Source organism: Manis javanica, chromosome 11 (assembly GCF_040802235.1).
Source record: "Manis javanica isolate MJ-LG chromosome 11, MJ_LKY, whole genome shotgun sequence".
Taxonomy (NCBI): Eukaryota; Metazoa; Chordata; class Mammalia; order Pholidota; family Manidae; genus Manis; species Manis javanica.
In genome coordinates this window covers 62,587,040-62,875,397 of record NC_133166.1, presented here as the reverse complement: position 1 = coordinate 62,875,397, position 288,358 = coordinate 62,587,040, and the positions used below count along the sequence as shown (strand labels likewise).

The window sequence follows — 288,358 nt, the reverse complement described above, 5'->3', positions numbered from 1 at the left end:
CAGGGAATGCTTATCAAGATAGAATATATTTAGGGCTATAAAGTAAATTTCAATAACTGTCAAAGACTTAAAATCAGATATGGTCTATTATTTCACCACGAAATAAATAAATTATAAATCATCAGCAGAACAAGATTGCAAATATCCCCAGATTGAATTTGAAATTAATAATGATTTTAAAAATCACATCTGAAAAATTGTGGGATGTAACCAACACAGTCCTTAGAGGGAAATTTAGAGCTTTATATACTTATATTAGAAAAAGAGGAAGGAATTAAATTAAACAATGTAAGAAGCTAGAAAAAGAAGAGGAAACAAAGCCAAAATATTTAGGAATAAAAAAATAGTAATAAAGATAAACACAGAAATCAATAAAATATAAAAACACATTAAGTCAGTATGTAGATAGACTGATCAAGGAAAAAATAAACTATAAATTAACAATATAAAACATAAAAGAGGAGCATCACTACAGATATTTCAAACATTAAAAGGATAACAAGATTATTTTGAATAACTTTACGCCAATACATTAGAGAATAGTCACAACAGAATTTGTGTCCTAGACACTATTCTAAGAAGAAATAGAAAAATCCAAATAATCTTATGTCCTTTACTATTGGGGAGGAATTAAAAACTTTCCTCAAAGAAAAGTGCAGGCTGAGATGGTTTCAATTGGTGAATTCTACCGAACATTTAAGAAAAGAAATAATACCAATCACATAAATTCTTTCAGAAAATAGAGGAGGAGGAAATATTACCCAATTTACTTTATGAAGCCAGCACAACCCTGGTAATAGTCAAGGACATTAGAAGAAAAGAAAATTATAATTAATATCTCTCAGGAACATAGACAAAAATATTTAACAAAATATTGGCAAATTAAATCCAACAGTATATAAAAATGATAATATATTATGACCAAGAAGGGCTCATTCCAGGAATACAATATTGGTTTAATATTTGAACATCAATGTGATTCACCACATTTACAAAATAAAGGAGAATAGTGACATGATCATCTCAATATATATAGAAAAAGAACTTTAATTTCAACAACTATTCATTAAAAAAAAAGTTTCATAAAGGAAGGAGGGAGACTTACTTACCCAGATAAAGGGCATTCATGAACAACCTGCAACTGAATTCCCCCACCCCATTAGGTTTGTGCATAAAGCAAGAATGTTTGCTTTCACAATTTATCAACACTGTACTGAGAGTCCTAGTCAGAATAGCAAAGGAAAACAAAGTAAACAAGAGCCATAAAGTTTTCGGTGGGGAGAAAAGCAGCACCAAAACTCTCTTTATTCACGGATGGCATTTGTACTAGAAGCAAGAATCAGGCCCAGGAACATTATTGACCATGTCACCAGTCACCAAACCACATAACCATGTAGACAATGCCAGGAAATCCCCCTAATATTCTGAGGCTGACCTTTCAGGATTTAAGCCAAAATATTTAAGCTTAAATATTATTTAAGCCAAAAGCTGCTGTGAAGGAATTGTTTTCTGCAGTGGAAAGAACCCTGTGCCGTAAATGCCCCAGTACTGGATTTGCACATAAGAAACCATTTGATTGATCAGTCACTTAACCTCAGTTTTCCTCTATATCTTCATCTGTAAAATGGGACACTTAAATCATTTCCAATATGAAAATTCCAATTTTGGTCTTTTATAAATAAATTATTTGTTCATTAAGCTTCTAGCCCCAGACAAATGTAGGGTAGCAGGAGTAATGCTCCAACACTCCCACGTTCCTGACAGCACAGAGAACCTAGACTCTGGGGGTGGTATCACAAATACACCAAAGATGTATCTGCTTCTTGCCTTGTCCCACTGTCACCCTCACCTGAAAACACCCTTTAGTTGGCCCTCCATTTGCATTTTGCCCTTCCTCAATCCATCCTCCACCAGCAGCCAAAGAGAGATTTCTAAAGATAAGTCAGAGTATATCAATGTTCTGTTTAAAATCCTCCAATGGCCTTCTCAGTTGATCTTGGAATTAAACCCAAGTTCCTGACTGGGACCAATAAGGCCTAAACGACATGGGTCCTGACTACATTTCTGACCTCGTGTTTTAGGCTTGTCTCATCTTGCACACTATGCTCTAGCTACACTGGCCTTCCTCTTCAAGTGTGCCAAACCTGTTTTTGCATGGCTTTGAAGGCTATACATCTGGGAGGAGAGTCTCCTCCCAGATCTGGACATGGCTGACTCCTCTTCATATAGGTCTCAAAGCCTCTCTTCATCACCTGATCTAACCTGGCCACATACTCAGCCTTACTTCTTAACTCTCTTTCATTTAAGCCATTTTCATTTTCTTCATTCCTCAATGCAATTGGTAATTTTCCTATTTATGCCTTGTCTGCTTCCTTCACTAGACTTTCTCTCTTCCTCGCAGCTGTGTCCCTTCATCTGCAGCAGCATTTGATATATATTAGATGATCAGCATACCTTTCTGAATGAATAAATGAGCCCACCCTCTCAGACTATGTATCTTGCTTGAGCACAAGCAGTACTAGGTTATGCCATACAATGAACTCAGAGTCGGTATATAATAGGTGACCTCAGAAAAATAACCTAACCTCTTCAAATCTCTGATTCTTGTCCCTAAAGTGGTGAAAATTTACATGGTGGTTGTTAGAATTTGAAATAATATACAATGGGTACTTGCATGTGAGAGGAACTGAAAATATCAGCTATTATTAACTATTAACTGTTAGCTAATAATTAACTAATAATTAGCCCAAATCAGATATTTTAGAACAGTCTGTTGGTAACAAAGGCAAATAGTGGCCATAGCCCAGCTCCTACTTGCTACTGATCAGAGCTGTTTTGACGCCTGGAAGAGCTGTATCTTTGTTAGGCCTGAATCAGTGAGGCTCCATACCCAATCTGAAAGCCTGCAGTTCTGAAAGACTAAAATGAAATGAAGCCACTGAAAACTCTTAAACATAACTTTTATACAGTAAAATTCCTAATTGTAATATTTTATCCACTTATTAAACAAATTAATGTTGCTGAGTTGCCACAAAACTGGCCATAACAAGAACTCATTGACTGATCTGGAATTGGGGTCAGGGGCTTCATAAAAGAAGTGCCATTTGAGCCAGACCTTCAAGGATGTGTCAAATTTGCCTATGGGGTGGTGAGATTACTGCAATGGGATGAGTCATTCGGAAGCATAAGATAACACAAAATATTTGGTGGAATCCCATCTACATATTTTTTAAAGTAGACTCACCTTTCCAGCACTGTTTTCTTTGTTGTTGTTTCTCTCTCTCTCTCTTTTTTTAAATGATATTAAAATGTATTCCCTGAGAGAAATGTGGCATCAACATATAAATCAAGTATAAAAATCAAATGAATATTCATATTTGTCCTGATTGTTTATAGGTCATAATGCGTGATCAAAACCGAAAGTTTCTGTGATGAATGCCCTTGTACTGTTCACCATGTAAGAATTTATTCACTATGTAAGAATTCGTTCACCATGTAAGAACTTGTTTGTTATGCTTCAGAAGATTGGAGGCTGACGAGAATTAGGCTTGAGATGGATTAATGATTGTACATTGAGCATTGACCCCCCTATACGGAATTTTATTGTTGTTAACAACCATTTGATCAATAAATATGAGAGATGCCCTCTCAAAAAACAAACAAAAAAAAAAAACCAAAAAAAAAAACTGTTAAAGGCTCTGAGAAGGCTTGCCGTCAATGAAAAAAAAAAATGTATTCCCTGAGCAATTCAATTAAAGATATCAAAGGTTTTCTGTGCAATTATTTTAGGTGTCAGGAAGAAGACAGGCTGGATGCATGGTCAGACATATTACAGATCAAATAGGCAATCAGCATGCACTAAGAGAAAATCAAGTATACTAGTTTTAGGAAGGACCAACTTTCAAACCCTTCAAACACTGGACTTCCCTTATGAATTTTCAAGAAAATGTCCTCATTGTGTGCCAAGTGACAGCCTCTGAAGTGCTAAAAGTACGCCCACAGGAGGAAACACACTATGGTCTTCTAGAAGGTCTTATATATTCCTTAAGTATCATTTTATCCATGAGAGATTGAAGAGTGGATGCAAATCTGTGTATTCATGCAGGTTAACATACACATTCCACTGGTGGATGTAGCAATGAGGAAAAACTACACCACTTTTTAGCAGTATTAGTTTAAAAATGCCAAAGAACAAAATTTTCTAAAGATCTCCCCTGCTGCTCGCGGTCCTCTCCAGAAGCATCTTGTAACATCTTTTTCTGAAAAGGATCTCTTCTGTAATGAGCCCCTATATACTAGTATATACTAGTACTATATATAACCATGACAATGAGGTAGCCATTATTATCATTTACATATGAGGAAAGTCAAGTTTAGCTAGTAAGTGTCAGAGCCAGAATTTCAACCTACATCTTCTGTCTCTACTAGACTTCCTCCTAAATTTCTTCTATGCTTCTAAGTACTTCCTAAAATTCCTACTGAGCTAGCTGTCTGAAACCAAGAATTGACTAGAAGTCAGATACATTATACTCTGTTTGGAGCCCTGTCTGTTCACCACTCTGCCTTTAATAACAATAGTCATCAATCAACATTTACATGCCAAATGATGCCAGATGCTGGGGATATGAAGATGGACAAGATATCCCTGGTCTCAAAGATCACATCTTGTAGCAAGAAACTCAGTTTTATGCTGAGTGCATGTGAAACCAAAAATTTTTTTAATCCCTTCATATCTGAATCAACCTAGCCAAACAATAATGGAGCAATCCAAGTAGCTGAAAGAGAAAAATACATTGAAAAAAGAATACTTTAGGAAAAAGGAGTGGGAAACCAAATCCAATTAGAAAATATGACCCTCATCTTATCCCTTGCTACTAACCTTGCAGAAAAGAACAGATGACAACATGAACTGCGCAACAATAGGTAATGGATTTAACCTTTCTGGATCTTGGGTTTGTTATTTTTTTAATGTTTTGAGTCTATCTCAGAATTGTTAATAAGGATCACATCAAAATCTTGCTTATGGAAGCACTAACACACCTCATTACAACACCCTCATTAAAAATGGGGAAATAGTTCCAGAGACAGAAAGGGACTTGCTTAACTGTCAGGGCTAGTTAGTGGCAGACCTGGAATTAGAACTAAGGCCTCCTCAGCAGGTTGGGGGTCTTCTTCCTTGACCAGGGGTCTGGCGGAGATTAAATATACACTGAATTATATTCATTGTAGCTTAGACGTGTAAAGATTTCATTGTTCTAGAAAGGGAATGCACATGTGTTCTATTTTGAGATTCTAAACCTCGGAGAGCCCCTATGAAGCAGTAAGGGGAGATACTGTTATTCTCATTTTACTGATGAGGAAAGTGAGACTCAGAGGTCATGATATTTTCCCAATATATACAGATGCAGCAGAGACAGAACATTGATCCATATTTTTAACTAAGTTTCACTACTCTTACAACTCCTACACACTGAGTTTGGAGCAGGCAGAGAAAAGGGAATAATACACAAAACCCTGATCTTTGAGGCCTTAGAAAACTAGCAGAACCTTGTATACTTGGTTGCATTTGGAAAGGAGATTTTCTTGAATAAAAAGACTGTCCCAGTTCACTGAAGCAGTCCCATGCATCCAGCTCCCCTTGCCTTCTTGCTTTAAGTCTCATTTTAGCTGCTTTTAATGGAAGCCCTTCCAAGAGCCTATTTGAAACAACTCTTCTGAAAAGAAATATGGTAATAATTTAGTCTAAGAAATAATTAGGGATGTTCCCAAAAGCTTAGCTACAAATATTTTGTATACAATTAAAAATTGTATTACCTACAAGAGTAAAAAAAAAAATCTTTTTAAGCTGAAAAATTTCCAATAATAAGGGATTGGTTAAATACATCATGACAAATGCAAGTATTGGAGTTTTGCTCAGATATTAAAAATTATGTTGTGTGAATATATATTACATGAAAAACCTGTTCCTAACATGTCAAGTGAAAACTGTATATGTGATCCTGTTTCTGTAAAACAGTGCAAATTATATACAGATGCACACACTAAGATGCTATCTCTGAGTGGTAAGATTATGGGTATTTTTTTCTTCTTCTTAATTAAGTGCACTTTCTAACTTTTTCCCAAAGAAAGTGATTATTCCTTTACATTTAAAATTTTTTTAATTTTTTAATGTAAACATAATGCAACTCTAAAGCAAAAAAAAAATGATATAAATAAAAAATAGGTAGAGTACTTGAATAGACATTTTCCAAACAAGACATAAAGATGGTCAACATGAAAAGGTGCTCAACATCGCTAATCGTCAGGAAAATGCAAATTAAAACCACAATGAGGTATCATCTTATACCTTTTAAAATAGCTATTATCAAAAAGACAAGAAATAAGTGTTGCCAAGGATGTGGAGAAAAGGGGACCCTTGTGCATTTTTGATGGGAATGTAAATTGGTGCAGCCACTATGGAAAACAGTATGAAAGTTCCTCAAAAAATTAAAAATAGAGTTACATAAATAACCATCCTGCTCAAAGTAATTTACAGATTTAGTGCAATCCCTTTAAAAATTCTGACCACATTTTTCAATGAACTATAGCAAATAGTTCTAAAATTCATATGGAACCACAAAAGACCCTGAATAGCCAACATAATCCTAAGAAAGAAGAACTAAGCTGGGGGGAGTATGCTCCCTGACTTCAAGCTATACTACAAAGCCACTGTAATCAAAGCAATATGGTACTGGCAGAACAACAGACCCATAGATCAAGGAACAGAATAGAGAGCCCAGATATAAACCCACACATATATGATCAATTAACATATTATAAAAAAGCTACGAATATACAATGGGGAAAAGACAGCCTCTTCAATAACTGGTGTTGGGAAAACTGGAGAGCTACATGCAAGAGAATGAAACTGGATCACTGCCTAACCCCATATACAAATGTTAATTTGAAATGGATCAAAGACCTGAATGTAATACATGAAACCATAAAACTCTTAGAAGAAAACACAGGCAAAAATTTCTTGAACATAAATACGAGCAATATTTTCCTGGACACATCTTCTTGGGCAAGGGAAAAAAAATAAAAAATAAAATAGTAGGACTGCATCAAATTAAAAAGCTTCTTACAGCAAGGGACACCATCAACAGAATAAAAAAGCAGCATACAGTATGAGAGAATATATTTGTAAATGATTTTTCCAATAAGAGGTTAACACCTAAAATATATACAGAGCTCATATGCCTCAATGACAAATAAAAGCAAATAACCCAATTAAAAAATGGGCAGAGGACCTGAACAGACATTTCTCCAAAGAAGAAATTCAGAGGGCAAACAGGAACATGAAAAGATGCTCCACATCACTAATCATCAGGGAAATGCAAATGAAAACCACAATGAGACATCACCTCACACTAGTTAGAATAGCCACTATCCAAAAGACAAGACATAACAAGTCTTGGCAAGGTGTGGAGAAAAGGAAACCCTCTATACTGTTGGTGTACCTGTAAATTGGTGCAGCCACTGTGAAAAACAGTATGGAGGTTCCTCAAAAAACTAAAAATAGAAATATCATTTGACCCAGTAATTCCACTCCTAGGAATTTACCCAAAGCAAACAAAATCCCTGATCTGAAAAAATTTATGCACTTCTATGTTTACTGCTGCATAATTTACAATAGCCAAGATATGGAAGTAACCTAAGTGTTCATCAATATATGAATGGATAAAGATGTGGTACATATACACAATAGTATATAATTCATCCATAAAAAGAAAAGAAATCCTGCCACTTGAAGCATCATGGATGGATCTAGAGGGTATTATGCTCAGCTAAATAAGTCAGGTGGAGAAAGACAAATACCATATGATTTCACTTATTCATGGACTATAAATACAAAGCAAAACAGAATGAATAAAACAGCCATGGACTCATAGACACAGAAAGGACTGGTGGTTACCTTGGGGAGGGGTAATGGTGGGTAGGTGGGGAGGACAAGGGGGATAAAAGGGCACAAAAATTCTCAATCATAATGTAGGTTGGTAACAGGGATAGTAGTATAGCATGGAGAATACAGCCAGTGATTCTGTAACATCTTCCTTTGTTGACAGGTGGTGGGTGTACTGGTGGTGAGAATTTACTAACGTGGGTAACTGTTAAACCACTGTGTTGTATACCTAAAACTATTTTATTGAGACTGTGTATCAGTAAAAAATAAATTAAAAAAATAGAACTACCATATGATCTGGCAATTCCACTTCTGGGTATTCATCTTAAGAAAATGAAAACAGTCACTTAAGAATATATGCACCCCTATGTTTATTGCAGCATTGTTTACAATAGCCAAGACATAGAAACAATGTAAATGTCCATCAATGGATGAATGGATACAGAAGATGTGGTATAGACACACAACAGAATATTATTCAGCCATAAAAAAGATGGAAATCTTGCCATTTGCAATAACTGAGTGGACCTATAGGACATTATGCTAAGTGAAATAAGTCAGACAGAGAAAGACAAGTATTGTATAGTCTCACATGTGGAATCAAAAAAGAAAAACACAACAACTCATAGAAACAGAAGTTGCAGGTGTGGAGTAGGCAAAATATGTGATGGTGGTTAAAAGGTGCAAACTTCTGGCTATAAAATATAAATAAGTCCTGAGGATGTAATGTACAGCATGGTGACTATAGCTAATAATACTGCATTGTAAATTTGAAAGTTGCTAAGAGAGTAGCTCTCATCACAGGAAGCAAATTTTGTAACTGTGGTGATAGAGGTTAACTAGACATTGCATGTACACAGTACTTACACATTTCACAGTACTTACAAATATCAAATTGTACACCTGAAACTATATAAAGCTATATGTCAATTATATCTCAATTTAAAAAAGACATGTTAACAAGCTAAAAGAAAAAGCGTATATTCTTCTCATGTTCAAAGGAGCATCACCTGATCTTCCTGATGGCCCAGCCATCAGCATGAACCTGTTTCTGCCCAGACAGGAGCCGTGCACTCAGGATGTACTGAAATGTGCAGGGCTTGTTTCCACTACATTAAACAGTCTTGGATCATGTGCTCTTTGAGTTCTCATGACTGCATTTTATAGTCTTTTCTAATATCTCAAAATCAGCTCTTCCATCCTGTCAGGGTCACTTCTCCCACAACTTCTAGCCCAGATCTTCTAACCTGAAGTGGTCTGGGAAATCAGATCATCAAAATTTAGAATCATTTACAAAAGAAATACACATAAAAAGTCATTGAGAAAATACATAGTACTGTGCAAAATACATAGTACTGTGAATATATATAAGATCCAATTATTTTGTTGCTTTTTATATTATTATATTTATGTATTTATATTATTGTTCTTCAAGTTTCTTCATCCATGAAGTAGGTCATTACTGCACCTACCTCCAACAGTTGTTGGGACAATCAAATGACTGGAGACAGTGACAGTTGAATTTGGTGTGAGGGACAAATGCACCAATGATTGAGAGTGTTTTATAAATTGTATGAACCATGCAGATGGGAGGTAAGATTATTGTTTATTGAAAAAAAAAGGCCTCCTGATGATCCTTCACTACAATGACCCAGTGACTGATTCCACTCCCACAAACGGCAGCCTTGGCTATTCATGCCATTCAGATAACATCTGAGTTGGGCCACCTTGGGAGTGGTGTGCCCAGAGTCCTTTTCCATCAGGATGCAGATAAATTGTCCTTCATAGCTTCAAAGTACCCGATCTGTAGAAATGTACTTGAATTGTAGCAATGATGGGTATAGACATCAGGAAGAACTTTACTAGTAGTAGATTAAGCTCATTAAACAAGACTCCGAGAACTCCCTTCCTGGGATATTTAAAAATAGAATAGGTCCTTCTACCTTGAGTATTTCAGGATTGACCTGACCAGAGGCAGAGGCTTGGAAGAAATGACCTCCTAGGATATTCCCCATCTCTGTAGTGCTATGATGTTCTAGCGTTAGAATTTTGCTGACTGTTGGCAATCACCCTCATTTAGACACACAGGGCTCCTCGTCCATTAGATCAGCTACATTCACAATACCAAAGACATCTCATTTATACTGTCTAATTTCTTTGGTGTTATTTTTCAAGCACACAGAGTCTCCAAAGACAGCATGTCCATTTTCATATACCACAGAATGCAAGGGAGTGTGGCACTCAATTTCTTCAGAAAAGTCTGTCATTATTAGTTATAATGACAATTAATATCTTATATTTATATAGTGATTTATGCCCTCCAGTATACCCTATTTTATTAGATTTCAGAGCCACTACTGTTATACTGATAGGCAATCATTACAGTCCATATTTTACAAAAGATAAAACAGAGACTAAGAGGTTTAGCAAGCTGCCTGAGACGACACAGAGAATTAGTAACTGAGTTGACTGCTGCATCTGGAGCATTTTCTACCACTCACAAAAAAAATCCACTTTCATTCTATGGACTGCCACAGATAGAAAGGGGATAAATAAGAAGGGGAAGGAATTCCAGGCCAGAGATCACATAGCAATTTAACCTTTTCCAGGCCCCAGAAATCCCAGGTAATGCTCTCTAAGCTAGATCCACTCTCCTGTAATGTCTGCCCATTTTGACCACAGAAAACCTGCCCAAGTATTAATCTTGCCTTAACTGGGACTTTGCCATACATAGCAGCTCCCAACAGCAAATTCTGGAATCTTCTTGCAAAGATTGTCCCTAGATGAAGGATCTGATTCCAGGAGCCCAAGTTTCCATACTGCCTGAACACTTACAAAATTAACAGCCTGTTAAGGTTGCAGAACAGGCAGTTGCAATTTGACTTGTATAGACAGAAAATATAAATTCACATCCTGGTAGAATGCATCATAACTTCTGAGATGTTACTGAAAAGTCCTCAACTTTAAGCAGTTTTCAAATCTCATTTAAGAGGCGGAAGGAAAGTCATACTACATTCAACATAGGAAGTTGAGATTCTTCTTGCAGGGGTTGCTGGTGCACAACCCACATCCTGGGGGCTTGTGGAATCATGACAAGAGATTAACTCATTAGAAGAATCCTATATTTGGTGTGGGTAATGGATGATAATGGAAACCTTAGCTTCAAATATTTTTCCCATTTTGCGTGTCTATTTTTTGACACCATCATTTTACTAACAGTAGCTGCCTGCAAGTGACTTTTGTGGCCCTTAAAAAGTAAAAACACTAAAAATCATAAAAACAAGCTTAAGTACACAATTTCCAGATGAATCTACATTGGCAAAATAGCAAAAACCCAACAATAGTACCTCTAAATAAAATGGACTTTTATCCATATAAACCCATTAATGTTTTAACATAACTCTTCATTACAGAATGAAAAATGTCTGGCCTAATTGAAGGTTGTTTGCTCAGGAAATTTTGAACATCACAAAACCCAGTCAGTCTAGGCCAAACCAATTGACTACACATACGTAATAAATTATCAATAATTTGAAAAGATAAATAAAGAGTTATTCAATATTCAGGATTATGGTTTATTTAAAAACAATACACATTAATTTTTTAATGTACAGTGCATATTATAAGGTAAGATATATCTGTAAATTAATAAGGAGAATGAAGAAACATGTAGTTGAAACATTATAATACAAAATAAGCCTCATTACATAATAATGAGTTTTAAACACAAAAGCTCCATGTTATTTCATTTATCTAAAATATTTCTCAAACAGCATCACACTTTTTGAATGTTGGCCACAAAATTGTCAGGTTGACACATCAGTTATATGTCCTAGTCTGTATTAACAGATTATGTCTAGATTTTCAGAGGTAAATTTGTATTAAATGCTTATATAACTTTACCATTGGGCTAAAAATAAATATGGAAAAATACTGGTCCAATTCTTTGAAGGATTTTTTAAATTAGAAATACACATTAAAATAAAGTTTCATGTAAATTTAACATGGCATAATTGGGGCATAGATTTTATGTGACCCAAAAGACAGAAACTCAGTCATAAAAAACCAAAAACATAAATAAAACAAAACAAGCTTTTATTTTTTAAAAATTATGTCATGGAACCTCAATATTTAAATAATGATTATTCTAAGTTCATTTCTATAACCCACCACTTACACTATCTTTCTTCAGGCTGGCCAACAAACATGTGCTTTAGGAATCCCAGCAAATTTATATATCTCCTTCCGTACCTGTTCTTCTACTGGGAATGAATTTTTTTTCCAAATTGCCATAATCCTATATGTTTTTTAAAAGAGAACAAAAGGAAAAGAAAAAAAAAGGAGAACAAAAGATGTACACCCTAATAGGACAAGATGTTTGGAAATTACACAGTAACAAATAAAATTATAGCCTAAGGTTTTTTGATAGTAAGATTAATAAAAACAAAAATCACATTTTATAGCATTTTTCATTCAAAAAAGATTTCAAAGTTCACCAAACTAAGGTTTGCTTCACTCATTACTGACATGTGTTCATCTCTGCAGAGGAATAATAGGACCTGATTAATAGTAAAAGTATGCTTTTGATATTACTCTCCTTCTGAACCAAGAAATTTTAAAAAATCTTCAGGAAAAACTATTAAGTGGAGTCAATTACATCTGTATCTCCTTAAATTGGTAAACTAGGATTCTGCCAATCTTAATGCACGGAAATTTTTCTCCATCAGTTTTCCAGTAGGGGAGCTGGGTGAGCACAAAGCCTTCCATAATCTCACATCCAGCCTCTATGTGTGTGCAAAACAGCTTTCTGGAGGCTTTGAAGATGGAGTCTTGTTTTTGAAGTGAAATAGTCTATCTAGGGGTGCATCTGTAATCCTGAGCCTTCACAAGAGTATTGGAGCACAAAGAACCTAAAGCCTAGGACAGAGGGGAAATAATCCCTTCTATTTGACAGGGAAAAACTCATACCTAGACTCAAGTCTCTTCCTAGATGCTTGTTCGTGTACTTTCCACCCATCTCTTGGTGCACAAACCCACAATTACAACAAGCAAGATGATATGTATTAACTCAAATAGCCTAGAGCTATTCACATTTTCCAGTCCTTACCTATTGCTCTCCAATGATATTACAGGTGAAATATTTGTGTTCTCCCAAAATTCATATGTTGAAGCCCTAAGCCCTAATGTGATGGTACTCAGAGGTGGGAGCTTTTGGGAGGTGATTAGGTTTAGATAAGGTAATCAAGGTGGAGCCCATAACGGGATTAATATCCACGTAAGAAGAGGAAGAAACCAGAGCTTGTTCTCAATGCGCACACACCAAGCAGAGGCCATGTGAGCCATGTGAGAGGGTGGCTGTCTACAAGCCAGGAAGCTGGCTCCCATTGGGAACCAAATTAGCCAAAACCTTGACTTTTGATTCCCAGCTTCCAGAACTGTAGGAAATAAATGTCTGCTATGTAAGCCACTCAATCTCTGATATTTTGTTATAGCAGCCCAAGCTACTAAGACAAACGGTATCAATGTCTTTCAAAACAAAACATCTGAGGACTGTTATTTATTCATTTGCTTATTTATTGAAGAAAAATTTACTGAGTGCTGCCACAATCAAGGCACCACAGTGGAACTAAGGATAAAGCTGTGTGTGCTGGAGGAGTCCAGTCCTTTCTCTGATGGAGTTTATATTCTTCCTCAAGTTACTATCTCCCAAGACCACACTGGGAACATACTACCAACTTAACTAGTCACACAAAAGAGCCAAATTTGTGTGTGCACCTTATTAGTAAAATGGATTCATACTGTACTTTGATTTTAAATGGTTCTTGTGTTTTTAAAGACATTACCTCCCACAACCAAGCAATTATCTCACAGAAATGGAAATGGGGCACTTGCTGGGAAGAAAATATGAATTTTCTATTGATACATACTTGTATTATTTAACTGGTTGAAATGAACATCTATTAATTTTTTGAACTAAATATAATTCCACAAAAGTTTTTTTGACATTACTATCAACTCTTCATATTCCTGAGAAACTGAAGCATGACAGATAGAAATGAATGAGGTCCAGAGAAAGATCCTGAGTTAAGAGGAAAGAAAAGAATTACCTCAGAGAAATTCCTTCCCAATACCTAATGAAATAACAACAAAATTCTCAGGTAGCAGCTAACAAGGAAAGGTGCACAGCCAACACTACAGATAAGACTCAGAGAGTAGCAGCTAAAAAGAGAAACCAGCTCTTGAATGGAGCTGGGCAGCAGAACGGCCAGGCTCCTGACTTCACCCTGACTTTTCAAAAGCTCTGGTGATAAGGCAACCCAGTCATGAGAATTCTAACTTAAAATTCCAAACTGAGAATCTCCTAGTATAACAATGAAGCAAACTGAAGGAACAAAATGGCATCAGACTCCGAGACTCCACGAATGAACTAGTGGTTACCAAAGGGGAGGGGTATGGGAGGGAGGGCAGGGAGGGAGGGAGAAGGGTATTGAGGGGTATTATATTTAGTACACATGGTGTGGGGAATCACGGGGAGAACAGTGTAGCACAGAGAAGGCACATAGTGGATCTGTGGCATCTTACTACACTGATGGACAGTGACTGCATTGGGGTATGGGTGGGGATCTGATAATATGGGTAAATATAGTAACCACATTGTTATTTCGTGTGAAACATTCATAAGAGTCTATATCAATCATACCCTAATAAAAAGCTTAATAAAAAAAAACTGAGGATCTCCTAGTGTTCTTCTTCCTCACTGGGAAGTAGTGGGAACAGCTGCAGAGAGATGCTTAGGAGAAACAGAGGATGTGGACAAGGAGGCTGCCTCTGGGAGAAGTGGAGACTCCAGGATTATGTCCTGAGTGGGGCATGGGTCTGAAAGCAGAGGTTATCTATCCATCAAAAGGATATCCACCTCCCAAACCAAACAAGGTGGTGTGAACTCTGGTACAAGATGACTAATAAAACCCGAGAACGGAGAACAGAACTTAATCTAACAAAGCCTGCCCTTGGGTAAATCCTCTCTTCTCCCTTGCTCTCACACTACAGAAAAAGTGGATAGTTCTTAAGGTATACCTACTATAGGGACAAAAATGATGTGGTGAGATGATAGTCAAGACATCACTAACACTATAAGAGTAGAGAGAAAATATAATATAGCTAGAACTTCCAAAACATGATCAAGGTAAAAAGAAATGGAATGGTACCAATATAAGTGTATGCAAGGTGCACACACACACACATGTGCACAGAGCATGCAAAAGACACACAAATAACCAGCCTAGAAAAACACAACTCAAGTAAAAGAAGAAAAATTCTGCACATGTGCATCCAACTAAAGAATAACCTAATAAGAACATGAGTTCATAAGATAATAAAATAACAGTGTGAGATGAAAAAAGAAATAGCAGATCTAAGGAAACAAATGGATGTCAAAACAATACAGTAAAAAAATAGATAGATAAATAAAAATACCAAAGGATAGCATAGACACAGCTGGAACAGGTGATGGTTTTAGAATAAAGGATTGTAATAATCCTAGTATATGCACATGAAAAGGACAATTAAAGCAAATCATGGAGAGCCAATAGGCATGGAGGATAAAGTTGATCAATAACCATACTAATTGGTACCTTAAAGCTGCAAACTCAACAAATAAAGTAGAAAAAAGTATTAAAAGACCTAACACAAGAAAATTTCCCTAAAAAAACTACCCTTTAAAATAGTGCTTATAGTGTGCCAGACATTGTTCTACATACTTTATGTACATTAATTCAAATCATCCTGACAACTCTATGATGTACATATTATAATTATTTACATTTTACAAATGAAGAAGCTGAGACATAAAGACATTAGGTAACCTGATAAAGTCTTACAGCTAGTAATATTATCAGGTAAAACTGAATTTGTTTATTGAAAAGTACTCCCTAGGTTCTAGAAATATAGAATGTAAAACTCACAACACCAAAATATCACATCAAGAATAAACAAAACACTTTCAGGCATTTATATAATAAATGTCATAAAATGTAAATTATCTACAATAGGAAACAATCAGGCTAACAACCTTCTCCACAATCAAAATTGATGCCAAAAAAATAACAGAGAAATAACTACATCACTCTTTAGAAATAAAGTGTGACCCGAGAATAGTATGTTTATTCCAATATAAATGCAATATATATAAAAGAGCTCAATGAAACAGTACCAATGAGTTGTTTTAAAAGAAAAAATGTTTACAATGAAATCCAACCAATTAAACAATAAATCCAAATAAAGAACTCAAGGATGGAGAAAGTGTGGTAAAAGAAATTAATAAAAAGGACAAATACTAGGCAATAGCTATGAATTATGGCTATAGAAATGATACAAAACTTAGTAGTGTACAAATAAACAACTAAATAAAACTAACAAAATAATGTAAGTTACATAAAATAAAAAAGTGAGAGAGAAGGAGATGTGAAGAAGGAAAAGAGTGTGTGCAAGGCAGGGAATAAGTCAATACTGCCCTAGCAGAGTCATTTGGGGTAAAAACTAATGCCTACAACTTAAGGTACCTCATAATCTCTTAATATTAGAAGGGATATTTTAAGAAATGATACTTCACATAATGAATAAATATTTATATGAAGTTTAGTAATCCTTTCTATTTCATTTCTTCTTTCAAATGAAGTAAAATTAAATGTAACAATTTGTTTAAAAATAGCAGTGTGGTCTCATTTTGTATGAGAGTAGTAATATCTTGAGTGTCTATGCCTGTCCATTCAGTCATCCATCCAACCCACTCCTCCACTTCTGCTCTATTTTAACACACCTAAGAATCTTTAAAATCACACACTATTTCTTAAAAGCATAAACTATCTTTAAAAGCAAAAACAAATACATGTATTTTAATTAAAAAAAGGAAGAAAGTTATAACAATGTATTTGGGGAGCTGGATGGGGCTTTTAAAATCTCCTCTTGTATATGGTTAAAAAAAGCAAACAGAAAGAGATTACATACTAAGGGACACAGAGGGGTTTGTGATCTGAGCCAACGTTCATTCCATTCTGATATTCTGATTTCCTATTAGGCATTTAAGCAGTGTAGAAAAGCATCAAGTCCTAAAAAAAATCACACCAAGTCCTACCACCTAGAAATAACCATCATTACCATTAGGTGAACATCATTCCAGAAAATTGTTATCCAGATATCTAAATATAAGAATTAGCAGATAAGTGGTGGATAGCTTAGAGATAGAAATAATACTACAAAAATAGAATGAGTGTATACGTGCTATTTACTCACAAAAAGATTCCATTTTATTCCTATCCATGATATTGATATTATCCAAAGTAATGTAAGAAAGCAGACCCAGATCTTTAAATATGCAGTTTAGGGTCTATGCCCTGAGGCATACTTGGTTTGCCAGACACCACCAACTGTTGGCAGGTGTGTACATGTGACATTACAGTCCCACCTCCACATACACACAGACTGCTTGCCTGGTGATCTACATCATCCCGGGGCCTGGCTGAGTCTTATCTGTGCCACAGAAGGGGATTTCCCTTGCCTGACTTGTCACACCGTACTCTGACATGGAAGGTGCAATACAAGGACACCAGAGCAGAGACCTGAAATGCACACATGAGAAAGGTTGAAAAGGAAGGGCAATTAAAGCCAAGAGAACAAAGAGAGGAAGAGGGCTTGGGAACAATGGTGTGAGCACCAAGGAGCAGGAGAGGAAAATAGGCAGGCATGCAAGAAAACAGAGCAAGAAGGGAAGAGACCTGCAGGGTGGCAGGAAGTAAAAGAAGGGTATAGTTCCCATCCTGAGGCCCACCGAAAGACACTTTCCTGCTGGCAGGAACAGAAATGGGGATGCAAGAGGAGCGAATCAACTTCACAGGGACTGAGTTTGGAGGGAAAGAAGACCACAGCTCAAGAAACCAATCCACTAGGAAACACAAGGTCCAATCGAGATTAAAAAGCAGCATTTATCAGAGAGCCCCCTTCACCTAACACACCTGGAGCAAGACGGTACATGGACACCTGACAGGTTCAGCTTCCTCAGCTGGAGGGATGAGGTATACCTCATCTGGGTATTCCAAAGGAGCATAAACGACCAAGGAGACCCAACACATAAAACACATGACACAGTCCTGGATGAAGCCATCAGAAATTCAGAGGCCATTCTTTCACCCAAGCCATGAGCCTTTTCCACCCCCGGAGGGACACTTCATAACGCACACAACAGCAGGATGCCCGATAGCTCGGCTGCTTCTTGGATGGCATCGATTGGTACTGGCTATGCTGAGTTCTACAGGGAAACCTAACTAAGGCCCACACAGCTCCTCAGATCACCAAGCTCCATGATCACATGAATGGTGTCCCCCTACTAAGTTTATACGAAGCATCGTCAGTGTCTTAACTTCCTTTGAAGCAATACAAAAAAAGCAGGTCTTCTGCAATGACCAGAACTACTTTGAGCCACCTGTTTCCGTTTTCTTGCTCTAACAAACCACTCCCTAATATTACACCAGAGATCAGCTCCCTAGTCTATAGCCTTCAGGGGCTCCTTAATGCCTTGGAAATTTATTATGAAGTTCTTTGCTCAGCATTAGACTTCCTCTGCTGCCTGGCCCCTCACTATCTTTGTAGCTTCTTCCTCCTCTCCTCCTTCCAACTACCTAGTGCTCCCATTCCAATACATTACCCAACATTACCAGAGGACACCACGCACCCACCACTCCAGACCTTTATTGTGGAGTTCCCACAGCCAGCTGTGCTTTTATTCATTATCTGTCAAAATCCCACTCAGTCTGCAGGGCACAGCTCACATGTTCCCCACCACTTGAACTCCCATCAAAATTAGGCACTTCCTTCCAGTGCCATGGCAATTTGTTTTGACCTCTACTTAGACTTAATTCATTTTGGTCTATATTGGTTGCTGTTTAAATCGGTCCCTATACGTATTAAGTGAAAGAACATTTATTGAACGTCTCTGTGGATGCCAGGTGTTTTCATAGACATCATCTAATTTATCCTTCTGTTGCTAAGATGTAGCAAAGTGCTCACACATATCAGGTGCTCATAAATGTTTGCTGTGTTATTCTACAAAGAGAAGAGCAACTGTTTGATTTCTGAGCTTCATACAGTAGGAACTAATATATGTTTCCCTAATGGGAATTAATGAAAAAAATGAGAGAAAGAATTAGACTGATCAGCTCATTGGATGGCATAGAGAAGGGATGTAAATACTTCATCTTTGATAATTCTGTCTTAGAAAAATGCCCTAGCCAGAAAGCAACACCACCTTTATTTTTTTCTGCTTGTTTTTCTTTGCCCCACCCAGGACCTCAGCATCCCAGCTCTCTTCTGCCCAGAGCCAGACCTCAGCAGGTTAGATGGTTTTAACTCTAGACCAGTCAGGCACTAATTCTCTGTGGACTGTAGGCAAGATGGTGCCTCTCAGTCTGCCTCAGTGTTTTCTTGTGTAAAATAGACAGTTTGGGCAGGATGATCTTGGGGGTCCCTGTCAGTTCCATAAAACCCTAAGATTCTATGTTGAGTGAGCATATGCAAAATGACTTGGAAATTAGCTCATTCTTCCAGTCAACCTGCAAACACCAAAATATGGAAGATTATGTAAACAGAGCAATAGATTGCTCTATGTATATGTGTCTCTGTGTGTGTTCTGTGAATGTTTTCTGTGTGTGTGCATTTGGGGAGAGATTTGGAAAACTGTCAATCCATGAAAGTATATTTTCAAGAAATTTTAAAATGTATTCAAATGAATATCTGAGTAATAAAAACATTGCTTGGTTACTCTCCTTTAGGGGTTACCATTTTTGTTGTTAATAGGAAACTACTGAAGGTCAATTTTAAATACATTAATTTACAGTTTAGGATAATTTTTAAAAATCCACAGACCTATAGAACTCAGTGATGAACATTAACAAGTAAGTTCTCTTCATTTACATTTAACATCTGACTAATCATCCAGAAGGATCTTTTGTGGAAAAAAACGAATGAATAAAACAAGAGTGTTGCATCAATTTCTGTAGGAGGCCAGGGAGCAAAAAAAAAAAAGTTTTTGTTTCCTTTTTCTCCCTTTTTTTCTAAGCCCTCCCCCCACACACATGCAAATACTTTTTACTTACAGCAAACTAATCATCCCTATATAGACAGAGACTTTTTATTGGGACCACTGTTGTAATTCTACATTTGAGGCTAATTGATTTTAGTCAAATAATCAATGATAGCGTATCACTCACTGCTTAATAATTGGTCGATATGAATTCAACTATTATTTTCAAATCCATCAATTAGACTGGACTAAAACCCCCCTCTCACAGGTTGGGTGACAGACCCAGCTTATACACAGGTGGGTGCATATGCACAGAGCAATATAAACCTGAGAATTACAGTTTGATTTTTGTGGAGCCCGCCACAGACCCCTGCCTCCCCAAAGTATAAGCAGAGTCCTTTGCCCTCTCTGCTTTCAGAGAAAGCCAAGAATAAACAGGGGCTTTGGCACCACTAGGGTCAGGGTCAGATTCATACCTTTGTTTATATCATAAGTTTACTTTGTGCAGTTTTGATATTTCACCAAGACTGTCTTGCCCAAAGCTGCATAATAAGAGTCCTCAACTGTAGAAATACCACAGTGGTCCCAATAAAAAGGTTCTGACTATATAAGCACTATTCATTTGCTGTAAGTAAAAAGTATTTGCTCTGTAGGGGGAAGAAATCTTTAAAAAGGAGCCAAAGACTTTTTTTTGATTGGGCACTTTCTGGTGGGGTTGGGGATAGCATGATGTAAACTTCTGAAGAAAAAAGGAAAAATGCAGAGAAAAAGAGAAAAGAAAAACAAGTGACTAATGTACTCCACAGGGTAAAATGTATTTTTAATGCAAACATAGGGGGAGCAGAAGGACTCCTCTAAAATAGGGACCTTCCAGCTAAATATAGTCAGTTCATTAGTTCTGAGAAGGCCAAAGCAAGCCAGCCTTACAGGGAGGGGCACCGTTTTGAGGTCAGTGTTGTTGCATCAACATGATTTTTTTAAAAATTGGTTAATAACATTTTGAGCAAAAATTGCAGTAGAATATTTTTAAGACTCAACCTACTCATATATTTTAGTGTTCTTTTAAGAGTATTTTTTTCACTATATTGAATGCCTTCCTCAAATTAAATGTTTTATTTACTGAAGATTTCCCCCAAACAGAACAGTCTATATTTTCAATACATTAATAAAATAGGCTCAACCTTTTTGTGTTTCAACATATTTTCAATATATTAAGTATACATTTTATATTTTCAATATATGAATAAAATAGATTCAGCCTTTTTGTTTTTGTAGAAATTGTTAGTCTTTTTTTTTTCTGAAAGAAGATCCCTCCCAACGTTGTATTTTTTTTTTATCCCACCCCAGATATTTAAAAATGATTATTACCTTTTAAAGGATTGTGTTATTATGGAGTAATTAAGATTTTTAAAAAGTTAACTGTCCCTATGACTCAGAAAGCCCTTAACCCAATTATCAGGGTAAAGGATGAATTGACCATTTCTCCTTTCAATCCAATCCTAGTTTGGAAAAAAAAGATCGCTTTTTGCAGAGCACTGATTTCTGTATTACCAAAATATGAACAAATATAACACCAGTGAAGTTTTAAATAATCTTGACATGTCAATTTAAAGGATACTTATTGTGTATGAAATTGTGCTCTGTAGAGGTGATCCTGCAAGAAGACAGGAGCGTAAAGAAAATTTTCATTTGATATTTGTAGTATGTGTTTAAACCTACCTCAAATAGTCCTTTAAATTTAATTTCACATGGTCATATTTTTTTCTTTCCCTTTTTATATTTTACTTTTTCTTTCTTTAATGATCCTACTACATTTATTATTTTCTTTTTTGCTCATTAGCAATATTTTTAATAACAAAGTATCAGTAAATAATGGTGGATACAGCAACATTGATGGTTATAATTATATTATCTATTCCTTTCCTTCTATGGATCAAGGTAGTATCAAGGTAGTTTACAAAGAGAAAATAAAATCGGTGTTCTTTCTTTTTTCACAGAATTTAGAAATTTGAGAATTGTAATTTTTTTTTACGTGATGCTGATACTAAACCATTCTATATAGTGCCTTTCCTACATCATTGTTGGAATTTCCTCACATTCAAGGTTGGAGATTAAAATGTTATTTATTTAAAGATGTTGTGATCTAGTATTATCAGACACTGACAACAGCAGTTTTATAGTTAGTATTTTAAGGACGCAAAAAGACTCCCTTGAAGAAAAGACTCCCTTATGTCAAAAATAATGTCATTATTTAGTTTATTTATGTGGTAGACTCCACTTTAATTTTATGTGAAATACAGAGGAATTCATATCTCCTAGCATACTAGTCAGTCTGAGCCAGCATGAGACTATGTTTTAACATTAAGAACTGTCAGATACAAATGGATAAGTTCTACCTTCTCAGTGAGAGAGATGGGCAAGCGTCTCTGCTCATGGTATACACACACGTGTGTGTGTGTGCGCTCGAGGGTACAAACAAGAACACCATGATGAATTAACAACATGTGGAAGGACATTGAGTATACAATTCCAGGGCTCTGAGGGTATCACTGAGCTAAGATGTTGCAATAATCTCCCTGTATCTCTCTTTACCCTGTGCTATCCGAGTCACTTCCTAGCTAGTGACATGTTTCTCCCTCATCTTTTGAGGATCTTTTAAGATCACAGCCTCCTTCCCCTATTTTCAGTAAATGTGTGTTCACTTTTAAGAGTGCACAGCATTAAAAATATAATTTTGACCCCCTTGAAGAGAAAGAAGAACTAACAGGCATCAATTCCCCTTCCTGACTACCATGAAACCTCCATTTAAAAAAAAAAGGTAGCTCTATAAGCCATATTTTTTCCTATAAGGGTACATATTAACAGGCTATAGGAAGAATAGAAAAAGACTTGTCTACATGGAAAGACTGTCCCCAGGTTGTGCCTGTCTGCCCAGGAAAATGCCAGTGAGGAGGTGTGCAAATTGCTAGAGCAATTTCATCATTTAATTACTTCATGTCTCATTTTCTCTTTCCTATGGCAGATGTAGTTCACTTAAATGCAACAGGTTGGTGATCATGATGCAAAGTATGAGACACAATCAAAGACCTGTTAAATTCTTGAAAATAATATAATTTGGAGCAACTCTGTGACCTAGGTTTTTATATTTGCTTTTCATATATATGATTTTTAAAAATTACAATAGTTTCTGGAAATTTCCATAAACTTCATTTAATTCTATAATATCGCTCCTCAAACAACTGTCAGAATCTACTACTTTAACTTATTATAAGGCTTTCCTATGTTAAAAAAATATAAACCACAACAAAAATATTTTTGCCAAAAAGCAAAGCAAAGCAGTAAATAAGTAACAGTCCCTTTTTAGTGTCATGTGTAATCCTTTTATGTAAGTATAAATATTATAAATAAAACAACCTAGTTTGATGTGTTATATGAATTCTATAAATTCTGTAATCCATAAGTATATACAGAAAGAAAAAATAGAGATGAAATCAATCTTGTGCTGAAACATAAAATCTTAAAATTTGTCTTAATAAAAAAGAATACTCTCAGTTTAAAATTGCATCTGGAAAAATATTTTGACTAAAAATCATATTTGTAACTCAAAAAAAAAAGATTAACTCAAAAAGAAGTTTTTTTCACATTAAGGAATGAATTTATGAACAGCAGAAGAAAGTGGCACCCCTCCCCAAAATAAGCATATTAATGAATTATCACCTGTCTCTCTGTGGAAAGTTGTATTTCCTTTGTGCCACATGAAAAATTAATGCTTTATATTCATAAATAAAATATCTTGTTAAGTATTTGAGCTATGGTTAAATGATGATCTTTCCTGGGGTAAATTGTCTTTAGTGTTGTACAAGTTGGCTATACAGAAAACAAACAAACAAAAAAGAAACCCAAAATTTCTTGTTAAATCTCAGATTAGCTGAGAGGTAGCTCACTAAGAAACAAGATTTTAAATCACAAAATGAAAACAAAATTGTATAAAAGGTTTCCCTTCCTTTAAAAGATTTTCCTTTGTCTCAGAATTCTAAAACATCATTTTTTTTAACAATTCAAAAGCTAATTCTCAAAAAAAGTAGTAAGCTTGTATTTGTATTTTTAAAATATCATTTGTTGTTATTTGAAGAGATAGCAACTGTTTTCATGACCACTTCATATTTAAATGTAAATGTTTCTTGTGTTAAAATACCTAAACCAGTTTTCTTTTGAGCAAATGTACTAAACAGTAATTTTGAGAGGGAAATAATCTATGAATTGGAGGATTTTATAAGCCTACAAGTACATGAAACACTAGATTTGTGTTATAGCATAAAACATTCTAATTTTAATTCTTTAACATTTTAAAGAGCAAATTTTAATTCAGGAAGCTGCCTATCAATAAAATTTTTTTCTTTCTTTTAAAAATGTTATTATAGATGACAACTTATGTGCTCCATTATCCACATATATTTTAAAATTAAAAAAGAAATTAAGGTATAAGGAAATTCACTAGGAGGGAAACTGTTTTCCTCGTTTATTTAAATATTATTTCATTAAATGTGGTATTAAGGTTCAGAGGTGGTGGAAATCTAAAGGATAAAGTTTGAAGGGCACTAATTCACTCTCCCTTTTAAAAATTAATTTGTAGGCTGCCGATTTACTGACTGCTCCTTAATCAGCTGAGAAGTATAGAATTTTCCAGACAATTTCATTTTGGTTCACAGAACCCCCACCCCTAACAAGTAGGTTTTCTACTCCCTTTTTCTTAGTCCTGGATGCCACAGATTCAAAGGGTGAAGAAGACCCCTTTATTCAAAAAAAAAACAATTCAATCCACCTTGAAATAAACAGTGAAACTATTTCTTAATTATTTTCCCTTACTAATCTAAGATCTGATCTTAAAGACAGGTTGACCCCAGGGATCACAACCCCCTTACCGAGTTAATCAAAGTAATTTGCCTGTTGAGGTAGTAAAGGGTCAGTGTGGTATCAAGTCCACGTAGTTTGAATGACCAATTCTCCTTAGAGGCCAGGAAGCCCAAGCAAGCTTCCCTCATGCTCTCACTATTTGCTCAGCTCCAGACTGGCTCATACATCTGGAAAATCTTGGTATGATCTGGGCATGCCTTGGCTTTCCACTCATCTCCCACCTCACAACTCCTACTGACTTTACATTTCCATTTCCTTAACTTTCTATTTCAACTCTTCCAACTAGACCAGAATTGTATCTAGTCCTGGGTCTGCAGGAACCTGTCTTAACAATTACAGTTAATATTGGGTGAGTACATACCATGTGCCTGAAGTATTGGATTGTGTTTACTGACATCCCGACCACCTGACAAAATAGGTACTTTTAATATCCCCATTTTACAGATGAGGAAACTGACTCAGTGGTACCACTTGCTCCAGGGCATGCTGCTGGAAAGAGCAGAACTGGGAAGTAAACCCAGGGTTCATTAGTGTCAAAGCCCATGGCTCTCAAACAGGTCACTGCTTCCTCAAACCTTGCTGCCTTTACCCTCCTCTTGAAAAGCTTCAAAGAGATAGCGAGGACCACTGTGCAGATAGACTGGGCTGACATGTTCCTGAGCTTTTTATTTTTATTTTTTTTTAAGAAAGGGAAGAAAACTCACTGTGAAAAAGCAATGAGTAGGCAGGCTCCAGGTTAAAATGTAGAAAGGTCTGTGGAGAATGCTCTAGTTTCTGTGCAAGTTAAATAAAATACATAAAAAATAAACAAAAACAAGAAAACCTTTCCTTTCTCTTTCAAATGGCCGCAGATGTGCTCAACAGGTTGCAGGGGGTACAAATGGTGGCCCTGGCCCTGTTTCTCTAATGTTTCCAAGAAATGTAGAGACCACATCAGGTTCTGCCTAACCACCCCAACAAATTGCAGCCAAGTCTTAAAAAATTCCCGAAAGGACAAGTTAAGTGAGTCAAAAGGAGGAGAGCAAAGACTACTTTGCTAGGATGTTAAGAGGAGATGAGAGACAGTGAAAGTGAAGCTGGAAGAAAGAATGAAGATAAAATGCGTGTGAAAAGGAAAGAGAAAACATCATTGATGACAGCAAACAGTGTTACCTTTTCTTGCCCTTCTATTTTTCCTTTACTCTTTCTTTGGTGGGAATATCACCTGCACTCTGCACACTTAGGATGGGATATAAACTGAAAGTAAAAGAGGAACAGCAAGTATCCTAGAGAAAAAGAATCACTTTTTCTCCCAGATCAAAAAGGTTTTTTTTTAAAGGTATCAAGAGAGTGATTTGCAAAAGCAATTGTGATTAAATGCAATAGATTTAAAAAAGCACTTGAAAGCAAGAAATTAAAAGAGAAATGAAACTACAAAGAGATAATCTTTGTGTAGGGATGCATAAAGTAGAGAACAATATTTTCCTAACAGCCCTTTTGATTTACTCCCAGTCAGGTAATCCTGGGCACTGGCAGGCTATGGAGCAAATGGACAAACGCTTCTAGAATAGATTATCTTTTATCTGCCACTCAGGGAATAGTTCTGGTGCTATGACAGCTGATTGATTCTATGATCTAAGCTTTGTGTGCCATTGCTGTATGTGTTAGGCAGGAGAAAAAAAAACTGTAACAACTCACATTTATTGAACACTGAGTAGGTACAAGCACTTCCCATGAATAGTCTCCTTTAATCCACACCAGAACCTATGGTTGCCATTATCATCCCCATTTTACAAATAAGGAAATTGAGAAAATGGAAAGGACTTTTCTATATGTTAGCCTCATCTACAGCAACCTGCTTCTTTTTTGTTTAAGTGAAAAATTTACACACTTGGCCCTATCATCCCACAATCTACCACAAAGTCTGTATAAATTCAGATCCTAATCTAGACCTTTTACTTTCCAGGTCATCCCCCAACAGTGACTTCACTGGCTGTGCTGAATATGTTGGGTGTGTTGAATAAGAGCATCTAGCTCTCCTTGAAAGTAAAGTTTGCATCAGATCTGTACTATAGTGAGTAAGTGCCCCCTGCCCTTGGTGAAAGAGCTCAGGCCTTCCCCATTGCAAGGCGGAGTTCCAAGGACCCTGAGGGCAGGGAAGAAAGATGCTTTGAAAGGCTGAGAATTAGGATGAGAAACCTTTGCACAAGGAACCCTCCATGTCCATTTTGGGCCTTAAAGAATCTCAATTTGTCCTTCACTAAAGACTTCAGTAGAATTGCCTGCCATAAAGCCCCTTGCTGTGCTACACTAAAACAGTCTACCAACCTAACAGGGCCAGCCCAACTGGGCCAGTCTGCCAAACTAATAATCCAACAAGCGGACTATCTTTCCTTCCCAAGGGATCCCTGTTCTGTCTAGCTGTCATTTTCCCTGGTGGTCAAAAGCACCAGATGAAATCCATCTTTGCTATGGGCCCTGACACTGAGATCTGACCCTGTCTGGCTCCAACATAAACCTCTCTTTCCTTCGTCAAATCACCAGACTTTGCCAAGAATACTTAACCTTAAAAATGGATTGCTTCTTTCAAATTCTGTGGGAGCAGGCTGGGTATGGTCATTAACACTTCTCATTTGTTTCTGTACCTCAGCTTCTAAGCCTTCTTTGCCTTTCAGGCACTTACTTTCTGTTCAACATTTATCCTAGCCATTTGCAGTATTAACTAATTAACAAATATATGTTCTCCAAAAAACAGGGGCCAAGAATCATGGTAAAAATGCAACAGAGTGCTACTAGGGAAAAAAAAAAGGAGCAGCTAAAAATCAAACTTTGACAAAGCAACCTAAGCTTCAAATCTTACTATTGTTAAATTTGGCCTTAGAGACAAACTAGATGAAAAATTTTTATTTGAGATGCATGGAACCTAGAGAGGTCAAGAGCTCCCTGAAATTGTATGTAAAATATCTGTTTTTGTCCCCTTTTTCTTTTCTTGTTTTGTTTTTCTGGGAAGAAGATCCATAGTTTCATTATCAAAAGGGAGAATAACTTATTTGTATCCCAATACCTGGAATAAGGCCTGATACATAGTAGGGACTCAATAAACATTTGTTGAATAAGCATTCAACTTTTGTGGTATAAAGGAATGAATGAAGCACCTAATTTTATAGATGGAGAAATTGAGGCCTAGAAAGGATATGATTGCTTCTTCAAGGTCATGAACCTAAATAGTCAGGACCTGATAGAATTTGCTCTTTTAACTCTTTCCACTGCTAGTCAGTCTTATTGTTTTGCTTTTCAACCTAATTGTATCTTTCACTCCATTTCATTTTTCCTCCTCTCAATCTGTTTCTTTTTAAGTAGGGAAATGTATCTGACTTCCTAACTGAAGTTGCCAGCAAGTGTGTGTCCTGAAGAGGAGGCAGGGGAGCACCATAGTGGGGAGAATTTCTGAGAAAGGCCGTGAGAACAATTTATTTGTGAGAGCACACATAGCATGGCTACAATTTTCATGTGCTGAGGACATGATAGCCTCAAAATGGCTGTCATTAATGTAAATATGTTAAGCTGAAATAGTGGAGTTAGATCTAGGAGGTGGCAGAAATCTTAAACTTAAAACTGACGAGGCCAGGCATCTGTCCTACAAACAGGTGATCTGCAGCACCCTAAAAGATATCTGAGGGACAAGGATCAAATAGATCCCCTGCTTGGTTTGAAAGATCCTTTTGTAAAGTGATAAGGAGATCCTGGGAGAATTCAAATCAGCCATACTACCCTCCTAACAGCTCACAATCAAGAAGGATGAGACTTAACTTCTAACACAGGAGAGAAATAAGGGAGAAGGGCCTAGGCCTCATGGAGCTACTTCATGCTAGAGAGATTTTGAAAGAGACCAATGCTCGGATTCTATGACACAGCAAATTCCTTGAGCTGATGACTTCCTCAGAAGACAGAGGCCAACATGGAAGCTTCAAGGTCTAGGGGAGGGGATGTCCGTGTCAGAGGGGAGAGATGAGAGCTGTGCCTTAACCTAGTGATGCCCCCAGAATGCTAATCGCTAGCAGAAGAGACTTCTGATAAACTCTTCTTTGAACTCTGGCATCTTGAAGGCAAATTACAGTGCCCTGGATTTTGTTTAGCAATTATCTGTATTATCTGGTAGTGTGAGGAAATATTTAGTGAAAAAGAAAGAACTCAGAGTAGGCAACAGACAACCTGGGTTCAAGCCCCAAACTGTGACCTTGGTAAAATCAGGTCACCTCTCTGAATCATTGTGTCTTGATTTACAAAATGAAGGTATTGCTCTTTAGATCCTCTATATCTCTTTTCAGTTTGGGCATGTTACATATATCTAAGTTTGAGGTATAACTCATTGACAGATTTTTCAAACATGATTATAATAAATTATCCTTCAGGCAAGAAAATCCACCCCCCTCCCCATATGATTTTCTTAGATTTCTCTATAATGCAATTGGAATATCAGAGGGAGGAAGAAGGAGATGGTAACCTCTTGGAATGAATAAAACCCTATTATTCAAAGATAGATGCTGCAAACTTCAGATCCTTACATACAAAAGGGTAATTTAAAAGAAGTTAGGTTCAACCAATGATTTGAAGACCTTAAACTCACTTTACATGGTGGGATTATAAAGAACTCCAGCAAATTTATTATCTGACCACCCCTCTTCAAATGTAAACATGTCAAAATATCCATGTAGCAGTCATTGAATTAATACAGCAAATAGGTCTGTTGTATCTGATGGTCTTCCATGTAATATGCTTCTGTTCTGCCATGAGCCTCAAGCTTCCCTCTAAGATTTCTCACAGCTTCTTACATTTTGCTCACATAACATCCAAGGAATAGCCAGGTAGTTTGGTTTCTCCCTTCCTCACAAATCTAACAGCCCTCGGGTTTCAGAATTTTCTGCCAAGCTCTGATTTGTATTCCCCAATAAGAATGCACAGTATGACTCTGAAGCTCAGAAAAGCAGCTAAACAAAAGCTCTGCAACAAAGGATTTGCTGGTTAGTAGGATAAGTCAATGTATTTAGAGTTTAATGCCTCACCCCTCAAAAAAAAAATCAATAATCTAATACTTTTCCTATCTATCCTATGCTGAACTCCAGTTAAGGAGACATAACTCAACATTTTGGTTTCATTAGAGAATCTGAACTCAGCAAATGACCTTTCAACAATCTATCTCCCTGAACCCCTGAGGGGCCTGAAGAGCCCTGAAAAAGTTAGTGTGGAAAGGAATCCGTTGCCCCACTAAGGCCTGTTCTCCCTCAATCCTGGGGGCTGGGAAACCTCCAAACATCCAGGTCAAAGTACTGCTAGAGGATAGAACAGGAAGGGGCCTGCCTCGTGGAGTACTGTGTCTTTCCTTATGACCTAATCCATGGGGAAAAGTCCCCAGTTGCTGGATCCCAGGCTTCCCTGTGTTGAGTTACCAAGTAAGGTTTGTGTTTGTGGAGGCCCCAGGGGCCTGCCCAGGCCAAGGAGCCATGGGCTGAGGTTTCTGCACACTCACCTGGGACTCCAGAGCTCCTTTGTCCAGACTCTTCAGCTCCTGGGGCCTGTGAGACCCCCTCCTTGCAGTCACCCCTCATGCAACCTCCTGGTGGCAGGGCAGGTTTGATCACCTGAAAGGCCAAAAGATGGGGAAGTTTACCCTGCTGGCTCCAGAGGAGAATGGGAGACATTGGGGGCTGAGACATTTTGCAGGAGAGGGGAGGCTGAAGGAAAGGAAAAGGACACTGGGGTGGGTATGGAACCAGAGCTACAAGGCAGGGGTGCTTGTATAAGAGGAAAATTTTTCAGTGATCCTCACAAAGCCCCCAGTTTGAGAAATCTCTGGGACAGAGAAGAGGGTCCTGGTCTGACATTGCAGTTCATGTGCTCAATACCTTTGACTCAGTCCCTTCCTTTGTCTCCAATCTTAGACAGGTAAGGCAGAGACCTCAAAGCAACAGAGGTCGCGGAAAGAAGATAGAAGGGGCAAAGGGGCTGGAGGAAGGGAGGAGACCTGGCTCTAGGCAGTAGGGGAGGAGAGGCAGAGCCAGGCACTGTAGGTGCAGGGCAGCCAAAAATGGGCCTGAAGGAGACGGCATGCAGAACACCTGGGCCCAGCCACTAGGGGGCAGGTGGAGGGGAGGAGGCTCCCAGGTGCCTTCACCCCTTCCTTATCTCGAGACACAACCCCTGACCTTGATTTTCTGACACAGGCAAAAGCTATCAGTTGACTGGTCTCCAGGGCTCCAGAGACCAAGCTTCCCCAGCGGCTTCCTGGACACTTCCCACTCCCCAGGGAGAAGCCGACCTGGGTGAGCAAGGGTTACTAACTGCTCTCCCTTCCCTACAGGGGCTCCACAGGTTGATCAGTTGCAAATACCTGGAAATTTCCATTAGGCCCCTTACTTACTAGATGACGTGGCTTTCTTTAAGAGAGGTGTGTATTAGCAGTTTGAGGGTTCAAAGAGATCATCTCCCCTCACCTTTGCCCTCCTTCCACAGCAAAGGCACAGTGGGAAGAAAGGGGGAGATCAGCCGCCACTAGCCTCAGGGTGATGCAACAGCCCCAGAGGAGGGAAGGAAAGTCACAGAAAAAGCCCCAGATTTTCACTTGTTGTGAAAGGAAAGGGGAGGGGGTCTTTTCCTCTGATCCCACCCGGAATGAGAGAGATACCGCTCTTCGCAAGCTTCCCGGCCCGGTCAAAAAGGAGCCCCAGCCCCCGAGCGTGCAAACGCCCCAGCAGCTGTGGCTGCAACCGCAGCTTCTAGGCAGCAACAGTTGTCTGGCTTGAGGCGAGGCGAGGCGAGGCGAGGACTCGCTCTGGCGCGCACGACGCCGGCTTTGGCCGGGAGCTCCTGGGCTCTGCAGCCCCAGCCCCAAACCTAGCCTCTGTAGGAGAAGGGAGAGAACTAGGGACGCAGTAACTCCGAGCCACCTGCGCTCTGGTTGCTCAACCTCTTCTGCGCAAGTTCACTTCTCTTAGGTCACCTTTACCCAAATCCGGAGGAGGTTCAGGTTTTTGGAGAGAGGAGGGCTAGGGAGAGGAAGGGGATGTAAGAAGCAAATGATAAAAGAGGAGCTGAAGGGACACAGGGTGAAGCTATTTTTAATCTGACGTGGCTCTTACGCCTCTCCCTTGGCGAAGCTCTCATGCCATAGACGGCCTCAGAGGAGAGGCAGGGAGGAAAGCCCCCAGAGCTTTTGCTTTTTGTTTCATCTCCTTTGCAGATCTCAGGGACCTTTTTACTCTTTCAGGAAATGCAACCAGGGAAGGAAATTTTCCTTTATCTGGGGAGTGGGACTCTAATTTAGCCCTAGAACTTGGCGTCCTCGCCCTCGGTGCCTTCTGGAAGGCTGAGCTATAAAAGGTTGACTTTGTCCAGCACTCTGGAACTCCGCAGCCCTTTTCCTTTACGAGAGAGGCTAGAGTCTGGGTGCTCAGCTAACGGAGAGGGGAATGATGGTGGGCATTTGCTTTGCTGGAAGCACAGCGGTTGGGGTGCGGGCTAAAGTCAGGTCCTCCCCCCAAATGGGAAGCTTCTCAGCCCTCCAGTCTTGGGCTCTCCTATCCCCAGACTCATCCTCTAACCGTATCCATCCCTGTGGGCGCCCGTTGTGTGTCTGTGTGACCTCTGGTCCAGTCCCTAAGGGCGTCTAGCAGCGTTTCTAGCTGGCGAAGGGCACGGGGCGCAGAGCATGGTGAAGGCCTAATTTGTGCCACTTATCACCAAAGTGGTCACGACTGCAAGGACTGGAGGTGGAGGAGGGGGACCCCCACGCTGTCACTAATTCTGCAGCTCTGCCTCTCTCCCCAAGACCGGGCTCCCTAAGAGGCCAGGACGGGGCCGCTGTTGTTACTAAGCTGCTGAGCCGGGTGCACCTGCATCTCTCAAAAGCTCCTTCTCTGTGGGGACTTCCTCCGTTTTCGCCAGTTTTACACCCTTCCGTGCTACTTAGTTTTGAAAAAGACGAGATGGGTGGGGGTACCCGAGGCTGCAAAATGCCCCAAATTAGGCTGGAAGCACGTGCGGGGGAAGAAAGGACTCTGGGGAGCGGGCGGTGTCAAGGTGTTTTCCTTGTTTTTCGGAGCTACCCAATTCACCGTGGCTTGCCTCCCCTCTGAGTCCCGCGCGCCAGAACTGAGGGTGCTGAGAGCCTCCCTCCCCTACCTCAAGGGCTTCCCCACCCCCATATTGCAGCTGGATTATTAGGGCAAAAAATGACCAGAATATGTCCTAAACTGATTCATACTCCAGGTACTGACTCGGCCCTAAAACCAGATCTTTTTTTTTCTTCTTTTTTTGTGCAGAGGGTGAATGGGGTTATTCAGGGTGTGGGCGGGGTGGGGGAATACACAACTTCTGTAAACTTTTATTGCTTTTTAGCTTCTTCCCACTTCTCCGAAAACACACGCTTTTCCTGCTCCAATTCCCCCTGTGATACAAAGTCGGTTAAAACGTGGGGGCTGGGGGACCCGAGCGGAGGACAGGCGAGTGACCAAAGACTCAGGGAGCGCGGGAACGACAGGAAGGAAAGGACCGACTCTTTCATGGAAAACGGGGAACGGGCTGGGAAAAGCTTGGACCGAGCCTCTCCGTGTAGGCGCGGGTTTCGGCTGTCGCTGGTGGCTGCCGTCTTCTCGACGAGTGCGCCCTCCGCGAATGCTTTTTGGGGTAAGGGCTTCCGGCTATTGAGTTATGTACAGCAAGCCCAGACCGCAAAAAGATTCGCGAAGGGCAGAGTCCGCCGGCTTCTTGTCTACCGCCGCCGCCGCCGCCTTCAGCCCAGGATGTCCCCGAACCCCGGAGCCGAGCAGGCTGGGTCTCACCAGCGCGCTCCAGCGCGGCTCAGCTTCCTACCCTGCATGCCGCCCGCCTTTCTCCAGCCCCTCCCCGCGCCCCCAGACCCGTCCTTCCATTTTCCACACCGTCCGCGATCCCCGACTCAACCCGCACAGCCGCTAGAGAGGTGTGTGGAAGGCGAGAAGAGGAGCGCGGAGGGGAACTAGGGATCCTGGCGCCCAGCCTCCACCCCTCTCCCGTAGCCCCGGCACCCCGAGCCTGTCTGCCTCTCTGTCTTATCATCCCCACTCCCCTCTCAGGGTTCTGTCAGTCTCGGCTGCAAGGTGGCGGATCTCTGAACAGGTACAGTTCGGATTCCCCAGAACCCGCTCTGGTCCCTCCTAGTCCCCCAACAGAGGTTCCAGCCGTGACTTAGAGGCGCTGCGTAAAGAGAAAAACTCCCCCAGAGCACTAAATAAATACAGACGAGGCGGCCAGCTCATTGGTGCGGACTAAAATCGTCATCCACCAATCAGGAGAGGGCTCACATTTCCCTTTTTTTTTTTTCAGAGGGGGAGGGAGGAAAAAAATATTTCCATTTCTAATTATTCAACAAACCCAGACTGAAACATATTAAAATACTGTTGTTGAAAAAAAGCTGGCCAGGACCGCTACCCCCCACTCCAGCCCAGGTGAGGGGAGGGCCGCTAGAAGATATTGGGCAAGGAAGTTCAAGAGAACGACCTCTCCCAGCGGGACCCAATCCAGAAGATTCAGACAGAAAATGACAGGCAAAGGTGAAGATAAAATAAACCCAAACTCCACGCTATCCAGCCTATTTCTAGAAAAATGGGAATGTCTCAATCTCTCCCCACCCAAAGTTCTGAATGCTCGATAGGAAGGGTGAAGCTCCTCCCTCCGCACCCTCGTCCAAACCTGGCTACATATTGGGTGTCTAATGACCCACTCGCCTCAGGTGCCCTTTCATTGCTGCAGATCCCCCCTCTACCCATTCTGCAGAATGTTGAGGGGAACTACAAAGGGCAGCCTCTCCTTGACCGCCGGCTCCCACAGCGGGAGATTCCAGCATCTGCTGGAGGAAGGAGAAGGAAAAGGAAAAGAGATCAGGGTGTCAGGAGGAGGGAGGAGATCTCTCGTCTTCCTTCCCCCTTCTTCCGTCTTCCCTCTCTCCCTCTAGGCCCCTTTCACCATCCCCTCCATCCGAACTTTGAGGGGTTGCCCTTATTCTTTCCAGTGCAGCACCAACTCTTCCTTGTCCTCTTTGCCCCCCTCCCCCACTCTGTCAGTGTCCAAGAATCGGAATGTAGTCCCCCCAGTCGGGAAGAAGCCAACCAGGGCGGGATGCTGCAAACATTGCAAGAAAGTTGCCATATTTGTTCTTTGCCACCCCTCGAGTCGACGTGCTGGAAGGCGCGGGCGCCTCACACACCCTCTTGCTCAGCCTGCCCGGAGAAAATCTATTTAGACGTAGTAGGCACTGTCTCCGAGTCCCCGTCGGCCCACCCCCTCCGCCCATCCATCACCCTCCTGCAGCTCTGCGACCCACCCACCCTCCCACGGCATACCCTCGGCTCGGCGACGGACAGACGCATGCACACACGCTCTCAGCGACCGCGCGCGGGCAGTGCCAGAGGGGGCTCCACAGTCTGTGCCCGCGGCTGCGGCTCAGGGCAACTGGGAAAAAAAGTTCTGCTCAGCCGACCAGTGAATGTACCGACCACCAGCGGAAGAGTGCACCAATCCCGTTCTCCTTACCTGGGTCCGGAGGCCCCGGGAGCGCGCTGGTCCGGTCCGCACTGCAGCCAGCTTGAAGGAGCCCCTCTTCAACCGGCCAGCTCCCATTCCGCCCCTCCCCGCCCCCCACGGGTGTTTGCCCAGAGGCAAAGCAGGCTTTTCCAGGTAAGTATATAAGTTACTTTACTGTGTGGGAGGGTCACGATCTTGGTAATTGCGGCTTTTCGAGTTTAACCCCTGCATTCCTGCCTTTCTCCAACTTGTTGAGGAATCGCGGGGTAGCGGGAGAGCGAGCGAGCGCGCCAGAGAGCGCGTCGGTCGGGAGGGGGGAAAGAGGTGCTCCGGGCCGAGAGGGGAGAGAGAGGGAGCGAGCGACGGAGTTCAAATGCCCCCCTAGCAGCGATTTTCATTGGATAGGTCTTTCCCCCAACCCCCGTCCCCCTTAGCTTAATGCCCCCCCCAGTCTCCCTTGCAGGGGACGTCTCCAGGCGAAGTCACGATTCCTTCTCAGCTCGGAATGAACTGTGACTAGAGCCATGACGCAGCCAGCGGGCATTACTCACTTTTTGCAGTCACGACTTGGGAATCCGTGCTGGTTCCAACAAAATTACACCGCTACCATTGAATTATTTAATAGAATCCAGTTCTGGGGTAAACTTGTGCATTGTGCCAAGCGATGGGGAAGGGGATCGGGGAGAAATGAGGACAGGGGGAGTCCTCCCCTCTCCCTTCACGGCTCCTGGATTCCCTGCCCCCCCACACCCAAACTGTTCCACGTGTTGCAACTGCCTTATTGTGCTACCACCCCTCCCTGCCCAGCCTCTCCTTCCCGTCCCCAGCTATTGCCTTTGCAAATGTGGCAGAATTTGTAAACACAACCACGCAACTTGCGGGGCTGAGAGGGGCGAGGCTTGGGAAAGGGACCGAGTAGGTCCGAGTAAATGACTAGTAGGCCGAGGGGTGGGCCGCGAGGCTTCAAACAGTCTTGGTTTAAGCTGAATTGTCATGACAAAGTGTGGGTTGCAGGGTTATTTGTGTTATTCTCTACAACATCAGTAACAGCTCTTGTTACTATTATGAGTTGCAGAATACTCAGTCTCAGACAGGGAATCTTCCCAGAGAGAGACTGTTTCTGAACTAAAAATAACTCGACTCACCCTCTTACAGCTTCTCCAAGGGCTGCGCTTCGGGTGCCCTGCGTAGGGGTCAGGTCACTAAAGCAAGAGGCTGTTGCTGGATTAGGATGGGGTAGAGGGAGCAGAGAGTACCTGGACTCTCCTTTTCCCTCGCCTGAAGGCTTGACCCCTCAGATACTTACCTCACCATGCCTAGTTAATTTTTTTATTTATATAGAAAATACCCTTGCATGCACATAAGCGTACTGCAGATCTGCAAGACTGCTTCATTTCCCCCACTGTCTACAGCCCACCCTTAGTGGGCCAATTTGAGAATGCATTTTTATTATTCCTCTCCGAGGAGGTGATCAGTATGAATATCTTTGTGTGCTCGTGATCGTGATATTCTTTCCCTCTGGCCTCTGATAACCTTCCTCCTCCCTCACCTGTCTGGTTGCAGGTTTGGCCAAAGTGTCTGGAACTGATTGCGGTGAATCCCACTCTGGGTCAAGCCTATAACCTCAGGGAGTTGGTGGTCTCCCCAGTAACATTTGGTAACTTCTCCCCCAGTTTCCCTCGGAGGCGGTTTTCAGAAACCCTTTTTGGCTTTTGGCTTTAAGGTGCCGCGCGATGTTCCCAAGCCTGGATTCTCGCGCATCGCACTAGCAACTCCAGTGCTCTGGCTTCTAATTCATTCAATCCACCAACTCATTTGGTCCTCTGTAACTAGAACGCGAAGGAAGGGGGAATAGTAAGAAAAACTCCAGAATGCACAGACACATCTACACACCGCTCGGGAATTGCAGAATAGAATGTTGGAGCATGGGGGATATGGAGTGGGAAGGAACAGGGTCCGAATAAGTAACCTATAGCCTCTTATTTTGAGAGTCCCCATCACTGGAGAGAAATCTTTCAAACCCACTGGCGGGAAGGTGCGGGCGCCTAGGAATGGAGACCCATATAGTGCCTGGCCTCTGCGGAGAAAGCCGATGAGCCGCCGGTTTTCGGTTCCTGGAGCGCTGGGCCTTGGCTCATCTTCGAATCTAACACTTTGTTCCCCCCTCCTTTAAAAATTTTTCCTTTCCTTCCTACTCACCCCTCCTTTCCCCCAAAGCTCTCACCGAAGTCACGACTATCCTCTTTGAACATCTTTAACCCTCTCTTCTCCGTATCCCTCTTCTGCATCTAGGGCGGGACTATCCGCAGCTGGAGCTAACCCCGCCCCCTGGCGCTTGGCGCTTAACTCGCTGTGGACCAAGGAATTTTCAGCACCTGTCTTCAGTGGACAGCTACAGCGCCCAGAGACAGCCGACACCAGGGTCGCAGTCCTTCCGTTCTCGGACTAGAGCGAGCAGGGAAGTTTGTTAAAAGGATGGGGATTTTTCCCTCTCTTTACCTCTGAGTCCCAATCGTGCAATTTAATCTATATGGCATCGTCTCCATTAATCTAGCAGAGAGATGACCCATTAAATCGTGTCTGGGAACCCTTTAAGACAGAGAAAATGGGGAGGTGAGGGGGGCAGTCAAGAGAACTGGGCTCAACAGCGCCGACCCGTAAAGAGAGAGAGAGTTGCAGCAGCTATTGATTCAGAGATTCGTCAGGGTGATTCCCGGCTCTGCAAGAATTTCCCTTTTTCAGTTCCTTTGCATGCAGCCCAAAACTCATTATGCACACACATAGCTATACCCCTCGACCTCTACTCAGTCCCACCCTCTCTTTAGAAGGAGGTAAAAAGGCAGCCAAAAAAGAATCCCGGAGCATGCACAAAGTAAGCCTCTGCTCATACAGTCTGCGGCATGCACATGACATATTACTTACCTAAACTGGGAACTCCTTAAGAGAGAGAAAGAGAAATATAGGGGGAGGGAAGAGAAAGTGGAAAGAGAGAGGGAGACAGGAGAGAGGAGAGGAAAAATCCAACAATTAATTTCCAGACATAGTGGGTGGGGGCGGGGGGAGGGATGCGGTGATGTCCAGGTTTTCTTCCAGCCGCGCTGGCTTTTTATCCCAGTACAGCCCTCGGTCTATTTCTGGAACACGATCAAACCGTGATGCTATTTTTAGCGAGTACTGAAAAAACCTCCACACACAAAGGCATTTCTCTGGAACGTTAAGTCCAAAACCATCAAATGTGTATTAAGTGCCCCCTCCCCACTTTCTTCTGCGCCACCAGACTCACTTGCATTAAAGCAGATGTTTTTCAAAGCAGAAAAATACCCAAATACTTCTTATATTTTCTCTCCCTCCCATTAACTCCTGTCTCTCTCTGCCTGTTGCAAGCTCCTTGCAGTCTCCCCGAGCAAAAGGCTTTAGAATTGTATTCTTTTACGGCTGCATGTTTCCACTGGCTAGATTCCTTACATGCTGGGGGGAAAGGGGAGGAGGTGTTTACACCCCTTCCCCAGAGGAGCTTCCCAAGAAAGCTCTAGAGTCCAATGCTATCCACGATGGAGATTCCCAAATGAGGGAAGGAAAAAAAAATCTGTACCCTTCCCACATTCCCACCCATGCTTTGCAAAATCGCGCTGTGTGTTTGCAACACACCGCCTTTGGAAATGTATATTTTGAAAGCTGCATATGTGTGTGTGTTTTGCGTTCTAGTAATTCACTACGAGGGGGTTGGAGAAAATAGACTCAAGAAGGCAGCGCGGAGCTGCCGCCTTGAGTCTCCTTTGCCAGCCTGCGTCAGTCATCAGCTACTGACGTCACGTGCAGAGTCTCCTCTGGTGGGTCTGGTTCAGCGGAGAAGAGGCTTCTGCTCGGAGACAGCGCTTTGTGTTCCGCGCAGCCAGTGAGCAGGCGAGGCGGGCGAGGCGGGCGCCACCCCAAGCTTGGGCTGGGCAGCTGCAGAGAAGGCTGCAGCCTCGTCTGCACCCGGCGTACGGGGCTCTGAGGGCGTGCAGAGAAGGACAGCCCCCTCCCCAAACGCCCTCAGCCGCGCTGTGTAAACTCGACTCCGCTCAGATTCAGGCGAGCGCCCTTCTTCCGCCCTTTCGCAACTGGCCATTGAAGCAGAGACAGCTATGGCTGTAACTCGGATTAATTCTGTTTGTCGGGCAGATAGCCCCGGCTCCTAGAGTGACGCAAGTAACAGATTCTACGGCTCGCGCAGTCTCCCCGCTCCCCTTTTCTCCCCCTCCTTCTTTTCTCTTTTCTGTTTCCTGCCCCCACGCATCCTGCTTGGTCTCCCACGGAATCAACCAGCTACAGCTTCCCAGAGAGCAGTAATCCAAGTTACAGACAGACAGACAGACTCCCAGAGAAGGAACAAATAAGTCTGCAGTTAAACATGCACGTACACACAGTCCTTTGTAAATGACCAGCAGCGTTTAGGGGCTCCCCTGTGTGGGGGGAGGGGGAAGCTGATTCACAAATTCACTGGGCTCCAAGGAGGGGCCGGAGGGAGGGGCAGGGGGGGACCAAACGCCAAGTGACAGGGCTTGCTGTGCAGCTTTTCCTTATTCTCACCACCAGAAAGGGAAACCCACCTCTAAAATCCAGATGGCAGGGTATTAGCGAATTAACAACTTTTGTTGAGTGGTAGGGAGAGAAATTTCAACAAAGACTGAAAATGCTTAGTCTCTAGCGACATTACCAGGACTTTTTTAGGACTAGGTGATGGTTTACCCTTTCCCTCTCTCAAATACCAGGGGATCTTTTTCCTCCATAAAACAATGCCCTGAAATGAGCTCAATGGATAAGTGCATTTTTAAACCGATTTGAAATGGTGCTTATTTCATGAGGGTGACAAAAATCTGTGTGTGTACCTGTGTGTGTCTCAATGTATGTTGTATCTGAATCTCAGGTTTCCAGCAGAAGATAGGCGACATCTCAGCCTGGCAAAGAGTTCATTGATTGGTGGGGTGAGGGAGATGGGAAGAAATCTTGCAAACTGAAAGATCTGAACAAAGTCACACACAGATCACTTTCCCCAGATCTATATGGCATCCCAGATCCATTTCACAAAGGCTTTGTCCTGAGAGGGAAGAAAACCAGAAAGCAGAGCTATTCACAGTTATGGTTTGATGTGTGTTTGATCTCCTTTATTAACTGCAATTATCAGCTTTCCCTGAAATGGTTTTCTTTGATGCCAATATGCAATTTTCCAGAGGTTACCACTAGGATTTGGGACATAAGGCCTAGGAGAGAGTGATCACGGGTCTGATTTTTAATCAGTGTGATCTTTAATACCATCGCATCTCAACCTCTTGAGGCCCTCCTGGCCTCTGTAACTTGCCTTGGAGATTTGGGGTAAGCCTTATACCCGTGTTTGTGCCCTCAGGTCTTGTCTGGAGTAAGCCTTGCCTATAAAGGGAGACAGAAGGGCTGCTCAGCTCCGAGGAGACCCTCTGAACAGCCTATCAGAAGGGTTTATTTTTAGCTCCATGAATTCATGTATGTGTGCATGAGTATATTGCTGCAGCCAGAAGGTGTGCACTCAGAGGAAGTATCAATGAGAGGTAGGCAGTCGTGGTTCTTACATTGAAGCTGGCTTATCACATAGGATCATCAGATGTAGCCTGACTGACAGGAGAGCTTCCTCATCATGTGTCAGCAGCGTTTCAATGAAATCTGCCTGGATTAGTGAAAATGTCAAGCTAAGCATATTTTTAAAGGGACAGAGTAGGTATGTTTTTAGAGATCTGAAACTTGGTATTCATGTACATTCACAGAATTTCTATACATGCACAGAAACCACATAGTTTCTATACAGACTACATAATTATATAGAGAAGAGACTATTTAGAATAACATGACCTGCTCTTTATTTCTATGCTTTCTTATGATGGTTGGGGCTATTGTGTCTGATGTTGAGACCAAGACAGGTTCACTTAAGATCGCTGCGGGTGTCCTCTTACAGCTTTCAATAAATCCCAAATCTAACTCTAACAAATGAGGTAGAGTTGGAAATAGAAGAAATGTGCTCAGACTCTGCATATCAAAACTTTGAGGGCAGCAGCCAAAATTATACCAATCTAACTTGGCAACCTGGTGGACACACCTCTGCTTTCCCCTCCAAAAGAGGGTGCCTCTCTGTCTCATCCCTGTCTTCAGTATTCCAGATCCCTGGTAATATTAGGGATGGGGTGGAGGGGTACAGGGGAGCTCAGCAGAAACATCTATAGAAAGTAAGTCCTCCATAAAACATCTTCATTTTCCCTGCACATCAGTACCATTTGGTACATGCTGGGACTAGAGCTGGTGACCTTGGCTTTCTGAGCCGTCCTGCCATTCTTTGCTAAGGACTGTAGTGCTCAATTCCTGTCTGAGCAGTTAAGCTAAGGACCTAGGGAATTAATAGACTGGCGTGGAACTTGTCCAAGATGAAAATCGCCTTCTGCCCTGCCAACCCATCCCTGGGCATCCCAAGCATGAAGAGGACTCATTTCCCCTAATGCTCCCCCAGAGGGCCTTGTGGGGGCAGGCTGCTGTCACTAAGCCCTTGAAAAGGACTGAGTCTCCTCTCTTTCAGGGTCAGTGAAGCCCAGAAATGTTCCACCTGTGTCTCGTTTCCTTTCCAAGCACCAAGAAAAATGCCAGTAGGTAAAGTATTGGGTTTGGAGGAGAAAAAAACCCAGCTCCCAGGAAATCAACCAAAGGGAGTCTATCAGGAATGAAGCCCAGGAAAGAGACTCCTTTTTGCCTGAGATATCTCCATCAAGAAGCAGAACAATTTTGGGTTAAGTAAGAGACAGTGGGGTGGTGGACAACAATAGTTTTTGAGTACAAACGATGTGCCAGACACTGTACCAGAAATTTTTACATAAATGATCTTATATAATACTTAAGGCAATTCTGTGAGTGTCATGATGATCATGTTACCTACCCTATTGGGTTGTTGAGCAGAATTGACTCCAAAATTATTAATATTTTTCCCATTTTAGAACTAAGGAAATGGAAACCATATAGTTTAAGTGAGTTGTTCAAAAGTCTTGGAGCTTAAAGTTGTAAAACTAGGGATCTGGCCAAGTTCATCTCTGTGTGGCTCCAACACTCATGTCCATATCACTCAACTCTATTCCAATATCTGGTCTTTTATATTCTAGTTTCATCATTTGTAATAGGAGATGCTGGGACTCTCTCAGCAGTGATCTGAATTACAAAACTGATTTATTCCGCCAAAGGAGCCCTTTAACCAGTAAAGCCCTCCTTGCCCCCACCCAGTGTATCCCCCTTTGAGAAGAGACCCATCCTCTACAAGGAAAGTCCCAGCTAATTCAGCTTCATCCAAAACTCAAGGCATCTGTCTGAAGCCAGCCAGCGTGGAGTGGAGATGCAGCAGACTTTCTATTCATTCATTCTGCTACAGCCAACCACGTTTCCATCTCCACTGAGCAAGCCGCTTGGGTGGCACCCAGGAGGAATTAGGAACTCCCCTGTCCAGGCTTCCAAGAGAGCTATGTTAAGGGGACCAGAAGCATCTGCATTGGGGTTGGCTAGTCATCCAAATCTTTCCCCCCTTTAGAAACTGGCATCCCTAAGCACTTTCTTGATTCTGAAAACTTTAGAGGCTAAGCTATTAGAATGGTGCAGGAGATGAGCCACAGCAAGCATAATATACGCTCTTCCATGGTTCCCTTTCCCTGTTGAATTTTTTTTTTCACTTACCCTGATCAAGAGGTACATTCGATCTTGGAAAACATTTCTTAGATCCAGCAATATTTGGAGGTTTAAGGTTGGTACTTTAAAAGGACCACTTGCGTACTAGAGGAAAATGGCCTAGAATCTCCCCCTCAACCTCAACCACCACCTTTTTGATGCCATCAGTACTCAAAAGTTTCAATTCTATTTTCACCTGAAAGCAATCACAGTTAGAAATAAAAGTTAAGATAGTTTAACTACTCTTTGCACACCTCCACTGTCAAGTTTTTTTAAATGCCCTCCACTCCTCCCTATGCCACTCTAACTCCTGGACACCTTGGGGAACCAGATGATAGGTTTTCCCATGCCTTGCCAGATGAAAGGCACATTTAGGAGGATGGGGATTAGAGGGCCACCCAGGAATACCTAGAATGGGCTTCATGGTGAGGATCTAAACAAAGACAAGGAAGCCAGAGCAAGCGTATGATAGGGGGCTGAAGCTAAAGTGATAGGGTGGGTGGGGTTCAGGATGCCAGTGTGCTTTGATTTACCAGATGCTAAAGTAGAGAAGCTTCAGAGCTTGAAAGCAGAGCCATGAGGAAAAAAGAACAATTTCTGGGGGCCTTCAAGATGCCTGTATGTGTTTGGCCCTAATCTTGTCATTGGTAGACAGTTGTCGACTCAATCTGAATTAAGTGGGCAGAGAGAGCTCAGTCACAAATCAGTGGGGCTGGGGGCAGTCTAGAGGGTCTCAATTACCTAAACTTTTTATCCTTTCACTGTTAAAGCAGTGAAAGTAGCTGCTGGCTTACTAGTCTTTGATTGCTGTATCTGAGAGGTCAATATTTTAAAAATGGACATTTAATTTCTCTAACTCCCAGTCCAATAAATATAGGTTGTCGAACAGAGGAAGAACGGATTAACATATATACAGGATTGGCCAGTTTTTTGTACTTACTGGCAAGGCTATGAGTTGAATAATGAATTGGGTCTGAATCTTGTCATGAGAAGAGAGACATTCATCTCACATGTGAAAATCTGGCATCTTCCATTAGTTCTAGTTTACTTCTAAGACTGGAAATGGGGAGGGGCAGAGAAAATACACTTTCTAGGCATAGCGGGTTTTCTAAGAACCACACTCTAAGTGATTGTGTTTGAGAAAGAGAGCACTTTGATCTCCACAAATTCTGGTCTGATTAATCTTGGGAGTCTGTTTTGTTTTATACAGATCTAGATTAACATTGTGAAGCTGGATTAACATCTAAGGTTGGGTTGGGGATCCCCAAAGGCATTTGGGTCAATAGGAACTAACAGAGGACAGCTCTCACAGCCTGACAGGGTGGAACTGGCTTACCAGCACTGGGTTTCTGAAATCACTACAAACCACCCCTGACAGTGCTGGTAAGTGTCACTTACCTCACCATCCAGGAACCTGTGGCTCAGAACCCAGGAAGAAAAGCCTTGGGTTTCAAATGAAAATGTCTAGAGTGAAGCCATCACAATGTGGTAGAATGAAATGCACATTTAATTGGAGGTATAAAAGTCTAGATGATTCCATCCTGTATTCTGGGGCAACCCAATTCTGAGCATCTTTCTTTTTCTCTCCTCCCTACTCCACATTCTCAATATATCCAAGCATTCATGAGTAATCTCTTTCACTATATCTGACTGGGATTAATGGATTTCTGGTCTTTCCATCTGGTTTCAATTACATCACACTCAGATACCTTAGGTACCTTCACCAAGTGTGACCGATCTGGCAGAGAGTCTTGAAACTTCATTTTGGAAGAGATAAGATTTGCTGTGGGTTTTCAGGCTTAGTCTAGCACAAGGCAGGGTAGGAGAGAGGGAAACTAATGTTAGTTTATCTGGATTTAGCTCTGAAGGGAACTTGCCAGAGAGCAAAGCCACTGCCAGTAAGAGGGGAGAAAGGTAGTGATTGGAGGAGGGATGGTGAGCAGGAAGGGCTAATTATGGCAAGAGCTAATAAGAAGATGAATGTGAGCAGCAACACTGCAGAAAGCACAAGGCAAAGGATGAGGTGTGTCCTGGGTGTTTGAGGAATGCTTTAAAAAGTCATCTGGTCTCCTCTTGGTCTTTGGCGTTCCTACAACAAGCAAGAATGAAAGGGATATAGTGTCAGCAATCTGTGTTCCATTACTCAAGGTTCCCTGTGAGCATTCAGCTCCAGGCTTCCCCAACCTTCCGTGGTATCATTTTGGTTTCCCTGGGGTTGGCAGGGACATGAGGGGTAGATGCTCAAGGCCACAGTTAGGGAAAGGGACGCTCAGCTTTACCATATGTGGCCAAATATGAGTTCACTCCAAATTGGCAGGTCTGGGCCAACTATTTATCAAGAAGTTACATTTCTGGCAAAGTAGAATATGTAGTATTAACAGGTCAAACCAGAGAGAGTTGCTTCCATTGGTAGCTGAAGGCTAGGAGGTTATATCATGGACAAATATTTTTAACTCAACCACTCTGTTGAGGACAGCAACAGCCAGGAGCTCAGAAGGTGCTGCAGAGAGCCTGGTATCTGCTGTTCAGGTACCATTCTGATCCCATTATTGCCTGTAGGGGGAGGGGCAGCTAGCTGGAGGTCTTCAGTCCAGGGTGAAGGAGCTATATAATACCTGGGGTAGCTACTCCATATCACAGAAGCTCAATCATGAGCCAAGCTGAAACAGGGAAAGGAGCCACTCAAATCAGGATCTGTATGTAAATCAAGGAGGTGGCTCCACAATCTTTATTTTCTGCAGTTTAAAGGCCTTATTTAGACCTCAGTTTCAACCAACACCAACCACAAGGTCAGACTTATGTTGAGAATGATGATTTTAGTCTTGACTTTGCCAGTTGCTCCTAACGGAAAGCTGGAACACATCATCTTAAATTCCCAATGTATAAAAATGTGTGTACTGCTACCTGCCCCACCTACCTCACAGGATTTTATTTTTAAAAACATAGGTGTCAACATGTTCCACACATGTAAAAGGGCTTCACCTCTCATGGAAATTCTTAGTTACTGTGGTAGTTATTCTGCTTTCTTCAGTCTGGGCATCAGAGAGAGGGCACCGATTGGACAAGCTTTGCCATGTAATTAATTGCCTCATAGGAATTTACTGAAAAAACAAGGTTAAAATTCTTCTAGGACCTCTAGGAAGTTTATGGAGCAACCCAAGAGCCAGGTACAACCTATTTAGGTTAGAGGATGAGAACAAGTTTCACTTCTAATTTCACATCATCACTTGGTTCTTGCTTCTCTTGAGGTCCCACTCAGAAGAACCACGAGGGCCACTGAGGGTGTCTGCTAGTCTCTGGTGATGCCAGGAATTTACTTAATCTCTTTATGTCTTGGCTGTCTCATTTGTAAAACTTTGCCACGGGCAGTTGTGGTATTACATAAGATCGTGCCAAGTAAAATGCTTAGCACTGTGTTGGCACCCAATAAATGTTAGGTGAAATTATGAAAGAGGCAGAACAAACCAATATATGGAGTTTAATCTTTCTTGGTGCCTCTGGATACCTATATTCTCATTGTTTCAAGGCAACCAAGATGCTCAGATGCCTCAAATTGATAACCACAGGGCAGGGCAGAATGACGGCTATGGAATTTCTATCAAATAGCCAGTAGAGGGAGCCCCTGAGTAAAATTGCTCTCCTCAGTTCTACATTTCCTTCATTTCTCTCTGAAACAAATCTGCCCAGCGGACACAGACTTTTTCTCTACCAGAAACCTTTTACTTACAGAAAACTGGAGCCCTCAACAAAACACTGGCACCAAGTCTTGCTTTCAGAGAACCCAGGGGTTCTTGAACTTAAGAGAGCTTGAGTCTCATGCCAAAGTTCAACTCTTAGGTTCCAGTTGCAACTTGAAATAGATAAAGGATCGTTCCTATTGGGGCTGATCGAGGGGATCTGGGGCTGAGACTCTGGAACTAACACTCCCTGGTCTTTGGAATTTTGAATAGAGCTTTCTAGTCATCCTCTCCCCACAAATATCTAGATTCATAGTCACTAAAGGACATTATTATAAACTTGTTATAAGGCTGTCATGAAGCCTGGACTTTGTTAAGCATCAGAGTGAAGGAAATAGTCCCTGTCTGTTCTTAGGAGCCTTTATATGAGAAACTAAATGATGGACATGGAATTTCAGATAAAGGACCTAAAATGGCTACCAAAAGGTGGCAAGATGGACTCTACTGAGAATCTGAGCCAAGCTCTTTCACATTTCCTTCTCTGCTTAGATTCCTCAGGTCAACCAGATGGCCAACTATTGGGCACAAACTTTTTTTCTCATACTTTTTTTCTGGCTCACAGTTCATCAATGCAGTTGTAGGAGCCCCAAGAGATGGTGGGAGATCTTTCCAGTCTTTTTTACAATTAACATTTGCTCACGGTCTGATTTTGATTAGCAGTGGTCTCATTTCTTTTAGGGACTCAAAGGGCTCTGTTCCTCACCTACTTACAGGATGATACATAGCTCAGGAGGAATCCCGAATAAGGTGAAGACTTGCCTGCAGAAAGGTTAAAAACATGAGAGCTCCTCTCTCCAATTCTGCTGGTATGACATCAAGAGTAACAACAGCTGACATTTATTGATAATTTATTAATCTTACCTACTGTGCTAAGAAGTATATATACATTGTCCCATTCAATCCTTACAGCAACTTGGTGAATCAGTTCCTATTACAATTTCCATTTTAAAGTTGAAAATCTGGGTCTTAGGCTAAATAACATGTCCTAAAAAGAGCTGTTAAGTATAGTAGCTGGTATTCTGAAATACAGAGCAGCCCCTCTTTGAGCCCTAGCTGTGTTTTCCACAACAGACAATAGTGGAGTTCCCTTCAGTATTAGCAGTTTCCAAGGGTAAGGGGAGCCTGAGCAGTGAGTGAGTGGGGCACACCTTGTTCAGACCCAACCAGAATCAGTGGAAATACCTGATGTTCCTTTTCATTCCATTATCTCATTTCAATAGGGCAAGTGCAACCTGTCTCAGGAGGAAAAATTACCACCAAAATGAAACAGTTCACCACCTTTTCCCTCTCTTGGATAATCCCTTAGGCACTGGGTCAAGCCACAGAGAACAAAAGGGACTCATTACATTATCTTTGGAAAATGCACTGGACTTTGATAATTGGGGGATGAGCTGGAAGACTGACAGCTGGGGACCTACTTCAAAAATAGACTTGTTTAGTTCCCATACCTGAAAAGAAAAGATTCTTTGGGAGCTGCCACTAAGAATAGTCTGGTGGTGGGGATATGTAATGGATTTTATCATCAGCTCTCAAGCCATGACATCATCTATCATGACCTATAACTTCTCTGGTCTCCTCTCGGTCTTTGGCATCAGTGTTAGATCCTTTGACATGGGGGTTTGAACCAGGTAGGAGAAGCAGAGGCCGTATAGCTAACTCACAGGAGGCACTTCTCCTTAATTGTAGATGACAAAGACCCTGCTTTCAATCACCCCCCCTGAGCTTGGCTGCTCCTAGTCACAGACTTCCTGAAGTTAGTAGAGGGAAACTGTCCAGTGTCATGGGGACTAGTCACACCCACACTCTTCAGGTCCACACCTGTGCTGAGCATAGCCTGAGCCCCTTTCTCCTTATCTGGATGCCTCCTATTTCAGGACTTGGGGCTGCTGGGAGAAAAGGGTTTGTGGGTTCTGAACTGAAATGAAAGGTCCAGGGACATTTCCCAGGTCTGTTCTGGCTTGGTAGGGACAGAGGATAGCAGTTCCTTTGGCTTTTAGTAGGGGGAGATAGATTTTACCCAGTATCTCCCAAGAGTCCTAGTGTATGTGGAAAGGTCTGAGAACAACTCTGCCAGCTTCAGAAAAGAATAATCCACCCAGGAAACAAAGGCCACATGCCTTTCTTCATATGGAAATGCCTCCCCATAACAGGCCATGAAAAGATACTCACAATTCACTTTTCTAATGCTTCCTTGGGAACATTAGTGGTCAGAGGTGTAACAAAAATAACAATAAAAATAATAGTAATATATCAGACATTTAATATGTGCCAGGCATTGTGCCAGGTCCTTTGAAAATAACTCACTGAATCATTATAACTCATTGAGTTAGGTACTATTATTACTCCAATTTTAAGTATCAAGAAACCATGGCTTAGAGACTTTAAATAACTTGTCAAAAGTCACAAAAGCAACCAAATACAGGAGCTAAAATTTGAACCCAGGTCTGTGTGGCTGCAAAGCCTGAACTATTCACTTATAGTCTACTCAGGACACTATAAGAGTTCAGCCTATCAGAGACCTATGTCCACCTCTGTTGCTGAGAGGAAGGCAGGATTTTAAAACATGTTAACATCTGCCTCTGTACACACATATGGGCAAACACATGTATTGTGCATGTAGAACACTCTAGAGTGTTTTAGATAAGCCATGTCATTATCAGTGGGGAAGGCATTATAATGTGAATACTCCCACTGTTCAGGTGAGGTAAGCAGGTCACAAAGAAGCTAAATAATTTGCCCAAGATCATGTATCCCCTTGGTTACTTGAATCTATGTGGTTTGATGCTCTTTCACTGTAACATTGCCACAGTAATGAGATGTACTTAGATTCAGCTAGCATTTATTAAACAACCACCATGGGTTGAACACTGTGCTAGGCTCATTCACATGCAGTAATTATTCATTGATTGGTCTTCCAGTCCACTACCTGGGCTGTCACTGCATCAGCCTCCAAGTCTAGTTAAAGGTTATATAAAATAGTAAGTAAGAGTAATCCCTTTGCCTCTTTTCTCCAGATACTCTTAGTAGCTTAGCCCAGGCTAACCATTTTACAAAAGGGTGTTCTGTCACCTAAAGGACAAGGCAAGAAAGAGAAAGTAGATTAAGGCTGAAAAACACAACTCTCAGAGTCCCTGAACCAATGATGGAAGGTCAGCAGAATCCTTGTTCTCTAGGTTGGATGCATTTTCTAATGCCATCCTATTTCTGCTGTGGTTTGCCTCACATTTCTGAGGTGCCTTCTAGAGAGTAAGGAACAAGGAAGCAGTTGAGAAAGGAAGGAAAATTTTTCTCTCACTGGGGTCCATTAGGAATACAGGACTGACTTTCTCTTAACCCTTTGAGCCTCACACCCTCCATATCAACATCAATTTGAATTTATTGCCAAAGTCATGTTTGAGAACCTCTCATCCTGGACCAAGAGATTCCTGGGCCAATGTCAGAGCAGGGTAAGAAAAGTAGTAAGTTATAAAATTATTCAGGAAGCAAGTAAGTTTTATTTTATTTGTTTGTAGATGGTGCAACCTAAGTACACATCAGGCAAAGGATGTGCTGGATGAAGGCAAGCTGGAAAGGGGTTGGGAGGGATTGGATGGGTGCTTCGTTTCTGAGGTCCGGGTTCTAACCCAAGGCTTCAGCAGACCCGGAAAAGATCAGCAGATGAATTTCCTCTTCACTGTCACCAGAAGTGGTAAGACTTTTCAGTAGGACTTGGTTAGAGAAGAAAACCCCAAAGGATCAAAAATGAAAGCTACTGCAATTTTTTCCTACAGATGGGACTGTTTGCTTGATGATGGAAGATGACCAACAGCGTTCTCAGTCTGGTCTCTGAGTTACTTCTCACATCTTCCTGCCAGGCTGGCTTCATGGGTGTGCAATGTGTACAGTCACCTTTGGCCCTGTGCTCGGGAGCATCTAGTTTTTGGTTTAAAACTCCACTGTTATTGTCTTGAGATTCTTAAAATTTTTATCTTTGTACTTATGTACAGGATTCCAGTGGGAGCTCGGTGAGATTCAAAGCAAGTCCAGAGTAAGTCTGAGTAAGTGGGGGGCACTGACAGTACCAGAGCATGCTTCAGAGGCAGGAAGAAGGCAGTGGGGTTCTCTGAAACACTAATGACCAAGGAACCCTGTCATATCATGACCGAGGAACCTTACTCATGATCCTTCCCTGTATTTGCTAACCACCTGTGCTGAAAACGACGACATAGAAGGAAAAGGAAGGATCGAGAGCAACTCCCAAGTTCCTTTTCCTCTCAGTCCTTTCTTACTCATCAGCAAGCTGAAGTCAGAGTGCTGGCAGAACATCTGCATGTAAGAAGTGAAATTAGAGCACTTGAGTTCACTTTGTTCAATGTTCCCATTGTTTGGTAAGAACGAAATACATATGGCATGTACAACCTATGAAATATGAATTCTGTGATTTTGGTGATTCTGCAAATGATGAGATGTCTTATATTTGCATTTAAAACTACCATTGCACAGTATAAAGATGGATGGTAAAATTCATGTTAATAATTTCAAATTTTTATTTTTATTTAGCATATAAAACAGTAAATAAAAAACATTACAAGCTGAGTGATTCAAGGAAAAAAGATGTATATTCTAGACCTTTAACAGCACCTTTTTCCTGCTTTTTGAACAAGGGGCCCTAATTTTCATTATACTGGGCCCTGTGACTTATGTAGCTGGTCCTGCTCCTGCCCCTATTTTTCTTTTGAGAAACAGAGGTGAAGCACCAGGGCTTATCCAAGGTGATGAAGGGAAAAGCTCGACTTCATTCTTCTTGTAAGTGGGTAGACCTCTGCCCGCAGTGACACTGTCCAGCGCCGAGTGAAGGGGGAACTGACACTCCTGAATGAGTATGAGGAAACCCAGGGCAAATTCAGGTTCACCACATACACTCAGGGACGTCAGACCCACCCCTTAGCTGCATGTGGCCTTTCTCCACTGGCATCTTCAGACTTGACAGAAGGTGAAGATGCTCCGCTCTTTTGTGGGTTGCTTGTAAGCTCATAGATGGAGAGAACTCTGCACACACACACGCATACACATGAGTTGTGTTGTGGTCTTGGCACATGTATGTGTGTGTACATCCCACATATGTGTTTGCATGTGATGTGTGCTTGGGCACCTGGTAGAACCTGAGAGAGGTGGTCTTTTCATGGATCTTGAGGGGCTTTCTGATGGACAGGGAACACCTTTAGAGCGAGGGTGAAAACAGTGTCCTTCTAGAATTTGGTCCTCAGGGGACCACAGCTAAAAGTAGAGAACACTGATGAGTTTGAGGGAGTTTGAGGACACATTGCTGTATTTCCAAGACACAAGCTGTATTTTCTTTTCCCCATTCTCCTCTCCTTTTATATCAAAAGGAGACAAACACTTGTTGACTTAGGTAAAGAAAAGAAACAATTTCCTTTTGAGAGGAATGACACAAGTGACCCTACTGTCTCCTAGGTTGTGAAGGACTATCTCCCTTCCACCAATAGACAAAAAATGAGGGGGCATTCCCTGAATTAGGACCTTAAATGATGTGGAGAGTGATGTCAGGCATGCTAGCCTGGTTTCACTCTCCACTAGCAGGTCCATAATGATGAAGTCCCATCCACTCTGATTTCTTTAGTTGAACAATGCTTCATACTAACAGCAAGCTTAGTGCCAGTCGGCACCCACGCTCACCTCCAATCCCATTCCTATGCCTGTACTCCTTGCCTTTGGGTTATTCTAACTCTGCAGCCATGTAATGCCATGACAACAGGCACTGCTGATTTTAACTTACAAGCACTCTCCCCAAATCTCCCACCCCCCACTGCTGAAAGAGATTAGCTTCTCTGTTAATTTGGTAATCCAGCCAGTGTACCAGGAGGAAAAAGCCACTAACTCAGTGCTTCAGAAGCACACTCCCTCCCGGTGGTCTTCACTACCACCAGCCCAGTACAAAGAGCCAGTGCCTTTTACCTTCCCCATTTTTCCAACTGCATTTTAACCAGACTTTCAAATGGCGCCGCTGAATCTGTATTTCAAGACCTGGTTGGGGGAGTTATTTCCCCCTCCAAAGAGACTTGTTTTCCACCTCCCAGAAGTGGCTGCTCTGCAGAGTGGAGGTGATTCAGCTTTCCTAGAAGATCATATGCAGGGGAAAATACAGTACTACAGCTGAGAGTGCTGCTTGCTTCCCAAGATTTAAAAAAAAAATCCTGCTCTCAGACACATGGAATTCCCATTGAGGAGGTCTGACCAACACCAGGCGCTGAGTTTCTCTCATTAAACGCAAAGCTCAGGATGAAAGACGCGGGGGCAGGGGAAGGAATGGCCAATACCTTTGCAGCCCTCTGGAGGATTTGAACTCTGGCTCCGAAGGTTAAATGGCTGATGTCCACAGCCCCCTCTCTCTGCTGCTCCATCTCCCTTCCCCAAGATCCTTCCTAACAAAGAATGCTCTCTCTGGTGCACACAATTAAGCCCCGGTGGATTTACCCAGATTAGAGAATCCCTTGAAGTCTGTCACAACTAAACTCCTCAAGAGAAACACTTGTTGATGTCTCCCCGGGCTTTGTGCGGTGGTGGGGAAACCAGGCCCCGCTGGAAAACCTGCCCCTGACTTGCCGGGCCCCACATGGCACCAGGCACCACACCCACCCTGACCTCACAGAGCACCAACCCACCACAAGTACCTCTGGGAGCCCCTGCCCCATTTAGCTTCTCCACTTCAAGCCGGGCCCAGCCTCCCACAGCAAGGCGGCCAACCCCGCAGCTTCCCAGACTGGGAGAGACCCTGGCCAAGTGCCAGCCTTCCCCTCGCTACGCCCCCCGCCATTTAACCCTCCACCCCTCTGAGTTCAGCCTCTCGTCTTCATGCTTTAAAGTTTTCCAGGCGCCTTTTCAGGCGGTTTTCCTTTACACAACCGGCCCTAAGAAATCATGCATAAAGATTTCCCTCTACAGGTGGTTGTGAGCTGTAGCAGTTTTTGCTTTTGCAATAGAAACATGTTTGGTTTTTTTTTTTTTAATTTCATTTTATTTTACCCTCGAAAAGGTTTTTTAAAAAAATGATCTTGCTTGCACCAAGGACCTAGCATTTTCTTCAAATAGTGGCTAGAGAGATTAAATTCTCTATGCAAGAAATGTTACCACTACCATCACCACCACTGTGCCCTGACTCTTTTTTTCTCCCCATGCTCTCCCACTTTGCTCTGACTTCATGAAGCCTTTCGGAACTAAATTTTCATGTCCAAAATAATTACAAGAATGAAGACACTTAGTGAATGAGAATCAATCCAAAATATGACAAAGTGGGAGAAGACTTGCCCACTGTAGAATCCCCTTCTACCTTCCCAACCCACCCACCACAAAATATTAGCGTGGGGGGAGGCAAGACAGCATCCGCACCCCAGTTTAACACCACAGGATTGTCTTCCAACCAGCATGCTTCCTGCAAAAACCATGTACACACACACACACACACAACAACAACAACAACAACCCCAGAAAGTCTAGGCAGTTTGTACAACTGTAATTGTTCAATGAAAAACACAATAATCATGGCCAGTCATACACATCTACTCCTCCAAACATCCACCAACTGACATCATAAACTTTGCAAAAGCCAAACACAAGGCAGTGCATGGATAACCTACCTTGGTGAGCTCCTTCACTTTTTGTGCAAATGTTTTCCCCTCCGCATGCTTTACATAGATTTCTAGGGAAATTTGGAAGGACTGGTGAGGGGGTGGGAGAGGTGAGGGAATGAGGGTAATATAAATAAGGAGGCATTTTAAATGCACCACGCAAAAAGCTCGGGATTTCACGTTATGTGTCTTCACTCTTCCCGGAGCAAAGCAAAACAGTTTGCGTTCAGTGGTGCCAGACTTGGAGGGAGAGGGAGGAGAGAGAGGGAGAACGGGTGGGGGAGAGAAGGAGGGAGGGGAGGGAGGGGGAGAGAAAGAAAGAGGGAGGAGGAGGCTGAAGGAGAAAGGAGAAGAGAAAGAGGAAATGAGAGAGGAACAGAGGGAGAAGATAGGGGAGATGAGCGGAGAGGGAGGGGGAGAGAGGGAAGAGAAGAAAGGAGGGGGAGAGCCAGAGGAAAGCAGAGAAGAGGCAGCCCCCTCCCACGCTCCAACCCCCACACATTCAGGCACCTCCTGAGTAACTGATCAGAACAGAGAACTCATCACCCACGTTCGAAAACCCGGTTTGGGGACCGAGTTTCAACGCACACACTCTCGGGGTCTATTTATAGACAGACCCTAATAATATGCATTGCATTCTGAACGTAAATGTGTGTGTGCAGATTACATACGGCTCCTTTGACAGGTATGATTCTTTTTTTCCACTGCAGTGCGTCTAATTTTATCTGTTTGGATTTTCTTCTTTCTCTTTTTGCATCAGGAAAACATGCATCAATTTTGAAGGTGTTTGGGAAAAATGGTGGGGGTCTCAATGCTTACAAAGCCCTGGCTTTTTCCCCCTGCAAAGCTGGGATATTTGCAGAGTTGGGGCTGTTTGAAAAGGCTCCAGCTCTGGCTCAGTGTAGCACGCCCAGTTCCAGCAGTGTGTGCTATTGACCTGCATTGACGTCAGTGCGTCATTAGGTCTCCCTTAGAAACACTGACTTTCAAAAATAGTATCAAATTAATTCAGTTGGTGCCTGGTGAAGAAAGGCTACTAGCTGAAATCAGCCATAAAACTCGAGAATTTTCAGCCCTAGATTTCTTTTTCTAGGAGCCAAATAGAAATCAGATTGTATGGAAAATGCCATTGATGAGATTTTTTTTCCCCTTAAGAAAAGGGACCAAATTAGACTGCAAAACCCAGAACTGCTTCTTCCCCACCTCCCTTTTTTTTTCTGATCTAAAAATAACCCCTTGCTCAAGCTGACTGCAGTATCTTTTGTGTTGCAGCTCTGTTTTTAGCAGTGTGGTTCTGGTTAAGGGTGGAACCAAGTACAGACATTGATCTACTGATATCTGCAAAGCTAGGAATTAATTTTAATAAAATGGGTGTGCCTTATTGTGGTGGTGGGTAATAAAGAAGAAGGGCCACCATGGGAGAGATTTATGCCATTCACACTTTTCCGTTTTATTTTTTCCAATTCATCTTTTCAAGATATAATTCCCACCCCATGTCTCACGTGGCCTCTGACCAGCACATGCAACCCCCATTCATACAAACACAAAGCCCTGTGCATTCACACTTAGCAGAGGCGGTACATTCATAAGCAAAAGTTCTGGGGTGTTCCTTCCTCTCATGGCTACTTGGCATAAAAGGTATAGCAGCCCACCACAACAGGATTAGGTTTAATCTGGGGGATTTAAATATACAATCTGATAATTAGGTTGTATTATTAAAATCTGTATTTTTAAAAAACAAATGACCATAACTGCTCCTTCATGCAGCTAACAATAGTTTTAATTGGTCTACTTTACCACCACACATTTTTATACAGACCTATGAATTATATATGTAAAGATAAGATAGTGCCTCCCCACCCCCCACCCCACACACTGTGGAAGTAAGGTGAGTGACATGCACCACTCTCAAAGCTTTTGGTTGGGGGGGGATATATATTAAATTTTTCTATTTTCAGAGAAGGAAGTTCACAGTAGTTTTATATAGTCTTCATTTCCCACATTTCTTGCTTCCCAACCCTCTCTCCCTGACCCACTCTCCGATGCACAGCACTTGTGCCTCTGGGTGATAAAAGCATTTGGTTTCTCTGACCCTTTCAGTCTTTAGCCTCTGCCAAGACTGTTAATGAGGGGACTAATGAGGGCCATTGTGCCCAAGGGCCTTCTGAGGAGGCCACTTGGATAACAGGGGATGTAAGGGACACTGGGTGGAGGAGGAGGAGAGCCCGAGATGCATTTGAATCATACGACTTAAAATTAAGCAGGTATTCAATTTCTTTTTGAAACACCCATGAAGTCAGGTTTCCAATTCATAATTACCCCCATCATTTGTGCTTATCACTACTTCTTAAAAGAATGAGGCCCTTCCTTTCAATCCCTGAGATCTAGTTGAGGGAAAGCGGGGTAAGATCTTGTCATCTCTACATTGATCTCAATACATAATTCTTCATGTCAGGCTAGCAGTTTAGGGGAGTGGAGGTCAGAGAAAATCACATCTCAGATACTGCCCATCTGCCCCTTGCTCAGCCCCAAGGAGGGGCATTGAGGGTGAGTCAGGAGGCTATGGGGCTAGAGTTCATCTAAGGATAATTTCTGGTGCTTAGTGGAACCTCAGCTAATGATAGACTGATCACATGGTTTCCCTTGTCTTGCCCCCCCACCTTTCTTCTCTGAGGGCTCAGGGAGGACAAGGCAATTATTAATGGTTCAAGCTGCCACCACAGCAGCAGCAAAAGGGAAGTGCTATGAGAAAACCACGTGTCCCCCTCTCCACCACACTTATGGACTTTGGTAAAGACATGATCATTGGATGCTTCCAGCCAGCCAGACACCTGCAAACCACTACTCCAGCTTGCAAGGTCTTACATACACCCCTCATCATAAATGCATCATTCACAGAAACTTACAGTCATTCATGCACCTGCACAACTACATTCATTCATATTTTAGCTGCAACTGCAGCCATGAATTCAAAGGCTGGGCAAGTGTGCACAGTAGGAACATGCCCTTAGAAGGCCGCATTCTACTCCTCCCCTCTTACACACACACTCTCTCTCACTGTTTGTCTCCCTTCCTTCCCCCAGGGGGTTTCAGCTCTAAAGTGTGCAAAATCCCGACAGGAATAAATTTCTGCAATTCAGACAGTTGAATCCCCAGCCTGTTAAAGACCCACTGACCTTGTCCATGATTAGATGATGGATGAGATGCCCAACTGCTGGCAGAGTTGCAAATGCCTACATGGAAAAGGGGGGCCAGTTCTTTTCCTGGCCTGGTTTCCCTCCCTTGGCAGCCCAGTGAATAAAGAGAGAGCCAAGGGAGGGGCTTGCAATGTGGTCCAAGGCTGCATAATACCCTACTTGGCCCGTTCAGATTTTGTCCTTTGAGGAGAGGTAGGAGTTGTGGAGAGCTGTCAAATACTGCTAAAGTCAAGACTTGGCATTCCAAGGCCTTGGTAATTCTTGTTGGTCTGCACACCAATGATAGGAGCTGGGGATTCTCCATTTGCTCCTCATAGCTACTCTGTGTTCTCTCCACTCTGTTACGTTTCCCTGGAGGTTGACCACTGTAGACTGCATTAACAGACTCTGTCGATTCTGGTTTCAGCCAGTGAGGATCCCTGGAGGAGCTGGGAAACTGAGGACAAGAGGAGGGCACATTAAGGTACTGAGTCCCCCAACTCCCTCCCTGCCAGGCTATCATTGTCTGTGGCTGTGTGTCTCTATACAAAAAGCCACTGCTCCTTCTTGAACAGCTACACTCACAGTTCTGAATTGTGTGTGTGTGTATGACTGCATCTAGACCAGGAATTCACAAGCTCTCCAGGTGTGCAGAACTGTTCAGCAGGACAAAGTCCCCAAAACCACATACCTCAGTGGTTCCCACGGGCTGCCTGCTGCCTAACAGTCTCCCATCAGAATGCCAGGCAAGTAGTTTTTGTCTTATATACCTAAAACAAGGTGAGCTTTTTCAATTAAGTACATGAAATTGAAGAACAGATGCTGCTGGAGATACTACAGAGTAGTGGGTAAGGAGATCTCTGAAGGTGGACCATCAGCTTAGCTGTTTACGAGCTTTTGATCATGGGCAAGTTACTTAATTTCTCTAAGCCTTTGTTTCCTCACTGTAAAATGGAGATGATGATAATGATAGCACCCTACTCTTAGAATGGTTATAAGACCTATGATCAGATAACACATGTGAAAGTGTGTAACACTGTGCCTGAAACAGAGTTAACCCACAATAAATGTTAGCTATCTAGCTATTAGGAGTATGATCATGTGTTCTACAGGTGGCCACCTGTGGAGCATGGCAAACTCTAAGATTTTTGAATCATGGTCAACAATAAGACATTCATTTTATATCATGACCTAAAGATACACACACACACACACACACACACACACACACACACACACACACACACGAAGACAGTAACAGTCTCACAACTTGCAATGCACCTCCATATTGTATTAAAAAAAAATGAAGGTCACAACCAGAATAAGTAAAGAACATCTGCTGATGTTTTCTAAACAGGTGTAGTCACATTAATGGGGAAAAAATCAGGAGATATTCTCTACAGAATCTGAAATTCACTCAATGAAACTTTGAGTGTACTTGTATGTAAGAAACTAGGAGTTGCGGAAGAGGGCCGAAATGTATAAAACATGGTGCTTTCCCTTAAGGAGTTTATGGCTGACTCAGTGAAGATTCATTCACTCAGTTTCATCTAACAAGCTGAGCACTACTGTGTGTTGAGGAAATACTGTTCTGCATCAGGGAACAAGAGAAGATCCTGTCCTCATGATGCTTACCTTCTCATGATAAAAGGAAAGGTAAGGACATGGAAAGTGACTGGTAGGAAGGCCTACTCTAGATATATTAGGGAACACTTCTCTTAAGTATTTGGCCATGGCACATTCCTGGCCAAATACCCAGACACAGGGAGTGAAGGAGGGAGCCATCTAAATTCTAAGAGAAATACACTCCATTAATAGGGGCCAACAAGAGCAAAGGTTCTGAGGCAGAAATGGAATATTCCCCAAACAGGAAGAAAGCTCAGGTGGCTAGAGCTTGGTGAGCACGTGAGGGGTAGATGGAGCCGAATGATGCAGGGTCCTGTGAGTTCTGGTAGATCTTGGATTACACCTGAATGTCACGGGAAACCACTGTAGGGTTTTCTACAGGAGAGTGACACAATCTATGTTGTAAAAGCATCATTCTGGCGGCTCAATGGAGACCTGATGGAAAACGGCAAGAGGGAAGCAATGCGGCTGGTCAGGAGACAATCCCGGCAGTCCGCAAGAGATGATGGGGATGGATGAGGCTGACAGTGATGCAAGCCGGGAGAAGTGGCTAGATAAGCGGTACCTCCTTTGAAAGTTGATGCCTCTGCATATCCATAACACAACACAGAACATGAGGCACCAAGATAGAGTACACGATGTTGTGGGAACTCAGAGGAAAACTGCATCTGGTTGTGGGATGAGCTGGCACTTGAGCTGTCTTCAAGCATGAGTGGGCAGAAGTGGTGAGGGAGGAGAGGACATTCCAAAGAAAGGGAAAAGCATATGAGGGAAAGCACAAAGGAGGGAAAGCAGAAGGCACGAACCAGGGGTAATTCTGAGGATTACGGTGGGCATGAAAGTGTGGAAGAGGTAGGGCTGACAGGTAGGCTTGGGATCAATCATAAAGGGCCTGAAGTACCAATGGCGAGCCATGGCACGTTTCTAAGGTGGGTTTTATATGATCAGAGCTGAACTTTCAAGACTATTGGGCAACTAGAGGCTGCAGGGGAACCCGGAAGCATCTGCTTTGGGCCTGAGTAGATTCATACCTTAAGGAGATCTTAGAACTTCACTGATCCTGAATCTTTTGTGCCAGCCTAACTAGCCTTCTCCATGACCAGTGAGCTGGCCACAGCCATCCTCTCCCCTCTGCCTCTGCCCATGCAGTTTTGAGCACTGAGGGTACCTTCCCCAGCTCTGTTCCATTTATTCAAATCCTCTGCATTCTTTTCTGGCTCCTTGACCTCTGTGACTCTCTTCCTCCTATCAAAACACTTGTCTATACCACCCATGTTGGCTCTTAGCCACATATACCCACTCACACTTCTTTAAATATGTATTTCAAGAAAGTAGGACTTCCCCTATGAGATATAAATTCCTTTTGGTCAAGGACCTGACCTGGCACTCCCCCTTGTTTCCTCCACAATGTCTCACATTCAACAGCCATTGAATTATATTGACCACCCCCATACCTAATGAAGTAAGTGCTGAGTGCCAAGCGGCCTCCTGAAGAGCCAAGGGTGGAAAGGCAGTTGTCCAGACACACTGACATCTAGACACATAGCCAAGGCTTGGCCCTCCCTGCCTCCATGTCTTCCTATTCCCTAGCTGTCCCAGAAATGAGCACACTAAGATCTGGACACACTTAGGTTTTGCCTTCCATAGAGCAACTCTTCTGGCCAATTACTCTTGCTCTCTGGAATTTAATTAACATTCAAGAAAACATTCCAAGCCCATGATTTCCCACAGGGAGACAAGGAAGTGGGCCTGGGTCAGACCCAGTGTTCTCCCCAATTCGTATTACAGCCCTGCCTCCCTCCGCCCTTTGGTATTTGGTGGGCGGGTGGCTTCCGTGGTTCATTGCTCCCAGGCTCTGTGCCGCACCATATACAGTTTCTCATGGAGATGGTTTACTTACCTTGGGGGCTTCCACTCTGAAGTGTTTCCTTCAGCGGTCCCCTCCCCATTTCACCAGCCATGAGAAAGAGCTATCAGAGAGACACACGTTTCAAGACAGCGACCGTGCAGTGTGGGCTCTCAGCACCTGACACCCTGCAGGAACACGGGTCACTTAAGGACACATTGCCAAAGCACAGACGATGGGTTTCCTTCTCTGTTCCTGTGGACGCTCAAATTGGTACTTGGCCTGTCCTTGGCCTCCATGGTTCACTGGTTCTTTCCAGATGTTCCATCTGCCATTTCCTGGACAGGGGTTGGGGGGCCAGGGGGAGTCAGTGAGGTCATTACCCAGAAAGATGATGTCAGGTTCTTGTTCATGGTTGAGCTTGGCACTGGGCCCAAGTTCCAATAAGACAAGGGCATCTGACCCAACCTAGCTCAGAGTCAGGTGGTGGAGATCTACCCACAGGGGTAAGACCCTCATCGGCACAGTAATGGATAAACTGGACCATGCCCCCCCACCCCACCTCTTCTGGCTGCCATCTACCTCCCAAGCCAAGCTTAGGTTTAAGGCTGGAACCCTCTCTCCACCTGGGGAAGAGTCCCGTATTCTAACTCCTTCCATCCCATGCGGGAAAGGAAGGCGACTCCTTTCACGGAGTTCCGTCCTCCACGCCCAAGCCTGGGCTAGCACAGCTCCGCACCCCAGCCCCGACCTCCGGGGCAGACAGGGGCGCGGGTGGGCTGCAGAAGCCAGCCTTCCCCGCAACCTCCCGCGCCTGCCCGCCCCGTCCGACTCGGCCTCCCTCCTACGCGTGAAAGCCGCGCGGGGGCGAAGCTGGAGCCGGGCGGGGCCTGCGGGTCACGCGGGCTGCACGCGGCCCTGCGCCGCGGGCACGTGAGGGGGCGGAGCCCGCGCCTAGGATCCCCTCTCGTGGCTGCTTGCGTAGGAGCCCGGCGCCCGCCCGCGCTCGGCCCACCAGCACCCCCCCCCCACCCCGCCCCGCCCCGCCCGCCCGGCGCTGTCGCCCCCGCGTCGCTGCGCGCGCCGCCTCCGCTTCGAGAGCTCCCGCGCGGGGGCGGGCCGCGGAGCCCGGGAAACGGGAGCGGGTTCGCGATGAGAAGGAAGGAGAGGCGGCGCGGGCTGGAGGGGCGCGTGCCCGCGGCTGTGCAACGCCCTCTGCCCCGGGCAGCCCCCTCCCCCGGGAAGTCCCTTCCCGAGCCCCTCCAAAGACTTTCCGGGATTTTTCTCGATTTAGGGCAAGGAAAAGCAGGGATGCGGAATAGAGCTGCGGGGTGGTGGAGCGAGGGGTGCAGGCGGGTGCGAGGACCCTCCTTCCCCGCATTCTCCCACGCACGCGTGCTCTCCTGGCGCTGGTGATGACCTGCCCACTCGGCTGCTCTGGCTGTAGCTCGTGACTCTGCTTCGTGCTGGCAGAATTCCGCAGCGTGCACTTAGGGGTCGAGGCGAGGGAGGGGCGAAACTCCTAGCTTGGGCCCTGGAGCATGCCCACCCGCGGGCCTACCTGGCATTTCGTTTACCTGCCGCCACACCCAATGACCGTGGCCTCTCACACCAGGTCATTCCCACGTCCAGCCTCTGCATCCCCATTCATGCCACAGGACACTGTCTTGTGTCTCCATTCTGCACCTGGTTGCCCCACTGTCATTGAAGGGATCCATTTCTTCTTCTGGGATCCCACACCCCCAGCTTTGGAGTCCACATGGGTGCTGGCAGCAGAATGGTGTGGGGCAACACACAAATTGTCCACGTAGCCCCTCTGGTGTACAACCTCCTGGAACAAGGCAGTGGAAAAACAAACAGGAACTCAGTAGGAGGAGGTGGAGCCGAAAACCCAGCTCATTTCCACCCAGCACGTGTGTCCCCCACCCCACCCCCAGAGTAAATATTGTAGTTTGGCTCTGCTGAGCACTCAGAAGACGCCCTCACTGACCCTGTAACGGGGCAGCAAAGCTTGGCCAGGGTCCTCTCTTATGTGAGGCAGTGGTTCTGACACAGGGTCCTAGATAAGGCCCTGTGTTGGATGCTCACACATCCAGGTAGGCAGGGTGAGTAAATATTATGAAATGCAAGAAGTACTCAGAAACCAGACTTGGTGCCCTCCTGTTGGTAACACCCTACCTTGGAGATGTGGGCTCAGTCTTCCAGGGAAGTACTAGCGGCTGACTGTACGAGCGTTGTTTTGCTCCACCTCTAACCAGAGGCAGACTTGGGGCCTTCTCTTTCAAGGGACAGTTGCCTGGGCTGAAGTTTTACCAGGAGATAGAGAGCAGGGCTGGGCTTCTGACCAGGGCGTTGAGAATTCCAGGTCTTTGGGAGAGCGGCTATCAAAGTGCTTTGACTTGGGTAGGCTTTTGAAACTACATTACAACCAGCTCCCTCAACCCCAAAGGAAAGTGTGAGCAGATGGCTTGGTTTTCTCTAGCATCTCCTGTGCTGCAGCCTAGTAGATGTGTTGAATTCTGCTTGCCTTTGTCTTTAGAACCCTGAGGACATCCTTCAGAAAGCCAGCTACATTCCCTCCAGCCCACATTCTTCAGATCTCCTATCACTGAGCATAGCAATTCATATAGTTCAGCAGCAACTTATCTTTTAAGTTAATTTTGTCCTCTGTTATCACCTGGAAGACATGGATCTATGCACAAAGGGACTCAGAAGAGGGCTGCATTCATTGGGGAGGAAAGGACAGTGCAGAGCTTTAGGATCCTTTGACTATGCATTCATGTTTTTTGAGGGCTCACTGGGGAGCCCTAGTAAAAATGACATGGGTTCTGATGGTGGGCAATTTGGGGCCCACCAAGAAGACAGTGAATGATCCTATCTCAGTGAGATAATTGATACAAATGGATTGCTCCTGAGGTGCAATGAGAGAAGTTGCTGAAATCTGCCTTGGGGAGTGTATTATGCTGTAGTAACCAGTGACTGCAATGTGTCAGATAGCTACAAACCGTTGAGATCTACCAGAGGTCTGTGGTTCCCCTTCACCCTCTCTTCATTCTGGAGCCAAAGGTTAAGGTGCAGTCCCTAAGTGGGACTGGCTGGTTTCAATGACACAGAGAAAATAGAGATGGCAAAGACCTATAATTGCTTGTGCCCCAAAGTGTCATATGTCACTCCCACTTCATTGGCCAAAGTGTGTCATGTGGTAAATTGGCCATAAATGGAGCAAGAAGAATACTCTTCCCACAGGGTCAGGCCAGTGGAAAGGGGCCGTGAATATATTCACCAATAATACAGCCTTCCAGAGTTGGTGGTGATTGAACTAATTGCAAAAGCAGATTAGACCTGATACAGGTGGGCAGACAGGGCAGGGGAGGGTATTCCTGCCCTTTCATGGGCCAGTTACAGAGGCATAAAACTGCCTAGTGCCAATCCCTTCTGTCCAACAACCTTTCTGCTGATGTCTGCATAATCTAGGGCAGCATTCTTTTTTTTTTTTTTTGAGAGGGCATCTCTCATATTTATTGATCAAATGGTTGTTAACAACAATAAAATTCTGTATAGGGGTGTCAATGCTCAATGCACAATCATTAATCCACCCCAAGCCTAATTCTCATCAGTCTCCTATCTTCTGAAGCATAACGAGCAAGTTCTTACATGGTGAACAAATTCTTACATAGTGAATAAGTTCTTACATGGTGAACAATACAAGGGCAGTCATCACAGAAACTTTCGGTCTCGATCACGCACCACGAACTATAAACAACCAGGTCAAACATGAATATTCGTTTGATTTTTATACTTGATTTATATGTGAATCTCACATTTCTCCCTTTATTATTATTATTATTATTTTTAATAAAATGCTGAAGTGGTAGGTAGATGCAAGAAAAAGGTAGAAAACATAGTTTAGTGTTGTTAGAGAGCAAATGTAGATGATCAGGTGTGTGTCTGTAGTCTATGTGTTAATCCAAGCTAGACAAGGGCAATTAAACATCCACGGATGTAGAAGATTTCTCTCAAAACAGGGGGGGGTGAGGTTCTAAGCCTCACCTCTGTTGATCCCCAGTTTCTCACCTGATGGCCCCCCTGCGACTGTGCCTGTCTTAGGTTGTTCCTCCCGTGAGGAATCTTATCTAGGGCAGCATTCTTAATCTGCCCTCCCCTCCCACAGACTTGCCCAGCCCTCTCTCGAGGGTCGTCGCTGGAGGAAGGATGCTCAGTAATTGCCGTATGCCTTCCCAGAGAAAGTGTGCCCGACTTGCCAAAAAAGACTCTGTCCTCCATAAATACTAGAAAACAGACCCGAATATCAGATTACCATGAAATTCTTAATGCCTTACAGACTGGACAGTGGTGGGTCTGGATGGCTCTGCATGGAGTCTGGGGGCTACCAGAGCGACCACTGCAAGTCTCAAGTCTCCTGAGATCTAACCTGTGTTCAGGGAACAGCGTTGGGGAGGTCTCTAGATGGTTGTGATGGCCACCTGAGTCTCAGTGACCCAGTCTCTCTCTCCTGGTGAGCCTAGCTCAGAAAAGGCCTCTTCTCTATCACTTTATATTCTGTTTTAGGTATTAAAAGAGGGATACCTCTTGGCCAAGATGCCTAAGTGACAAAGAGCTCAAATGCTGCTAAGCAAGAACAAATATGTGTCATTGATTCCTGAACTCTTAGGTTAGACCTTGGCTCAGAACTGTCATGATTTTACCTCTGTCCACATTCCTTTTGCCATACATAACAAGGCACAAGGCCAAATCTAACATTAGTGGGGCAGAGAGGTATAGTGAAAACATAGTCCAGCTTATCAGGTTGTCACAAAAAGTGAGATCAGCAATAGGATTGGAATGGGCTCCTCCAAATTTCTGAAACCCCATCTGTATGACTTTATTCAGAATCATCCCATGATCAAGTAGACATGTATGAAAAGGTTCTGCTGAGAAAATCACGTATAGACTGCTTTCTTCCTCTCTGACATCCCTTTTCATTGGTCCCAGCCAACTATCTCTGATCCACTTCACCTGTTCTTGAGGCTGTGTGGGCTGATCCAGGTGCTATAGTTGGTGGGTGTTGACAACAGGTGAGTGCCCACCTGTCTGTAATGTTGTGGAAAGCATTCCTGTTGTGTGTAGAGTATTGGATGAAAAGAGATTACTTCTTGACCCTTTCCCACTCTAAGAGACTCTGATTCTGGGTGTCCTATGTCAATTTCTGACCTAAGTGGTTGATTTTGGGATATGCACTTTGACCTGTGGATCTTTGAATCTCTTTAGTTTCAGTAAATCTGGGAACTATCAGGGCATGAGACTACCATATCCCCAGAAGACCACTGTTCTGTCTTCCCCAAGGGAACCCATGAGGAACAGAAATTGGATGAATGCAAGTTTCTCAGCTGCCATATTTCTTCATAATACTTGTCTTTGCCTTGTATACCTTCAGGTGGAAGAGCCATCCCAGAAACATTAGTCTCCCCCATCTTTTTAAGAAAATATCTTCAAGAAAGAAAGCACAACTTTATATTCTCTATTCCAGTGGCTCAAGCCCTCAACACCAGGATGTTCTGCTTAACATCTAACTGGATTCTCCATGGTTAAGGGCTGTCTCTTCTCCTTTCTCATCTTTCACATCTTTGTGTATGGTGGAATCCATCTCTATTGTTGGTGTCATGGAGAACTACATGTGCCATGGTTCCAGGAGAAAGAACTAGGATTGTTTTATTTCACATTGACAAGCTTTATTGATGAGTGTGATCATCCCCAGGAGCTCTGTCATGTCATGAGCATCACCTTTGGAGCAGACTGTGTACCAGTTCTGGCTCTGCCACTTACAAAGTGTGTAACCTGGGACAACTTATTTAGCCTCCCTTGTCCACAGTCTCCTTGTCTGTAAAATGTGGTTATAGCAGTGCCTCTTTCACAGGGTTCTCACAAGGGCTAAATAATATGTTAACGTGCTTAGAATAGTGTGTGGCACATACGTTCTCAGTAAGTGTTGGCTATTATTTTCCTTACTTAGAGATGTAAGACTTAGCCACTGTCCTCAAAGAACTCAGACTCCAGGGAGGAAAGTGGTACTGACCACACTGGGGTGTAGCTGTTCTTTTGTCTAGGATGGTTAGGGGATTGTGAGTGACTGTGAGGACCCAGGAGAGAAAGTTACAAGGAAGTGGATTTTTCTTAAAGACAAGATTGTCCTACAATTAGAATTTACCAATAAATTAGTAAGTAGAAAGGGGGCATTACTAATAGCATGTATAATGTGTGTGTGGGGGGCACGGGGAGGGCTGTGCAACACAAGACAAGTAGTGATTCTACAGCATCTTACTATGCTGATGGGCAGTGACTGTAATGGGGTTTGTTGGGGGGACTTGGTGAAGGGTCTAGTAAACATAATGTTCCTCATGTAATTGTAGATTAATGATACCAAAAAAAAAATTAGTAAGTAATGAGCCCCCCTGTCATCAGAAACACTGAGACAAATCCTCAATACCTATCCAGATAGATGGTGTATGAAATTCTCCTAGAATATGAAGAATAGATTTTGCAAATGGGTAGCCCCTGGGATGGATCTCACTTTGGGCTACAATGTATTTTTTTTTAAGTTCAATCAGTTGCCAACAGATTAGGAGATTTGTTTCTAAACAATTTAGATTTTGGGCTTTTTCAGGGGTTTTTGTTACTGTTATTTGATTTTTGCAGTGATGGAAAATCTGGCAACAGTGTGTCTATAATCCTTCACATCAGTGATGGAGCTGAGCTGTGGCTACTCCCCTAAGACAGAGCCCACTGTACATGTACTCATGTCTCTTCCAGAGCCTTGTCTCTCATTTACAGGACTCGCCTGACTCCTGGGTGTTTTTTAGTTTAGAACACCTTTTACAGAAGGTTTGCATAGTGTGTGAGAGGCTAGATCAGGTAACAGCAACTCAGGATGGCCTGAGCTTAGATGGACTCCCTCCTAATTCTATTTGTGTTCTGGGACAGATTTGACCCCTACGAGAGCACCATTCACTAAATAGGCTCTGCACACCTCCTTACTAAGCCCTGTGAGTCATACTAGGAAATACTGAACTGGACCTCAAGGGGTCCTATTTTAAATGTTGAAAGGAAAACATTTGTTTCTTCACTCACTGTTCATTGAGTACTTCCTACACCATGTGTGTGGGGGCTTTTCCCCACTAAGCCGTTTTCTGATTTTTCAGACACCGGCTGTGTGTCCCGCAACTCAACTCAATTCTTATACTAATTGCATGTTGTTAGCACAGATCCCACAAGTTAGGGGCTCAGTCCCACAATTTCCCCATCCCCCTGCCCCCACCTTCTGGTATAGCTAACAGTGTTGTGATGCTTCCAATGCAGGTTATCATCAGTGCACTTGACTTTCCACCTATAAATCAGAGGGTCCCAAAAGCTCCTCCTTGCACTTGGTAATTTGCTAGAATGGCCCACCGAACTCAGGAAAACAGTTTATTTAGTAGATAACTGGTTTGTTATAAAAGGATGTAGCTCAGGAATGGCCAGAAGAGAGGCACAGGGCATGGTATGTAGGAAGGGGCCATGGCGCTCCATGCCCTCCAGATGCTCTACACTCCCAGCGCCTCCATGCATTCAGCAGCTGGAAGCTCCCAGAACCCCATACTATTGGGATTTTATGGAGACTTCATTACATAGGTATGATTGATTAAATCATTGGCCATGGATGATTAACCCAATGTCCAGCCTGTCTCCTTTCCCCAGAAATCAGGTCTGGGGCTGAAAGTTCCAGCCTGTAATCATGTGGTTGGCTGCCCTGGCAACCAGTCCCCAAGTAAGGGGCTTTCCAAAAATCACCTTGTTAATACTCAGATGTGGTTCAAAGGGGTTTATTATGAATAACTGTACATGCTCCTTTTACCTTTATTCCTCTTAGCACTAGGAAATTCCAAGGATTTTAGGAGTTCTGTGCCACAAAAAATATATATATTTTTATTATAAATCACAATATCACACATATATATATTTATTTGAATTTTTTGTGGCAAAACATACATAAGACTTATCATTTTAACCATTTTTAAGTGTATAATTTAGTAGACTTAAGAACATTCACAATGTTGTGCAACCATCTTCACTATCTATTTCCAGAACTTTTTCATCCCAAACAAATTCTGCACCCATTTAACAGTAACTCCCCACTTCCTCTTCTCCCTCAGGGCCTGGTGATCTCTACGCTACTTTCTGTTTCTATGAATTTGTTATTCTAGGAATTTCAAATTAAAGGAATCATATCTGTGGCCTTGGGTGCCTGGCTTATTTCATTTAGCATCATGTCTTCAAGGTTCACCTGTTGTAGCATGTGTCAGAATTCCATTCCTTTTTATGGCTGAATGATATTCCATTGTATGTATGTATGCAGTTTGTTTATCCAGTCATTTGTTGATGGACACCGGGTTGCTCCTGTGAATAATGTTGCCATGAACACAGGCACACAAGGGTCTGTTGGTGTCCCTTCTTTCAGTTCTTTTTGGGTGTATGTGGTCCTATTGTATTTTAATTTAAATGAAGCAGTAAACTTCCAGCTCTTTCTTCTTTTTGGTGTTCTATACGTTAATAAAGTATCTGATACTAAATGTTTTGCAAATGCAGGAAAAGAGCAGGAGATCAAGGTGGAAACTAGAACTGGAAGATAGATCCTTGGTGTGTAGTCGTTTGCACTACACTGACATCCCTGAGGATGAGGGTTGTGTCTATTGCTGTCACTGATATGTCTCCAGGACAAGTGACTAGGATGCAGTCTATGTTTTGAAAGAATGAACGAATGATTTTTTTGCTTTTTGCTCTAACAGCCTCTCGAATAAGCTCCCAATGTCTGTAAGGTTTATGCCTCTCTTTTCTCAAATCTCCTTCTCCATTGGTTAGGCACTCCCCGCCTAGGAGACTTGGACAAACAAAGTGGTGCCATCCATGTCTTAAATAAGAACAACTTTGGCTTCAGTCAAACCTGAGAAAGGTTGCTTTCCAAACAGTTTCTGTTTACAGTTCCAGGAGTATGTCTTTGCTCCTGTCCTACGTGGGGCTTCACTTGAGCCTCACCCTTAAGTTGGCAACAGTTGTGGAGCAACCGGCTCCTGTCTATAGTGTGAGATCCACTGAGGGTGTCTCTAGTATGGGGGGATTTAAACGCCTCTAAGTCAGATTTTGTCAGAGTATCTCTACCTGCTGCACGACTGCTGGTCCTCTTAGCTAACAGTGCTGTCCTTGGCTTGGGGAACCTCAACTCTGATTCCCTTTTGTTTAAAAATTGAGACAAATATAATTTTAATGGAGTGGTGAAAATGCTGCTTTTGGTAAACTGCACTGTCAACTTGACATTTGCTTTAGAAAATGGGGGCTCCCTGGCTCTCTCCTTGGAGGAGCCTCCCTTCGCTCTCAGGGGAGGTAGGGGTGTGGCTTAAACCATCTGGGGTCCTTTGTCCACTGCTTCTTGACGACGACCACAAAAGCTGTCGTTAATGCACAAAGATGGGATGCAGAAGGCGCCTGTGCCTCTGCCGCTGAGGGGGCGAGTCTGTGTAGGAAAGAGGGTGAGTGGTGGTGAGAAGCACACGCGAGGCGTCCATTTCATGCCCCAAAGCAGTCTGGCTTATGGTTCAGTTTTACCAGGGAAATTTCTCTGACTCGGGTGTAGGAAGGAGGCGCTGAGATAAGACGTTTGGTGGGGGGTGGGGGATGGAGTGGAGGGATGGGGTGGAGATGAACTCTCGCAGGTTTGCAAAAGATAGGTAACTAAACCCATCTAGCTACAGCCCAGGAAAGGCAAACAGGCATCCCGCCTGGGGGCAAGGGGGCGGCGCACGCGAGGCCGCCCGCGGGCAGCGAGGGGTTAACCCCTCCGGGCGCCCAAGGACGTCAGAGCCTGCTCGGTCTGTGGCTGGGATGGGCAGCTTTTATCCCTTGTTATTTTTCCTCGCGTCTTAGCTTTTTATTGTGTTTGGATTTCGGGATTTGGCTTTTTTCTTTTTAACGTTTAAAATATTTAGAGGGGAGGAAAATAATCCATCCTACTGAAAGGATAGGAAGGCTAGCAGGCCAGAGGATGGGGTGGTGGAGAGGGGTCACTGGGAGTCCTGGTTCAGAGGAAGAGCAGGGTAGCCACCTATACCTGGTGCCCCTCCCATCCCTCCATTCCCCTGAACCCCAAAGACCTCCATCTGCACGAAGGGGCTTTCTGCTTTGAAGACCCATTCATCCCCTAGTCTGCTGTAGGGACAGCTGTTCTTAATAGGGACCACTGCCCCAAGGGTGCCCCTCCTAGACACACCATCCTGTAGGGCAGTGGGAGCCTCCGTTGGGCTGGTAGACAAGGAGATCCCACGGTCCCTGCACCCTTCCTGCTCTGAAGGGCAGGGGGGAGAAGGACGCAGTCTCTCCGAAAGGAAGGGAGAGAAATAGAGCAACCTCTCAGGAAAATGGAAGAGATCAGGTTCCAGAAATGAGGGAAGAAGTGGCATGGGTCACTCAATGACACTTTAGAGCTTGTCAGAAGTTTGTAAGATATTTAAAAGGAAACATGAAATCTCGAGGAGAGAGGGCATCCACATTCAGCCTATGGTCATGAAAGTCAGAATTTTCTGTAGCCAGCAGGCGTTGAGTCACTGTGGTTGGCCTGAGGCAAAAAGCGCTGAGCATCTTGTAAGGACAGGTGAAAGAAAGGTAAATTGGCCTGGCGGCGGCACTGGGGAGCCAGAAATTGAGAGAGACATGAGGAGACAAAGCATTGAACCCCAGAATCCCAGAGATGGACGGGATGCATGGGCGTATCTAGAAGGACCTGCTGCCCAGAGCAGGAATTATGTCGGCCCTTGTCCCTGCGATGGAAGTTTCCAGTGGCTTACCTTTACTGATGCATCAATGGGCTCTCAGGCACTCTGGCTTCTGTCAGGTTTGGCCAACATGAGTTAACCAGCAGGAGACTGGAAGGTGAGAGGAGCATAAAGCTGGGATATGGATTTTGTGGCTCCCTCCCAGTTGAGTCTGCATGCTCTGGCTGCATGCATCTCCTAAGGACTACAGCCCTGGCCGGCTGGTGCTCTGTGACAGCAACTCTCTTGAAATTCTGTACCTACATCCCCTTTGCCCCTCAGGACCTTAGAATGGTAGCATCACCATGGTGCTAGCTCCATTCCTTGCAGATTTCCCTTAGCCCTGCTTACATTGTCTAACCAGCTTCCTTTTTAAGCTCTCAATTACCCCATCTGAGAGTACCACCCACTTCCTACTGCAACCCTGGCCAATGTAATAACCCAATAAATGACATAAAGTTGGAATTATAAAGTGAGGTTATTATAAACTCAAAGCCATCACCAAGACTTGGTTGGATAAGGCTATGACATGAATTATATGATGGTAAGGATTCCAGAGGAATTGATCTCATTGCCATGGATCAAGGAGTAGAACTCAGTTCATTCGTATATTTAAAGAAATGTTTATTGAGCATCTACTGTCTGCCATGCACTACATTAGGTACTAGGAATCAGTGGTGGGCAAAACAGACAAATGTCCAACTGTCATGTTGTTTTCATTCTAGTAGGGGAGAAAGACATTAATCACATAGCCACAAATATAGAGATAGAGACTATGATAAACCCTTGGCAAGATAACTACAAGTTTCTCTGAGGGCATCTAGTAGGAGGCTACTAAGGAGTGGACATCAGTGAAGCCTCCTTTGAGAAGCGACACTAAGCTTAGCCAGACAAAAACACAGGACAGGGAGAAGGGCCTTGTAAACAGAGAGGACAGCATGTTCAAGGATTTTGAGGCTGGCAGGGCTTTACAGGTGTTCAGTGAGTCTAGGAGGGCCTCAATAGCAAGCAAGTTGAAACTTGGCCCTAAGAGCAATGGGGAGGCATTATGGAGTGTTGAGCTAGAGAGTAGCATGATCTAATGTCATAAAAGCTGTGACCAGCCCTGGTGGGGACAAACGGAGAAGTAAATGATGTTGCTGTGGGAGACCCTGACTTCTGGCATGGCTAACAGTGTTGTGATGCTTTCTTGAATCTAGCTCGGAGGCAAGATGCCAACTGGGCTCAGTTGTACAACCATTGGGTGCATCTTCTGTAATGAACGTTATAGTGGATTCAATTCTTGACCGGATCCTCTCTTTCAGAGGAATGAGAAAGCAATGAGGGGAGCTGTTACTCAGGACCTAATTCTGACCAGCAAGGCAGAACTGAGGTCAGGTGGAAACATCTGGAAGAACAGGGGAAGTTCTTGGGGAAAGAGACATGCAGATCTCATGGTGTGTGCATGTGTGTGTGTGTGTGTGTGTGTGTGTGTGTGTGTGTGTGTGTATGAAAGAGTCAGAGAAAGACAGATATACTAGAAAAAATAAGCCTCACAGACTTAAAACAGGAGTGAAAACAGGAGATAATAGGTTATGGCAAGAGATTCAAAGAAAGTGGCTTAACAGGCACAGGAAATACTACTGCATTAGTCTGTTAGGGCTGCCATAATAAAGTACCACACACTGGTCATTTAAACAACAGAAATTAATTTTCTCACAGTTCTGGAGATGTCTGAATCAAGGTGCTGGTGGGGTTGGTTCCTTCTGAGGGCAGTGAGAGGCCTGTTCTAGGCCTCTCTCCATGACTTGTAGATGGTCATCTCCTATGTATGACTCTTCACATGGTCTTCCCCTGATTTGAGTCTGTTTATGTCCAAATTTCCCATTTTCATAAGGACACCAGTCCCATTGGATTAGGGCCAACCCTAAAGACCTCACTCTAACTTGATTACTTGTGTAAAGACTCTACCTCCAAATAAGGTCACATTTTGAGGTACTGGGGATTAGGACTCCAACATACCTGTTTTTAGTGGACACAATTCAACCATAACAGCTCCAAATACAATTCATGAAGAACTTACTAATTCACCCATCAAAAATGTACCAGGTGTTTCCTGTGTACCACGTACACTGATATGTGTGTTCAGGCTCTAAACCTGAAGGAACACTTGGTCTTAGGGTAGAATACTGATGTGCAAAAACACCTAATGCAGTTAACAAGTACCAAGATAAATGTATTTACCCCTATGACACAATCATATGTGATACAGCTTAATGTAAACTTAAGGTAAGCACAGGGTATGCAAAGCATGGTGGTAGCACAAAGAAAGGGTGGTCAGCTCCATTTGAGGGAGTCAGGAAAAACTTCTTGGAGGAGGTGGCATGAGCTGTGTCACCAAGGATGACAAAAGAGTGGCCCAGGTGAGGAAGAAGTAGAAGGGAGTTCCATGCAGAACAAAACCCGTGGAATGAGGGAATGAGTGAATGACACATGACATGTGGGAAGGAGTATAGCTTCTGGGTCAGTGGAGAAGATGAGGTTGGAGGAGCCAGCTCAGGGAGGGCCTTGGGTCTAGGAAAAGGAATGTGAACTTTATCCTAAAACTTTGTTAAATATGTGTGTGGGGACATTACCTAGGAGACTTGAGGAAGAGAGTGATGTGATTAGATTTGACTTTTGTGTGGTGGATGGATTTAGGGAATTGTGAAGGGAGGCAGAAAGATTAGCGAGTAGGCATAAGCAGAAACGGGAGAGCAAGAGTGCCTAAGTGAGCAGAAGGCTGCACGGGGCAGCAGGGATGGAGAGGAGAGAGACTGTCACACAGAGCAGGAGGGGCAGGACGAACTCTGTTAGCGGCAGTGTAACTGTGAGGGACGAGGGAGCAGGGAACCCAGGATGGTTCCCACATATCCGGTTTGAGAGTTGGAGTGGGCAATGGTGCCATTCACAGAACTCTAAGTGGAAGATTGGATGCTGGGCAACGATCAGTTCTGTTGTGGATATGTGAAGATTGAGGTATTGATGGAACAGCCAGGTGGAAATACAGACTCAAGTTATTGTATATACAGTCTGGAAGTCAGGGAGAGGTCTGGGTTCAAGACACATTCCTGAGAGTTGTCAGTAGATGAAGTCATGGACTTGAATGAAGTGACCTAGGGTAAACCTTTAGAGTGGAAAAAATGTACGGCTTGGGGAATGCCTGAGGAAAAGGGCATTCTTCTTGCAAATAGGATGAGGACCCTCCAAAGGAGAGAGAGACCAACCAGATGCTCCTGAGGAAGGTGCAGTGAATGTGTTGTTGTGATAGTCATGAAAGAGAGAGTTAACACACTCAGATTCCCTGAGACATGAGATGAGGCAAAGCACGAGAGGACCCTTGGAGCCTGGCTCTCTGGTGGCCCTTGGTTACTTCAGTGAGGCCAGTTTTGGTGGAGTAGGTACAACAAAGGCTAGGCTGCAGGGACAGAGGGGTGAACCCAAGCAGAGGAAGTGGAGATAAATGATGTGCGTAATTCTCTTAGAATGCATGGCAGTAAAGGAAGGACAAAAGTAGATCCAAGCAGGAGGGGGACAGAGGACTGGAAGTGTGGGGGTTTCCCCCACAGGAAAGGCTTGATGCTCTTTCTGTGAGGAAGGAACAGAGTAACAAGGTGAGGAGGGCAATGGTACAGTAAGGAATGGGAAGACTTCTGGAGATGAAAAGGATGGGATTCAGAGCAAAGTGGGTGGGTTACCCTTGTCAGAAAGATGCAGAGGTGGTGGCGGGCACAGAAACCTTAGATGGACAGGCAGGAAGTTGAGAAATCCCTCAGTAATGTTATCTATGTTTTGTTTTGTCTTTTTTCCTAGAATGTAAGAGGTGATTCATCTCTGGGGAGTAAGATGGGAGGTGGTTGGATGGTAGAGATGAAAATTGATGCAGGCGGGGGAAACTTGAAAAGGGGGTGTATTACTCAGAGTTCAGTTACAGCTAACAAAATCCGTGATAGCTATTTTCAGCAGAAAGGGATTTAATACAGTGAATTGAGTACTTACACCATCATTAGAACGGCTGGAAGGTCAAATAAACTGAGACTCCAAGACTGAATCCAGGGCATCTCATCGCTGAGCTTCCAGAGAACTTCCCACTTTGACCACAGTCAAGAAATCGAGGACGCTGGGAGCTGCTGCCATGACTGTTGAGTCTAGGAGCCTCCCTTTAGCTGGGACACAGGAATCAGGAAGCTGGGACTATAACTTTGGATACAGGGCCAAAGTTGCAAATGCAAGGCTTTCCAAGTATTTCTTATTGGCAGAACCTAAGTCATGATCTAAACTTAAGCTGCAAAGGAGTCTGGGGAGCTTTTGGTCTTTCATTATCTGCAGCATACCATTGTTCCCACACTTAAATCCTAGAAAAACAACAATAGCAATGATATCATACTCTTACCTAGTATAACTAACTATCTATCCTTTCAGACAAGCAACCCATCCATCCATCCATTCTTTTTTTTTAGTTGAAATCAGATTTATGCCTAATACACAATTACAGAATTTAGCAAAACTAATTATTAACAGCAGGCTTTCATCCTGGTATAATATGGGGAGTTGCCAAGAATCTCCATTTCAGTCTTGAATATAGAACAGCCTAGTAGTTACTGGCCTCTTGCATCTTTTCAGGCAGGGCACTAACATTTACAATGCTCTTTCACACATACGATTTTATTTGATTATCACATCACTTTGTGAACTGGACATACATAAGGGTTATCACTGTACATTTTGCTGCTAACATAAAAGTCTCGATCAGAAGAGTTGCATATAAATTGTAGTTATATTTATATTAGTTGCAAAGGACATTAGTATCCTAATGTATTTATAGTCCTTCAAAGGGAATGACGTTTCCTACAGTCAGTACTTGCATGATGAACAATACTGGTTATGGGCCAATTCAGGTCCATTGGACAGTGTGCTAATCTGTGTATGAGACGGGGAGCAATTACCTTAGCCTTGTTAATAATTTTCTTTTTTTTTCAGCTTTTTTGAGGTGTGTTCATATTTTGACAAATAAGAATTGTATAAGGTGTTCAGCTTGATGTTTTAATATATGTGAACATTGTAAAATGATCGCCACAATCATGTTAATTAACATAGCCATCCCCTAACATGGTTATAATTTTCTTTCTTTCTATTGTTGTTTTTGTGTGTGTGTGACTACCCTCTTAGCAAATTTCAAGTGCACAATACAGTGTTGTTATCTATAGTCACCATGCTGTACATTTGATCTCCAGAATTTATTCATCCCACATAATGGAAACTCAGTGTCCCCCACTCCCCAGTCCCTGGTGACCACTGCTCTGTTCTATGCTTTTAAGAGTTGACTTTTAGATTTCAGATACAAGTGAGATCACACAGTATTTGTCTTTCTGTGTCTGCCTTATTTTGCTTAGCATAATGCCCTCCAGGCTCACCTATGTTGTCACAATGGCAGGATTCCCTTTTTATGCCTGAATGATATTCCACAGAGTGCATCACATTTCCTTTATCCATTCATCTACTGTCAGACATTGAGGCTGTGTCCGTATCTTAGCTATTGTGAAAAACATGTATTCATCTTGCATCCATTTACCCATCCACAGTAGGCATCAGAAGCTGTGTTGGTATGTACATAAATAGATCAGATCTAGAACAGCAGCTCCAACTGAGATCACAGGCTGATTGCACTTACATAATCGGCCGTCACTCTCCAATTCCGAGATACACCTGCTCAGGTTAAGCAGGTAAATTAAATGAGAATGGGGTAGGAATTATGAATAGTTTGCTGGTAAACTGACTCTCAGGAAGGAGAAAAAAGCCCTGATTTGTAGTGTTTGCCAATTTGCATGGTTAAAATAGTCCCACTATGGCCGATTTCAAGCTACCGAGTTAACATCACTAAAGATGAAGCTGTGAGATAATGTCAACAATCACGTAACAACTCTTATGATTATGATAACAATAATAATTCCCATGGGCCTATGTGAGGTGATTCCAGCACACCACAGGATCACCAACCTTGCATTCTTCAAGGTGGCACATTTTAGGGGTGGCGTGAATCTCTGTGGTTCTTCTAGAAAGGTTGCATTAGTTTTGATTTATTGTTTTTTCAGGGGGTGGCTCAGCAGGAGTTTCCACCTGGTCTTCCCTGTCATGACAGTCCTTTATCCACAGGTCACACAGGAGATTCTGCCTATCACTGAATATATATGTGTATATTCCAACTATACATTCAGTGCCTGGAGTAACAACCACAGGGTGGACGTGAATCTGTTGGGCCATCTATGAAACGGTTTGGACCCGAATTCCATTTATTTCCTGATCTCCATTAATTCCCACTCAACCGATGACCTGGGATTAGCACTAGCTCAGAACCAGGCATAAGCCCCGGAAAGTCTGGTATTTCTCTTTCCCCAGAGCACACTCATTCTGCTAAATGACCACAGTTCCCTTGGGGAAATACTGGGAGGAAGATGTACAATACAAATTTTCAGTGTCATGTGGTACATAGTACACAGCTTTTGTATTCACCTGACTTAAGTCTGGGAATTAAATGACCTTCTGATGCCCTGAGACTTTGTCAGCTCTCTACATCCCTAGTTTTTTTTTTTTAATTCTACAGATCAAGTAGGATGCTAATGCCATGCTCCATGATTGATTAGCTATCACCAAAGACCTCTGCATCAGTCCGTTCTTACTGTCACTCTGACCCTGTTACCTTCTGTGTCCACTTTGCTTATGGTCATTATTGTCATTACATAACCAGTGCTGGAATCTCATGATCTCCATAAACCCAGGAACACAAATCAATGGCAGCACCTTCCATCACCATATAGAGCATGTAGAGGACAGCAGCAAAGGCATTTTTGAAGAGCACAGGTGCAGTCTTCGTCAGTGTCTTTCTGTGTGTCTTGGTGAGAGAAGAGTCCTCCATGCCCTCTCAGGGGATTTGGTTAAAGCTTGGATAAACCAGTCCCATGTGATATATCCTAGCTCCCCAAGTCTTTGGGTTGTATTGTACCTAGGAGTTTTTTTTGGGCATGTCAGTTACATTGACTATCACTGAGTCCAGGCTTCAGTTTACTAGCTGAAGTAATAACAGAACTTTTATCAGATTCTTGAGCTGGCACAGCAGCTTCAGAATCTTTGTTGAGCACAGCCATACAGAAAAATTCAGCCAGATTTAAACTACATTCTCTTCTCCCTTCTCTAGCATGGTTAGAACCTGTTCCTATGAGTATTTCCCAGGTATACACTGATATATAACATTTGCACATTTTGGCATTTAAGCAATTACTAGGCACAACTGTATAATTGTCTCTCAGATTATCTTTAGCCATAGGTTTGGGGAACATGTGACACTTATGGGTTGGGGGTGGTCATAGAGTCTTCGAAAGCGAGGCAGGACCAACTTTCATAGGCAGGGTAAGAGACGTTGTTTCTACTGGTGGAGATGTGGGGTCAGGGTCTTTACATTTCATGGTGGTCTCCTAAATATCACCATTGTAATTTTGGTGACACTGGTTGTTCCTAATCATTGCTCCAACTTTCACATAGAAAATCTGGTGAGGCTGTGAATTCAATCTATTTTGTAAAGCAGCAACCTACAGGTTAAGAATCTATACCTGATATTTGGCTATATCAACTGACTAGCTTTAAGAGAGAGGATATTATTTTAGGACAATCGTAAGTTGTTCTCTTAGGATAATTATAGGAAGCCCTTGGTTCTCTGACTTTATCTTGAGCCAGGAATTCTCCTGGTTGGTTAGAAGCAGCCAGCCTACCTCATAGCCTCACAGTCCTCATAGTCCTCATGACTATCAAACTGTGCTATGGCATTTAGTATGTGTTCTCCCAAAGCCGTGTCTTTTTCAAAAACCCACTTTATTCTATGTGACTATAGACGGAGAATTCGGACAGAAGCTGCTCTATGAAGAGAGAGCAAGGACAGAACTCCAACATGACATTTAGGGGTAAAGGAAATAAGAGAGTTAGGAGGCAGCATGATTCATGAAGGGCTTTAGAATGGAGGTATTCGCTGGCTTAGAAGACAGCCGAATGGATGAAGAGATGGAAGAGGCTAAGAGGATGGCAAGAAATGGAAGAAGCAGCAAGTTCTCAGAGGGGCCTAACATTGAACAGGAAGAGTTCAAGTGAAGGATCGTATTAGTGGATGGTCTCAGAGGTGGAAGGAAAAAGCAGGAAATCAAACCAAGTTCAAACAGACGGGATGGATGATGGAAAGAAAGGCAAAGCCATCACATGGGACAGGGTTGTCTGGGGCCTGAGATATCAGGGGCAGAGCTGTGGGAAGGATGGCAAGGCCCAGGTGTGGCCTTACCTCTGGTTGGCTGGCATGTGCTGTGGGTGAAGCATCAGTCTGAGCTGATTTGGGGCAGGCTGATAAACTCCCAGCCTGGATGTGGAAATCTATGAAGGTTGGACCAGGGCAAAGTGTAGGGAGGACCCCCTGAACAAAGCAGGTATGCACACTCTGGAGGAATCCTGTGGGCTGATAGGCAACACAGAGTGAGAGGGTTGCTGGCAACAATATGAGTGGGGGATTTAATGAAGAACATGTAAGACTGTGACAGACATGTGGTCAGCATCCAGTAAATGTTAGCTCTGATTGTTATTCAAGGAAGGGATCAGTAGAAGGGGTGGAAGATGGGCTCATGGGGTGGTAGAGAAAGGCGGTAGGTCTGACAGTCATGGGTCGGGAAGGACCAGCACCCACAGTTACATATCCATCACTAGGTTGATGAAGCCTCCTCCCTCTTCTCTTCTTCTCTCTGTAACAGTTTTATCAAGATATAACCTGCTTATTATACAAGTCACCCATTTAAACTGTACACTTCATTGATTTCTAGTATATTCCCTTAGTGGCACAACTATCATTACAATTAATTATAGAACATTTTCATCATCCCCAAAAAACCCACATCCTTTACCTCTCATACAAATGATATTTCATGCCAATCTCCTATCCTCTGGCTTTAGGAAACCACTAACCTACTTTCTGTCTTTATCTATTTGCCTATTCTGGGCATGTCATATAAATGGAATCACAATGCATGATAAGCAAGTTCCTTTCTTAAATTGCTTTTTATTTTAACTGGAATAATACTTCAAATGCAAAGGAGTAAAGCACTAAACAGTGGACTCTCAGGCATTAGCAACAGGAGACAGAGAGAGAGTGTGTGTGTGTGTGTGTGTGCATGCGTGTGTGTGGAGGGAGAAGGCAGTATTTGGAGACTCCAATCCTACTTCCTCTGTGCATAATGCCAGCCCATTTATTTTTCCTTTTACAATGTGTTTGGAAGGGAAAATGTCAAAAGGCAACCAGTGACAGAATCCTGGAGAAGGCCAGTGAGTCACTGCATGAAGGCAGGCCTGGGGAATCTCTGCCTTTGTGGCTTCCCTCTCAAGGAGGAGGCCTGCTGACTGTGTGGAGGCATGGCAAGGAATAAGCCACAGTGCTGATATGGAAGTGGCAGGTAGGCGGATAGGGGAAGCCATGGTGGAGCACACAGCATTGCCCAAGAGGGCAGCACAGAGGTCACCAGGAAGCCCCAACCTGCCCATTAGTCCATGCAGCTCCTCCACAGGGTCACTGTGTGTGTGGTGGCGAGGGGACAGGATTTGGAGACTCCAATCCTGTGCAAGGAGGGGCCAGGACTTATCAGTGTTTGCAAAGTGGAGACCTAGATAGACCAGGTGTTTCCAGAGATGACGATAAGTAGTTCAGCTCATGCCAGCCCCTAAATAACAGGAGATTACCCACTAAGAGCAGTTCCTCCCCCTTTTAGTTCTCTTCCCAACATTTTAAGTCAAAGAGAAGAAATCAGCTTGGTGTCAGTGTTCCCTGCACCTCACTAATGCTTGGGAATTTCCCTTTTAAATAAGAGAGTGGGTCTTAGAATCAGGGTCCAGGGCAGGAACATTATCTCCCTAGAGTTTAATTAGCAATGTGTTTTTTAAGGTTTAACAAGTGAGTCAATTTCAAGAAATAGATTAGTAAAATAACAGTGAGTGGTATGTACATTTGGCAAGAATGGTGATGGTGGTACTTGAAACAACCAAAGCAGGTAAAAACAGAATTGGAAATTTTTTAATCTGTTTCAGGTCAGAGGGTTTGTGACTTAATGATTTAGAATGTGAGAAATGCCATCGAGGCCAGCGTGGCTTCCCCAATACCTGGACTCCCCCACTGTACCTGTCACCACACTGCACTGTGATGGGCAGTTTACATCTCTGCTTCTCTCACCGGATATGGAACAAGATATCTGTCTTGTTTTTGTTATATCCCCAGTTCCCAGCAAGGTGGCTGGCACACTGAAGTCTTCTTATTTACTGAATGAAAGTACAAATGGATTAATAAATGAGTGCATGAATGGTTGGCTTCTGGATTATTACCTGTAATATTCTGAGTACATACCCTGAATATGTTCATCCATCTGTTCATTGCATTCTTATTAAGCAGCTACTATGTGCAAGACACCCTGCCCTTAACTTCCTTGTAATGGCTTTATTTTTGGTCAATAATCGATTGATTTATGAAGCACAGAGTAGCCAAGATACCATCAGTGGTGGAGAGAATGTAATCTCCTTTGACTTTAAAGCAGTGATGTTGGAGCCAAGTGGACATGAAATTGAATCCTGCCTCTGACACTTAATATTTTGGGCACCTTGGCCATTTGCCTTCTTAAGAAGAGTTCCCCTTTTGTAAAATGGTTTTAATAGTATGCAACTTGCAGGATGGTCCTGAGTCAGTGTCAGTAAATGTTGTAGAATGAGTGAGATGGAGCAGTGAGTGAGTGAATGGATGATGGACTATCACCAGGCTGGGTGGTGGTGCATAGCCTGGCGCCTCTCCCGTAACCAGGGCTCTGACTGCTGGCTGAAAATCCAGGATGGATAAGAGAAAGGCCAAGCTCCAAGCTGTGCTTAACTGAGCAAAAATTGAGCAACTGGGTGAAAAAGCAGAGAGCTAGCGAAATTCCCTCCTGCAGTGGACCCTGAGGCTTGAGAGTGGGCCAAGAGCAGGGGCCCTTAGGCGAGTGACCCAGCAGACAGAGCAACTGCTCCCTACACTGCTCACGTCCGACTGCCTGGCCCCTCCCCTCCCCTGGGAATGCGGGCAATGCGAGGTTGGTACGGTGACCAGTTAGCCTGGCGCCCCCTCCTCTGCATCCTGACGTGACAAAGAGGCCCTGAGGAGTAGAATGGTGCCCTGCAGGCTCCAGTGGCTCAAGAATGGTAGGGAGAGCGGGTCCAGGACCTGAGGGGGCCTGGCTGCCAAACTCCTGCAGCAGAAACAATGGAGCCGTTGCCCTGGAAACCAGGGAGGCCTCTCCCTGGGCCTCCAGGGGGAGTCCGGGAAGAAGTGTCCTAAGAAAGGGTGGTTGGTAGTGTGGGCTGAGGGTGTCTGTTCACAGAGCTGTCTGCCCACCAGGGAGGGTGGCAGGGCCCTTGCCCAGAGATGAGCAGAATCTCTGTGGATCCATTCTCCAGAGCCTCTGGGGTGAGAGCAGATCCAACCTTGTGGAGTGGAGCCCCAGCTGAGCAGGTGGTAGACGCTTCACTGCAGTCTCTGACTTTTCCCGGGTGCCCCCTGTTTCTCCTCCCGGGCCTCCTGAGGGCTGGATTTGGGTAAAATCATGGTCTGGGATCTGAAGCTCTCTAATCCTGGGGTTGTCCTGTGGGCACTGTAGGCGCAGGTGGGGAGTATGGTGCCGGGGTGGTAGGACAGGGGCGCATTCTCCACGCCTGAGGACATAGCCTTGCCCTGAGAAGCCCTGGGGTTTTGTGAAAGTGTCAGCTTCAGAAGCAAGACAGGCCTGGCCTCAGATCTGGGCTCCATCACCACTGGCTACATGGCCCCGCGGAAGTGATTTCATCTCTGAGGCTCGGTTTCCCCAGCGTAGAGCAGGAATGATATGAGACTGAGCATGTTTGTGTGCATAGAGGAGAGGCCCCTATACCGGTGAGGGCACAGAGTGACTCAGTGTGGATCAACTGCCTTTCCCTTCCTTCCTTTGGCCGCGTTTCTCCCTCCGGACACCTGTGGCTTGGAACCCTGGAGATACCGCCCTGTCCCTACACAAACTGCTGAGATAGCCCATCAGCACAAATGCACCCCCATTCTCCTTGACAGGCTACCCAGTTCTTAGCCTCCTAAGGAACACAGCCTGTGAGGGGCCTGGGCAGGATGTATCCCTGTTATTATGACCAGGGTCATCTTTGAAAAGGGCTGGTTATAGGCGTCCTTTGTCTGTCTGAATTTTCTCATTTTCCCCTTTGAACTTGAGCTGCTTTTGTCATAAAGAAAAAGTTAAGAGGGGATGAAGCACATCTTATAAAGGGCCTAGGAGCTCAGAGGCATTGGAGATGGCCTCACCAGGCCTGAGGGTCTAATGCCCACTGCATCTGAGTAGAAGGAGGTGCAAGTAAGAACTTGCCTCAGCTGGTGGCCACCTGAGCCGGGGACCCAGCCCTGGTCTGCCGTGTTCTGTCCGCCTCCACAGTCAGCACCCAGCATGACCTGGGAGCCTGCATGGAGTTGGGGGATGAAGGCGGGAGTCACGATGCCAGCCAGATGCCTTGTCCTTTCAGAGAAATGGGTCCCTCTTGTGGCTATGAAGTCTCATGGCAGCCTGTTCCCACCCCTGAGCCACTGGCTGCTGCTCAGAGCAAGCGGACAGGTGCCTGCAGGGAGGGGCATCGAGGACTCTGGACCTGGTCTGGCCTGGCCCTCCTGTGCCCAAGGTAAGGATCTTTGCTGGCCTGGCACCTCTTGAGTCTAACTGGAGTAAGAAGGATCTCTCCTGCCTCTGCTCAAGCAAGAACCTTGTGGAGATTGAAAAGCAGCCATTCTGAGAAGGCTCACCACACTCTGACTCTGCTGCCAGCTGGGATGGGAGCTGTGGGGACAAGCTGGCCACAGGGATCACGCCCACAGCAGGGATCTCTGAGCGAAGAAGCTTGTTCAAGTACCTCACATACTATTTCTGGAGAATCTGTTTTGTCAGTCTCAGGCTGGCTCATTATGGGGTGGGGGGAGTGTGAACAGAAACTAAGACAACCACACTTGTTGCTCACTAGCACCTTCAGTCTAGTCAGGGTGTTCTTTCTAAACAGAAGTCTACCTGGGCTCCTTGGGTCAGCCTAAGGGGAGTCCCTGGGTTCCCTGAAATTATATGTAACACATGGGCATATGGACATATTCCTGGAGAGCTCATCAGATTTCTGTAGGATTTAAAAGAATAAGAACCACAGCTAAAAGTAAACTTTCTTGTTCAACCTTTCAAAACAGTCCCCTTGGGAGGGGTGGACATGCTCAAATAATACTCTCTGCTTCTGTGTGGGGTTCCTTTGGACCATCCGCAGGGATAGTTTTAAAACAATGGAAGAATCTCAGGCTAATTTCTCCCTGACAGCAGCTTGTTTGTGGCCCCAGGATGACCCAGCTGATCATCCACCCACCTTAGTCGCCAGCTTTGATCCAAATGACTGTCATCTGCTCCAAAAAATTCCATCTACCTTAACGAGGCAATGATTTGTCACCCTCAAGAGTATTCAAGTGGCCACAAAAGCATTACTTCAGGAATTTCTCAAACTTCCTTCAGAACCTAGAGTGGGAAGGGTTTATAAAGGTGACTTTTGAGGTGACTTTGAGGTGACTGTTTTGAAGGGTCTGACAGCTCAGTAAGAATCAGTCATGTGACTCTATGAGTTGTAAGCACAACAAATTAACTATCAATACCCAGAAGATGAGATAAAGTGTCAAAAGAATGCGTAGAGGAAGTGAGAGAATGCAGCAGTCCGGCCAGGAATGCGCCATCATCCACTTGGCACTCAGGACGTGTTTGCTGACATTCCCTCTGGAGCCCAGATGAATTACACAGGAGCTCCCAGACAACAAAGGAGACACACATGAGGAACCTGCTATTGGACCATGTGGGATGTGTTATAACAGAGCGATAACTGGGCAAGTGGCACCCCAGAAGTTCATCCAAAGTGTCACTAAGTTCACCCCAAAGTGACATCCTTCCAGAACTGTGGAGTGGACAGAAAGTGCAAAGCAAACGCTCTTTTTATCTGGCCCGCTGAAGGCAAGACCTGGAGGAAGGCTCGGTAGACTGTGCTGATGACCCCAGTCCCTCGCTCCTTGCTGCCTCCATGCCTGCTGTGCCCTCCTGCTGAAGGTAAGTTGTACTTCTCTGCCTCTGGACAGTGGGTATCAGAGGATGTGACACAAGCAGGATATTAAAGAGTGCTCATGTGACTAGTGTTCTCTACTGTCTCTGTCATCATCATGAGGAGAATATTCTGGGCTAGCTCATTGGCACCAGGAAAAGGACGAGAGACAAGTGGGGCAGAAATGCCCGACTAAAGCCCAGCCTAGAGAAGAACCCTGTGACCAGCCTCCAGATGCAGGATGGAATCAGCAGAAACCCTGACCCCATTTGAGCCTTGATTCCAGCCTACTCCTAGTCAACCCAAAGACAGGTAAGATATAATAATAAATGACTGTTGTTTTAAGCCACTGGGTTTTGGAAGCAGTCTCTCTCTCATTTTACTGTGGTAAAATTTACCATCTTATGATGGTAAAAAGTTACCATCTTAACCATTGGTAAGTGTACAGTTCAGTGCATTAAGTCCGTTCACATTGTTGTGCATCCATCAGCACTCTCCACCTCCAGAATTTTCTACTAAAACTCTGTACCCTTTAAACAATGACTCCCCACTTCCCTCTTCTCTTCCCCCAGCCTCTGGCAACTGCCATTCTACTTTCTGTCTCTATGAATATGATTATTCTAGGGACCTCAGATAAGTGGAATAATACAACAGTTATCCATCTGTGTCTAACATAACATCTTCAAGATACATCCATGTTGTAGCATGTATCAAAAGTTCTTCCTTTTTAGAGTTGAATAATACTCCACTGGATGTGCATACCACATTTTGTTTATCCACTCATTTGTCAGTGGACACTTGTGGCATTCACATTCTTTTGGCTAATGTAAATAATGCTGTTGTGAATGTTGGTGCACAAGTATCTGTTCAAACCCCTGCTTTAAATTTGCTTAAATTGAGCTTGAATTGCTGGGTCAAACAGTAATTCTAGGTTTAATTTTCTGAAGCCCTGACCCACCTCACTGCAGACAAAGCTAGCCAAGTCAGAAGGCTGGCACTGAGAAGCATCCTTTAGCCTCTTTCCGCTCTGATGCAGCCATGATTGTGTGCAAGGTTTTCCCTTGTGCCCAGAGGCCAGTTGAAAAGAAAGACAGAAGAAGAGAAACAGCAGGAAGCCCTGGATAACTGAATATTGTTAAAGTGATCGAACTCAGAACTGGACAATGAATGAGGCATTACATTTAGTGGAAAAACAGTACTAGACCAAGTATCCTGCACTGGGAGAAAATCTGAAGACAGCTTTGAGAACAAAGTTGAATTCAGTTTGAGTTCAGTTGTGGGAAATCAAGCTGGTTTTTCCTTTTGCATGTGTGAGTTGCAATGTATGAATTTTTAACTCTGCCATAGAAGCAATTATTCAAAGACAGTGAGGCCCGAAGGAGCCCGGTGTGGCAGGACTGGCAGCTGGCCCTCAGAACACCTCCAGGTACTCTCATAGCCCAAAGAACTAGGGCGTTGTCCCGTCACACCCAATGTCTTCTGGAGCCCTAAACCCCAAGTGCCATCCAGCCTTGAGAAGAAACAGTTTCTTTTCAGGAAGAAGAAGGTGAGGGGGAATTGGATGAAGGTGGTCAAAAGGTACAAACCTGCAGTTATGAGATAAAAAAGTACTGGGGGTGGACTGCACAACATGACGACTACAGCCAACACTGGTGTGTGAGGCATTTGAAACTGGTTAAGAAAATAGGTCCCAAGAGTTCTCATCAAAGGAAAGAAATACTGTTTTCTTTCTTTTTTGTATCCATATGGGATGATGGATATTAACTAAACTTACTGTGGTAATCTTGTCACAGTATATGTAAGTCAAGTCCTTATGCTGTACACCTTAAACATATATACAGTGCTGTATATCAGTATTATCTCAAAGAAAACTGGAAAGAAAGAAAAGGAGGTGAGGAGAGGCCTGCTTCAAGGACCCACGCTCTGGGCCTTCTGCATGGGCATTCTCCAGGAGGGCTCCGCTTCAGATCCCACCTGACGGGCTGGGGCTTGTACTCGAGCAGATCTCACTTCCTGTTGATGGGAATGTCTTATACCCTTCAGTGGTCCTGTTGAAATGAGAAGTGTCTGTTGAGATATTTTAGTGTCACCTAGGACATGATTTTTTTATTTTATTCAGTTTTAACACATCTAAATGTGAATGTCAGTAGGCGGATTGGCCAGCAGCTACCATACTGGGGCTGCGGCTCCCTCCACCTCCCTTTCTGCTCCCCATCCTCTACAGCCAGCACTGTGCCCTGACTGGGAGCATCCCTGAGCTGCTGAGTTTGGTTCTCAGATGCTCAGCCTGTGTCCAGCTGCCACCTGCAGGATTTGGGTAGCAATGGTCAGAAGTTGGCCTTGATCCCCACTAGCCTCACCCCCAGGTACCTGGCTGCAGAGAGAATGCCTGTTGAGAACTTTTGATGCATCCCGAAGAGGCCTTACTGGAGAAGCCCCAGGTCCCTGCCTGCCATTCATGAAGTCAGCATGCGATAAGGGACTGGCTGGGCCTTCCTTTCAACAAGGGTGTGGGCTTGCTTTCAAATTATAAAGGTTACCATCCCAAAGCTCAACATTTTCAGAGAAGCTGAGCTTTCTGGGAGAGCCCCTTGCAGAGATTTGGGGCTTGGCCTAACCGTGGAGGAGGTGAATGCTCAACAAAATGGGAGTCTGCTCTGAAACCAGTGTGTCTGTTTTCTATGAAAGCTGTTTTCTATGTCAGCCTTAAGAAGGGTATTAATTCATGTCTTCAATAGCAATGCTTCTCACACGGGTCCCACGGGGGAAGTTCCAGATTTCTTGGGGGAAAGGTCATGTGTATATAGAGCTGGCCTCTCCAGATTTGCAGGCATGATGGCACATGGAACACATGCCCTGGAATCCCCCAGCTCTACCTCCAACATATATGGAGGCAGGATATCATATTTTAAAATACCAAGCTGATCCAAAACCAGGTGCCAGCAATGGAGTGGGAACCAGTGCTGCACAGCCCATAGGACCTGTGAGTTACTACAGGCCTGAGACGCTGGGGTCTTAGGTCCATGTAGGGCAGGAATTTGGCCTCTTGAACAAATAAGAGATGGAACTGGGCTCCATGTAAGCAAAGAGCCAAGGACCAGACCCAGACCAGAGAGCCCCAGTCCACTGGGTAAAAGTATGAAGACCCTGAGCCTCCTACCTGTGGGAATGTGGGGCCCTGATTCACATTCTCCTCTCCATACTGTGTGGAAAGCCCAACCTCAGAAACTCACATTAAAAATGTGTTTGACCTTGTAGGGATTTCAGTAGACACTGCCTCAAAATCTTCCCTGTTGGGAGGTGTCCTCAAGTCTAGGTCCTGTGGGATTACTTTGGATATAAGCTTTTGCTGAGTAAGGCCCCAAAATACAAAATATATGAGGAAGTCCAGTACCACTCATTTATTCATTCATCCACTCAACAGTTTTCTCCGGACACATACTGGTGTGCCAAGGGCTAGAGATACATGAGGACACAAAACAGATACAAATTTTGCATTGTGAGTGCTTATACTTAGACTGGGAGTGACAGACAATAAATAGCATACATAGTAGAGTAATAATGGTAAGAGATATGGAGAGATATAAAGGAAGGAGGATTAAGAAGTTGTGGGGGTAGGTGACACAATTGAAAATACCATAAACAGGGAAGACTTACAGAGAAGGTGGTGAGGAGGTGAGCCATGTGGAAATTTGAGGGAAGGGTATTTTGATAAAGGGAACAACAGAATCATGCTGTAAATTTCAAAAGTCAGGAGGCCAGTGTAGCTGAAGGAGAGTAAACAAAAGGGAGAGTAATAGGAGATGAAGCCAGTGAGTTGAGCCAGATTATGTAGATTTGTGTGTATGTGTGTGTTTTTTGGTAAAGCTTTATATGTCACTGCAAGTCACTGGCTTTAACAGAGGCATGACATAACCTGACTGATAAGCTTTAACAGGAGTCAAGATTAGGATTTTTGACCTGAGTAATTGGAAGGAGGGTAGGAGGGAACTCAGATAGGAAGACCGAAGTTAGACAAGAATGTTTCGGGAAGATAAGGAGTTCAGTTTTGTAGACTGTGTGAGGATATTGAGTAGACAGTTGGATAAATGAATTTAGACTTAATAGAGGCTGTATCTGTGCTGCAGTCATAAAGTTGGAGGTCACGAGCATGGAGATAGTATTTGAAACCATGTGATCGGATGAATCACTAAGGACAGGCAAGGATATAGAAAAGAGTAGATATTTGAAGACTAAGACCTGGGGAATTCTGATATTATGTGCCCAAGAAACAAGAGAACCCATTCCTGATGAACAAGAAATAATAGAGCAGTTTCAAAGTAAGAATGCTGAAAATGTTCAAGCAATTAAAAGAAAGGTTAGCATCCACAAAATGAGATATTATGAAACACAAGCAGGTAGATATGATGAAAAGAACCACATGTAAATCCTACAAGTGAAAAATATCATTATTGAGATAGAAATCTCATTGGATAGGTTAAACAGTGGTCTAAACACAGCTGAAGAGTTAGCGGATTGGAAAATAGAATGGAAGAAATCCAGCAAAGGAAAAACTGAAGGTAAACATTTCCTAACATGTTTCTAATAAATGTTCTTATGGGGCAAGCTCCTTGCCTTTCAGGCTAGGACTCAGTGTTCTAAGCAATCAAACTTGTAAATCAGAGTCCAGAAATGGAAAAACATTCAACAGTTAAAGAAAAGGTAATTGATGTCTAGAATCGGGGAAAGATTTGGCGACAGGATTGCAGACCTCTGCTAATAAGAAGTGCATATAGATTGCATGAGGTGTGCTTACCCCTTTGAAAGTGTTTTATATGAGTCAGGAGTAACGGGTGGCCCGGGGCAGGGCTGAGAGGCCAGGCAGTGTCTCTGTAGGTTAAGAGAGCAGTTTCTCCACCTGGCCTCTGGTGGAGAAGTTCCCCTGATTCAGTCTTCCCTCTCTCTTTAAATAGCTACCTATTTCCAGCCTTTTCTCCTGGATGTTGCTGTAGCTTCTCTAGGGTATTGCTGGATCTGCTATTAATTCACGAGTTCGGTAATTGTTTAAAAATCATGCAGCTGTTTTGTGCCAGGCTCATAGTTGTAAGAGAAAGGGATGTAGACATCCATTAGACATGGAGCTGAGCATCTGATTGGAGGCAAGACACATAGCTCATTTCCATACAGTGCGATAAGTGTCACCAAAGGGGTAATCGGGTGCGGCAAGAGCATGTTCATCCTATGACAGGTGAACAATGCCTCTGGAAACCAGAGGAATTAAGTGACAAAAGGACCAGAGGGTGGGTAGGTGGCATGCAGGTGGTGGGAGCAGCACAATCAGAGGCACAGGAATGCGGAAGATGGATGCATGTGGGAAACACTAAATTGTAGCCTCGAGTGTAAGCTGGAGAGTGGCTCTCCATTTCCCTCAGGACAAGCCCAAACGTCTTAGCTCTGCTCATGATGATCTGGCCTCAGCCTCACCTGTCACCCCCTGCGACCCCCACCCTTCTGTTCTGCCACCATATAGAATTACCTTCAGTGGCCAGCATAGTGCCTGGCACATAGTAAATATTTGATACATGTTTGTTGAGTGAAAAATGAGTGGCCGAAGAAAAGCATGGAAGGCAGGCAGGGGCTGAGCCATGTAGGGCTCTGCTTGGAGTGTCCAGCCTGAGGTATACGCACCTGAGGGCTACACCTTCCCAGGGGACTCAGATAGTGGCTCTGTCAGAAAACTCTGTTCCTGAGTCTTCAACATTCAGATTTCTGCTGAGTGGACTTCGTATTCTCTAATTCTCTGTCTTCTCAGATTGTGATTTGCGGAGGGTAGAGAACACAGCTAATGTCTCATTCAGTGTTGACATTAATGGGTGCTGAACTAGACGTTTGTGGGGAGAGCTGGACATGCCTGTTTGACAGAAAAGGAAAGCATGGGATGAAATGTGTAGGGAGGGCATACCTGAACGTTAGAATAACCGCAAAAGCTGAAGCTGCTCTCCCCTGCTGCTGTATCAAGCCCTGCGCAGGAGAGGACAACAGGCAGGGATGTCAGAGTGGAATCACTGGCGGCCCAGGGAAGGGGAAATAGCTGCATAAGGCTGGTCACTTCAGACCGACCCCTCCTTCCCTGGAGTTGGTGGTGCAGGGCCCCTGGATGTGAAGGGTAGACTAGGCTTCCTCTATTAGTTTGTTGGAGGGGGTGTCCCTAAGGCAGAAGGATGGGTTTGTGTGTGCATGTTTTGCAAGTTCCATTTCAGAGAAGTAAGATATTTCATTTCCCTCAGGTTGGTTTCCAAAGCCCTTAGAACTTCAGCAGGAGGGAGAGGAAATACCCCAACTGCATCAATTGTCAGTCATTCAGCATTTAGTATTTGCTATGTATGAGGTGCTATACTCAGTGCTAGACAACACAGACATGTGACATATGAACACACAAGGGAAAGAGCAACACATCTGAAAGCAAATAGGGAGCGACTAAGAATGAAGTTCTTACTACAAATAATTTGCACATGGACTGAGTACAGTAGAGCAGTTAGGGCACAAGGTTGGTGACTTTGGACAAACATGAGCTTAGTTTGAATTGGAACTCCACCATATACTGTGTGATTATGAACCAGTTACTTCACCTATGTATCTTGGTTTTCTCATCTGTAAAATAGTGGTATCTTCTTCATCATGTGGTTGTGAGAATTAAATGGAAAATGGATGCATCCAGCATGGTATTTGGGAGTGCTGGCTGTGGAATGAGATTGCTTGGGCTCATACCTCAACTCCATCACTTCCCAGCTGTGGTCACTTAATCTTGGTCTCAAGTTTTCCCATTCTTAAAATCAAAGTAACGGTATCATCTACACTATTGGGTTGGTGTGAGGCTTAAATGAGTTTTAACTGAGTATAACCTTGGAGCATAGCAGGAACTCAATATATCTACAACAGGAAAACAATTGCTGACTGAACCTACACAAGAAACGAAAACCTATGTATGTGCACACAAAAATCTACATGTGAATGTTTACTGCAGCTGTATCCACTATCTCCCAAAGCTGGAAATGTCCCAGTGTCATCCAGTAGGGGAATAAATGATGGACTGCTGCTAACTAAAGGGAAGGAGCTGCTGTCATCCAACGGCATGACCCAATCTCAAGTGCATTGTGTTAAATGAAAGATGTCACACTCAAAGGGCTACATACCATGTACTAACACTTACATGACATTATGGAAAAGAAAAACTATGGGGAGAGCAGACCAGCAAGGGTTAAGGGTGGTGTCTGACCACAAAGAGGCAGCCTGAGTCGTGTGGGTCATGGAAATTTTGTATCTTGATTGTTGTAGTGGCTGCATGACTCTATGCATTTTGTCAAAACCCAGGGAACTGTACACCCAAGATTGAATTTCACTATATACAAGTTAAAAGAAATCCAAACCCCAAACAACTGTTAAATGTTTCAGGAAAAATGAAATGGCGAATTGTGGAAAGGTAGGTAGCAAGGAATACACTCACACACACACAGATAGGTAAGGATCTGCCCAGTGAAAAAAGTTTACTTAGCCACAAATAAGCTTGCTCTCAAAATACATCTGACACAGTTGTTTAGAATTAGCTGGACACTAACTGCATAAAGGACAGAGAGAGTTCCCAGGAATGTCTGAAGGCTAACCTGCTTCCGAGTAATGACAGTCTGTGATGGACCCAAATGCTCAAAGGCCAGCGACCCAGTATTTGAAATAACTGCTGTCTGACAACAGCCTAGGGAAGTCTACAGAAGTGCTGTGCTCTGTGGAGTCCTGTCCCGAAGGGAGTGCCCTGTATTCCTCTCACCAAGGCTCCCCATGAAACTTACTTGGATGAACTTTAGAGTAGTGCTCACCTGAGGGGCCATGAGCTTGTGATTATTCCTCCTTTTCTGGGAAGGTGAGTTATATACCCAACTCTCAGCACTGTGTGCATCCTTTTGGCCAAAGATATCATACTATTAAGTTCATCAACTCTAAAACCTAGTGATGGATTATTTTCCCCCTCACCTTGCTGCTGCGGGAAGAAATAGAGAATCTAGGACTTGAGAAGATCAGATCCAGGGTTAGTTAAGCTTCAGTGCTGTCCAAATTAGCCTGAGTCTATAGAAAAACTGCACTACAGACCTATTTTGCTCATAAACAACTTTTATTTTTGTTTTCAGTATGTGCCCTTGAAGATTCCAAATTTCTGGAGTTTCTGATTCTCCTGGGACCAGAGGTAAAAGCATTGCACAGAAACACTCAATCTTGGCTCACCACTCTCTCCTGAAGAGCCAAGTTTGAAAGCCCCAGAGAGAGGGAGTTGACATTCACACCTTATTCCAAAATGGGTAACACAGTGAACAAAGAATTAGTAAAACACAGACCCAGTTTGTAAAGGGCTTCAAATATACATATTCTCTATATATAAACCTGTTATATAGGATTTCAACTTAATTGGTTTCCTTGTGATTTGTAATTAAAGTACAAATGATATTGATGTTGTACACTGCTGAGTCCCCTCCTCAGCCCCTCCCTCCCCACATAAATAACATTACAAAGGTCAGGTGATCCTAAGTTTTTCTTGTTGTGAATATTTTGTTTTTAAAATCATTTTCCCCTTCCTCTCCTGCAAACTACCTCTGAGTTGGTAACACAGCAGCACAGAAGGGACAAGACTAGGGACAGCATGGGGGTATCAGGGAGAGAGCACAACACTGCCTCTCACTGACCGGCGCCAGATGGGCTTTTGCTTTTCCACTGACAGCAGAGACTACGGCAGAAGCAGAGTGTGCGAGGCGGCTGGCTGGGCCACTGAGAAAAGCCCTAGAGGCATTGAGGTTTTGGAGACAGAGCACAGCTCCAGAAATGTCTTGGCTCAGTATTTACACAGTATCTTTAAACTGTATTTTCCTTTTAAGAAATTTGTGTTTCTGAGGTTGGCTGGGGGAAAGAAGAAACTTAAAAACAAGACCAAACCAATTCCCACAAAAAGTCCTGCTGTTAAGTCTTACTCAGTTATTTTCACACACATCATTAAGAGTAGATACTGACAATGACTGTTTCTTTTTCTTATTCTTTATAAGAGCATGAGAGAGAGAGAGAGAGAGAGAGAGGAGGAGGGCACTACGGAGAGCGCCGGGACTTCTTCAGCATCAAGTGACACTGGATGGTCTGGATTCGGGTCTTGGCTGGGATGAACTCAGGCTGCAGCTTCAGTGTTGACTCGTACCACACCAATGCTTTTTCAAACTCCTCCTGTGAGGGGCAAAGGGACAAAAGTGAGAGGACTATTACTACCAGGCCATATATATATGGTGACTTCTTTCTTAAAAAACACCTCTGTGCTGGTGAGAGTCCTGGAGGATATTCTCAATGGATTTAAATCACTGAAGAAAACTCTGAAGTCTGGGAGAAAACAACTACCTCCATCCCCAAGGTACAAAGGGAACTATGGCAGAGCCCAAGAACCAAAGGGAAAGAGAAGACTGACTTTACTAGGGTTTGACTCAACAGCAGGAGCGATCGTGGTAGTAACAGTGAGAGCCAACATTACTGGTGTGTGCCTGGTGCTTCAGGAAATACTTCCATTTAATTCGCACGGAAACCTAGAACCTTGGACGTGCTCATTACACATCTGCCTGAATTCTCTACTATGGCTGGAAAGATGAAAGTAAAGTCAGGTATCTCAATTAGACTTGCAAATTTTGCAAGTGTTTTATTCTAACATTTAAAAATATGAACATGGTTTGGGAATGACCAGTACCATATTGAAAGCATTCATCTTTTACATAGTCTAGTACTCTCAAAGAAGAACCCAAACCAACTGGTTAAATGACTCCTTCTGGCAAAAATGAGAGGCAAATTTCCTCAATGACAGTAACAAATTTTACATTTACTGAGGATGAAATAGATTCTTCAATTTTAAGAAGCAAAGACACAAATTTGCACATTCAGCAATAGCTACCTAGCCAAATTATTCTTCCTGCCTTTGAAGTAGAGGATGACACATAAAACTTGGAGCCTGAAGCTGCTCATTCTGTTAACCTTTACTGAGAGTACCCTGGGAACAGCTCCATGTGGGACATCAAGCTTTAGACAGGTGGGTGTCATGATTCTCATGGTAAACGTGGCAATGACAGCTTCTGGGGGACCCCTGGGATTTTAAGTTCTGAAATCAGTCTGTTTCTGAGCAGAATGAGGGTTCTGGATGATGGCTTTACCACTTTCTCTGTAAATGGTATTCCATGCAACTAGTGGCATTCCATCATTCATTAAACATTCGGTGAGCACCTAGTATGTGGGAATGCTGTGAATTGCTAGGAACAGGGAAATAAAGAGTCTTTATCTTGGGGACAAAGGGGAGTCTTTTCCTTAAAAAGCCCCGAATTTGGAGAGAGACAAATACTTAAAAAAAAAAAAGGTAAGACAAGGTGAAAATATAGCAAGAAAAAGAAAAATCATGTGTGCAAATCTGGGTACCTGGCCCAGACTGGAAGTAAGAAAGCATGAGTGTGTGTATGTCCATGTGGAGTGTTAGGTATCATTTTCTGGAACAGGTGATATCTCCAAAAGTTCAGGTAAATCTGACCCTACTGTCAGTGTAAACTCATGGTGAGGAAATACAGTTGCAAATACTTAGATGAATTTTATGTAGTATTTTTAAAACTACACAAGCCCTTTATCCATAAAGTATACTCTTGGTGGAGCCAGCAACTCTAGACACAAAACCTCCAGGAGATTGGGGGACAAGGACAAAGGCAAAGAAGTTCTGAAATCAAAGATGAAGATGTGCCAGAGAGAAAGCGGCAGAGCTGATATGCTCTGCCTGCACCGCCAATCTCACCATTGCCACGTAGACGTTGCCCAGCGTGAAGTGGTTCACAGCAAAGTGTGGTGCAATCTCTACTGCCATGGTGGCTACTATGACGGCATCGTTCCAGAGCTTGGCATTGTGCAAGATGTTGGCCAGGCTAATCAGGGGCACGTCCTGGGAGAGGAAGGAGAATGGTGAGAAGGGAAAAATATTGGTTGTTAAGCTTTACCTGTTGGTGGTGTTGATCATAAATAATGCAGCCAGTGTTTCCTGGTAAATCATAACAGTGCGACTCAGCATGCTAGCCCTCTGTTTGCTGATTGGTCTGTGACATAGAAGGAGCTTGCACCAGCACATAAACCAATGCTTTATTTCTTTCATTGAGAAAGTCTTGCCTCAAAAAACAAAACAAAAATGTCAGTTGAGTGAACAGTCTGCTGAGCAAGGACGCTGGTGCAAGCTCCTTGGCTTACTGCAGGTTGGTAATAGTTCGTGGACTGACAGAGCACACCTTGAGTCATACTACCATAGAGTCAAATAGTTTCTGCAAGGACACTCCATCATCTGAAGCAGGGGCTCGCAGACTGATCCACAGGCCAAATCTAGCCTGCTGCCTGTTTTTTTTTTTTGTTGTTGTTGTTCAACATAATTTATTGAATAATCAATCTTTTCCCAACTAATCTGTGCCACCTTTAACATATACTACATTCCCACACATATCTGAACTGAATTTGAACATTCTAGTCTGGTCCATTGACTGGCCACACAGCAGAACTCCATTGTTTTAACCATTGTAGCTTTGTGATATGTTCTTTTTTTTTTTTAGAGGGCATCTCTCATATTTATTGATCATATGGTTGTTAACAACAATAAAATTCTGTATAGGGGACTCAATGCACAATCATTAATCAACCCCAAGCCTAGTTCTCAACAGTCTCCAATCTTCTGAAGCATAATGAACAAGTTTTTACATGGTGAACAAGTTCTTACATAGTGAATAAGTTCTTACATGGTAAACAGTGCAAGGGCAGTCATCACAGAAACTTTCAGTTTTGATCATGCATCATGAACTATAAACAATCAGGTCAATTATGATTATTTGTTTGATTTTTATACTTGATTTATATGTGAATCCCACATTTCTCTCTTATTATTATTATTATTTTTAATAAAATGCTGAAGTGGTAGGTAGATGCAAGATAAAGGTAGAAAACATAGTTTAGTGCTGTAAGAGGGCAAATGTAGATGATCAGGTGTGTGCCTATAGACTAAGTATTAATCCAAGCTAGACAAGGGCAACAAAATATCCACGGATGCAGAAGATTTCTCTCAAAACGGGGGGGGGTGAGGTTCTAAGCCTCACCGCTGTTGATCCCCAATTTCTCACCTGATGGCCCCCCTGCAACTGTGCCTGTCTTAGGTTGTTCCTCCCTTGAGGAATCTTACCCGTCTCTGGCTAACCAGTCATCTTCCGGGGCCATACAGGGAAATGTAAAGTTGGTAAGTGAGAGAGAAGCAATATTGTTTGAAAAGGTTAGCTTTTTTACTTTTTTGCAGATTTATGCCTTGTGGCTTCTATGCCCAGTATTTGTCTTGAGGTATCTGTACCACTTGGAGGAATTATGATACTCGGTAATTTCGATATGAGGGACAAATTCTACTTAAGGGTTGTAATTATGAAGGAAGAAGAGAAGCTGTAGAAGTAGCAGATGGAAGAAAACATGGGAAGATTGATTATTTCTTTGACATATTTTCTTATAGTGTAACAGAAGCGTGTATAGGTTTTAAATTACTAATTAAATTGCGTGCACACATTAACATAATAGGAATACAGCTACATAACCAAAGCAGACCTACAATTACCAGCCATATCCAGTGAAATGAAGAAAACCAGTTAGGCACCCTAGGCATTTGTGAAAACTTATCAATGATATGATGGATATTGTCTAACTGAATTTGAATATTTTGAGATAAATCAGACAAATTAAAACAACACATTCCTGGGAACTGTTCACATCCCATATGTTCTTTTAACAGTAGATAGTCTATAGTCGCAAGATTTTTGGAGCGCTGCAACTTGCACTTCTCCTAATTCTTGGTTGAGTTCCAACAGTATAGATCCAGTCAAATTTGTTGTTTTACTGTATGCACAGGCCAGCTTAGATATCTCCTTCTTCATTCCAATGGCAAGTCTAGGAACTGGCGGGATGAATGCAGTTACAACTGCAACAGCACCAGGATCTTTGTTGAAGTTTTTTGATGATCATCTTCTGGAATGACTCTTCCAGAGGATGTTGATGTTGGAAGTTCTTCATATCGTATCTTAATTCGTTTTCTGGGTAGCCAAATTAGGCTTTGATCCTCTGTATAAACACAAACAAACCCTTTGCCCACACTTTGATATGCCCTTTATACCATTGTGAAGAGCTGATTGGAGATCACCACACAGGAACTGCTTTTTTTTGTATCATTAATCTACAATTACATGAAGAACATTATGTTTACTAGGCTCTCCCCTATACCAGGTCCCCCTCACAAGCCCCCTTACAGTCACTGTCCATCAGCATGCCTACTGCCTATTTTTGTAAAGTTTTATTAGAACACACTGTTTTCATTCCTTTGGTATTCTGTGACTGTTTTCATGCTACAAGGGCGGAAGTGAATGGTTCCAACAGAGGCTGCCTAGCCTCCAGAGCCTATTCTTACTATCTGGCCCTCTACCCATGAAGTTTTCAGGGCCTTGATCTACAGTCTTGGCCCTTCCCTATTGCCTAGCAGTATAGAGCACAGAATGACAGGTCAAACAAACAGAAACATTATCATTATCAAAAATATTTATTCACTTTAAGTGTTACCCAAACAACTGCTGCCTATACATATTTTACTGGGTTCTATGAGATGCAGACGAAAAAGAAAAAAAAAGGACCCAACTTTGTCTTTACTGGACACCCATAGAGTGCACATCCTGAGGCCTAAGGACTTGGCTAAGGTCACAAGTTAGTAAGAGGCAGAGCTGCACTTAGAACTCAGTGACGCCAGGTAGGAAAGCCTGTGCTCCTTCTGCCATTCCATACACTGCCCATATGAACAAAGACAGAAGCCATATCTTTACGAAGCAGGAAATCTGGAGATTAATACAGAACTCTGCACAGGTGAACACAAATGTGCTCTTAAAAAGCTGCATGGTCTCAGTCATCATAACAATAACTGACTTTTAAAAAAAGGATGGTGCTACTCAGGGTTAGCTGGGCTTTGTTCTTGCTTTTTGGAAGAGGTGAAGTCAGACACCAAAGACCAAGAACTGGTTGATGTATATGAACAAATGGAAATTGCTTTTGTTCCTGTGTCTGGAAGTAAGCCTAAGTCAGTAGTGTAAGCAAGACAATTGTAACAGGCCTCTAGGCCCCTGCGGATAAGCTACAGTCAGAATGACTTCAAGGGTGAAGACCTGCCCAGACCAGCGTGTCTGCTGTATGTAGGTGGCTCTGAGCACAGCAGAAGGGGTATTAAATGATGTAATGTTTTACAGGGAGGGACCGCTGAGACCTCCCCCATGCTCCAACTTGCTGATAAGGGAAGGCGTGACAGTGGGGCCAACTCACATAGTGCGGCCTGTGGGGTGTCAGTGGGGACATTGTCCTCCCACCCTCTTCTAGCCTTTGCCACTTTTTCACTGGCTGGACATGAAGAAGGCTGGTTGAAACCTTGGAATAAATCACTGGGCAATGGAAAGGACCAAGGGACAGAAATTCACACCTGAGTCCCACTCACCTTCATTTGGTGTGGAGCATAGTGGAGGGCTTGGCGTAAGCAGTCAATTGCTTTCTTTCCTTGGCCTTTCACTCTCCAGTAGAGGGCAGCCATGCTGGAAAGGACCCAGGATGTCTGGTTCTGCAAAGGAATGGTCAGCTAAGGCAGATGTCTCTTGAATAATGTAACAATTAACCACCAAATATTAGAACAGCAGTGTGAATTAATGATCACAACTGAGTATTTAGTAGATGCTGACAATTCTGCTGAGCACCTGATGGTCACCCTCTCATTAATCTAATGTCCCTACAAGCTTGATACTAATGATAGCCTTGTTATAGATCAGAAAATTATGATGGAGAGAGGTTAAGTATCTTGTCCAAATCCATTCAACTACTAAATAGCAGAACTATGTATTTCATGCCCATGTTCTTTTAAATTTAAATTTAACTTTTTGAACAGGTAACTCATGCACATGTTTAAAAAAACAGAAATTATAGTTATACAGTGAAAAGTTTCCCTCCCATTCTTATCTTTATTGTATGTAAGTAAATACTATTTTTAGTTTCTTATGTAACTATCTAGGATTTCATTATGCTTTATACAAGCAATTACAAATACAGACTTATACTCCCACCCCCTTTTTATATGAGGTAACCTATTCTGTAACATTCATCTGCACTTTGCTTTGTTTTGCTAAACAATATACCTTGGAAATCTTTCTACATCTGTGTATGGAAAGCCTCTTCATTCTCTTGTTATCAGCTACATAGTATTTCACTGTATGGATATATATTTACTTATTTAAATAGATCTTCATTAATGAATATTTTTCTCTCCCCCAATTTTATAAACAATGCTGCAAAATAACCTTGCATAGGTTTAAGTTTGCATTTATGCAAGTGCATTTGTATGGGATACATTTCCATATGTGGACATGCTATGTCAAGGGGGTATACACATCATTTTGGTATATATTACCACACTATCCTCCACAGGATTGTAACAATTTACTCTCCCACCAGAAGTACAGGAGGGTCCTTTATTCTTTATAGCCTCACCACAGTCTGTTATTAAACTTTTGGACCTTTGATGGGTGAGAAATGTGGTGTAAATCTGCATTTCCCTTCTTAGGAGTAGAGCTGACCATCCTATTGTGTTTGACAGCCTTTGTACTTCTTTTTTGTGAAGTTTCTGTTCTTACATTGTGTTAGTTTTTTCTACTTGAAAAGGCTCTTTATACATTAGGGAGATTAATCCTTTGCCTGCTCTATCAATTATATATGTACTCCCTCAGTTTTCTTGAGTCTGCCTTTGGACTTAGAGAGCTTTGTGCACTATAGAAAGAAGGTTTTGATTTCTACACAGTAGTTTATTAATTTATCTCCAATGGCTTCTGGATTTACAGTTGTAATTAGGAAGGTTTTGCTTACTCCAACATTATCAAGAAATTTTACCATGCTTTTCTGCCAGAACTTTTATAATTTCATTTTTCATGTTTAAATCTTTGATCCATTTCAAATTTCACTCTGTGTAAAGTAAAAGATATGGCTCCAATTTTTTCTAAGATGGCTACTAAATTGCCTCAATACTATGTAATGAGTAATTCATCTCTCCCCTCACTGAGATACCTACCACCTTTACTGAATATTAAATTTCAGTATTTAACTTAGGTCTAATTTTGGATTTTCCTATTTCATTTGCCCCTTTTGAGGAATGGTATCTAACTTCCAGACATTACAGATGAGTCAGTCAGAAAACTTACTGCTTCCTAGCTTCTTTCTTTCTTCCAACCTAATTTTTGGTAACTTTTTCATTCCTCATTGTCAGGGCATATAATATTTGTATTCTATTCTGTCATCCTATTTCCCACCTTTTTGTTTGATTCTGTATTAAATATATTCAATGATCACTGACATAAATTTTGTGTGGTTTCCCCAATTATCTCATGGTTGGCTGAGTTCATCTAACGGTTTCTTTAAAAAAAAAAATTGAAGTATAGTTGATATACAATCTTATATTAGTTTCAAGTATATAACATGGTGGTTCACCAGTTACCCACATTATTAAATCCTTACCCTGACTAGTGTGGTTACAATCTGTCACCATAGGAAGATATTACAGAATCTTTGGCTATATTCTCTATGCTGCACTACCATCCCTGTGACCAACTTATGATTGAGAATTTTTGTGCCCTTTTATCCCCCTCACCCTCCCCAACCACCCATTCCAACCCCTCCCAGCCCTGCCCCCATTGTAATCACCAGTCACTTCTCAGTGTCTATGTGTCTACTGCTATTTTGTTTGTTTTGTTTAGATTCCACAGATAAGTAAAATCATACGGTATTTGTCTTTCTCCACCTGGCTTATTTCACTTAGCATAATACTGTCTAGGTTCATTCATGTTTTTGCAAATGGCATGATTTTTTTTTTTTTTGGCATGGCTGAATAACATTCCATTGTGTGTATGTACCACTTGTTCTTTATCCACACATCTAATGATGGACACTGGTTGCTTCTGTAACTTGGCTATTTAAATAATGTGGTGATAAATATAGGGGTACACATACATGTCTTTTTGAATCAGGAATTTTGATTTTTTCAGGTAAATTCCTAGAAGTGGAATTGCTGGGTTGTACAGTATTTTTTATTTTAGTTTTTTGAGGGAACTCCATACTGCTTTGAACACTGGCTACACCAATTTACATTCCCACCAACAGTGTAGGAGGGTTCCCTTTTCTCCACATCCTCGCCAACACTTGTTATTTCTTGTCTTTTGGATAGTGGCCATTCTAAGTGGTGTGAGGTGGTATCTCATTGTGGTTTTCATTTGCGTTTTTCCCTGATGATTAGCAAAGTGGAGCATCTTTTTATGTGCCTGTTGGCAATATGAATTTCTTATTTGGAAAAATGTTGAGGTCCTCTGTCCATTTTTTAATCAGGTTGTTTTTTTGGTGTGGAGGTGTATGAGTTCTTTATGTATTTTGGATGTTAACTCCTTGTTGGGTAAATCATTAATGAATATATTCTCCCATATTGTAGGCTGCCTTTTTGTTCTGCTGATGGTGTCCTTTGCTGTCAAGAAGCTTTTTAGTTTGATGTATAGTGCTATTGTTCATTTTTTATTTTCTTTTCCTTATGTCCAGGAAAAAATTGCTCATGCTTACTTACGTTCAAGAGATTTTTGCCTGTTTTCTTCTAAGAGTTTTATTGTTTCATGTCTTACATTTAGGTCTTTTATCCATTTTGAGTTTACTTTTGTATATGGAGTTAGACAGTACTTCAGCTTCATTCCCTTGCATGTAGCTGTCCAGTTTTCTCAACACCAGTTATTGAAGAGACTGCCTTTTCCCGATTGTATATTCATGGCTCCTTTATCACATATTAATTGACCATGTATGTGTGGGTTTATGGGTCTGTTCTTGCATGAGTACCATACTGTTTTGATTACCATAGATTTGTAGTAGAGCTTGAAGTCAGGGAGCATAATGCGCCCAGCTTTGTTCTTTTTTAGGATTGCTTTTGTTATTCAGGGTCTTTTGTGGTTTCATATGAATTTTAGGATTATTTGTTCTAGTGGATTGAAAAATGCTGTTGGTATTTTGATAGGGATTACACTGAATCTGTAAATTGCTTTGGGCAGGATGGTTATTTTGACAATATTAATTCTTATCTGTGAGCATGGGAAATATTTCCATTTATTTGTGTCTTCTTTAATTTCTCTCACAACTGTCTTACATATTTTCAGAGCACAGGTCTTTTACCTCCTTTCATGCCCTTTAGGTTTATTCCAAGGTATTTTATTCTTTTTGATGTGATTGTAAATGGATTTTTTTCCCTGATTTCTCCTGCTAGTTCATTATTAGTATATAGGAATGCAACAGACTTCTGTGCATTAATTTTGTATCCTATAATTTTGATGAACCCAGTTATTAGCTCTAATAGTTTTTGGTGGTGTCCTTAGGGTCTTCTATATACAGTATTGTGTCATCTGCAAATAGAGAATTTTACTTCTTCCTTACCAATTTGGACGCCTTTTATCTCTATCCTGTCTGATTGCCATAGCCAGGACCCCTAGTACTATGCTGGAATAAAAATGGTGAGAGTGGACAATCTTGTTTTGTTCCTGATCTTAGAGGAAAAGTTTTCAGCTTTTTGCCATTGAGTATGATGTTAGCTGTGGGTTTTTCATATATGGCTTTTATTATGTTGAGATACATTGTCTCTATACTCATTTTGTTGAGTTTTTTTCATGAATGGATGCTGAATTTTGTTAAATGCTTTTTCAGCATCTGTTGAGATGATCATAGTTTTTATCCTCCTTTTTGTTAATGTGGTTTATTATAATGATTGATTTATAAATATTGTACCATCCTTACAGCCCTAGAATAAATCTCACTTGGTCATGATGAGAGATCCTTCTGATGTTATTTCTTAATTCAATTTGCTAGTATTTTGTTGAGGGTTTTTACATCTATGTTTGTCAGGGATATTGGTCTATAATTTTCTTTTTTGTCATGTCTTGTCTGGTCTTGGTATTAGAGTGATGTTGGCCTCATACAGTGAGTTTGGAAGTATTTCCTCCTCTTCAACTGTTTGGAATACTTTAAGGATGGGTATGAGCTCTTCTTCACATGTTTGGTAGAATTCAGCTGTGATGCCATCTGGTTCGGGACTTTTGTTTCTTGGGAGTTTTTGATTGCCAATTCAATTCTGTTACTGGTAATGGCCTGTTCAAATTTTGTTTCTTCCTGAGTCAGTATTGGAAGGTTGTACTTTTCTAGGACTTTGTCCATTTCCTCTAGGTTGTCTGATTTACTGGCATATAGTTTTTCATGGAATTCTCTAATAATTCTTTGTATTTCTGTGGTGTCGGTTGTAACTGCTCCTTTTTCTTTTCTGATTTTGTGTCCTCTTTTTTTCTTGATAAGTCTGGCTAGAGGTTTATCTATCTTGTTTATCTTCTCAAGAACCAGATATTGGTTTATTGATTTTTTTCTTTTGTTTTATTCCCTACTTATTTCTGCTCTGATCTTTATTATGTCCCTCCTTCTACTAATTTTGGACTTGATTTGTTCTTCTTTTTCTCATTTCTTTAGTTGTGAGTGTAGACTGTTTGTGATTGTTCTTGTTTTATGAGGTAGGCCTGTACTCTTAAAAGTGCTTTTGCAGAGTCCCACATATTTTGAACTGTTTTATTTTTGTTTTCATTTGTCTCCATGTTGACTGATTCCTTCTTTGATTTGGTCATCGATCCATTGATTATCTAGGAGCATGTTGTTTAGCCTCCATGTATTTTTTAAAAAATCTTCCTTAGGTAATTTCCTAATAGTTTTCTTAAGGGTTGATGGGAACAATATTCCTTTATATTGTTGTTATGGGCTGAACTCTGTTTCTCCAAAATGCATATGTTTAAGTCTCAATCTCTGGTCCCTCAGAATATAACTACATTTGGAGATAAGGTCTTTAAGGAACTGATTAAATCAAAATGAGGCCATTATTATGGGGCCCTAATCTTATATATCTGGACTGATATGAAGGATTTATAGAAGAAAAGATACATCAGTGTCACGTGTGCAGAGGAAAGATCATGTGAAGAGGCAGCAAGAGGGTAGCCATCTGTAAACCACTGAGAGAGGCCTCAGAGGAAACTAACCCGGCAGCAAGCACCTGGATCCCAGACTTCTGGCCCCTAGAACTGTAAGAAAATAGTTTGCTAGGGTTGTTATAACAAAGGATCACAGACTAGGTGGCTCAAACAATAGAATACAATCATATATGTTCAAAATTTTCTGCCTGCAGCCTTCACACCTTAAGGACAGCTAGCTGTATGTGAAATCATGGCTAACTCTTTCCTTGAATAATTTGTTGACATTGCTCCACTGCCTCTTGGTGTGGATGGCTGCTGCAGAGAAATATGAAGTTAGCTTGATTTATTCCCCCTTCCTTTGGATTGGCTTCCCCAAAAGATTCTTTAAAAAAAATCTTTACTGTCAATATTTTGACACATATAAAAGCACATATTTATATAAAATGAAATTATATAAAACACACTTATGCCTAAGGCATAGAATAATGAATACCCCAGAAACTCCACTCTACCAAAGAATGAACTTGCATCTACCTATGTGTTCTTAGGCATCCATCCTCTTGCATTTTCTCCAGAGGCACACACTATCCTCAATGTTCTGTTTATTATTCCATGGTTCCTTTTATAACTCACATACACATATATTTCCTTCAACAGGATATTTGGTTTATGTCTTCCTCTGCATTATAAAAAGGTATAGTACTGCGAGAAGACTTCTGGGACTTGAGGTATTTACTCAACAGTCTAAGATTCATCCATGTTGTGTGTAGCTTTAGTTCAGTTTCCTTGCTGCACATTTAAATGTCCATTAAGTAAATATACTATATTTATCTATTTTCTGTAGATGCATGGTTTGTTTCTGGTTTTTAAGTTTCCTATTGCAAATAAATGTACAGAATTTCTCTAGTCTAGAGTAGATACCTAAGAGTGGAACTGTTGCACCACAGAATACATGAATGTCCAACATAACAAGAGAATGCCAAACTGTTTTCTAAAGATGTCACAATTTAAAATCCCACTGGCAATGTTTAAAAGTACCTCTTGCTCTATATCCTTTATAATTCTTCATATGGTCAGTGGAGGGTAAAACAGACTCTAACTGTGGGGTTATTAGTTTACATTTCCTGATTATTAATGAGATTGAGAATTTTTGTGTTCATCAGTCATACATACCTTTTTTCAGTGAAATGTCTGTTAATATCTTCTATCCATTTTCAATTTTTCTTTCTCATCCATTTTCTGCATATTAGTCCTTGTACATTAAATGTGTTACACATACTGCCTTTCACTCTGCCTTATCTCTTTAATTTAAAAAATTTTAAACTTTAATGTAGTTGAACTTATTAACATTTTCTTTGCTAGTTAGTACTTTTGTATCTTCTTTAAGAAACCTTTTGGAATGTCAAGGCCAGAAAGATCATCCGCACATTTTACTCTAATTTTTCAAGTTTTGTTTTTGATACTTGGGTCCTTAGTTCACATAGAATTCATTTATTGTGTAAGATCTGAGGTGAAGATTGAAATCAGCTGAGCAACTGCCCTAGCACAGTGTCCTGAGTACCTCCTTCTCTCCCCACTGATGTTCCACATTTTTGTGCATGTTAGCATCTGTTTCAGGGCTTTCTATTTAGTCCCCCCAGACTGAAAAAATTTTATCATTGAGTAAATCGCATAATGTCTTGTTTAATAATTTCTCATGAAAGCAAGGGAATTCTCACCACCTTATTATTCTTTCCAAGACTGTCATGTCTGTTCCTTACCTTTCCATATAAATGTAAAGCACAATTTTTAAAAATTTGGTATTTTGATTATAACAGCATTGACTCTATAAATCAAATAGAGAAAACTGACATGTTTATGATGTGTATTCTTCTTATCCATGAAAAGTACGTACCTCTTTATTTATTTAAATGTCTTTAAAAATCCCTTTCAATAAAGTTTTATCACTTTCTTCACATAGGTATTATAAATTTTATGTTAGATTTATTATTGGGAACTTTATTTTTTAACAATGCAAATACATTTAAAAATTGTTTTCTAATATTTTTTGCTACTGTATAGAAATGTAATTTATTTTTATTGCTGACTTTACAGACAGCCACCTTTATAAAAATGTTATTATTTCTGAAAATTTTTAGATTCTTTTGGGTTTGCTATGTAGATAAGTATATCATTTCTGAATAAAATTTTTTCTTCCTAATACTTATGCCATTAACTTTTCTTGACTTACTGTGCTTGCTAGAACTTTCAGTAAAAGATTGAATAGAAGTGATATTTCCCCCATTAAGAATCATCTTTGCTATAGATCTGATTCTTTTAATCAGATTAAGTACTTGTCTATTTTTAATCTGCATTAGCTTTACATCATGAGTGCTAGTGAATTTTATGAAATATAATCTACTGAAATGATTTCACAGATTTTCTCCTTCAATTTGGTGAAAGAAATTTAGGTTTTCCTAAAGTATGACTGTTTCAAATTTCTGGGACAAATCCAACCTGGTCAAGGAGCATCTTTTAAAAATATACATGCCAGAGCTCCTCTGATGGACTCTTAAATTTTGAGAGCCCTCTTTTTTTGCTTCCTTCTCTCATCCCAAGGGGTAGAAGCCATCCCAACAGCTGGTATCTCTGGCTTACCTCAAGGTTTCCTTTTTTCTTTTTCACCCCTCTGCAACAATGTAATCAATTCTCTAAATTAAATTTGCTCTTCTGAAATACCTAATGTCCTTTCTGTTTTTCCTGAGAGTACCCTTGACTGAAACAAATGCTTTAAAGCTATCTTTGTCTTTGCTCTTTAACTATAATGTATCTAGGCATGGATTTCTTTTTATTTATCCAGCTTGGGATACATGGTGCTTTCTGACTCTGCTGATTCTCATATTTCCTTGTCTCTATAATATTCAAAGTAATTTTTATACAAAACTTGCAATTCACTAGTTATATAACTATGTCTAATCTATCTAACTCACCCACTGAGTATGTGAATTAAATGATTAAATATATTTGCAGTTTAAGATGTGCCAATTTGTTTTTTTTAATTTACCTATTCATTTCTGATATGCTATTTGTTCACCTTTGAGATCACATTTTAAAAATGTTTTATAATAAAAAATTTCACATATATACAAAAATAGAGAACAGTATAATGACTCCTGTGTGCTCATCACCTAGCTTCAACAATCAACTCATGACCAATCTTCTTTCATCTAAACCCTCATGCATGTTACTTTGAAGCAAATCCCAGACTTCATATAATTTCACCAGTAAATTTTCTAATGTGTATATCTAAAAGATAAAAACTCACATTTAAAATATAAGCATAGTGAATTTTGCCTAAAATATTGAAAAGTTTTAATATCATCAAGTATTTGACTAGTAATTCTATTTCCCCCAATTGTTTTATAAAAGTTCACTTTGCTTTTACAGTTTGAATGACAATCTAAATAAAGTCCATATGTTGCAATTGGTTGATATGTACCTTAAGCCTCTTTTGATCTTTAGAATTCATCTTCACATAATTTTTTAAATTTCTGTAGAAGAAATAGGGTTATTTATCCTGTAGCTTTGCACTGATTGGACTCTGCTGGTTGCACCCTCTAGGAACCATGTAACATGTTCCTTTATTCCTGTATTTCTCATAAATTAGTAGTCCGAAGTCAGACTGACCTACTGGGGAGGAGTGGAGGCAAAGTATTTCACAGGTGGTAATAAACTTCCAACAGTACATACATTCTGAGTGTCTTTTTGTGATGTTATCAGCCACTGATCTTTGCTAATTAATTAGGGGCTACAAAACTGTAATATTCTAATTGCTTATTACTTTCTTACTATTTACATTAAAAAATAAGCTGTTTCCATGTCAGCAAAATTCTTATAGTGAATTCAGAATTTAAATACAGTTCAATATACGTGATGTGTTTCATCTGCTTTGTTGCTTTGTTGCTTTTTGTTGCTCAAAGTGTCCTATCTTTGGCCAATAAGAGCATATTCCAATTGGTTCCCAGTTCTTTTGACACACCTTTGTTGGTTTTGGTAATGTTTTGGTAACTACCAGACGGTAGAAGCCATTTCTCCAAGAAATTCTGGTTGCCTTTAGTGGAAAATGGTATCTAAAAGTCACAATCTGGGAACAAAGGGTACTTACAGCAGAAAAAGCTAGGAAATGTGCATATCCATGAGAAATTCTTACTAGTACTTTTAATTCATGACTACAGATGTTTACACCATCATTCTCAGATCTCTATGTCCTTTCACCAGTACCCCAAATTCCAGTTCTCAAGATTGCCAACAAAACTACTCATTTATTTTGCAATACATACACCTACAATTTCAGAAGAACAGTATCAGTATTGTTAACAATAGTATTATTGATAACAGTGTAAGTTTTTCTTTTATTCGCAGGGTAAATCCCATTAGGGAGGTATAGTGAAATAATTGTGATTTAAAGTCACTTGAAATTGTTCTGCCTGATATGGTTATACCACCAAATGAATACATAGCTAGACTCATTTAATTTACTTTCAATAAGGAATTGCCTTACTAAAAATTGTTTTTTATAATTATGCAAGATATTCATTTGGCTCCAATGTCAAATTGAAAACCAATGTAGATCAAGGAAATATAGCTTTATTCCCTATCTTCCATTCTATTTCTTTTTTCCTTCTATGGGAAACTACTTAATATTTTAAAAAAATTAGTCTTCCATTTTAAAATATCTGTTTTTCTCTACACATATCTCCCCCCTTGCCATTTTTAAGAATGATAAATAGTAATCTAAGATACAGGTTCTTCCCCCCCTTTGCTTTTTTTTAACTGCCTATTTACCGGAGATCACTCCATAGAAATTTACAGAAATGGTCCTCATTCTTTCTGACAGTTGCAGAAGCCTCCATTCTGTGGATGTTCACACACAATGAACATCCACAGAGGACTTCTTATTCAGTCTCCTACTGATGTGCATTTGGGTTGTTTCTAGTCTGCTGTTACAAATCAGGTTACAGTCAACACCCTACTCACAGGTTTTTTTCTATTAATTTTTTGCCAGTGTTATTTCTAGGAAAGATTCCTAAAAACAGGATTGCTGCCTAATGAATAAATAAATGTATAATTTTGCTAGATACAGTCAATTTCCTCTCCTTAGAGATTATCCCATTTTGCATTTACACCAGCAATATATGATAGTGCCAGTTTCCCAACAGCCTCACCAAGTTTATCAAACTTCTGGATTTTTGCCAATATGATTGGCAGGAAATATCTCAGTGTAGTTTTGATTTGTTCCCTTTTAGCTTTTTGAGGTAGAAGCATTGATCACTGATTTTGTCTTTTTCTTTTTTTAACTAGTAGGTCCTTTTTAAGGCTCTAAAGTTCCCTAAGCACTGCTTTAGCTGCATCCCACAAGTTTTGATATGCTGTATCTATTATCATTCATTTCAAAACATTTTCTAATTTTGCTTGTGCTTCCTTCACCTCCCCATGTAGAAAATAAACTAAATCACTTCAGTGTTTTAAAATTTGAGGCTTAGTTTATGAGTTCATTTATGATCACTATGGTAAATGGCCATTTGCATTTTTAATGAGAATTTTCTCACAGTATAATGAAGCATAATATAAATAGCATAATTCATTAGCAAGATGTTTTATATTTTTACGTATTTTTTGTCTGTTTAGCTCTCTTACCTATTGAGATGTATGTGAAATCTATTATGATTCATTGTGGGGATTCATTGATTTTTTTCTTTTAGGTCTGTCAATGTTTAATGCTTGTCTTGTATTATTTGAAACTGCTACTGATTACACATAGATTTATTATTTTCTATATTCCTGGGGCACTGACTTTATCATTATGAATTATTTATCTGTAGTAATGCTTCTTGCCTTAAATTCCACATTGTCTAATATTGGATATACCAGCTTTCTTATGATTACTGTTTGCATGATTACTGCTTTTCCATCTGTTCAATTTCAACTGTTTAATATCTTAAAATTAAGGTGTGTTACTTGCAAACAGCACATAATTGTTTTCAACCCAGTCTGTCTTACAGACTCTCAATATAGTTTCTGTAGGCTGTATAAAAATGCAATTTTGCAAATATTTTGTTTCATGATTTCAAGAGAAAGAGACTAAAAGGATATGTTTCCCATTCACAATCTAAACTACCAAATATTCTTTCCCCACAGAACACCTGACTTATTTCATATATTAGAGTCCACGGTTCCCAGTACCTCCAGCTACATTAGACCCTTGCTGGAGTAAAGAAGAGAAAACTGATTAGGCAAGTTTCACCACAGAAGGTCAGCAAAGCAGCAAAAAAGAATCTTACCAACTGATGGAAAAAGTAAAGGAGAAATGATGGAAACATCTTAGTGGGATTATTTCACATCATCCCTTTAGTTACCATGTGCTAAATAACTAATAGAAAAGGTTTGAGCCACTTAATGGCAAATGATGTGGAACAGTCAAATGGTGGGCAAGATTCCAGCTTCCCTCCAGGGTGACTTACCTTTTCCAAAACTTTGGCAATTCGGGTGCCAATTTGTTCAAGTGACTGTTGTGGATATTGGTCTTTGCCAAGATTTTGCAATACCTGGTACAGGGAGGAAGATAGTAGATTAGAGGAGTGAAAATGAAGCAGGATTCTGATAACGCTGCAGATGCGGTGCTCGGCACCACACCACAAAGGCAGGCTACTGCTCTGGGGTACATGCTGTGGTCCTGCTAGTGAGGTATTTTTGTGGTAAGCCCAACATACCACCCTCAGTCCTCTCCTACTTAACAAAAATTAGGCATGCAAAATCTTTCAACATAGCAATATTAAAATAAAGAAAGAAAATAAAAGCTAATTGTAGTAGTCTGTCACCCAGACACAACCACTGTTAATATCTTTACAAACATCTTTCACATTTTTTCTATGCACACATACATTATTTCTCTCACAGAATATGGGATCACACTGTATACTGCCACATTTTCACAAAGTATATTCTGAAGAAATCTTTATGCCAATACATTTATTTCTACTACATCTTAATGGCTCTATTGTGTATTGTCTTATATTTATACTAATATTTATTTAACAAATTCTCTACTGTTGGATATTTATGGCATGTTTTCCCAATTCTTCTTCTCGGTATATTCTTTGCTAGGGATATGCTGGGTCTACAGGCAGGCTAAATAAAGCTGAGCACTCACCTCTGTTAACTGACTCTCACCCGTGTAGTGTAGGCTGGCTCGGTTGGAAACCCCATGCAAGTGGTCTAGGGTGTGCATACTTGTGGGGAGATTGCTGTTGCAAAGAGGCTCCATTGCTGGCTGCTGTATTGGTGTGGCAAAGTCTATGTGTTCTGTGATGCTGGAAAGTGGAGATTACCACATTAAGTACGGAAAATCTGAGTGGGTGGGGAGAAAGAGTATTAACCATCAGCTGATCATCACTTGAATTATGTAATTAGGATCATCTGGAACCACAGAATCTCACACTGGAACAGATTTCAGAAGTTATTTAGTCTGACCTCTCATTTTACAGGTACAAGGACCCCAGTGCAGGACATTAACTATTTACTGTACATATGAGTAGAGTTCATACCTGAGGTCAAAGCAGCAGTGTTGGGATCTGAGTCCTGAACTCAGTGATTTTCCCAATCTACTCAAGCTGCCTCCTTTCTATCTAATATGGTATATGACTTACTCAGATGATGGCACTTTTTCTCACTGGGAAGGTATTAAACCAGGTGGATTTTCTTCTAGGATTTCTTTTTCCAGGGTACAGACAGTGATAAATCCCCACAAGTGGTTCCCATCTTTAATTTTCCCTTTATGTGCAGACGCACATTGTCCCTACAGAAAAAGTTACCTAAAGATTAGACAGGAAGTTTTATACAGGTACAGCTGGTCACTGTATCTTCGTGTAACATGTAAGCACTTCCCTTCATGGTCTCAAAGGTGGTCATTTTCCCGCTATATACAGGCTAAATGTTACAGACTATCATATATACTGATAAGGCAAATTGTCATTGCCAAATTTTATCTCTAGCTATTTAAAACATTTAACATATATTAGGTAAACATTCATTCATTCGTTCGTTATATTCAGAGCCCACAGGTCAGGTACTAGGACTAGAATCATTAACAAAACATATCTAGTCCCCACTGTCATGTGCTCATAGTCTTGTGAATGACTTAACTATTACAGATGCGTTAAGCTGTGAAAAGTAGAACCTGGTATGAGTGAGCATACTATCCGGGGTATGTATTTCCTCTATGTGAAGGAGGAAGGGCGGTTAGTGAGGGATTCCCTGAGGAAGAAAGATTTAGGCGGAGACCAGAAGGGTGAGTGTGAATGAATCGGGTAGGAAGGGGATGCGAATACCACCTCAGGCAAAGGAGACAGCCTGTGTGAAGGCCCTGAGGGAAGAGGGCATGGAGCTGAAGGAGGAAGACAGGTGCAGCACAAAGGGCTCTGTGGGTGGGGAAATAGCAAAAGAAGTTATTAGAGCATTTTAGGACTTATTTCACTTATACTGGAGGAAGAATTCTGAGTACTGTGGAGAAAGTGCATTGAACAGGGGCAAGTGAATAAAACAAGAAGACCAGCTAGAAGGCTTCTGAATGAATCTAAGTGGAGATGATGGTGATCTGGTTTAAGGAGGCAGCAAGGGAGATGGAGAAAAGCAAATGGTTTTGAAAAATGATCAGAGGGTAAAAGTGATAAGATAAAAAGTAAAAGAATGGAGCTGAAGGTTAAGGGAGAGGTATTGTTAAGGACAGCCTCCAGTTTCTGGCCTAAGCATTGTTGGAGCTATTTACTAAGAATAAGACATAGAAAACAATCACAATGATTTTTTGGAAGGAGAGGGAGCAAGAAAATAATGAGCTTAGTTTCCTTGAGCTTGAGGTGCCTGAGAGATATCTAGGTTGAGTAGACAATTGGGTAGATGACTGGAGGGATTTGAAGAAAGATCTGGTCTGGAGATACAAATTTGGGAGCTGTCACTTCATCAGTGGTGATCGAGGTTTTGGGGGTAGATCAGTTTGACCAGGAGTGATTATAAAATAAGAAGGCTTAGAGAGAATATATTTGTAAATGACATATCTGACAAAGGGTTAATATCCAAATATATAACGAACTCACATGCCTCAACACCCAAAAAACAAATAACCCTATTAAAAAATAGGTGGAGGATATGAACAGACACTTCTCCAAAGAAGAAATTCAGAAGGCCAACAGGTACATGAAAAGATGCTCCACATGGCTAATTATAAGGGAAATGCAAATTAAAACCACAATGAGATATCACCTCACACCAGTTAGGATGATCAACAAAGAAAACACTAGGAACAACAATTGCTGGCGAGGATGTGGAGAAAGGGGAACCCTCCTATTCTGCTGGTGGGAGTATAAAGTAGTTCAATCACTGTGGGAAGCAGTATGGAGGGTTCCTAAAAAAACTAGAAATAGAAATACCATTTGACCTGGGAATTCCACTCCTAGGAATTTACCCAAAGAATGCAACTTCTCAGATTCAAAAGGACATGTGCATCCCTATGTTTACTGCAGCACTATTTACAATAGCCAAGATATGAAAGCAACCTAAGTGTCCATCAGTAGATGAATGGATAAAGAAGAGGTGGTACATATACACAATGGAATACTATTCAGCCATAAGAAAGAAACAAATCCTACCATTCGCAACAACATGGATGGAGCTGGAGGATATTATGCTCAGTGAAATAAGCCAGGCAGAGAAAGACAAGTGCCAAATGATTTCCTTCATTTGTGGAGTATAACAACAAAGCAAAACTGAAGGAACAAAATAGCAGCAGACTCACAGACTCCAAGAAGGGACTAGTGGTTACCAAAGGGGAAGGGTTGGGGAGGGCAGGTGGGGAGGGAGGGAGATGGGGATTGTCGGGTATCATGACCGTGCACATGTTATGTGTGGGGTCACAGGGAAGACAGTGTAGCTCAGAGAAGACAAATAGGGACTCTGTGGCATCTTACTATACTGATGGACAGTGACTGCAATGGGGTTATCAATGCAATTATCAATTGCTAATAAGGGTGAATGTAATAACCACATTGTTTTTCTTGTGAAACCTTCGTAAGAGTGTATATCAATGCTACCTTAATAAAAATAAATAAATAAGAAGGCTTAGAGGTAAATCCTGGGGAACTCTAACACTTAAGGGATAGAAAAGAGGCCAGGAAAAGAGACCAGGTGTCCAAGGAGGACAAACAGCGATCAGAGAGGCAGCCTTGCTTGTCTTGTCTTTGTAAGTATTTGTGAATCCGGATTTGCTCTGGATTCCTTTTCAAGCGTATGATGTCAGCAGGAGACCACAGGTTGTGTGCTTCTATAAGAAGGGATCCAGTCTTCAAATCAAACTAAGTAAGTCATACACGACTTCTTGATAGCTTATAAAGTGTGTGTAAGGACACTAAGAAGCGGGGGTACCTTCACTGCTTCTCTACCAGATGGTCTGAATCCATCTGCGGGCTGTGGTCAGCAATGGTCACCCTCTGAACCACCAACCTAAAAAGGATGACTCTTCTAATAGCTGCTAACAAAGAAGGGCGGTACCAGAGCGTTCACTGGTACACAAATATCATGAAGGAGGGAGAGGTTTCAGATACTTACTCAATGTTTTTTGAAGAAACGGCAAGCCAGGTACTCACGATGGCAGTCAGCTCTACCCAGCGGAGTTTCACGCACTCATCTGGGCTGGGCCATCCCAGACTCTGGTAGTCTCGCTTTTTTCCTGAAAGGAGAGCATGCCATCAGTCAACACAATGCAAAGGACTAGAGCCCAGTGTTCTGTCGATCACTTCACCCAGATTAGTGTATTTGGAGGTTCCAGGCACTCTCCAAGTCGTTAGAAATTCTACCATCCAAAGAACTAATGAAAATCTTGTCATTCAGAGCAAAAGTAATAAAGATCATCTTTGAATAAAGCCTTGTTCTCAAAGATAAATGATGAAGTAAAAATAAGAGAGTACTTCATTGGACTTAAGACTGATCAACATGAAATAAGGAGTAACATGTTCTTCAGTGTTAACATTATTGCCAAACTTAATTTTTAGCCCCCTATATTTTGATTTAATAAAGACAACTCTAACTTAGTCAGGAAGAACATACACACATACATCATATAAACACGCTCTGGTTTCACAGCCTGGTGCCACTGACCCTGCGGGCTGTGTAACACATTGTTGTGGGGGCCGTCCTGCACATTCTAAGACATTTATCAGTGCCCCTTGTCTCTACCCTCTGGATGCTAGCAGCACCTTGCTTGGATGTGACAACCAAGAATGTCTCCAGATATTGCCAAAATGTCTCTTGGGGGGCAAAATTACTCCTGGTAGACAACCACAGCTGTAAAGAAAAGCAGCAGGGAGGGGGAGTAATGATGATAATGAAAAATCATTTATTTCTAGAGCACTTATTGTGTTCAAATCCTGTGCTAAGTGCTTTACAACTATGACCTCATTTCTCAGATAAGAGAAGGGAGGCTCAGGGAAATCAAGCGACTTGCCCAGATCACCTGGCTAGTCCGTGGCAGAGCTGGGATCCAGACCCAGGTCTGTCGGACTCTCACCACGCTACTTAAAGCTACACAGAGCTTTTAAAGCTCTGTTTATTGATACCCTTCACAGGTACTATTTTTGGGGTGTACACATTTTACGTAAGATTTTTTTACCAAGAAAAGAGCAGAACTAAGCCTTGTCTGGGAAGGGTTCCTCTGAAGGAATTGTAACTGAATGGACAGGAAGGAGAATGTTGAGTTCTTTTTATACCAGAGGAATTTATCAACATTAGAAACTGTTTGAGGCATAGGCAGGGCTTTACATTTAGATTCTAATAAAATAGAAAAGAATAGTTCAGAAGAGTTTCAAATGAACCCTGTTTAAATTAATAACTTAAAGAATTAAACTGTAGGTTTCACAAAGCTTATTTTATGTTTCAGAGATTCACTTGAAAAATATTTATTGGGCATCTATTATAAGGGACTAGGAACTGTATTAAGACACTAGGGCTACAGAGAGGAATATTAAGAGGGCCTGTCCTTGAGCTCACAGTCTAAACATAAAATCATTATAATAAAATAGGGTTAAGTACTAGAATGAAGGTGTGGAACAACTGAAAGGAGAAGAGAGCAACTGATTCTGTCTGAAGGCTGAAGATACCAAGGAAGAGATGGCATTGAGTGTGAAATTTAAGTGCTATTTTAGCCCCACTGAGGTGTCATAAGGGCATTCCAGACAGAGGAAATAGCATGTGCAAAGGCAAGGAGGTAAAATAAGAGTGTGGTTGGTTGAGAGAATGGTGCTGAAGCGTAGAGTCTAGGTTGTAAAGGGTCTTGAACACCACACTAGGAGGTTTGGACTTTATCCTGTAGGCAATGGGGAGCTTTATGCCTACATCTCTCACAAGGGTATCTTTGCTGAAATCCAGTTATATAATGTCTATGGTGCTTCCCTGGTCTTCCAGTTGAGTAGTACCAAAAGGAAATGGAATTAGTTACATATTACTAGCTGCATTAGTTTTTAGTAAGTTTACACTGGCCACTAATGATCTCCACTTTTCCCCCATGGGCTCACAAACTACCTGTTTAATACTTTGCTTTAGAACTTTGTCAGGACGTTTAAGAAGCATATCACTTGGTGAATAGAATCCATACTTATTTGAAAATTGGGATACTGAACCTCTCTAGTCTTCTGTTATCACCTCCATGCTTTAGAACTTTTCACTTTAGTGACAGTAAGCAGTTTCATGATCTCATTTGCAAGTATATCCAATGCCCTACCTGGATCCACCTACTTGAATCCATTTAATAAAACTCCTCCTATCACCTCAACCATGTTGAACTTTAATTTACACTTTTACAAGGAAGTTTCAGTTTTTATCTGTGGAAGTAATACAGATGTTATAAAATATTTAGAAAAGGGAAAAGCATATAGAAGGAAATAAAAAATCACTTACAGCCCTATCAGCACCCAGAGATTATTATTTATGTCATTTTGGAGTATTCTCTTCTACACTTGTTTTCTATGTTTTAGCATTTTAGCACATTTCATCAAATCTAAGGTGTCATAAACTGTGAGGTCCGCATTATCTTGCATGATTTAATAAATAAAAATAATGCTGATTATTATCCAAGATATCATCAATTCTAAGATACATGTACACTTCAGAGATAATGAAATGTGAAAAAAATACAGTTCAAATACACTGAATATTCACTATTTTACAAAAATTTAAGTATGCTTTCTGTATGTTATTTTATAAACAGCTTTTGTTCACTTAATAAATTACAAATACCTTTGCTGCAACATACACAGTATGGACGTGCTAAAATTTATTTAGGTAATTACCGATATTTAGACTGTTTCCAAATTTTTATTATAAAAAGCAAACATCTTATCAAAATCTTCGTACTTTTATCTTTGGCACTTGTAAAATGATTTACTTAGGGGAAATGACTAGAAGTAGAATTTTTTACTTATTTTAAAATTTTTCCGATAAATTTTCTATCAGATATATATACTTTTTATTATTTTATTTTACTTATATATTTTTATTTTGTTATCATTAATCCACAATTACATGAGCAATATTATGTTTACTAGACTGCCCCCATCATCAAGAGGCCCCCACATATCCCATTAGTTATTGTCCATCAATGTAGTAAGATGCTATGGAATCACTACTTGTCTTCTCTGTGCTGCCCTCCTACATTTTGTCGGCTAATCATAATGCCCCTTTATTTCCCCCTTATCCCTCCCTTCCCACCCATCCTGCCCAGTACCTTTCAGTCTGGTAACTTATACATTCTTGGGTTCTGTGAGTCTGCTGATGTTTTGTTCCTTTAGTTTTTTTATTTGTTCTTATACTCCACATATGACTGAAATCATTTGATACTTGTCTTTTTCCACCTGGCTTATTTCACTGAGCATAATACCCTCTAGCTCCATCCATGTTGTTGCAAATGGTAGGATTTGTTTTCTTCTTATGGCTGAAAAATATAGCATTGCGTATATGTACCACACCTTCTTTATCCATTCATCTACTGATGGACACTTAGGTTGCTTCCATTTCTTGGCTATTGTAAATAGTGCTGCCATAAGCATAGGGGTGCATGTGTCTTTTTCAAACTGGGCTGCTGCATTCTTAGGGTAAATTTCTAGGAGTGGAACTCCTGGGTCAAACGGTATTTCTATTTTGAGTTTTTTGAGGAACCTCCACACTGCGTTCCGCAGTTGAACTAATTTACATACCCACCAGCAGTGCAGAAGGGTTCCCCTTTCTCCACATCCTCGCCAACGTTTGTTGTTATTTGTCTTTTGGATGGTGGCCAACCTAACTGGTGTGAGGTGACATCTCACTGTGGTTTTAATTTGCATTTCTCTGATGACTAGCGATGTGGAGCATCTTTTCATGTGTCTCTTCGCCATCTGAATTGCTTCTTTGGAGGAGTGTCTGTTCAGCTCCTCTGCACATTTTGTAATTGGATTATTTGGTTTTTGTTTGTTGAGGTGTGTGAGCTCTTTATATATTTTGGATGTCAAGCCTTTATCGGATCTGTCATTTACGAATATATTCTCCCATACTGTAGGGTACCTTTTTGTTCTATTGGTGGTGTCCTTTGCTGTACAGAAGCTTTTCAGCTTGATATAGTCCCACTTGTTCATTTTTGCTTTTGTTTCCCTTGCCCGGGGAGATATGTTCATGAAGAAGTCACTGATGTTTATGCCCAAGAGATTTTTGCCTATGTTTTTTTCTAAGAGTTTCATGGTTTCATGACTTACATTTAGGTCTTTGATCCATTTCGAATTTACTTTTGTGTATGGGGTTAGACAATGATCCAGTTTCATTCTCTTACATGTAGCTGTACAGTTTTGCCAACACCACCTGTTTAAGAGGCTGTCATTTCCCCATTATATGTCCATGGCTCATTTATCATATATTAATTGACCGTATATGTTTGGGTTAATATCTGGACTCTCTATTCTGTTCCACTGGTCTATGGCTCTGTTCTTGTGCCAGTACCAAATGTCTTGATTACTGTGGTTTTATAGTAGAGCTTGAATTTGGGGAGCGTCCTTTATTCTTTATTCTTCCTTCTCAGGATTGCTTTGGCTATTCGGGGTCTTTGGAGGTTCCATATGAATTTTAGAACTATTTGTTCCAGTTCGTTGAAGAATGCTGTTGGTATTTTGACAGGCATTGCATTGAATATGTAGATTGCTTTTGGCAGGATGGCCATTTTGACAATATCAACTCTTCCTAGCCAAGAGCATGGGATGAGTTTCCATTTGTTAGTGTCCTCTTTAATTTCTCTTAAGAGTGTCTTGTAGTTTTCAGGGTATAGGTCTTTCACTTCCTTGGTTAGGTTTACTCCTAGGTATTTTATTCTTTTTGATGCAATTGTGAATAGAACTGTTTTCCTGATTTCTCTTTATGCTAGTTCATTGTTAGTGTATAGAAAAGCAACAGATTTCTCTGTATTAATTCTGTATCCTGCAACTTTGCTGAATTCAGATATTAGTTCTCGTAGTTTTGGAGAGGAGTCTTTAGGATTTTTTATGTACAATATCAAGTCATCTGCAAATAGTGGCAGTTTGACTTCTTTTTTACCAATCTGGATGCCTTGTATTTCTTTGTTTTGTCTGGTTGCCATGGCTAAGACCTCCAGTAGTATGTTGAATAACAGTGGGGAGAGTGGGCATCCCTGTCTTATTCCTGATCTTAGAGAAAAAGCTTTGAGCTTCTCACTGTTAAGTATGATCTTGGCTGTGGGTTTGTCACATATGGCCTTTATTATGTTGAAGTACTTGCCCTCTATACCCATTTTGTAGAGAGTTTTTATCATGAATAGTTGTTGAATTTTGTCGAATGCTTTTTCACCATCTATGGAGATGATCATGTGATTTTTGTCCTTCTTTTTCTTGATGTGGTGGATGATGTTGATGGATTTTTGAATGTTGTACCATCCTTGCATCACTGAGATAAATCCCACTTGGTCATGGTATGTGATCCTCTTGATGTATTTTTGAATTTAATTTGCTAATATTTTGTTGAGTATTTTTGCATCTATGTTCATCAGGGATATTGATCTGTAATTTTCTTTTTTGGTGGGGTCTTTGCCTGGTTTTGGTATTACAGTGATGCTCGCTTCATACAATGAGTTTGGAAGTATTCCCTCCTCTTCTGTTTTTTGGAAAACTTTAAGGAGAATGGGTATTATGTCTTCTCTGTATGTCTTATAAATTTCAGTGGTAAATCCATCTGAACCAGGGGTTTTGTTCTTGGGTAGTTTTTTGATTACTGATTCAACTTCGTTGCTGGTAACTGGTCTGTTTGATTTTCTGTTTCTCCCTTGGTCAGTCTTGGAAGGTTGTATTTTTCTAGGAAGTTGTCCATTTCTTCTAGGTTTTCCAGTCTGTTAGCATATAGATTCTCACAGTATTCTCTAGTGATTCTTTTATTTCTGTGGGGTCTGTCATGATTTTTCCTTTCTCATTTCTGATTCTGTTGATGTATGTAGATTCTCTTTTTCTATTAATAAGTCTGGCTAGGGGCTTATCTATTTTGTTTATTTTCTCAAAGAACCAGCTCTTGGTTTCACTGATTTTTTTCTATTGTTTTATTCTTCTCAATTTTATTTACTTCCTCTCTGATCTTTATTATGTCCCCCCTTTTGCTGACTTTGTGGCTCATTTGGTCTTCTTTTTCCAGTTTCAATAATTGTGACTTTAGACTATTCATCTTTAGACTAAAGAATGGATAGTTCTTCCTTCTTTAAATAGGCCTGGATTGCTATATACTTTCCTCTTAGAACTGCCTTTGCTGCATCCCACAGAAGTTGGGGCTTTGTGCTGTTGTTGTCATTTGTCTCCATATATTGCTTGATCTCTATTTTAATTTGGTCATTGATCCATTGATTATTTAGGAGCATGTTGTTAAGCCTCCATGTGTTTGTGAGACTTTTTGTTTTCTCTGTACGATTTATTTCTGGTTTTATGCCTTTGTGGTCTGAGAAGCTTGTTGGTAGAATTTCAATCTTTTTGAATATACTGAGGCTCTTTTTTGGCCTAGTATGTGGTCTATTCTGGAAAATGTTCCATGTGCACTTGAGAAGAATATGTATCCTGCTGCTTTTGGGTGTAGAATTCTGTAGATGTCTATTAGGTCCATCTGTTCTAGTGTGTTGTAGTCTCCTAAAATGAATGCATTTTATTCTATTTCCTTCTTTAATTCTGTTAGTGTTTCTTTCACATACATTGGTGCTCCTGTATTGGGTGCATATATATTTATAATGGTTATATCCTTGTTGGAGTGACCCCTTAATCATTATGTAATGTCCTTCTTTATCTCTTGTTACTTTCTTTGTTTTGAAGTCTATATTATCTGATACTAGTACTGCAACACCAGCTTTTTTCTCCATATTGTTTGCATGAAATATCTTTTTCCATCCCTTGACTTTTAGTCTGTGCATGTCTTTGGGTTTGAGGTGAGTCTCTTGTAAGCAGCATATAGATGGGTTTTGTTTTTTTATCCATTCAGTGACTCTATGTCTTTTGATTGGTGCATTCAGTCCATTTACATTTAGGGTGATTATCGATAGGTATGTACTTATTGCCATTTCAGGCTTTAGATTTGTGGTTACCAAAGGTTCAAGGATAGCTTCTTTACTATCTAACCATCTAACTTATCTCGCTTATTAAGCTATTATAAACACAGTCTGATGATTCTTTATTTCTCTCTCTTCTTATTGTTCCTCCTCCATTCTTTATATGTTAGGTGTTTTATTCTGTGCTCTGTGTTTCCTTTGACTGCTTTTGTTGAGTAGTTGATTTTATTTTTTGCATTTCGTTAGTATTTGGTTGGTCTGCTTTCCTAGCTGTGATTTTATTTTCTCTGGAGACATCTATTTAGACTTAGGAGTGCTTCCATCTAGAGCAGTCCCTTTAAAATATCCTGTAGAGGTGGTTTGTTGGAGGCAAATTCCCTCAACTTCTGCTTGTCTGGGATTTGTTTAATCCCTCCTTCATATTTAAATGATGATCATGCTGAATACAGTAATCTTGGTTCAAGGCCCTTCTGTTTTATTGCATTAAATATATCATGCTATTCTCTTCTGGCCTGTAAAGTTTCTGTTGAGAAGTCTGGTGATAGCCTGATGGGTTTTCCTTTGTAGGTGACCTTTTTTCTCTCTCTGGCTGCCTTTAATACTCTGTCCTTGTCCTTGATCTTTGCCATTTTAATCATTATGTGTCTTGGTGTTGTCCTCCTTTGGTCCCTTGTGTTGGGAGATCTGTGGGCTTCCATGGTCTGAGAGACTATTTCCTCCCCCAGTTTGGGGAAGTTTTCAGCAATTATTTCTTCAAAGACACTTTCTATGCCTTTTTCTCTCTCTTCTTCATCTGGTACCCATATAATGGGAATATTTTTCCATTTGGATTGGTCACACAGTTCTCTTAGTATTCGTTTATTCCTGGAGATCCTTTTCTCTCTCTCTGCCTCAGCTTCTCTGTGTTCCTGTTCTCTGATTTCTATTCCATTGACAGCCTCTTGCACCTCATCCAGTCTGCTCTTAAGTCCTTCCAGAGATTGTTTTATTTCTGTATTCTCCCTCCTAACTTGATCCTTTAGCTCTGGCATATTTTTCTGCAGGTCCATCAGCATGGTTGTGACCTTTATTTTGAATTCTTTTTCAGGAAACTGGTTAAATCTATCTCCCCAGGCTCCCTCTCAGGGGTTGTCTGCATAATTCTGGACTGGATCAAATTCTTCTGCCTTTTCATGGCGATAGAGGTAATTGTAGGCAGTTGGTGCATTTGTCAGCTGTGAAAACAAAGTCCCTTCCTGCTTGCTGGTCACCTTGCCCTTCTCTGCTGCCTGTGCTGGTTACCCACCCACAGGGAGAGCTTCCGATTTTATTTTCTGAGCTTCCGCGGGTGGGGCAGCCCTTGGGGCAGCTCACAGCCCTGCGAGGAGTGGCAGGCATGCCAGGTGTGCTCTCCTGCAAGAACAGCGACCCTTTCTGCCCTGTCCCAGCTTCATCTGTGTCAGGCAGCCGCGCACCGGCAGGGCCTCTGAGTCTGGCCCGGGTGGCTGTGGAGGAGGCTCTTGGCACCTGCTATGGGTGCGGCCACTCTAAGACTGCTTCCCTGCTGTGGCATGGCCGTGCTGGAGGGGGAATGGGCGGGAGATTATTTATTGCGGTGAGGATCTTCAGAGCTGTGCTGCTGCCCACGATCTCAGGGCATCTGAAGTTCCCTGGGATTCCCAGCCTGCTGGGCTGAGTGTGCCGGGATGATTCCATCCAGCTGTGGAGCCCCTGTCCCTTTAAGACTTTCAAAAAATACTTGCTTTTCTTTTGTTCCAGTGGAGCTGGCTGCGGGTCCCACTCGCAGGTTTTACTGTTCCGTTTCCCTTATATCCAGCACACCATGCACTGTGTGTTTGTGCTCCTGGTGCGGATTACTAGGGCTGGGTATTTAGCAGTCCTGGGCTCCCACTCCCTCCCCGCTCTGACTCCTCTCCTCCTGCCAGTGGGGCAAGTGCTCAGGTCCTCTCTTACCCTTTTCATGAGATGCTGAGTTCTTGCAGATGCAGATGGAGCCTGGCTGTTGTACTGTATCTTCTGGTCTCTCTTTTAGGAGTAGTTGTATTTGTTGTATTTTCAAAAATTTATATGGTTTTGGGAGGAGATTTCCGCTGCCCTACTCATACCGCCATCTTGATCCTCTCCTCTATCACATATCTGACTTAGTCAGACTGTCCCAAAATTCATTTTATTAATTCTCATTTCATAATACACATTTAAAGATAATTTGATAAGCAAAAATAGTATGTCACTGTTTACATTTGCACTTTGATTGCTAGTGAGGCTAAACATAGTTTCTAACATGTTTAGTGGCCATCCGTGTGTGTGTGTATATTGGGTGATCTGCCTATATTTTATTGAAATGCTGTTATTTTTCATACTGATTTGTAGGTACTCTTTAAATTATGTTGATATACTTTGTGTATCATATATTCTGTAAATATATACAAATTTTCTGCAAAAACTACTTTGTTTCAGTCCTTTGTTTTTCTATTTTGTGATATTTTCTGATATCAGAATAACTATTTTTCTTTCAGCTTTCACCTTAAAAATATATAAATAGCATCTAAATTTTCTTCTTTTGTGATTTTATTACACTTACTGCTTAATCTATGGAATTTTCATTTTCATAATGAAGTTTTACATTTTTAACGTGTTTTTCCTTGCTACAGAAGACAGGCCTAATGGAGGATCTGCTGTTTTCTTTCTGTAATCTGTTAACACATGCTATCTTCCTCAAACAGTAAAGCTACTTCATGTTTTTAAACCCAGTTATGACACAATGCCCTTTTTGGTGTCCTTAGTATTTTTCACAAATTACAGTTCATTAGCCAAGCTGACCCCATTCTTTATATTTTATTATATGCCCTCTGCTTTCAGCTTTGTTAAGTACACTAAGTGAAATAAGACACATTTTTTTGAAGTTATCTTGAATTTTGAAAGTGGAAATACACTTTTTAAAGAAGAGATATTTTGATGTAAGAAATTCTGTCAACATGATTTCATTGCTGGAAATGGCTCTGAAACTGAAGTCCCAAAGAGGGACTATACATGCAAAATTTTGGTGTATATGCATTTTTCCTGGGGAGTAATTCCAAAGGATTTCTCCAATACTTCAAGTACACAAAATGTTACTAGATATAAAAATGTTGCCAGGTAGTTAATGTTTATAGAGCCCTATATGCCCAGTTCATTTAGAGTAGTTTACATGTATAAACTCCTATAAACCCTGCAATCATCCTGTTAAGACAGATGTGATTATCATCCCCATTTTAGACATGAGGAAAATGAGAGACAGGGAACTAAATGGCAAAACTGGTGTTTGACAGAGAACCTGTCTCAAATCCATATTTTTATTTGGTATACTAGGCTGTCAAATTAAGAATCAATAGATAATAATGTTAGCCAAATAGCCAATGGTAAAAAAATCCAGAAAATATCAAAATAAACTTTTCATACAAATGACTGGTTTCTTGTTCACTGAGTCGAATTACCTTCTCATCTGATCTACTCAATTCACAAACACATCCTTTATGACAAGCCAAGAGAGTGAAATATTGAGGAAGAAACTGGAATATTAAACATTTAAATCTACCTTGTGGTCCGGGAGATGCCACCTTCGGGCCAGTGATCTCTAGGTTTCCTTGATTATTACGATGCATATTTTCTGCTTGATTTGATTCCACCTTTTTCACAGGAGTTTTCTTCTGATCTTTGGGTTTCTTTACACGTTTGACCTGGAATGTGATCTGAGAAATGGAAATATGTTAGGAACAAATGAGACCAATGATCAAATCTGTCAATGGCTGTGGATATTGGTGGCTTTAAGAATAACCAGTACTACAGTGACCGTGGAGGGGATGCTTGGTGGGGGCATTGATAATATGGGTGAATGTAGTGACCACAATGTTGCTTATGTGAAATCTTCACAAGATTGTGTATCTATGATACCTTAATAATAATAATAATAATAACAAAAAAGAATTACCAGTACTGTACTAGGGTTAAATCATCTTCTTCAGTTTAATTCTTAAAGGTCTAAATAAAACTGTTTAGTGAAGTAAACAGAATAAACTAGTCTTAAAGAGCATATAGAAGAAACAGAAAATTAAGATGTCTGAACTGTGCAGTTCCAAGTCTTCAGGCTTTGAGTGTGGCTTCACACCCATCCCATTTCTCCTGCCTCCCAGAAGAGCGCTAGCAATACATAAGCAACATGAAATGCTTCCTGCAGTGCAATTCTAATGTGAAGGCTGACTGGAGTGTAGAGTGAAGTAGTGCCACAAACCCAACAGAAACATCACACTTTGCAAACTTGGAACTCCCTCACTCCCCAAAGACCTGGGCTACAATTTGTAAGAATTGAGTTGGCACACTCCTACCCATTCTGTTGCTTCATCATCTTCACTTCGGCAGTCTCCATAGCAAGAGCTTCTGGCCACTCCATCCTGGGGCCCCTTCTTCAGTACCCGTATCCCCTGCAAGTCCAGACGCCGCCCTTTCATCTCTAGAGCTCCCCCAAAACCTTCCAGAGGCCATGCCTGTTGAAATTCATCCACCAAAGCCAGTATCTCTTCTGACACTTTAGTTTCATCTGAATTTTCCATCTCATCAGAACCATTGCTTTCCTCAACCACAGTACCTGAAATTCAAACACCAGCAGGTTATTAAAAATTACACAGCACTCCTTCAAGCACTTGAGTAATTCCAAACTTGCTTCTTTAATATAGTCTTGGCTCTCCTTAGAGGCAATTCTATAGCCCACCTTCATAAAAATACCAGTCATCATTCTTCAAAATTCATAATAAAATATCATTTTTGTCATCTAACTTTTGTTAAAAGCCTAGCTGAGAACAGTGGCAACAGCTAGATGGCAGGCAGGCTTAGATCATGTCACTAGTGAGCATAAGGATAGCTATTTTATAAATGTACCTTTTTTTACTTTAGTGTCATTGATATACAATCTTATATTGGTTTCAAGTGTACAACACAGTGGTTCAACAGTTACCCACCTTATTAAATCCTCACCCCCACTAGTGTAGTTATTGTCTGTCAACATAGAAAGACGCTAGAGAATCACTGGCTATACTCTCCATGCTATACTACCATCCCTGTGACCAATTTATATTATGATTGAGAATTTTTGAACCCCTTTATCCCTCACCCCCTTCCCACCCACCCATCCCAACCCCTCCCCCTGGTAACCACCAGTCCCTTCTCAGTATCTATGAGTCTACTGCTATTTTACTTTTTTTGTTTGTTTCATAAATGCTTTTCTTGAAAAAAGAAAAAAAAAGACCAATTTGCTCTAGATATAAGGCATAGATGGCAAAGATGAAGTTTATTATGTTATTTACTTAACATGTGGGGTTCTCTAAGCTTTATTCAAATAGCAAATGAAATATAGCTGCATGTCCAAACCATACAGTCTAATTACCTTAACTGAACAATGATTTGTTTAATGGGAAATAATCCTAATTCCACATGAAGGTTCCCATTTTCACTAATGGCTGATATTAAGAAACAGTAATGAACATATTTTTTTTAATATTTATCAAGATATTATTTGTTATGTTGCTCAAGTTTCTTATGTAAAGATTCCCATGGAGTACAATGGCCTAGTAAAAATTCTCTCTCCCAAGAAGTCAGGATGTTTGTATTATTAGTCTCTGAGAAGGCATGGGGTGAGAAAGATGGTTGGTACCACAGCTAAATACAACTTAAAGCTTGGAGCCCTACTCACAGAAGGTCTGCAGTGTCACCGTTAGCTCTGATGGCATCTACATCTCCCATCTCCACTTCCTCTTCCAGAAAGTGGGAAGGGCTGTTGTCAGGCTGGGAGTACAACTATACATCTCTGTTATTCTTTCTGGATAAAGTTATAAGGTATTTCCATTTGTTAACAAGTGACTACAAAATGTACAATTGTCCTTTCAGGTAAATTTCTTTAGGATTTTAAAACCAATGTGCTGGTTTCTGTTGCTTGGTATTACTACTAATGGGATTCTGAAATAAGCATAAAGTAAAATAGTTTTTCTTTTAAAAGTTTGCAAAGCTGCTTCTTTAGGATACTCAGATAAAAACAGTTGGTTACTTGCCTAAATTATGTGGCCAATAGTATAAAGATAGGGTGGATAAAGAGCACTAATTTGCAATTCTAACTTGTTTGTTACCATAGTCCAGTGTCCCACATTAACCTGGAACACAGCACATGCAGCTATGGAATGAGCTAATGGGGACTTATGAATAATCTTCAGGATCTGCTGCTCCTGCCTTGGCCTTGTCCTTCTGGCAATTCAAGACTTTAAACTAAAGATTTACCTTGCGTGTGTTGAAGTACTGTCAGCCAGCTGAGCAGTAAGCAAAAGAAAGGCAGGCATCATGTCTTTGGCATAGTGTCCAGCACACTACATGATATACTCATTTCTCAGCAGCTAAGCCAGGAAAACAGCTGGACAGGGTCGTTAAAGGGACTCCAAACAGCAGCTTAATTAAAAGAATTGCCTGGCATCTGACTTGTAGCAAGAGAGAGTTGTCTCTAAGTATTCTTCCTGTCCTTCCTTCTCCTATGACTACCATGGGATTTCTTGCACCTGGTCCTGAGGCAGGAAAGGTTGATAGATTTGGTCACGGCCAAGAATATAGGCTTAAAGAAAAGTGGCTTTTGGCCAGAGGTAGACTGCAGGTAACTAACTCCCCAGTGTACAGTTAGAGCTGTATATGGATGCTGTGTTTGGAAGCCGTATTTCCATTCAGTAACTAGTACTGTTTAGAAGGCATTCATGTTGTTTAGCTGCAAAAAGTTTGGCGAGCCCAGTTCCCAAAAGTTAGTACTTCTCTGTGCCCTTTACTGTATGGTAATAGATATCATATTAAAGGTTCTCAGAGAAAGGGCCCTTTATTGATGGAAATCAGTATTCAAATGAGAGAGACTAGGACCTCGCTGTAGGCTTCTGCTACTGGCAGCCATTAGGCTTTCCACAGGCTGCTGGGGTTTGGGTGACAATCATTCCCAAAGAACAACACTGAATAGAGGTGAAGAGTGGGGACATCATAAATGCGCTATGAGTTAGAAAGAAAGAAACCCATCTTTATTAATTTAGAGCCCACTATGTGCCCAGGTCTGTGCTATAAGCTACGTAGGTCAGAACAAAAAGAGTTTGGCCTTGAGGAATTAAATATACTCAAACTGGGGATACAAACTATATACATTAAACAATGAGAGAAAAAATACATTTAAATGTTTTTTCTAGAGGAAAACATATCAGAATGTGGTCACAAAGTGCTTCTTAGAGGAAGGCAGACTACTGGAGGCCTTGGCCTCTACTTCAGACATATGAGAGGGCACACCCTAAAGTGAGGACACTAGGAAAGCATGGATGGACACATTCACATACCCACATACACATGCTGAAACAGGCCCCAGGAAGGGATCTGTGCAGGCACTACTTATTTTAAATTAACTAGAATAAAGGAAGCATATAGAGGATATCAGCAAATACGATACTTAGGGTGGTTGGGTGACACAGAATGTCTGGGCAAGTCAAGATGACTCATTATAAAGGGAGCCTCTTGTTAAACAGGAGAATAACAAGATGAGAGCCATAATATTTATGAAGGTTAGAGCAGTAAATCAGTTGGTATATTTGGGGGTGGAGGAGAGAAGGAAGACAGAGGACACAGAGACCAATTAGAAAGATATTTCCACAGTCTATATAGGAGTTATAAACAGGGAAGCTGGCTAGGGTGAGAATAAGGAGGAATTTTAAAAAGGGAGGAGAAAAAGTATGTTAGGAAATTTCAATAGAAAAAAATTTATAGAATTTGGTGATTAAATGGAAAATGCCAAAGAACAGGGTAAATTCAAAGATGATTTCAAGATTTTGAAGACTAATGTGAAATAGTGATCTTTTTTACTATGTGGTATTTTAGAATTTGTGAATGTGAGAACAATGCTATTTACAAAGACAATGGAGTTAGGAGGTGGCAATAAGATAAAGTGCTAGGATTTCAGATGCTTATTCATTACTTCATTTAGGCATTTCTTGTTGTATGCCTCACAATGCACTAACTTCCAGTCTAGGCTGGAATGGATGGAGGGATGTATCTTTAGACATTGTACAATAAGCAGCTGGAAATACAGAATTCAGGTTTGGAGAGAGGTTTGGACCATAGAGTGATCTCAGAAGGTTTTAAAATTATACTTGAAGCAAGAAGAAAAAGCAAATATTAGGCTCCATATCTCCATTATTTTATTTATCTTTTTTAACATGTACCATTTTCACACCGGAGAAAGGAGAATAAACACTGTGACATGAGGAGACTATGAGAACCAACAGTAAGGTTTACATGGGCTTGTGCTTTTCCACTTGGAAGAGTCCTAGACCAGGTACCAGGAAAACTTACAGTTGAGTTTGAGTCATGTTAGGTAGTCTGTCAAGAATCACAGGGACAATGAGAAGTGCTGAGATATGAGGAGAAAAGTATGTGATCCTGCTTTAAAAAGAAAAAAAAACTGAAAAAAAGAGAAGAAGAAGGAAGCTTAATACAATCTTGCAATATCCTAGGCACACGTGGAGATTCATGGGTGCCTCAGTTTAAAGCAGAGCACATTTATAGAAAAGTGACTTGGTGAAGTGCTCAAAATCAAGTTAAATGAAGAACCCAAGAGTGACCCCATGGTGGGAAGAGTAGCTGATATATTACACAAAAATCAGCCTTGAAAAATATTTTGCTAGAAAGATTTTGTAAAGTTTCAGACATAGTACGTCAAGGCTGGTGAAGTAATGAATTAGAAGCTTTAACATAAAAGGAGTTGTTCAAGGAAATAAGGGCAATTAGCTGAGGAAGCAAAAACGTGGGGAGTGGGGTAGACAGGAACAATAATCATCTTCAAATAGCTAAGGAAATGTGGTTAATAATGAGAGACAAATCTGACTTTGTTAGCCTCAAGAGGGCAGGTCTAGAAATGAGACATCGTATCTTAGGAAAGACTTTTGAATGGTCAGAAAATGTAATGGACTCCCCAGATAAAGACTGAGCTCCCAATGCTTGGAGTGAAGCAGAAGCCAGGCAATGACTTGCTGGGGGACATTACTGAGGAATGGAGTATCAGAAAGTGAAAAAAGGAAGGTGATTATATCTGATAACAAGTAGTATTAATAAACTTGGAAGAGAGATTTCAAAAAGAGTTTTAGGGAGCAGAGGACGGAGAGGTTAAGGTCTATATCCAAAACAAAACAGACTGATAGTAAGCAAAGGTAATGATCATACATTCAGAGATGACCAATAAAAGAAAGTCCTTACTTCAAAATTTGACTCAAAACATCTCTTCCAGAAAGTCATACATATGTGACTAGTATCAACAGGCTTGAGCACTACACCGTGGTTTCTGCAGGAGAGCAAGGCACATTCTACCTTAAAGAACAATACCATAGAAGAATACATCCCTTTGTCTCACAAAATAACAAGAGGATACGATGTAATTAAACTAACTTTGTTTGAAATTAGAGGACTTCACCACCACTGGACCTTGGGCAATTCTGTCTTGAGTTCTAGTGTCTTCCTGAAAAAGCAATGATCTGTTTTTGAAGTCAGAATGTAAAGCCGTAGACTTACTTAAGATTTAATGTACAAACAATGGCATAATATTTCAAGTCAAGAATCACAGAGTACAAAAGGCTTAAGTTAAATCACTCAGTCTAAGGTTGGGGAAATGATTCACTTCAGAGAAGACAACAACAATCATGAGCTTTCACCTGCACCAGTGGTGCTCTTCCTTCTTTTTTTAGCTGGGACAGTGCAGCAAGAGAAAAGAGTTCCAAGACGATAATGTAGAAAAGCAAGTAGAGAATCTTTACTGTAACAACTCGTGAACAGGTATGTCACTGAGCAGATGTTTCTTGGACAGATGCTGTGTATATGTGCTTGTGAGCCTTACAAGCAGCTTCTGAGTCTAGAAGCAGTGGACTCATGTCTATGTTTGTAGAAGTGAACAATTATGGAATTCCAGCTGTGTGCCAGGCACTAAAATAAATGTTTGCGTAAGTTATTTCATTTATATGCTCAAAACCACTTGAGGCATTAAAAAAAAAAATTTAAATAGGTAGGGAAGGCTCAGCAAGATTAAGTAACTTGCCCAATATTTCACAACTAGTAGGTGTGGGGCGAGGACATGGAAATAATGTCTCTAACTACAAAACCTACACTTGTCCTTCCACATCTAAATTATCTGGGGAGGGATTCTGTTCTAAATGATGAGGTAGTAAAGCAGTGGTTCTCAAATGTTAATTAGTAAACAATTTTCACCAATATTTAGCAAAATGAGAAAAAAAGGAACACATACATAAAGTTATCTCACACACAAACACACAGACACACACACTTATGTCCAGATACACATTTGCTGGTGTAAGATTACCAGCAGTTCTTTTTTGAGAAGGACTGACCTTCATTCTGAGACTGCTTTTGTACTTTTTTTTATATTAAAATGTTCCTTGCTTTATAAAATAATGGTAATAGCATATGTTAGTTTTCTTTAAAAATGAACTTACCTATTAAAAAATAAAGTTCTAATCAATACCCTATTTCTGAGAACTGTAGGCAAGAGACACAGTATATGGAATCAGAAGGACTGAGGATGAGTTTAATAGACCATCTACTGAAGACCTTAGGCAAAGTACCTAACTTCTCTGAGTTCCAATTTTCTCATCTGTAAGATGGGCTCAATAATATCTATTTCACAAAGTTAATACATAATTCATAATACTTTGTAAATTACAAAGTAGCCCAAAAAGTTAGTGATTATTTTAAGAGTTTATGGTTACTGGAGAGGGCTTAACTATTTCTATTTTTTTTAATTGTCCTCCAAAAATAGTTTCAAAAATTCTTTAATGTCTACGCTTCGCTTTTATTATAACACACTATTTGTATTTTAAATTCAGAGTTTTTCTCACTCTGATAACCACACTACAGGAAGCCTGATATGAATATACTACATACCATAAAAGTAGTCCCTGTGGACTTGTCAGTATCTAAGAAGGTACTCCCAGAATATAGGCATATGGTAAAGAAAACTTAGTACTGAGAGTAAAATTAGTAAGAGTCATCATTATATTATGGATTATATTAGCGATCTAGAAGGAATCTACCCTAAGAAATCTGAGGATACTGAAGGGACCTGGAAAACACCTAGTCTCAGCCACGGCAATTATACTGAATCACCAGGAATGGGGATGGAATGGAAGTATGTGGGGAATGTGAAACTAAAGAAACTTAAGCATTAGGTTGTAATCTGTCTCCAAGAATGATGTATTCAGAAAATGGGGATATAAAGAAAGATTTGGGTTTTAGTCTGAACTGTCCCAGGAAAAAAAGACTAATTTAGTAGTCATGAGTATTCTGAACACAAGGGAGTTATACTGCATAGGAATAGGAACAGTTTCTATAAACTGAATAAAATACCCTTTAACATTACTCAGTTTCATTTGTGTTGATTCTGAGTTTATTAGCAACCTCACAATGTCCATTTGGTTGGTGTGGGTACCTCAAGTCAGAAAGAGACATGAGGCTGCCAGGTACCCTGAGAGGAGTAGCTCCCTTGTAAATGACCAAATGGGCCATGCTTAAACTAGCATCAATCTCTTTTGAGTTGGCAAATGGGAACTAGTTTCCTTAAAGTCCAATGATTTCTGGAAGAACTGCTAACACTAATTTTCTAAACCTGCAAAGGTAAAGGTCCCAACTTTCCCTTTCAGATATAACTTGCTTCTCTTAGATATTCTTTTTTATTTATAATACCACTTAGAAGGAAACACAAGCTTTTTTAATTATGTTAATCTATGCTACCCAAGAAGACAAATGCCTCATTTCACCACTTTAGCAAATATTTACTGTACACAGGAATATAAAGTTACATAGGACATGACATATAAGAAGCTCATGGTCTGATGGGAGAAAAGACATACAACCAATCAATATTGTATAAAATGTGCCTTGATAAAAGGTAGGAACAAGACAGCCAATGGAGCAACTAAATGCTTGGAGACTTTTGTGAATGCCTACAGAACAGGTCACATTTGAGCTCCATTTTGGGGATACACAGAATCTGCAGGGGCCATTCTCACCCTGTGCAAAGACATGGAGGCTCCAGAGAGCATGGCATGTAAGAGAAATGGTGAAAGATTTACACTTCCTGCTATGTAGAATACTAGTAGATGGTACAGTTGGAGACAGAATTGAGGGCCAAATTGTTTCATATCCTATTGTCAAACATATGACCTCTTTCGATAAGTAATAGAGAGCCACTGAAAATTTTAAATGTAGGTTGATTACCTGATCAGATCTGATTTTAGAAAGAACTCTTTGGACACACAAAAAATTGGTAACAGGGGCTGCTTCTGCTTTTTAAATTTTGTACCAATTATATGTATGAGCTCTCTCCTATTCACACACACACTCTCTCTCTCCATACACACACTGAAGTAAAAGACTAGATCTAGGTAATCCAATTATGAAGCTACTGCAATAGGCCAGGCAGAAATGAAGAGAGTCTGAATTCAGGCAGTAGCAGAAGGAACAGACAATAATGAGTAGATTCCACAGGTCTTAGGGAATGCCTGGACAGAGGGTGACTGGCTGAGTTGTGACGCCATTAACAGAGAGTGGGAATATAGGAACTGGAAGCAGTTGAGGAAATTGGGCAAATATGGGGACAAGTTCAATCTGGGAATATTAAATTTGAAGTGCCTATGGCATATCCAGATAAAGAGACCACTAAAACAATAGAAGATTTGGAGTTGTAGAGAATGTCTTGGCTGAAGATAGAGATTTGGGGTCATCAGTCTATTCAAAAGTATCTATAACACCAGGAAATAACACATAGGGGGATAAGAAAGAAGACCGAGGTTAAGGTCCTGGGAAACCTAACAAAAGGGGAAAATATCAAGAATAAGCGAAGGGAACTGAAGATGGTCTGAGAACAGGAAGAGATCCAAGAGCAAGTGATTTCCCACAAGCCAAGAGAAGGAGAAGAGTTTCAAGAAGTGAGGAGTTGTGTGCAGTTCCAAGTGTGGGGAAGCGGTCAAGTAGGATAAGTGCTTTTTGGCCACTTCAAATTGACTGAAATCTCAGTAACTTTTCAGCACAGCATAGCTCAAAATGTGGTCATCGAATGAAATTTTAGGAGGGTCTGGTAGGTATGCCCCTTATCCAAATCTTTAAACTTTACTAGGTTAGTGTAAAATACAAAAACTTGTCTTGCTTTTTTGCAATGACTCAATAGCCTAGTAACATTAAAAAGAAAGAATGGTACATAAATGAATCAAATTTGTTCTGGCAAAAGAAGACACTGAAGTGGAAAGAAAGGGAAGAACTGTGAAAAGCGTTTTCATACTGTAGCTTGTCTTCTGCTCACAGTCTGAGGGGCACCCTCGTGATTCTACAAATGAGTGACTGCTAAAAGGAGGAAACAAACTCTTGAGAGCAGAGAAAAAAACCTAAGCTTAAAGCCTGAGAGTTGATTTTACCCCAGAAGCACAGCTCAGGTCAAATCAACTTACTTTCAAGTCTAAGAGCATGTGAGTCCCTCCCTGAATTCTCAACAGAGAGTACAGGGTCCTCCTCTGTTCCTGCCACAGAGGGCTCTTCTTCAGCAGCATCCAGTGACTCTGAGTTGTCAAAGTATTTCTGTTTGTCATGGTTGTTGTCCAGGGTTTTCTCATGACAATTACCTCAATGACAAGAGACACAGACATAGCACATTAGAAACATCTCTCTGTAGTCCCATAGCTCAAGGTCCCCAAGCATCAAAAAGAGCAAAGATGTGACAGTGTCAGTTTCTCTCCAGTAGAACACACAAAGATCAGTGCGCTGTGGGGCCCAAAGCCAGATCACTATTGTGATTCAAGATTTTGCACTGACGTTCAAGTTTCACCTGGAAGGCTACTGTATAAACCAAACATTTGGGGGAAAAATCTTTAACAACAAAGATCAAGTCCCAAGACCTTATTCCATTCATCATGAATGACTGTGAAACATTTCCCTGAAAAAGTCAAAAACATTATAAAAAAGTAGTTTTTCTTCTATTTGTGTTTCAAAGGTGAGACATGACAAATTAGTACCTGATTAAGTCTGGTGGTAGATGAATTAAGGCAGAGAAATATACCATTCTTGCCTCATAGCTTAAAAGGAAAGGCATACCAAAAGGTAAAGGATTATAAATTAAAAACCAAGGACTTAAATGTGGTGGCACAGATTCCACATTTAAGAGCACTATCATAAAGGTGCCGATTTTTCTTTAGGCAAACAAGTTCTGGTCATGTAGATACAAATTTACCTAAGCAAGAAAAGTCACATCTTCAATGTAACCATAGCACTTTTTGGTACTTTTGAACATGTATAGCATGTATAGAGCGCCTGACCTCACTACAATTTTGCCAGTGAGTTGAAGAGTTTTGACCCTCTTAGTAACTGTGTGTTAATGGAGATGAACAGCCACTATGAAGTTCTAACTGATGGTCATTCTCTGGGTAGGGGACTATGTTCCTAGGCTGATGTCAGATGCAGCAGTGATCTGGCTAGCTGAACAGGTCTCCTTTCCCTCTCTTATGTTCCACATACATAGTCACTGAAGACACACGCTCAGTGGAAGCCTGTAACTTTCCTATTACATGAACTTCTCTAGGTAAGAGTGTATGAGTAACTTCCTACATCAGAACATTCAAACATATTCTGAAGATTTATTGTTTAGAGAATGTTGTCTCAAAGAGATGTACGTACCCAATCAAGCTCTCTCTGCAGCAATGGAAGCTCAAGAAGTCTCCTCCTGAATATGATGACTCTCTTTTATAGCTTAATTTAGGAAATCACTTCTCAAGCCATTTCCCTTATTGTGTCATGAAAACGTAATGGATTCAAAACCTTCCCCAACTTACAAAATTTAGAGCAAGAGGGCTACTACATGCTTAGGAGTCACTTTTCATTTTAATTCTACATTATCACACATCTGAGGCTATCATAGTCAACAAGGCTATATCAGAGACAGAGGATTCTTTCAGGAGAGCTTTTGATATTGAGAAACTTCAGGAACTTGGGGAGACAGTAAATACAAGACAACCAATAATGAGGCATACTGTCCAAGTAACTGCATCAGAGAATAAACTCTGAGTAGACAGAACTTGGGTTTTGAAAATAGGTAGGATTTTAAAACACTGAACTTGAAAAGGGGTAACTACAAGGAAGGGAGCCAATATTTGTTGAGTGATTTGTTTTTTCTTCAGCCTACCCCTCAAACACACCTTGTGAAATATCATTAATCTTCATTTTGCAGGTAAGGAAACTGGTTCTCAGTGAAATTAAGTAATCTGCCTAAGGTTAAACAGTAAGAAGCAAACAGTGGATCTGAGGTCTGAATCAGTTCTACCTTACCACAAAGCTTCTTGACTTTCCACTAGATAGTGCTACCTCTTTGGCAGGAAAAGTAGAGAAGGCAGGAAGGGATAATGTGTTGAGCAAAGCAACGGGAATTCTCATTAGCGTTTGGGAGACAATGAGTACAATTTGATAGAGCTGGAAGGTGTGGGGCCATGAAGGGCTAGTAGCAACAAAGCCAGAAGCAATGGTGGACACCTTTCTCCTGTGTAAGGTCAGAGGTTGCTGATTTGCCTCCACTCCCATCTTCACCACCTTGTATGTGTAGGGAATCTTAAGAGTAAGAGCATTAAAATAAAACAGAACAACTCTACACATCCATTTAACTAAAATTTTCTATGAAGAACATCATACTTCTCAGGATTCTTAACGGGGATATAAACAAACATGACTATTGAAGGCAGAGAGGAAATAATGATGACAATGATGCTGATAATGTTAAAACATGCTGTTTCTAGTGAATACTTTCTGCCTTCAGTTTTGGTGAATTTGCTTCCAAAGCATTTTTCACCTTGACATAGGTTGAGTAAAATTTAATATAAAAGAAAAGGGCAAACCTTTAATGCTGGAACCGAGTGAAATTCTCGCTGTGCTTTCCCCAGTTGACTTCCTCCTTCAAGCTTTACATCTCTTGTTTTTCTCTCCCACCTTCCACCCATTATAAAAATTTAATTGGTTTCATTTTTTTTAAATGTCTGCAATATTTAAAAATGGCTGATAGATAATATATCAGACATGGTATGCATAACATCCTGAAGCTAAAATTAGTCCTCCTGCATGACCTCAAAGCCAGACACCCTCCTGAAGCAAGCCTGTGCATTCTAAGAATGTCCTGTCTTCCAACTCAGGAAATTAGGGCCAACATCTCTGAAACAGGGCAGAACAGGGCATTAGGGAGAACTGGGGAACAAAAGGAGAAATAAGACATTTATGTTAGAATATTTCTTGGAAGTAGACAGAATTAAAAATGATCAAGTAAAAACTACATGCTTTATGATTAGAACTTAATTTTCTTAGGCTGTTAAAAGCAGACTGGTTTAGCATTCTGATATGATTTTCACAATTAACTAGGCTAATAATACAAAATCAAACTGCCTAATTTTTAAATTCTTCCTCCCAGCTGTCTAGGGGGATCTGAAGCACTTCCGAACGAAGGAAAGTTTCTATTCTTTGGACTATAGTTTAGGTGGACTCCAGCTCAAAGAGAAGCCAAAACAAAGTGGCCTACATGGAGAAACAATACTTGTCTTCCAAGCAGAGACAGAGATGATGTTCTTATTAAAGAAACATGAGAAAATGCTGGAGAAGGAAAAATGGAAAGGCATCTGAAAAATAACAAGTCATCTTCCATGCATATAACTATTATTTTTTGCTGATGCAAAAAAGAGGAGATTTTATGGCTCAGACTAACCTTGAGAGGTATGATTTCTTTTCTAAAGGAATTACATAATTTAAATGAAATGCTTTAGATAACAAGATCCAGGTGAAAATGGAAACAATTCTCTGCTTAATGCTCTACACTTGCTTGAAAAGTATTTAGGCTCTAACGCAAATCCTGTCAGTTTGGTTTTTCTTAGACGATACTACCAGGCAATATTAACTAAGACAAAAACCTCCAAGGAGGGTGTTTCTGATCTCAGACTGCTATGAGATCTTAGACATATCAGCACCCTTTTCTGTGGTTAGAGTATCGCCTGCATAAACTGGGTTATTACTAATAACCTATACTACAAGAGCGTTCTGGAAAACAACTAACATACTTGTCAAAGCTCAAGTCTCCTCAGGGATAAAGGCACAACTTGTCCTGTGGCTAAACAAGTTTTCAGAGTAAACTAAGTTCCCAGGAATTTCTATTATTACTAAGGCTAAAGAAATCTCCTACCTTCTCATATTAATTGTATTTACAAAGTCCTAGAAGGATCTTTATTTTCTAGAGTTGAGTAAACACTTACTTGTTAAAAAGAACTTTAACCTCCTGAATCGGGTACCTCAGGATCCTTTAGGTTTAGTTATAATAAATAAATGCCACAAATAAACACTGAGAGGCATTATAACTTTCTAAGAGCCAAGTAACTAGAGCTAGCCAAGAGAAACCAATGACAGGCTCATGTAGTTCTTTGAGCATTAGAGCATAGTGGGTAAGAGCACAGACTGGAGTCAGACTGGATTCAAATTCTGTTCTACTACTTTCTAGGGCAAGTTATTTTGAACCTCTTTGTGTATCAGTTTCCTCTCCTGCAAACTGAGTCTAATAACAATATCCACTTCACTGGGTTGTTGAGAATGAAATGTAAATGCATAGCACATGGTGAGCTAGTATTGTTGTCTCCCTGAAAAGGGGCAAAGGCATAAATAACCTCTTTTAACAAGGCTTTTAGCATAGCCAATTAAGAATTTCTAGTATGAGCAACTGGCTCTTAGTTCAAGGTATCTGCCTAATTTCAAATTCCAAAGTGTTTGTTTGCATGTGCCTGCATGTTTGTAGGAGATGCTGGAAGCAGTATAACGTTCATTTAGAAGAGGTGTTTTTTAGAGGAAAACAACAAAAAATTCAGATTATACTCAACATGCCTAAATCCTAAAATGTTTAGGATTTAGCCTCCCAGTCTATTCTTAGCTCTCTTAAGGACATTTTTAGTAGACAGTGTGAACTCACTGTCTTATAATACAAAAATAGATCACAGATACTATGCTAAGTTAAATAGCACTAACCTCTGCTGCTCAACATTCCCGTTAGGTTGCTACTTCTACTCCAGTCTTCCCCCATACAAGAAATAAGTCCTATGCATCCTATTACACAACTTCTAAGACATAAGTAATAACTTCACTGATTTGTAATGGGAATTAGAATTAAAATTTTATGTTGCCAAAAGCAAAGTACCAGATTCTGGAAAAACTGCCTTTGTGAAGAGTGGAACAGTCTAAAGATACTCCTTCTATCCTTATTCTGATAGAATTAGACTCTAAAGTCTTTTCTTCTGCCTCTAAGAAAAGCTACCTTAGAGAGGCATTCTGGTACATTCAATTATATATAAGGTACCTGTGCGGAAAACACAGATGACAAGGTCCTCTTAACAGATATGAGTAATTTTTTTATAATATTTGTCTCTCTCCTTATCTTTCCTACTCAACTGCACTGAAATTAGATATAAAACCATTTTTTTGGTAAATAGGTAACTTAGAAACACACTGTGAATGTTTTATTGTAATTTTAGCTACCTTATAATTTCATGATATTTATTTCTCTAGTAAGATAATCTTTTAGAGAAGGTAGTAAAATAAGTCATCATGTGAACAAAAGCATACCTTTCCATTGTTCATCACCACTATGTAAAATTACTTTAGGACATTACCAGAAAACTTTATCTATGGGTAGTATGTGGGGCTTGGAACATGAGTTAAAAGCTACATTTGAGGAAGAAAGAAACTTTACTGGGAACAGATATCTTTCTGGTTTCCATCTCCAGAGATTGTGACAGAGTCTTGCAGACCTTGTTCCAAGAGGAACAGTCTACAGTATGAAATCAAATCCCTCCCTTGGGGAAATCTATTTACTTCTCTGTATCTAGATTCTTTATCTGAAATGGAAAGATATAAGGATTCTTAGGAAAATACCACTAATGAAACGTAAGCATACAGAGCTCCTTGAATTGGGGAGAAACCCAGCTTGCTAATTACACACCTGAGACAAGTGAAGCTGCGTTTGCCCTGTGGTGTCCTCTACTTCGGAAAGACAAGAGAAACCACTGCAACAGAAGTAATGGCTCCTCTGACTTGTTCTCATTCAGCAATTACTGTTGAATGCAGTTTTTTGTAGGAGGTTTTAAAGTACTGGTTATGTACTGACTGACCTTAAAAGTGCAATGCCTGATAGAAACAGACCATATTAAAGACCTGAAATCAGCAACCTCAGGATTCCATGGGGATTCCTCCTGGTGAGGTGAATGAGTCAGAAGTGAGTTTAAAAAAGAAAAACTAAGAAAGAGAAGAGTGTGACCTTAAATACGTATGTGTGTGTGTGTGTGTGTTTCCCTTTTACTATGTATTCTGGAGTTGAGTTCTATTCTGTGTGTGTGTGTTTCCCTTTTACTATGTATTCTGGAGCTGAGTTCTATTCTGGAGAACACTCCATTCATACATGGTAGGGGAACCTGCTTCGCCCAGAGTCAAACTGGTTTCTGTAGATCTAGATGCCCTGCCTCCTTTTAGAGAAGAGAAAGGAGAACTGGCTGTAAAAGTGGCCTTTTTGTCTTGCTCCACAGCCTTCTCTTAAGCAACTAAAGCACAGGGAACAAAGTCAGTGCCAGGTGAGACACACATGCCATGCATGACATGTAGGCTGTGGAAGAAAAGACTGCAGTGATGGAATCCAAGCTCTTGGTAGCTACACCTTCTTATAGAAATGTAAAAGATGAGATTAGATTTCTACACAGGGGAATTCAACATTCACTGGAATTTAACTATGAAAGATTTCCCATACAGAACTATATTGAAAGAGAAAGAAAATTAGCTGCCATTGCTGCTGCAATTATTATTATTATTAAATTTAAGTCTCTGGTTTACTTCAACCTAGGGAAATTTATTTCAAGCCAGAATGGTAGGGAAACAAATCAAACAGATTTTCTCAGACTTACTGATTTAACCATAAATGTTAGTTTTCCAATGAGGGTCAACAAAGACATTTGTTTGTAACTCATTAAAAAAAAAAAAACAGTGCAGATAGGAGGTGGGACAATATAGCCTACCTACTAGATGTGTCAGCTTCTAGTGGACAAGAGAGACAATATAATTACTTTTCTCTTCTCTCTCCTATAGTGTAGGAGCTGCTGACCTTAAAAGATCTATATTGATATACATATATGTTGAATGGGGGTTTGGTATAAAGCATTCTGGGTAAACAGTGGGTGAATACAAGTTAATCACACTTTATTATTAGGTATTCTCAGTAGTTCAAACTTGGAGTATCATCAGCTAATTTGCCACTTAAGTACGTTTTATATGTTAAATATTGGGGGGAGGGCGTGGAATACATGGTGGGTGAGGCTGTGGAGATGGAAAAAGGACTGGTCCCTGCTCTCAATAAGCTACAGGAGACTCCCTTATAGGAAGAGTTATATCTTGTACACAAATAACTGTAATGACAAGTCATAGGAGCTGAAGAGAAGGGAAGGTAGAATGACTGGTTACACATTAATTATAATCAGAGATCAAATAAGGCATATAGCAGAAGTGGGTCTTGAAGTACGGGTAACATCTGTGTTTTTGTGGGGGTGGGGAGAAGGAAGGAGGATCACGGAGAAGAGCTGTGGAAAACAAAAGGAGTGAACCCACAGGACCAGGAAAGTAGGGTGCATGTGGCAAAGAAAACAAGCTGTCCACAATAGCATCATCTTACACTGTACAATTTCTACTGACCTTGCAAAAGGCAGAATATTAGCATTCTTAAATAGTTAGTGAGCTTAAATTCAGCACTTGTATTTGAGTCGACCACACACTCTTGCAGTGAGTCTGCTTCACTCAGTTCTTTAATACTTAGTGACTACAGACAGATGGTTGGGGTGATGGGCTTAGATTTCCTCATTAGTCACACCTTCGACTCTCTCCTTATGCAAGTGACTGGTTACCTGCTGATGTCAAGGGAAAGGAGTCTAGTAGGAAAATTAATAGACTTAACTCTGGTCCTCTTCCTCAAACTGCAAATGGAGAGACAGAGATATGCATAGTGGGGAAGGGACCTACCATCACAAGCCCTTGTTGGGTCTACCAGGCTTGCCTTTTTCCTACTGTGAGGATGTAATAAGACTGAGGCTAATAAGATCTCAAAAGCTATTTCGTCTTTTTAACTCCTCATATTAAGTGAATTATATGAGAACCCAAGATTCTAGGTATTCCGTAACTGATAAGCACCTGAGCCAAGTATTTCATAGGGCTTAGATATGAGGAAAAAGAGCATTAGAAGTTGTCCTTTTTCTTGGTATGGGTAGTAAGTATGATAGTTAAAACAAAGTTAAAAAAAAAGTCCCTCTACGACAGAACATTTTGAGCAGGTCCTTGTGGGTTTTAGTAACACAGTCCCTAATTGCCTGATTGTAGATTCTACGTCAGGTAAACGGGATTAAGACAGGCACTTTGATTTGGTATCAACCTACATCTAACTACACAGCCAGTGCACTAAAATCAAGTGAAAAACACAGAAAAATAAATGATGGAATCACACTGTTCTCTTTTGCTTTATGTCACCAAATGAGTCACGGGAGGCATTCAGCTCTGTGGCCACTTTGCACATAACAACATGGTTTCCAGAATGTTACTCTCTCCCAATTTTTAACATTTATGGTTTTTAGGAATTGCATTGTGAGAGGGGCAGTGAATTGTTTGCTTTTCTTGTTCATGTTAGGTTTTTTCTTAGCTATACTTCATACCATCGAGGGAAATCTGACTATACTATATAGGTGCAGATCAAAAGACCTGATCAACAATAGGTATCCCTATCAGCTGCTATTGACCTCTGGCTCTTTGTCCTAAAATTTGGTTTGTTTCTTATATTTTATAATCATTACTTTGGATATTTGTGATCTGAGTTGGTTATTATGCAATGCCTGACAGCTAAAGAGGTTTATACTGCTTTGAGGATGGCAAATTTTGAGTGGCAAATTTAGGCTTGTTATAAATAGCAACTAAAAGAGAAGTCAACCCAAATCCAAAGTTGTGCTCTTTTCAATAGCTATGAAATCTGATTTAGTTTCTCCTGCGTTTCAAGATTGTAACTAAATAAAATTTGGTGGTTAAGAAAAAAATAATAGATTACTGAACTTTTCTTGGTTATAAAGCACAGTAGTTTAGAATGAAATAAATCTGACTACTAGTAATAACAACGAACACTGAAAGGAAAAAGGGAGAGAAAAACCCAAACCAGCATACCATGTACACACACATATGTGCTAAGGATCTTCAGTCATACATATTTTACATCTAACTAATGCTCTTTTCTACTGATTATCAGGCTCAACTTTATTTTATATATTTTTATAATTTTATCAACCTCAGCTTTATTTCCATCAGGCCACAGAACTGAGTAGAGATCATTCAATGTGTAAATTTGTAAAGGAGTTGAAATACTTGATACTCACTGTTTTAAACAAAAATTCCCTAACTGGGAATTAATTTCAACTACTTGACTCATGGCGCACGTAAAGAATTTACTGAGGCACAACTTAAGAAAAAAAAAAAAAAGAGCCCACTCCACCAATGTAAAATGGAGTGTGTGTGTGTGTATTCTGCCAATTAGAATAATCTTTTTGGATGGGGAAGAGTCATGCAAATACTTGCTGTATGAGATGGCGAAGATTAACACAAACTGAAATATCTCCAAAAACACCTGCAATAATGAATGGAAAATGAAGATTTAGAAAGACAGCATCCAATGAACTTTCCTAACTTCCGAACACAAAGTATATGTAACTACAAGTTAGCTCCCTTCAGTTCCTATCAGGAGACTGATGTAGAATGGCGGTGACAAACCATATTAAAATACTTTGTTCAACAATGAATGGGGGCTAGATAAAACACACTCCATCTTGCTCATCCTTCATATTCTCCTCTTGGTGTGTATGATCACTTTATCCTTAGTGATATGAGTGTAGGAAATCACTATAAGCTCCTGACGCAGAATGGAGCCTACCTACAATGGAAGCTGTCTAACTTTCCAACCCAATCCATAGATAAGCGATCACAAAATGTAACTAATGCTTTCCAGTGGGTGCCCCCACAGTACATACAGAGCAGAAAAGCAGCAAAACTGTGACTCAAACTTAATTTAATATCTCAAAAGTATAACTGACTTCCTTTTGGAGATTCAAGATAGTAACCCTAACACTGGCAAAGACCATTTGCACACCTCAAGTGTTAAGCTCTGTAATTCAGAGAGGTTATAAATTTTCAACTTATTTTAGGTTAATGAACAAAAGTTCCCTGAGTAATAAAACAAGCTGCAGGGCTATCCCATGCTAGCTGATTTCAAGAAGAGCTACTGTAATGTCTAAGGTGACCACTTAGCTGCTGCTCTTAGTCTCAGTCCTCTTGGAGCATCACAGCCAAGTCTGGACTGATCAGTTTCAACAGTCCTGGTGCAAGAGAATAAAACCACTTGCTCTGTGTATATTATATTACATGCTGGGGCTTAGAATAGCCTCCTGATAAATGCCCTATTTCTTCATTTGTCTGACAAAATTTCCTAATATTTTTTCTCAAACACATAATTATGTTTCTAACACGCAAATTTTTTTTAAAAGCCTTTTTAACTTGTGTCCTGTTATTATTGGTGTTTTCTAAAAAATGATTCTTGGTATCAATGTTTGTTTTATAGTTATTTTAGTCACTCAGTGACAAGATGAAACATGATGTATAGTTCAGAAACTATGTCAATAACTCTAACTCAACTATATATACAGAGCTCACTTTAATATTTCTATTATCCTGTTTATTGTTGTTTTAGTGTAGATATCTCCCTATTTTACAGAAAATACTTTTTATAAAATCAAGTCACCAATGACTTTCTAAATTGTTAAACCCAAAGTTTTCCATACTATTCATTTGCCAATTACTGTGATTTTTCCAAACATACCAGTACTATTATTTATGTAATAGAAGAATCCATTTTTCTTTAAATGGATTCATTATTTAATCTTACATTAATTTATATGGAAAATCAGCACCACTTCTCATAAATCACAAGTTTGATGATACATATATGTTCTAATGCCCATACCCATTAGAATAAACTATAAATATTAAAAAATGTTATTATAAATGCAACCTAAAAGCTCATGTACCTCTAGCAGTATTTTTACCAAACTTTGGGAATTAATACAGAACATACTACTATTGATTTTCTTCTTCCATCTCACCTCTCCGTTCTTCTGACCTTCAGGACCTAGCTCTCTTTTGGTTGTCCCATTATCTCCCTTTCCTTACTCTCACTGGTTTTGCTCCTGATGTTAGTATTTGCTAAGATCTCATGTTTGGCCTTTTCTTGTGACCCTGCACCTTCTCTGTGGGGACCAGAGGCACAACCAAAAGAACCTGTCCTTCACTGAACTTATTTTCCAGCCCCGTATCAATGCACAGGTGATTTGTTTTCCATATTCCCTCTATCAATATAAATTGACATGTATCCAGTTACCAAGTTAGAAACCTCTCGAGTCGACTCACATTCTGAGTCCACTGTTTTCACCCTGTCCTCTCTCATCCTATCTCCAACACCTTCTGCCCTGCTTCATTCTTATCTAACAACTGCTTCTTACTTCACTGAGAAATACTCAGAAGCCCCACCGTCATATCTATATATTATGACTGCTCCTATTTATGGACAATATGTACAATACATTTGTGCACTGGATACCATCCCCTCTTGTCTATTCAAGAATTTTGCAACTACAATTAGCTTCTCTCATTTCTGCATATTCAAATTCTCCCTCTGTTCTGGATCATTCCTGTGCAAATATACCACAATACTCTTTATTTTTAGAACAAAACCAAAAACAAGTATCTTCAATACTACATCTCCCTCCAACTACTACTCCAATTTTCTCTACACTCCTTGAGAGAGTTGCTACCCATCTCCACTTCCTCACCTCCTTTACAACCAATTTCATATAAAATTTTAGAAGACTTCCAACAACCTCCATGTTCCTAAATCCACTATATATACAGAGCTCAACTATAATCTAACAGTTTATTCTATGTCCCTATCCAACTCAACCTTTCAGGACATTATTCATGTGCTGCAGCAATCATGACACAATTGATCTCCCCTTTACTTTCTTCGGTTTCTGCAACAAAATACTTGCCTGGATTTCCTACTATCTAAAAGGTTACTCCTTAACTGTTTTCTCTCCCTGGCCTTGAAATGTTTCTATACTTCAGGCTGGAATGCCCTAATAATTAACTGTTGGCCTACTTTTTTTTTATTAAGGTATTATTGATATACACTCTTATGAAGGTTTCACATGAAAAACAATGTGGTTACTACACTGACCCATGTTATCATGTCCCTTCCACACCCCACTGCAGTCACTGCCCAACAGTATAGTAAGATGCCACAGAGTTACTATTTGCCTTCTCTGTGCTACAGTGGCTTCCCCATGATACCCCCCAAACCATGTGTGCCAATCATATTACCCCTCAATTCCCTTTCTCCCTCCCTCCCCACCCAACCTCCCCTTTGGTAGCCGCTAGTCCCTTCATGGAGTCTGTGAGTCTGTTGCTGTTTCTTTCCTTCAGTTTTGCTTTGTTGTTATACTCCACAAATGAGGGAAATCATTTGGTACTTGTCTTTCTCTGCCTGGCTTATTTCACTGAACATAATATCCTCCAGCTCCACCCATGTTGTTGCAAATGGCAGGATTTGTTTTCTTCTTATGGCTGAATAGTATTTCATTATGTATATGTACCACCTCTTTATCCATTCATCTACTGATGGACACTTATGTTGCTTCCATATCTTGGCTATTGTGAATAGTGCTGCAATAAACATAGGGGTGCATATGTCATTTTGAATCTGAGAAATTATATTCTTTGGGTAAATTCCTAGGAGTGGAATTCCCGGGTCAAATGGTATTTCTATTTTTAGTTTTTTGAGGAACCTCCACACATTTCTACAACGGTTGAACTAGCTTACATTCCCAACAACAGTGTAGGAGGGTTCCCTTTTCACCATATTCTCAACAGCATTTGCTGTTCTTAGTCTTTTTGACACTGGCCATCCTAATTGGTGTGAGGTGGTATCTCATTGTGGTTTTTATTTGCATTTCTCTGATAATTAGTGATGTGGAGCATCTTTTCATGTGTCTGTTGGCCATCTGAATTTCTTTGTTGGAGAATTGTCTGTTCATGCCCTCCACACATTTTTTAATTGGGTTATTTGCTTTTTGGGTGTTCAGGTGTGTGAGTTCTTATGTATTTTGGATGTTACCCCCTTGTTGGATATGTTGCTACAAATATATTCTCCCATACCGGAGGATGTATTTTTGTTCTGTTGATGGTGTCCTTTACTGTACAGAAGCTTTTTAGTTTGATGTAATTCCACGTGTTCATTTTTGCTTTTGTTTCCCTTGATCAAGGAGATGCATTCAGAAAAATGCTGCTCATGTTTATATTTAGGAGATTTTTGCCTATGTTGGCTTCTAAGAGTTTCATGGTTTCATGACTTACATTCAGGTCTTTGATCCACTTCGAGTTTACTTTTGTGTATGGGGATAGACAATAATCCAGTTTCATTCTCTTGCATGTAGCTCTCCAGTTTTGCCAACACCAGCTGTCATTTCCCCATTGTATATCCATGGCTCCTTTATCGTATATTAATTGACCATATATGTTTGGATTTATATCTGGGCTCTCTAGTCTATTCCATTGGTCTATGGGACTGTTCTTGTGCCAGTACCAAATTGTCTTGATTACTAGGGCTTTGCAGTAGAGCTTGAAGTTGGGGAGCATAATCCCTCTAACTATGTTCTTCCTTCTCAGACTGCTTTGGCTCTTCAGGGTCTTTTGTGATTCCATATGAATTTTAGAACTATTTGTTCTAGTTAGGTGAAGAATGCTGCTGGTATTTTGATAGGGATTGCATTGAATCTGTAGATTGCTTTAGGCAGGATGGCCATTTTGACAATATTAATTCTTCCTATCCGTGAGCACAGGATGTATTTCCATTTATTGGTACTTTCATTTTTCTCATGTGTCTTGTTGTTTTCAGAGTACAGGTCTTTCATTTCCTTCATTAAGTTTATTCCTAGGTATTTTATTCTTTTTGATGCAATTGTGAATGGGATTGTTTTCCTGATTTCTCTCTCTGCTGGTTCATCATTAGTGTATAGGAATGCAACAGATTTCTGTGTATTAATTTTGTATCCTGCAAGTTTGCTGAATTCAGATATTATATCTAGTAGATTTGGAGTGGATTCTTTAGGGTTTGTACAATATCATGTCATATGCAAAGAGTGACAGTTTAAATTCTTCCTTCTAATTTGGATGCCTTTTATTTCTTTTTGTTGTCTGATGGCCATGGCTAAGACCTCCAGAACTATGTTGAATAAAAGTGGGGAGACTGGGCATCCTTGTCTTGTTCCCAATCTTCAAGGGAAAGCTTTCAGCTTCTCACTGTTAAGTATGATTTTGGCTGTGGGTTTGTCACATATGGCCTCTATTATGCTGAAGTACTTGCCCTCTATACCCATTTTGTTGAGAGTTTTTACCATGAATGGATGTTGAATTTTGTCAAATGCTTTTTCATCATCTATGGAAATGATCATGTGGTTTCTGTCCTTCTTTTTGTTAATGTGGTGGATGATGTTGATGGATTTTCAAATATTTTACCATCCTTGCATCCCTGTATTTATCATGATAGATGATCTTTTTGATGTATTTTTGAATTCAGTTTGCTAATATTTTGTTTAGTATTTTTGCATCTATGTTCATCAGGGATATTGGTCTGTAATTTTCTTTTTTTGTGGTGTGTTTGCCTGGTTTTGGTATTAGTGTGATGGTGGCTGGCCTCATAGAATGAATTTGTAAGTATTCCCTCCTCTTCTACTTTTTGGAAAACTTTAAGGAGGATGGGTATTAGGTCTCCACTAAATGTTTGATAAAATTCAGCGGTGAAGCCATCTGGTCTAGGAGTTTTGTTCTTAGGTAGTTTTTTAAATTACTAATTCAATTTTGTTGCTAGTAATTGGCCTGTTCAGATTTTGTTTCTTTCTGGCTTAGCCTTGGAATGTTGTATTTTTCTAGAAAGTTGCCCATTTCTCCTAGGTTATCCAGTTTGTTAGCATACAACTTCATAGTATTCTCTAATAATTCTTTGTTTTTGTGGCATCTGTAGTGATTTTTCCTTTCTGTTTCTGATTCTGTTTGTGTGTGTAGACTCTCTTTTTTTCTTGATAAGTCTGGCTAGGGATTTATCTATTTTATTTATTTTCTTGAAGAACCAGCTCCTGCTTTCATTGATTCTACTGTTTTATTATTTTCTATTTTGTTCATTTATGCTCTAATCTTTATTATGTCTCTCTTTCTACTGACTTTTGGCCTCATTTTTTCTTCTTCTTCTAGTTTCATTAATTGTGAGTTTAGATTGTTCATATGGGATTGTTCTTTCCTGACGTAGGCCTGTATTCTCTGTGCATGGCCTTTGCTGCATACCACTGATTTTTGCGGTGTTGAATTTTTACTGTCATTTGTCTTCATATATTGCTTGATCACTGTTTTTACTTGGTCACTGATCCACTGGTTATTTAGGAGCAGTTTATTAAGCCTCCATGTGTTTGTGGGCTTTTTTGTTTCCTTCGCATAATTTATTTCTAGTTTCATAGCTTTGTGGTCTGAGAAGCTGGTTGGTGCAATTTCAATCTTTTTGAATTTACTGGGGTTCTTTTTGTGGCCTAATGTATGACATATTCTTGAAAATGTTCCATGTGCACTTGAGAAGAATGTGCATCTTGCTGCTTTTTGGTGGAGAGTTCTGTAGATGTCTGTTAGGTCCATCTGTTCTGATGTGTTGTTCAATGTCTATGTCTCCTTATTTTCTGGTTGATCTGTCATTTGGAGTATGTGGAGTGTTGAAGTCTCCTAGAATGAATGCATTGCATTCTATTTCCCCCTTTAATTCTGTTAGTATTTGTTTAACATATGTAGGTGCTCCGGTGTTGGGTGCATATGTATTTATAATGGTTGTATCTTCTTATTGGATTGACCCCTTTTTCATTATGTAATGTCCTTTTTTGTCTCTTTTGACTTATTTTAAAGTCTATTTTTTCTGATACAAGTACTGTAACACCTGCTTTTCTCTCCCTATTAGGTGCATGAAATATTTTTTTCCATCCCTTCACCTTCAGTCTGTGTATGTCTTTGGGTTTGAAGTGAGTCTCTTGTAGGCAGCATATAGTTGGGTCTTGGGTTTTTATCCATTCAGTGACTCTATGTCCTTTGATTGGTGCATTCAGAACATTTACAGTTAGGGTGATTATCGATAGGTATGTACTTATTACCATTGCAGGCTTTAGATTCATGGTTACCAAAGGTTCAAGGGTAACTTTCTTCCTAAGAGTCTAACTAACCTCACTTAGTATGCTATTACAAACACAATCTAAAGGTTTCTTTCCCTCTTTTTCTTTCTCCTCCATTCTTTATATATTAGGTGTCATATTCTGTACTCTGTCTATTACTTTTTATTTTCTCTGGTGACAGTTATTTAACCTTAGGAACACTTCCATCTACAGTGGTCCCTCCAAAATACACTGCAGAAATGGATGGTGGGACCTAAATTCTCTCAGCTTTTGCTTATCTGGAAATTGTTTAATCCTGCCTTCAAACTTAAATGATAATCTTGCCAGATAGAGTATTCTTGATTTGAGGCCCTTCTGTTTCATTGCATTAAATATACAATGCCATTCCCTTCTGGCCTGTAAGGTTTCTGCTGAGAAGTCTGATGTTAGCCTGATGGGCTTTCCTTTGTGATCTTATTTCTCTCTCTGGCTGCTTTTAAAAGTCTGTTCTTATTCTTGGTCTTTGCCATTTTAATTACTATATGTCTTGGTGTTGTCTTCCTTGGGTCCCTTGTGTTGGGAGATCTGTGCATACCCATGGCCTGAGAGACTATCTCCTTCCCCAGATTGGGGAAGTTTTCAGCAATTACCTCCTCAAAGACTATCTCTCCTCAAGGGGACTCCTCAAAGGGGCTTTCTATCCCTTTCTCTCTCTTCTTCTTCTTCTGGTATCCTTATAATACGAGTATCATTCCATTTGGTGTGGTCACACAGTTCTCTCAATATTCTTACATTCCTAGAGTTCCTTTTTTCTCTCTGTGCCTCAGTTTCTTTATATTCCTCTTCTCTAATTTCTATTTCATTTATTGTCTACTCCACCATATCTAATCTGCATTTAATATCCTCCATTGTGTTCCTCAATTGTTGGATCTCCGTCCTAAATTTGTTCCTGAGTTCTTGCATATTTTTCTGTACCTCCATGAGCATGTTTATGAGTTTTATTTTGAAATCTCTTTGAGAAAGATTTATTACTTCAGTCTCACTCGACCCTTTTTCTGGTATTGTTGAGATTTTGCTTTGAACCAGATTCCTTTGACATTTCATATGTGTATGTGGTGCCTTCTAGTGCCCAGAAGCTCTACTCTCTGGAGCTGCTTAGCCCCTGGAGCGTTGTCACGGGTCACAGGGGAGTGGTGCTGGTGCCTGGGGGGAAGAAAGAGCTGCTTCCTGCTTCCCGGCTGCTATGCTTGTCCCCACTGCCAGAACCAGTGGGTTGAACACACAGGTGTAAGCCTCTATGCTTTGCATTTGTAGCTGCTGTAGGCAGCACCTACCTCTGGGTGGCCTAACACCAAGGCAGGGTTTGCCAGTTTGTGAGCCAAGTGTGGGATGGCCAGGAGGAAGGTGCTTAAGGCTGCATATCATGGTGGGGGGGCCTTGGAGCTGTGTAGCCAGGCAGTGGTTGGAGTGCCTGAAGATCGTGAAAGTTTCCAACCTGCTGGGCAGAGTGCACCCGGACAATTTTGTTTACCTGTCCTTTCTCCTGAGCAGTAAGCTCTGTGCAATCCTTGCCCCTTTAGCAGCCCTCTTGCTGTTAGGAAGTCTCTCAGACATGGATCCCTGTTTTCCAAGCAGCTGGAATCTCAGTCTCTCCAGGTATTCTGCCTGTCTTAGCTTTCCAACCCCACTAATCATCAGAGCACCATGCAATGTAGGTTCGTGCTCCCAGAGCAGTTCTCCAGGGCTAGGTGTTCAGCAGTCCCAGGCCTCCACTCCCTCACCGCTCTGTTTCTCTTCCTCCCGCTGGTGAGCTGGGGTAGGGGAAGGGCTTGGGTCCTGCTGGTCACGGCTTTGGTATGTTACCATGTTTTGTGAGGTCTGTTCTTTCCTCCAGGTATATGCAGTCACACGCAGCCTTCTTTCCTGTTGCTCTTTCAGGATTAGTTGTATTAATTGTATTTTCATTTTATATGTGGTTTTAGGAGAAGGTCTCTGTCTCATCTCTCACGCCACCATCTTTTTGGCCTACGTTCCTTTTTATACTAATCATTGAAGTAACTTCATCCAAGCCTGTGATTTTAAAAAACCACTCATATGCTCACAAGTGATCATCTCCAGCCTGGGCCTCTTCCCTGACCATCATAGCACTTAGATGTCCAACTGCCTACCCAATACCTCTACTTAAAGATTTAATGGGCAACTGACACTTAATATGTCTAAAACCAAAGTTGTTTTTCTCCCTAAACCTGCTCCTTCCTCAGATTTTACCATCTCATTAAATAGCACAACAGGTTATTAAAAAATCGCATTAAATAGCACTTGGTTGCCAAGGTCCCAAATTTACAAGTCACCCTTGACCTTTTTCATTTCTAATTCCCTCTGGTACTGTCTTGTGGGTTCTACCTTCAAAAATACATCCCAAATACAATGATTCCTTCTCACCTTTTCCCCCTCTCATTCCTCTGGTTCAAGTCAGTATTATCTTTCACCTGTATTATAAGAGGATCCTAGCTCATTTTCCTGTTTCTGCCCTTATTCTATTACAATCTATTTTCAACAAAGCAGGAAGGGGAATCCTGTTAAAATGTAAATCAGATAATTTCTCTCTTCTGCTCAAAATCTTCTAAGCCATACAGATTTCTTTTAGAATAAAAGCCAAAATTTTAGAATGGTCTGTGAGGCAGTAAAGATATGGTTCTATCTTCCTCTCATTCATCTCTGCTTTCACCTCCTACAACTCCACTGCAACCACACAGGCCTTCTTGCTTCTTAGGCTTCTGCAAGGACTATCTGCCTGAAATGCTCTTATGCAGCATGTCCACATGGCCAAACCCCTCAACTCCTTCAAGTCTGCTCAAATGTCACTCTTTCAGTCCAATTTAAATCTCACCCCAACCCTTCTTCTCTTTTCCCTTGGCTCTTCCTTATTATGTCTATCATCAGCTCTGTTTCCTTCCAGCAGAATGTCTTTTATAATACCTGGAGTATTTTGTTTGGTTAGAAGTTCCTAGAGTAGTGGTTGGTTATATAGTTCAGTATTAGTTGAATGAATAAATGAATAAGCCACACTCAGTTTCCTTTGGTTGAAAGAAAGCATATATTCTGTTGCTTTAGGTTATATCCAGTATCAAATTTCATTTTTCTTAAATATTATTTGGTCAGGTGAACAATCTACAACTGGAGGATAGTATGAAAAAACTTAGCCTATGGTCAATAGGCTCATTTCTCAAAAGAAAAAGAAAATTATTGCATGCAAGACAAAAAGCCCACATTAAAAACCAAGATTTATATCTCTATCTATCTATATACATATGTATGTATCAGGGCCTTTCAAAACCTGAAGGACAAAAAGAGTGGTAATCAGGATCTGACTTACTGTCCTAAGTTCTTCTGAAAACCAAAGACAATCATTTTATTGATGAAAGTTAAATGCTGGGAATCTCAGCAGACAAGTATTACCTGCTGTGATAGTACTACCAAGTATGGCCTCCAGGTCTGTGTACAATCAAAGGCTATGTGAATAAATTGATGTAAAATGCAGAAGATATCAAGGACATGCTAAACTGAAAGGGATCATTTTAGGGTTATGACTGCCCACCCCTCTACCCCAGGCTAGTGCAGTCTCATGGTTTACATAGGGATGTATGTACCACTTTTGAGGGATGACATAAAAAGTGTAGAGACTTTACCATTTTCGTAAACTGTCTTAAGAATCTACAAATATGAATTCTTTCAATCATGGTAGTGGGATAGGTTCTGACTTTTGAGGAGTAAAAGAATTATGCACTGGTACCACACAGGCCTTAGAAGGCAGAGGACTAAGTCCTCTGAGATTCCAGTCTCAGCCCTACCACAGGTGGACTTTTGAGTTCAGTAAATCCTAGCAATTGCTTCTAGATTCATAAAAAAGGAGCTTTTCTTATTACCCCCTCTACTGCATAGATAATTGTCAAGGATTATTTGCTAACTAAATAATTAAGCCCTTTGAAATTAAGAAATAGAAAATCTAGACATATTACATATACAGACTTATATATATATATAGGCTTGTTGCAGGATGTGCCTCCATGTCAGGATTTTGAAACCTGCAGTAAATTAAGCAAAAGTTTAATTCTTCTTACAGAAATAAATGGAGGGAGGCTAACTAGCAGCCTATTAAAAATTCTGTAAAAACTGGGTTTTCGAGGGGAGGACTCAAGATAGTGGCATGATAGAGTGGCAGAAATCTCCTCCCAAAACTATATATATTTTTGAACAAATACAACTATTTCTAAAAGAGAGAACAGGATACAGTACAACAGCCAGGCTACATTTATATCTGTGAGAACTCAACATCTCACGAAGATACAAAGCTGTGACAGGGCGGGACCAGAGCACTCCCCAACTCCAGCTCACTGGTGGGAGGAAAGAAGTCAGAGTGGGGACAAAGTGGAAGCACAAGACTGCTAAATAACCAGTTCTAGTAATCTCCACCGGGAGCAAAGACACACATTGCATGGTGTGCTGGATATTAGAGAAACGGTCCAAGATGGAGACTGCGAGCAGGTCCCCACAGCCAGCTCCCCTGGGGCAAGAGAAAAGTGGGCGCTTTTTAAAAGTCTTAAAGGGACAAGGGCTCAACAGTGGAAAAAACTCATCCCAGCACACTCAGCCCAGCAGGCTGGGAATCTTGAGGAACCTCGGGCCCCCTAACTCCTTGGGGGATAAATCAGCCCTGAAGCCTGTCACTGTGATAAGCAGCCTGCCATTCATTCCCCAAAGCCGGTGCTGCAAGTGGACAGGCTGACCAGCCACAGTTGCATGGCAGCTGGAGAGTGACCCCACCCACAGCAACCACACAAAGAGTGTCCTCATAGCACGCAGCTAACTGGGATAGGCAGCGGAAGCTGGAACAAGGTCCAGAAGGTATGAAATGGAGCTGTTCTTGCAGAAGAGCACACCAAGCATGGCTGCGACCCACTTCAGTGCTCTAGGCTAACCTGAGGGTGGCCCCGCCCACAGCAACTCAGGAGTTTATCCCACAGGCTGCCTCCCAGTGTGGGGATAAACGGAACAGGCCGCAGAAGCTGGAGCAAGGTCCAGAAGGCACGAAATGGAGCTGTTCTCACAGGAGAACAAACCCAGCATTGCTGTGACAGCCCGCAGTGCGCTAGGCTGTCCCAACGGCCACTGAGTGCATGGCAGCTCAGATTATCCCAGAGGCTGTTCCAGGTGTGCGGGTAGATGACACAGGCAGGGGAGAAGGGCAAGGCAACCAACAAGCAGGAAGGGACTTTGTTCTCCCAGCTGACACACATGCCACCTGCCTGTGACCACTTTTATCACCATGACAAGGAAGAAGAATCTGGTCCAGTCAAAAATCACTCAGACAACACCAGAGAGAAGGCCTGCTGAGATAGATATAACCAATCTTCCTGAAAAAGAATTCAAAATAAAAGTCATAACCAAGCTGATGGACCTGCAAAGAAATATGCAAGAGCTAAGGGATGAAGTCCAGAGGGAGATGACAGCAATGAAACAATCAACAGAAGGGCTTAAGGGCAGTCTGGACAAGGAGCAATAGACTGTTAATGGAATAGAAATCAGAGAACAGTAATACGGAGAAGCTGAGACAGAGAGAGATAAAAGGATCTCCAGGAATGAAAGAATATTAAGAGAACTGTGTGACCAATCCAAACGGAACAATATTTGCACTTATCGGAGTACCAGAAGAAGAAGAAGAGAGAAAAAGGGACAGAAAGTGTCTTTGAAGAAATAATTGCTGAAAACTTCCCCAAACTGGGGGAGGAAATAGTCTCTCAGACCATGGAAGCCCACAGATCTCCCAACGCAAGGGACCAAAGGAGGACAACATCAAGACACATAATAATTAAAATGGCAAAGATCAAAGAAAAGGACAGAGTATTAAAGGCAGCCAGAGAGAGAAGAAAGGTCACCTACAAAGTAAAACCCATCGGGCTATCATCAGACTTCTCAACAGAAACTTTACAGGCAAGAAGAGAATGGCATGATACATTTAATGCAATGAAACAGAAGGGCCTCGAACCAAGGATACTGTATCCAGCATGATTATCATTTAAATATGAAGGAGGGATTAAACAAATCCCAGACAAGCAGAAGTTGAGGGAATTTGCCTCCAACAAACCACCTCTACAGATATTTCAAAGGGACTGCTCTAGATGGAAGCACTCCCAAGGCTAAATAGATGTCTCCAGAGAACATAAAATCACAGCAAGGAAAGCAGACCAACCAAATACTAAGAAAACACAAAAAATAAAATCAACTACTCACAAAAGCAGTCAAAGGAAACACAAAAGAGTACAGAATAAAACACCTAACATAAAAAGAATGGAGGAGGAAGAATAAGAAGGAAGAGAAATAAAGAATCATCAGACTGTGTTTATAATAGCTTTATAAGCAAGATAAGTTGGATGGTTAGATCATAAAGAAGCTACCCATGAATCTTTGGTAACCATGAATCCAAAGCCTGCAATGGCAGTAAGTATATATCTGTCGATAATTACCGTAAATGTAAATGGATTCAATGTACCAATCAAAAGACACAGAGTAATAGAATGGATAAGAAAGCAAGATCCATGTATATGCTGCTTACAAGAGACTCACTCAAACTCAAAGATATATACAGACTAAAAGTGAAGGGATGGAAAAAGATATTTGATGCAAACAATAGGGAGAAAAAAGCAGGTGTTGTAGTACTTGTACCAGACAAAATAGACTTCAAAACAAAGAAAAGAAAAAAGAGATAAAGAAGGACATTACATAATGATAAAGGGGTCAGCCCAACAAGGATACAACCATTATAAGTATCTATGTGCCCAACACAGGAGCACTGACATATGTGAAACAAATACTAACAGAATTAAAGGAGGGAATAGAATGCAATACATTCATTCTAGGAAACTTCAACACACCACTCACTCCAAAGGACACATCAACCAGACACAAAATAAGTATGGACACAGAGACACTGAACAACACACTGGAACAGACAGACCTAACAGACATCTACAGAACTCTACACCAAAAAGCAGCAGGATACACATTCCTCTCAAGTGCACATGGAACATTCTCCAGAGTAGACCACATACTAGGCCACAAAAAGCCTCAGTAAATTCAAAAAGATTGAAATTCTACCAACCAACTTCTCAGACCACAAAGGCATAAAACTATAAATAAATTCTACAAAGAAAACAAAAAGGCTCATAAACACATGGAGGCTTAACAACATTCTCCTAAATAATCAATGGATCAATGCCCAAATTAAAACAGAGATCAAGCAATATATGGAGACAAATGACAACAACAGCACAAAGCCCCAACTTCTGTGGGACATAGAGAAGGCAGTTCTAAGAGGAAAGTATATTGTAATTCAGGCCTATTTAAAGAAGGAAGAAGAATGCCAAATGAATAGTCTAAAGTGACAATTATTGAAATTGGAAACAGAAGAACTAATGGGGACCAAAGTCAGCAGAAGGAGAGACATAATAAAGACCAGAGAAGAAATAAATAAAATTGAGAAGAATAAAACAATAGAAAAAATCAATGAAAACAAGAGCTGTTTCTTTTAGAAAATAAACAAAATAGATAAGCCCCTAGCCAGACTTATTAAGAGAAAAAGATAATCTATACCGAATCAGAAATGAGAAAGGAAAAATCACAATGAATACCGCAGAAAAACAAAGAATTATTAGAGAATACTATGAAAATCTATATGCTAAGAAGCTTGAAAACCAAGAAGAAATGGACAACTTCCTAGAAAAATACAACCTTCTAAGACTGACCAAAGAAAAAACAAAATGTAAGCAGCCCAATTACAATCAATGAAATTGAATTGGTAATCAAAAAACTACCCAAGAACAACACCCCCAGGACACATGGATTTACCGCTGAATTTTATCAGGCATATAGAGAAAACATAATACCCATTCTCCTTAAAGTTTTCCAAAAAATAGAAGAGGAGGGAATATTTCCAAACTCATTCTATGAAGCTATAATCACTCTAATACCAAAACCAGGCAAAGACCCCACAAAAAGAGAAAATTACAGACCGATATCCTTGATGAACATAGATGCAAAAATACACAAGAAAATATTAGCAAACCAAATTAAAAAATACATCAAGAGGATCATATACCATGATGAAGTGGGATTCATGCCAGGGATGCAAGGATGGCACAACATTCGAAAATCCATCAACATCATCCACCACATAAACAAAAAGAATGACAAAAACCATATATGATCATCTCCATAGATGCTGCAAAAGCATTCAAGAAAATTCATCTATTCATGATAAAAACTCTCAACAAAATGGGTATAGAGGGCAAGTACCTCAACATAATAAAGGCCATATATAACAAACCCACAGCCAACACCATACTTGAGAGCAAGAAGCTGAAAGCTTTTCAACTAAGATCGGGAACAAGACAGGGATACTCACTCTCCTCACTGTTATTCAACATAGTACTTGAGGTCTTTGCCACAGCAATCAGACAAAACAAAGAAATACAAGGCATCCAGATTGTTAAGGAAGAAGTCAAACTGTCCCTGTTTGCAGATGACATAATATTGTACATAAAAATTCCTAAACATTCCACTCCAAAACTACTAGAACTAATATTTGAATTCAGCAAAGTTGCAGGATACACAATTAATACACAGAACGATCTGTTGCTTTCCTATACACTAACGATGAACTAGCAGAAAGAGAAATCAGGAAAACAGTTCCATTCACAATTGCATCAAAAAGAATAAAATACCTAGGAATAAACCTAACCAAGGAAGCGAAAGACCTATATCCTGAAAACTACAAGACACTCCTAATAGATATTAAAGAGGACACTAACAAATGGAAATTCATCCTATGCTCTTGGCTAGGAAGAATTAATACTTTCAAAATGGCCATCCGGTCGAAAGCAATCTAGAGGTTCAATGCAATCCCTATTAAAATATTAACAGCATTCTTCAATGAACTGGAACAAATAGTTCTAAAATTCATATGGAACCTCAAAAGACCCTGAATAGCCAAAGCAATCCTGAGAAGGAAGAATAAAGAAGGGGGCATCTCACTTCCCAGCTTCAAGCTCTACCACAAAGCCACAGTAATCACAAACAGAGCCACCGACCAGTGGAACAAAATAGAGCGTCCAGATATTAACCCAAACATATATGGTCAATTAATATACAATAAAGGAGCCATGGATATACAATGAGGAAATGACAGCCTCTTCAACAGCTGGTTTTGGCAAAACTGGACAGCTACATGTAAGAGAATGAAACTGGATCACTGTCTAACCCCATTCATATGTGGAGTATAAGAACAAAGAAAAAATCTGAAGGAAGAAAACAGCAGCAGACTCACAGAACCCAAGAATGGACTAACAGTTACCAAAGGGAAAAGGACTGGGGAGGATGGGTGGGTTTGGAGGGACAAGGGGGAAAAAGGGCCATTACGATTAGCACACATAATATAGCGGGTGGCAAGGGGAGGGCTGTGCAACACAGAGAAGAGAAGTAGTGATTCTATAGCATCTTACTACGCTGATAGACAGTTACTATAATGGGGTATGTGGTGGGGACTTGATGATGGGGGGAGTCTAGTAACCATACTGTTGCTCATGTAATTGCAGATTAATGATACAAAAAAAAAACCAAAACTGGGTTTTCAAGAATATAACGTTTTTTTTTAAAGCAGACATCTTCACTAGTTCTTATGAACAATTTTATAAAGGAAAAGTCCTTAACTGCAGGTAGCATATGTTGGACAGTCCATAGGGGGACAGCAAAACATAGGGTTTCTTTTTCTTTGAAATCTAAACTCTGCATAATTGCTTCAAGCTGAGCTACAAGTTATAAATATACAGAAATTTAGGTTGAAGAACACAGACTAAAACAAGATATAATAAGATATGATTTAGGCCCTAGCCATGGCAATCAGGCAAAACAAAGAAATACAAGCATCCAATTGGTAAAGAAGAAGTCAAACTGTCACTATCTGTAGATGACACAATATTGTACATAAAAAACCATAAAGACTTCATTCCAAAACTACTAGAATTAATATCTGAATTCAGCAAAGTTGCAGGATACAAAATTAATACACAGAAATCTGTTGCTCTCTTATACAGTAACGATGAACGAGCAGAAAGAGAAATCAGGAAAACAATTCTATTCACAATTGCATCAAAAAGAATAAAATGGGGCGGAGCCAAGATGGCGGCGTGAGTAGAGCAGTGGAAATCTCCTCCCAAAAACACATAGAGCTATGAAAATATAACAAAGAAAAATCTTCCTAAAATAGAGACCACAGGACACAGGACAACATCCAGACCACATCCACACCTGCAAGAACCCAGCGCCTTGTGAAGGGGGTAAGATACAAGCCCCAGCCCGGCGGGACCCGAGCGCCCCTCCCCCCGGCTCCCGGCGGGTGGAGAGAAACCGGAGCGGTTTTTTTTTTTTTTTTTTTTTTTTGGCGAGCGCTTTTTGGAAGCCTTAGAGGGACGGGCCCCCGTTGCTGGGGAGGCAGGGTGGCGGGACCGGTGAGGAGGTGCCTGGGAACGGCGCCGGAGGACAAAGAATATCCCGCGTTTCTCCCTGCGAGACCTGGGGGCGGGTGCCTGAGACCGGTGCCTGAGGACGGAGGAGGTCGCACGTTTTTCCCCTTTTTTTTTTTCTCTTTTTGGCAAGCGCTTTTTGGAAGCCTTGAAGGGACGGGGACCCCAGTGCTAGGGAGGCACGGTGGCGGGACTGGTGAGCGGGTGGCTGGGACCGGCGCCTGAGGACAAAGAATATCCCCCGTTTTTCCCTGCGGGACCGGTGGGCGGGTGCCTGAGACCGGCACTTGAGGACAGAGGAAATCGTGCGTTTTTCCCCTTTTTTTTTTTTCTTTTCTGCGAGTGCTATTTGGAAGCCTAAAAGGGACAGAGACCCCGGTGCTAGGGAGGCAGGGCGGCGGGACTGGTGAGCGGGTGCCTGGGACTGGCACCTGAGGACAAAGAATATCCCGCATTTTTCCCTGTGGGACCGGTGGGTGGGTGCCTGAGACCAGCACCTGAGGACGGAAGAAATCGCGCATTTTTCCCCTTTTTTTTTCTCTCTTTTTGCCGAGTGCTTTTTGGAAGCCTTGAAGGGACAGGGACCCAGGTGCTAGGGAGGCAGGGCGGCGGGACTGGTGAGCGGGTGCGTGGGACCAGTGCCTGAGGACAAAGAATATTCAGCGTTCCTTCCCTGCGGGACCGGTGGTGGGTGCTTTTTGGAAGCCTTGAAAGGACAGGGACCCTGGTGCTAGGGAGACAGGGCAGCAGGACCAGTGAGCGGGTGCCTGGAACCGGCACCTGAGGACAAAAAAAAAAAAAAAAAATCGCTTGTTTTTTCCTTTTTTTTTTCTCTTTCTTTCTGTTCCCTCTCTCATTGTTGCTGTTGTTGTTTTGGTTTGGAGAGTGCTTTTTGGAAATCTTAAAGGGGCAGGACAGGTCACTTAGACCAGAAGCAGGGAATCTGGGGATCTCTGGGCACTCTAACCCCCTGGGCAGCAGGGAGCACAGAGGCCCCTTACGGAGATAAATAGTCTCCTGGCTGCTCCCCCTCCAACGGGGCTCCACCATTTTGGAGGAACAGCCCCAGCCAGGCCAAGCCCACAGCAACAGCGGAGATAAACCCCAAAGCAACTGGGCAGGAAGCAGAAGCCCTGTCTGCGCACAGCTGCCCAGCACAAGCCACTAGAGGTCGCTATTCTCCCAGGAAAAGGCTACAAACCAACAAGAAGGGAAGCTCTTCCAGCGGTCACTTGTACCAGCTCTGCAAACTATCTCTATCACCATGAAAAGGCAAAACTACAGGCAGACAAAGATCACAGAGACAACACCTGAGAAGGAGACAGACCTAACTAGTCCTCCTGAAAAAGAATTCAAAATAAAAATCATGAACATGCTGACAGAGATGCAGAAAAAAATGCAAGAGCAATGGGATGAGATGCAGAGAAAAATGCAAGAGCAGTGGGATGAGATGCAGAGAAAAATGCAAGAGCAGTGGGATGAAGTCCGGAAGGAGATCACAGATGTCAGGAAAGAGATCACAGAAGTGAAACAATCCCTGGAAGGATTTATAAGCAGAATGGATAAGATGCAAGAGGCCATTGAAGGAATAGAAGCCAGAGAACAGGAACGTATAGAAGCTGACATAGAGAGAGATAAAAGGATCTCCAGGAATGAAACAACACTAAGAGAAATATGTGACCAATACAAAAGGAAAAACATTCGTATTATAGGGATACCAGAAGAGGAAGAAAGAGGAAAAGGGATAGAAAGTGTCTTTGAAGAAATAATTGCTGAAAACTTCCCCAAAATGGGGGAGGAAATAATCGAACAGACCATGGAATTATACAGAACCCCCAACAGAAAGGATCCAAGGAGGACAACACCAAGACACATAATAATTAAAATGGCAAGGATCAAGGACAAGGAAAGAGTTTTAAAGGCAGCTAGAGAGAAAAAGGTCACCTATAAAGGAAAACCAATCAGGCTAACATCAGACTTCTCAACAGAAACCCTACAGGCCAGAAGAGAATGGCATGATATACTTAATGCAATGAAACAGAAGGGCCTTGAACCAAGGATACTGTATCCAGCACGACTATCATTTAAATATGATGGTGGGATCAAACAATTCCCAGACAAGCAAAAGCTGAGGGAATTTGCTTCCCACAAACCACCTCTACAGGGCATCCTACAGGGACTGCTCTAGATGGGAACACCCCTAAAAAGAGCACAGAACAAAACACACAACATATGAAGAATGGAGGAGGAGGAATAAGAAGGGAGAGAAGAAAAGACTCTCCAGACAGTGTATATAACAGCTCAATAAGCGAGCTAAGTTAGGCAGTAAGATACTAAAGAAGCTAACCTTGAACCTTTGGTAACCACGAATCTAAAGCCTGCAATGGCAATAAGTACATATCTTTCAATAGTCACCCTAAATGTAAATGGACTTAATGCACCAATCAAAAGACATAGAGTAATAGAATGGATAAAAAAGCAAGACCCATCTATATGCTGCTTACAAGAAACTCACCTTAAACCCAAAGATAAGCATAGACTAAAAGTCAAGGGATGGAAAAACATATTTCAGGCAAACAACAGTGAGAAGAAAGCAGGGGTTGCAGTACTAATATCAGACAAAATAGACTTCAAAACAAAGAAAGTAACAAGAGATAAAGAAGGCCACTACATAATGATAAAGGGCTTAGTCCAACAAGAGGATATAACCATTCTAAATATATATGCACCCAATACAGGAGCACCAGCATATGTGAAGCAAATACTAACAGAACTAAAGAGGGAAATAGACTGCAATGCATTCATTGTAGGAGACTTCAACACACCACTCACCCCAAAGGATAGATCCACCGGGCAGAAAATAAGTAAAGACACACAGGCACTGAACAACACACTAGAACAGATGGACCTAATAGACATCTATAGAACTTTACATCCAAAAGCAACAGGATATACATTCTTCTCAAGTGCACATGGAACATTCTCCAGAATAGACCACATACTAGCTCACAAAAAGAGCCTCAGTAAATTCCACAATATTGAAATTCTACCAACCAATTTTTCAGACCACAAAGGTATAAAAGTAGAAATAAATTCTACAAAGAAAACAAAAAGGCTCACAAACACATGGAGGCTTAACAACATGCTACTAAATAATCAATGGATCAATGAACAAATCAAAATAGAGATCAAGGAATATATAGAAACAAATGACAACAACAACACTAAGCCCCAACTTCTGTGGGATGCAGCGAAAGCAGTCTTAAGAGGAAAGTATATAGCAATCCAGGCACACTTGAAGAAGGAAGAACAATCCCAAATGAATAGTCTAACATCACAATTATTAAAACTGGAAAAAGAAGAACAAATGAGGCCTAAAGTCAGCAGAAGGAGGGACATAATAAAGATCAGAGAAGAAATAAACAAAATTGAGAAGAATAAAACAATAGCAAAAATCAACGAAACCAAGAGCTGGTTCTTTGAGAAAATAAACAAAATAGATAAGCCTCTAGCCCAACTTATTAAGAGAAAAAGAGAGTCAACACAAATCAACATAATCAGAAATGAGAATGGAAAAATCACGACAGACTCCACAGAAATACAAAGAATTATTAAAGACTACTATGAAAACCTATATGCCAACAAGCTGGAAAACCTAGAAGAAATGGACAACTTCCTAGAAAAATACAACCTCCCAAGACTGACCAAGGAAGAAACACAAAAGTTAAACAAACCAATTACAAGCAAAGAAATTGAAACAGTAATCAAAAAACTACCCAAGAACAAAACCCCGGGGCCGGACGGATTTACCTCGGAATTTTATCAGACACACAGAGAAGACATAATACCCATTCTCCTTAAAGTGTTCCACAAAATAGAAGAAGAGGGAATACTCCCAAACTCATTCTATGAAGCCAACATCACCCTAATACCAAAACCAGGAAAAGACCCCACCAAAAAAGAAAATTACAGACCAATATCCCTGATGAATGTAGATGCAAAAATACTCAATAAAATATTAGCAAACAGAATTCAACAGTATATCAGAAGGATCATACACCATGACCAAGTGGGGTTCATCCCAGGGATGCAAGGATGGTACAACATTCGAAAATCCATCAACATCATCCACCACATCAACAAAAAGAAAGACAAAAACCACATGATCATCTCCATAGATGCTGAAAAAGCATTTGACAAAATTCAACATCCATTCATGATAAAAACTCTCAGCAAAATGGGAATAGAGGGCAAGTACCTCAACATAATAAAGGCCATATATGATAAACCCACAGCCAGCATTATACTGAACAGCGAGAAGCTGAAAGCATTTCCACTGAGATCGGGAACCAGACAGGGATGCCCACTCTCCCCACTGTTATTTAACATAGTACTGGAGGTCCTAGCCACGGCAATCAGACAAAACAAAGAAATACAAGGAATCCAGATTGGTAAAGAAGAAGTTAAACTGTCACTATTTGCAGATGATATGATACTGTACATAAAAAACCCTAAAGACTCCACTCCAAAACTACTAGAACTGATATCGGAATACAGCAAAGTTGCAGGATACAAAATTAACACACAGAAATCTGTAGCTTTCCTATACACTAACAACGAATCAATAGAAAGAGAAATCAGGAAAACAATTCCATTCACCGTTGCATCAAAAAGAATAAAATACCTAGGAATAAACCTAACCAAAGAAGTGAAAGACTTATACTCTGAAAACTACAAGTCACTCTTAAGAGAAATTAAAGGGGACACTAATAAATGGAAACTCATCCCATGCTCATGGCTAGGAAGAATTAATATCGTCAAAATGGCCATCCTGCCGAAAGCAATATACAAATTTGATGCAATCCCTCTCAAATTACCAGCAACATTCTTCAATGAATTGGAACAAATAATTCAAAAATTCATATGGAAACACCAAAGACCCCGAATAGCCAAAGCAATCCTGAAAAAGAAGAATAAAGTAGGGGGGATCTCACTCCCCAACTTCAAGCTCTACTACAAAGCCATAGTAATCAAGACAATTTGGTACTGGCACAAGAACAGAGCCACAGACCAGTGGAACAGATTAGAGACCCCAGAAATTAACCCAAACATATATGGTCAATTAATATTTGATAAAGGAGCCATGGACATACAATGGCAAAATGACAGTCTCTTCAACAGATGGTGCTGGCAAAACTGGACAGCTACATGTAGGAGAATGAAACTGGACCATTGTCTAACCCCATATACAAAGGTAAACTCAAAATGGATCAAAGACCTGAATGTAAGTCACGAAACCATTAAACTCTTGGAAAAAAACATAGGCAAAAACCTCTTAGACATAAACATGAGTGATCTCTTCTTGAACATATCTCCCCGGGCAAGGAAAACAACAGCAAAAATGAGCAAGTGGGACTACATTAAGCTGAAAAGCTTCTGTACAGCGAAAGACACCATCAATAGAACAAAAAGGAACCCTACAGTATGGGAGAATATATTTGAAAATGACAGATCTGATAAAGGCTTGACGTCCAGAATATATAAAGAGCTCACACGCCTCAACAAACAAAAAACAAATAACCCAATTAAAAAATGGGCAGAGGAACTGAACAGACAGTTCTCCAAAAAAGAAATACAGATGGCCAAGAGACACATGAAAAGATGCTCCACATCGCTAATTATCAGAGAAATGCAAATTAAAACTACAATGAGGTATCACCTCACACCAGTAAGGATAGCTGCCATCCAAAAGACAAACAACAACAAATGTTGGCGAGGCTGTGGAGAAAAGGGAACCCTCCTACACTGCTGGTGGGAATGTAAATTAGTTCAACCATTGTGGAAAGCAGTATGGAGGTGCATCAAAATGCTCAAAACAGACCTACCATTTGACCCAGGAATTCCACTCCTAGGAATTTACCCTAAGAACGCAGCAATCAAGTTTGAGAAAGACAGATGCACTCCTATGTTTATCGCAGCACTATTTACAATAGCCAAGAATTGGAAGCAACCTAAATGTCCATCTGTAGATGAATGGATAAAGAAGATGTGGTACATATACACAATGGAATACTACTCAGCCATAAGAAGTGGAAAAATCCAACCATTTGCAGCAACATGGATGGAGCTGGAGAGTATTATGCTCAGTGAAATAAGCCAGGCGGAGAAAGAGAAATACCAAATGATTTCACTCATCTGAGGAGTATAGGAACAAAGGAAAAACTGAAGGAACAAAACAGCAGCAGAATTACAGAACCCAAAAATGGACTAACAGGTACCAAAGGGAAAGGAACTGGGGAGGATGGGTGGGCAGGGAGGGATAAGGGGGGGGAAGAAGAAGGGGGGTATTAAGATTAGCATGCATGGGGGGGAGGGAGAAGGGGGAGGGTGGGCTGCACAACACAGAGAGGACAAGTAGTGACTCTACCACATTTTGCTAAGCTGATGGACAGTAACCGTAATGTGGTTGTTAGGGGGGACCTGATATAGGGGAGAGCATAGTAAACATAGTATTCTTCAGGTAAGTGTAGATTAAAAATTTAAAAAAAAAAAAGAAAGAAAGAAAGAAAAGGGGGATTACTCCTTAACAGGATAAAACTATTGGTAAATCAAAGATCAACGCATGCTTTAAATATCCTTAATGTTGATCACTTAAAGGGTGTCAGATGATCAGCTATGGAGGTACTCTTTTCTGATAATATTCCTTTCTCTTAATTAAAAAAAAAAAAAAAAAAAAAAAAAAAAAAGCAGTTACTGTGTGCTGACCTCCAATGAGTTCTGCACAGTGGTATAGAGGGCATGTCAAAGTGTGGGCAAAGGGTCTGTTTGTTTCTACGCAGAAGATCAAGGCCTAGCTTGGATACCCAGAAAATGAACTAAGATACGATATGAGGAGGAGCTTCCGGCATCAGCACTATCTGGAGGACTCGTGCCGGGGGATGATCATCAAAAAGCCTCCACAGGGATCCGGACGATGCTGCGGTTGTGGCTGCATCCAGCCCACCGTCTCCTGGACTTGCCATAGGAATGAGGAGGGAGATGTCTAGGCTGGCATGTGCATACAGTGAGACAACGAATTTGACCGAATCTGTACTGTTGGAACTCAACCAGGAGTTGGGAGGAGTGCAAGTTGTAGCACCCCAAAATCTCATGACTATAGACTATCTATGGTTAAAAGAACATATGGGATGTGAACAGATCCCAGAAATGGGCTGCTTTAATTTGTCTGATGGTTCAAGTACAGTTGGAAAATATCCATCATATCATAGATAAATTTTCACAAATGCCTAGGGTGCCTAAATGGTTTTCTTGGCTTCACTGGAGATGGCTGGTAATTATAGATTTGCTTTGTTTATGTCACCGTATTCCTATTATGTTAATATGTGTGTGCAAATTAGTTAGTAGTTTAAAACCTATACATATTTAAGGTACTATACAAGAAGATATGTCAAAGAAATAATCAATCCTCCCAAGTTTCCTTCATATGCTACATCTATAGCTTTTCTTCTTCCTTCCTAATTACAAACCTTAAATAGAATTCGTGCCTCATATCGAATTTACCGAGTATCATAATTCCTCCAGGTGGTAAAGATACCTCGAGACAAGTGCTGGGCATAGAAGCCACAGGGCATAAATCTGCAAAGAAGTAAAAAGCTAACCTTTGCAAACAATATGGCTTCTCTCTCACTTACCAACTTTACATTTCCCTGTATGGCCCCGGAAGATGACTGGTTAGCCAGAGACGGGTAAGATTCCTCAAGGGAGGAACAACCTAAGACAGGCACAGTCGCAGGGGGGCCATCAGGTGAGAATTTGGGGATCAACAGTGGTGAGGCTCAGAGCCTCACCCCCCCTGCTTTGAGAGAAATCTTCTGCATCCGTGGATGTCTTGCTGCCCTTGTCTAGCCTGGATTAATACTTAGTCCATAGGCACACAACTGATCATCTGATCATCTACATTTGCCTTCTTACAGCACTAAACTATGTTTTCTACCTTTATCTTGCATCTACCTACCACTTCAGCATTTTATTAAAAATAAAAATAATAATAATAATAGGAGAAATGTGGGATCAACATATAAATCAAGTACAAAAATCAAATGAATATTCATATTTGACCTGATGGTTTATAGGTCATATTGCATGATCAAAACCGAAAGTTTCTGTGATGAATGCCCTTGTACTGTTCACCATGTAAGAATTTATTCACTCTGTAAGAATTCGTTCACCATGTAAGAACTTGTTCGTTATGCTTCAGAAGATTGGAGACTGACGAGAATTAGGCTTGAGATGGATTAATGATTGTACATTGAGCATTGACCCCCCTATACTGAATTTTATTGTTGTTAACAACCATTTGATCAATAAATATGAGAGATGCCCTCTCAAAAAAAAAAAAAAAAAAAAAAAAAAAAAGAATAAAATATCTAGGAATAGACCTAACCAAGGAAGTGAAAGACCTATATCCTGAAAACTACAAGACACTCCTAATAGATATTAAAGAGGACACTAACAAACGGAAATTCATCCCATGCTCTTGGCTAAGAGAATATTTTCAAAATGGCCATCTGGTCTAAAGCAATCTAGAGGTTCAATGCAATCCCTATTAAAATATTAACAGATTCTTCAACGAACTGGAACAAATAGTTCTAAAATTCATATAGAACCTCAAAAGACCCTGAATAGCCACAGCAATCCTGAGAAGGAAGAATAAAGCAGAGGACATCTCGCTTCCTAGCTTCAAGCTCTACTACAAAGCCACAGTAATCAAGACAATTTGGTACTGGCATAAGAACAGAGCCACAGACCAGTGGAACAGAACACAGAGTCCACATATTAACCCAAACATATAGTCAATTAACATATCATAAAGGAGCCATGGACATACAATGGGGAAATGACAGCCTCTTAAACAGCTGGTGTTGGCAAAACTGTACAGCTACATGTAAGAGAATGAAACTGGATCACTGTCTAACCCCATACACAAAAGTGAATTCAAAATGGATCAAAGACCTAAATATAAGTCATGAAACCATAAAACTCTTAGAAAAAAACAGAGGCAAAAATCTCTTGGACATAAACATGAGTGACTTCTTCATGAACATTATCTCCCTGGGCAAGGGAAACAAAAGCAAAAATGAACAAGTGGGACTATATCAAGCTGAAAAGCTTCTGTGCAGCAAAGGAAACCACCAATAGAACAAAAAGGTATCCTACAGTATGGGAGAATATATTAATAAATGACAGATCCGATAAAGGGTTGATATCCAAAATATATAAGAGTTCACGCACCTCAACAAACAAAAAGCAAATAATCCAATTAAAAAATGGGCAGAGGAGCTGAACAGACAGTTCTCCAAAGAAGTAATTCAGATGGTGAAGAGACACATGAAAAGATGCTCCACATTGCTAGTCATCAGAGAAATGCAAATTAAAACCACAATGAGATGTCACCTCACACCAGTAAGGATTGCCACCATCCAAAAGACAAACAACAACAAACATTGGTGAGGTTTTCGAGAAAGGGGAACCCTCCTACACTGTTGGTGGGAATGTAAATTAGTTCAACCACTGTGGAAAGCAGTATGGAGGTTCTTCAAAATGCTTAAAATAGAAACAGCATTTGACCCAGGTATTCCACTTCTACAAATTTACCCTAAGAACACAGCAGCCCAGTTTGAAAAAGACAGATGCACCCCTATATTTATTGCAGCACTATTTACAATAGCCAAGAAATGGAAGCAACCTCAGTGTCCATCAGTAGATGAATGGACAAAGAAGAGGTGGTACATATACACAATGGAATATTATTCAGCCATAAGAAAACAAATCCTACCATTTGCAACAACATGGATGGAGCTAGAGGGTATTACGCTCAGTGAAATAACCCAACAAAGAAAGACAAATACCAAATGATTTCACTCATATGTGGAGTATAAGATCCAAGAAAAAACTGAAGGAACAAAACAACAGCAGAATCACAGAACCCAAGAATGGACTAACAGTTTCCAAAGGGAAACGGACTGGGGAGGATGGGTAGGGAGGGAGGGATAAGGGGGGGGGAGAAAGGGGGCATTATGATTAGCATGTATAATGTGGGGGGGCATGGGGAGGGCTATGCAATACAGAGAAGACAAGTAGTGATTCTACAGCATCTTACTAGGCTGATGAACAGTGACTGTGAAGGGGTATGTGGGGGGACTTGGTGATGGGGGGAGTCTAGGAAACATAATGCTCCTCATGTAATTGTAGATTAACGATACTAAAATTAAAAAAAAAAAAAAAGAAATACCATTTGACCCAGGAATTCCACTCCTAGGAATTTTCCCTAAGAATGCAGCAGCCCAGTTTAAAAAAGACATATGTAGCCCTATTTTTAATGCAGCACTGTTTATAAAAGCCAAGAAATGGAAGCAACCTAAGTGTCCATCAGTAGATGAATGGATAAAGAAGATATGATACATATACATACTGGAATATTATTGAGCCATAAGAAGAAAACAAATCCTACCATTTGCAACAACATGGATGGAGCTAGAGGGTATTATGCTCAGTGAAATCAGCGAGGTGGAGAAAGGCAATTATCAAATGATTTCCCTCATCTATGTAGTATAAGACCAAAGAAAAAACTGAAGGATCAAAACAGCAGCATACTCACAGAACCCAAGAATGGACTAACAGTTACCAAAGGGAAAGGGACTGGGGAGGATTGGTGGGAAGGGAGGGATAAGCGGGGGGAAAGAAAAGGGCATTACGATTAGCATGCGTAATTTGTGTGCGGGGGCACTGGGAAGGCTGAACAGCATGGAGAGGACATGTAGTGATTTTACAGCATCTTACTACGCTGATGGACAGTGGCTGCAATGGGGTATGTGGGGGGAACTTGGTGATGGGGGGAGTCTAGTAAACATAATGTTGCTCATGTAATTATAGATTAATGATACCAAAAAAAAAAGATATGATTTAGATAAATACATGCTATAAATACAGAAACATTGTGAAGACAACGCAGGATCACTTTTCTACACTCTGGAACAGATATTAAAGCTAATGTACATGATTTGGAAATTTTTTTTTTCTCTAATGGTGAAGGCTTTGAAGTACATATTACAGAGAAACTTGCAGAAAGCTCTAAGCATATTTAGACATTAAAGTCTGAGTTCTTCTATATCACATTTATTCATAATTTCCAAAGATCAGGACCAGTTACTTTAAGTAGGCATGTATCTCAGTGAATTAAAAAAAGACCAGGGTTTAGAAATCCTTGGTTAGATACTTTTATTACATTTGGTAAATATCAATGCTACTGTCAGTGGCACACCTGTAAGCACCTTATGTAAATCAAGTCTAATAAATATAACCTATCATTGGTCTTATAAAAATAATACTCAATGTAGTATACTAAAAATAAAATCATACATATCAGAAATAACAATCTGAATTACTTAAATAGTAGAAAATATTTTCTCTAGATGTAACTTTTTAAAAATTAAGGTATGATTGATATACACTCTTATGAAGGTTTCACATGAAAAAATAAGGTGATTACTACATTTACCCATATTATCAAGTCCCCATCCATACCCCAATGCAGTCACTGTCCATCAGTGAAGTACGATGCCACAGATCCAGTGCTTTCTCTGTGCTACACTGTTCTCCCTGTGAATCCCCCACTCCATGTGTACTAAACATAATACACCTCAGTCCCCTTCTCCCTCCCTCCCCACCCACCCTTCCACACCCCTCCCCTTTGGTAACCACTAGTTCATTCTTGGAGTCTCTGAATCTGCTGCTACTTTGTTCCTTCAGTTTTGCTTCATTGTTATACTCCACAAATGAGAGAAGTCATTTGGCATTTGTCTCTCTCTGCCTGGCTTATTTCACTGAGCATAGATGTAACTTTTTAATTTGCAAATTTGTGAGGCAAAAGGTTCAAGATATTTAGAAAATATCTTGTGAGTAATGAATGCTTGTAATATGCACTATCATCTACTTCTGAACTTTTCTAGATACAACTTTTAACCGTTTTGCATATATTATTATTAAAAATTATTTTCCATTTTTTGGTCATTAGAGAAGATAGTCATTTATTGCTTTATGAACTTTCATTCTCTGTGACACTTTTATTTTTTTCCAATTAAAAAAAGTCTTTTTTTTTATTGTTGAGCACTCAGGAGACCGTACTTATACTCAAGAGCATCATAAGTTTATTTAACAGATCCTACTTTGCTTTAAAAAGGGCCAAGTATGCTGTTATTTAAGAATGAGTTTGTTTAAGTAGCCCATTCCGTTCTATTTAAGTTAAATCAAATTGTAAAATAACAAACCAATTAATGTGGAAAGAATTATGTACTTCAAAATTGCCTTAGATTATATGTTTCATCAAAACTGGAAGCACTAGCTTCTTTTTCAACAGTCAACTGGAGAACAAACAACTGAAAAATCAATCTATTAAGTTTTCCTTCCCAGTATCCTTGAAATTGTGGTAGTGATATAAAACTACGTATGAAACAGAAGGACTTATGAAATGCTATTCAAAGGAGAGGGACAGAGGAACCACCTAACAAATGCCAGTCAATAGAATGATTTCAAGATTAATGAAAGTTTCAAAGAACTGTCTAAGAAGTTTGCACTCAATGACATATTTTTTTAGCTATAAAGTCTTTACAAGTAGAAAAATTTTGTAAGCATAGTGATAATGTGTTTTTAAGTTGAATGAATAAATAGTGAAAGGTAAAGGAGTATGTTACCTGTGCAGATATTCCAAGAGACATAAACTGAAAATCTGTGTGGGAAATCCATTATAGATGAAAAGCAATAGAATACTTGCTGATGTTAACATACTACCTACAACCTTATCATTAAGTTCATACTACCCAAAATATTATACTATATTATAGTTGCTATAAAAATAGTAATGAATATGGATCTTTAAATAAATAATTTGTTGAAGATTAACAGTAGTGGTCATAAAAACTATTATGAAAACATCTTCTAAGAGCACTTAAACTATTTTTGATCCTGGAAAGCTTATCTGAAAAGCTTTCAAATTGGTAGCTTTTCAAACAGATTTCATAAGAGAATGGCTTTGGTTGAGAAAGGGGTGGATAAGGGAAGCTTAAATTCTAATCTAATAAAAACCAGGATGAATTCCTTGATTGTTTTATAGAAGAATCATAAGCCTTGTTGATCTCTTGAAACTTTTGTACAGTCATAATAAGAAATTCAGAAAGACAGTATGTCAGATAAGTAAGACAACTTATGAGGCTTATTTCATTACTGCAAAAGTGAAAAAGCAAAAGACAGAATCATGTGAAGGTACAGAAATGCTAATCATTATTCAGAGGTTTTTCTTTTTTCAATCAACCATTTAGATAACTGGAGTAGATCAAACTTTAGGTTTCCAAATATAAGAGGTTCATGGTTTCTACAGAGGTATTTATTTCTTTTAAGTTGCAGCTTTTCAAAGCTTGAACTCAGCAAACCAATTATGAATGAACAGGATTACTGTGGAAACTACAGCAAAAACACTCCAAGAAAAATTCCATATTGAAATAAATTCAGTAGTATCAATTAATTTTTAAACCTAGAAAATGTTATTGCATACATTTCCGTTAGTGGGTATGAGTACTTATTTAGGTGATAGCACATGTTGGATTGTTTTCTAAAGTAGTTTAACTACAATGTAAGAAGGGCTAAATTAAAAAAAAATTAATTAATGAGCTCTTTCTGAAAGAACTAAAAAAAGTATTCTCTCTTCCCTAGTCAAACTATTTTCTTTTACTGTTACTGTATCTGATTCAATAATATTCTTGGGACAGTCTGGACTACCAGATATCACAACCTTGAGAAAGATCTATTCCAAGTTATTAGTTTCCTGGGCTAGCTGAAGTTATACTCTGGGGAAAAAGCTCAAGACAACTGAATTTCCTTTCTGATATGAATGGCATAAAATAAGAACAAATCTCAAGAAACTGAAATACTAAGCAAAAGCATGTAAAATGAATGCTAAAGAAAAGGCTTTTTAGAAAAAAGTCATATATATATATATATATATAAACCCTTCGTCCCAATAACAGAAAGAAATCAAGAGAGGTGAGGGAGATGATAGCAGGTAAAGAAAACAAGGGATTTTATAATAAAAGCATCTCACTGAAAAAAGTGAAATACTATTTAGTCAGTCTTTTTCAACTAAGGCTCTGGGAAAGAATTAAGCCTAATACCCTAAAGTATTAATATAGTAAGTAATGAATTAACTTCTTTTCTATGTATCTAGAATTATACCAGTTACGTAAAATCCTTGGGAAAAATAGAGAAAATCATTTTCTGTGTTCTGCTGATGAGACTAGGAACCCTTTTTGAGCCCATTATTTTGCCAGCATTTAATAGCTGCTTACCACTGCAAACAGAAGAGGTGATGTTGTACAGAAAAGGATAAAACTGCATACAGCGAATCAACTTCAGGCTGTTTTCACACTCTGGGCATTTGGTAGTTAACTTCAAAGCTTGTCTAAAGGCCTCAAGTGCCCCACTGAAATTCTTCAGGGCAAGGTAAGCATTTCCCAGGCTCAAAAAGGTCAGAGGCTGAAAAGAAAAGAAAAAAATAATCAGAAAAATGTTAATGAATTAATATTTTCTGAGTTACAAAACCTTTACAGTATATGCCTTTTGACTTTTTTTTAGGTTACCTCATAAAAGTTAGTGGTTAACTGTCCATTTTATTTACATCAGCTAATTCTAAACTATGTAACATGAATTTATTTTTCATCTTTTTACTAAAATAAATAAAGTGTGTAATGTACACTAGTCTTAAGTGTATAGCTAAGTGAATTTTTATATATGTATATATCCCTGTAACCACCACTCATCTTGAGAGATAAAATATTTAGTTTTCTAATACCCCAAGAGGTTCATTTGGGCAACCCAATTCCAACATCTGTTGTGATGTTGTGACTTCTGTCACCATAGATTAACCCTGCCTGTTCCTGAACTTTATACAAAAGGAGTCAAACAGCATGATCTCTTCTGAGTACATATAAACTGTACCCTTCTGAAAGTTCTTTAACTCAAGATAATATCTAAGATTCAAGAAACTATATGTTTTTTTTCTGTCTCAGTAGTTAATTTTTTGAAAACTGATGGGTAATGTTCCATCATGTGAATATAAATACTGTTTGTTCACCCATTCCCCTACTGATAGGCATCTGGACTGTTTTCAGTTTTTGGCTATTATAAATAAAGCTACTATGAATATTCTTACAAATGTATTTTGATTGACATGGTATTCATTTTCCTTGCGTATATACTTTAGCAATGGCTTGTAAGGTAGGCATATATTTAGTTTTAGGAGACACCACCAGTTTTCCACAGTGGATGTACAGATTTACACTCATGCCAGCAAGTATGAGGATGCCTTGATACTGTCAGTTTTATCAATTTAGCTTAAAAGTGAGATGCCGTAGTGTATCTCATGGTGGTTTTAATTTGCAATTCCTTGTTTAGTAATGATTTTTTCACATGCTTACTGGTCATCTGCCTGTTGTTTTTCCCATTAAAAAAAAAGATTGTCTTTTTCTTACTGATTTTTAGGAGTTCTTTATATATACTACATATGGGCCTTTTGCTTATTGCAAGTATTTTCTCCCAGTCTGTGGTTTGCATTTGTTACTCTTAATGGAATCTTGATAAAAAGGAATTCTTAATTTTAATAAGGTTCAGTTACATATATTTTTCTTTTATTGTTAATGCTTTTTGAAATCTTTGCCTACTGTAAGGTCATGGAGACTTCTTCCTCTGTTTTCACCAGGAAGCTTTACTGTTTCATCTTTCACATTTTGATACATGAGTCACCTCAAATTAACTTTGTGTATATCATGTAAGGTAGGAGTCAAGGTTCATTTCTTTTCTCACAGGGATATCCAAGTATTCCAGCACTACTTATTGAAAAACCAAAGGTCCCTTCCAACCCTGAAATACAGGTGTGCCTTTGTCATAAATCACATGACCATATATGCAGGGGTCTATTTCTAATTTCTCTGTTGTGTTCCACTGATATATTTGAGTGTCCTTGTGCCAATATCATAATTAATTAGCGCAAATTTTGAAATCTAGTAATTTAAACCTTCCAATTCTTTTCTGTTCTCCCCCTTGTTCCACCCCCCAACTGTTCTACTATTTTAGTTCCATTTCCATGTAAATTTCACCATCAACTTATCAATTTACATACACACATACATGCAATCACTGGGAGTATGGGATTTAACTGAACCTATAAATCAACTGGAGAAAACTTACGTCCTAATAAATTAATCCTCTAATCCATGAACATGATGTAAAGCTCCACTTACTCAGATCATGTTTCTCAGCAATGTTTTGTAATCAGTATAGAAATCTTGTACATCTTCCTTTAGATTTCTAAGTATCTGTTAATTTTTTGAGGTTATTATAGTTGTTATATTCTATTTTCCAATTGTTTATTGACATTTTGTTTTTATAAGCAGATCAAAGTATTTAGTTTTAGCTGAAATACACCTATGATTAGTATTTTTATATATGCTTGTGTATTAACCATTTATTCTACACTTATTTAATCATTAAAGATATTTTAAAAGATCTAGGAATGTTTTATTATCAAATTGCACAATATATCCCTATGAAAAGAAATACCAGTGATTTTATTCAGCTACTTGCTTTTGACTCAGGTTGTTAGGTCATCCGAAATGTCTCACTATAGCCAAGCTAAGCTAAGCCAAACTATTCCAGATGAAAGAGGCTTAATCTAAGTAGTTCTCAGATTTCATTTAAGGTATTACTTAGTGGCTCACATCCAGATACAAAATTAAATCCCATACTTAAATTCCATTCCTAAATGTCTTGATATGTTACATAAGGAAGCAAAGTGTGACTATCATATGGCCAGAATGATGGTTGTGCAAATATTTTGTATTCAGATAAACCAGTTAGCATTTTGGAAAAAAAGATGAATTTTTATCAGTGTATCTAGAAAATAATGACTGAATTTTTATTAATGTTTCAGACACTCTATTAGATACTCCATTAGACAACTACAGCAGAAAATAAAGATAAATTCCTGACTTTGTGGACCTTGCAGTGTAGCATCACAAAATTGTGGGGGTGTCCCATGAGCATGAGGAATGTGATGGAGAAAAGTAAAGCAGGGAAGAGATATAAGTGGTACTAGACTGGGGAAGGACTGCCATTCCCTAAACACAGTAGTAAGGGAAGGACTTATTGAGAAGTTAGTATTTGTAAAAGATATTAAGGAGATTAAGGAGCAAACCATGAAGAATCGTAGTGGGGTGAAGTATTCCAAGCAGAGAATAGAAGTGCAAAAGCCCTGAGGTGGGAGCATGCCTAGCATGTTCAAGGAACCACAGGAGGCAAATAAAGCTAGAACAGAATGAGCAAAGGAATGATTTCATGGAGATGAGGTCAGAAAAGTAACAAGGTCACAAAGGACCTTCTGAAGGCTTATAAATTTTCGTATTTTACTGTGAGTTACTGGAGAGCCATTGCAGAACTTAGACCAGACAAATGACAACATCTGACTTTTTAGGAGAGTTTACTGATTGCTATATTGTGAACAAATGATAGGGGGACAAAGGTCAAAGTTAGAGAAGCTAGTTAGGAGGCTACTGAATTCAGATAAAAGATAATGGGGATTTGGAATAGTTGCAGTGGAGATGATGATAAATAGTGAAATTCTGAGTATATTTTGAAAACAGAATCAGCAAGTTTAGCTAATAGATTGAATTTGCCGTGAGAGGGGAGAAAAATATGAAGGATGGCTCCAAGTTTTCGTCCTAAGCTACTGGCTTTACTATTTCCTTAAATAGGTAGACTGAGAAGAACAAATTAGAAAAATGTTAAGGAGCTTAGTTTTAGAGTGTGTTTTAGACATCCAAGTCTAAATGTTGAATAAGCTGCTGGATAAATGAGTATGGAGTTCAGAGCAAAGGTGATAGGTATTCTAAAGACATGGTGCTGGAACGCTGGATATCCATGTGGATAATGAACTTTGATCCCTACCTCATATCACAAAGAGAATTTACCTTGAAATGGATCACAGACCTAAATGTAAAACCGAAAATTATAAAACATACAGAAGACAAAGGAGGGAAAGATCTTTGTATACTTGAGCATCAACTATTTAAAGACAAGTCACAGAAAACAAACACAAAATAGAACCAGTTTTTTTCCAACTTCTTATGAGGATACCTTATATGTAACAGAAATCAAAAGGGAAAAGATGGACAAATTTAATGGTAATTTTGTAAAACTAAGATAAAAAGGCAGAGAAAGTATTTTTAACATATGACAGGTGGAGTTAAAGACTTAATTACATACAGTTCATACAAAAGAAAAAAACACTAAATTCTAACAAAATGAGCAAAAATGTACATTCAAACTTTTACTTTAAAAATACAATTAAAGGAGATTGGATTTAAAGATGGCGGCGTGAGAGGAGAGACAGAGGCTTCCTCCTAAAACTGGATACAATTAGAAAATTTAATTGGTGCAACTAATCCTGAGAGAGCAACAGGAAAGAGGATGCGTCAGACTGCACACACCTGTAGAAAAGAGCAGACCTCAGCGAACGGGGTAACGTACCAGAGCTGTGGCTCCGCGGGACCCGAGCCCCTCCTGCACCCCAGCTCACCGGCGGGAGGAAGACAAACAGAGCAGGGAGAGAGTGGAAGGCTTGGGACTGCTGAATACCTAGCTCCGGATATCTGCGCTGGGAGCACAAACCTACATTTCATGGTGCTTTCATGAGACTCGCATGACTACCGGGTTGGAAAGTTAATACAGGCAGGGTTCCTGGGGACACTGGGATTCTGGCTGTTTGTGGAAAGCAGGGATCCATATCTGGCTGCTCTGGGACAAAAACTTATACCTGTGTGACCAGTCCACTGGCTCAGGCAGTGGAGACAGGCACAACAGCCAGGAGGTGGGCAACAGCTCTTTCCTACCCCCAGGCACCAGTACCACTCCCCTGCGACCCCTGACATTGCTTCAGGGGTTCAGCAGCTCCAGAATAGAGCTTCTGGACACTAGAGGGTGCCATATACAAACATGAAATGCCAAACGAACCTTGTCCAGAGTAAAATTGTTAATACAACTCCTGAGAAAGATTTAAATGATATGGACCTAGTGACTCTTCCTGAAAGGGAGTTCAAAATAAAAATAATCAACATCCTAATGGAGGTATGGAAAGACATCCAAGAACTCAGGAATGAATTCAGGTCAGAGATCCAATCATTAAAGAACACGATGGAGGGTATTAAAAGCAGGTTGGATATGGTGGAGGAGATAATAAATGAAATAGAAACTAGAGAAGAGGAATACAAAGAAGCTGAGGCACAGAGAGAAAAAAGGATCTCTAAAAATGAAAGAATATTGAAAGAACTGTGTGACCAATCCAAGTAGAACAATATTCGCATTATAGGGATACCAGAAGAAGAGAGAGAGAAAAAGATAGAAAGTGTCTTTGAGGAGGTAGTTGCTGAAAACTTCCCCAATCTGGGGAAGGAGATAGTCTGTCAGGCCATGGAGATCCACAGATTCCCCAACACAAGGGACCCAAGGAAGACAACACCAACACACATAGTAATTAAATTGGAAAGGTCAAGGATAAGGACAGACTGCTAAAAGCAGCCAGAGGCAGAAATAAGATCACATATAAAGGAAAGCCCATCAGGCTAACATCAGATGTCTCAGCAGAAACCTTACAGGCCAGAAGGGAGTGGCATGATGTATTAAATGCCATGAAGCAGAAGGGCCTGGAACCAAGATTACTTTATCCAGGAGATTATCATTTAAATTTGAAGGAGGGATTAAACAATTTCCAGATAAGCAAAAGCTGAGAGAGTTTACCTCCCACAAACCATCTCTGCAGTCTATCTTGGAGGGACTGCTATAGATGGAAGTGTTCCTAGGGTTGGATAGCTGTCACCAGAGGTAGTAAAATCACGGTAGGGAGGGCGGAGCAGCTGATTGCGAGGTAAATGCAAAATTAAATTGACTATCCCCAAAGTCAATCAAGGGTTAGACAAAAAGTACAGAATTTGATACCTAATACATAAAGAATGAAGGAGGAAGAAAAAGGAGGAGAAATAGAAAAGAACTTTAGATTGTGTTTGTAACAGCATACTAAGTGAGTTAAGATAGACTCTTAGATAGTAAGGAAAGTAATCTGGAACCTTTGGTAACCACGAATCTAAAGCCTGAAATGGCAATAAGTACATACCTATCGATAATCACCCTAAATGTAAATGGACTGAATGCACAAATGAAAAGACACAGAGTCACTGAATGGCTAAAAAAAACAAGACCCATCTATATGCTGCTTACAAGAGACTCACCTCAAACCCAAAGAAATGCACAGACTAAAAGTCAGGGGATGGAAAAAGATATTTCATGCAAACAATACGGAGAAAAAAGCAGGTGTTGCAGTACTAGTATCAGACAAAATAGACTTTAAAACAAAGAAAGTAACAAGAGATAAAGAAGGACATTAAATAAAGATAAAGGGCTCAGTCCAACAAGAGGACTGTGTACAGTGTACACAGGGATATAACCTCTGTGTACAAGAGGATATAACCATTATAAATATATATGCACCCAACACAGGAGCACTAGCATATGTGAAACAAATACTAACAGAATTAAAGGAGGAAACAGAATGCAATGCATTCATTTTAGGAGACTTCAACACACCATTCACTCCAAAGGACAGATCCACCAGACAGAAAATAAGCAAGGACACAGAGGCACTGAACAACACACTAGAACAGATGGACCTAATAGACATCTATAGAACTCTACACCCAAAAGCAACAGGATACACATTCTTCTCAAGTGCACATGGAACATTCTCCAGAATAGACCACATACTAGGTCACAAAAAAGAGCCTCAGTAAATTCAAAAAGATTGAAATCCTACCAAGCAAATTTTCAGACCACAAAGGTATAAAACTAGAAATAAATTGTACCAAGAAAGCAAAAAGGCTCACAAACACATGGAGGCTTAACAACATGCTCCTAAATAATCAATGGATCAATGACCAAATTAAAATGGAGATCCAGCAATATACGGAAATGAATGACAACAACAACACAAAGCCCCAACTTCTGTGGGACGCAGCAAAAACAGTCTTAAGAGGAAAGTATACAGCAATCCAGGCATATTTAAAGAAGGAAGAACAAACCCAAATGAATAGTCTAATGTCACAATTATCAAAATTGGCAAAAGAAGAACAAATGAGGCCTAAAGTCAGCAGAAGGAGGGACATAATAAAGATCAGAGAAGAAATAAACAAAATTGAGAAGAATAAAACAATAGAAAAAAATCAATGAAACCGAGAGCTGATTCTTTGAGAAAATAAACAAAATAGATAAGCCTCTAGCCAGACTTTTTAAGAGAAAAAGAGAATCAACACACATCAACAGAATCAGAAATGAGAGGAAAAATCATGACGGGCCCCAAAGAAATACAAAGAATTATTAGAGAATAGTATGAAAACCTATATGCTAACAAGCTGGAAAACCTAGAAGAAATGGACAACTTCCTAGAAAAATACAACCTTCCAAGATTGACCAAGGAAGAAACACAAAAGTTAAACAAACCAATTACGAGCAAAGAAATTGAAACGGTAATCAAAAAACTACCCAAGAACAAAACCCCTGGACCGGAAGGATTTACCTCAGAATTTCATCAGACACACAGAGAAGACATAATACCCGTTCTCCTCAAAGTTTTCCAAAAAATAGAACAGGAGGGAATACTCCCAAACTCATTCTGTGAAGCCAACATCACCCTAATACCAAAACCAGGCAAAGACTCCACCAGAAAAGAAAATTACAGGCCAATATCCCTGATGAATGTAGATGCAGAAATACTCAATAAAATATTAGCAAACCAAATTCAAAAATATATCAAAAGGATCATATACCATGACCAAGTGGGATTCATCCCAGGGATGCAAGGATGGTACAACATTCAAAAATCCATCAACATCATCCACCACATCAACAAAAAAGGACAAAAACCACATGATCATCCATAGATGCTGAAAAAGCATTTGACAAAATTCAACATCCATTCATGATAAAAACCCTCAGAAAAATGGGTATCGAGGGCAAGCACCTCAACATAATAAAAGGCCATATATGATAAACCCACAGCCAACATTATACCGAACAGCGAGAAGCTGAAAGCTTTTCCTCTGAGATCGGGAACAAGACAGGGATGCCCACTCTCCCCACTGTTATTTAACATAGTACTGGAGGTCCTAGTCACGGCAATCAGACAAAACAAAGAAATACAAAGAATCCAGATTGGTAAAGAAGAAGTTAAACTGTCACTATTTGCAGATGACATGATATTGTACATAAAAAACCCTAAAGACTCCCTCCAAAACTACAAGAACTGATATTGGAATACAGTAAAGTTGCAGGATGTAAAATTAACACACAGAAATCTGTGGCTTTCCGATACACTAACAATGAGCCAATAGAAAGAGAAATTAGGAAAACAATTCCATTCACAGTTGCATCAAAAAGAATAAAATACCTAGGAATAACCTAACCAAAGAAGTGAAAGACCTATACCCTGAAAACTATAAGACACTCTTAAGAGAAATTAAAGAGGACTCTAAGAAATGCAAACTCATCCCATGCTCTTGGCTAGGAAGAAATAATATTGTCAAAATGGACATCCTGCCCAAAGCAATATACAGATTTGATGCAATCCCTATCAAATTACCAACAACATTCTTCAACAAACTGGAACAAATAGTTCAAAAATTCACATGGAAACACCAAAGACCCTGAATAGCCACAGCAATCCTGAGAAAGAAGAATAAAGTGGCGGGGATCTCACTCCCCAACTTCAAGCTCTACTACAAAGCCATAGTAATCAAGACAATTTGGTACTGGCATAAGAACAGAGCCACAGACCAGTGGAACAGAACAGAGTCCACATATTAACCCAAACATATACGGTCAATTAACATATCATAAAAGAGCCATGGACATACAATGGGGAAATGACAGCCTCTTAAACAGCTGGTGTTGGCAAAACTGTACAGCTACATGTAAGAGAATGAAACTGGATCACTGTCTAACCCCATACACAAAAGTGAATTCAAAATGGATCAAAGACCTAAATGTAAGTCATGAAACCATACAACTCTTGGAAAAAAACATAGGCAAAAATCTCTTGGACATAAACATGAGTGACTTCTTCATGAATATATCTCCCCTGGCAAGGAAAACAAAAGCAAAAATGAACAAGTGGGAGTATATCAAGGTGAAAAGCTTCTATACAGCAACGGACACCATCAATAGAACAAAAAGGTACCCTACAGTATGGGAGAATATATTCACAAATGACAGATCTGATAAAGGATTGACATCCAAAATATATAAAGAGCTGACACACTTCAACAAACAAAAAGCAAATAATCCAATTAAAAAATGGGCAGAGGAGCTGAATAGACAGTTCTCTAAAGAAGAAATTCAGATGGCCAACAGACACATGAAAACATGCTCCACATGGCTTGTCATCAGAGAAATGCAAATTAAAACCACAATGAGATATCACCTCACACCAGTAAGGATGGCTACCATCCAAAAGACAAACAATAACAAATGTTGGCGAGGTTGTGGAGAAAGGGGAACCCTCCTACACTGCTGGTGGGAATGTAAATTAGTTCAACCATTGTGGAAAGCAATATGGAGGTTCCTCAAAATGCTCGAAATAGACTTACCATTTGACCCAGGAATTCCACTTCTATGAATTTACCCTAAGGATGAAGCACTCCGGTTTGAAAAAGACAGATGCACCCCTATGTTTATCGCAGCACTATTTACAATAGCCAAGAAATGGAAGCAACCTGAGTGTCCATCAGTAGATGAATGGATAAAGAAGATGTAGTACATATACTCAATGGAATATTATTCAGCCATAAGAAAAGGACAAATCCTACCATTTGCAACAACATGGATGGAGCTAGAGGGTATTACGCTCAGTGAAATATCCCAGCAGAGAAACACAAATACCAAATGATTTCACTCATATGTGGAGTATAAGAACAAAAGAAAAACTGAAGGAACAAAACAGCAGCAGAATCACAGAACCCAACAATGGACTAACAGTTACCAAAGGGAAAGAGACTGGGGAGAATGGGAGGGTAGGGAGGGAGAAGGGCGGGGAAGAAGAAAGGGGGTATTATGATTAGCATGTATAATGTTGGGGCTGGGGGAAAGGGGAGGGCTTTGCAACACAGAGAAGACAAGTAGTGATTCCACAACATCTTACTATGCTGATGGACAGTGACTGTAATGGGGTTTGTGGGGGGGACTTGGTATAGGGGAGAGCCTAGTAAACATAATGCTCTTCATGTAACTGTAGATTAATGATAACAAAATAAAATAAAATAAAATAAAAAATACAATTAAAAGAAAAGAACTTTTTTACAACAGAGAAGTGACATTTTTACAAGTAAACTTATTTTACAAATGTTAATTCAGAGGCAGTGTGATATAGCTAAAAAGTTATGAGCTCTACGGCCAACCTCCTTGAGTTCGAATTCAAGCTCTATGACTTTTAGTAAATTCCTTTGAGTTTCTTTATCAAATGATTACTTCATAGGATTGGTGTGAGGATTAAATGAGTTATTATATGGGAGGTGCTCATTATGATGCCTGGCTCTAGTAAACAACAAATAAAAGTTAGCAATTATTTCAACAACCCAATTCTGATGAAGATACAGGTGAAATGAGTATTTTTAGACCTTGATTATGGCAAAATATATTGGCCCAAATCTTTTGGTGAATTGTTTGGCTTTTGTATCAAAGCCATCCAAATATTCATTCTCTTAGTGACTTATTAATTCTATTGCTAATAATCTTTCCTAAGAGGATTATCTAGAATACAGAAAAGAACTTATGCAGAAAACAAATATAGGTAATAGCTAAGCACTGTCAACAACCTCAACATCCAAAAACAGAGGTGTAAGCTGTGATACATCAATTCATGGAACCTTTATACAACCATTAAATTAACAGCTATAAGAACTACATCTACATAGTAATAACATTTTTTAATAGTAAATTTTAGAGATCACCAGTATAGCAGATTTGTAACACTACAAAATATTTGCATAGAAGAAAAGCTTATAAGAAAATATTTCCAAATGTTGACAGTTGGGGGTGAGATGCTGACTAAGGGGTATTCTGGGGCATCTACCCTAATCCATTGACTTATCTTCCTATTCTTGTTGCAGTGCCACAGTATTTAATAACTGAAATTTTAGTATACTTTTCAAATACAGAAAGGCAACTAATCTCTAAAGGAGCTGTTTTTTCCTTCAGAAGAATACTTCCTAATTGCCTCAGCTGGTGGCAGTAGAAAGTGAACAATGAGAAGTATCAAGGGGAATACAGCTGTGTTTAGCCTTCCACTTGGGTGCCCACTTCATCACATCCTATATATTGCATTTGTTCCCACTGTACCTGAACCTGACATAGTAAATATCTGATAAATATTTGATGTGCTTCTATGGCAACTTGGCTTGTTGTATACTATAGCAATTGTAAACTTTTGCTTAAAATCCAGTTGTAGATTTGTGTATTTCAAAGGAAATTCTTAAAAGGTGATATTTTCTTCCCATACCTAAAAAATTACTTCAGGATCCCTCAAATAAACATAAACCATTCATGCACATTTCCTCTAAAAATTTCTTTGGATGTAAAACTTATGAACATTTAGATACCAGGTATAAAAGAGATTTATTTGTAACTACATTTATTGTAACTGTATGTCATCAAACCGAAGATGTCATTAGCTGTAACATGCATTGTCATTTCAGAGATGTTAAAATAAGAAGAAAAAGAAGTGGCATCTTAGAAATTATGAAATAGAGTAATTAATTACAAAGCAGTAATGTAATTCCATGGGAGGTTCAGGACATGAATATCAATCCATCTGTCTATTATCAAAATAACTTTTAAACTGTGCTCTGGCTTGGTTAGTAGAAGATCTATAAATTAAAGTTATAAAACAGTGTAATATTAATCAGTGTGCATGCTGTGATGAATAAGATAAGGAACCAGATATTTCAGACTGACATAAAAAAGTGGAAGTATATTTTCAGCAGCTATTTTATTATTTAAATGTTTCTAAAAAAATTGTATAATTATAAATTTCACTCATTTGAAATAAACAAACACATCAAACATAAAACAAAATCTGTTTTATGCTTTCTGAAAATATGCAAATTCTACTCTGAAAAACAAAACATGAGGTTTTTTTTATACCCTTCCTAGAAAAATACAAATTGTGCTCTGTATTTGAGTCACCTCAACATAGCATATGGAGCTACAAAGAAATGTAAAACCTTACCTCAGAGCTATTGATGGCCAAAGCCTGAAGTAGCAGCTTAGTGGCATCAAGATGAAGGCCATAGTGAATCAAAAGGTTGGCCAAGTTCACAAGAGGAATGTCCTGAAATTGAAGTGGAGCCAAATTCAAAGCCCTCTGAAGACAAGCAATAGCGAAAGTGCTATTTCCTACTGCTCTCCAGTAGAGTCCAGCTTCATTGAGTATCAGCCAGACAGGAGCATTTGGCTGAAAAAACCCAAAATACTTCAGTTAATATAAGAATACAGTATTTGTTTTAAAAGTGTTTTTAATACATCACTTTAACTTTTAATTACAATTACTAAGCATTTAAATTTCAAATGTGTAACGTAGGTGACTCACCTTATTAATAGCATGAAATAAGAAAGAACCAATTTCTTCTTCTGGGATAGTATAGTTATTAATACGGGAAAGCAAAATCTGAAAACATCAAAAGGAAGACTGACTCAATTAAAAATAACATGGAAGACATTTGAAAAGAATTTCTATAGATAGCAGTCTTTGCTTGAGTACCTCAGGAACAGCTAATTTAAATAAGTATTTATAATCATATACATAACATGAGGTCATTGATATATATCAACAGATGTTAACCTGCTCACATGTATGCCCTAATTTCAAGTAAAAGAAGTTAATGACATATACCCCACACACTTTTAAGGTGCTCTACCACATCCCACTTAAGTCAATCTAAGGGTCCAGAACCAAATGAGAAATTACTCCAAAGACAATGGACTGATATAAAAAAATCTGCTATCTTGCCCATCTGAAAATGCACCAGATCCTCAGTTAATCTATATTCTTGCAGATTTATATAACTATGAGCAACTCTAAGGTAGGGATCATAGTCTATTTATCTTTACATCCTTGTACTTCAAACAGTGCCTGGTACATAATATTTTTTGCCTCAGTAAATGTTTGTTGAATATAAGTGGTAAAACTCTTCATAGTCCTAAAATAGGTTGTTGTGATGGTCTGTTTTCTCTGTAGAAAGGTAATTTTTTCATTTGTATCTATGGAATGGTATATAACACAGAATTTACACTCAGAAATAAAACACTCCTAGTTATACATAACTAATAGGAAAGAAAAAAGCATAACAGAACTTATTTATAATGTTTATAAAGTAGTTACCAAATCTATACAAATTCCTAAGGATCTCATATAAGACCAAAGCAGGGTTGATAAGGCCAGGGAAAGAGAATCTTCAAAGCTTCCAATTTATACAAACTCCTGGAGGCTTGAAAGATGCAGAGCTAAATTGAAGTGGTCAGAATGACTTCCATTTGATTGACTCCATAAGGTAAACAGAGTTCTGTCACTCATCTTTGTGGCCCTCTCGGTTAAAGGAACAGTACTTAGGTGGTTGACGTAAGTAGCAGCCCTGTGGAACACTTTCCTCACACTCTGTCAATAGCATGACTGACTTCTTAATGATTTCACCAATTATTTAACTCTATCTTTCATTTTATAACTTAAAGCTCAACAACTGCCTTCTCTCAAATTTTTGTTCCACTGAAGAGGCTTGTGAAGTCACCCAGAATGGACGCCAATAAACACCAGCCTAAGGGAGCCTTACTTTTCGTGCATGGTCATCTGGCATTTTGGCTTTCAGATCCATGCGGACCTCTAATTCTTTGACTAAGTAGGACAGAGTCTGGCTTTTTCTGAAGTCAGTTATGGAACAGTCAGGGGTTTGGGCCTCTTCCTCTGAAGAATAATCATCACTGTTGAGCTCGTGGATCCTGGCACAAGAAAAAGGAACAAGATTCATATTTCCAAAGTTTGGGTGACTGCAAGATAAAGACTTAACCTTTCAAGTCCAAGGCTGGTGCTCTCAAAGAACTGCCAGATGACAATCATGCAGCATCAAGTGCCTTGCCAAATCCATCAGCACTTGCCTGAGTCCTTTGTTTTCTGGAGGCAGAAAATATGTTGGCAATTCCCCACCAATAGGGACTCTTGGATAGCTTTCTACACAGTCCGCTCTTTTAGGCCACAGAATGTGCTGTTTGTCCTAATGAAGAAAAAAAGTTTCTCATAAATTTCTTTGGATTCGGTATTTCGACATGCTAAATTAACTTTTAAAAGAATATAAATATACTAGGATAGCTGAACAGTAATTTAGTATTTTAACAGATGTAGACACTGTAGTAGATTTTAAAATATTCCTTCTATTGAAGATTATTTGTCTAAGTCAGTAATTCTACCTGCTTTATCATGGACTGGTTTGGGGTCACACAGGCCTAAGTCAGTAGAGCCAAAGACACACAAAGAGAGGCCTGCTTGGGGCTTCTGGGAAAGAAAAGGCAATTTTAGTCTCTTAGGTCACATAGGAACAAAAAACATGTTGCTCCACTTGCTGCTGACTCTCACCTCAAGACCACGAGAAAGATAAGCTTTAGGATAAAACCAAGACTGTGAATGGCAAACTGAAAAATGGGAAAGAAATGGGTCACTGATGACATCACTAGGTCACTGAATCAACCAAGCCTGGACTCTGTCCTATATCTGGACTTCCTGTAATGAGGCAACCTTTCTTTTGTTAGGCTTATTTGCAGTGGAGTTTGTGAACTCAACCTGAAAGCATATACAAGCTTATAAAACTGGCAGAGAAAACTATTTTTCCTTGAACTAAGACCCTTCTTTGCAAATGCCAGTTTACCAATTGTTTTTTTGATTTATAGCGTTCATTTTTCTAACTATAAATAACATGTACCAGAGACTTACTAAATTTATATCATGAAGCTATCAAACTGGTGAATCTATTATGTATAATTAAATCTAAGTGGCTGTACTAATTGTTAGAATAAAAACTTGATTAAATTCTGAAAATTTAGTAATGAATAAAAAAAAATACATGGTGTCTGTCCTTATACCTTGGTAATCCCCATTGGCTAACATGCAATTATTTCTCAGCCAGCTTAGAAATATCTATTTATTTACTTATTATCTATATCTTCTGCTTGAATATAAGGTCCAACAGAGCAAGGAACTTATGTACTATACTCATAGATGAGCCTGATACACAGTTGGGAGCTTAAGAAAAGAATGCTGATTAAATAAGTAAAGTATATACATACAAGTATATATGTGGGTCAAGCTTAGAAAATTGTTAGGGTTGGTAATTATACTCAGAACTTAAAGCTTTGAACTGAAATCAGCTGGTATGTTTATCTGCCCCACCGGATTAGGAAGACCTCAAGGCAGACCCTGTGTCTTAATTACCCAGCAGAAAGTTTTCCACTGACGAAGTTTATGAAGTGCTTGCTATGCCACTGCTAGGGGCCACATTAATCAGTGAGGGTGCAAGACACTGCTTTAAAAAATTTTGTTTGAGAAAACTCCTACCTCCTCTTCTGTTAACTTACCTTAAATGCATTAGAGTCCCTGCCCCAGATCCAGAGAATGGAACGGGCTACAGGAGAAGACTTGACCAAATCACTGATGTCACTTTGATTTGCCTGAACATCAAAGTTCACAGACATCATACTGGAAGTTGATGAATCCTCACCAAACTAGAAAATGAAAAGAAAAGTTCAATCAAACTGGAAATAGACACAGAGTTTTGGCTAAAATTTAACTCAGCCCAAAAGATAGTGAATACTCAACATTAGTTAAGAGAATCAGAAAGTAGGTCAGTAATAGAGCAATCAGATCTTCTAATTTCCAGAACTGTGCCGCAGCAGATCCTCCCAGGTAATGCAGAGTTGGCAGCTTTCAATCAGCTATGCCACTCCAGTATGAGAAACATGGCATGGATTGTTTTCTTGTTCCTTTACTTTCCTTCTATGACTTAGTATCTTTAGGTTTCATGACTAGCTGCTTTAAAGGTTTCATTCATTATACTCTTTCTCTACTTAGACTAAAGTGATCACTACTCTGTAAAGTTAGTGTAGGCAGTAGTATATAAAGTAGAGGCAAGGGAACTTAAGAAAGGGTTCTTAAGAGTTTAATATAACTATCATGTTTGATAGTCTCACAAGATACCATGCATGGTTCCTGTGTTTTTCTGATTGGATGGGGTAGAAAAAATATGAGAAAAAAGAGTAAATATGATAATTGTGCAGCTCTATGCCTTTATGAATAGAAATGATTCTTTCACTTTACAGTGCTGATGCAATTTATAGATATATAACAGTGGAAGCTACATTGGAATAGGGCAGTTTTCCAAATGGTCTGTCTTGAGACCATGTTTTCCTAAAGTCACAGTGACTATCAGTCTATTTCATTTCTAAGTATTCTTTCTTTTTCCCCTTAAAATTCTTGGATTTAAGATAGGATCTACAATTCCAGAGGGTGTAAGTCTGATCTTCCTTTACTACTTTTGAAACTCAAATATGGGATATTGCTAGGAGTTGGTTCACAAAAATCATAGGAAGCTTTCAGTCTCTAGTACTACTTCTACTAGATGGCCTAAATGGCCTCTAGTTTTGTTTCTTTTTCCCAATGTAGTCTGGGTTTTTCCAGATTAAAGAATCCTAATTTTTCTTGTTTGTCCTCCTACAGAAGCTCTCCTGACCTCTTATTTTAAATACTTATCTTTGGAAATTTCTGTATCTATGATTAAGGACATGATGGGTTTCTTACCAGATAGGATAAATGCTATTTTATTTCCAATATCCTTTTGGATGATACTTGAAATTCAGGTAGTGCTGTCTATTCAGCATTGTTACATGCTTTTTGGTATTATATTTATTTATTATTTCTTCCCAGTTAGGCTAGGGGTGTGTGTGTGTGTGTGTGTGTACATGCATATGTGTGCATACATAGAGATGGAAGGAAAGAGAGAATATATGCACCTAGCAATGCTACGTAATAAGTATTTTCTGTTGATAATGATGCCTTTCTTGGTGTTTTTGGTTGAAGCAACATGGACTAATGACTTCAGAAAGGAGCATGGCTACTCTTCCCCAGTTTTAAATTATATGTCTTACTCTAATAAGTTAAAAGGGGAAATGAAGGATTTCAATTAAATAGTAATAAGAGCCTAGTTCTAGGTTTCATGGTGAAAGGAGAAAAGAAGCAAATACATATGAATAGATTATATACAGCTAGTACTTTGGGAAAAAGAAATGTCATTCATGGAGTAACTGAGTGCTATCTACAAAATCTGACTTCATCAATATAACAGACACTCCAAACCCTCAATGACAGTCACAACTTTTAGGGATCAAATATACAAGGTGGGGAAAGAGATATTACTCTAAGATACACAAAAGTTGTAAGAACTCAAAGACACCAAGATAAAGACCTGAACATAGTCCACATTTTCAAAGATATCTCCACGATGGTAGCGCACAGGTTGATCCCACTGGCAATGTAAATTATGCTGTTGGTTGACGAGACGGCATATCTGATGATTTCCTGGAATAAGAAAGAAAATTACAATTTGTGAGAAATATCAGCAATGCCAACATGATTTTCTTAATCTAAGTCTCTTGGTCTCAACCCTGTATTCTTCAAAGCCTAGCAGAATACTAACACAGAGGGTGCTTACGGGGAATACTCATTAATGATTAACTAAACTGAATCATTCTAAAGAAGCCTTGGTTTCTCCACCTATAAAACAAAGGGGGCTCCACTAGATAATCACTGAGGTATCTTCTGGCAATTACACTATATGATTATAAAATCTGATTACATTGTTTTAAAAGACTTTGGCCATCTTTCTAGAGAAAATCTGCTTTGTATACTTCATAATTCTGCTGCAAATCTGTAATATAAGAGCTGTGGTTGCATTTCAGTACAGACCAAGCAATGTAAATAATCTCAAGGACTGAACGTACCTTTTGCCCACTCAAAACAGCAGAGAAAACTTGTTGTGGTCACAGCCAACGTTCAAAGGTTAAGAGGGTTTCCAGACCAATGTATTTATCAAGGGAGAAGAGTGTAATAAAAGGGATTCCATTAATTTACTCTTTGGTGTCAAGCTGTCATATCTGCTCCCTTAGAGTTTAGTAAGAAATGAAATATTCTGGATATAACCTAATCACTGGATATCCTGTCAACCCAAGCTCCCTTAGATCAGTGGTTCTATTTTGGGGTCACAGACTCTTATGAGATTTTAATAAGAGAGATAGACCCTTTTCCCAGAAAAAATAAAAATTGTGCACATATACAATACTGTGTATAGTTTTGGGGAGGATTTCAGAACCCCCTGAAACTAATTCATTGACCAGTTAAGAATTACTGCTTGATATAAATTCTAGTCTAAAACTTTACTTCTAAAATAAAATATCTGTATTTAAGGGTGCAAGAAGAAAAAGGATGTTGAACTTTATTGTTGGCTGGAGAATGTGGATGTTTCTGGGATGTGATTGGCTTGTGTTCACTTGATATAGGGCTTTGTTACTGTGTTTTCAGATCAGCAGCAACAGGCATCAAATAGGATCTTGTTAAAGATACAGAATCTCAGGGCCCACCTCAGAGCTACTCAATCAGAATCTGCACCTTAACAAAGATCTCCAGGATATTGATATGCACATTAAAGTTGGAGAATCATCAGTGTAGGTCACAGAGGACAAACAACCATTATTAGGACTCCTAGAATCTAAAAGATTTGTATTTTAAAACATCAATTTAAAAAAAGCTAGGGGCATTAAACGAGTTCCTCAGGCCTGCTGGTGTACCCACTGTGGTGCCTCTTGATTTGAACATGAAGGGAAGTCATGAGCACAACTTTATACTGTTTTATGGCTACATGAAAGTTACAAAAGTAAAGCAAGCTAGACGTGAGTTTTCTAACCCATCTTCAATTGCCTGCAACCAACACTTACCTAATTGTGCCTCTTTTGCCATCTGTGTCTCATGAATGATATTTCTTAAGATTTGCTCCTCCTGTATCAGCTTATGTTTTTCTAGGATTTCCTGCTGTCTTAGGTAGTGGTCATGCTGCTTTTGATACTCCTTCAACTCATTCAGTGTTCGCTGGAGGGATCTTAACATTTTTTTAACACCAGGAAAAAGTTAGAGAGCTTTAAAATTGTGAATTTTGAAACCCACTTACATGCATAGATTTTCTGGTTCTCAGCAATTCCCTTTTTTTTCTTTTTACTTTTAAACAACTACTGTAACATAAGCTCAAGAATAATAGTGCTAAATAAATGGCTATTGTTTTATTAAAACTTGTGGGCAAAAAGATGGATGCAAAATTCTTCCCTTAAATACAAGTATTTTGATATTAAATCATGTATTGGATGTTCTGGTATCCAAAAAGACATTAATAATATACTATAGATCTTTACATATTCAACAATTCTATTTCTCTCCACAAAATTTGTATTAGTCTTAGAGACACTAGCAACTTGGTTTACAGATTTGGAAAAAAACACAGAAACTTTGCTTAGAAAGGAATACTCTATACCACTTGGTATCAGTAAATTGGCTGCCTGATTATATTAAGTCACAAAAACCTCATTACCTATTACACTGTAACATACAGAAATTTAGGAGTTATACAGATTGCATAAGAGAACCAATTTGCTCAGCCAGGGCAGGTTCTGGTCAGGTATAACAGAAGCCAGATATAAACAAGTAATCTGTCATTCTTTCCTTTTCACTATATTATGCTTTAAACAGATTGGAAAATAAGCAAATATAAAAGTTTAATGAATTCCAATTCTCCATGTAATTCTCTAATAATCAAAGTACACTCAAAATATTGAAGGCTTATTCTATAAGAGATGAACACTTATAAGTTATATGAAGATTCTTAATATATTTTAATTAACTATACTGCAAGGACTCAAGACAACAGAATCCTATTATTATACAACTTCTACAAATCTGATGGAAATGTGGGCCAAATATGTCTCTCAATGTTACTTAACTAACGTAATAGCCCAACCCTAGGAGCCAAAGGGGAGAAAAGATCAAATACAGCATGTGCAAGTGATTTTACAGACAGTGTATTTTACGGAGATAAAAACATAATCTTCACAGAATTATGGAGTATTCAGCAATAGCACCACCCCCTCCATCTGACTTTATAAAAGTAACTGACCAAAATTGTAAAGATCTAAATGACAGCATTTATGGCAAACATTCTCTAGTTCCTGGAATCCATGCTATTAGAGATTCCTCTACACAGCTACTGTATTATACTAAATCTCCTGGATTTGGAGAAAAGGGTCAGGACCAGCAGTCGTAAGAAGTTGTTATTCTTAATTCTAATGTACAAGTTAACATAGAGATCACCCTACATAGGTCTAACCTAAGGTCCTATGGTACTAGTGCCTCAGTGTGATTTTTTTCTCCCATTACCTATGTTGAGCTTCCAGTTTCTGCTCAAGTTTTTGCTGACACAGGACAGCATGCTTCCTTTTTATAGCTTGTTCAAACCCAGGTTTGGCCTGCAAAGCATGGTCATAACAGAGTACTGAGTGGTTATACTCCCCAAGCATCTGAAGAGACAAAAACAAACACACACACAGGGGGGAAAATGTTAGCCATGGCCCTGGTTGCATCTGTCCAAACCACCTAATGACTTGTTAGATCAAACCTACATCTCATTCTACAGTGAACATTATTTTGATCAGTGACTAAATCTTCACAACACAATGGCATGCTATATGACGGTTTAACTGGAATGTAATGCTATCTTAAGAGATGTACTCTTCAGAAATTTAATATTCCTATCAATTAAATTATTTTTGTTTTTAGGTAAGGACAATTATGATATATTATTGTGTTGAGGTTTTTTCCCCCGATTTATTTCCATCCTGTAAGATAAATTCTAGCCGAAATAAGCAGGCGAAGAGAGGCAACAAAGGGCCAGGTAGTTTATTTGAATGCAAATACCCTGGCGAGATTTCCCCAGTCTATAGAAATGGAGGCTGGGAATTCGCACATAAGTAGGCAGGCAGAGAGTTTTTAAAGAAGGTAGGGGGAGGGAGAGCTTAGATTTACAGCAGTGCAAGGATTGGCTAGCCCAAGGCACATTTTTCAGGTTGGGAGGGGACAACAGCTGGGGACTTTGACACATTATCAGTGTCCAACGTGGGAGGGGGCAGCAGCCGGGGACTTTGGCATGTCATCAGTGTCCAACGTGCTCGCTCCTCCCGCCCGGGTATTTGCGTTCAAATAAACAACCTGGCCCTTTGTTGCTTCTCTTTGCCTGCTTATTTTGGCTAGAATTTATCTTACACATCCCCTTTCCCTTGTTTGGACCAAAAGAGAAAGGGAAAAAGTGATTTTTAGTTGGGAAAAAAAAGAGCAACTGGTTTGTCTCATGAAACAGAAAGGCGTATTTACTGCGTATATATTTCCCAAAGTGTAATAGCTGGTGAAGAAGTCACTGTCATCCAGAGCGGCATGGACTACGACAGCAGCATCAGCAGAGAAGTGCGCCCTGTGCAGAATGTTTGCCAGGTTGACCAGGGCAATGTCTTTATTGCGCCTAAAGGAGGAGAGATGTAATCAGATGTTAGGAGCCATGATTATATAACTACCTGACAAGGGAAAATTACACTTAAAATTATTGTGCCTAGGAAAATAACTTTGAGTATGCTTACAGATGGAGAAAATAATTTAAGAAAATTACAATGTTTCATTTTTACATAACTGATGGTGCTTAGTCAATCTGATAGCTACAATTTTGCCACAAAAAATAAGGTCTAACAGACATTTTACAATTTTAAAATGTATTTAGGGCTTAATTTTCTCTGAGAAAAATTTAATTTATGATAATTTCTACAGTCAAAGTCCTTGCATTCAAGTCTCAAGTGACTCAGACAGTGTCCATATTATGTATTTTTTCCTTAATGGAAGTCAGATATATATTATGTTAAAATCATTCCAAACTCGTTGATGCCTGTCACTTTTTGCAATGGGACTAGTTTCTTTGAACAGGGATTGGGGAGAGTGTAAGCACAATACAATGCTTCTTTTGTTTTCTTATGTACTGTTTCTTTAACCGTCCTGACTTGTGTGGAAAATGAGGAGGTTCTGAAGGGAGGAATCATACCTGGAAGAGAAGTGAAGTGCTCGCATGGCACATTCCACTACCTGATATGGCTCATTCTTTATTCTCCAGTAAAATGAAGCCATGTTATACAGTACCCATGAGGAAGAGTTCTAGAGATTAAACAAAATGACAATCAAACACAACTCAAGACAGTTTCTTGAGCTTAGAATGTTCAAAATGAGCACCTTTACTACTCTCTCTTCAGAAATTTAAGATGAAGACTTACGATAGTAGTGATAATGCAGAAGACAAAGTACAAATGAACTACACCTGTCAAAAGAGCCTCTTGATCATCAGCTGAGCAAGTGCATTAAACTGTCATCTCCACAGAGAAGCCATCCAACTCCAGGCTCTCATTCAAAGGGGCAAATAAAGCTAAAAAGCCCACCATGTGGCCACAACTTGTTGGGTCCTATTTCGGATGTTAGAAATCCTACTTAGAAATACCAGCTGCTCTAACATAAAATTCCGGAAATTAACATCATGCAAAGTTTCCTATTTAATATTTGAAAGAAAGTATATACATAAGCAAGCAACAGGCTTATCCTTTTGTAAAAGATCAATTTTTATTGTCATTTTCTAATGTGTTCAGAGTCTAATTCAAACCTCACACTATTAAAAACTAAATCTTTAGGTATATGATAAGTGTACTATTTAGTCAAGTTAAACAGAAATTCATGTAGGTTTGCTTCTTCTGTGGCTGGGATTCTTCCAAGTACATGTCCCCTAACATACACTGAATTTCAACCACAAAGGTCAAAACGCTAAACTGGATCATGACAAAAACTTAATGTAAGTACATTTAAACCCAAGCAGAGAAATTTCAAATTCAGCATAGAAAAAAGCCATAGAGTCTCAGATAGCCTGGGAAAAACATGTATGACAGCAAACATTTAATATCTTTAATATATAGAAAGCTCATAAAAAATCTAAACAGAAAAAAAAACTAAGAGAAAAGGGGCCAAAAATATGAACAATTAAAAAATACAAAATAATGGCTAATTAATTGGTGAAATGATGTAAGACTCAACAAAGAAACAAATTAAAAAGATACAAGTTTTCCTTTTATGGACTGGCAAAGATTAGAAAGAATGTCAATACTCACTGTTGGCCACACTGTGTATTAACTAACTTCAGATATTAACTGTAGGAATGATAGGTTACTACAGCATTTCCAGGGGACAATCTGACGACATGTATGTAAAAAGCCTTAAAAATATGATTACCCTTTGACCCCCACAATCCCACTATTAAAAATTTATCCTATGAGAGTAACTTTTAACTATAAAGATGTGTAAAAATAAAAGAATATATTATGAAACAGTAATTACCTGAGCTTAATTCTAATTTTTACTTTTCCTTTTATAGATTTTTTTAATACAGCATGAATTCATTAGAGGAATCAATAATTTTACTTTAAAATAGTTATTTTTAATGCTAAACCTAAGCATAATCCTTCTTTAATCAGCCTTAAATACTCTAAGGAAGTGTATGATTTTTGAATGATAAGTTTAACGTTTTCAGCACCACATGTGACTGTTTAATGGATATGTATGACATTTTTTCACAACTAACTTACCACTTAGGCTTCAGTCTCCTTCTGAGAAAATTTTCTTTCAAATCAAAAAATGCTTTGATTTTTACATCCTATGTTCAGACTTTATATTGTGAATTGGGACAAAAAATAACAATTAAAAATTCTACATAAACTACTGAATTTATCATGATATGCAGAATACTCAACTCATAGTATACTGGAAACAAGACAAAAAGAAACATGTAAAGAAAAACCTTTCTGTAAAATTTCTCCTAAACTCTCCCCCAAATCTATAAATGTTTGAAAGTCACTGTTAATTATTCTTATTATCAATACTTTTTTCCCTTGGCTCTTAGAATACCACATTTTCTGGACACCCATTTTGCTGGTCCTTCCCCCTCTATTGGATAGCTAAATGTAAGAGAACCCAGAACTCAGAGTGGCCAAATTTTTGAACTTTACTCTCTTTCAGATGACCTTATCCAGTCTCATGGCTATAAATACTCCTTATTTAATAACTATTCCCTATATTCCCAGCTCTGTCCTCTCCTGGCATTTTAGCCTCATAGATATTTCAAATTTAACATGGCCAAACATACTCTATCTTCTAGTTTTTGGCCTCCTTCAGTCATTTCTCCATGTAAGTTTAACAGTGTATTTTTAAAAAATATTAATTGAATTATGTCATTCCTCTGCTCTAGCTTCTTACATGCTTGCAATAAAATTCAAAATCCTAACCCAGGCTTTTGGAGCTGTACACAGCCTGTCCCTGGCCTACTTCTTTGGCTTCTTTCCCTATTATCCTCCCCTTTGTTCACCAGGTTCCATCCAGCCTTACTTACCTGAATTTAATTACATCCTACCAAATCCATATGTGAAAGCCCTAACCCCTAATGTGACTGTATTTAAAGATAAGGCTTGTGAAAAGGTGATAAAGGTTAAATGAAGTCATAAGGGTGCGGCCCTAATACACCAGGGCCATTCCCTTTGCAAGAAGAGGAAGAAACACCAGAAATTTCTCTCTGTCTCTGCACATATACTGAGAACAGGCCGTGTAAGGACACGGGGAGAAGGAGGACATCTGCCAGCCAGGATGAGAACCCTCCCTGGGAACCCAATGAGCTAGCACCTTGATCTAGGATTTCCCAGCCTCCCAAACTCTGAGAAATAAATGTCTATTGTTTAAGCTCCCCAATCTGTGATGGCAGCCTGAGCAGCCTAATATGCCACTGAGTTCACTAAGGCTTCAGGGCCTTTGCTTCAGCCTAGAACGCTTATCCTTGATCTCTGACTTTTGGTTCCTTCTTCTCATTTAGGTGTCAGTTTAAATTTCACCTTTCTGGAGAGGATAACCGTAATTGTTCAATCTAAAGTAGCCTCTAAAGTAGTAGAGAGTAAATATTCACCCTCTATTTAAATTTTCTATAGAGCACTTACCACTATGATCTACTTTCAACTAACCATCCTCTGAAGGATATGTTATATCCTAGGCCAGTTTTCCCTTACCACTCATTAAGTTCTGGGGATGCAATGTTTTATATTACCTTCAGGAAAACAATATGAAGATGGTAATTCAGCCACAAAAACAATCAAATGTGTGTATGTTTGTGTGTGTGTGTGTGTGTGTATATATATATATAATTTGAATAAACATAAATATAAATGTATTTGAATAAACTGTATATAAACTTTGCAATTATATACTTCACTTAATACTACTATAACACAGCTTAGAAAGTAGCCTGCATTTTATGATACTCATTAGGCATACACAAGAGGAAAAATTGTTTTCTAAATTCCCACATTAGCCTGAAAGATATATTTAAATTCTTGGGTCCTATTACATAATTCCATAATTCATATTCTTAAAGAGGATATTCCTGGAGGTGCTCAAGATGGAGGCATGAGTAGGCCAGTGGAAATCTCCCCCCAAAACCAAATATATTTTTGAAAATACAGCAAATACAACTATTCTTAAAAGAGAGACCAGAAGACACAGTACAAGAGCCAGGCTACATCTACATCTGCGATAACTCAGTGCCTCATGAAAGGGTAAGATACAAGCTGCGGCCTGGTGGGATCCGTGCGCCCCCACCCCCGACCCCAGCTCCCTGGTGGGAGGAAAGGAGTCAGAGTGGGGAGGGAATGGGAGCCCAGGACTGCTAAATACCCAGCCCTAGTCATCTGCACTGGGAGTGCAGACACACATTGCGTGGTGTGCTGGATACTAGCGAAACGGAACAGTAAAATCTGCAAGCATGTCCCAGCAGCTGGCGCCCCTGGAACAAAAGAAAAGTGAGTGCTTTCTGAAAGTCTTAAAGGGACAGGGGCCTCACAGCTGGACGGAAGCTACCTGGCACACTCCGCCCAGCAGCTGGGAATCCTGGGGAAATTTAGGCACTCCATCCCCCTGGGAGGCAACGCAGCTCTGAAGCCCCTCACGGCGATAAATAGCCTCCCACCCATTCCCCTTCTGGCACGGTCCCACCATAGCAGGGGAACAGCCTGGGAGCAGCTGCACTCACAGCAACCGCCCAGAGCCTCCTCTGCAGCCGCCCAGGCCAGACTCAGAGGCCCTGCTGGTGCGCACATACAGAAGAGGCCGGGACAGGGCGCCAAGGGATGCTGCTCTCGCAGGAGAGCACACGCAGGCTACCTCACCCACGGAGGCTCAGGAAATAAAACTGGAAGCTGCTCCGAGTAGGGCAAGATGACCAGCAAGCAGGAAGGGACTTTATTCTCCCAGCTAACACATGTGTCAACTGCTCATGACTACCTCTATTGCCATGAAAAGGCAGAAGAATTTGATCCAGTCCAGAATCACCCAGACAACCCCTGAGAGGGAGCCTGGGGAGATAGATTTAACCAATCTTCCTGAAAAAGAATTCAAAATAAAGGTCATAACCATGCTGACTGCCCTGCAGAGAAATATGCAAGAGCTAAAGGATCAAGTTAGGAGGGAGAATACAGAAATAAAACAATCTCTGGAAGGACTTAAGAGCAGACTGGATGAGGTGCAAGAGGCCGTTAATGGAATAGATCAGACAACAGGAACCCAGAGAAGCTAAGGCAGAGAGACATAAAAGGATCTCCAGGAATGAAAGAATACTAAGAGAACTGTGTGACCTTCCAAACGGAACAATATTCACATTATAGGGTTACCAGAAGAAGAAGACAGAGAAAAAGGGATAGAAAGTGTCTTTGAAGAAATAATTGCTGAAAACTTCCCCAAACTGGGGGAGGAAATAGTCTCTCAGACAATGGAAGCCTACAGAACTCCCAACATAAGGGACCAAAGGAGGATGACACCAAGACAGATAATAATAAAAATGGCAAAGATCAAGGACAAGGACAGAGAGTATTAAAGGCAGCCAGAGAAAGAAAAAAGTGACCTACAAAAGAAAACCCATCAGGCTATGATTAGACTTCTCAACAGAAACCTTACAGGCCAAAAGAGAATGGCATGATGTATTTAATGCAATGAAACAGAAGGGCCTTAAACCAAGGATACTGTATCCAGCAGGATTATCATTTAAATATAAAGGAGGGATTAAACAATTCCCAGACAAGCAAAAGTTAAGGAAATTTCCCACCCACAAATCACCTCTACAGGGTATTTTAAAGGGACTGCTCTGGATGGAAGCACTCCTAAGGCTAAATAGATGTCACCAGAGAAAATAAAATCACAGCAAAGAAAGCAGACCAACCAAATACCAACTAAACACAAAAAATAAAATCAAGTGTCCACAAAAGCAGTCATAGGAAACACAAAAGAGCACAGAATAAACACCTAACGTATAAAGAGTGGAGGAGGAACAATAAGAAGGGGAAGAAACAAAGAATCATCAGACTGTGTTTATAATAGCTTAATAAGTGAGTTAAAGTTAGACTGTTAGATAGTAAAGAAGCTACCCTTGAACCTTTGATAACCATGAATCTAAAGCCTGCAATGGCAATAAGTACATACCTTTCAATAATCACCCTAAATGTAAATGGATGAATGCACTAATCAAAAGACACAGAGTAATAGAATGGATAAAAAAACCAAGAGACTCACCTCAAACTCAAAGACACACACAAACTAAAAGTAAAGGAATGGAAAAAGAGATTTCATGCAAACAATAGGGAGAAAAAAGCAGGTGTTGCAGTACTTGAATCAGACAAAAGAGACTTGAAAACAAAGAAAGTAACAAGAGATAAAGAAGGAAATTACATAATGATAAAGGGCTCAGTCCAACAAGAGGATATAACCATTACAAATATCTATGCACCCAACACAGGAACACCTACATATGTGAAACAAATACTAACAGAATTAAAGGAGGAAACAGAATGAAATGCATTCATTCTAGGACACGTCAACATACCACTCACTCCAAAGGACACATCAACCAGACACAAAATAAGGATACAGAGGCACTGAACAACACACTAGAACAGATGGATCTAACAGACATCTACAGAACTCTACACCCAAAAGCAGCAGGATACACATTCTTCTCAAGTGCACATGGAACATTTTCCAGAATAGACCAGATACTAGGTGACAAAAAGAGCCCGAGTAAATTCAAAAAGACTGAAATTCTACCAACCAACTTCTCAGATCACAAAGGTTTAAAACTAGAAATAAATTGTATATTGAAAAAAAAAGGCTCACAAACACATGGAGGCTTAATAACATGCTCCTAAATAATGAATGGATCAATGACCAAATTAAAACAGAGATCAAGCAATCTTTGGAGACAAATGACAACAACACCACAACGCCCCATCTTCTGTGGGATGCAGTGAAGGCAGTTCTAAGAGGAAAGTACATAGCAATCCAGGCCTAAAAAGAAGGAAGAACTATCACTTCTTTAGTCTAAAGATGAATAGTCTAAAGTCACAATTATTGAAATTGGTAAAAGAAGAACAAATGAGGCCCAAAGTCAGCAGAAGGAGGGACATAATAAAGATCAGAGAAAATATAAATAAAATCGAGAATAAAACAATAGAAAAAATCAATGAAACCAAGAGCTGGTTCTTTGAGAAAATAAACAAAATAGGTAAGCCCCTAGCCAGACTTATAAAGAGAAAAAGAGAATCTACACACATCAACAGAATCAGAAACAAGAAAAGAAAAATCATGACGGACCCCACAGAAATACAAAGAATCACTAAAGAATACTATGATAATCTATATGCTAACAAGCTGGAAAACCTAGAAGAAATGGACAACTTCCTAGAAAAATATAACCTTCCAAGACTGACCAAGGAAGAAACAGAAAATCCAAACAGACCAATTACCAGCAACGAAATTGAAGTGGTAATCAAAAAACTACCCAAGAACAAAACCCCCCATCCAGATGGATTCACCACTGAATTTTATCAGACATTTAGATAAGACATAATACCCATTCTCCTTAAAGTTTTCCAAAAAATAGAAGAGGGAATACTCCAAAACTCATTCTATGAAGCCAACATCACCCTAATACCAAAACCAGGCAAAGACCCCACCAAAAAAGAAAACTACAGACCAGTATCACTGATGAACATAGATGCAAAAATACTCAACAAAATATTAGCAAACCAAATACAAAAATACATCAAGAGGATCATACACCATGATGAAGTGAGATTCATCCCAGGGATGCAAGGATGGTACAACATTAGAAAATCCATCAACATCACCCACCACATAAACAAAAAGGACAAAACCACATGATCATCTCCATAGATGCTGAAAAAGCATTTGACAAAATTCAACATCCATTCATGATACAAACTCTCAACAAAATGGGTATAGAAGGCAAGTACCTCAACATAATAAAGGCCATATATAACAAACCCACAGCCAACATCATACTTAACAAGAAGCTAAAAGCTTTTTACCTAAGATCGGGAACAAGACAGGAATGCCCACTCTCCCGACTGTTATTCAACATAGTACTGGAGGTCATAGCCACAGCAATCAGACGAAACAAAGAATACAAGGCATCCAGATTGGTAAGGAAGAAGTCAAACTGAACCTGTTTGCAGAAGATATGTTATTGTACATAAAAAATCCTAAAGACTCCACTCCAAAACTACTAGACTATCTGAATTCTGCAAAGTTGCAGGATACACAATTAATACACAGAAATCTGTTGCTTTCCTATACACTAATGATGAACTAACAGAAAGAGAAATCAGGAAAACAATTCCATTCACAATTGCATCAAAAAGAATAAAATACCTAGGAATAAACCTAACTAAGGAAGTGAAAGATCTATATCCTGAAAACTACAAGATACTCTTAAGATAAATTAAAGAGGACACTAACAAATGGAAAATCATCCCATGCTCTTGGGTAGGAAGAATTAATATTGTCAAAATGGCCATCCTGCTTAAAGCAATCTACAGATTTGATGCAATCCCTATCAAAATACCAAAAGCATTCTTCAACAAACTGGAATAAATAGTTCTAAATTTCATATGGAATCAGAAAACACCCCGAATAGGCAAAGCAATCCTGAGAAAGAAGAGTAAAGCAGGGGGGATCTCACTTTCCAACTTCAAGCTCTACTACAAAGCCACAGTAATCAAGACAATTTGGTACTGGCACAAGAACTGACCCACAGATCAGTGAAACAGAATGGAGAGTCCAGATATTAAACCAAACATATACGGTCAATTAATATATGATAAAGGAGCCATGGATATACAATGGGGAAATGACAGCCTCTTCAACAGCTAGTTTTGGCAAAACTGGACAGCTACATGTAAGAGAATGAAACTGGATCACTGTCTAACCTCATACACAAAAGTGAATTCAAAATGGATCAAAGATGTGAATCTAAGTCATGAAACCATAAAACTCTTAGAAAAAAACATAGGCAAAAATCTCTTAGACATAAACATGAGTGACTTCTTCATGAACATATCTCCTCGGGGAAGGGAAACAAAAGCAAAAATGAACAAGTGGGAGTATATCAAGCTGAAAAGCTTCTATACAGCAAAGGAAACCACAGTATGGGAGAATATATTCACAAATGACAGATCTGATAAAGGATTGACATCCAAAATATATAAAGAGCTGACATGCCTCAACAAACAAAAAGCAAATAATCCAATTAAAAAATGGGCAGAGGAGCTGAATAGACAGTTCTCTAAAGAAGAAATTCAGATGGCCAACAGACACATGAAAACATGCTCCACATGGCTTGTCATCAGAGAAATGCAAATTAAAACCACAATGAGATATCACCTCACACCAGTAAGGACCAAATGATTTCACTCATATGTGGAGTATAAGAACAAAGAAAAACTGAAGGAACAAAACAGCAGCAGAATCACAGAACCCCCGAATGGACTAACAGTTACCAAAGGGAAAGGGACTGGGGAGGATGGGTGGGAAGGAAGGGATAAGGGTGGGGGAAAAAGAAAGGGGGCATTACAATTAGCATGTTTAATGTAGGGGGGGGTATGGGGCGGGCTCTACAACACAGAGAAGACAAGTAGTGATTTTACAGCATCTTACTACACTGATGGACAGTGATGGTGTGGGGGAGACTTGGTGAAGGGGGAAGCCTAGTAAACATAATGTTCTTCATGTAATTGTAGATTAATGATACATATATATATATAACCCAACAAAGACTTTTCAACAGGAGCTGTCAGTAGACAAAGGATGCAGTAAAGGGTATCCAGCTGGTTGGGTAAATCTGCATGAAAATAAAGCTGCTTGAGTCAACAAACAAACAAAAGTTTCTGAGAAATCAGAAACCTGAAATTCTGGATAACTTCAATATAAGTAGAACTGGGGGGATAAAGTGCTCTATGATCCATGTAGGGTTTGGTATGATGATTAAACTCTTATTTAAACTTCAGAAAAACAAAAATGGCAGAGGATCTGAACAGACACTTCTCCAAAGAAGAAATTCAGATGGCCAACAGGCACATGAAAAGATGCTCCACATCAGTAATCATCAGGGAAATGCGTATTAAAACCACAATGAGATATCACCTCACACCAGTTAGGATGTACAACATCCAAAAGACAAACAACAACAAATGTTGGCAAGGATGTGGAGAAAGGGGAACCCTCCCTCACTGCTGGTGGGAATGTAAATTAGTTCAATCATTGTGGAAAGCAGTATGGAGGTTCCTCAAAAAAACTCAAAATAGAAATACCATTTGATCCAGGAATTCCACTTCTAGGAATTTACCCTAAGAATGCAGGAACCAGTATGAAAAAGACAGATGCACCCCTATGTTTATCGCAGCACTATTTACAATAGCCAAGTAATGGAAGCAACCTAAGTGTCCATCAGTAGATGAATGGATAAAGAAGATGTGGTACATATACACAATGGAGTATTATTCAGCCACAAGAAGAAAACAGATCCTACCATTTGCAACAACTTGGATGGAGCTAGAGGGTATTATGCTCAGTGAAATAAGCCAGGCAGTGAAAGACAAGTATCAAATGATTTCACTCATCTGTGGAGTATAAGAACAAAGCAAAACTGAAGGAACAAAACAGCAGCAGACTCACAGAACCCAAGAATGGACTAACAGTTACAAAAGGGAAAGGGACAGGGGAAGATGGGTGGGAGAGGGGCATTACGATTAGCACACATAATGTAGGGTGGGGGCACAGGGAGGGCTGTATAACACAGAGAAGACAAGTAGTGATTCTGTAGCTTCTTACAATGCTGATGAACAGTGACTGTAATGGGGTATGTGGTGGGGATCTTGTAATGGGGCAGTCTAGTAACCATAATGTTACTCATGTAATTGTAGATTGATGATACCAAAGTAAAAAAAATAAAAAATGAAGAAAAAAAGGATATTCCCTTAAAACGAAAATATTAAGATTTTATTATTAGTATTTTTTTTCTGATTCAGAGAACAGTAATGTTAAATTTTTTTCCCATTCAAAATATATAATCTAGCCTATAAGCCCTTTTGCTTATATTAGCTAGTTTATTTTTATTTTTTATTTTTTTTTATGAATTAGTTTAAATGTAACTTGTTAGCATCCCTTCCTAGTAAAGGGGATGGAGCTAGCATATTCTTACCTAGCTTTGAACAACAGAGTTTATATTAATAGAATCAAAATTTAAAATCACTCTCTAGTCAAAATCTAGGCAGATATTCCCTGAGAGAAAAGTATCTTTTGCTCACACCAGTCTCCTGGCTCTTTAAGTCACTGATGACTTACCTTCCGTAGGCCTTCATGAATGAGGTGACCTATGTCATCTATACTCCTTCCTAATCGTTTAGATAAATATGTGAAGACTGGATCTTCTTTAGGTAATAAAGGTGCAGAAAGATTAATCCTTTCTTGTACACCCTGAAGAGAAGAAAAATAAAATTGAAAAATACATACAAAAAGGAGACTGTAAAACATAGAAGTTTCATGTAATTTGGTATCTTACAGCATTTATTTTGAGGGATTTTTAAAGAAAGAAATGCTTGTAAAATTATAAAGCTGGGAGGAGAGAAGAAAGAAAAAGATTATAAGCATGAGACTAAATTAAAGAACAAATGCAAATGCAAAAATAAAAACCCCAAAAGAGAACCCAAATCTCTACTTACTCGCAAGTGCTGAAAAGCATGTATACTATATGGAAGTTCTAGAATTTTAGTACAATCAGGTTGCTCAGGGTCTGGAGGGACAGGAGATTCTGTGTCTATATAATCTTCAGGGCTAAAATCAAGAAGCAAGAGATCAAAGGTAAAGAAATGTCTAACTTTTTCCTAATATAGCATATCTCAACTTTACAACCAACATTAGTCAACATATGTAACTTTTTCACATAGATGTGGTTAGGGTCAAATATTTTGATAGTTTGAGTTAAAGGAGATAAAGAGTGAAAATACTAGGTACGTCACAGTGTTGGATCACGGATTTGTTAAAAGCTTTTTAAAATTCTAGAAATTTTAAACCAATTTACACTTCCACTGATAGCTTCTCCACATTTTTACCAGTTACTGATTTTTAAATACTTTTTCCAATTTGATAAAAACTTTAAATTTTTTAAATTTGTACTTGTTTGTTCATTAATGAGAAATATATTTTCCACATATTTATTGGCCATTTGTATTTCTTTTACTATAAAATGTTCCATTCTCTACTGTGGAATTAAATATTTTTAATTGATTTGTAAGAAATCTACATGTAGTATGTATTTTGAACTTTCAAACTTCAATAAATTCATCTGTGATTGAAGCTTATTCTCATGAGAGAAACAATTTATTATTAATTTGAGAAAGGTCTGCTCAGGAAAAACAGTTTTATTTTTGGAAAGACAATTTACTTACCTGATGTCTTTGCTTTCCAAAGTTATGTATGTGCCATCATACAGATCCAGGTCCCCTAACGGAACCTTGGCTTTGATGCAATCGGGGTCCTCTTTATTATGTCTCTGTTCCAGTCCTGTATCTCTGTCTTCATTCTCTTCTATGTGAATTTTTTGAGCAACTAATTGTTTCTGTTAAGAACATAAGAACACAATGGATTTTTCAGTATTTCAGTCTTGCTACCCCATAAGAGAAATAAGAATTTACTGTGTTGACGATGTCAGAGAACCCTCTATGAAGGAAGACAAGGATTCTGAATACTGTAGTCTTCCCTTGTCCACAAGGGATATGTTCCAAGACTCCCAGTGAATGCTTGAAACCATTGGTAGTACTGAACCCTACCTCTGAAAAAATTTAATTTATAAATTAGGCACAGTAAGGGATTAACAACGACCAATAATAAAATAGAACAATTGCAATATATTGTAATAAAAATTATGTCAATGTGGTCTCTTTCCCTTTCTCTCTCAAAACATCTTTTTGTATTGTATTCACATTTGGTGAATGATGTGAAATGACAAAATGCTTGTATGATGAGATGAATGATGTAGGCACTGTGATGGAGCATTAGGCTACTACTGACCTTCTGACCATATGTCAGGAGGAGGATCATCTGCTCCTGGATCATGGTTGACCAGGGGTAACATGTGGTCGACCATGCTTTAATGGAAAAGGACACTGTGGAAAAGGGGACAGCTGTATCCCCTTAGTTAACTTAGTTGATATAAATATGCTTCTTTAAATAGGTGTCCATATACAGAAAGTAATAGAACGTGAGATTTATAATATTAGCACATGAGTACCTTCACAATATGATTGCAAACTACTTATAAAGATGCATCTATCAACTTAATTTCCCTGGAACAGAATGGTTCAGCAATTAGAACTAACTTCAATCATCCAAAGATGTCATGTATCAGTACTTCAAGATATCCAGCATGTTGATATGGCTACCTGGAGTATCTTCCTCTAATGCCCTGTGTTCTTCCAGATAAATTCTTCCATTTTTTTTTTCAAACATACAGAGGAATTATACAAACACCCATGTTCCCACCAACCATATCTATTACAATATTTTGCATATTCATTTCAGATATTTTTCTAAGGAAAAAAAATAGTTGAAGCCCCTCTTTACTGCCTTTGACATTCTCTCCCTTCCCAAAGTCACCACTATCCTGAATTTGTTTTATGCCATCATTTCCATGTGTCTTTTTAGAAAATATTGCTCTATTACTTATTCTCTTAAAATATTATATATATCCATATAATGTTTAAAATCAACATACAGCATTACTTTGCAAGTTTAAAAATTTTATATAAATAGTATACTATATGCATCATTCTACAACTTTCTTTTTTTAACTTGTTTTTTGTTCAATATTTATCTTCATTGGTCAGGATATATCTCTAAGTTTTTCATTTAAACCAACATATAAAAATACATTTATCAATTTCATAGAAACCTTTAGGTTGCTTCTTTTACATTTTTTTTGCTATTAAAAATGCTATGATATTATTATAAAAGTTTCCTTGTGCACATGTTCCAGCAGGGGCAAAAATATGGGGTCACATGGAATACACATTTTCAGTTTCATTTAGACACTATCAATCTGCTCTTCAATGTGGCTATAACAACCAGAACTCTACCAACAGATTAAGATAATAACCATATCCCCACAAACTTACCAATGTTCGGTTTTGTCATAATTTTAATTTATGTCAACCTGACAGGCATGAAATGTTATCTTGCTATAAGTGCTATAACAGACTGTATTACTACTAATGAATTTGCTGCCCCTCCTTACAAGAGGTTCTACATTACTGTTCTGCTGGATTCAGATGTGGCCAGTGTGACTTGCTTTGGCCAGTGTAACATTTTAGAGCCAATGTATGCTTCACCATGTTCTTTCTTTTCCCTCAGGTACCTAGGAATGGCAATATTCTAGAAAGTGGATACTGTCAGCCTGGATCCCGGCATATGAACAGAGTGACATTTAGTACGACCTTATTGTCTTAAGCCATTAAGATCATTGAGATGTTACTGAATGATCTGTTTCCTCTTACTCATTCCCTCCCAGGTCTCTTCCTGTAGGTAGACGATACACACTGCCCTACGGAGCTCAGGCTTGGCCAATGGAATGTGAGTAGAGATGATGTACGTCACTTGTAAGTAGAAACTTTAAACAGGCTTTATGTTTGCTTTTCCCTCCTTGAGCTCCGCCTTCCTTCATGAGAACAGCAACTGAGATTCAGGACTGTCTGTTGCCAGTGCAAAGGCTAATAAACACGGCAACAGACGGCAGACTACCTTAACTAATGTGATTATGAATGGGACTGAACATATTTTCTTATGTTTATATTTTGTGAATTGAATGTCCAAGTCTACCCATTTTCTTCCCAGTAAGTTTTTAAAAATTGATTTGTAGAAACTTATGAAAAGAGTAACTCTTCATAAATTTATTCTTTATAAACTGACTCTTCATAAGTTAAATGGATTACAAATATCTTCTCCCAGCCTGTAGCTTATCTTTTATTTTTGCTCATGGTGTCATTTGCTAATGAGAAGCTTTTAGTTGTAAGATGGTCAGCTTTACCAATTGTTTTCTTAATTGTTTGTGAATTCTGTTATTTAAGAAATCCTTCCCTATCTTAATGTTTAATATATCAATATATTCTCCTATTTTTTTAAGTTTTAAAGTTCTATTTTTCATACTTAATGCTATGGTCTGAATGTTTGTGTCCCTGCAAAATTGATTATGTGTTTATCTTACATGGAATACTGTCAGTCCCCTATACTCCACAGAGCTGAACTACCAGATATCATTGAGCCTGCTCCTGGCTTTGGAGGAGCAAGTTTGTAGCTTTACCACACTCCTAACTTAGTGTTTTATTCCATTTCTGGTCCATGGTGATATTTATGTTTTTTTTAGGCCTGGGTACATTTTATTTTAATTTTTGTATTTTATGTGTCACTTGCTATGTATATGAAGCAGAAGTATGCTAAGTATAAAGTTATCACAGTATCTTAACCAAAAACTGGTGGAGTCAACATTTTTCATTTCCATTTTCACTGACTTAGTGAATGGTATTTTCCCCTACACTACTCTAATTTAAGACTCCTTCTCTTTGTATTATATCATACTGTCTCTTAAAATAAGCGAGAGCAATAAACATATACAGTATATCTTTGTATCTGAAAATACTTGTTTTCTGCACCATTGCTCTTATTTTGAATACTGTGTTTTATTTTGATCTGTGTTTAAATAAAGACAGATCAATCTTCCAAGTCTGAAGCCCTATAAATACACCTGTTGTCTTGTTCCTAGTATTCATAAAAATCAACATTTCCGAATTTACATAGATAAAACTGGTAGGTACAAGGTAAGAGACTATTTAAAAAATGATGGGATGTTCTAGTTTTATAAATATTCTAAAAATACTACTACCTATGCAGAGCAGATTAGCATGTGCTAAAAGCTCTTCCTTCTTAATTCACAGAAATTAAAAATATATATAATGATCTCTATTTCTGTTGATAGATGTGCCAGTTTGAATTTACAGAAGTGAAATTCGGGATTTTTACATAACTGGAAAACAAATGGCTACCTGGTTTAACAGGTATGCCAACTTTTAAGCCAAGAGATAAAGGCATTTGCCTCTGGTTCTGCCATACTTGGTTCTTGAAATCAGGCAGTTTGCTGTCTTTGGGTCTAATTGTTTCTTTGCCTCTAAAATAAGGATGATCTTTATGATTCCTCCTAATTCTCAAAGATCTGATTCTACTCTTATTATTCTCAGTAATTTTCTAAACCTCATTTTGCAAACTGGTTTACTTTTTCTACAATTTGTATTTCCTTAAAATTTGGATTCAATTTACTGTAACTTTTAATTGAAGACTTTATGAGAAAAAGACCCTTGTTCTTCAAATAACTACTACTACTTGCTATTAAGTGAAATCAGTTTATGGCAATCAATGATAGAAACAAAAGCATCAGGGTTCATTAGCACTAATAAATTTCAAGTTTTCAAGGTACAAAGTTGCTTTTCACCTTGATTATAAGAACACACAGTAGCAGGACCCTAGTTTTTACTACATGGGAATTTTTTTAAAAAATACATTTCTTAGGATACTAAAATCCTTCTCCGTTTTCATATTTCACCTAACTCTCCTTCCAAGAATATGCTCAGAGATTTTTCTTCTTCATAACTGATGGAAAAACTTATATATGGAAACTCTATTCAAGGATATAGTGAGTCAAGAATTAGCCATAAAACCCAGACTAGGAAAGTCTGTTTCCTTACTACTGCTCAGTGTCAATCTAATTAGATGTTATTTTTAAAAACATGACCTAAAAGTAGTATATTCCTGTAAAAATTGGAAGATTCAGGCTTAATAAGTAATATGCTTTAATTTTTCTTTGCATACATTAGTTCCTGTGAAATGCAACAAGTTTCATATCACATGCCCCGTTGCCTCACCTCTAGTTCTCTGAGGTAGTTAACTGTTGTTTCTTGTCTCATTAATATGACTAAGTCATGGGGATGCTTCAAGTTCATTGGTGAATCCACCTACAAGCAAGCATGCAATAAATAAATAAATAAACAAAGCTCAGATTTCATCAACATTTGTTTGGATTAGTAGTTTACTTTAATAGGCTTTAAATTATTTTCAAGCACCATTATAGTCAGTGGTAGGTGCTCAGTAAAACTATAGGGGTATTTCAAAAGTGATCCCATGTAAATATTTCAGCAAAGAGAATGACAGGTTCTGTAGCTGTCCCTTGAACTCCAACTTGAAAAAGCAAGCTTTGGAAATGAATATTCTAATTTGGCTGGTCATATAAGAAATATTTAAGAAGAAAAGTATTTGGCAGTGAATGACAAAATAAATTCCTTAAAAAATATTTCATACCTGTAATAATAAAAGAGGGATTGTGTGGTCTTCATAGCACATTTCATAGCTGAACAGGTTTGGAAGCAAATACTAAAAGTACCCATTTTTGAAGGCTATTCATAGAAGCCATGAATCAAAGATAATATAAAATAATCTTGAGATTATTTATAATTCACATAAACAAGTGACTATGCTGTTGAAGATATAGGAAAAATGAACACATATACTGGTAGCAGGCTTATAAATTTGCTGATGTAGTTTGGAGGGTTACTGACAATATGTATTAAAATGATAAGAGTGCATACCCTTTGACTGGCAATACAAACTCTAGGAAACTATCCTATAGTCATTCTTAAACCAGGCAACAATATATGCAAGTATGTTCACTAGAACAGTTTTAGCTGCAGAAAAAAAAAAAATAGAAACAGCCTAAAGCCATCAATAAGGGAAAGGGAAAGCTGTTGTTCAATGGAATGAGATACAGAAAAACTAGATCTATGTCATGGGAAGATGCTCACAATACATAGCCAACTAAAAATTAAGAATAGTAAGTACACAGTGACTTATTTTTTGGTTCAAGAAACTACACGTATATATTTTTTTAGATATAAATGTACATGTTTGTATATTCACAAAACAAAGTTGGTTTACAGTGGTTTCTTTTGTGAAGTAGGATTAAGAGGAGAGCCACACCCATGTTTTTTACTATATATACATGTATATTTTTAAATTGTTTATAATGTATACTAATACATGTATAATAAGGAAAAAATAATTTACACATGCACGCACACAAACACACACACAGGGTTTTTGAATTTCACAAAGAGCTAAGACAGTGGTGGCCTTGGTACCTAAGGGATGAGATAAAGTTCTTATTATCCCATAGTGCTAGACTGGAGCTGTCAAATTATATACCAGCCCTTTAGTTCCACTTTGAGAAGAAACTGTCTTTTTATAGTCTAGAAATTGACCTCAGCTCAATTAACTGAATTTAGAGGTAGTTTCTGAAGTGCAGAAGATAGTCTTGCTTAGACCTTGGTATATATGAGAGCCTATTTTTAATGCATGATCTTAAAAAGAGGGAATAAGAATAAGTTGGATGGTTAAAAATACACATTCAATTGGATTAATGCTAGGTGACTACAGATAAAACTCATCTTCCTTTGCTCATTCTATCATTTCAAAAATGCCAGAGGAAAAAAGAGATGCTAGTCCAGAGTAACTTCCATTCGTACTGCCATTGCAATTATCTAAACTACATAACTATTATTATGTAGTTATAGACAATTATCACTTCCCACAGTCTCACTTTTAAGGCAAGATCCTTTCATTACTGCCCCTGGCCTTCCCACTATATTGGAATTTACATTAAAACTGGACTCTGAATTTAAAAAGCACTAAACATGTAATAGCAAATGCCTATACCTGATCACCTGAGCTTAAATTTCTTCAAAAAGATTAAATCTAGCAAAAGCCTACAAGCAAAAGTAAGGTAAAACCCTGCTGCCTTAGGTTTATCTCAATAGGAGGTGGAAAACTTTGCTTCTCTTTTCAGAGTATTTGAACATAAGCCCAACAATCACATGCAATTAAGGCAGGGAGAGCTACTATAATGGATTGAATATGGATTGATTTAATTTCAAAGCCCATCAATCTTTTTTACAGCAATGTGATATATTATATAGCACACCAAAATTTTACAGGAGAAAATGTAAAAGCTACCGCTAGTGGCCAGAGTGCAAAAGAAGTTTACATAAAGAGGCCAAAGAAAATCAGCATACTCTGCAATTTTGTCCAGACCTCAAGAAATAGCTATTAGTACAAAATTTTATAAGTATTTAGAAAAAAAACCTGTGTGTGGTGGGGGTGGGGGAAGAATGTGGAAGTATGACATTGTCATTCCAAAATACCTAACTAATCTGTTTACCCAACATGGAGAACTACTACAGGAATAAAAGAATGAGCCAAATAATGATTTAAATAAATATTCAAAATATAATTTTAGTTTTAGAATTTAAAAATACTAGATAACCAGGGCTTTGCCATATTTGAATAGCATGGGTTTGGCCAACATTCAATTGTAAGGACGTACTTTTCATTTCCTTGAAGCTTTTAGTTCAGCAAAGATACAGCTGCTACAGGAGGTATCAAGATGAAATTATCAGCAGAAGGAAGGAAGGGAGCCCACTAACAGCTGTGATTCTCTTTTTGATGTGGCCACAAATGGCATGGATCTTTGCCAGATACGGGCTGGTTGCAGAAGATTTATAGCCTGACATGTATTTATATTGAGACAGCTTCAAGCTTTTAAATTTTAAGACATTATGATAATTATCTTTGGCAAATGCCAATCTGCTTGAATTTCTCTCCTTGAGAGTACCTCTCATCCTTAGAAGATTACAAAAGGAAGTATGTATGACAACTTTAACCTTGTAAAGACTACAACATCCATCTAACCAACAAAGATTTATAAGCCTCTATGAACCAGGCCCACAGGGAGTAAATATTTGGAACCTATGTACTCCTATTTTATATACAATGTGAATACCTTCAAAATCTTTAGCATTTGGAAGAGGCTGTTAAAAGCCCAGTAGGGAAAAGTGACAGGAATGAGAGAAAGGTAGGTTTAAAAGGACATAAGACATATACAAGATCTCATAGATTTTATGGCTTTCTCACAGGGGACAAAGAACCCTACAAACTTTCATTATGTACAGCACAAAAACTGGTGCTCGTAATGACCTGAATCATAGAAGAAAAGTGGAATTATTTTCAATTTGTTCTAATTAAGTAGGTGAGAAAGTATGAAATATATTTTAGAACAAAACTTATACTGCAGGGGAAAATGGATTATTATCCAGAATGATTCATCTTCTAAAACAAACAAGTTTCATTATTACTGTAGCAATTTATTTTAATAAAGAAATAACAAACCTTATGAAACAATTCAATTTTATTTTTCCTTGAATACATTGTAAAAGTACATGATTCCAATTATATAACAGCAGTAAATATCTTACTCATATCATGATGATTTTCATATATTTCATTTGCTGCAGTCTCTAATTAACCAAGATATCATTATCTGCACTTCTAATTCAGAGCCCTATCTCTGTGAATTCACTGAATTCACATGGTAACAGATGGAAATGTCAATATATAAGGTAAGTACTTCACTGGCAAATCAGATAGAGGATGACCATTTTAAACTTAAAATAAGCAATCTAAGGGTATAAATATTTTTGAGTTCTACAGAAGTTTGAGTCCATCACTTTCCACTGGTCCTTTATGACAAGAAATTGAACATTTCTATTTTAACATAAATTCCAGCCTTCATATACAATTTATTCTTTACATATGCTGAATAGTCTTACCTATTTTTTTAATGGCATTCAAATGAGTACATGACAGCAGCATTAATGGAAAACTCATTTTTCTCCCAATAGCAGTTTGAAACTGCTGAATGAAATTTTATACTGTACCATACTCATTTTAAAAAATTTCCCCTTACATTAGAAAGTAGAAATTTTAAGTCTTTTATTCAGAATTTTAACTAAAATATTGAGAATATGATGGAAAACAAATAAAAATCTTCAAAGCAATGAAGACTGTCTACCTTAAATGATCCTACTCAGTGGGTATCTGTAGTTCTTGCTATCCAGCATCTGCAATCCCCTTGTGGAAAAAGCACCTCCCTTGCCTGGCTGGAAGCATCGTCCCTGCATTCAAAGCCCTGGTCATTGTATTCCTTTCCCTTGGTCATGGTGGTTATTTCTGAGATGGGACATTAACGAAGTGGTCAGTTGGTACTTAAAGAGACTCCAACCCAGAACTTGTTTGAGCTACTGGGGACTAGCCATCTTGCATTCACAGGGGGCCTGAGAATGGGGTTAAAGCAGCAGAGAAATGAAGACAGAGAAAAATCTATACTGGTTATACTGGTTTGAGCCCTGGACCAAACTGTATCTGAGGCAGTTGGAATTTGTCCAAATATTTCAACGAAAATTTTCAACACAGAAAGTCTTGATGCTATTTCTAAACATCCGCATAATTTTGTTAAGGCCCTCTGTCTAGGGTATCTTATAATCCTTTGGCTCTTTTTAAGAGCTTCCATGCCTTTGCATGAACTAATTCCTCCACCTGGAATGCACTTCTCTCCTCATAGTTTTGGTGCTGGATCAGGACACAAAAGAGTGATGGATTTCTTGTATATTTATGATATTATTGTTAACATGTACAGAAACAATGTAACTGTACAGTTAGAGCTATTTGACTCAGAAGTGACTCTTACTCTAGAAACCAATATTCACTGAACATAGAATAATGGCCCAACAAAGATGTCCATGTCCTCATACCCAGAAATTATGTTAGGTTATATGGCACAAGGGGATTAAAGTCGTTGTTAGAGTTAAGGTTGCAATTCAGATTACTTTAAAGAAGACAGAGACTATAACCTGGATTATTCAGGCAGGCCCAAAGTAATCACAAGGGTCATCAAAAATGGGATAGGAAGGTCAATGAGAGATGTGACTAAGGAGGAATGGTCAGAGAGATACAATGTTGCTGGCTTTGAAGATGCAATAAAAGGTGCCCAAGAGCCAGGAATGTGGGTGGTTTCTAGGAATTAGAAAAGGCAAGGAAATGGACTCTCCCCCTAGAACCTCCAGAAAGATACATGCAGCACTACTATTCCCTTGACTTTAGCCCAGTGACATAAGGGTTCCTTCTAATCTACAGAACTGTATGATAATGTTGTTTTAAGCAACTAAGTTTGTGGTAATTTTTTACAGCAGTGACAGAAAACTAATATGAGCACCCACTAAGTTCCAGACATAATGCCAGGCTTCATGGTGATAAAATAGGTGTGAGCTTGAAAATTCTTAGATTGGTGCTATGGACTGGACTGTCTCCCAAAATTGTTATGTTGAAGCCCTAATCCCTAATGTGATGGTAACTAGGGACTGGGCCTTTAGGAGGTACTTAGGTTTTGATGAAGCCCTCATGATGGGACTGGTGCTCTTACAAGACACCAGAAAGCTTGCATTCTCTCTCTCCCATGTGAGAACACTCTAAAAATGCTGTTGTCTGCAAGCCAGGGAGAGCTCTCACCAGAACCTAACCATGCTGGTATCTGATCTTGGACTTTCAGCCTCCAAAACTGTACAAATAAACTTATGTAGCTTAAGCCACCCAGTTTATGGTATTTTGGTAGGTCAGCCCATGCTCAGACAGACATGTTAATCAAATATTGAAAAAGGGACACTAAAATCAGTGCCAGAAACTGAACCTTAATAACTTTACCATTACTCAAGTGATGCCAAATTCAAATAGTCAGGAGATTACTTTGCTATTTCATGCTAGAAATCACTGCTCTAAAAGAGACAACTGAATGAAGTTCCTGTTGATTACTCATCAAAATATTAGTATTAAGTGTAGTAATAGAAGTACTAACTAGTAGTATTAAAACACAAGTAGTTTTATCAGTTTGACTAATTTCTTTGACTGCAATCCCAACACGTGTGAAATAAGCATTAACGACAAAGGTTTAATAAAGATAACAAAAGAGGCTGAAGGTTTCTTTTTGTTCTTCCAGGGATGGCCACACCGCTGTTTAGCTAATGGCAAAGGATGGATTAATTCATCTTTTAATAGAATAGGATTATGAACAAAGATATGACATATCCCAAACCATGTTGGGCATTTCAAACATTCCTATGCAGTCTTTTAGGAGGACAGTTTGGCAATATCTAAGAAAATTAAATATAATGCATTCTTAGAACCAAGAAATTCCATTTCAAACCATTCATCTTACTGATATACTCAAAGTACTCACAGAAACATGCATAGATAGATGAATGAGCATGTTCATTCACTGCAGCATTATTTATGAAAGTAAAAACCTGAAAACAATCTCAATGTCTGTCACTAGAGGACTGGTTAAATAAATTACAGAAGATCCATATGACTGAATACGGTGCATCTTTAAGAGAGAGGAGGGTACCTTTTTTATTTCTGACACAGACAGATTTCTAACAATTAAGCTAGTTGTGAGGCAAAATGTTTCCAGTTGTGTGTTTAAAAAATGCAGGAGAAGTCATGACCTCCTCATTTCAGATTGAGAACTGAGCACCGAATTTAGCATAGGAAAGGCCCCAGGTCTCTGTTTTCAAATGCATAGGAACTTTTTGGAAGAATACACAAAAAATTCTGTGGTAGCTTCCAGGAAGAAGGTTTGTGGGTAGTTATGAAACTTCCATTTTTTTAAAATAGCATACTAAGTACCTTAAAAACAATTTTTTGAACAATGATCATGTATTTTATAGTTTTAAATCCAATTACAAATTTGAAAAAAATTTTAATTTTGGTATCTGTTTCACAGATAAAAAGATAGAAATACTTTTCTTTATGTTGGTAGCAATGTTTAATAATACAGAAAATAATACAGTTTAGATTCAGATCTAAGCTTGAGGTCATACTCTGCCACATACTACTTGCAAGGCCTTGGGCAAGCAATTTAACCACTCAGTCTAAATGTCTTTATTTAATAGAGGATCAATACTCACTTCTTACTGAGTCTATAAGACAATAAAATGAGATAATGAATATGAAAATGCTTGGTAAAATGTTCAGTGAAATAGATATTAAATTGCTTTTATTACAATAAAAGTTATCTGTTGATATCATCCTAAATTAGAGTCATCTCCATGTATGACTGTATAAAATGCAAACTCTAAGAAGGCCAAGACTGTATGTCCCTCACAGCTGTATTCCAAGTACCTAACACAGAAGGTATTCAAATATGTGTTAAATGAGTGAGCTGTATGTAAGCCTGCCAAGTGTAGTAATGGCCATACTAAAAGCACTCAGGAAATACTTGCTCAAGTAAAAATGTTCCTGACTCCATTTGATCACTTTGGTGTGTACTACACTCTTGAATTTTGCTAAAGATTTATTACCTATCTCAACTTCCCACCAAGCAATTAGGCTGAAAGTGTAAACAAACGACCACTGGGTTCCCTCTTGCCAATCACAAATTTTAATTAACCCAGTGCCTCTCTGAAGTAAAAAATACATAAATGAGTTATTTTCAAAAGTTAGACTTATGAAGGAGTTACTACTGACTAAATAAATGTGGGAGGCACAATATGACCTGTCCAGAGTGAATTCCTAACAGTATGTCTGGAAAGCAAATATCTACTTTGGCTTATATAAAACTGTCATAACCTTACAAATTTTTAATAAATGCTCTTGTGCATATTTATATTAATGAAATTTCTTAATGTTGTGACTTAACTAAATTTCCATAATATCCAATTAATTTAAATAATGCCACAATCTCAAACACAAGATTCTTTGAGGCATAACACAGAAAGTATGTTGGAGAGGTAATATATCCAAATAGCCAACAGAAAAGTGGATTATCTGAGGCACTGTTTTACAACTCTGGTTCAGAGATATCATGTTCTTAGAGTCTCAGGTTGTTTAGGCCTTTTATTTTCAAAAGGGAGAATGAACTGGCTTGCCCCCTTTAAAGTATGCACTGTCCCTCCTTCACACCACCAAAATGATGGTCGACCTTCACTGTGCTGAGATGATCTTATATCACAGGATGATGTAACAGCACGCACTATCACAAATGGAAAGAACTGCTTGCACATGCCAACACGCAGGCACTCTCCCTTTCTAGCACATGTTCAATAGTTCCTGAGTGTGTAATGTGTCAGGCACTGTTTTAGGAACTGGGGTTACTTGATGGACACTACAAAGTTGTTGCCTTCACAGAGCTTATGTTCTTATAGAAAGACAGGCAATAAAATATAGCGCCAGTAGTAAATGCTATTAAAAAGCAGAGTAAGAAGACAGAATGATGGAAGGAGATGCTGTTTTAGATAGCATGGTGAGAAAACAAGGGACATGTAATGTACGCCTGACAGAAAAAAGGAATGAGCCATAATGACATCTGCAGAACAGTGTTTCAGGCAGTGCAAGGAGCAAGAAAAATGAACTCAGTGCTTTGAAGACCACCCCAAAACCTGGTGTGGCTGAAGCATAGAATACAAGAAAAGTGTTATCTGGCACAGAGAGGTGGTCAGGGGCCAGTCCCAGATTTTGCAGGGCCTTATAAGCCACGGTGAAAACTCCAGGTTTTATATTCTTTAAGTGTAGGGGAAACCACTGAAAGTTTTCTGATGTTGTTTGTTTCTCTACCCCCACAACCCCTAGAGGAGTGATACGACCAGACACACTTTCTAAAAGAACACTAGCTGCTCTGGGGAGAGTAGACTCCATGGGGCAAAAGTGGAAGCAAGGAGACCAGTCAGGAGGCTACTGCACACACAGATCAGAACAGAAGTGAAGACAGTCTGAACTAGGGTTGTAGAAGCAGAGGTAGAAAGACATAGCTTGTTTCAAGGATACATTTTGGAAGTAAAGTTGAAAGGTCATTGATAGATTGGGTATGAGACATGAGAGAAAGAAGGGCCAAGGAGGATACCAAGATTTTAAGCAATCTGGTAATTGGTGTGGAGTAAGAAATCAAGAATTCAATTTGGACACGATGTACTTAGGATATCCTGTCTATTAGACAGTGCATTGCCTGAGGGTTTCAGCCCTGGGAAAGCTCAGTATGAACTTAGAGAGACCTAGAAATGACAACAGAACGTTCTTGGGGTAAAATGTTTATACCCAGCTTTCTTCTCATGGTGGTAGGTCAAGCACTAGAACAATGTCTGCATCCAGCAGTCTGCAGGCCTGTAATCCACCTTTGTCTCTGCCTCCTCCCAGAGCACTGGGCAGAGCTCTTTATGTAGTGACTCAGTCAATAATAGCTTACTGCCTACGGGTGTGGAAGCAGTAGCCAACCAGCAGGCCAATTACATCATCTAGTAGTTTTGGGTCAGGTGAGGATCCTGCCCATAGGAACTTCCATTTTCCCCACAGACAGCTTAGTGGAGATGGTGGGTCTGCAGCTGGACATATGAGTCTGGGGTTAGAGAGAGATTGCAGATATGATCTGGGAGTCCTCAGAATATATGTGGTATTTTATGCCAAGAGAGCGCATACGATCATCTGGCAAGCACACATATAGAGGGAAGAAAAGGGACACACCAGTGTTTAAGAATCATGAGGAAAAGAAAAATTCAGCAGAAGAGGAGAAGTCATGACCTCCTCATTTCAGATTGAGAACTGAGCACCAAATTTAGCAGGAAAGGCCCCAGGTCTCTTGATAAGAGTCGTGGGGATGAAGGACTGAGTGGAGTGGGCTTTAAAGAGACCTAAACAAGGAGAGGAAAGAGAGTGTGTGAGCACAAACAAGTCTTTTGAGGTATCTGGCTACAGAGAAGTCGCTCAGCAGAGGAATTCCCTTTCTTTGCCATCATGAAATATAGCTGAGATGCATGTGCTGCTCATACCCTGCTCCCTGTATTTTCGAGTGCAGAGCTGTTCTAATTTTCAACCTGACCTGCCAGCAAGCCCTCCTATTCCTCCCTGTCAGTGTGCCTTCTGTTCACTTCCACCAGTGCTGCTTCCAAATGCAACAATTACTGAACGCTACAGCTGATCCTAATCCCTCCTCAACAATGCAGCTGCCATTTCTCATAGACCTCACCCCTGCTCTTTCTGATTTTTTTTCTCCTTTTCTTGTTTAATATTGCTTTCTTGTCTCTTGCTGCCTCTCCATGTTTTCTGATGTCTGAGCAATGAGGTTGACTTTTTCGATACAACATCAGTGACAAAGAGGATGGTTTCCTTTGCATACCCAACCTGACCACAGTAGGCAGGCAAGAGCAATCTCTGAAAGTATGGCCGTTCTCACCTGTGTACAGCACCTTTTCTGAAGGCCTAAGGGCTGGTTCATTGATGGGTTACTCAGAAGTCTGAAGCTTCCTTTAGGCTAGTCTACAGATGACTGTCACTTAGTGAATACTGCAAGGCTTCATTCAGACAATGGTGAATTTAAAAGGCAAGAACTACTTCTCACACTTCCTTATATCATTCACTCAACAGACATTATTGTGGCCTATGTGATTAAACAGTGTGAGAGATGATGCAGTTGCAGAGAAAATGGATACAGTTGCTCCCTTCATGGAGCTTTAAAGTTTTAAAGTTCTGAGTAATCCATCAGTGAACCAGCCCTTACTAATCTAGTAGGACATTTACATAAGTAAACAGACACAACATGGTATAGTCAGCGCTCTCCAAAGGGAATGCAGATGCCATGACAGCACACAGAAAGAAGGGAATTTATCCAAATTCAGGCATCATAGAAGCTTCCTTGAGAAAGTGATGTTTTTAAGAATATTGAGTTAGCTAGACTGGGACATTTCAGGGGAAGAACATGTGCAAAGGCCCAGAAGTAAGTGAGAACAGAGCATATTTGGAGGCACTGACAAAAGTTAAGAATGGCTAAGTGAGTATGTGTATATATTCTGGGATGAGGTTAGGGCACTCAAGGATAAGCAGAGATAAGGCTACAAAGAAGGAAGGGCCAGATCAGAAGCCATGTTAAAAAATTTGCACCATACCCTGGGATAAGCACCAAACTGTTAAAGGCAGTTTTCTTTGGGGAGTGAGACTGGGTAGTGGTGGGAGGACTTCACTTTAGGAATTTAACCCCCATAATGTTAGCTATTTAGTTTGATAATGCCCTGCATTACTTTCATAATTCAAATTTTTAATTAAACAAAACAAAGGTTTCAAAAGGTTACTCTAACTGCAGTGTGGAAAATGGGACTGGAAGCAGGACAAGATTAGAGGCAGGGTGAGAAGTTAGGAAGCTGTGGAAATAATTAGATGGTCTGAGTTAGAGTAAGGATAGTGGCTATGAGAAGTTGTTCAGATAAATTAGAAAGTAAAATGAAAGATCTTGGTAAAGAGTAAGGGAGAGGGAGGAAACAAAGATGACAACTAGATTTCTGACATGGGCAAATGGGTGGAAGGCAAATAGTGGTGTCATTCAATCTGGGAAAACTGGGCATGACATACGTACGGGTAAAAATGAGCTTAGATCTGGTCATATTAAGCTTCAAGTACTTAGAGGACATTCACATAGAATTAGAAGTTAATACAGAGGTCCTGAGTCTATCTTGAATGAATCTGGAAATAAAAAATGAGTTAATAGAGAGAAATATGGATATTCTCAACATATATATGGTAACTTAAAACCTGACAAAGGATGAGATTGCCCACGCATACAGAGAGAAAAAAAAGAAGGTTAGAACAGAAGTTGGAGAAAAAAGTAATATATAAAACTGAATTTCTCAGAATGATCTATGGTCCATCTGCATTAGTCTCCTGAGAAGTTTGATAAAAATGTAGAATACTTGGCTCCACCACCCCTACTGAATCAGACTACTGTAAGTGGCTTGGGAATCTGGATTTTAAGCAAGCACCCCAGATTAATTTTGTGTAAAGTTTGAGAACAACTGATACAGAAGATTGAGTGGAGGAAGACGACCTTTCCCCACCAAAAGAAAGGTTAAGGAGCTATGCTCACCCCAAAAGAAAAATGGGAATTTCCACAATAGCCAGCGGAAAAGAACATATCCATCAAAGCACAATGGGTTGGTGAAAAGTAAGCCTTCATCAGTAAATATTTGTTCAATAAATAATTGGGAAAAAATTTAAAATTTTAATTTATCTCTGTATATTTATAAGCTGCTATATTACATATTCTAGTGTAAACAAAGATAATACCTGGGTAATTTATAAGAAGAAAAAGAACAGTGGGAAATCTAAAATAACAGATTGAATGAAAATCAGTTTAATGCCAACATCTAGGACAAACTGCAAAGGTTTAGCATGTGCTTACCCAGTTAGTGAATAAACCACCATGACCTCTTAGGTCCGAGTAAATCCCAAGTAAAGTGTGTAAATGTAGAAACAGTGATCTGACAAAAAGATGAGTTCAGTTTGAAAAGCAATGAAATAAAGCTGTTAGCTTCACAGTACCATATGGATGTTCTCTCCCAGATTAACCAAATTACTTAATATAAGACCAAAAAATTAAACCACTCCTTCACTTACAAACTACTGAAACCAATAAATAAAGATTCAGCCACTTTGTCCAACTAAATCTGATAGCTCTTTCTCGGATCGTAGTCGGTGAAATACGGCTTATCAAGTTCTTCTTTGCCAAGGTTGCTAGGCTGCAGGGCATCAGTTTTGTCAGAAACCTCATTTGTTCTGAGCAGTTAGAAGGATCTGTACTCCAAAGACATTTGTTTGATAGGAGGCAACATGATTAAATAACTCCCAAATTAACTCACACCTATTTGGAATTCTCCCCCACCTACTTCCAGTTTGAAGTTAGCACAAAACATATTGCAGAGATAAAGCAAACTGGAAAAGACAGGACTTTTACTGAATTATTCCCATTTTGTGTTGAATTCTATTCTTTCATCTGTAGGTGTTATGAAAGGGAAAAAAGCACTTCAAACTTACTGAGTACAAACTGCTCACTCGTACGTTACTGTAGATTAATGCAATTTAAATTATTGCTATCACTAATGGCCACTCATTAGTGGTGTGTCTTTGGGTGATTTTCTGTCCTATTAGTTGTACTATATATTTTTAAAGCATTTTTTCCACATCTAAAATTCTATGGTTCTAAGAATGGAGAAGAGGGAAACACCAGCCAAGGAAATAAGTGTGAAATGCTGTGAAAGAGCTGATAAAATTATACTCTCAATTTAGTTAAAATTGTTAGATCTCCACTTACGAAGAATGAGAATATTCAGAGGCAATAAACCCAGTGCTACAAGTACAATGTTCTGATTAAATAAGTCTGCAACAAACTGGTAACCCTTCAAGAGTTCACCTGTTAGCTGGCAATTAGAAGGGGGAATGTGAATTTTTCCACAGAAATGATGTGATATCGTAGTTAGGTTCTTTAGGCTAATTCACAAGAATTTATTTAACCTTCAATGCAAGTGAATTTCTAGATACTTTTGAGAAAAATAGAAAATAGATGCTGCTGCACTAGCAATTAATCATAAAAAACATCAAAATGAAACAAAATTTATCTTAAGGACTATTCTTCACAGTGACATCAACCAAAAGATCCACTGGCCTCATTATAGTGTAGAGCCTCCTAGTAACCAGGTTATAACAGCCCATGCCCTAAGTCCATGGACCCCAAGTTAAGAACTACTGCTTAAATAAAGCAAAGTCTTACAGGTTTTCAGGTACAGGGGAGCTGTGTATCAGAGGAACGTCAAACAGGATCAGAGGTACTCCAAAGCTAGGAGAAAAAAGCAGAGTTGAAGGGGAAAAGAGGAGGAATGGCCTCTTAGCTGTCCCCTGACTGCAGGAGGAAAATGAATTTAGAGATTAGACCATTCTCATCACATCCCAGCTCCAGGATTCCCCAGACATTCCTGGGAATTTAGTGGCAGCTCAGTAAACACGGAACCTAAAAACATGGAAGGTATGTTTCCTACCTGAGGCAGGGACTGTGGAAAGGAACAATTCCCTCAGCTGCCATGCCAAGTACTGGACACTTGTTACTGCCAGAAGCAACTCCTATTTTGATTGTGAGGAGGCTGCCTGGAGGAGTGTCCGCTTACTTGCTCTGACTGATGCCCCATTTGAATCCCGTTATGGATCTAGGTCTTCCAACATATATGGATGTTCACACGTCTGCAGCCTGTAACTTGTGGATGCCTATCTTTATCACCTGCTAAGGCCTGAAATAGAAAAACCAAATGAATGTTCTCTTATCCTGGGAAGGACAGCTTACTGTACTTAAAAAACTTTAAATATAATGATGGAAAATGTCCCTATTTAAGTCTATTATTTGGGACAATTCAGATTTTTAATTCATAAGTACTTCTCCACATTCACTATGGGAAACAATGACCTATTTTATCTAATTTGGACAAGTTTGAATATCAGGCAGAGACTTTCAAAAAGCATTAGCCACTCTAATTTTCTAAGATCTGCCCTTACAGTTTGCCCTTAGCCCTCTCCCTGATATTGAGCCACTTTAAAACTGAAATCATACTTCTGCCCTCATTCAGATATTATAACCAAGGACAAGTAGCAACGACTTTAGTGTGTCAGTAAGAACACAGTACATATAAAGCTTTTAGTTAATTATGTTTCTGAACATAGTAATAGATATGCAGTATACCCAAATCCATGTACTAACAGGATCTTTCAATTCTTTAATAAGTATATCCACATGTGATAATTAACCACGATCTAACTGAGGTTTGGATTCAGCCTGTATTCAAATTATTGCCTGGAAGGGCAGTCTGGGTAATGCACTCACAGCTCTCAGAGTGGAACTCAGAAGCTGACTATGGTATTCAACTCTCTTTCTTTGTCTATGTGTTATTTTTTCCTCAGATTAAATCCAACTTCCCTCAGTTGGCTCTTTGTGTTACACTGTAGCACCAACTCTACTTTTGCTGGTGTAAAACTGTGTGGTTGCCTGAACTTAATACTGTGAATGTTATGTAGCAAAGCACTGGAAAATTCACTGCAAAGGATCATTAAAAAAGGCATATAGTAAAAAAAAAAAAAAAAAATCTTACTTTCCTTACTTTTAGCCCACTGCAGGGATGATTTGGCAGAGATCCAGAAGATTCTTCAGATTTCTCCCTTTCTGAAGCTAATTACCAAGTAACTCCTACTTTTCCCCACTAAAAGTTAAGTATCAGATGTACAGAAAGAAGGAATTTGTTAAAAGACCAGAATGAATGAAATCAGTCTGCTTTTCCATTGCAATGTTCAGCATATAAGCAATACATTTCTACCAGCTTTCATTTTTCACTTTTCAGCTGAGTGGCAGGACACCAAAACGGGAAGGAGAAGTCAATGTCAGAGAGAAAAAATAGCTGTGGCCAAAAACAATACTGCAGAAGAGCCAATAGGAAAAGGGTTCCCCCAATTGCAGCAGGAATGACTTAATTCCCTCTCTCCTTCCATAAAGACCTCAGGGAAAACCATCATCAGAAAACAAAAGAAAGGTGGAAGCAACCAAGACTCACCTAAGACTGCCAATATTTTTGTTAAAGAGATGAACGTGCAGTGTTTTCTAGGGTTTCTGAAACACACATATATAAATCTCAGCTGGTACAGCCATGAAAAGATTTTGTTTTAATGGAAGTTCGGTATAAAAAAAAATGTCACCCTATAAGAAATCAGTCATTTTTCAGGTATACCGAAAACCACTCACCAATACCAATGCTGAGTTTTAAATTATGTTTAACTCATTATACTCATGATAAAATTTGCCATCATATGACAGATCTAAACGTGAACCTCACTTTATACAATAGTAAACCTTGCACTGTGTTCCTATGAGCATCCATTACACACAACCCAAAGGTCCAGTACTTTCACGTGATAATGATCAATACATGAGATCACCGGGCCAAACTGCATGGCACACACTTCACTTTGTAAATGTTTAGCTGGACTTTTCAGAAAGGCTCTCAAGAGCTGGAAGTCATTAAGTTTAACAAGATTATGCAGCAGAACCCACACACTTATTCTGGGCATGAGGTTCATCACAAAACGTAGGCAATAAAAGTTCTGTAAGAAAAGTCGTTCCTTTGAGAAATTAGTTCAGGCATACAAGAATCCAGGAAATTGCATATCCTCCTTGCCCCCGCTGGGTCACAGGAACTAGGTAAAGAAACAATGCAAAGTACACTGGGAAACATGGGCTGAAAAGATACAGGCAACGCCACCAGAGGCGTCTTCAAGCGTTCCTTCGGAAAGAGAGTGTTTGCTCTAATGAGCCACTTTTGACCTGAGTAACGGTACAAGCTGGAATCACCACGGCCTGGCACGAATTCCAGCATGTGGAAGAGGAAACTGGGCGAAGTAGCATTACATGAACCACTGACTAGGGGGGCCGAGCTGTCACCGATCGCCCTGGAGCTCACGCACACCCGGCGCCGCCACCTGCTTTCTACTTCCTCGGGGAGGGCTGGTGACGCGTGGGCCCGAGAGGACCCAAAGGCAGGGGTAATAAATCTGTGGTTTCTAAAGCACAAGCACAAGAAAAGTCCCCGGGGCCCGACACCCCACCGCGGGGCGACTCTTCGCACGCGGCGAGCAGCCGCAGGGGTGGAAGGCTGAGAACTTGCAGGAGACCCAGGCGAGGGCCAAGCACAAATGGGGAGGGGTCGGCGCCGAGTCTGTGCACCGGGGTCGCCCGGGCCTCCGCGCCGGGACCATGGGAAGGAAAGCTTGGGGCAGGGCCGCACGTAGCCAAAAGCCAGGAGCTAGACCCAGGAATTCCTCGGGGCGAAGCTGAGAGCGGGTGCGGGTGGAGAGGGACGCTCTGACCACTACCTGCTGCTGGATCTTCCCGTCCTCCGTGACGACCCAGTGCGTGGTGGCGAAGGCCCCTCGAGCCGCTACACTCAACAAGGCAGAAAGGCTGAGGAGCCAGCCTGGGCCGGAGCAAGGTGGCAGCTCACACCGGCCGCGGACCCCCACCGCCGCAGCCATCTTGCCCCCCCGGCCGGGCCGCTCACACCGGAAGCGGAAGCGGGGCCCATAAGCCCGCCATGTTAGGAAGGTCGGCTCTGGTGGAGGAGGAGCCGCGGGGCTCTGCCCTCCTCAGCGTCCGTTTGGGCGGCGGGGCCGCGGGGCCTCTTGGCTAACTGGTCGGAGGCCGCTTCTTAATTTTCTGTGCGCGATACGATTTCGTATTGTGGGAACCAGAGGGAGATAAAAGTAGTAAGCCTAAATGAGAGGACTCCGAGTATATACACACATAGATATGTATTTTTTAAATAAAGTTTGGTTTTTATTTTTATTTTTATTTGTTTAGAATAGTTGGGAAATAAAAGGTACGTTTTTGAAACATCTGTCAGAAAAGTGGGTTCTTTTATTCCCTCTTCTTCCCGTAGTGAAAGCTTCAGATTGGGAGGCTTGCTAGCCCGGGGCGGCGCTGTCCGTCAGCAAGCCCCGAGCCACGGGTGTAGCTTTAAAAAATAGAGATTAAAATAACACATTTTACTTAACCCACTACATGCAACATAGTATTAAATATAAACTGTATCAAAGTTATTGAGATATTTTACTTTTTTTACTAAATCTTCGAAATAAATCGGTATGTATTTTTACACTTAGGCCTGTCTAAATTGTGACTAGCCAGATTGCAGGGTTTAGTAGCCACATGTGGCTAGTGGCTGCCTTTCTGGGCAGTGTAGGTCTAGACTGGAGGCCTAGGGCTGGTGACCAGCAGCACTGGCATCGCCTAGGAGTTTATTAGAAATGCACATTCTCAAAAAAAAAATAGATTGTTATAGGAAAGAAACGCATTCTCACCATTCTTTCCCACTCCGTCAGATACTGTCTTTAACAAGAGTCCCCAGTGACCGGTATGTGCATTACAATCTGGGAAGCACTTTTAGTGAATCAACATGCAGGCCAAGTGACTAGCGTGACTTCTAGCTTCCAGTTAGATATGTTGTTTTAGGTATTTCAGGGGCTGCTTTCTAGCTTTGTGTGTCATTTTCTATTTAGGTTCATTATGCTTTTGGTTTTCTTTTTGGGAAAAGGATGATCCGAATTTTGCCCGACCGCTTCCCTACATGATGTACTGTGGGAAAACAAAAATAATTGTCAGGTTATTAAACACCACTTGGTGCTATGGGAGCAATGACTGCAGCATTTTTTTTTTTCCTTCTGAGAACAGCTTTTCTTGGAGTGAAATAATGAACATTCATTTCATAAAAAAATGTGTGGCATATGTGCTCTTTGTCTAGTACCCTGCTGGACACTGGGTATGGAAATCTTACCACAGAGTAATGTGCAGTTCAGCGGGACGCCAGCAGGTTAACAACTGAAATATAGAATAATCAGGGTGTGTAAGGGCGTATATGTAGAAAAGAGAGCAATCAACCGGGTGAAAGGTTTGGAGCAAAGGTGCTGTTTAGGCAGCATACCAAGTGTGAAAAGGTGAAATCAGTGGCAGGTTGTGAGGATTTCTTGTATGTCTTACCAAGGAATTTATATATAGACAATGGAAAGTGTTCCAAAGTTTTGAAATAGAACTGTGGCAAGTGACAGAGTCCCCTTGCTCTCAGCATTTTATTTTAAAGGGTAGAAGTTGACTTTGTTATTAACTCTGTATAAAGCTGCTAAATAAATGGCAATCATCGTCTAACATTTGTTTCAGATCATTCAGCTAATAAATGGCAGAGCTAAATTTCTTTTCACATTTACTTGACTCTAGAGCCTGAGTCTCACTTGAGGGTTTCATCGCTGGGCAAGTTCACTCTGGGTTTGATGAGACCGAAAAATGATAATGGAACATTCTTGGTGTGAAAGGGTTTATACCCAGCTTTATTTTCGTGGTGGCAGGTCAAGCACTATAGTCTCGCCCACCTCAGGGCACGTCTACATGCAACAAGCTAATCTCTGCCTCTGGACCTCTCCGCTGCCCTGAAGCCCCAGAACACTGGGTGGAGCACTCTATACAGAGTCAGTAGTAACTTATGGCCCACATGTGTGCAAGCCTACACCTGTGAGCATTGCACGTGCACAGTGGGCAAGCAGACTGGGGTCAGGTGAGAATCCTGCTGATGGAACTTCCGTTTTCCTTACAGTGAGCCTGGATGAAGGATGGTGAGGAGTTTGAGAGAAACCCCAACATCATCTGTTTCCGCTCAGCAATTTCCTTAATATGCACATATTAACCTGTAAAGGAGCAGAAGAATCATGGCTTCTGTAGTTTCAATGTACCACCCACCTCTTTTCCCTGTGTGTAACCCTTGCCATTTAGGATCCTGTGGATAAAATTAGAGTTCCTGTGGCCAGGATTCTCACCTGGCCATAGTTGACTAGCTCACTGCACATCTGTGGGCATTACATGGCTGTTGACTCTATAAAAAGAGCTCCGCCCAGTGCTCTGGGCATGACATGGTGGCAGGGCTGCAAGGCTGCAGGAGAGCAGAGCAGAGGCTGGAGTGGTGGCAGCGCCAAGGACGGAGGCCCGGAGGACGGCTGTGTGGGATGACTGTGCAGAGAGGCGCAGAGGACAGCTGTGTGGGATGGCTGTGCAGACAGGGGGGCCCAGAAGCAGACTGTCTTGCTGCATAGAGACTCGCTCTGAGTGAATGGGATTCTAGTGACTGACCTGCCATCTGGAAATAAAGTTGGATATAACCCTTTCACCCCAAAGAATGTTTTGCTGTCAATTTCTTTGGTCACACTGAATCCATAGCGAACTTGCCTGGGGCTGAAATCCATTGGTAAGACAATTGGCGAAAGTCGGCAGGGTTCATTGTTGACCAAGGAAAAAGATAAGCTGCCCTTATGGGAGCGGTGCTTCAGCGGGCTGCCCCTGTGAATGGGAAGACAATGGATCATCCCCCAATGGGTATGTGGTCTGAGGTGGCTTGCCTCCTAGAGGACTGGGCCCCACCCCAGGACTGGAGGCAAGTGGAGGTAACACTTGAGGCTGTAGGGGTGGCCCTTGGTATAATAAGTAGATCCTTTGAGAAGCAGAGTGCCCATGAGGCAGTGGGGAGTGTGGGTTGGCTGCTTCTCACAGTATCAATAAAGTCTACAGAGGAGACCCAAGAAATGGCGGTGCGTGAACGTGAGCTGCAAACTTCTGTGGATTCCCTGAGAAGGGAGATGGCATTGATGCAAGAGAAGGCGGCATGAGAACACCGGCAGCAAGGTACCATTGGAGATGAGACGGCAGCACTGCCAGGTGTTCTGAAGGCGGAAGAGGCCATCAAGGAAAAGGATGAACTCCTGAGGGAAGCACAGGCGGATGTGGCACGAGAACGTCAGCTGCGAAGCATTGTGCTGAAGGTAAGAGATCTTCTGAAGACTGAGCTGGCATTGTTGCGAGGCATGGTAGCAGAGGAGGCACTTGGGGGAGTGGAGAGAAAGGTGCCATCAGCCCCAGAAATGGAGAAACTGGGGAAGGATAAAGGGGTGGTGCTGGAGGCACTGGTCCCTCCTGTATTGAAAGCACACCCAGTGGTTGTAAAGAAAATTAAGACCCAGCAGCTGAAAGTTCCCCAAGGAGAGGAGCAGCCCCCTCCCCAGGTCGTGGAGCACTCTATGGACCACCCCTATACTCAGGCTGAGCCGGTGGCTGTGGGACTTAGGGGTGGATGGAATTGTTCTTTCGGAATCAGAGATAGGAAAGCCGTCTTCCCTGATAGTGCATCCCGCATTGAGGCAGCGATTACAAAATGTGGGGTGACATGTACAGTAGCTGAAGCGATGAGAACCCGGAAAGAAGTAAGACCTATTACAGGAGGAATTTGAGGTGCCCTGTGAGGGTTACCAGGACCCAGATGTGGGTTGATTTGATACGGGCAGGAGTAGATGGAAGGAAATTAGATGGGAAGCCAAATAGGATCTTACTGGAGCTATGGCAACAACTGAAACCAGAGCAGCAGTTCCAGCCATTAAGGCCAAAGAGGTAGAGGTCAGAGACAAAGCCATGAGTCTGGCCTGTGTGTCTGCAAGACTTTTTGCTGGAGAGGCTGGAGAACAATGTTCAAGCTTCCTTGCACAGGGACCACTGCAGAGGACTAAGGGCACATAGATTGAGAGGAGAGAATCCTGGAGGGGTGGAGTGTGGATAAAATGAGGGTTCCTGTCACCAGGATTCTCACCTGGCCCTAGTTGACTAGCTCACTGCACACCTGTGGGCATTACATGGCTGTTGACTCTATAAAGAGCTCCACCCAGCTCTGGGCGTGACATGGTGGCAGGGCTGCAAGGCTGCAGGAGAGCAGAGCAGAGGCTGGAGTGGTGGCAGCGCCGAGGACAGAGGCCTGGAGGATGGCTGTGTGGGACGACTGTGCAGAGAGGCCCAGAGCATGGCTGTGTGGGATGACTGTGCGGGACGGCTATGCAGGCAGAGAGGCCCAGAGTATGGCTGTGTGGGACAGCTGTGCAGAGAAGCCGAGGATGGCTGTATGGGATGGCTGTGCAGACAGAGGGGCCCAGAGGCAGAGACTGGCTTGCTGCATGCAGACTCGCTCTGAGTGGATAGGATTTTAGTGACTGACCTGCCACCTGGAAATAAAGTTGGGTATAACCCTTTCACCCCAAGAACATTTACTGTCAATTTCTTTGGTCACATTGAATCTTTAGTGACCTTGCCCAGGGCTGAAACCCATTGGCAAGACAGTAACACTCTGGTATAAATTGTTATCTTTTGCTTCATAGTAAACCAAACTAAATCTTAGTGGCTTAGATGTTAAGCTTTAAAACATGATTTATTATATTTCATAGTTTGTTGGCTAGACTCAGCTTGATGATTCTTCCCCTCTGCTGTTGGCTGGGGTTGCTCACAAGGGTGTGTTCAGCTGGCACCTTGGCTGGGGCTGGAATGTCCCCAAGTGGCTCCATACACGTCTTGTGCTTTAACTGAAGTGCCTGAAATGGCTAGGAGTGGCTGGCCCTCAGGGTAGTTACAGAGGCTTCTCACATGGTGGCTCAAGGCTCCAAGAGAGTGGAAGTCGAAGCTGCCAGGCTCTTTGAGGGCTAGCCCCAGAACTGGCAGTGTCACTTCTGAATTCCATTGATCAAAGTAAGTGACAAGGCTAGTCCGGATTCAAGGGAAATGAAAATGTACTCATCTTGTTAAGTGAGGCAGCATGTTCAAGCAGGAATGGAAGGAGTTATGGGCAGCCTGCTATGTACAGTTAATTCCTTTTTTTGAATTGAATGGAGGCTGAGAGGGTGGATAAGGAGGGAAGCTGGTTATGGCAGGAAGGGCTGTACAGGTGTATCTCCCTAATAGCTACATGCAAAGCGAAGAGGATATTCAAAGGTGAGGCAGAGTATACCTAAATACAGTAATTTCACTTAGAAATACTTTGCCAAATACATCAGGCAGTCTGAAGCATAAGGATTACTACGGATGAGAAGTGTCCAGTCATGATTTGGCAAGTATCTGATGTTTTGATAAAAAGAACCAAATTCTATTTTCAGAGGACTGTATTAGCTTTCAAAAATGAGTCCAAGAGGATGAAAATTAAAGACAACTTGCAGGACTAAACTCCTGGAAGGCAGAGCAGTAACTTATCCACTTTAATATTTTTATGGTTGCTTGGTACCATAAATTCTTTTACAGATTTAACATGTGTTGCAGCCTATCTCTAAATAGCAATCAATAAATGTTAATGAATACCCAAGAATCTAATCATAACACATCAAGACATAAGACAAAATTACAAAAGGAAATTTATTTCAAAAGCGTAAGGGAACATTTACATTTGAACAAGGTGATAAACAGGTGTCTTGCAAAAGAAAAAAAATCCATGGCACGAAGTTTTTCATTCAAATTTCTGAAGCAACAGTAAGCTATGTTGTGTACTATTGCCTTATGAAAACGGAAGGGGAACAATGAAGTGTAAAGGAAGGAACACCGTCAACTCAGTATCAAACTTGATAAAGTCAAGTCACTTCTGCTCAGATCTGTGTTCACCAATATGCTTAAAGAAAAAGAGGAAAAGTTACACTTAATGTTCAAATTTACGTAACCATAGTCCCAATACAATTTCTGTACTTGAAATGGCTTTAGGCCACTGGCTGACCTGCATGTGAGGTTATCTACTGGTCACAGTTTTCAAATGGCACTTCTATGTTCCTATATTTGTTCAGATTCCAAGGGAACTTAGTTAGGTTCAGCTCAGTCTTTTGGAATGTTTAGAGATTATTGCCACCACTCCATAGTCAAGCTGACCAACTTCTTTGCTCATTTGTTTCATTCTAGTCTTTAAAAAATATTTTTTCCATCGACATGTGCAGTAATTCTAAAAAAGGGGTTTTTGCTTTTTCCCCAAGGTAGAGGTAATGCTAATGAAGACACCTGCACTGGAATCACAAACTGTTCCTCAAAAAGTATGTCGAACTACTAGAAAACGTCCTTCAGGCATTGGATCTGAATAGCAAACTTGGGGAGGGAAGATTAACTGTGGAACAAAAATATATGAGAAACATTCAAATGCAGAGCAAAGGGCCTATGCTACTAAAAATGCCCATGACATTAAACACTCCACAACCCCCCCATCTGTTTTAACCTAAGGATTCTATTGGCTAACTCATACAACAATTTTGATTAATAACCTGAGATGTTAAAATCTTGAAAGTGGCAAAAGCAAACTGAGAGAGCATCCCTTACTTAGCGGCACACCATGTTTTCAAGTCACTTTTCTTGGGTTGCCCCGGTTATTAAATCCCCAAATTCTAAATTACCTATCTCATCCTGCAGAAACCTACATGTACATCAGATTCAATATTTTGGCTATATTTCTCCAACAGGGATCTCCAGATTCATGTTTGAAAATGCACGCTTTATGTTTTAGTTTTAATAATAATCATGTAAGTGCAACTAATTCAAAATCTCTCACTACTGGGAGGAAAACCTAGATAGCAAGTTAATAATGGGTTCAGCCTCAAAAGGATAATCACTGTGTCAAAGACTACCCGTTCCTGGAATTTTAAAGAATGATTTATGTTGTGTAGTCAAGTTTCACAGCATGCATATATATATATATATATACATATATATATGCATATATATACACACACACACATATATATGAGTATGTATGCATATTATACATACACATTTCTATTCAAATAGTAAGACCCCATATTCAAAAGTTTACATCACAACATATGGAGAAGAGTTAAGCAGTGCAAAGCAACTTACTTTCTCCTAATAATGTAATGTCATTTCTACATTTTAAGAAAGGTGATAAGTATTCTGCTTTTATAACACTAGGTAGGAACGATGCACCATTGCCTAGCAGCTTTATTAAAAAAAATAAAATGTTAAGACTGACATTACTCTTCTCCATATATTGGGCAAAAAAATAAGAGGGGAGAGGAAAATCATTAACCTTTCAACACTGATGCTCTTTACCAGTTATCAGAAACAGACTGATTTTCATTACATTTTAGACTTGAATAGCTCTCAATTACAAATCAGTAAGATGTTTAAAAGATTCACAATATGAAGTCTGAATAATGATGATACTGCAAAAACAAGTCAAGACTGTGGACAAAGCGTCCAAAAATATCGCTGTGGTTTTACCTTGGACACAACCATGGTCTGTTACAAAAGTAGATCATACATACAAAGGTATAAAGAACATTTAAGTTTTTAGCTGAAGGCAGCAGTCCTTTTAAAGGGATATCCCCGGCAATCCAATGAGTAGTAGAATTTAAGCATATTAAGCTTGTGACAATGTTGAAGAATGTGGTGTCTTATTCAGTAGAGTCTTCCCCGACTACGATTTCCTCGGGTTCCCCAACCTCGGCCACCTCTACTTCCCCTGAAGGCTCCTCTCTGCTCTACGAAAAAGCAAACAAGGGTTTAGGTCTTGCTCAGGACTTCATGGTACAGCAAACACAGAAGAAATGTAGCTTGTACTTCTGAATGTAGCATTAGGCTCTACAAAAGCAACACTGGCATTTGCTAGTCTGTCAACAAATTCAATCTGTTCACAAAACAAGGGCAACATTATATATCATGGCACATATGGCAAGGTGCCAAATGTATTCATAGCAGTTACTCAATTAAAGATATCCTATTAAAATAAGATATTTCAAGGTGACAATATTATGGTAACACTTTATTTTGGTGCCTGTCACTACCAAAGATAGTTAATGAAATGATAATCATTTCTATACTTAATATGGAGTTAACAAAAAGAGCCACTGGCCTTGAAGAGTTAATGCCATATATTAAAATATCTGAAATTGTCAATGATCAATTTTGAAAAATTAGGCTAGACTGAATAACGTACCTTTCAAATTCAACGAATTGACAATTTGTTTTGATCACAATATTTCAAGCACCTGGACTCACAAAAATGTAGATATAAATGCTGACAGCTTTTCTTACTACTTTATCAGCTAGCTACATGAGCTGCTCAGTGTTGCCAAAAAGCTGATATGCATACATAACGTTTGGATTACTGATATAAATTAAGCATATCTTTTGCTGAAAAACCAGGTCACTTGTGTCATACAGTAGAATGAGTCTTTCATTCATTGGTCAGTCTCTTTTGTAGCTCTAGAGAAATATTTCTCAAAGGAGTCTTTCCAGTGAAGAAAACTGAAGTTATCAGCAAGGCTGAACTTTTCATCATGCATAAATTAATTGAGTCTCAAGTTTACAATCCCAGAGATCAAATCTGTTCATTGAACTTTCAAACTTCCTCATTGTAGCAATCTTGTTAGGAGCAATAAAAACCACCTGGTATTGTCATTTTTGATCCATAATATTGGAAGCCTGAAACATTCCTATGAAGTCATTATTGTAATCCATTCTTTGCCATTATGGCTAGTAATACAGTTACCTTATTTGGGTGATATTTTTGTGTTTTTTTCTCCAGAAACTCTGAGTTAGGTCTCCAAAAGACCTCTCCCAGCTTAGCCAACATTTATCTGTGTAATAGAATGGGGTCTCATTCCAAATCATCTCTCATGTTATGACACATTTCCCTAAGTTTATCAGTATGCAAACCATTTAAATGAAACCATTATGTTTACTACCCCAGTGAACACATTCAGAAAATCAGAGGTGGTCACCAGAGGGCAAGATGCTCCCAGTGAGATGCAGGGACTGTGGATGCATTCAGGGAATGTAGTAATGTTTATGTAGGCTGTAACTCCTGAATTTTTAAAAATTAAAGTATCATTGATATACAATCTTATGTTGGTTTCAGTTACAAAGCACAGTAATTCAACGGTTACCCATATTAAATCCTCACCCTTTCCAGTGAGGTCCTGATCAACAGAGTAAGATGTTACAGAATCATTAACTGTGTATCTGTGCTGTACTACCATCCTGGTGAACAACTTATATTGTGATTGCGAATTACTGTGCACTTTATCCCCTTCCTTTGCCCCATTACCCACCCAACCCTTTCCACTTGTTCACCACTAGTCCCTTCTTGGTGTCTGTGAGTCTACTGCTATTTTGTTTCCTTCGGTTTGCTGTTTTTATACTCCACAAATAAATGAGATCATTTGGCATTTGTCTTTCTCTGCCTGGTTGATTTCACTGAGCATAATACCCTCTAGATCCATCCATGTTGTTGCAAATGGGAGAATTTTTTTTATGGCTGAATAGTATTCCACTCTGTGTATATACCATATCTTCTTTATCCATTCACCTACTGATGGACACTTAGGTTGCTTCCATATCTTTGCTATTGCAAACAGTGCAGCAATAAACATTGCAGTGTACATGTCTTTTCAAATTAGGTATTTTTTTTGTTTTTTTTGGTAAATTCCTAGGAGTAGAATTACTGGGTCAAATGGTATTTCTATTTTTGTTTTTTGAGGCATCTCCATACTGCTTTCCACAACAGTTAACACCAATTTGCAGTCCCACCAACAGTGTAGGAGGGTTCCTATTTCTCCACAACCTTGCCAGCATTTGTTGTTTCTTGTCTTTTGGTTAGTGGCCATCCTAACTGGTGTGAGGTGATAGCTCATTGTGATTTTAATTTGCATTTTCCTAATGATTAGCAATGTGTAGCATCTTTTCATGTGCCTGTTGGCCATTTGTATTTTTTTTTTTTTTGGAGAGGAATTACAAAATAGTTGGGGTGGGTGGTGGGGGAAAGGGGATAAAGGGGCACAATAATTTGTAATCAATATAAATTGGTCACAGGGATGGTGGTACAAGATGGAGAACACAGTTAATGATTCTGTGACATCTTACTATGTTGACTGGGACCGCACTGGAAGGGGTGAAGATTTAATATGGGTAAATGTTGAACCACTGTGTTGTGTAACTGTTCAGGTCATCCGGCCATTTCTTAATTGGGTTATTTGGTTTTCAGGTGTGAGGCATATGAGTTCTTTACATATTTTGGATAGTAACCCCTTATCAGATGAGTCATTTATGAATATATTCTCCCATACTGTAGGGTACCTTTTTGTTCTGCTGATGGTATCCTTTGCTGTACAGGAACTTTTTAGTTTGATGTAGTCCCATTTGTTCATTTTTGATTTTCCCTTGCTTGAGGAGATGGGTCCAGGAAAAAGTTCCTCATGCTTATATTGAAGAGATTTTTGCCTGTTTTCTTCTAAGAGTTTTATGGTTTCATGACTTACATTCAGGTCTTTGATCCATTTTGTGTTTAATTTTGTGCATGGAATTAGACAATAATCCAGTTTCATTCTCTTACATGTAGTTGTCCAGTTTTGCCAACACCAGTTGCTGAAGAGGGTTTTTCCCATTGTATATCCATGGCTCCTTTATCGCATATTAATTGACCATATATGTGTCATTTATATCTGGGCTGTCTATTCTGTTCCTTCCATCTATGGGTTTGTTCTTCTGCCAGTACCATATTGTTTTGAATACTCTATCTTTGTAGTGTAGCTTGAAGTCTGGGAGCATAATACCCCCAGCTTTGTTCTTCTTTCTCAGGAATGCTTTGGCTATTTGTCTTTTATGGTTCCATATGAATTTCAGAACTATTTTATCTAGTTCACTGAAGAACATTCTTGGTATTTTGATAGGGATTGCACTGGATCTGCAAATTGCTTTGGGTAACATAGTTATTTTGACAATATTAATTCTTCCTATCCATGAGCACGGGAAGTATTTCCATTTATTGGTGTCTTATTTCTCTCACGAGTGGTCTTATAGTTTCAGAGTAAAGGTTTTTCACCTCCTTGGTTAGGTTTATTCCTAGGTATTTTATTTTTTGATGCAACCGTAAATGCAGTTTTTTCCTGATTTCTCTTTCTGCAAGTTCATTGTTAGTATATAGGAATGTGACAGATTTCTGTGTATTCATTTTGTATCCTACAACTTTGCTGAATTTGGTTATTTTAGTAGTTTTTTGGTACGGTCTTTTCTATGTATAATATCATGTCATCTGCAAATTAACACCTGCATCTTGGGCCAGTGAAGACTTAGTCTCATCTATGTAGATGTCTGTGCATTTTCCCCGTACCATACTCATTATAAAACCTTCATTTCTTAGTTAATTTAACATCAACACACTTAACAAATTAATATTCTCATAGATATCATTTTTAGCTATAAGCTATAACAGACTACTAAAATCTACCCTTCGAATTATTTCAGTCTTAATATGCAGAACTAGGTTACCCTCAACTGTTCAGCTGTATCTAATGAGTATATTATATACTCTGTATGAAGGTTATTTGATGCAGTTATCTTATCTCTATTGGCTACTTTTTTCTGATCTGCAACAGATGTAGCCATTTCTGTAGTACAAGGAGTCTCCAAATTTTCTTCTTTTTGAAGGGCTTCCTCCTAAGGGACCATGTTACACTTTCATTATCTTTTCAATGGTTTCAAGCTTACATTACTAATTGAAAAAACCATTGCCCTCACTTCTAAAATTACACCTTAAAAATTATTTTTATATTCTAAAAATGTAAAGGGTAAAGAACACAAGTCAAAATATAGAATGTTGAGTATTTATGTGTTACTGGGGAACTCTGGGCAGGAAGGAAAACTAAACATGGATATGTGTTTGTGAATAATTTGAGTGAAAATGCATCAGGAAGTTGAAATGAGTTATGGGAACCAGTACTATGTTTATAAAGCCAGTAACAAAGACATTGGTTTGTAAAGTGACAAACTCAGATGAGGGGAAAAAAAAGTCTATACATGCCTGCCTGGACTCACAGAACAATCACAAATTCTGGCTCCTCTTTTATGGTGAAGAAGTTCAGGCCCATGACATTGGCACTATTTTATCTGCAATAGACCTGTTCACTGTAGTAGGGTGGTAACATTAATACTACCTGGTTCCCTAATGACAAGAAAGGAGTAAATTTCCCAACCTCTCGGTATACATGACTTAAAAAAAAAAATCCAATCAGCCTTCTCTGGAAAAATAAAACAAAGTATGAACTTAGCTGACACAGAAAAGTGGAATTATGATAATTTTTGGCAAATGTGGGCTAACAAGTATTAAAAACTTGAAGAACACAAAACATTTTCCCCCTCAAATTTTTAGGCAACACTGACATCCTAGAAAAAAAATGCAATGTGCTTCTTTCTTCCTGACACAGTCAGTTCCCTCAGTAAAGGATATAAAAAAAGGAGAACAAAATTTGAGAGAAATAAGTCCACCAATTCTCATCTATAGTGCCAAGAACTCTTTTCAATTGAATAGGTGAAAGAAAGCCAAGAACAGTCTTCAAATTGTTATTGTGAGAATATCCACTGTTGACATGCAACTCCCAAATGTAAAATACTAGCAGAAATTTTGCTCCTATTTTGCAGTAAGAATCAGTTTAGTTTGCTTTGTAATTCAATTTATGACAAGCACCCCAATGATAAGGATGACCCCTATGGGAATATTAAAGTGCTGTAACACCATACATAAAGGCAACAGGCACGCTCATCTGCCCTTTTGTTACTTTGATGACTACAGAACTGAAGTTCAGTGGCTCCTGGATTTCTGTCTTGAGTAAACCTGCTCATTTTTTCAGTGACAAAAAAAATTGTCACATAAAATCTAAGGCCTAGCATTTTCACATCTCTTTTTCTACATGCATTATATTCCCATTATCATGCAGGCAATGAGTTTCACAGGGCAGAATCTTCATGGAAACTCAAAAGTAACTGATTTGCCCAAGTAAAAAAGAATACAATTCTCTTTGTATTGCCATAGCTCTTAATTACTCACATTAAAGGGAATTTAAGAATGGTTCTGATAGACACATTAAATCATACAAGTGACAGAGGACAGTATTTAATGCAATGAAGTAACACAGAATCCTTTCCATTTACAAAATGTTTCAACAATTATTACTTGAAGTCTCCCCCACCCATTCTTATTTGAAGTTTCTAGGAGCTCTGTGTTATCCTTATTTTTCAGGTAAGATAAGAGGTTAAGACATGCACATTTACATATTATTATATAAGTAAAAGAGTTCAGTGATCTTTCTAATACTGAAGTTGCATCAAAGAGTCTGAGTTAGAACTTTTCATAATCTAAAATTGCTTCTATATAATTTGTTACTCAGATATTAGAGGAATTAATGTTGCAATTATCTTACCTCAGAAATAATTAGAGAGAGTTTAAGATCAGAATGTGCTTTTTCTGGGAATAATTACTTTGAATTAATTCGTACTAGTAAGACCAGCTGAGACAGTGGTATTTCCATCCATTCTTCTTTGAAAGGATCTATGAGGATATAGTCAGTGAGAAACAAACTTCACTTCTCATTCAACAGCACTGGGAGAGAATGTTCTAGTGGGAAGCTCTCGTGACACTAATGGCTCAAGTTGATAGACTACACTGTGGGCAGCTGAAGGAGATTGCAATGGGACACATATTTCTTGCCAGACAGTGCTTTACCATCTGAATCTATGGCTTCTCCTTTTGAAATAGCAAGAATATGGGAGGACAAGATCTGCCAGAAGCTGTAGCCATGCTTGAGCAAGGATGCACAGAATGTCTTGCCTTGAAGCTACAACAGGGAAAACCAGAAGTGGATGATTCACGCCAACTTCTTTTTTCTTTTTCTTTTTTTCTACTGGCAACTCTGATTAAGAGAGGTGTATGCTTCTTATCCATTCAGTGACTCTATGTCTTTTGCCTGGTGCATTCAGACCATTTACATTTAGGGTGATTATCGATAGGTATGTACTTACTGTCATTGCAGGCTTTAGATTTGTGTTTACCAAAGGTTCAAGGGTAACTTCCTTACTATCTTAACAGTCTAACTTAACTTACTTAGTGTGCTATTACAATCTATAGGGTTTTTTTCTTTTTTCCTCCTTTATCTTCCTCCTCCATTCTTTATATACTAGGTATCATATTTTGTACTCTCTTTGTCTATCCCTTGACTTTGAAGGTAGTTGACTTGATTTTGCATCTGCTTAGTAATTAATTGGTCTACTTTCTTTACCGTGGTTTTATTTCCTCCAGTGATAGCTATTTAGCCTTAGGAACACTTCCATCCATAGCAGTCCCTCCAAAATACATTATAGAGATGGTTTGTAGGAGGTAAATTCCCTCAGCTTTTGCTTATCTGCAAATTGTTTAATCCCTCCAAATTAAACGATAATCTTGCTTTCAGAGTATTCTTGGTTCAAGGCCCTTCCACTTTATTGCATTAAATATATCATGCCACTCCCTTCTGGCCTGTAAGGTTTCTGTTGAGAAGTCTGTTGAGAGCCTGATGGGTTTTCCCTTGTATGTGATCTTTTTTCTCTTTCTGGTTGCTTTTAATAGTCTGTTCTTATCCTTGATCTTTGCCATTTTAATTATTATGTCTTGGTGTTATCTTCCTTGGGTCCCTCGTGTTGGGAGATCTGTGTACCTATGGCTTGAGAGACTATCTCCTTCCCCAGATTGGGAAGTTCTCAGCAATTACCTCATCAAAGATACTTTCTATCCCTTTTACTCTCTTCTTCTTTTGGTACCCCTATAACATGAATATTGTTCTCTTTGGATTGGTTACACAGTTCTCTTAATATTCTTTCATTCCTATTTTTTTCTCTCTCTGCTTCAGCTTCTTTGTAGTCCTGTTCTCTGATTTCTATTTCATTTACCATCTCCTCTACTTCATCTAATCTTTTAAGTCCCTCCATTGTATGTTTCATTTCAGATACCGTATTCTTCAATGTTTGTATGTAATTCTTAAATTCCTCCCTGAGTTCTTGAATATTTTTCTGTAGCTCCATGAGCATGTTTATGATTTTTTATTTTGAAATCTCTTTCAGGACGATTAATGAGTTCAGTTTCACTTGTTTTGTGAGATTTTGGTTTGAACCAGGTTTCTTTGATGTTTTATATTTGTAGGTGGCGCCCTCTAGTGCCCAGAAGCTCTACTCTCTGGAACTGCTCAGCCCCTGGAGCAATGGTGGGGGTCACAGGTGAGTGGCGCTGGTGCCCTTTTCCTTGAGGTCTGCTGTTTTCCCCAGGTGTAGGCAGTCTGCTGCAGCCTTCTTTCCTGTTGCTCTTTCAGGATTAGATGTATTTGCTATATTTTCATATTCTATGTGGTTTTGGGAGGAGGTTTCTGTCTCATCTCTCACACCGCCATCTTTATTTAATCCAATCTGGAATGCTTAGTGAAAACATTTATTTTCCTGTCTTACATTCTCTTTCTTAGCACCTTTACTGTGAACCTCCCATTAAGTTCTTTGTGTTCCATTCAGTCAGCCCAAGGGGATAGAAGGTTAGAAAGGAATGGGTTAAGTTGTTTCCCCAACAGCTCTAGTTCCCCAAGTTAACTCAGAAGTCACCTGAAAGAGCTATGATAATATATATAATTAAAAATCAAAATGAAGTACAACACAATTTCTGCCTAACCCCTCAACTGCTTGTACCCAAACAGAAACGCTCACCATAATTAAAGTTGCCCAAATTGCTGCTATATTTCCCGCTTGGGGGATTATAAATCTGCCTGGCATCCCTTTTCGGTCCTGCTGGAGATTTCTTGGGTGGTGAACTGGAAGATGTATCTTCACTGGCTCTCTTTTGCCTGTAATGGTAGAAGAACAGCAATAAAAAAAATTGTTAGACCAGAGGCCCACAATACATTTAAAATTTAGCTTATCAGTTATGAAAGACATTCTAAAGATGATAGTCACATCTGAAAAAAGAAGTAACATTCTGTTATCATCAAATTAACTGCGACTTAGTTATGCAGACATTGTCAAGAGGGCATTTACAAGGCTTTAAAATAATCTGGAATATGTAGCTTCAAAGACTATATATATTAAAGTGATTCATGTTGTAAAACTTCTCAGAAATTTAATTATGCCACAGGAGAACAAACAGCCACCAAATTCCAGGGTTGTATTCAAGTTTATTTTATAAATACCACTATTAGATTTTATATTGTAAGTCATGTTTTAACAGCCTTATTTTAACATCTTATTAAGAATCAATCAACTAATATACCATTCTGTACAGTAAATGTAACACCTGAATTTAAGTTTTCTTATTTATAAATTATAACTATTAGAACACTTAAATCCCTTTTAAATATATTTCTTACCCAATCTCAACCTTCTGTACAGGTTTCCAGGATAATGTTACTGTGCTCTTATAGGAAGGAGGAATGTGGAAGAGATCCTGAAAAGACAAAATTAGACAACATTTCTAATGTATTGGTGGTGTGGTAAGGGTAAGAAACAGTGAAACACATTTTCAAGATAAATTTTGGAAAGTTTTAATTTATTCTTTGTGCTTTTCTGCTGGTGAATAAAGATGTAAAAAAAACTTAAGAAAAAAGTAAGCAGGACAATTTTGTTTATAAATTACATCTATAATGTCATTTTGTGTACATCACTTAAGAATCTGCAACTAAGTTTTTTTTAGATGTCAAATCCCAGGATAAAATAACAATATCAATTTTCATAAACAAAATCAATAAACAAATACTTTTTTTTTCACAGATGCAGTCACCAGTGTGCTTTAAAGAGAATAAAATGGTGCAATCTGCCATTTGCTTTTGCATATTTTTTAGTGGTTCAAATTAGAACAAAAGTAAAGGGTTGGCTAAGCTTAGGCTTCCCCTTAAATATCTATAAATCTCCAGTAAGGGAAAACCCACAAGATTTAAATACCAAATTATCAATTGTGGTAATGCAAACGGCTGCTGAATTTAAGTACTAATGTAAGTCAGAATTGAAATATCTAACTTCATAATATCCTCAAAACTCTGAATGGACTCCTAACCATATTTATTTTTAATATTTTACCTAATATTTATTAGCTGTATTCTAATTTTTATATATAGGTAAAATCTGATAGAAGTACACTGAATTTTTTCCATAGTTAAAATGAGTACACTAACAAAATCACCTCCTATTATATAAAACTTAAGTCGAGAGTACCAGAGAAATTCAGGCAATTAGCCAATACAAATTCTTTGAACCAAAAATACCTGAGGTTTCTAGCTGGAGTGATTTAGCATATGATAATTTTGTTAAATTTTATTTAATAATTTTATTTTTTTGTATTTTATTGTATCTGTATGAGAAAAGGGTAACCATTTCACAATATATGTAAATTAAACCATTATGCTGTACATTAACTTATGCAGTGATGTATGGCGATTATTTCTCAGTAAAACAGGAAAAAACCCCAACAGAACACATACTCACACACAAGAAAGGGACAAGAGGAAGAGGAAAGGGGAAGGCTTCAATTTTATACATTAAATCTCAGGTGGCAATGTGAAACTGGGGTACAGTTTGTGGATTCATTAACACTGAAGTGAAAGAAATTTTGTGGAATTAGATGAGTTGCCTTAGGTAGGAGCTAAAGGTTGTGAAGAAACATCGATGATGAACCACAGCATGTCAGTTTTTCCTAAAAAAAATAACTGATCAGACACTCTTATCCCTATTTAAAATTTCTTTTAAGATATTTTTGGGAAGGCACCCTACACACTAGTTGCTGACCATATTTATCACTCTTCTGTTTGCATCCTTCTACTACAGTCATGTTTAAATCACTATGGTTTTCTGAACAGGAAATTTTCTCATGTCTATGCTTTAGCTAAGTTTAAAATGTTCTTAACATAGTGTATCTTTGACTTACACTTATGTCATTAGTTCAAATAAAGTAAATCTCACATTATATATGAATTCACTGAAATTATTTTATATATTCAATATATGAAATAAGTGGTGGCTATTATAAAAGCTTTCTTAGGAGAAGAGAGTTAGTATTCTTACCTCTTCTGTTTTTAATACCTTTTCACTTTTTCACTTGGCAATGTGATATTCATCCCTCAATTGTCTTCCTGTTGCTTTGTCTGAAAAGCTTCCCTCTTTCTTCTGAGAAAAAGTAACCATTGCATGGGATTTTTACCAGATTAGTTTTAAGGCATATCACTGTTGGGACCTTTTGCCTCTTTTAGGCCTGTGACGGCCGCAGACTGGAGGTTTCCATCCTCCCTCGTTACTTCCGTGTTTGTGGCCTAACTAGCGTGCGTGCTCTTGGCCCTCACTCCGCCTCCCCACCTAACCCAAAACCTGCCTACAGACCCTAGTGACAGATGAGATAATCAATTCCCACTGGTTTCTGTTACTTCCTTATCTTCCCCTATATAACTAAGCCTCTGATGGAATAAAGCTGAGTTTTGCTGCGCCCTTGAGGCTGACACATCTCCCGGCTTGGTGTGGTTTTGTTTTTCCCCAGATCTCAGGGGAGGGTGTCCAAGCCGCCAACACTTGCCCTCTCGCTCAGCCCCGGGGATAACAGGCTGGTCCTGCTTGTCCCCCCACCTTCTTGTTGCTGAAGAGCAACAACTGGTGCCCCGTGTGAGGAATGAGGAACTTCGCTGATGAGCTAATTGGACTACGGATAAGTGTAATTCCATAAAATATGGGACATTCTTCTTCCAAGCCTGATCCCTCTCTTGAATCCCTTAGGGTCCTCCTCTGAAGTAGAGGCCTAGAGCTCTCTGACAGCCAAGCTATCAAAACCTGGGAGACCTTAGTTAAGGTCGCCCTGTGGCTGCCTGCAAGTAATTTGTATGACTGGGAAACTTGGGACAGGGTGGAGCAACTCGTACGCAAAGCCCAAGTTAATCAGGGTGATATCCCCCCTTTGGGGACCTTCCCCACTTTAGCAGCCCTTAAGAGTTGCTTCCCTCCTCGGCCATCGAAGCCAGCTGCCAAGAACTTAATAGACAGGGAAACCACCGGGTGGGGAGTCCCTTCCCGGGAAGATTCTGATCCCCTTCCTCAGGCTGAGTCCACGCTGGCAGGACAAGAAAGCCATAAAGAGCCGGATGAGAATCGTGGCAATGGCGCCCCCGACCCTTTGATGCCGCCCCCTGGCCTCCCAAATCCACGGCTCCTTTGTACCCACCACTTCCTGGTACTAGTTCCTCTTCTAACCCTTTCAAATCATCATCAGCACCTCCTCATCCATACCAACCAGCAGGGGTTTCGGCTCCTCTCCCATATAAGGACTCATGCTCTCCTATTGGATGCCAATGGGCAGAGGTTCCAGCTCCTTTCCCATATAAGGACTCATGCTCTCCCATTGGCTGCCAACCCCAAAAGAATCCATTGTTCTACCCACAACCTAACCCAGGGCCATGTCAGCTATTTCCTGTCAATGTTAATCGCGGAGATAACCGCCCTGCCCCCTGGTACCCTTGGGAGCCAGGTGACCTTAAGGAATTAAAGAAGGCCGTTCTTGAGGATGGCCCCAGTGCTCCTTGGACTGAGACCATCCTCCAGGGACTTGCTCACCATCCGTGCACCGCCGCAGATTGGAGGGCTCTTGCCCGGGTGGTTCTCCCTGGCCCCCTTTATATTAAGTGGTGTGCTTTGTATGAAGAGGAATGCCAGCAACAAGCTGAGAGGAATCTGACATACTCTTTTACATATATATGGATCATATTATCTTGGGGGCCACTTGTTCCCGCAAATTAGACGACCTCTTTAAAAGGTGCCTTTCCCTGCTCAAAAACTACAACTTTCAAATTGCCCCAGATAAAGTTCAACAGATAGCTCCTTTTAAAATTTTGGGGACTACTTTAACATTAGATGTTGTGTCCCCTGTTAAGCCCCAGTTATGTATTCAAGACACATATACGCTACCACAGCTCCAGAAACTGCTGGGGGAAATCAATTGGATGAGGCCCTGGATTCCTATAACCACAGCTGATCTTATCCCTATTTTCGACCTATTAAAAGGCCTTGATCTAGCTTCAACAGTGACTTTAAACCCTATACATAGAGATACATTAACAAAAATTTGACATGCCATTGATAATGCTGCCTTAAAAAGATATGATCCAAACTTGCCGCTGGTCTTCTATATTATGGCAGGAGAGGCCCTCCTCACTGCTCTTTTGGCTCAGAAGGGGGATCCCGTACACTGGATATGTCTACTTGTGGGAGGGGCACCCCGAGTGTACTCTATAGTGGATCAAATGGCCAACTGCACTGTCAAGGGACGAGATCTTCCTATCCGTCTTTTTGGGTGTGAACCCCACTCTTTGATCGTCCCTTTTTGGTCAATGATTTCTCGTGGCTACAGAGAAATAATTTGATTGGCAATGGCCATGGAAAGCTTTCCGGGGATAGTGGACTGTCACTATGGTCCCTATAAGTGGATGAGTTCTTTTAGCCAGTTGGCGTGGTAGCCGCCAAAAATGTTCCTCACTGAGGCAGACCCCTCTTTCCCCTCTCTTTTTACTGATGGGGTAAATGGGGAGCCTCTATGGTAATGTTCCCCCCAGGCACAAGGAGTGCCCTCCGGCTGTAACCCTCTTTCATGAGGTACAGGGCTCCACCCAGTTTAAAGAGCTTTATGCTGCTGTTTTAGCTCTGTCTGAGATCCAAGGCCCTCTTAATCTGTTTTCTGATAGCCTTTACATTGTCAATCTACTGCCCAACCTTGTGGGTGCTCACATCAGACTTGACAATAATCCCATCACTCCTTTAATGATTCAAGCCTGCCATTTGTTAAAACAGAGACTCATTCCCCTTTTTGTACAACATCTAAGGAGACATCAAGATTTGCCAAGCTTTTTTGTCGAGAGGCAATGCTCTTGCTGACTGACTAGCTTCAGCCTACACAGTACAGGAGGCCACCTCTTTTCATCAACTTACACATGCTAACTGGAGCGGACTATACCATCGGTTCCCTCAGGTCCCCGTCAGAGACTTAAAAAAGATCATTAGGACATGTAAGTCATGCCAGCCTTTCTACAAGTTCCTCCGTTTCAAAAGGGCGGAGTGAACCCTTGAGGCCTGAGGCCCAATAACCTTTGGCAGACTGATGTCACACATTTTGCCCCTTTTGGGAAGCTTAAATACATATTTCTAACAGTTGATACCTTCTCCCATGCTTGTTGGGCTACAGCCCATATGGGAGAAAAATCTAAACATGCCATAAGCCATTTTCTCCAGTGCTTCGCCATTCTTGGCCTGCCAGATCAAATCAAAACCGATAATGGTCCCTGCTTTATTAGTAAATCTTTCACTGAATTCTTGAGTAAATGGCAAATTTCCCATACCACTGGAATTCCTCATAACCCTAAAGGACAAGCAATCGTGGAAAAACACAATCATACCCTCAAATGTCAAATAATAAAACAAAAAGGGAACACTCCCCCCCCATGATCAACTAAAGATGGCATTATTTACTCTAAATATTTTAAATTTTGCCAAAGGCAAACACTTCTCACCCTTCCAAAAGCACTGGACAACAACCGTTACTTATCGGATGATTAGAGCCCGATGGAAGGACCCCCTTACTGGAGAATGGAGGGGCCCAGACCCCCTCATTACAGCTGGAAGGGGATTCGGCTGTGTCTTTCCAACCAGTGAGAAAAGGCCGATCTGGGTCCCCGCAAGGGATCTCAAGTATTACCCCCCTAAGGAGGGGGAGTTCACTGATGTCAATGATGACCCAGAAGGCCCCCTGCCTCCTGAGAATATTTCTCTTCTTTCTCTTTCAGGGTCTGCAATGAACCCAATGATGCTGGTCTTCCTGTTAATGGCAATAAATCTCCCATTAGCTAGGACAAGATTTGGAGATCCCGGTCAAGCAAGAGCCATACTACAAAAAACCATCGGAGACCCCCGCACAGCCTGCGCTCACTCCAAGGCCCCTCCTCCCGCACAGTTATACTTCTACCAAAACCTGCCTAATGGGCAATGGGCAGTTACCTAATGCAAGGGACAGAAAATGGATGCCCTGGGAGAGTTCTCTCTCACCATTGTTGGCCAGGTCCCAAAATATCTTCACCTGCCCAAGGAAATCCCCCTCTGAGTGTCCTTGCACCACTTTTCTTGCCTCCGTTCATGCTCAATGCTATCAGGATGTTATCCCCTGCACTCACCAGAACAAAACATACTGGTATGCAACTCTGATAAAAGGCAAGGATGAATATGCTGACTGTCGAAAGAATAGGGGAGAGAACGTCTGCTGGAATAAATTTGCCCCTATAAGGTGCCTCTGATGGGGGCGGAGTCCAAGATCAGGCTCGACAGTACCAAAATTAAAAAAACTGGTAGACAGGCTGATTGAAGACCAAAATCCCCCGATTTACCACCCTCTTAGCCTCCCGGAGATCAGAGGAGAATTGCTTCTTGATCCTGAGACACAATCAATCATACAGGCTGCTTTTACCTTACTCAATAGAACCAACCCCAATTTAGCTAAGGATTGCTGGCTGTGCTTGAGGCTGGGACCATTACAAGCCAATGCTCTTCTTGTTAACCTGTCACAGACCGAGCCCCAGTGCCAGCTGTTACCCCCAAGTTCTAGAGTCTATCTAGACCTTCTTTCCCCTAAAGGCCCATGCTTCAAAGCTGACCCCCGTACTGATACTTGTAGGATAGATGTAGGTCGAATCCACTATTCTTTCTGCCAACAAAATATTACTGTGAACAATACCTTTCTCTGTCCCCCTAATGGAACAGTCTTCATTTGTGGGGAAGACGTGTTTGGCTTTCTCCCGACAGACTGGATGGGGCTTTGTGCTCCAGCTGTAATTTTCCCTGACATTGGAGTGGTCCCTAATAATCAGAGCCTCCCTATTCCTGCTTTAGACCACATTGGAGGTAGATTGAAAAGGGCCATCCAAGTTATCCCCCTGCTTATAGGCCTTGAGGTGGCCACCGGAGCTGCCACTGGGGCAGGACTGGGGACTTCTCTGCATTATTATAAAGCTCTTTCTCAACAGATGATGGATGATATACAAGCTGTAGCCAGCACAATTCTTGACCTTCAAGCACAATTGGATTCCCTCGCGACAGCAGTCCTACAGAACCGTAGGGGGCTTGATCTCCTCACAGGAGGCTTATGTCTCTTTTACAGGAAGAGTGCTGCTTTTATGCAAACCGCTCCGGCATAGTCCAAAATAAGGTCAAGCAACTTCAAGAAGACCTCGAGAGATGCCGAAAAGAATTACAAGCCAATTTTCTTTGGACTCAGTTACATGGGTGGTTACTCTATATTCTGCCCTTCCTCGGTCCTATCCTTTTTTTGCTCCTACTTTTCACTTTTGGGCCCTGCATTATTAACAAGATTATCCAGTTTGTCCAAAAGAGAACTGAATCAATTCAGTTTATGTGCGTGCAGGTACATTACCAGAGAGTTGCCACGGAAGCCAGTGACCCCTACAATCGCTGTGAACCTTATGATGAGGCCGTGTTCGTTAATTCCCCCTAACTATTTCCCTGCATGCCCATGACGGGTAAGATCTCCAAGGTGGAGACAACCTAAGACAGGCCACGGAGGATGAGTAAGCTTGGGCCAACTGAAGAGCTGCAAGGTACCCAGTGATGGGTAAGATTGCCAGAGGGGGACAACCTAAGACAGAGGCCTTGCCTGCCGGGACATCCCAGAGCATTTATAAAACAAAAAGAGGGAATTGTTGGGACCCTTTGCCTCTTTTAGGCCTGTGACGGCCGCAGACTGGAGGTTTCCATCCTCCCTCATTACTTCCGTGTTTGTGGCCTAACTAGCTTCCTGCGCACGCGCTCTTGGCCCTAATTCCGCCTCCCCACCTAACCCGAAACCTGCCTAAAGACCCTAGTGACAGATGAGATAATCAATTCCCACTGGTTTCTGTTACTTCCTTATCTTCCCCTATATAACTAAGCCTCTGATGGAACAAAGCTGAGTTTTGCTGCGCCCTTGAGGCTGACACATCTCCCGGCTTGGTGTGGTTTTGTTTTTCCCCGGATCTCAGGGGAGGGTGTCCAAGCCGCCGACACTTGCCCTCTCGCTCAGCCCCGGGGATAACAGGCTGGTCCTGCTTGTCCCCCAACCTTCTGATTGCTGAAGAGCAACATACCACTAGTCCCAATTTTGTTCCTGGCAGGCTTTATGCTCTAGGTGTTACAAATATCATTTCTTTATCCCATCTGTCTGCAATTCTGTTAACTTATAGTAAAAACTGAAGATTATTTTGTTTTGATTCTTGTTTTTGTTCTCTCAGGTATTAATTTTTTGTTTAAGCTAACAGATACTTGGGGAGGAAAAACAGAAATGAAGGGTATTTATGGTTTAACGGTAAGGCCCACCTTAGCCTATAATACAAAAAGCTTTCAATTTATTACATAGACAAATTAACAGAAAAGACCACAGGAAAACATTCATGTGCCCCATAGGACTGTCCATTCTTACTGTAAGCAAAGCAGGGTTTTATTGACTGTCTGAAAGGACCCAACAGTATTAAGACTACCAGAACTTAAGTCACTGAAATTTGAGTCTAAATGTTTCTCCAATGCTTTGGGCCAGAAAAATCTGCATGCCTTCCTTTGTTTGCAGTATCATCTGCAATAACTTAAAAAAACAAAACAAAACAATGTTTGATTTTATACCTACAGAAATGTCAGTATTATAAAAGACATAAAGCTTTAAAAAGCCCAATGTCTGGAAGACAATGCCATCTCCCTTTAAACACTACCATTTCAGACCTAAAAACACATGGATAACTTTTTCCACTAACATTCTAGCTGCAGCTGGGAGGACCAGGTAAGGAAAGAAGACTTACCTTGATTAAAACATTGATATTATTTGTTATTTTCAACGCAACAACTTTAATCTTGTTCTGAAAAAGGAAAATGAAATTAAAATGCCAATAACTTTATGATGCATATTCCATGCCTATACAGAACTAATTATAATTCTCTTTCAGAATAATTTCTCTTATTCCTATTTCATGACTCTATAACAGTGTAGAGATGGAAAAGAAAGCAAATTATATTTATGTTACTGACAGGTTAGAACCTTAAAGTATAATCTACAATTTACTAGAAAAACAAGTAAGGAATAGGTCATATATATGCAGGAGGTGTTTTAAAAGTAATCAGTTTAAGGTCATAGGAAGACATAATGAAAACTTAAGATCTTTTCTTTAGAACTGTGATGCAAACTGATCAAAATAGGTGAGATCTGGGAAAACCAAACATTTCAAAAGATACAGATATAGTTTGACATAGAACTGGTTATCTATTTTTTACTTTTTAATTGAAGCATAGTTGATAAACAATTTTATATTGATTTAAAGTATAAAACACAGTGATCCAGTAGTTATACACATTAAATCCTCACCCACTCTAGTAGTTACTTCTGTCAACAAAGAAATATTACACAACCACTGACTATATTCTCCATGCTGCACTTCCACCCATGGCCAACTTACGACTGAGATGCTGTGCCTCTTTATCCCCTCCACCTCCACCCCTCCCTCCCCCACTGTAACCACCAGTCACTTTTCAGTGTCTATGAGTCTACTGCTGTTCTGTTTATTTTATATTTAAGATTCCACAAATAAATGAAATCATACGGTATTTCTCCTTCCCTACCTGGCATATTTCACTTAGTAAAATGCCCTCTAGGTCCACCCATGTTGTCACAAATGGCAGGATTTATTTTTTTATGGCTAATATTCCATTGTGTATATATACCACATCTTTATTCATATAGCAATGGACATTTTGCTTGCTTCTGTATTTGGCTATCAAAAGTGCTGCAATAAACGTAGGGGTGCATGTATTTTCAAATCAGAGATTTTGTTTGTTTGGATAATTCCTAGAAGTGGAATTACTGGGGCATATGGTATTTCTATTTTTAACTTTTTGAGGAGCCTCTATACTGCTTTCCTCAGTGGCTGCACCAATTTACATTCCCACCAGCAGTGTAGGAGGTTCCCTTTTCTTTACATCCTCACCAACACTTATTATTTCTTGTCTTGGATAGTGGCCATTATCACTTGTATGAGGTAGTATCTCATTGTGGCTTTGATTTACATTTCCCTGATGATTAGTGATGTGGAGCATCTTTTCATGTGCCTGTTGGCCATCTGTATTTCTTCTTTGGAGAACTGTCTGTTCAGCTCCTCTGCCCATTTTTTAATTGGATTGTTTGCTTTTTGTTTGTTGAGATGCATGAGCTCTTTGTATATTTAGGATGTCAACCCCTTATTGGATACGTCATTTATGAATATATACTCCCATACTGTAGGATGCCTTTTTGTTCTACTGATGGTGTCCTTTGCAGTACAGAAGCTTTTCAGCTTGATATAGTCCCACTTGTTCATTTTTGCTTTTCTTTCCCTTGTCCAGGGAGATATGTTTCATGAAGAAGCCGCTCATGTTATGTCCAAGAGATTTTTGCCTATGTTTTTTTCTATGAGTTTTATGGTTTCATGGCTTACATTTAGGTCTTTGATCCATTTGGAGCTTGCTTTTGTATGTGGAGTGAGACAGCACTCCAGTTTAATTCTCTTGTATACAGCTGTCCACTTTTGCCAACACCAGTTATTGAAGAAACTGTCTTTTTTCACTGCATTTTCATGGCTCCTTTATCATATATTAATTTACCATCTATGCCTGGGTTTATATCTGGGCTCTCTATTGTGTTCCATTGACCTATGGATCTGTTCTTGTGCCAGTGCCATATTGTTTTGATTACTGTAGCTTTGTAGTATAGTTTTAAGTCAGGGTGCTTTAATGACCCCATCTTTGTTCTTCTTTCTCTATTTAGCTTTAGCTATTTGGGGTCTTTTGTGGTTCCATATGACTATTAGGATATTACAGTTCATTGAAAAATGCTGTTGTTATTTTGGTTGGGACTGCATTGAATCTGTAAATTGCTTTTGGCAGGATGGCTATTTTGACAATATTAAATCTTCCTATCCATGACCAAGTGTGGATTTCCATTTATTTGTGTCTTAATTTCTCTCATCAGTGTCGTATAGTTTTCAGAGTGCAGGTCTTTCACCTCCTTGGTTAGGTTTATTCGCAGGTATTTTATTCCTTTTGATGCAGTTGTAAATGGAATTGTTTTCCTGATTTCTTTCTGTTAGTTTGTTGTTAGTATATAGGAACACAAGAGATTTGTGTATTAATTTTGTATCTTGCAAATTTGCTGAATCCAATTATCACATCTAATAACTTTCTGGTGGAGTTCTTAGAGTTTTCCATATATATAATATCATGTCATCTGCAAATAGTGACAGTTTAATTTTTCCTTACCAAATTGGATGCCTTTTATCTCTTTATGTTGTCTGATTTCCATGGCTAGGACCCCCAGTACTGTTGAATAAAAATGGTCAGAGGGGACATCCTTGTCTTGTTCCTGATTTCAGAGGAAAAGTTTTCAGCTTTTCACCATTATGATGTTAGCTATTGATTTATTGTATATGGCCCTTCATTATGTTGCAGTACGTTCCCTCTATACTCATTTTGTTTTGAGAGTTTTAATCATGAACGGATGCAGAATTTTGTCAAATACTTGTCAACATCTGTTCAGATGATCATATGGTTTTAATCCTTCCTTTGGTTAATATGTTGTATCACACTGATTGATATATGAATAGTGTACCATCGTTGCATCCCTGGAATAATTCCCATTTTGTCGTGATGGAAGATCCTTTTGATGTTTTTTGAATTCAATTTACTAATATTTTGTTTAGGATTTTTGCATCTATGTTCATCAGGGATACTGGTTCATAATTTTTTTGTGGTGTCTTTATCTGGTTTTGGTAGAAGAATGATGCTGGCCTCACAGAATGAGTTTGGAAGTATTCCCTCCTCTTGTACTTTTTGGAATACTTTAAAGAGGACAAGTATTAGCTCTTGTTTAAATGTTTGGTAGAATTCAGCTGTGAAGCAATGTGGTCCTGGACTTTTGTTTGTTGGGAGTTTCTTTTATTACCAATTCAATTTCATTATGGGTTATTGGTCTGTTCCAATTTTCTGTTTCTCCCTGGGTCAGTCCTGGAAGGTTGTGCTTCTCTAGGAATTTGTTAATTTCCTCTAGGTTGTCCAATTTCCTGGCATATAATTTTTTATGGAAATCTCTAATTCTTTGTACCTCTGTGGTGTCAGTTATAACTATTCCTCTTTTGTTTCTGATTTTGTTTGTGGCCTCTTTTTTCTGTGTTAAGTCTGGCTATGGGTTTGTGTATTTTGTTTATCTTCTCAAAGAATCAGCTCTTGGTTTCACTGACTTTTTTCTATTTTATTCTTTATTTCTGCTCTGGTCTTTATAATGTCTCTCCTTTCATTAACTTTGGGTTTCACTTAGTAGTTTGGGTTCCTTTTTCTAGTTTCTTTAGTTGTGAGTCTAGACTTTGGGATTTGTTCTTGTTTCTTGAGGTTGGCCTGTATTGCTATGTACTTCCATCTTAGAACTTTTGCAGTGTCCCACAAATTTTGGACTGTTGAATTTGTTTTTTCATTGTCTCCATATACTGCTTGATTTCTGATTTATTAACAATTTATTAACTATTAATTATTTAGCATGTTTTTAGCTTCCATGTTTTTTTATTTGTTTTTGTCATGTAATTGATTTCTAGTTTCATACCATTATGATCTGAAAAGATACTTGATACAATGTCAGTCTTTCTGAATTGAGGGTCTTTTTGCATCCACACATGTGATCTATTCTGGAGAACATTCTATGTGTATTTGAGAAATATATGTAGATTGCTACTTTTGGGTGGAATATTCTGTATACATTTGTTAAGTCCATCTGGTCTAATATGTCATTTAATGCCTCTGCTTCCTTATTTTTTTTCAATCTTGATGATCTGTTGATTTAAGTGAGATGCTAAAAATCTCCTAATATGATTGTTTTACTGTCTATTTCCCCCTTTAGTCTGTTAGTATGTTTTTTATATATTTATGTGCTCCTGTGTTGGGTGCACATATGTTCATAATTGTTTCATCCTCTTGTTGGACTGATCCCTTTATCATTATATAATGTTCTTCGTCTCATGTAACTTTCTTTATTCTAAAGTCTATTTTGTCTGATACAAGTACTGCTACTCATGCTTTTTCCTCCCTTTTATTTGCATGAAGTATCTTTTTCCATCCTTTCACTTTCAGGCTATGTATGTCTTTCGGTCTGAAAGGAGTCTCTTGTAGGCAGTATATAGATGGGTCTCGTTTCCTTATCCATTCTGCCAACCTGTCTTTTGATTGGTGCATTTAGTCCATTTACACTTAAGGTAATTATTGATAGGTATGTATTTACTGCCATTTTATTGTTTTCTGGTTGTTTTTGGTAGTTCTTTTCTTTCTCTGTGATATGACTTTTTTTTCAATATTATGCTTGGATTCCTCATTTAAAACATTTTTGTGTTATCTATTATTAACTTCAGATTTGTGTTTACCATAAGATTCACAGATAGTTTACTAAATATATAACAGTTTATGTTAAGTTGATGGTTGCTCTACTTTGAACAGCTGGCTTCTGCAATGCTCCACCAACTGGGCTGAAGGAGGGCTGGGAAACCCTACCTCCACCTGCCAGGAGGCTAAGTTTTACTGCTGTTGGGCCAAGCAGGCTGTAGGTAGATAACTGATAATTTAGTATTGGGTTTCAAAAGGTGAAACTTAAAAAACTGCAACCATCAGTCAAATTAAACAAAACGTGCTAATGAGACCCTAGTGAAAGATTGGTATGTATCTAAGTTTGGTAATAAACACTGTCCACAAACACTGGAAACATTCAAGGCATTTCAACAATGATAAAATTATAACTTAGCCAGTAAGTAAATATGCAGACAATCTTCTAATTCCGTATGTTCAACATAGACTTGTATCACCAGTTCAAATAAAGGCAAATGTTACATTTCAGCATATAAATTGTCTGAATTTGTAATAAATGGTAGCTATTATAAAAATTTCCTTACAGTATGTGACCCAGTATTCTTACCTCTTCTGTTTTTAAGGCATCACCTGTTTTACCCTGGAGAGCCAAGCGAAGTTGTCTGATATAAACCTGCAGGCCCCGTGCAAAGTATTGTAGCCTAAATAAAAGAGTATTTAATTAGCAAATCATCACTTTTTGTTTTTTTCACTTCAATGTTGTTTTTAAACTCAAAGAATCTTCTATTATGCTAAATGATCTTTACCAATAAAGAATATTTTAAATTACCAATTATAATTATAAGAGATACATAAAATAAAAGTTTTCCTTTATCAAAAATGGAATAAATCTACACTCAACCTGGCAAGGGAAAGATTTGTTAGCACTGTGCAAAGGAAGCTTATGTTAACCTGCAAGGAATGCGTCAGAGTGAAACACCCAGGAGCATGGACTAGCAGCAGGTGGCCTGGGTTCTTTCTACTTTCCCACTGGCCAACTGAAGGTCAAGGGACCTTAGACAAGTCACTTCATCTCTATGTGTTTATCTGCTGACAAGAGATAGTGTTTGGTCTGTTTGTACCTCAGGGTCCAGTTGAATATAAAACAAAACTGTAGACTTGAGAATTTATTATAAACTGATACAAATCTCAGAGGGCCCAAAGCCAATCTGTTCAAGTTTGTTCCCAAATAGTATGTGGAGAAAGGTGGCACCCTAACCCCATCCTGTTGACTTCTAGGAACACTGCTTTAACAACCTGGTGTCACCTTTTTTTAATTTTTAGAGTAAGTTCTTAAGTTGCCTGCCTCTGATCAGTATTTCACTAAGAATTAAACCTCTGTCTTAGCAAAGAGTAGAGGATAGTAAAAGATAAAACAGTGGCCAAGCATTTCAAAATTTAAGATGTGAAATTGCTACTGGAATGACTTAATACAAAGTGTCTTTATGTAAAGTACTTATGATTTCTCCAGTGCCGCTCCTCTAGTAACCGTGTAAGACATTAATAAGAATAGCAGCTGTAGTTCACTGAGTACTCACTATGTGCCAGACAATGTGCTCAAAGATTTCTGCTCACTGTCTCATTTAATTCTCATGATTCTATGGGACAGGTGCTACATTCAACTGAAGAAAACAGCTGAGGGGTTAAGGAGGTTAGGGAACCTGTCCAAGATCATAAAGCAGTTTGGGAAAGCCAGGGTCCATTTCTGAAGAAGTTCATTTTCCTTCATGGATTTGTTATGCCACAGATGTTGTATGTTTACATATATTCCTGTTTTGTGGATCTTTCATTTTGTTCCACTAGGGTAAGGCAGAGGGGGAAGAATGCTCTTATAAAATGAAAACAAAACCCAAGGGAGTATGAAGACAGCCATCACCTTTGCCAAGGATTGGACCACTTCAATCATACATCACCTAATTTTGAAATCTTTGAGTTTTTCTGCATTCAGTTTCGCTGTTAAGAAATCTGGAAGTTTTCGGCCCAACTGATGGAAGCTGTACAACAAACATTCCACATAACTGAACTGCAGCTTGGGTTCTTCATTACCAGCATTCTCCCCATTTTCTGCTTCTTCTGGAGGGAGAGGCATGTATTCCTAAGAGATGAAATTTCAGAGGCATTTGCAATCTGCTCTAAATATTCCAATTATAAACACACACTCAAGTAATTGTTGGGCATGCTCTTAATACACAAAGCATTAAAAACTACCACGATCATAAATACAGGCAAGATATTCCTTTTACATATTAGATCAATTATCTAGCTTGTCAACTCTCCATATTAGCCCATGTTACAGTTGGTAATACTACTAATAATGACAATAAAAACAGCTAACATTTATTAGGTACTTTTCTATGGTGAACTTTTCTTAGATAACTTCTATGGTGAAAAAGTAAGCTGAATTAAGTCAGGATTCAATCCAGGATTGACATCAAAAGTCAATGCTCTTAACCACTACATTATGCTAACTCCAAAAATCTTTTCTGAACACTAGTGCGTATTGTTTAAGTATTGATTCTTCTCACATTTAAACAACTACCAAAAGCATTCAGTATCAGTGATGTAACACCCTAGTAGGTCCGGAAGAGCACCAGATGTTGATGACTCAATTCGTGCTATTGTGTGTCAGCTATACAACTGTTCACATCCAACAAGAAAATCACTTGGTGATGCCGTTAATGATTTTATCAGATGATCTACTTTGTCCACAATTACGATCTAAACTTTTTGTCCTGGTTGCTAAAGCTATTTGGCCTAGGACAGCAACCTGATGGTGACCAGGAGCAAATGTAAAAAATATCTTGATAAAAGACCTACTACATAAATCCTGTATTATATTTTATGTAAAGCACCAACAACAGAAGAAAGGCCTAAAACTTTTTTTTTTTTGAAGTATACAGTATGTGTCCTGAGCAGCTAACAACACTTGTTAGAATTATTGTCTAATCTAAATTTCAAAAGCTGGTTCTCTAGAAATGATACTACACCATTAGACTTTGAGGCTATAGACAGACTGTACCATAAGGAAAGAAAAAAGTTCTTACCAATAACTTATCGAACAGTTTCCTTAAATTTGTTTCTAGCTTTTCCATGTCACCACAAAATGAACTCATCTCTGCCAATAGTTTCAATACCTAAGGCACATAATTCAGTTATCAGCCACTTTTTTTGAACAGACAAGGACTGTAAAATAAAAATGATTGTAGATAACTATTTAAGACTGTTAATTTTTGTTATGCTTTTACAGAATCATAATTATGTAATAATGATTTTCTGAACTAGAAAAATAACTTAGAGGTGCAGCCCTATATTTTACTACTGAGGAAAATGAAGGTCAGAGAGATTATATGACTTGGCAAGGTCACAATGTGAGTGGGTGGCAGGGATGACCCTAAAACCTGTATCTCGTGACTCTCAAAATATGTGAGAAGTAACTAAAAAAATATACATGACACTTTCTGCAGGGTAATGATGTACTGTGAAGAGACACTGAGGAAGACCTCTTAACAGCAAAGAATTATTTACTAATATTTAGGATGGGCCTCATTTGCTATTAAATTTAGTCTTTGGATACTAGCTTAAAGTATTAGTAATTGCCACTGTTCTTGAGGTTCATCTCTGCTTTTCTCAATCCCAGTCTCACAAACCAAAATCCAGACATCTGAAGCAAATATGATGTCAGTGCACTTCCTTTTCTATTTCAAAGAGCTATGAGGGAAATGGTACATATATTTCCATAGTTGAGTTCAGTTAAACAATCACTATTAAGTGCCTTTCAGAATCAGGCTCTGCATAGATTCTGAGGATACAGAGACTAATTAGGTTAAGTGTGGGGAGATAAATGTAAAATATTACAAATGCTGGAAAAAATGTGTATGTACATTACAGTTGAGATACAAAGGAGAGACGAGTAGTCAATTCTTTTGAATAAGGGATATTTTATTTAATCTAGTTAAATCTGGCTGTATCATTTATGGATAGAGGTAGGAATGGTCAGGAATTAAACACCTTATTCAAACATATTAAGGCTACAAGTAGAGACTAACTATAACGAAATCTACAGGTAGTGCTTTCCTATTGTAGCCAACTTTCACTAAATTCATAAAGCATTCCTATGTAATTACTCCTGGGATAGGTTACTAGCTAGTGATCACCAGACTTTTATCTCTTGTAAACCAGATCTCTAAGTTAGTGGTTGACATTTATGATAAAATATGGGAGTGCTTTTTAGTGCTAAGAGCAGAAATTTTCTCTTACCTCCAACTGTATATCGAGACCCTCCACTGGGGTAGTCAAGGAACTGAGGTTAGGGAGAACCTGCTCACAGAAATAAGTCACAAACCTTGTAGAATGCACATTTTTCTGTAAAAACCCAAAGAACATTGAAATGTCAAAAAAAAAATATTCTCTCAACTATAAATAGTAGATGTACTTTGCTGCAAAGTTATCTGGAATAGTGGGACATCTATACATTTCTGAACTCTTTCTTGATTCTCAGGTCAAATCTTGGGGCAATTTTAGTGTTGAATTTCTGCACATTTCTCAAAAAGGATGGATCCTTTAAACTGAGCTTTTCAAACTATGCTATGTACATCCCAGAATACTTATGGCCAGCAAAAGCCCAAAGCCAGTGATAAAGAGCATAAATACTTAGAATGGTCTGTTAAAAAATTTAAGGGGGAAAAAAATTAAATTACTAAACCAAGTGTTTTTGAAACACAGCCAAACTATAAAGTATGATGCAAAATTCTGAAGTTTCTAAGTCTTGAAATGTCTCTTACAAAGGCTTTCAAGAAATTTCTTGCTGCTTTGGGCTCTCACCCATGCCTTCATAAAGTAACAATTCACTCCACTGTGTAAGTACTTTTATGCAAAGGTTTGAAGAGAATGCTTAAGTGAATATCTATAGAAATGTAAGCTAACAGAGTAATCAATACCAACTGTGTTAAAAAAAAGCACTCACAGAGAAGAGGGGTACTGCCTGCCGAGTACACTGTAAGAGCCTGTCCACACAGTCGGGATCTGAGGGATTGAAGGTTTGTTCCAGGTCAGCCTGTTCAGCCACCAACTCCACAAGTTGCTGCCTTCCACTCACAGTCTGTAAGCTTTTTAACCCAGACAGTATCTTCATAAACAGGACAAATTCTTCACCAGTCACATCTTCAAGTACCTGGTAGGAGACAATTCAGAATAATAGTACCTTTATCATTTGAATGGGAAAGAAAGATCAATATTAACACAATGTGGCAAATTTATTTCAGTTACTAAAGTTGGTTTGCTATTAATTTTTCTAAAATACTGAGAAGAGGGCAACTTCTAGCTTGAATTTAGCTTCAGAGTAAACCATATATTCTCAATGGGATACTATATTATCTTCAAGGGAGGCAAAATCTGGTTAATGGAAAATTTTACTCTTTTTTATTAATAAAGATACACATACAGTACATAAACAGATATACAGTATTTGCAGCATTGAAATTTCATGGGAGAGCAGCTATGGAAAAAATTATGAAATGCTCTTCAGGGAATAATAGCAAAGAAAAAAAAGATTGAGAAATTCTGCAGTAAACTGTTAAATCAGACTTAGTTTCCTATATTTAAAAGCAGCCTCATTCACATTAATATAGTAATTGTACACAAGATAGGAAGGGCATGCAAGTCTTATTTTAAATGCTCCATGTCATGGGTCTAAGCCTTCTGTTCACTGACCAAAGAAGCAAGCAATCATGACATACTTTACCAGATTACTAGCTGATGTATAGGTAAAATATGCTAATATTCCCAGTTGGAGAGATGCTTCTTTCTCTTTCACTGAAGAAATCTTATCAGTAAGCAAGTGAGTGGTGCTATTAGAGAAAATTAAAAATTTTCTTCTATACATAAGAAATTATTCCCAAACTTTGGCACTTTATGAGTGAAAAGGTAATTGTGACACATCGTGAATCTTAATAGCCGTAACTATGCTATATGCTGGCAGCACAGACAAACAGCTTGGTCTCTTGAGCTTATGGAGTCACAGGGTAAGATAAAAAGATAGGTCAATTCAACATGATTTCATTTTCATTTTGAAGTTATCCAAAACACTACATAATAATATCCTAAAACTTGAGAAGGGGTGGAAATGGGTAATATTTCCTGAAAGAAATGATTTGTATAGAGTCCTGAAGAATGAATAATTCTGAGGATAATACCACAAAAGATTTAAATGTGATCACATCTCCTTAAATTAACACAGTGATTCATCATTATGAGCTACCAAAGTGCAAAATACACTATAAGAAAAGCTTGAAGTTCTTGGGTGGTTCTAATGGGATATATTGAGCATTGATGAGTACTGCTTATTTCAATTGTTATTTTGATTTGGAATAGTTCTATTAAATGATGACTGAAACTTACCTTCTTGGATTCGGTTAGTATAAGTTCTTCTACTTCCTTTGTTAAGACTTCATCTGGTAGAGCCTTAAGTTTTGTAGAAAGGAATTTGATTGCTCGTTCTCTAACAATGTCCTCTCCTTGGAGTATTTGGCTGAACAAGCCACCTAAAGTCCCTGCAAAACAAAATAGTTATGTGTAGCAAGTCAGTTCTGTAAGTTTTTCAACTTAATTTATAGAATTTCTCTACAAAAATATCCTGAATATTACTGCATTCATACTGGCTAAATTAGGTTGACATTTCCATAGTCCTAATTATATAGTAATCATATGCTTATTCATGGATTCACAATCAGCTTGAGCATTACTTTCCTTTTTTATCGTTATTAATAATTTTCAAAGAATTTCTTTAATATGGCAAAAGGAGTTTTTCCAACTGGTTTCTAATGGAAAGTCTGATCTAATGGAAAGTTAAAAAAATTACTTTTGCTGGTTTTTTAAGTCACAACCACGCTGGGCTAAGTAGTTTTCTAGAACACTTAGAATTTTTATGAAATAGATATCTAGGCGAACCCCAGACTTTATCCTTAATGAGTAATGCCAAGCTATCCCATTTTTAAAGACACCAAACAGTTCAGAACAAGAAGTGGCTTTACCTTTTGCATCCATCTTAAATATACTTAACAGGGCATTGTTCACTAAGTTAAATTCTGCAGAGTCATCTGGATAGACAAAAAGTGGTACAATGTGGAAGATAAGTGAAAAACATTGGCTTAATTTTCAGACTTAGTAATAAACACAGTTTCTCATAGACTATATTAGAGAAGACACAGAACTAAGCATTTCTCTGAAGTACCAAGAAAATACATCTTCCTTATAAGGTAGAAAACCTGATCTGACATACCTGGGAAGCTTTTATGTTAGGATGGTACAATTAAGAAACTATAAGAAACTGGGGTGAAAAATCATGATGCATCAAAATTCCCAGAAGAATCCAGGTATTATGCCTTCATAAACAGAATTAAAAACAAAACAACACTAGGAATTACATAGTCACAAGTCATTAAGCTTCAAACTACTAAAGGAAAAAAAGATTTTTTATTTCTACAAGGAGCCCCCCCCACCCCCAAAGAAAAAGCTATAAACAGTCACTATTTCAGAGAGAAGTTACATTTAGATAAAAGGGTAATAATGAAATTTCTTACCTGTCTGCAAGAGTTGGGTTAGTATATCTGCCACTCGGGGAAGATTTTCACCAGTGGCAAACTGAGGCAACTCTTTAATTGCTTGCCGTCGAATCTGAGTATTTCAAACAAAAATCATATTAACCAGATATTATCAACAATAAAAAGAACAACCCCAACCTTTAAAGAAAACAGAAACCATGGAGAAACTATAATTTGGGGCGTATTAGTCACAAAAATATAAAACATGAAATTTCTAGTAGTTTTGGAAATTATTTGCTCTCATCCAATTTTCTAACTTCATAGAATAACTGAAACAAAATGTGGTGGAAATGGATGTTAAATATGATTATCTGGATGGAGTAGACAGATTTAAGGTTATAATCAATGGTTTACATACTGATTATATGCAACTGTTAGGTTTTTACTACCTTTGGGCATATAATACACTATCCTAAGAATGGTTACAGGGGTGATGTCCTATCTAGTAACTATATTTACTTTAGAATTTTCAGTATTGACTACTTAATAAAACATTTGTGAATTATTCTGTGTACTTAATTCCAAACATGTGATCTTGGCTTATTTAGTTTAAAATAAAAATGCAGAGGAGTTACACCTAACAAATTCTGCATGAAATGTTGGTGATCCAGTAATTCCATTTGAAAAGCCAGGAGCTAATAGTTGAAAATTCTTAGGAATCTATATCACCAGCCAGAAATGCTAACAGTTCATTCTGTTGCAGGGAAAAACTATTTCTTCTTATTCTGGTAATCACATACAATCATTACACGGACGAATTATTTTTCTGCTATGGAAAATGGGAATGTTGAAACTCTGTTTTATGATGTAATACTATTAATATTTTAAATATCTGAGCAAGCAAAAAATTGATTGAGAAGTTTTATTTCATATGCACAACATATAAAAACCTATGAAAAAAATGTGAGCTCTCATCCACTTTCAACAGTGGACAAACAATAAGCAAAATATTTTGTGATTCTATTTTTCATTTGAAAGGTGGTGAAAGAGTGAATGCATTTTCTCAAATGTAGATTTAAGCCTCAGTATGGCATCATGCCAGATCCTACTGTAGTATTTTATTGTGCACTGATATGACTGGTACTTCAATTACATTACTATACCAGAAAAATGTCTGAAAATGGAAAATGAAATATCAGAAAGGTTGCTGAAAAGCGTCATAAACTTACTGATACATCTTCATCTTCACAGAGGTCCAACTGTGCATTGATAGCAGAATCAGCTAATTCTGGAAAATGCTTAAAGAATTTTGGAATAAACTGAGCTGCTAATCTTTTTTCCTTAGTACCACCTTTTACACCATCCAATATCACTTGATAGGCATCTTTATGCTGAAGGAAATAAAGCAGAAAATAAACACAATTTTGAAGGACAAGAAGCTGAACAAATCTGTTTTGAGTCCGCCTTTGTTAAAATTTTACATAGGCTAAAAATAGGGCTTATTTTTGGAGTTTTATTGCTTAAATTGGACACCTATGTTCTTACCATCTGCTCCTGTACCCGCTTTCACCCCCATGTTATTTCTAAGTTGGTGCGGAGAGAAGGATGACTAGTTTTAAGTGGAAAAACAAGTAAGTTTGTTGATGTACAACACTTCTTCATGCTAGTGATTACTGATCCTAGCCTTGTGACTATACCATACCTTAAAAAAATTATAATGAATATTATAGAATTCTCAAAGAATTGTGTTAAATTTACTTGAATACATTTAACAATTTCTAATTAGCACCTTGAAGAAGGAGGAGGGAATACATTCCTGAAATTAATACCAGGAAGGTCAGGAGGCTTTATTTTGCTTAGTATTCTAGGATAGGAAAAGAGTAATTCATTCTATATAGCTAGTCAGTTTTGAATTAAGACAGACTCTAATGTCACATGTTCAAGTTTTTATAGAATCATACATTCAAAACTCACTTGTTTCCTTTTTTGGAAAAAGTGCAGAAGTGCTCTCCCTCATACTGTGAAGAGTCAACGAGTTCCCAATACCCTCTTACACACCTGTCTCCAAACCAGACCTTTTATTAAATGACAGTGATCAAGCGGCAAACAACAGTAACACATATCAAGACTTTATAGATAAATCTTCTGTTTGAACATACGGATAAAACTTTTAATTACTGGAAAATCTTAAACATTATGACAATGACACCATAGCATTTACTGTGTCTAAGGCAATGCTCATTCCTCAAGAGGGGAATGACTAATAAACATCCAATGGATTATAGAATTATCAAAAATTTAGTTTAATAATAATTCTTTTCATGGACAATACAATGTGAAGTGAAAGAAATAAAGCAATATGTCAAGTTACTTAGGTACAGCAGGATCTCAGTTAAGGACATTCTTTTTTTTTAAGTAATCAGATATAAAGTGTTCTATGTATTAAAAAGCTATGGCCACAATTAGATCTTTTAAGGTACAAATTTTAATATAATCCATGTAATTACCAGATTACTTTAAAAGTTCCTATACTACCAAACTGTCTAAAAAACATGAATTCTAAAAAAGTATAAATTCCATTAACTTATTAATGACAACTCCTTTTAACATCTTAAGCACAACACAAAAGACTAAATAACAAAATGTCTGTGAATACATTAGCTTCCTTATGAAATGCAGACATAAAATCAGTCATTAGGAGTTACTACTTCAAATATACATTTTTTAGTACAATAGTTTGAAAAATCATGTATGACATCTCTACCACTTTAAATTCCTGTGGTTTACTTCATAGCTTCTAACAGACTTCATTAAATCAAAGTTTTGAACAGTTCTGACATCCTTATTTTTGCAGGGTATCACAATCCAATTTTCGTTTAACTTAAACTTAAGCTTTATTTATAAAAACCTTTAAAAGAAACTCCTTACACCATTTAAAATTAACTGAAGAATCCCTACTTGAAACGAACCACTCAGACCCCTTCAACGAGAAAAAAAATCTGGATCAGAAAAAAAAGGAATCAGCAACATTTCCTGTAATCCTACCAGGGACTGAGTAATGCTTATGTACATGCCTCACAGTAGTCCTGTGAGTTAGGTGGTACTACTATCCTATTTTTCAGATGAGAAAACCAAGGCTCAGAGAAGTGCAGTAATTTGTCCAGAGCTACACAGATAGTTAAGTAGCAGATCCAGGACCTGAACATAGCTCTGATGGGCTCTAAAGTCAGTATCTGTGCCTAATATGATACTTCTTAAAGTTCTGAGATCTTAACACAGGAAGAGAGAACAAAAAGCTTGCCAGGATAGTCAAAGGTGAAATTTGATTCCTAAAATTTGAGGCTCTATACAGACACAGAAAATGGGGTGTAGCATTCCAGACACAGCAAACCCTTTGGAAAGTTAAGATATTTTTACATATTCAAACTAGAAATCAAAGTTTCTACCACTGGTAGGTATTAGTTTTATCAAATAATTTCATAGATGTTACTAGTGACTTCAACTAATTACACTTTATATATTGCAAAAATAGAATTATATTCTTCCTTGACAGCTCTTTGAATGATTTGTTTTCACTGTAGCAGAGGGATAAAACTTTTTACAGAATCTTCCTAAGGTAGTTATTACTTCAAAGTGTTTCAAAGTAGGAAAAGATATACGTGATATTTTCAGTGATCACAGTGAGCTCTCCAAGTAGGATCACAGTGCCAAGTAGGATTGTAACCACTATAAAATACTCCAAATACTACAGAACACTGCTTATTTTTCCTCTCCCAACACAAGTATACCTTTCAGCTAAACACATTTGTGATCCTAATAAAAAGTTTGAATTCTAAATACTTATGTATTTCTAAAACTGTGTATTTGTGTGTACTTTTAATATCTGACTTGAAAAAGCATGCTCTAAAGAAATCCATTTTTATTTTCAAACAAAAAGTCAGCTACAATTTGATCCACATTCAGCAGATACATACTACAAGAAAAAAATCTGTGATAGTGATTGACAAAACACAACCAATATATACAGATGGTCAGTGACATGCCAGGTAAAGTAAAGCCATGCTTGGGACCAGGACACAGCCTCTAAGAAATAAAGCATTATTTTAGAAAAGAAAGGATGAAGTAGAGTTGATTATATAATCTTACATTGGTTTCAAATATACAAGACAGTGGTTCAGCAGTTACCCATATTATTAAATCCTCAGCCACTCTAGTGCAGTTACTACCTGTCAATACAGGAAGATGTTACAGAATCATTGGTTACATTTTCCATGCTGTACTACATCCCTATGACCAACTTACATTATGATTGAGAATTTTTGTGCCCCTTTATACCCCTTGCCTCTTCACCCACCAATCCCAAACTCCTCCCTGATGGCAACGACCAGTCACTTCTCAGTGTCTGTGAGTCTACTACTATTTTGTTCATTTTGTTTTGTTTTTAATTTCACAAATAAGTGAAATCTTATGGTATTTGTCTTTCTCCACCTGGTGTATTTCATTTTACATAATACCCTCTAGGTCCATCCATGTTGTTGTAAATGACAGGATTTCTTTCTTTTTTATAAGGCTGAATAATATTCCATTGTGTATATGTACCACATCTTCTTTATCCATTCATCTATTGATGGACACTTTGGTTGCTTCCAGAAAGCATGTAGTTTCAATAAACATATTTCTCAAGTACGACATAAAAAGAAAATGGAAAAGCTAAGAAATACTACTACTTTCTTCCTCAGACTCAATTAACAAATCTAGTTTGGATTTAATACTAAAATAAGTTAACAGTTCTACAAATTTTTGAGGAATTATTTGGTTGGTCTGTGACTTTAACTTCACCATACCAAAAAAAACCCCAACAAACTACTAAAAGAACACTATTTCTTGAAATACAAGTCAGTAAAGCTTATGCTCTTCTACCCTTAAGAGCTGGTGTACTCCCATGTAAGAGAACACAGAAGAAATTAGAGTTTAGGCAATATATTGATCTTAGATCAGCCTAACTGCCACTGTTCTGTAACAGGTGTTTGTTTTTTTAAACTTTAGAATTTTGCCTACATAATATAAAATTACCTACATTTTAAAATTAAGTAAATTCATAAAAATTTGAAACAACCCACAAATAAAGACAACAGACTGTTGGTTACCATAGGGAAGGGGGTTGGAGGATGGGTGAAGTAGGTGAAGGGGATAAAGAAGTACAAACTGCAAATTGTAAAATAAGTTAGACATAGGAATGGTAATACAACATAGACAATTTAACCAGTAACACTGTAGTACCTTACTTTGATAATGTGGTAACTACACCTGTTGTGGCAAGCATCTAGTAATATATACAATTATCGAGTCACTGTTGTACATCTGAAACCAGCTTAATATTGCCTATCAACTTAATTGCAATAAAAAAAGAAAAAAATTTGAAACAAAATTTTAAATACTTGTGGGTCACAGCTTGCTCTATTACAGCCAGTTGGGAGCCCAGGGCAGAGAAGACAAATAAAGGAACACACAGCAGAGGAGAGACCTGAAGCAGGAATAGCAGAGGAAGAGTCAGGGAAATGGTAGCTGAATAAGTAGGTGGAACACTGGAGCTGCAAGAGGAAAAAAGACAGAAGGACTGGAAGGTTTTGAGCTATTAAATAATGCTTCACTTAGAATTTATCCCCTGCAGTTTGCTTATTAGAAAACAGATGCTCCCCGTCCCTCCACACACTTCTGTTCCTTCTTTGAATGTATTTTTTCAACTTTGAAGAAGTGTCTACTGAAGGGTAAGGATCAGTGCAAGTAGAGAAACAAACAAGATTTAACCCTTAACCTCAAGACTTTATAGTTTAGTAAGGAAATAAGAAAAGTCCTCATGTGAAATAAAACACAAACCTAAGTACCACAAATGCATACACAGTGCCAAGGAAGTTCAAAAAGAGAAAGATTTGTCCTGCTTGAGGAAAATAAGCTGGTAAAATCTTGGAGGGCTTGTGTTTATCCTGTATTTAGAGAGCATTACTTTAAAAGGAGTATTGACAATAGTGGAGAGGGCACTCCCCTAAGGGGTAAGCAATGTGAGCAACTGTGATACTTGCCTGACAAACGGTGAAAATTAGAACAAAAGTTAGAAGGAATCCCAGACTAAGAAACTCAAATATGACCTCAGAAATGGCCAGAGGGTACCTGCCAGTAGTCTTAAGTCTTGACTGTAAATCTCTTAACACGAAAAACAGCCTTTGCTACACGAATAATTTAAACACGTTTTTCTCGCCTTAAAAGAATGTGAATGGTGTCTTTTCCATTAAGCTGGCCCTTGCTTTTGTTAGTTAAAATTTGCGAGCAGTATCCTGAAACTCACTGTCTTTTTTGGTGAGCAGTTTTAGGATTTTTCCTAAAAGGGAAGAATACACAATAGAGCAGAATTAGTAGGCATTATAGTTTAGTCCAGCCTCAGTTCTAGAATTCCTGTTTGAGGCTGAGCAAATCACTGTACTTCTTTCTGCAAAGGAAGTACATCATGCACTTCATTATGCAAAATATTAAAACTTTTGTTTTAAATAGATGCTTGGCAGCTGTCATTATAGTGTCATGAAGGTAATGATCTCCCATCATCTGCAGGAATTGTGCTGAAGTTTTAGCACCCAGCACAGTGTCTGGTATGTGGGTGCGACTCAAAACCTGTACTGAATAAATGAAATTGTGGGTCCTCATTAAAGCCTGCATGAAAGGGCCCCTCATCTGTTTTTCACAAACATGTCTCCGAACCACTCTTCCTAAATTAAGAACAGATTTTTGTGCCTTTCCTTGAGAAAGACATTTTTGACCTCTTGGGGGAGAACTCTTAATCTAACCTGGTATTTATAATTAAGATAACATAAGAGAGAAATGCAAGCAATTCTCAATTATTGATGGTATATAAACATATATACACATGTAGGGATATATATTTATGTACATACATAGGTAGGCGCATACATTTATATATATATATATATATGACTTCTATTTGCCCTAACATATTCTAAGTAGTTGGCTATCAACCTTTTTTTCTATTCCAGCAAAAAAGTGAGATATGCTAACAGCACTATGTATATAGCTTCAAAGTTTCCCTGTAAGATTTCTGATACACCTTTTTGGAAGAGCATCATCTACAAACTGAGAATCACTGTTCTTAGCTTCTACCCCATCCTCTCTGTCGATGTGCAAAGAAGCAAATTTTAGGTAGAACAATTTGCTACAATCTTCCCCAACTCAGTCACAATGAATGAGATTATCTTCACTACTAGTTCTTTTTAGGAAAAACAACAATATCAACCCATGACTGACCAGTTTTCCTACCTTGTCTTAATGGGTAGAAAATTGCTCCCTCACAACCGACCTAACACAAAGATTGTCAGTATATATTTCCCACTGATGTTAAAATTCCTAACGGAAATAGAAATATGTAAGGAAAATCATCTGATTGAAACTGGTATATTCAGAATTCTAGAGTGACCTAAACTAAGGTCCAAACATTTAAGAAATTTTTTGGTTTAGCTCAGACAGGTTCTACTTGAATTACTCATGCCCAGAATAGGGGCCAGGAAGGGTATTGCCACAGCTTTGCTTATGCTGTTAGACTCTTAGGATCTTCCACTTTCTTCTCCACGAGTCAGAAGGATCACATGAAGTTCTAAGTACTGAAAAGATATAGCATGGGATTTCTAAAAATGATCACGATTACCTCCGGGAGAGCCTGGTTCTTTCCCGAAGAAAGGACACAGCCACATTTATCAACTCCTCAAGTTCACTGTACTCCAGTACTTAAAAACTCATAAAGCAGCAACGGCATGTATGGATTATTCCACACTGCTGAAGCTGCCTGGCTGGGGCAAACACTGCAGAAAACCCTTGCCAGACAACTCTATTAAGGCTGCACTCTTCCCCGCCTCCATCCCCAGAGCCACTGCACCGGCCCATAGTAGTATTTTCTTCACAACACGTTTCAGTGAAAACAAAAAAACCCACCTATCTTTCTTACTTTCTTTATCACTCGTCTCCCTCTCTAAAATGTACATTCTGGGAGAGCATGGGTCTTTCTATCTTCTTGTACCTCTAGCGCCTGGCAGAGCGCCAGGTGCGTACGGCGCTCGAAAGTGTAGCGAATAAGTGAAATCGTGAGCCCTCACTTAAATCTGGACCAAAGAGCCCTTCTGTTCTTCACAAACTTGTCTTCTAAGCACTTTCCTAAATAAATAGCAGATTTTCGCCTCGAGAAAAACATTCTTTGTCCTCTTGAAAAAACTTCCAATTTAATCTTCTAAGGGACTTAGCTCCACCGAAAAGGAGAAATACTTAGGAGAAATCTGGAGGGAAAGGCTTGGGAGGAGAATTAACGGGGAGCTCAAGAGGCTGAGTTAAGAAACGCCCCGGGGAGGAAAGGCGGACCGAGAGGGGCAGAGAAGCCTGGACCTGGACACCACGCTTTCCCTGGAGCCTGCACCCCCACAGAGCGGCCCACGCCGACGAAAAGGCCGGGGCGGCTGGGAGTCCGCGGGAGGGCGAAGCGGCAGCCCCCGCCCGGCCCGGAGACCGCTTTCGGGAGGCCGCGGGGCGTCGGGCCCTGCAGGCCGCTCGGGGACTTGCCTGGCCCACTTGCTCCGTGGCGTCGGCCAGGATGCCATAGTTGCGGTAAAGCTCCTCCACGGTCGGCATGGTGAACTACAAGCCCAGGGCCCGCTCCTGCTGTCGTCGTCGCCGTCGTTGCCGGCGCCACGACCGTCCCTGAAGTTCTCCGAGCCCGCGACCCGCACTACTATGCTTCCAGCTGCCGCCAGTCACCGCGCACAGGATGGCTCCGCCCCCAACGTCTGCGACAAGGCGCGCTCATCGGGAGAGGCCTTTATTGACCGCCAATGGGCCGTCTGGAGTTATCGCCCTCTAACGTTTGGAGGTGCAAAATGCAGCAACGACGATTAAATTAGCTCACGCTTTTTTGAATAATTGTGTGTGCTCAGAAGCTCTTGATGGGGGTGGAGGAAAATACAAAGATGATTGCCTTTCTGTCCTTAGAAGATCTCTCAATGGCCAGAAAAGAAAGTGATCTTAAAGGGAGAAAAAAGAAAAGTGATATTACAGGGAGAAAAATAGAATGAGGGGTGGGAGTGGAAGCTGTATGAGAAGTCATAAATTCCTACTTCCTCCTGACTGCAGGAATGTAACACACATCTGCAGCAAGAGCGGGCAGAGGGTTCAGAGTTTTATGTTGTTTCGTTTTTAGCAAAAAACATTCAATGTCATTAAACGAACAAATATATTGTATGTAAAGTATGGACAAACCTAAACAAGTCCATGGGTGAAGTTTGGCCTGCTGGAAAACTGTTTCTTTGCTTGCTGCCAGAGTAGAGTTAGGGCCACTTGATGATGTCTAACATCCAAGATGGTAATAAGTAAATGAAGCCATATATACTTACTAGTAAGAAGTTCTAAAATATAAGCTTGTGTGAAAAAATGGAAGTCATAAAACAGATAGTAGCATTTACATAAAAAAACACAAAAAAGCATGCAAAACAGTTATGTGCCAGTTTTAACAGGATGCTAAAATTGAAATTTCAGAACTGAAACATTAAGTTTTAATAGATGGTAAATTTCAAAGCCAGATCCATTTGTGCAGAATATAAGCAAGCAATGATCACAGAATGGTTCCCTGACTCTTGTATTTCTTAATAAGATTAAGGATATTCAAAACGGTTAGAGAGCAGAAGGGAGAGGAATTGGTGAGGTTTTTAAAAAATTTTTTGGAAGAGAGATTAGCTTATGGGTAGTTTTGGGCAATTTGCTACCTCCTTCCCTCAATCTTGGGACCAATCTGTGGAACCTGAAATGTGGTCCCCACAGTTGAAAGAAATGTGGTCCCTGCAGTTACCTGACACATGCCTGAGAAAGCTTGAGCTACCTGTGGCAGCAGAGTGGACGTGTCAATGTTGGGATCTACTTCATTCCCAGATGATGCTGGAGTGATTCTTTTGTACCACAGATGGACCACATAAAAGAAAGAGACCATTCTGAGACCTGCTCTAGAGATCTTCTGAATGAGAGTGAGAAAACCCCCATGAACAAGTCAATGGCAGCAGAAACTAGGTGATGACCAAGAGCAGCACATTAGTCACAGTTGGAGGTGGACTCTGAAGGTCCTGCAGAGTGGCCCACGTGAAAGACCAGAGAAGGCCTGTAGTAGTGCACAGTTCAGACCTTTCCCATTACTAATTTTTCTCCTGCTCAAACTCCCCCTCTCAAAGATTATGTCCCAGAGGGCTCAGAAACTACCAATACAAAAATCTCTTGAACATAAGCATAAGCAATTTTTTTTGGGACATGTCTCCCCAGGCAAGGGAAACAAAAGCTAAAATCAACAAGTGGGACTACACCAAACCAAAAAGCTTCTATACAGCAGAGGACAACATCAACAAAACAGAAGGCAACCTGTAGGATGGGGGAATATATTCATAAGTGATTTATCTAATAAGGGGTTAACATCTAAAACACATAAAGAACTCATACAACTCAATACCTAAAACACCAAATAACCCAATTAAAAAATGGACAGAGGACCTGAACAGACATTTTTCCAAAGAAGAAATACAGATGGCCAACAGGCACATGAAAAGATGCCCCACTTCACTAATCATCAGGGAAATGAAAATCAAAACAACGATGAGGTATCACCTCACCCCTGTGAGAATGGCCACTATCCAAAAGACAAGACATAAGTGTTGGCGAGGATGTGGAGAAAAGAGAGCCCTCCTACACTTTTAATGGGAATCTAAATTGGCCCAGTCATTATGGAAAGCAGTAAGGAGGTTCCTCAAAAAACTACAAATAGAAATACCGTATGATCCAGTAATTCCACTACTAGGAATTTACTCAAAGAAACAAAATCCCTGATTTGCAAAGATATAGTCACCCCTACATTTATTGTCACATTATTTACAATAGCCAAGATATGGAAGCAAGCAAAATGCCCATCACTAGATACATGGATAAAGAAGGTGTGGTACACTTACACAATAGAATATTAGTCAGCCATAAAATAATTCCTGTCATTTGCAACAACATGGATGGACTTAGAGGGTATTATGCTAAGTGAAATTAGCCAAGCAGAGAAGGAGAAATACCACATGATTTCATTTATTTGGCAATTTAAACACAAAACAAAACAAAATAAACAAAACAGCTGCTGACTCATACATGCTGAGAAGTGACTGGTGGTTACTTTTGGGGAGGGGTTGGGGTGGTGGGTGAAATTGGTAAAGAGGATAAAGAGGCACAAAAATCTCAATTATAATGTAAATTAGCCATGGGGTTGAAAGTACAGATAGAGAATATAGTCAATAGTTCTGTAATTACCATCTTTCTATGTTGACAGATGGTAATTACACTAGGGGTGAGAATATATTAATGTACATAACTGCAGAATCAGTATGTTGTATACTTGAAACCAATGTATTATTGTTTATCAACTATGCTTCAATAAAAAATCTTAAAAAAAAGAAACTGCTTGCCAATCTGAGTGGGGATAAGAAGCAGAAGGGCTACATGGAAGCACACCCCAGTGCAAGCAGAAAAGATGTGACTGTAAATCAAGTTTGGAGTTTGGAGTCACATGTTGGAATAGACATTTTAATTTCCAAACTGAGAACTGTCTTTTAACTAAGAGTGAGCAGAAAAGTCTTGGTTTGCCAGAATTTCTCTCTAGGGCTGGAATGAATTACCCCACCTGAAGAGACAGTGAAAGACAATCCTAAATATTTTGATCACATCCTTCAAGTTAGGTACGTAGTGTAAAATTAAGTCCCAGAAAAGAAAATTGGATTGGCTCAACTTAGATCACATGCCTGCTTTGGTCCAATCAGGTAAGCCCAAGAAAGCAAGGTCATAGGAAGCAAACATGCCTTCCACAGGCCCATGTGTACAGATGGAGGAGTTTGGCATAATTCCTAGAGAAGGGAGAGGTGAGCAGGGTGTTGATCCTCTTTTGGGGAAGTTGCTATAGCATTCTCCGGATTATATATAACAGCCACTTGAACTCCGTTCTATCAAGCTGAGTGCTTGAGTAGAGGTTGTTTTGGCTCATGACCAGCAAGCATTTATTGTACACCTCCTATGAGCCAGTAACTGTTTTACAATGCAACCAAGCTAAGCAGGCATGAAACTTACATTCTGGTAGAGAGAAACAATAAACAAAATACACAAGTATAATATACTTGGTTTACAAAAGGAAAGCAATAACATCAATGTATAGTACAACCAGCCAATAGAAAGTTTTCATATACTGACAATGTGGTACATAACAAATGCCACCATCTGGAATTAGCCTTGCAGGGTCTAGAAGAGATCTGGGCAGTCATCTGGCTTAACACTTTCCCTGGAAATGTACAGTGAACAACTCTCCCCTTTTACTGTTCCTCTGCAACGTTCACTTCTTTTGCACCTCTATTGCGGCTGTTTTTGAACACCACCACTAGATAATAAAGCTTGGAACTACCTATTAATGTGGAATAAATGTTAAATGAAAGAAGGAATGAACTAAGGAATAAAAAAATGAAATCAAACTTTTCTGACCAGTTAATATGGCAAAAGCTCCTACAGATTTCTTGGCAGTAGGAATGTTCTACTTTGTTTTAGTTTTCATTATTTTATTCTATTTTTAGGAAAGCCATTTCCTCTTTCTCCTTAACTCCCTTCTCCCCACCTACCTAACAATCAGTGGCTTTTGCCCTAGTAAATTGTGACATTTCAAGTGCTGTGACTATCTTTGAATCTATTTATTTTGTAATTTTGAAATTGGGTTTAATTATTTATGAAATAAACTTATGTTAAAAGGTTTAAAGGATCCTCCTTTCCCCTCCTGTCATTACTTTATATGCCTTGTATTTTGGATCAGTCTAGAGCCTGCATTCAGAGAGCTTTTATTTTAATCCAATTTCTGTTTTCCAAAGAAACCTTTTTAATTCTAGCAGAAGATGATCATGACTCTTTAGAAAAATCAGAGAAATATTAAGTTCTAGCTGGGTCTTAATTGAACTAAAGATGATAATAGTAGCAAAATCACTGAGTGGTTACAGAGTACTTAGTAGCACATGTGTTATAGTAACAGCTAAGCCTTACAGAGTGGCTGCTATCTGCCAGGATTTGTCCTAAATGTTTTTTTCAGGCTTTAACTAACAACAACTACATGTAAGATGGGTACCAGCAATGTCCCCATTTAAGAGATGGAGAAACCAAGGCACAGAAAGGTTAAGTACCTGCCCAGAGGCACACAGCTGGTGAGTAGAAGTTGAAGAGTTCATATCCAGGCAGTCTGGCTCTGATGGTTGCACTCACTCCCAACCACTGCCTCTTGGTTAAATTTTATTAAATCTTATTTCATGTATTAAGTCAGGTCTGGGATCTTGAAGTTCTTTATCAAGACACATCCAATCTCCAAATTCAATTTAGGCCTTCCCAGGGAAGACTTACATACTTATTGTTGAAACCTACTTTATAGGCAGTTGTGAGGATTAAACAAAAGAGGTCAGTACCTAGGATAATGTCTGGCCCACAGTAAGTGCCGGTCAATATGAGCTTCCTTCTCATGTACCATTTTAAGATCTTAATTCATTTATATTAAAAGAATGAATGTCACCACAAATTGCTCTCTGGAGGCCAATTTGCTCCACCTGATTGTATCCCCAGTATGGAGGCAGGGGTGTACTAGTTTCCTGTGACTGTCTTAGCAAATTTATATCTTAGCATAAATTTTGTGGTTTAAAACAATAGACATGGCTTTCTGTTGTCTGTCAAATCTCTCCTGTCTCTCATAAGGATACATCATGAGATTTAGGGCCCACCCAGGTAATCCAGGATGATCTCATTTTGAGATCCTAAATGTAATTATATCTACAAAGACCCTCTTCAAATAAGGTTTCTTTCAGAGCTTCTGGGAATTAGGAAGTGAACATACACTTTTGGAGATCATCGTTCAACCCCTCACAAGTGGTTAGGAACAGATGCTTGGGATTCAGATGGCCCTGGTTCTGGCTGTGCTTCTCACTTGATGGGTAAGAGAATTGTGGGTAAAATTGTGACATTTCCAGAATATCTCACCTGGCTTTAGTGCATTTGCATATCCTCAGGGGTGGAGAGAAGTTCATCTCCATGTCAATGGGTAATTACCTGCGCAACCAAAGGTGGGTCTGAAACGGGGGTGGGGGTGGGGGGAGTTTAAAGGGAGTAGCTGGCTTGCTTACTTGCTTGCTTCTTCAGGAACAGAGGAGAGAGACAGCCCTGGACTGCAGTTTGTAAGCAATAAACAGGTTTTAAACTATTTCTCCCTTTGACTGATTTCGATTTTTAGAGGTATTTTGCCCCAAGATTTCCTCTCCCCAGACTTACAGGAGTCTAAGGTGATGGTTTGTAAAAGTGTTTTTCCTTTCTGCAAAATAAAGGTAGCAGTTCCTCTTCACTCTATCTCAGTGTTGAGAAGACAGCAACCAATGATAACTCCCTTTCCCAAAAGCTGCAATGGGCTTTTATTAGTCAGGGTTCTTCAGAGATACAGAACCAATAGAATATGCATTTATACAGAGAAACAGATTTGTTATAAGGAACTGGCTCCTGTGAGTATGGAGGCTGCCAAGTTCAAATCTGCAGTATGGGCCAGCAGGAAGAGACCCAGGAGAGCTGATGGTGCAGCTACAGTCTTAAGGCAGTCTGCTGGAGAATTTTTTCTTAGTTGGGGGATGACTGATCTTTTTTTTTTTAAATTTTAGTATCATTAATATACAATCACATGAGCAACATTGTGTTTGTAGATTCCCTCCATTATCAAGTCCCCACCACATACCCCATTAGTGTCACTGTCCATCAGTGTAGTAAGATGCTGTAGAGTCACTACTTGTCTTTTCTGTGCTGTACTGCCTTCCCTGTCCCCCTCCCCACATTATGTGTGCTAACTATAATGCCCCTTTTTCCCCTTCTCCCTCCCTTCCCATCCATCCTCACTAGTTTCTTTCCCTTTGGTAACTGTTAGTCCATTCTTGGGTTCTGTGAGTCTGCTGCTGTTTTGTTCCTTCAGTTTTTTCTTTGTTCTTATACTCCTCAGATGAGTGAAATCATTTGATACTTGTCTTTCTCTGCCTGGCTTATTTCACTGAGCATAATACCCTGTAGCTCCATCTATGTTGTTGTAAATGGTAGGATTTGTTTTCTTCTTATGGCTGAATAATATTCCATTGTATATATGTACCACCTCTTCTTTATCCATTCATCTACTGATGGACACTTAGGTTGCTTCCATTTCTTGGCTATTGTAAATAGTGCCGCCATAAACATAGGTGTGCATATGTCTTTTTGAAACTGGGCTCCTGTATTCTTAGGGTAAATTCCTAGGAGTGGAATTCCTGGGTCAAATGGTATTTCTATTTTGAGTTTTTTGAGGAACCTCCATACTGCCTTCCACAATGGTTGAATTAGTTTACATTCCCACCAGCAGTGCAGGAGGGTTCCTCTTCCTCTGCATCCTCACCAGCATTTGTTGTTCCTACTCTTGAGGACTGGTCTTTTGTTCTATTCAGACCTTTAGCTGATTGGATGAGGTGCACTTACATTTATGGGGGGCAATCTGCTCTATTCTATTGATTAAAATGTTTATCTCATTCAAAAACACCCTTGCAGAAATACTCAGAATAAATTTGACAAATATCTGGGCACCCAGGCAGATCAATACGTAGAACTAGTCATCACTGGGTGTAACCGCTCAATTCTGCGAATGTTGGTTGAGGACCCACTGAGTCACAAAGCTCAGGAGCCCAGTCCGGGTTCCTATGCACTAACCAAGAGAGAGTAATGGCTATGGGAAAAGTTAAATTGTTTATCTGGGAACAAGCTCCAGATGGGCAACCAGAGAGCCAGCTCACTCCCTCTCACTGTCTGCTGCCCATGGAACACAGTAGGTCCAGATGTTGCCCAATATGGTTCCAGCTACAGAAAAGCAGTTGGGAGAGATACACCACTGTTGTTAACAGCACAAGATTGGAAAACTGACAAAGGGAACCAATCAGATTTTTACCCCTGTGACTTTTAGCAAGTACTAAACTGCTCTGAAGCTCTGAATTTTAAAATGGGAATAATACAGCCACAGTGTAAGGCTGTTGTGAGGGTAAAATGAGAGCACATTGCCCAGATCCTGTCACTTAGTGATTGCCTAATAATATAATAGCTGCCATGTTGTGAGTACTTCTCTGTGACATGTCCCTGGGCATCCCCACTATACAGATGAAACAATGAAGGCCCAGGTTAAGTAAGACCAATTTAAGTAAGACCAAGAGAGGTTGATGGCAGCAGTTGTTATTACCAAAACTTTATAGCCAATCACTCAATTAAATCTATGCCCACAGGCTCCTTTTTCTATCTGCAGATCAGGATAGTTCCTACATAAGTGTATTGTGAAGATTCAAATGATGTAAAATACTTGGAGGGTGATCAACTTGTTTCATTTTAAGGAATTATGGCCCATGTTTAAGTTATTAACAGCTGGCATCACATGCTTCATGGTTTTGAAAAAGTCTTATACTTGAAGAGCCACTTTGTTTAAAAGTTCTGGAAATTTGCTGTCAATTCCTTAATTAACTAAGGAGTTTGTAAAACTCCAGGAATAATTGAGATTTCTTCCCTAAGTTAGAGAAAGTTCATTTTGTCTGAAGTATGCACCTTCTGCAAAAAGCTTTGTGCAAAATGTTTCATAAATATAGTCCACTCTTGGTCACCAGGACATTTAACAATCTGTGAATTAATGGTGATAAAGGCCGGTGGAACTGTGGAAGTCATATTGTGAGCATGGAGGGAAGACCAAGAGTATCACCAAGAAGCCAACTGACTGCCGGCAAATGAGTCTTGGAATTGTCCACACCAGACCATTTGGTATGTGAAGAGAAAAAAAGTCATCCTATTTTTAACTGTAATTTTAATCAGGTAGTTTGTGACTTGCAGCTGAAAGCATTCTGATTTCCCTTCTAATTGATCCAACCATTGCTACCTCCAGTTCACTTTTCCTACCATGTCCATTCATTTCATGGCTGCACTGGACACGGGGAGGGGGACAAAATAGTGGACAAGGCAGCTTCAACTCTGTGGTCACAGAGCTAACAATCAAATGAAGGGAGGAAGACAAGACATCAATTAAAAATATTTTAAATGCCATAGATTGTGACAGGTTCTGTGACAATGAGAGAGGTGGATATAATGTGTGGGCTTGTCTTGCCAATGGGTTTCAGCTTTGCTATGGATTCAATGTGACCAACGGAATGACAATAGAATGTTCTTGGGGTGAAAGAACAACTTTATTTCCAGGTGACAGGTCAGTCACTAAAATCCCATTCACTAAGAGCAAGTCTGCATGCAGCAAGCTGGTCTCTGCCTCTGGGCCCCTCTGTCTGCACCGCCCTTCTCCGGGCTTCTGTGCACAGTTGTTCCACACATCCATCCTCTGGGCCTCTGTCCTTGGTGCTGCCAGCACTCCAGCCTCTGCTCTGCTCTGCTCTCCTGCAGCCTTGCAGCTCTGCCACCGTGTCACATGCAGAGCAC

At 39.8% G+C, this 288,358-nt stretch overlaps 2 protein-coding genes across 7 annotated transcripts; both read right to left on the bottom strand.

The window, feature by feature from the left end:
• Positions 1 to 94,334: 94,334 nt before the first annotated feature.
• Positions 94,335 to 233,666, bottom strand: TTC17 (tetratricopeptide repeat domain 17). Of its 5 annotated transcripts, none has more exons than XM_036996675.2 (25): positions 233,477 to 233,666; positions 216,748 to 216,837; positions 212,230 to 212,399; positions 211,504 to 211,615; positions 211,127 to 211,258; positions 200,406 to 200,515; positions 199,694 to 199,838; positions 198,704 to 198,843; positions 197,218 to 197,378; positions 195,693 to 195,805; positions 193,810 to 193,956; positions 192,340 to 192,455; positions 192,018 to 192,183; positions 190,781 to 190,858; positions 190,421 to 190,645; positions 178,389 to 178,575; positions 137,510 to 137,680; positions 128,333 to 128,592; positions 127,546 to 127,699; positions 116,978 to 117,098; positions 113,532 to 113,691; positions 112,843 to 112,926; positions 100,774 to 100,893; positions 97,033 to 97,176; positions 94,335 to 95,444 (listed from the first exon to the last, which is right to left on the bottom strand). In XM_036996675.2, the coding sequence occupies exons 1-25, from the start codon at positions 233,633 to 233,635 to the stop codon at positions 95,313 to 95,315; spliced, it is 3,597 nt and encodes a 1,198-aa protein (XP_036852570.1). In that variant the 5' UTR covers positions 233,636 to 233,666; the 3' UTR covers positions 94,335 to 95,312. The 5 variants fall into 5 exon arrangements, with proteins under 5 accessions (XP_036852570.1, XP_036852572.1, XP_036852571.1 ...); XM_036996677.2 differs by lacking the exon at positions 233,477 to 233,666 and adding an exon at positions 230,608 to 230,733; XM_036996676.2 differs by lacking the exon at positions 100,774 to 100,893.
• A 5,677-nt stretch (positions 233,667 to 239,343) lies between these two features.
• Positions 239,344 to 279,603, bottom strand: API5 (apoptosis inhibitor 5). Of its 2 annotated transcripts, none has more exons than XM_017669576.3 (14): positions 279,383 to 279,603; positions 272,002 to 272,163; positions 270,812 to 270,905; positions 270,263 to 270,328; positions 269,631 to 269,782; positions 268,198 to 268,404; positions 267,492 to 267,596; positions 266,279 to 266,368; positions 265,148 to 265,329; positions 263,803 to 263,896; positions 258,629 to 258,685; positions 250,145 to 250,221; positions 249,489 to 249,625; positions 239,344 to 241,474 (listed from the first exon to the last, which is right to left on the bottom strand). In XM_017669576.3, exons 1-14 carry the CDS (start codon positions 279,449 to 279,451, stop codon positions 241,392 to 241,394), a joined length of 1,575 nt encoding a protein of 524 aa, XP_017525065.1. In that variant the 5' UTR covers positions 279,452 to 279,603; the 3' UTR covers positions 239,344 to 241,391. The 2 variants fall into 2 exon arrangements, with proteins under 2 accessions (XP_017525065.1, XP_017525066.1); XM_017669577.3 differs by having other exon boundaries at positions 239,344 to 241,469.
• Between the last annotated feature and the right edge of the window lie 8,755 nt (positions 279,604 to 288,358).

Excerpts from the sequence above, each read along its gene's own strand:
- TTC17 (XM_036996675.2), bottom strand. The coding sequence starts at position 233,635 with ATGGCTGCGGCGGTGGGGGTCCGCGGCCGGTGTGAGCTGCCACCTTGC. Across the intron at positions 212,400-216,747 it reads ACTACCTCAGAGAACTAGAG|AAACAATTAGTTGCTCAAAA; the intron begins GTGAGGCAACGG and ends TGTTCTTAACAG. Across the intron at positions 199,839-200,405 it reads GCACTTCACTTCTCTTCCAG|GCGCAATAAAGACATTGCCC; the intron begins GTATGATTCCTC and ends CTCCTCCTTTAG.
- API5 (XM_017669576.3), bottom strand. The coding sequence starts at position 279,451 with ATGCCGACCGTGGAGGAGCTTTACCGCAACTATGGCATCCTGGCCGAC. Across the intron at positions 272,164-279,382 it reads CCACGGAGCAAGTGGGCCAG|CATAAAGATGCCTATCAAGT; the intron begins GCAAGTCCCCGA and ends TATTTCCTTCAG. Across the intron at positions 258,686-263,802 it reads ATGCCTTAAAAACAGAAGAG|AACAAGATTAAAGTTGTTGC; the intron begins GTAAGAATACTG and ends TTCCTTTTTCAG.